Below are 288,358 nucleotides of genomic sequence, written 5' to 3' on the forward strand. Positions count from 1 at the left end.
CCTACTTGAGACTTTTGGATTTCATCTTGACTTTAAGGTGAAGGTCTCCCAGGGAGCCTTGAGCCCAACTTGGTGACTGAGAGAACCCTCTTAGCTCAGCGTGATAGTCTGACGACACAGGAAAAGACGCATTTACTCTCTTCACAAAGAGGATGAGGGAGTGGAAGCATTTTCACAAAAATACCAACATGTTGCAGACTAAGCCACCCATCGATAGGCTGTTCAGGAGAACTCCATATTCGTGGGGGAACCCTGACCCTGCTCAGTTCCAACCTCTCCCCCTCACTCAGGTCAAGCTCAGACTCCTGGACTCGGCCTTCAAGGCCTCTAGACTCAATCATCCTATGTTCTCATCTGCCTCCCATTTGGTCTGGGAGCTCCACAAGGGTAGGTCCTGGACACTTTTATTCCTCCGCTTTCTGGGGCCCATCAGGGAAAGGAGGTCATGTTTACTGAGCAAGCACCACGGCCCAGGACCCTGCCCAGGTACCTTACACATGAGGTTGCCTTTCATTGTTCACAGCAAGCCACGATGTCAGATGATATTATTAGCCCCACTTCGCAGACCTCAAACTGAGGTCTGAGAGCTCAAGCAACCTGCCAAAAGTCCCACAGCAACGTGACGGCTGAAGAAGCGAAGGGACGAAAGAAGGGGTGCTGAGCACGTAGTGTTCTTGGCTTTTAGCCCCCTGTCCCATGGGGCACCCTCCACAGGTAGGCACACTTGGTTGCCCATCTATCTCCAACTCTTGGGGAGCCCCATCCGGACACCAAGTGAGGTGGAACCCCGTGAACTAACTAACCACAACCACAGCCTTTGGGGGGTGTGTGGGAGGCAGACCGCTGTCCCCCAGCCTGTCACAGCTCAAGCCCTGCCCTACCCCAACACCAGCCAAAGCTCCGTGCCAGCCCAGGGATCTCTGCTTGCCAGTGACTCAGGCAAAGAAGAGCTGGCACATAGCTGGCCTGGGCCTGGGTGTGGCAGGAGCGGGTTGCATGTGAGAAAGAACCTGGGAGATGCCAGAGTCTGGCTCAGCCACGCTTTGCCCATGCTGCAGGGATGCCGCGAAGCACTTTCTGGGCATCTGGCCCCTTGGACGACGATTTGGACAAGGAAACCAGCAAGGCACAGCAGAGGTATCAACAATAAAAAGAAGTTACCTAACACCTGCTGGGCCCAGGCCCCTGGCTGGGTTCACTATATTTCATTCTGGCACCAACCCCAAGAAGTAGCTACTATCTTCTTCACTGTAGAGGCAGGGAAACAGAGATTTCATGTGACCAGAAGAGCACTAGAGTTTAGAGAGAGGATTCGGGTGACCAGCTGGGACCTCCATGAGCATAAATCTGAGGCCTCCAGTGGCTGCGAGGGACAGGAGATGTTTGGACATCCTTCCCTGCTCCTAAACCCTTTCCTACCCATGCCTTCATCACAGTTGAGGCCCGTCCTTAGGGAAGACTTCCCCGATCTCCTCTGCTGAGGCTAGGTAAGGCCCTGGGCCATCTGCTATCACAGTTTGTCCTCTCTGGACTGTCTCCATCAGTGCAGGCCTGTCCCCAGTGTGAGCCAGATGGGAGGAAACAAAGATGGCAGCCACCTAGCGATTCAGGGATCCCGACTTCTAAGCCCAGCTTTACCCTGATTTACTGTGAGGCTTTGGGTGGTCACTTTCCCATCTGCAAAGTGGGGCACCCTGTGTCACTGTCCAGGCTGGGAAGAGAAACATTCTATCTTTGGAACTGGGGGCCAGAAGGACTGCCATGACCTTTCTCTTCCAGGTACCCCTACCCTTGGGTCAACACGTAGCAGGGCAGAGTACCTGTATTAGAGAGGGCCAAAGTATCCGGGAGAGAGGGTGGCTTTGTGGGGAAGATGCACCTCAACCTGTAATGTAAAAGACAAGAATACCACCATGCTACTTTCCCTTGCACTTTTTTTTTTTTTAAGACTTTATTTATTTGGCAGAGAGTGACACAGCGAGAGGGGGAACACAAGCAGGGAGAGTGGGAGAAGGAGAAACAGGCTTCCCGCTGAGCAAGGAGCCCAGTGTGGGCTCAATCCCAGGACCCTGGGATCATGATGGGAACCCAGGGCAGACGCTTAGCTTAACCCACTGAGTCACCCTTCCCTCATACTTTAAACCAACCTGAGCAGGATGGTGCCTGGAAAAGAGCACTCAGATCAGCCTCAAACTCCTGCTCTTACAGGCTGCGTGACTTTGGATGCTTCATGTAATCTGAGACTCAGTTTCCCCAAACATAAACGAGGACCTTACTAGTCCCAGACAATTGGTTTTTATTTATATTCGCTGTCCCATCCCTAGCCTCACTTTCTCCATTTGGGACTTGGGACTGGGGTCTTGGACGGCACCATCTCTCAGGACTGCTTAAGGGTCCCGTAGATGGAGGAAGGCCAGCGCGGATAGGAGAGAGCACAATCAGAGAGAGGGGAAGTGACCTGTCTGGACTCGTCAGAGGGGATGGCCGTGCTGTGGGGAACCCCCTCTGTGGCTGCCCCAGGGCCAGAGAAGGGTCATTTCCTTCCGCCTTCAGCCCCTGCCGTCAGCTCTCCTGTTTGCTCACCCTAAGTGCGGCGGCGCCGGCCACGGGAAAACGGGCCCAGGCCGGATTTCCTCTGCGGACCTGCGGTTCCTAGAGTCCCCCGCCCCCCCACGACTCCCGCCTCTCCGGACCCCGCGGGGCCACAAGCTGCACGTGCGGCGGTCCAGGCGGCCTCGCCCGCCCAGTGCTTCCTTAGCCAACCCCACCTCCCCGGCCCTTTCATCCCGCCCCCTGCCACCCCGCCCCTTCCCAGCCCGCGTTCCAGCGGAAAGATGCTTCACTCCCTCGCGCGTTCCGGAGAAATCGAGTCACGCGGGGGCGCGCCGGCCGGGCGCTAGGACCCCGCAGCTTGGCCGAGGGGGGGGGGCGTGGTGGGGCGGGTCGGCGGGAGAGGTATTTAAATTGGAGCTCGAGCCGCCCCCTCGCGGGTCGGGTTCCCGTGGGGCAGTGGAGCAGCCGTGGGCCTCCGCGGGCCGTGACCCCGGGGTCTGGAGCGAGGTGGGGCCGTGGGGCGGGGGGACAGGTTTGCGCAAGATGTGCCGGGGCTGCGCGGGAGAGGAGCGGCGGCCGCGCTGAGCCAGGTAGGAGCCGCCCTGGCGAGGCTGCCAGCCCCTCGGGGAACTGGCTGTCCCGTGCCCCTGGAGAGCGCGGGGTGCGACCGGTCCATCCCGGTGCCCTCCACGCCCCCCAGTAGTCCCCTCCCGCCGCCGCTCCCACTCCACGCGCGGAGCCAAGCCTGACCGTCCTTCGGCCCCGAGGCTCCTGTCTCAGCTGATCTTTCCCGAGAAGGGAGAGGCCAGCGTTCCTATTTGACAGATGGGAAAAAAGCGGCCGAAAGACCGGCACGCTTTTGCCCGGGAACTCACAGCTTGTCAAGGGCAGATCAGGATTTGAATCCAAGTCTCCTACCGCCCTCGGACTCAGACGGATCCGCGCTTCCTATCCCACCGCATCAAAAACGCACCAAATAGCTTGCCCATCTCTGGTGGGGATTGGCGGGGAGGGGGGCACCCACGTCTTCCTGAAGGGTTCTGAAGCTGGCCTTCTTCGTAAGTGGTAAGATGTGAGGGACCCCCACCCCCACCCGAGCTGCCTGAAATTCCGCCATCACAGCTACATTCCTTTGGGTTAAGGTCTAATTCCCCCGTGGGATGCACATGTCTCCAGAATGGGGCAGGCCCGTAGTGATTCACTGCTTGGTATGAACATCCACAGCAGCTCTCCCAGGACCCTACTCTGCTGGAGACTGGGGCCGGGAGGAGGGAGAGGAGCACCCCAGACCCCAGCCCTGTGAGCTTGTCTGTGTGTGATAGGGGTGCGGGTGGGCATCGCTGGAGGTGATTAGAGGGGGAGATCTTGGCCTGGTGTAGTGGAAACATTTGCTTTGGAGGCGGACAGACCAGATTCTGAATCCATCTGCTATTTACTGCCTGTGTGACTTTGTCTTAAGTCACCTCTCTGAGCCTTGTAATCCCCTCTGGGGAAAGTAAGAGTAGTTCTATAGAGAGCAGGTAGCTCAGCATTTGGGTTATGTGGACCTGGGTTAACCCCCACCCTCCCCAAATGCTTATGAATTATGGGCTAAGTCACTTTATGAGCCTCAGTTTTCTCATCTGTAAAATGGAAATTATGGTAACCACCTTATTGGGTTGTGGCTTCAATGAGATAATACAGATCAAGTGCTTAGAACAATGTCTAATGCCCTGAAATAGTAGGGATAGGCTTATTAGATAGTATAATAGGCACTGCCCTCCCCCAATCTATTTCTCTTTCTTTCTTTCTCTCTCTCTCTCTCTCTCTCTCTCTCACACACACACACACACACACACACACACACTGTGTGTATCTGGCGTTTGTCCTCCCAGTGAGAGTCCTAAAATGTCTCTTGCCTTCTCTTGCCTAGGCTACTAGTCTGCAGGCCTGGGGCCTCCCTCCTCAACCTGGGCTGTTCAGCCCTCGGAGTCATTGCCCCAGCTGGGAAAGGCAGTGTGCCTAGGACACCTTCACAGTCGATCTCAGCTCGATCATCACAGTGGTTGGGGGAAGCCGGTGGCAGAAGAGCCACCAGGCGACTTGCTGTACAGATGGGACACTGAGGCACCAAAAGGTTAAGGGACTTGCCCAGGGAGCAAGGAAGTGGGGGTGTCTGAATGTAAGCCTGGGTCTATGTGACCACAGTCCTCCCTCTTGAGAGTGAGTGGCCCTCACGTGCTACACAGCGAGTCGGGGGCACAACCGAAGGGGGCCTGCACACGAGGTGCCAGAGACTTCTGCTGGATGCAGAGGTGCCACCTTGGGGGTAGAGTGAAATCTGGGAGGTGGAGGAAGAAGGGGGATAGTGAGGGCTCCTTTGAGTGGCCCTGACTTCAGGTGCAGAACCAATCCAGGTCCTTCCTTGTCCTGACCTCACAGACCCCTCAAGCAGAGGTTCTATCCCTCGCTTTGCCATTTGTTCAATAGATATTTGGTGAGCATCATTTAATAGACTCCTGTTCTCATAGAATCAGAAATAAATTAATAGGAGGGGTGCTTGGGTGGCTCAGTCCGTCAAGTCTCTGCCTGCAGCTCAGGTCATGATCCAGGGCTCCCAGGATCAAATCCAGTATGGGGTGCTGCTCAGTGGGGAGCCTGCTTGTTCTTCTCCCTCTGCCTGTCCCCCTGCTCTCTCTCTTTCAAATAAATAAATAAAATCTTAAAAAGAAAGAAAGAAAGTTAGAAAGATAAAAAGAAAGAAAGCTATCAGCAGGAAATGATCAATGCAAGGAAACCAAATGTGTGGGAATCTGGGGAATAGCATTCCAGGCCCTGAGGCAGGAATGCACTTGCTGTGTTTGAGGAATGGTGAGAAAAAAACTAGAATTTGGTAAGGGCAGGGCACATGGTAGATGTGGTCAGAGAGGAGAGTGGGTAAAGCCTGGATTTCAGGGGAGGTTCTCAAGCAGTGAGATTCATGCTCTGATATATGATTTAAAGACAGCACTCTGGCTCTGTGTAGGGGACCACCTGCAGGGGTCAGGGTGGAAGTGGGGTGCTGCTGCTTTCAGGGCCAAGGGTTGAGGCAGTGCCTCAGTGAGGCATGGCGATGGAGGAGGGAGGTAGCAGACCCAGGATCTGTTTTTCAAGCAGAACAGACAGGACTTGCTGATGGGGGGAAGGAGTATGACAGGGAGATGAAGGGAGAGGTCTCCCCCTGCTGCTCTCTGCCCCCTCCCCCCACCTTGTGTCAGTCTCAGTGCCTCCCTGGCCCTGGGTGGGAGGGGAGTAGGCATCAGAGGAAGGAATGGAGTGCTCAGTGCTGTGCTCACTGGAAGTTCAAGGTCTGTGGGAACCTGGAGGATGAGTTCTCCATCATCAACTTGGGGAATCAGAGAAGGCTTCCTGGAGGAAGGGGTATCTAAGTAGATACCCAGAGGACGAGGAGGCATTCAGCACAAGGCAGGGGAGGAAGTGAAGGTTTGGGGCAATGAAAAGGTGCTCACAGAACTGAAGGAAGTGGGAGGCTGCCAGAAGCCCGAGCGGGAGAGGCAACAGTGAACCAGCCATGAAGCTGGGGGAAGAGCTGGCTGGGCAGACACACTCCCCAAGGGCCTCAAAGGTCCCACTGAGAGGTTTCCATTCAATTCTGAGTACACTAGCTTTCAAATGGGTGGTGATGTTCTGCTTTTTAAACAGCAGAACCAGATTTCCTGTGAACGCAGGTGAGAGGGGAGCAGCTGTGGGGAGCAGGGCCCATGGCCGTCAGCCGAAGCCAGGGAATAAGGTTGAAAAGACACCACTGTGGCTCAAGCATGTTTGGGCAAAAAAGGGCCTCTGACGAACCATCTTAATCTAAAATTCATCGCAAGGGCACAAGTAGATTCCAACGGTCAAAGACTCAGTCCTCAAAGGTCCTATAGATGCTGCTTCTTCTAAAGCATCCTTCAGAGTCACAACTCACTTTTCACTTACTGAGCACCTGCGGGTGACCTCCTAGAGTAGAGGTTAAGGGCACAGGTTGTGTGGGCCTGCCACTAGTGAACTGTGTGACCTTGGTGTGTTACTTACTCTGAGCCTCAGTTTCCCCCACCTGCAAAGTGTGGGTTGTAATCATAGACCCCAGTCCTTGAATTACTGTGAGGATTAAGTGAGTTAATGATTAAAGTATCAAGAAGACTGTCTGGTGCATATTTAGGGCTCCGTGAGTGCATTTTCATGCAATGCAGCCCATTTGGTCTTTACCAAAACTTAGCAAAGTTGACATTAACCTCAGAAGGGGAAACTGAGGCTCAGAGAAGTGAAGTGACTTGTACGAGGTCCCATAGAAAGTAAGTGGAGGGAGAGAGAGTTACGGGTGACTGAGCCCAGTGCTCTCGGAGGGTTTTATGTGTCCTTCCTCGTGAACACTCAGTATGCATTCTGGTCCCTTCTGTGCATTTATTTGTGACCCTAGTTCCCAGCACAGAGCCAGACTTGAGGAGGCATTCAGTAAGGTGTGAAAGAGAGAAAGAGAGAAAAAAGGAAGAAAGAAAAAGAAATGACTTGATGTGGACTCGTAGCCCTTAACAGGTCCTCAGTAAGTGAGCCCCTAGCCGCACTGGCCTTTGATTCTGCTCAGGGCCTCTGTGATCCCCCTCAACACCACCTTGGCTGGGCTATACGGAGAGAGGACACCAGCAGGCCCGCCCCAGTGGCCCCTGCGCTGGTGGTAACTTCAGTGAAAGTAAAGGGCCTGGAACCTGCTCCTGGGGAAGTCCGCAGCAACAGTGCTGGGGGCAGGGCAGGCCTCCTGGCGGGGCTTCCTGTCAGGGCTCCAGGCCCAGCCTTCAAACAATGGCAGGGACTCCAGAATCAGAAAATCAAAAGAAAAAGGGCAAAATAAAGGTCCAGGGGTGGGGGGATTGAGGAATTCCGTTCAGGGCCTAAGAAACTAGGATGGGGGACCCGCTTAGGGTCTGGGTAAAAATGCAGAGGCCTAACTCCCCTCCTTACCCACCCCAGCTCTGCGCTTGGCCCCAGAGTAGCCCTTAGAGTCCCTCTGTCTCCCACTCACAGCCTCCTTGCAGTCTTCCACCATGGAGGGTCTTTTGAAACCCAGATCTGACCAAGTCGCCCACTACCTCAAAACTCTTGTTGCCTGGGGCGACAGCCTAGTCCCTTGGCCTGGCACGAGAGGGCCCTTGGGGTAGGCAGCAGGCCCCAGCACCCATGTCTTTGGTGCAGCTCTGGCTGTGACCTGGGGTTCCCTGAAGGCAGCCCTGACAGGACAGGAGCGATGGGGGCTGGCAGTGGAAAGGAGCCAGGGGTCTTACAGTGTTTCCCTTTCCTCCCCACCCTCTGCAGAGCCATGAGCCACCAGATCCTGCTGCTCCTGGCCGTGCTGACCCGGGGCCTGCCCATCTCCCAACAGCAAGATAAGGCGCCCTGTGAGATGGTAAGAAGCCCTGCCCAGGCAGGGTAAACCCTTGAGGGGTCCTCCTGCCCCAGCCCCAAGAGCCAGAAGGCAGAGGGGTTAGAAGAGGAAAGGGAAGGCATTTAAACCTTGTATTTCATGAGTACCTACTAGGATGTTTAAAGACCTGAGGTGCTCTTCATCCCGTTAGGTAAGTACCATTGTTACCGTTTTATAGAGTTGGAAACTGCAGTTTAGAGAGGTTAGATGACTCGTCCAAGGTCTTTCGACTAGCACCAGTGGGGCCGAGATTGGACTCTATTCCTTCCAGCTGCCCCTGCAGGGCAGTGGACCCTCAGCGTGATGCAGAAAATGTGTAGGGAACTTGGGGTGGGTGAGCTGGGTCCCTTCTGGGCCAAATCCCCTTTGCTAATAGGTCCTTGACTTATGCCCCTCTGCTGCTTCTCTGATGGGATTCCTCTCACTCATGGCTGCCTCCTCCAGGGAGCCCCCTCTCCCCAGCCCCTCCCAGGCTGATTTGGTTCTGGGTGCCCTTTTCTGGACTCTCAGACTGAGCACATGGGGGAGTTGGTGAATGGGTCCAAGCCTGTTTCACTTGCCAGACCAAGAACTTCTTCAGGGCGGGGACAAGGTTGGATTCACTTTTGTTCCTTTTTCTTGCCCTTGGCCAGGGACACTAGCCCTGAAGTCACTGGGACCCTGCGGGATACAGGGAAGAGGAGCCACCGAGGTCCTCTTACAAGGCTGGGCAGTCACTGAGGTCAAGGCCAGAGTCAGGCTGGGGAAGCGACAGGCCCTCCAGCAGCCCCACTTGGAGCCGGCTAGGACTAGACACTCCTGACACAGGCAAGGCAGCTACCTCTGGGAGTGCTGGTGGGCAGGGGCCCTCAGCCCTTCCCTGGGGTTGGCCAGGTCCTGCTTTTGCCACCTCCCTCCTCGCTCCTCAGAGCCCTCCTGAGATTCCCAGATAACCGGCAGAGGAGGCCTCAGACATCCCCAGGTGCAGAGTCCCATTCTGCCCATGAAGAGAGAGGCTCAGAGAGGTGAAGAGCCTGGACCACCCCACAGGCAGAGGGAAGCCAGGTGACTTTGGATTCTGGGGGGCGATAGGCAGGAAAGCACTCTCCACACTGCTAGGGAAGATCAGTACAGGGATTATGGTCATTTGTAAAATGTTAAAAAGAAATGGCCACAATTCTGAGGGCTGGGGAAGGGCCCAAACTGCACCAAAGGCTTTCTCTCATTTTATCCTGCAAAGAACTCCTCTTTTCAGTGGAGGAAACCAAGGCCGAGAGAAGAGATGTGACCTATCAGGCTCATACAGACAGGAAGTACCAGAGCTAGGGCTTGAACTCAGCTCTCCTGAGCTTATGCTGGCCTCTGCCAGCTACTTTTTTATACCCCATTTCCCTTCTATGGAAAGATAACCAAATGGAGTTGGGTGGCAAGTCCTCTTCCTTCCTTAAAAAAAAAAAAAAAAATGGGGGCAGTGGCATCCTGGCATCCCAGAGAGAATGGGTCGCAGGTTGTCAAGGGGAGCTCTGAACTTGGCTATGTCTGTCATGCTGGAGACTCAGAGCTCAGGGGGTGGGGGCATCTTTAGAAACAGCTGAGAGCAGCTCTGGCCTTTAAGCTTCCTTCTGGATCGGCAGCCCAGTGCTGCCCTGCTACACGGCTGGGCCCTGTAGGCACCACGGTAGAAAACTGGGAGTGGCCAGCTTTGTGTCCTGGCTTGGCTCTTAGGTGTTGGTGTCCCGGAAGTCTTTGATATCCAAAGGTGAAATGGGGTGTGGGGTCATGTGGATGCCGGTACAGTGCCCACCACACAGCAGAGGCTCAGTAAATGCTGGCTGGTACTATTTACCTTGCTAAGGCAGCCTGGGTCCCTGGCTGGGTCCCAGTAGAAAAAGGAACTTGTGGAGGTACCCTGGAGCCTCTAAGCTCACCCCCAGGGTTCAATAGGGTAACAAATGCATGCCAGGATTAAATGAGGAGAGGGGTCTGTGCACACAGCCATGGAGCCTGCTATGGAGCTGGTGCTCTGTGACAGTGGCGGTCATGCTGTTCCTTTTGCGGTTTCCTCCTTCAGTCAGGATGGTCCAGGGAGCGAAGGAGAGGGTTGAGGAGGCCGTGCCCAGTGGCCTGAGCTGGCGGAGAGGATGTGAGGAAGGAAGCGGCAAGAGCCAGGCAGGGCCGGCGAGGTGGCCGGGCTAGGCTTGTGGAAAAAGGAACGAAAGTGCTCAGCAGCAGCGGTATCCATGCTGGAAAAGCTGCTTGGCTGGAGGTGGTAGGACCAGCTCAGGGGACTGCTAGAGCAGGAAGGGTCACACCTGGGCCTGATGAGGGCGGTTTTTTCCTCCCCTCTCCCACAAACTCCCCTTGGAGCTCTGGGGAGGAAGCTGAGAGCTGGGCCAGGCAGGGAGCACCCTCAGGCTGGTGTTCCTGCCCCAGTGGGCTCTACCACTCACGGTGACCTTCCACAGGTCACTGCCATCTTTAGGTTTGTCTGCCCATCGGGGAAGTAGGGAAGCTGGAGTCTTTTTACTCCAATGGTCTTTAACTCCAGTTAGAAGACATGGATCGTCTGTTTTCTTTCCTTCTCGAAAGGTGATTGATTCAATCCCTCAGTCCTTTACTAAGCCGGTGATGTCCATGACCCATTCATTAAAATAATGCATGGAGCACCTTTTGTGGGTCAGGTCCAAGGCATCCGCACCAATCACACCAATCCCTGTTAGCTCTGAGCTCCCCATCTGGCAGATCCCACACAGACTTTCAAAATCAGGCGCCAAATTATGAGAAAGGGAGCACTGGGGCGGTGAGAGCCCGGAGGAGGTCCCACCTGCCTAGCTCAGAGCATCAAACACCAAGTTTCCCTGCAGACCTGGGCAGGGAGGGGCGGGGATGGCCAGCACGGGGAACAGCAGGGAGGAGACCCAGAGGTAGGGGTGTGAGAGCACAAAGGGCAGCAGTCAGCTGTGCTCACTGTGTATGGGCTGGGTTTAGTGGGTTGGGAGGACAGAGGACAGGTCAGCAAGGGCTAGGGACAGCCTTGAACCCTGCTGAATATCCTGGATTTTGCCCAGGAGTGGTGGAAGCAAGGAGTACCCCATAGTAGGGGTTTTCTTTTAGCAGTTGCCAGAGGTTAGGCAGGTGGAGGGGTCAGAAGGGGTCAATGGGTACAGAGAGCCCAGGGCCAGAGTGGGCTCTCTGTGGTGGGGAGTGATTGTGGAAGTCAGACCCTTTCCTGGGAAAGGCTGGATTCCTGGGGTCTTCAAAAAGGTGAGAGGGAGAATGTATTTGCACAGAAAAAACAGATCAGGCTCCAGAAGGCACATGTGCTAGAAGGACAAAGTGGGCCTTCTGTTGTGAAAAGATATGGGTTCAAACCTCAGCCCAGCTCCTCTTCAACTGGGTGACCCTGGAGCCCCCCTACCCAATCTGAGCTTGGGTTTCTGAACAGAGGGGTGATCATATTTCATGGGCTTGCTTTCGTGAGGCTCCATTGTGACCATGGGCCTGAACGTGCTAAATAAAGGTGAAACGCGGAGTGCATGCTGGGGGAGGGTGCTGCTTTCCGGACAAAAAGCCCAGAGTGGTAATGTGACTTGGTGAGGCCCACGCAGCAAAACCATAGTCTTGTCACTGAAGAATGTGTGTGGGACCCTGGCCATCTTTCCCCTGCTACCCACCCCTGCTCCCATCTCCAGGGGCCAATCTGGACAAGGCCATGGAGAACCAGACCACTGATGGAGGTGGGGCAGGTGACAGCAGCAGAAAGGAGGGCTCGTCTGGGGGATATGCAGTGAGAAAGGCAGACACGGGGACCTAGAGCTCTGCCTCGTGGAATGAGGGCTGGAATGAGGTCTGAGGGTAGGAGGCCAAAATAAAAACCAGTGAGAGGAGTGTAAATTGCATTTTGGAAACCTCTCTCCCCAGATGGCTTCTGTTTTAACAGCCGCTGGACAAATTTAACTATCTAGGCCCATAAAAGGAACCCAGGTTGTGAACCAGGAGGCCCTGGGTTCCAGCTCGGCCCTGCTGTTCACTGGCTTGGGATCCCTCTGGGATGTGTATGGCTCAGTTTCCTGTGAAATGGGGTCAAGGCAGTATAGGGTATTTTGTGAGTTCATTTGTCCTCATATCTGTCTGTCCTTTCTGTGCCTGTGTATCCATGAAACTTCCTTAAGTCCCTCTCTGATGCCCAGCGCAGTGCCGAGTGCCAGAGATGGGGACAGGGAGCAAGACGGGGATGGTCCAGACTTGGGAGGGTTGAGCTGGGACAGGGGAAGAATGTGCATCTGGGAGCCACAGGAGAAGCCTTGCTAAGCCTGGCTGGAGTAGGGGAGGGGCTCGAGGCATCCTTCCTAGAAGGTGTGCCTGGTTCCACCCCCTGCTGTACCCACTCACACCCACTGCTCTCCCTGCTGTCCCCAACACACCCCAGGTCGACAAGGAGGTATCGTGCCAGGCTCTTGGCCTGCTCCAGGTCCCGTCGACGCTCCCGCGGGACATCGAGGCCCTCGACCTATCTGGAAACCACCTGCGGAGCATCCTGGCCTCCCCCCTGGGCTTCTACACGGCACTTCGCCAGCTGGACCTGAGCACCAATGAGATCAGCTTCATCCAGACGGGGGTCTTCCAGGCCCTGCCCCACCTGGAGCACCTCAACCTGGCCCATAACCACTTGGCGGCGGGTACCGTGCTGAGCACCCCTGGCCTGGGCCCCCTGCCTCGTGTGACCTCCCTGGACCTGTCCGGGAACAGCCTGTACAGTGGCCTGGTGGAGCGGCTGCTGGGGGAGGCACCCGCCCTGCGCGCCCTCTCGCTGGCGCAGAACAGCCTCACGCGCCTGGGCCGCCGCACCTTCTGGGGCACGCCCGCGCTGGAGCAGCTGGACCTCCACAGCAACGTGCTCATGGACATTGAGGACGGAGCTTTCGAGGCCCTGCCCCACCTGGCCCACCTGAATCTCTCCAGGAACTCCCTCACCTGCATCTCGGACTTCAGCCTCCAGCAGCTGCGTGTGCTCGACCTGAGCTGCAACAGCATCGAGGCCTTTCAGACGGCCCCGGACCCGCAGGCTGAGTATCAGCTGGCCTGGCTCGACCTGCGGGAGAACAAACTGCTCCACTTCCCAGACCTGGCCTCGCTTCCCAGACTCCTCTACCTGAACGTGTCCAACAACCTCATCCGGCTCCCGACGGGGCTGGCCCAGGGCGGAGAGGGCATCCACGCACCTTCTGAGGGGTGGTCGGCCCTGCCCTTCTCCAACCCCAGCCGGAATGCCAGCGGCCACGCCCTCTCCCAGCTCCTGAATCTGGATTTGAGCTACAATGAGATTGAGCTGGTCCCCGAGGGCTTTCTTGAGCCCCTGACCTCCCTTCGCTTCCTAAATCTCAGCCGGAACTGCCTGCGAGCCTTTGTGGGGCTGCGTGCCGGCTTCCTGCCTTGCCTCGTGCACCTCGACGTGAGCCACAATGCGCTGGCGACGTTGGCGCTGGGCACCAGAGCCCTGGGGTCCCTGCGGACGCTGCTTCTCCAGGACAATGCCCTGCAGGACCTGCCCCCATACACTTTCACCGGCCTGGCCAGTTTGCAGAGGCTGAACCTTCAGGGAAACCAGGTCAGGCCTTGTGGGGGGCCGGCAGCGCCTGGGCCCCTGGGCTGTGTGGCCTTCTCTGGCCTGTCCTCCCTCCGCAGCCTGAACCTGGTGGGCAATGGGATGGAACGGCTGCGGGCAGGTGCCTTCCTCCACACGCCACTTACTGAGCTGGACCTGTCAGGGAACCTGGGGCTGGATGTGGTCTCGGGGGCCCTGGCAGGCCTGGAGGCCTCCTTGGAGGTCCTGGCCCTGCAAGGCAATGGGCTGGCTGTCCTCCAAGTGGACCTGCCCTTCTTCAGCTGCCTTAAGCGTCTCAACCTGGCCGAGAATCGCCTGAGCCACCTGCCAGCCTGGACGCAGGCCGTGTCCCTGGAGGTGCTGGACCTGAGGAACAACAGCTTCAGCCTCCTGCCGGGCAGTGCCATGGGAGGCCTGGAGTCCAGCCTGCGGCGCCTCTACCTGCAGGGCAACCCACTAAGCTGTTGCGGCAATGGCTGGCTGGCTGCCCAGTTGCACCGGGGCCATGTGGACGTGGACGTGACCCAGGACCTGACCTGCCGCTTCGGCTCCCAGGAGGAGGTGGCCCTGAGCCATGTGCGCCCCGAGGACTGTGAGAAGGGAGGACTCAAGAACATCAACCTCATCATCATTCTCACCTTTGTGCTGGTCTCGGCCATCCTCCTCACCACCCTGGCCACCTGTTGCTGTGTCCGCCGGCAAAAGTTCAACCAACAGTACAAAGCCTAGAGAAGCCAGGGGGCTGCAGAGTGGCGCAGTGGGGAGACCTTCTGGGTCAGCCGGGGAGCCAGAGGCCAAGACAGGGGTGGGGACTGGCCCAAGGTCACACGGTGAGCCAGGGTCAGGGAATGGTAGTCTCTCCATCCCAGCCCAGGGCTCCTCTTCTCATGTCCCGCAGTCATGGTGGACAACCCACATCCCAGGCCACATGTGGGGTCCAGCCATGGGGGCCAGAAGTTGGGCACTTTCAGGAGCGACAGAGAATAAGGCTGACCTGTTCGATCAGCAGATCTCTGCCAGGCATCTGTTCCATGCCACATCCAGCTCCAGGCGCTGGGGACGTCGGTGAAGGAGACACACCCTGCCCTTGAGGGTTCCAAGTCCTGGCAGGGAGCTGCTTGCGAAGCCACATGGTGACCACACAGGGTGGGAGGCCAGGGCTCTGGGGCACTGCAGTCCCCCAGCTGGCTGGGGAGTGGAGGGTCTCACCCCTGCCAGGGCCAGAGCGCAGGAGGGGCAAGACCAGGAAGACTCATCTGAAATGCATCCAAGCAGACCATTGGTTACATCTTCCCGTAATGACTTTCAGCTTCTCTAGAGAATGAAGAGCTCATGGATGGAAGGGAATCAGAGGCCCACGAGTACGTCTTGGATCTGGCTCTATGGCTGCAGCAGCTCCCATGGAGCCTGGAGTTCCCACCCCAGTGCTGGACCATTCCATTTCCGGCTCCCACAGGCTCTTTCCCTGCCCAGCACTCCCAGGGTGCAGATACTCACCCCAGTACTGTTCTAGGCCCCCACCTCCTTCCACAGGCACCCTGTTTGTCCCCAGCACCCACACCCTGGCTGGTGAACCAGGAGTTAGAACCTTAGGTCTCCGGTTCTGTTTTACACCTGGCTTGCTGGAGGTGGGGACATGTCTGTGTCTTTATGAGGTTGCTCAGAGGTTGCTATTTAACCCATTTTACGGAAACTCCCAAACTCTCCCTTCAGGGTCCTCCAGCCAAGAAATGCCAGACCTGAGATTCAGACTCAGCTCCTCCTGTCTCCTCTGCCTGACCTTTGCCACTGTGGGGTGGACAGGAAATGGCTCCATGTCGAGGGAGCAGGGCCTGGGAGCATCTTTTGGGGCACATGTTCACCCACTCCTCTCCGTCCTCTCTTCCCGGCAGGCAGTCCCAGGCTGCCTCCTCTGCCTCAGTTTCCCTTAGTCCCTTCTTTGCAGGCTGGTGTGTGCTCACCTTTTTCTCTTGCTCTTGCGTTCCCTGTTCATTGAGCAAGAGCCCGGAGTTTGAGAACATGGAGGCCAACCTCGCCCATTGCACAGATAGGGAAACTGAGGCTGAGGAAGAGACTGGAACTTAGAGATTCACAAGCCAGTGGCAAAGCCCATGACTAAAGTGGATTCAGAGCTCATTGCAGGTGTGAAGGGGACTTGGGGGCTGGACCTGAGTGATGTCCTTCTTGCTCAGCTGTCCTATCACAAGATAATTCTGGCTCCAAACACTTTTGGGTCCTCGTCATGCAGGGACTTTTTCCACCCTGCAAGAGTGGGTAGAAAAACCCATCTAGATATAACTCCCTTTTCCTCATGCCCTTGGAATCATGGTCTGTCCAGGAAGCCCAGGGTCAGCCCAAGTCCCTCTGTTGTTGTCTTCACTATCTTACCCATGCTTGGCCCATAGTCTGGCTCATGGTGGTGCTCGGTAAAGTTCGAGACAATGAAAACACCCCTCTCTCTGCCCCATTTTATAGACGAGAAGACCGAGGCCCAGAGAGGGTCAAGGACTCAGGGAGTCAGTGGCAGAGCCGAGGCTAGAAGCTGGTGTCCTGGCCTCAGCCTAGGGCCCTGGTGGCGTGTAGGGCAGCCAGGTGGACCCAGTCCTGGTTGGGATCACAACCACAGGTGCTCACTGCACAGAAACACTCTTCCTCAGGCCTGGAGGGCAAGGTGTGGGCCCCTTCAGGCCTGATATCTGAAAACACTACACAATGCTGCTCTCACCTCCAGGAGCCAGGCCACAATGCTGGCCTGGGGACCAGCTCTTTGTATAACCTACATGAATGTATTAAAATGTAATTTTGGAGAAACAGCGTGGCCTGCCAGCCTCCTCCTTGCTGTGGACCATGGGCATCATTGCACCCACTTGAACTCCCTCTGCTTCCATCATAGTCTTTAAATCCTCAAGGCAAACTCCACTGAGGGGAGACGGAGGCTCTGGGTCCTCACCACCCTTGACCTTGGGGCCTCAGCCCTCATTCCCTGGCCACACTTCTGACCCTCACCTTCAACAAGCCCGAACCCCCCTCCCCCAGCCCTTCCTTCTTGCGCAGCTCCTGCTCTCACTTCTCTCTCTGCTTAGCCCCTTGCCTCATGGCAGAGGCCGTGCTGTCTGTCTTGCCCACCCTCTGGGACCTCCCTCTGCAGCCTCTCTTCTCTCTTCACGTCTCCCTTTCACACCGTGGCTGTGCTGAAGTTTTGGCTGTCTGAAAAATAGTAAAAAGACTCTTACACCGCTTTCCCTTTCCTTTTCCTTCGTGGGCAAACTTCCTAATGAAGCAGCCCTCTCCTCCTCCCCTCCTCCCCTCCATTCTCAGCTCACCCCAGGTGCCTTTGCCCTCCCTGCTCCCCCACGCCCACACTGCCCAGGCTGAGGTCACCGAGGACATCCTTTGCTGAACTCTGTGCCTTCCAGACTGTGCCTCCTTAACCTCTCAGCTGCGGCGTTCCTCACCCCAGCCTCCCCGTCCCCCATGCCCTCCCCTTGGCACACTCTCTTTGTCATCGAGGCTTCTCACACTGGTTCCCACCTTGCTCTCACACCACTCCTTTTTGGACTCTGTAACGTGCTCATCTTCCTGGAGGCATCTGAGTGGCGCTCACCAGGACTTGGTCCCAGGCCCTCTTCCCTCAAGAATGTTATCACCATCATCGTCATAGCCACTCCATTGCTCTGATGATGCCCATGGCTCTGTCTCCAGCCCCAGCCAGCCCTGAGCATCCAATTCTGATACCCCGAGACCCAGAGGCCTCCCCAGCTGGAGAGCTAAAGTCCTCCCAGGGGCCAGAGAATTGAGTGAGTGGCCAGGCTGCCATTCAAGACTGACCTTGAAGAAGAGCATTCCTGGTTCCTGCAGGGAACTGGAGGGTGAGGGTGTGGGCTGCGAGTTCTGGGCGAAGGGACAAGAGCCACCTCACCCATGGTGGGGGTGGGGAGCAGGTGAGGGACTCTGAAATGGGGTCAAGAGGGCAGGGAATTCTCCCACCCTCCACTTTGTGGACTCCTATGCCTGTCCTCATGTGGCCCTGTCTCCCCTTCCCAGCCGCCTGACTCCTAGACCCTAACCCCTTTGTCCGTGTCTAGCTTCTCTTCCCTACTTCCTCTCCCACAAATTCCAGCTCAGTGATGCTCCACCTCTTTTCTCTCCAAACATCCTGGAGATTTCTCCAAGGCAGCTTCTCTGGGCTTCGACCTCTCACCTCCCAGTTCCTACTCCAAAGGAGTGAGAAAGCATGTGACTCAGTGGCCTGGCATACAGTAGGTGCTCAGTGAAGCCCCAGGGAGGACAACAGCATAGGCTGAGCTCAGCCCAGGGCTCTGCGGACCTCCTAACCAGGTGGAGCCCACCAGGCCCCGGCTCCTTTTCCTGGCGAACGGGAGTTTGCTTACCTGGCCAAAACCCCCAGCAAAGCAGAAATTCCTGTTTTCAGCCAAACATGGACACAGCTGCCAACTAGGTCATCAGAGCCTCTGGCAAGATCCAGGGAGGGGGAAGCCCTCATTTACCCACATCTCAGCCTGAAGTGCCAGGCCACCCAGCCCAGTCAACTCAGTAAGCTGCTATGGTGCTCCGGGAGGCTCCCAGGCCTGGCGGGAAGGAGGGAAGACAGACAGCATCCCTGGATCGGTAGCTGCCTCGACTTCTCAGTCCCCTGGAGTGTCACCACTCCCCAGACCCTGGAGTCACAGTCTGCTTTCTGTGCCCCTGTCCCTCTGGCAGCTCACAAGGGCCCTGCAGTCCATCTCTCTCTGGTCACATCCAACCCTATGCTCCGAGCTGACAGTTGTTGACCACTTCCGGGTCAGCCCTGCATTGAGCCCTTGATATATATTATTATATGTAATTCTTAGCATCTTTGAAGAGATTTCTATTATTATCAACCTCATCTTAAAGAAATGGAGACTCAAGTTCCCACAGCAGTAAAGCGCAAGAGCTGAGACTAGAACCCATGTACATCTGGCTCCAGAGCCAGCAAGCGTAACCTTAGGGCCCCCCACTTCCCACACCAGGCTCTCTCCCACCTCCTCCACCTGAAATGTCTCAACTGCTCCAACCCACTTGCCATACTCCTGTTTCAACCCTGGCCTATACCACCTCTTCTGGGGAGTCTGCCCTGATTTCCCTCCTCAGCCCCACACTGCTATGGGCTACAGCAGTGGGGATCTCTGCCTCACCTGCCAACAGACCAAGAGCTCCTGGAGGAGGTTCCAACCGAGTCCTTTCTGTGTCCCCAGGGCCCATGAGCCAACACAGAAGGTGGGTTCAGAAAAGATTTCCTTCTGAATGCAAAAGTCCAGCCCTGCAGGACTTGAACCCTTGTGGGGATTAAGCTCAGCCCTCAGAAAGAGAAGGGGGCGATGGTTCTCAGACAGATCCAGGGGACCCAGAGGACACAGAGCAGAATGCGGGACACAGGATGGGGGCTGCCTGGTGCACCAGGGCCCAGTGAAGAGGCAAAGGAAATACCTTCTTTCAACATCCTCTACTTCCCTCCACTTTCTTCTTGCCTCTGGGACCCTGTCTTGTCTTCCTCTTCCTTTCCTCCTTCCCCCACTCTTCACTTCTCCTTTCCCTCCCTTTGCCGTCTCTCCCCCGACCCCCACCACCCCGGAAGCAGTTGGGGCTGTGGTGGCTGAGAGTGAGGAGAGGCAGAGGGGAGGGAGGCGAGCTGTTTATAGGAACTGGAGCAGCTCCACGCATCAGCTCTGCTTGCAGCGGGAGACCAAGCATAATAAATACCTTGGCTCCTCCCCAGCTGTGCTTTTCCTGAACTTGGCCATTAGAACTCCAAATCTCTCTGGCCTGCTGGTTCTCAGGACCCAGCTCCCACCGCCCCCCGCACCTCCCACCCAGCTGCCCTGGAAAGAGCCCTGCCTCTGGGACCAGGAACACAGGGCTAAGTCTAGGCTCTGCTTTGGGTGGAAGGGCAAACCCATCCACTTGTCTGTGCCTCCATTTCCCCATCCCTAAAATGGGGTCATAATCACGGCCCCCCAAATGCACAGTGCTGCTCATGTTTTAGGCCCGTGTAACATGAGCACCAGCTCTGTGCAGGACACTGCAGGGTTCCTGGGAACAGTCAGATAGGGCCTCTGCCTATCGGGCATCACAAGCAGGAAGTGGTCAGCGCCATGAGGGAGGTCCAGATTTTGTGCTCGGGAAGATTGTTTGCAGCAGGGAGCGGCCCTTCCAGCTGGACGAGTGAGAGGAGATTTCGAGGACATCTGGGCTGGCCAGACGGGAAGGGTAGGATTTCAACACGCGGAAGTGAGGAGAGGCTCTTCCAGGCAGAGTGAATGGGAGAAAGGAAACCCACACTGGACAGGGCAGAGAGGAGTCTCCCAACTTTGCCCTCTCTGGTCCTTCAGCACCATCCACCCCAACCTTCCAGCCGTCTGGAATCTTCTTTCCTTCCCTGGAGAGCTTCCAACTCATGCACGTCATGGATGTGTTCCTGGAATTCTGCAGTCATGACCCAACTGCACCCCCTGACACACACCAAAAGCCATGCTAGAAAATGGTCAAGCCAGATGAGGGGAAAAGTCACTGGCCAATAGCACATGTTTCTGGAATGAATAAGGGAATAAATGCATAAAGGAATGAATGGAGTAGTGAGTCAGTGAGGAGAATAAGTGAGTAAGTGAATTACTTACTTGCAGCTGACATTTCTTAAGCCCCTGCTTCACACCACGCTAGGTGCTGTGCATACAAGACCCTGACCCTCACCGTGCTTATTGTCTGTTGGAGGAAATGGATGTTCACACTGGGGCATGCGTGCACCCACGTACCCACGTATAAACACAGAATGGCACCTGAGATGAGTCCTATCAGGAAAACAACAGAGAGGTGTAATTGAGATGGGCAACCTGAGATTTCCCCTCTGAGGACACCAGCTGTTAGCTGAGCCTGAAGAAGGACTTAACATGAGAGAGTGGGTTAGTAATAGTCCTTCTCTCTTGCCTTCACCCCCGTGGATTTGCCAAAATGCCTGGGAGAGTAAGAGTCACAAGCTAGACCCTGAGGCCAAATTTTATGTGCTAAAAGCAGCCCCCTACCTGGGACTCTCTCTGTCTTCCTCTCAATGCTTTAACTGCCCTACTCTAGAATTATGGAGAAAAATATGGAAGGCCACATATATAGATTGGTAGGAGGGATCGTCAAGGGAGTGGTCCCAGGAGTCAAGCATTGTAGAGGTAGAGGGGTAGGCTGCGGGGTGAGAGGGATGGGGGTGTGGGGTTTGGGGCGGGGCTGGCTGAGGGCAGGTAGAATGGACTTGGCCCCTCCTCCATTCCTGTACACGCATATTAGCTGGCACCAACCCTCCTCTTTCATCCTAGGTAACTTCAACATTCTCATATCTTTGTGTGTTTCGTAACACTTTCTATGTGTTTTCTCCTTAATTATCATTGATAGACACATTTAAGTTATATGCAAACACACACATGCATGTATCCTTGTTTTATAAAAATGGGATAATTGTAAACACATTTTCCTGCATCTTGCTTTTTTTATTCAACAATACTTCAAGGAAATCCCCCCTTCCCAAACTAATGGATACAGATAGCTCTCATTCATTTTTGACAGTACATAATATTCCATAGTGTGAATATTCCATAATTTATGCAGCTATTTACCATTTCACCTTTTTATCTTTTCTTGCCACTATAAACATACCGCAAAAAATCATTGTTCATATGCCCATATCTCTGGAAGTCGGACTTCTGTCAGATAAGCTCTTGCAAGTGAAATTTTAGATCAAGGGATAGATATTATATATATGATACAGTTGATTTTTAATAAAGCTTATTTTTTAAAAAAGACAGTAATGTTTCATCTTTCCATAAACAATTTATGAGAGTATCTTTTCTGCGTTTCCCAGCCAGAAATGCACATACTGTGCTAGTGGTCTAGAAAGCAGTCTCCCATAGTTACTTTAAACCCCATTTCCCTATTGCTGGAGCCGAGTGGCTTTTCCTTTGTTTGTTTGCCATTTGGAAGGACTCTTCCATGAATCACCCATTTTTATCCTTTGCCTGTTTTTCTGTTATCCTTTCCTTGTCAATGTGTAAACCTCCTTGTACACTGTAGTTACCCAACTTTATCTGGCACCTTTCTAACAAATTTTTCCCAAATCTTTCCTCTGTCTATTGACTCTGCTTATGTATCTTCGCCCCCCAACGGTTTGGGGTCTCGCTTTTCCTTTACAGCTCTTGATTTAATTGTTTCACTCAGATTGTTCATACAGTCTCCTAGCTTTTTCTCCTTCTTTTATTTTTTGTATCTAAATTTTTAGGTCATCTGAAATGTATTTTTGATTATGGAGTGGGGTGGTTCGTCCAATTTTGTTTCCAGATGAACAGCGATTGTGTCAGCATCATTTAATTATTCGATAATAACTAAAAGTTCACTCAATCAGGGGCGCCTGGGTGGCTCAGTGGTTTAAAGCCTCTGCCTTCGGCTCAGGTCATGATCCCGGGGTCCTGGGATCGGCTGCATTGGGCTCTCTGCTCAGCGGGGAGCCTGCTTCCTCCTCTCTCTGCCTGCCTCTGCCTACTTGTGATCTCTGTCTGTCAAATAAACAAAAACTTTAAAAAAAAAAAAAAAAAGTTCTACTATGTATAAGGTAAGTCCTCCTGCATTGCTACTATTTTCCATAAATTTGAGGCTATTTTCAGACATTTCTTCCAGATAGACATTTCATACTGTTTGGAATTGATCTGGGGAGTCCGGACATTTCTGTGCTATCCAAGCCTTCTATCCAACACTAGGAAATGTCTTTCCTTTTATCCAGAACTTGTTTTCAATCCTTCAATAAGATGATGTAGCTTTTTCACGTGGGCCTCTGTGTTTTTTGTTAAACCGATTCCTAACTATTTTCTACTTCTTGTCAATACTGTAAGTGGGGTATTTTTTCCACTTCCATTTTTCTATTTCCATTTTTATATGCTTATTTTCAAAACAGAGAAAAGTGACTGGTTTTGTATATTTTGTATATATTTGTATTTGTATATTTAATATGTTTTGTATATATTATCTTGCACCCAATAACCTTATCAATTTTTCTTCATTCAAATAAAGGCTTTTGTTTGTTTCTTTTGGTTTTGCATGTGTTTTTGCTTTCTGTTTCTCTGCTACAGACTCGTGGGCTTTCTTGGTATACAATCACTTAGTGACCTCATTGCTCCCACAGCTCCCTTCATACCCTCCCCACAGTAGCATCTGCCTCAGCCAGACCTCTCCTGCCTGGTCTGCAGCCAGGTTGGAGGGACCTCCCCTCCCCCACCCCACTGACCACCATAGAGCTCCTTCTTCCATGTCCTCTCTTCCTAAGACTCAGGGCTCTCATCCTCTGTCTCCCTGATTTGCAGGAGCAGAGTGGAGGTGGAGGGAGCTCAGAATCCCCTGTGCTTTGTTCCACCCAAAATGACATTCTGTCCTCCTCCTAGAGCAAAGGTTGAAAACTGGTGGCCTACTGGCCAGATTAAGCATTTTGGCATGCTTTATTTAGCCCACACAGTGGTTTATTAGAATCTGGTAGAATTGCCAACATTTAAAAATTGGAAGAATACTGTTTTATATGAGAACATTAAATCTGGCTTTCTGATTTTTCTTTAAAATCCTGGGAAATCTGAGAACCCAGACTCCAGCCAACAGGGCAATGAGTGGCCCAAGCTGTGGAATGGTATCTCCTATCTAGACTATGAACTTCTCAAATGCAGGATGTCGTATTGTCCTTGTTGTACTCCAGCACCTGATACAACACCTGGCTCCAGGCAGGGGTCGTGAAAGTTCGATTTCTTTCATTCTCTTTCATACACACATTTCAAGAACATGTGAAGGTAGAGTCTCTTACAGTAAGAGTGCCAATGTTTATGGTGCTGTGGACCTCTTGGCAGCCTGTTGAAGCCTACAGACCCCTTCTCAGAATAAGGTTTTTTACTTTATAAAACAAAAAATACACATGATCACAAAGGAAATAAATTCTGTTGGATGCAGTTATCAAAATATTAAGAAAACACTTGTGACCGAGTAATAGATGCTTTTATTAATATATTTAATAATGAAATCTAGTGGTAGATCTAATATCTACTAAAATTTCAAAGCACTGATGAGCATGAATAATATTTTGAGAGATTTGCAACAATTGTAACAAGACATGAAAACCTCTGATTTTTGCTGGTGAAGGGCCTGCTAACGCAAGGTACTGCTAAGATCACAAGAGTTTGTACAAGGTCTATACTTATGATGGAAAGAGCTATTATGTTTCGATTCAGGGCTAATGATGAAAATAAAAATGTATGTTTTTTTCGCATCCAAGTTCTCAGACCTTAAGAATTCTACCCGTGGGTCTCCTGGATCTCAGTTCAAGGACTCTGCTTCGGGGAAAAGGTGCTAATGGCTGTTCCAATGGAGCCACAATAACAGAGAAACACAATCCCATAGAAACCACCCTGGTCTTGGGTGTTCTTGTTCAGGGCGGGGTTGGGGTGTCAATTAGATCACTCTTTCTGGAGGGCTCTTAGGCAATATGTTCCAAGAATCTTAAAAATGTGCATCTGCTTTAACCTAGTGATTCTGTTTCTAGGAGTTTATCCTAAGGAAATAAAGATGGAGCCAAAGGAAAATTGAGTGTGAGGAAGTTTATCAGAGCCAAGTACACATCTAGCTTTTGTGGGGCCCGAGTTTTCTACAATTGGGAGGGACCCTGCAGCTGAAGCTTCATCAACTTCACAGAAATTGACCATAAAACCTTAGTAGAAATAATCTAAACTTAGAAATAACTTAACATAGCCAACAATTAGAGTTTGATATAGTAAGTTATAGTAGAGCTATACAAGGGAATACTGATCAGTCATTTAAAATGATATGAGGGGGCACCTGGGTGGCTCAGTCTGGTAAGCGTCAGACCCTTGATTTTGGCTCAGGTAGTGGTCTCAGGGTTGTGAGACTGAGCCCCTCGTTGGGCTCTGTGCTCACTGGGAAGTCTGCTTGAGATTCTCTGTCTCTCCCACTCCCTCTGCCTTTCCCTCCATCCTGCTCTCTCTCTCTCTCTCTCTCTCTCTCAAATAAATAAATAAATCTTTTTTTAAAAAGCCTCTAAAATGAGGGGCACCTGGGTGGCTCAGTGGGTTAAAGCCTCTGCCTTTGGCTCGGGTCATGATCCCAGGGTTCTGGGATTGAGCCCTGCATTGGGCTCTCTGCACAGTGGGGAGCCTGCTTCCTCCTCTCTCTCTGCCTGCTTCTTTGCCTACTTGTGATCTCTGTCATATAAATAAATAAAACCTTTTTTTAAAAAAAGCCTCTAAAAAAAAAGCCTCTAAAATGATATGAATGTAGAGGTGTATTTACTGACATGGAAGGATGCTCAAAACATAGTATGAAGTAAAAAAAAAAAAAAAAAGACTATAAAATATGTGTAAGATCCCACTTTGTTAAAATAACATAAGAGTTATTCATAATCAGATGTTAAATGAGACTTGTCCTGTCTCAGAATCGCTGCTGTTCCCCAGAGCCTCAAACATAGCCCCAGACACAAGCCAGCAGGACAAGAGCAGAGATGGTGATGTCCTCGCCCCCCTCACACGGCAGCAGGCACTGACCCAGGCAAGGAAGATGGTTGCTGAGGCTTTGCATGGCGACCACAGCTCCCCGGGGGCTTAGAGGACACAGAGCCTGAGCCCACATCTTACATGGAAACGTTTGAAGATGAGAGGTGGGTGCAGCTACCCTGGTGGTAGTCTGAGGTGGGGATGGGGGTTGTTGTGAGAGCAGCTTGTGCTTCCAGAGCCTGCCAGCAAAAGAGAGGACTATTTCCTGTGGAATCTACTGGACATAGCGCTTGATGGCGGAGCGTCAGCCAGCCTAAGAGATCTCTGCCTGAGATATCTGCCCTGCTTCTGCAGAAGGACTCATCAGCAGGCATGGAGAGAACAGGCTCTGGGGGTCAGCCAGATGCATGTCCCTTGAAAACAGGGACTAGGGTTAAGAGACCATAAAGGAGGTTCCGCACAGCCTAAAGAAGCGTTGGCCTTGTGAGAGCAAGGACCAGAATGGGGGCATCTGCCACCCAGAGGGGTCTAATGCCCCTTTACAAAACCCCATTCTGAGTGGATCGAGTACTTTTCTTTACCCTCCCCTGGCCCCCACTCCACTCTGAGCCCTGATTCAAAAATGCAGAGAAGAAAGAGAGGCAAAAGATCCTCGCGTTCCTTACTGCAGCTTTCTGAGCTCTGGCTGAGAGCAGTAGGAGAGCAGAGGAGCTCTGAGAAACTCAGGCTGGTTCCTTTGCTTGCTTGTGTCATTGAGGTATAATTTACAGATGGAAAACCCATCCTTTGTGTAGAGTTCTCGGAGTTTAGATGAACACATACAGTCGTGTAAACACCACCAAAGCCAAGATATCAAACACGGCCATTGCCCTGGAAAGTTCCCTTGTGACCCTCTTTAGGCAACCTCTTTCTTCATCTCCAGCCACTAGTGATCGCTGATTTGTTTTCTGCTATAGTTTTGCCTTTCCCAGAAAGTCATATACATGAAATCGCACAGCACTTAGCCTTTCGTGTCTGGGCTCTTTCACTTTGTACAATGCACTTGAGGCTCATCCGCCTTGTTGAAAAGGCCCAAGTTCCCTCTTAGTACTGGACGTGCTCCATTAAATGGAGGTGCCATGGGGTGTGTAACCAACCATTGACCTCTCAAAGGACATTTGTCTTGTTTCCAGTTTGGGGCTGGAATTATGAAGAAACCTGCTCCAAACATTCACATATAGATTTTGGTTCAGACATACATTTTTATTTCTATTGGGTAAAACCTGGGAGTGGGACAGCTGGGTCCTAAGACAGATGTATGTTTCACTTTCAAAGCCAATGCCAAAATGTTTTCCAAAGTGATTGTTTAATGTTTGATTCCCATCAGCAATGTGTGAGACCTCTAGGGGTTCTCCATCCTCACCAACACTTGGTACTGTTATTTGTTGATCTACTCAATAAGAGGTGGGAGAATGAAGTTTCTTCTGTGTGTGCGTGTGTGTGGTGTGCGCATGTGTGTTTAAGGCAGACAATTTTTTAGAGCCGTCCTTTATCAGATAGGTCTTATGCAAATGCTTTCTCCCAGAGACTGAAGTTTCAGTTAAATTGGAATGGAGATTTTTTTTTTTTAATTTTCAGTTCTGAAATAATTAAAACTGGCAAAAGAATTGCAAGAATAGCGCAAAGAATGCCCATAGAGCTTTCACCCCGATTCCCCAGATGTTAGCAATTATTAACATTTTGCTTTGTCATGTTTTCTACATATCCTCATTTTTCCTGAACCATCTGAGAGTAAACTGCATACATCACTACTCCAAATCTTTCAACATGTCTTTTTCCTAAGGAAGAAAGACACTCTCTTATGTAACTACAGGACATTGATGGATTCAGGAAATGTAACCTGGCTCTGACACGATCATCTAATCCTTGGGCTAGATCTAAATTCCACGAATTGCCCCAGTCATGTCCTTCTAACAATTTCCCCTCTGATCCAGGACGTAACCCAGGATCCTGCCTTCATTTGGTGGTTGTGTCTCTTTTGTCTCATTTGTCTCATGTAGTCCTCATCTTCCACTGTCTTTTATGACATTGGCTTTTTTTTTTTTTTTTTTTTTTTTTTTTTTTTATGAGTCTGAGCTGATTAGTTTGTAGCCTAGTTTTCAATTCAGTTCTGTCTGGTGTTTCCTCTGTCAGGTCCTGCCTTCTTGGCAGCAAAGCCACAAGTACGATTTCTGTTTTTCTCAGACCACATCAGGAGAGCCCTCATGCTCCACCAAGTGGGGCTTTTAATATGCATTGGGGAAGAAAAGACTGGAAGAAAGATATTCACCAAAAAATAAGAGAGGATTTTTAATTTTTTTTTTTTGACTTCCATGTTTTTTGGACTCACACCCAGCAAACACTGAATCCATCCCCCCTGCCCCAAACCATGTCCTCTCACACTTTGTGCCTTTGGAACTCTAGGGAAAAGGAGGTCACAGTCAAGGGATAAAGAAAATTACAGTGTCATCTTTGCCTTTTGAATTCCTAATATCTCAGGTCCTTCCACTGAAGGGATTACCCAGGGTCATTTTTACTGAATGTAATTTTCAACCTTATACTCCTAAGATCCAAAGTGACTGTATTTTTAGATTTTTAAAAAAAGATTTTATTTATTTATTTGACAGAGAGAGATCACAAGTAGGCAGAGAGGCAGGCAGAGAGAGAGGAGGAAGCAGGCTCCCTGCTGAGCAGAGGGAGTCATCAAGGCATCCCCTCTTGGTTCAGCAGCAGGAACAGGGCTCGATCCCAGGACCCTGAGATCATAACCGGAGCCAAAGGCAGAGGCTTAACCTACTGAGCCACCCAGGCGCCCCCCCACCTTTTCTATGTATATACTGAACTTCCCTTACTCAGGAGCGATGAGAAAAAATGATATTTCAAAAAAGGTGAAAAATGACTTGCTTCCATGAATTGACATTTTCAGTGGGGAACCAGAAACCTCAGCAGCCTGGGCCGGGGGTGGCTCATTCCTTTGCTCCCTCACCAAGACTGCCAGCTGTCAGAGAGGGGACCGGGGGTGGGGTGACTTATATGTCACTGCCGACATCATGGAAATTCTCAGCGTGGCATATTCAGAAGAAGGAGGAGCTTGGAGCAGGTACCTCAAAGGGGAAATATCTCCAAATCAGTCATCAGGCCCACACTGCATCCTTCTTAGTGTCTCTCACCTTCTCTCCACCTGAGGGTTCAGGCCCTGGGCCACTGCATTGTGTCCTCCTGACCTCCCCGGGCTCCAGGCTTCAGTCTGCTTGCTCGGTCCCATTGGCCCTTTCCCGCTGCTCTCCCCTCTGGAATGCCTTCCCCTGACAGCTCTGTCTGTCCAAGGGGACTATGCTTCAAGGGCAAGCATCAAAGCTACCTCTTTGAAGCAGTCTCCAGAAAAACTTCACTGGAGGGTTTCTGCGGGCTAGGGTCTGTCCAGGGCCCTGAGCAGACAGCAGTGAGAGTGACAGAGGCCCTGCCTCCCATGGGTTCATGGTCCACCAGGGAGTTGAAGAAAGAAAACCCAGAAACATAGACACAAAAGGGTTCGAAGGGAAAAGTTGGAATATAGTATTTGTAGTGGAAAAATAAGTTGCCCTTTGAGGGAGCATATGAGTTTCTCCCCAGACTCATCTACCTGAACGTGTCCAGCAACCTCATCTAGCTCTCGACAGGGCTGGGCCAGGGCGGCGAGGGTATCCACACACCTTCCAAGGGCTGGTCGGCCCGGCCCTTCTCGAACCCCAGCCAGAATGCCAACAGATACCCTGTCTCCCAGCTCCCGAGTCTGGACTGGAGGGAACAAGATGGGGACCAGGGAAAAGCAAGGGGGCCATTGTTGTACCGAGTGTAGATAATGTAATGATGTAATGTAATGAATGTAATAATGCCCCCAGACGAGGCCAAGAGGAGAATAGGGTCAAGAGTAGTTGAAAAGGTCAAACTTCTGCACTTGGTCAGAACTTGGAGGGAACATGGGACAGGAGTCAGGAGGAAGGGGACGTGTGTTGTGTGTGGGTTGTGGGTTATGACAGTCTCTGGGGCATATGTGTGTGTGCGGCTCCCAGGACAAGGGTTGGGCTTGACATAGATGTAGTGGTGTCTACCCAGAGACATCAATGATACCTGTCACTCCTGGGCCTGTTTCTGCTGCTGAACCAAGAGGGGATGCCTTGATGACTCCTAATGGTCTTGCTACTCCCCTGTCTCTGGTACCTTCCTCATCACCAACCTGAGGATGGACCAACTGGGTCCAGACCTCTACTCTCCCAAGATCCCCCTGCCAGGACACTGTTCTTTCTCGGCCTGGAGCCAGGGAGATCCAGCCTGTCCCAGGAGGTGTGGGACATAGGGGGACTCAGCCCCAGCCCTTGGGAGCCTCTCTCTCATTGTTTCTCCAGCAGCACCAGCCCAGAAACAGTTCAGGAGGCCCAAGGGGAAGCCGACTTTGCCAAATCATGCCCTGTCTCAGTGTGGTTGGAGTGGTGGGGGGCACCCTAATGGAAACAAGGGGCAAGGTGGGAAGGTGGGAAAGGGTCCAGCTCCCTCCTGGCTAGGATTCCAGCAGGTGGCATCCCAGCAGGACGTGGGGTCCTCTAAGGGAGGGGCTGAGGAGCAATGGATGCATGATGGGCAGGTGAGGGAACCATCGCGGGGCTGGGGCAGGGAGAGCAGCAGCAGGAAGCCACTCCCCTCCGCAGCCTATGGGGTTAGGAGGTGGTGACAGTGTGTGGACCTAGTGCTTGGCACTGGGGGTGGCGGGGAGTGGGGTGGGGAGCTGCCATAGCTGTGGCTAGGCAGAGAGGAGCAGGGATCTGGAAGGCTTGGACCTCCCTTTCCTCTCTAGTTGCTCTCCTCCCACAGCCACCTGGTGGCCGAACCTAAAGGAAAGGTAGAGCAGCTGCAGAAGTCAGCCTCCTAGACACAGATCAGGGCAGGGGACCGACTGGGACACGTGGAGAATAACCCGCACCTTATGGGACCTGGGTGAAAGTGCCTGCTGCATGGCTTTCCAGATGCTTGGGGAAATTTTCTACCTCGTTACTTTCTGCATCGGCAGAGAGGGTATGACCGCAGGTGGCTGGGTGCTGGTCACATACAAGCCCTCTGTATGTCCCTCTGTCATCAGGTCCCCCCACATTGTATTCAGCAGCAAGCCCTCCTGCCCTGTGTACCCAGGGGTGCCCCAAAGCATCTCCAGTCCTGTGAATCCTCAAATTAGATTGGAGGCTCTCCGAAGCATCTTGGCGTGCAAGGCTTGGAGTCTAAAGACCAGAGTCAAGGTCCTGGCTCCATCCCCTGCCTTAGTCGTTCCCTTTACATATCTGCTTCTTGCTTTTCTCACCCATTAACACAAGTCATTCTAAACACTTCATCTTTATTATTTTTACCCACACCCCTTATGACCCCTTCCCCATGTGCCCTGAGAGATTATTCCAGGAAAGATCTGCATTTGCTAATTCACACAAGCAGGTAAATGACTGACAACCAGCTCTGAGCTCTTGCACAGGACAGGGAGGACAAGCAGATGAGTCGGTCTGCAAGTTTAAAGCCCGTGCTCTTCATGACCCCAGGAGCTGTCTCCGGTGCCAGAGCCGCCCACTCTGGCTCACTGGTGCCTAGTCCGACGTCCTACTCCTCATGGGTAGAGGATAAATATTTGTAGATAGTTCAACTCTTGCCCTTACGTATCTGTGTCCCGGGTAACAAGCTGAAGCCTGGCAAACAGAAGGTGTTCACATGTGTGCGATCGGTACCTGAGGGATGACTGAATTCAAGCGAGGCTCCTTCCAAGTGCGGAGTTCTTGGCCAGGGGAGGCCAGCCCCAGGCCCCGGGGGCCAGGATCACCTCTCTCTGCAGGCAAGAAATCAAGGCGTTGGCAACAGCTGCAGCCAGCTGGCACCAGGTCCCGGCAAAAGTCATTGTTTGGCCCAAACAGGAAGCCGCCCAAGGGGAAGTGTGGCCTCGCCTCAGTGAACCCCTGAAGAATGGCTCCTGAGAAACTTGGGGACGTGCTGGCGAGCATGGACCAATGTTGCAGCTGCAGCACCCCACCTCAGGCCGGTGCGTGGACCTCACCCAATCCTGGGGCCCTGGTGCAGGGAGGACAGGCCTGGGAGCCACGGGGGTTGGGGTTCTCATCCTGTGTGCCCTTGCGTGGATTACTGCCCCCTCTGGGCCTGTCTCCCCATCCATCAAATGGCAGATTCAAACTATGCATTTGTGGTTGAATGAATTTACATCTGGCTGTCTCATGGGTCTTTCCGGCTGCCTGTTTTTTGGTGTCTTCCAGTGTCGATGACACCCACAGAAGGAACCTTTCCCACCAGGAGACGGGCCTCATGGCGCCATAGTGCTTTACAATTAGTTAAGCATCAGCTCCTCATTTCACCTGATCCCCCAACACTTATGTCAGGTGGTATAGGTAGGGTTCGTAGTCCCACTGCATGGAGGGGGTCCCAGAAGTTCAAAGTCAGGATTCAAACCCACAGCCTTGGCCTTGGATCCCAAAGCTCTGGGGAAGCCTCATGTCATGAGTGAGAGTGTGCATGCTTGGGCTAAAGAGGGAAGCAGCCACCTGGCACTGCAGGGGGAGCCCTGAGTCAGAGGGCTGGTGGTGGGCAGGCACTGTGAGGGCTCAGAGGAGGCCCCAGGCCCCAGGCCCCATGCTTGAGGGAATGGGGTCAGGAGCTTGACTCAAGGACTGGCAGCTTGAGGCTTGTTTGGTTTGTCTGCCATGCATTTCTTTTTCTCAATTCAGGATCTGCCACTCACCCAGTGTGACCCAAGCAAGCCTTCTCATTTTTCTGTATCTCACTGATCTCAGTGCTCATCTGGAGACGAGGCAGGTCCAGATAGGATGGGCTGATGGGGAGTGGAAGCTCATCACCATGTGGATGTGTTGGTTGCCCACCCAGCACCAATTTCTCTGTTTCTTCCTTATAGGACACTAATACTGCTCATTCCCCCCACCCCTGGGGTTCAACACAAGATCCCAATAAACGTAAGCTAATCCTCCCACGACACTTCCCCAGAAACGATTATTGATGGCAAACATGACCCAGCTGTCCTATCCAAACCAAGGAGCAGGACTTCTAGTCCAGGGTTGGGAGGGAAGGCTCTCACCATCTCCTGCCAGACACATACACGGAAGCCTATAGCCCCACTGCCACTGGCTGCCATCTTTCCACCCCAATGAGAGTGAGAGCTATTGTGGGACCACAGGGGAGTCACCTAAGGACAAGAGAGAAATAAAAAAGCCCATGCTCTTCATGACCCCAGGAGCTGTCTCCGGTGCCAGAGCCACCCACTCTGGGCTTGTGATGGAGGGAGAGGATGTCCCGTGGCTTACTGAGACGTTGGAGGCAGGCTGCCTCTTACTTGCAGCCAGAGGCATCTCCAGCGCCCCTCATCACCTTACAATTTCTGATGCACAGAGGGGAGACAAGCCACCCTCCCTACATTGGCTCACTCTGGATTTTTAAGCCGGGAGGACAGTTGCGAAACCTCTGGGCTCCCAGCCAGGGCTGACGACTTGTTCGCGGCTTTTTAGAAGCTCTGCATTCTTTCCTCTCTGTTCCTTGAGCCAGAGACAATTCCTCCCTCTCCACAGCTGGCCTCTGGCCTCAACCCAGGCCAGCCCACTGACTTTAATGCAGCAAGATTGATGGGGTGGGGAGGCAGAGAGCCTGGACCCCGAGACCCCAGCCCCAGCTTTCCCTCTACTCAGCCTCTGTTTTTTTTTCCTCCTCTCATCTCCAGGGAACATGGCCACTTTGAAGCCTTCAGATGATAAGAGTTTTCAGAACACGAGAGCCCTCAGACATGATCCAGTGCAAATTCCTTGGTGTATAAAAATGGAAACTGAGGCCCAGATAGAAGTAAGAAACTTTACCCGGTCACAGCCCAGGTACCTTGACTCCCAGTCCAGGAGTCCTTCCTGTATGCTACAGGAATGTTTGAAATTGACATAGCTCTTTCTGTTTTGAGTTTCGACTGCATACCCAGTATCTCCTGTCTTGATCCTCTTTTTCCATCCCTGTGGCCACTGCTCTGGTTGCAGCTTCATGCTCTCTTGCCTGAGTGTTGGCCTCTTTCTAACGGTCTGTCCCATTTCCCACCTGCAATCCTGCTGTGCACTCCCCCGACAGCCAGAGGGATCATTCTTAACACAGACCTGACTCCATCATCCCCCTGCTTCACTGCCTATAGGACAAGATCCAGGATCTATAACCCAGTTTACAAGCCCCTCGGGATTGGCCGTTGCCCAGCCTCATCTGTCAGATAAGATCTATACTCCTTACTACTAAACTTAGTCATTGCCTCCTCCAGGCAGCTTTCCCAGATCCCTCCATCTCTGAATGGTGCTGTGCTAGAGCCCTTCTCCAGGTGGGAGGGTCTAATCTAGCCGCCTGTTCCTCTGGATGGTGAGAGCTTCCAAAACAGAGACTCGTCCACTCAGCATCACCGGCTATGCCACCCTCCAGCAGGTTTAGCCCATCTGCTGATCTGATTTGGGTGCAAGTGTGTCTGTACTCAAGATCACAGATGCTGAGAACCAAGCCAGGCCCAGGACTCTGGGAAATTACAAGGGCAAATCTTAACAAACAGTCCTCTGAGTCCAGCCAAGAAAAGCTCTGAACTTGGAACTCAGTGCTGAGATTTTAGGAGCTCCACTTCCAGGAATTAATCCTAAGGGGAAAAAATCTAGAATGTGAACAAAGATGAACACGGCAAAATTTATTTGTAATAGCAAAAATCTGGAAATAATCTAGAAGTCTAACAGCAACAGAAAGGTTAAATGCATTAATGTATATTCAGATAGTGAAATATTGTACTGCTATTAAGATTATCTTTGCAAGATGTTCTTAACACAGAAAAGCACTACATGAAAAAGAACAGAATACAAGACCATACTTGTAGTATTTTCATAACTGAAAAAAAAAAAAAAAAAACACCACAACAGACTTGGAGGAAATAGACTAAAATGTTAAAAATGGCAGACCGGGAGTGGAAAGATTAAAAATTTTTCCTAGGTTTTTACTTCCCTGCACTTTCCAAAATTTCTACCATAAACTTGTCTTCATTCTATTGTCTGAAAACCTCCACTGTAAATGTTTACTCATTTTATAGCTGGAAAAATTAATTAGAGGAAGGGGGAAAAAGAGATCAATTCTAGTCAGAACTCTGGTGATAACTGGACACATGACCTTGAGCAAATCGACTACCCTCTTCATGACTTGATTCCTTCATTCGTTTGTTCATTCACTCCTTCCTCCCTTCATTCTAGAAATCTCTCCTAAGAGCCTCACCTGAGTCAGCCCAGCACTAGGAACCCAAAATGAATCAGAATCTAAACATATTAAAAAGATACTTAAAGTTGTTCATAATTAGAGAAATGCCAATTAAAACCAAGTTACCAAATCTTATCTCTCAAATTGGCAAAAACCCCAAAATTGGACAATGCCCTCCGTTGGCAGGACTGTGGGGAAACAGACATTCTCATAGATTACCTGGTGGAAATACAAAATAGTGCAAGTCCTATATAAAGGGAGATTTGTTAACTTCTAGTAAAATTACATATGTGTTTACGCTTTGACCCAGAAATCCACTTCTAGGAATCTACCCCAAAGGTACACTGGAAAAATTAGACAAGAGTATGCATAAAGCTATTCCCAAAAGCATCATATTTCTAATAGTAAAATTCCAGGAACCACTCAAATGCCCATCAGTAGGGATTTGCTAACCACACAATGGGTAACTCTGCATCTAGAAAAGGGCTGGGGCAGATCTCTAAGAGTCGTGATGGTATCATTTCTAGGGTACAATGGTAAGTGAAAAAGCAAAGTGGAATAAAATGTGTATAGCACATTGTCATTTATCAAAGAAAGAGAAGGGAATACACAAAAATGTGTGTTTTCTTTCATTAAAACAAGAGGCTAAAACGTAAAAAGTGAAGTGTCAAAATTGTTCTTTGGTAGATGGGAAAGGAAACATGGTAAAATGAATTGGGGCAGAAGCTAGACCTTTCTGAATATGTTTCATTTTATAGATTCACTTTATTTTTTTTTTTCCTTTTTTTTTTTTTTTTAAGATTTTATTTATTTATTTGACAGAGAGAAATTACAAGTACACTGAGAGGCAGGCAGAGAGAGAGAGAAGGAAGCAGGCTCCTTGCTGAGCAGAGAGCCCGATGCGGGACTCGATCCCAGGACCCTGAGATCATGACCTGAGCCGAAGGCAGCGGCTTAACCCACTGAGCCACCCAGGTGCCCTTATAGATTCACTTTAGAACCGGTATATACTTTACATAAAAATAGAACAGGATTAAATCAAAATTCAAGTCAAAAGCAATCCCTAAATCCCTAAAGCAAATGGAATAAATGATTCTGGGGGCACCTGGGTGGCTCAGTCCATTAAGTGTCTGCCTTCTGCTCAGGTCATGATCCCAGGGTCCTGGGATCAAGCCCTGCATCAGGCTTCCCACTCAGCAGGGAGCCTGCTTCTCCCTCTCCCTCTGCCTGCTTCTCCCTGCTGCTTGTGCTCTCTCTCTCAAATAAATAAATAAAATATTTTTTAAAAATAAAGAAATGAATCTGTCTATTGAGTTGATGGCTTCACCATGCAGAGTTGAATTATTTCAAGTGATTTGGAAATCTCATGCTCTGATTATAGATCATGAGTAGTGTATACATTCTGAAGACAAAAGAATTCCAGGCAAATCATAAAGTGTATTCAGTCATCATATAGTTAGTAATATTACTGGTATTGTTGCTCTGGAGTTTTTGCAATAGGTAGAGAAAGTAGAAGAAAACAAATTAGTAATAATTTTAATATTGTTAGAAGTAAGGCTTCTCAGCACTAGAGAAAAGGACATACAAATACAAAATCAGAAAACAAAACTATAAAACCTATAGTCTTGGGTTTTATTTAAAATGTCAGTATGAATGTTTGATGTAAATTTTCTTAAGAAAAATATACTTCCCAACCCTCCCTACTGAAGAGGCCAGAAACAGTGACCGACCCAATGGCACGGAGCACTCCCAGCATCCAGATTCTTGGTCTGCAAATACCATTTCTCACTAAAAGAACCACAGCGTCTTGGAGATATAAGGGATTCTGTGACTGGGCAGAACATGCACAAGGCAAACCTGGACATCTCATCACACTGGAAAGTCAGGAAGCTAATAAACACTATGGGGTTTGGAAGGACTCAGAAGCCAATTAAAGAGATCCCTACTGGCCAGACTTGGGACACTGAGTGATAAGGACACTAACTGGAATGGATTGAAATATCAAATGTGTTACAAATTATGAGATAACCATGATACAGAAAACAACAAAAAATTCCTTTCTGAACATCTTCGAGGAGGATGTTAGAGTCAGTTCGTTACTCTGAGAATTGATAAATAAGATGCAAACATCCAGCATTTATCCTGCTTTTCCTAAATAAATTGTACCTCAGAGAAACCAGAGCTGATGAGAGGAGTTTCTTTCTGTAGAAGTATTCCAGCTAGTAAATGAGGAAGCAAGGTTATCTCTAGCCAAATAGTGGATCTAGGCAATGAGCCCCAAAGTGTTCTGGAAGCACAAAAAGACAGACCACCAAACGTATGGGCCTTGGAGGAAAGGCCAAACACTTCCTAGGAAGTATCCGTGACAAAACCTTGAATCCGAATCTAATCACGTATTTAGATCTAATTGCTAATTTGTAGGAAAGGGAGGGGGTTGAAGAATATGGTAAACAACACCATGGATAACGCAGCAGATGTGGAAAACAGAAAACCACAGGGAACAGACGACTTGGTTTATTCTACAGATAAATGTGAGAAGAAATAAGAGAGGGAGGAGAGACCTATACATTGAAAGAGATTTAAGAGACCCAGCCCCCATGTGAAATATACGGACCTTGTTTGGATCCTGATTTTGGACAAACCAATTTTAAAAGACCATTTATGAGACAGACTGGGGAAAATCATTTGATGTTTTGGATTTGCTCTAAATCACCCAGTGGGGCAGGAGTTGGGAGATATCAGCAAAACAAGAGAGACCATGAGTTGGTGAGGGTTGAAGCTGACTGAGGAATATGTAGTTTAGGTGTCTATTTTTGTGTGTGCTTAGAGTTTTCCATGATAAAATGTCTTTGCTGCTTGCAGGGAAGTGGAGAAGACGACTTGGGTCAGTTCCCTCCAAGGTGGGGATGCGGGCAGAGCCCGAGTGAACTTAGGCAGGAATGTGCATGCAGGGGGAGGAGATCGTTGTAGAGGGAATAGTAGGAGCGAATCCAGGAAGGTTCCAGAATCTGGGGATGGCAAGTAATCTCTGCACTGAAGGAGCAAAGGAGCAGATCAGGAGAAGACGGGGGCGGGAGGTACACGTCATTGAGACTGTCTACACCAGACAGATTTGCACCCAGCCCGTGCGCACCTCCTTCTTGCCTACGAGGGGGTCATGAGTTCTTATTTGGCCTCACTGAAAATCCAGTCGTGTGATGTCAATGGCATTTCCTTTCAGAAAAAGGAAATGAGGTTAACGAGTGTGTTACCAGGAAAGGAAAGTTAGTTGGGCCCCACCCTTTGCAGCCCCACGCTCCGCCCCTCCGCCCCAGCATACTAGGCCCTTCTGCCTAGAGCAGGGGACAGGACCCAGAAATGTCACCATTCAGATAGTATGGGTGAGTGCTGACTGTTATGGTTTGACTTCTGTACAGGGCCAGGCCATGCCCGACAGAGTCAGCACCCTCTCCTGCTTCTGGGCCCTGACCTGGACCCCACTGGGAAATGGATGTCACAGGGAGCTCCGGGGTTTTGTTGAATGTCAGCAAGGCCCTAAAGATGAGCTCTTTGAATGGGAGGCGGCTAAAAATCAGAGAGAAGGGACATGGCCAGGATCATAGGGAAGTCAGATGAGAACCCAGGTACAGGTCCCATGCATTCGGGGGTCAGGGGTCTGTGAGGCCTGCCATGCCACCCGGCTTCCAGAATGCCCTGCTCCGGCAATAACTACTAAGTGCCTTTATTAAACCAAACCACTCCCTGACTCTTAGCTTTTGAACATCTGAACGTTCCTTAAAATGCTGTTACAAGACAAAATGAAAACAAATTTCAATGCATTGAATGAAATATTGCTATATACTTGCATACTTTAGAACAAAAAGAAAAAATTAATAGTAAATGGATCATTTAGTGTGTTCAGCAAACCAGTCTTTTGAAAGATCATCACTTGGCAAACTGGCCATCAAGGTGATACAGTTTAATGGACTTGACCTAGAGCTCCCTCACCCCTCCTGACTGTGAGAAAGACTCAGGCCCAGCTCTTCCCCAGATGCTTGGCCCAGGGCCTGGCACGTGGTGGGGTCAAGCATTGGTGAGTTAAACTGCTGAGTAAACTAGAGATACAGAATTCTGATATTGGACCTAAACGTCCTTGAAGGCTGAGGGGACGATGGGAGGCGGGTGAGCCGTGGTGGCCCTGGTCACCCCCGACATAGCGAGGTAACAGGGTGGAAAAACCCCTCACCTTTGCTCTTGTTGCAAAAGTCAACTTGGGTCATACTTTCCATCATGCCCCCTGCAGGGAGGGTGTCTGGCTTGCCCTCCCACACACCCAGGGGCTTGGGGTTTTCAGGTGAAGTGGAGCTAGGTGTTTGTGTCTGCATCTTCGCAGGATGGCTCAGCAACCATGGAGCCGGAGAAGGCCGTGGGCACCCCTGGCATGGGGTGTTGGGAACTTCTGCCTGGGCATGCAAGTGTGTGCGTGTGTGCATGTGTGCGTGAGTGTGGAGGTGTGTGCAACAGTGTTTGCACATGCGTGTATGGACAGCTGTGATGTGTGGTTACGTAGGTACAGAGGTTTATGGACCCGTGTTGACGGTTACTGTGTCTGCATGTGTATAAATGAAGAGCGTAGGTGTACTGCCATTTGCACGGGCCTGGGTGTGCTTGTGTGAGCATCTGCTTGCACACTAGTTCTCCCAGTGCACGTGTGTGGAATATGTGTACCTGTTCATCCATGGAAGCGTACGGTGATCAGCTATGTGTGGGTATATGTGTGTGTGTGTGAGTGTGTGTGTGTGTGTGTACGCGTGTGCATATTTGTGCTTTTGGGGTAAATACACGCTGTGCATTGACATTGATCCATACGCATTGTGTGGGGTGAGCGTGTATGCTTGTGTGGGCTGCGTATTACGCATGAGGTACACCTTAATATAGGAGGATGGATAGATGTGACGTGGCTGTACGGGTGCCTTTGGGAGCACGTGCACGTGTGGAGATTCACAGGTGTGTGTGCACAGGTGGATTTGCGTGCGATGTGCACACGTGCCCATGGGATGAGTGCCTGTGACTGCAGGTGTGAGCTCGGGCAGACATTCCCACGTCGCCCTCTGCTTTGCTTTCCTCTTGGCGGATGACAGAGCTTCTGAGTCCTAACCATGGCCGGTGGCTCTTCCAGGAACATGATTTCCTGGACCCGAGAAGTGCGATCCTCAGAGGTGCCCTGTGGGGGAGGAAGCAGGTGGGTCTGAGGGCGGAGGTCCTGTGGCGGCGGGGGAGGGGGGACACTACTGAGAACCAGGCTGCTGAGGGTGTCCTGACATGTGCGGCCTCGGTGTCCACTGTGTGCCTTGGGGAGTATTGGTGCCACCCTGGTGTCTCTGACCACCCCTTGGTGGTTTGCAGAGCCCCTTCCTCCCTCGCTCCCTCCCTCCCTTCCATGCTTCCTTTCTGAGCCAGCATAACATCTTAGTAGGCCCCCCTCAGCGGAAAGCAGCTGGGCAAATGGGAGGCACGTGGCTGAGGGCTGGGGTAGGTGAGGCCAGGAGAGGCTCCAGGAACACGTTTCTAGCTCAAAGTCTAGGTTGTCCTTAGGCCTGCTCCATTTACATTCTGGTTTACAGTTCCAAAACCATCTCCCATCCATCGTCTCCGCTAGTCCTTGTACACTTCTTTGAGCCTGTTTGGGGAGGCTGGGAGCGGAGTGGTGTCAAGGACTGCCTGGTCCACTCCTGCCCCCTCTTCTATCTGGGCTACTCCTGCCCACCAACCTCCCTCACAGCAAGAGTCATGAAAGGTCACCAGAGCCAATGCTAGGAGGTGTCCCATCGGTGTCGGGCCCGTGGGAAGCAACCCCCAAAGGTGGACTCTTGTGCCTACAGTCATCCACATTTTACAGATGAGGAAACAGAGCCCTGCAGAACTCTTCCACTTTGCTGGAACAGATCTGGAGATGCTAGAAAGGGCCAGGCCGCCTCATGACTTCAGAGGCCCACCCTCTGTCATCCGAGGTGTTTTCTTTTTCTTCCGGGCTTGGCCAGGCCGTGGTAAACCCCACATGTGGTTCTGTGGTTGCCTGCCCAATGCCACCCGGGTGAGCAGGGGGCTCCCCCTCGGTGAGTGGCAGAGTGCCCATCCCCCAGGCAGCCACAGCCCGCTCTGGCCCGCAGATGCGCGGGTCCTGTCTGAGGAGGGCTGGGGGTTCTGGGCACATGTACAACGAGCCAGAGGCTGTGCCAAGCTGGAGGCAGGGATTACATCATCTCACTGGTTTGTTTTTAAAGTCTGTGATTGGTAGTTATGACCCCATTGGGCAGATATGGAAATTGAGGCTCAGAGACATGACCTGCCTAAGGTCTAAGGTCTTCAGTGAAAACCCAAGTTGTTCTGATGCCAAAGCCCATGCTCTTAGTCCCTCCCCCTCTCACCCCTTCCTTATCTTGAGCCTGGGAGCAGCTGGTAGGTACAGGGGCAAGAACAAGATATTTGGAGCCACAGTGGGGAGGAGGCCCTGTGACAGAGCATAGTTTCCAAAACATGGCCTTGGGAGCATTTCCCAGCTCCACATACTGGAGCCTTGTCATTCTCTAGCAAGACTTGGAGGTTATTACCCACTCTGTGAGCAGAGTGTAGCTGAAAATGACATTACCTAACTTCCCAGGGTAAATCTTAAAAGGGGACTCAGACTCTACATATCTGTCTGTCTGTCTGTCTGTCTCTGTCTCTCTCTGGAATCCAGCAGCCATACTGTGAGGAAGCCCAGGCCACAGGAAGAGGCCACCCGAGGCTCTCTGGCCAACAGCCTCAACGAAGGTCTCAGCCAGGGCTGAGCCATAGGCATGGCCCACTCTCTAAATGGTTCCTGTCCCCGACTGCAACCATCTCAGGTAACGTCAGGTGCCTAAGAAATGAACCCTCCCCTCTCTGACCTGCCCCCATGCGGAGCTGAGAACAAAATCAATGCTATTGTTTCAAGCACTTAAGTTTTGGATACACAAGCCTGAGTAAGGGGAACAGCCTTCCCTTTCCCCTGCCGCCCTCTGATTCACCACAGCCAGGTATAGGCAAGCTCCTCCCCGTGTCCCCCTCCCACCCTTGCAGGCAGAACCTGGGCAGAGTCCTCTGCCCACTGCCAAGCCCCATTCTGTCACTTGCATCAACCTCTGCGCCGCTCAGTTTCCTCTGTGTCAGGTGGGAATTATCCTAGTACTTCCCAGGATCTGGGGGATTAATGAAAGGGCTCCTTAGATGGGAGGCTGGGGAGGAAGGGCAAAATGTGGCTCCGGTCTCTGACTTGGTCGAGGGAGAGAGGGAGGAATGTGGTTCAGGGAGGCTGAAAAGCAGTCAGTTCTGGTTGTATTTTAAGTGTGGAAAGCCCCGCTCCCAGCTCCCTGTAGGAATGGGTCCCCAGGAGGCGCTTCCCTTCGGTGGCTCACAGATTTATGCAGATCTGGGAGGAGGAGGAGTGGGACTTTGGCAGGATCTGGTCAAGCGTGATTGAGAGAGGGAGTGGAAGGCACAGCAGGCAGGATCCAGAAGGACGGACAGGGAAACCCGGCCAGAGCCAGGTGGGCTCAGCCACACCCGTGCGTGGGCTTGGAGGCTGTGCAGATTATCAGGCGCCCTCCCTCCCCCAACCCCAACGGCTAGCTCTATCTAGGGAGATAAAGTCACTGTGGAGGCTCCCAGACCAGAGACATCCTTATCAGCGGCTGCTGTCCTCTAGGATACTTGGGAATGTAAACACGCCTGCGATGAACCAGCCCTGGGAAGACACAAAGCAGATGTGAAGGGGGGCGGCCCTTGTCCCCCACCCCATTCCCTTCCTGCAGCCCCACACTGCGGGGAGAAGGGAATCCCAGCCTCCCAAAGGGCCTGGAGGTCCTTGATTCTATTGCTAAGTGATTGGCTTCCACCAACTCATTGAAATCACACAGGGCTCTTAAAGTAAACTTGTTAACATTTCCTTTTCCAAGAAGAGGAAACCCCGGGCACTGGGAGGTGACAGCAGCTTTTGCCCAAGTTCTCAGGGCTGGGATTCAAGCCCCAGAGGCCTGGCTCTGGAGACAGTGTAAGGAGCGCTGTGACCAGGGGCTCCGAGCATAACTAGCCCTAGATGGCTGAGCTGGAGTGAGATGGAAAGGGTGAGTGCCTGGTGTGAGTGCCCTACAAGGCTCTGGCCCCTTCCCCATCACTCACTCCCAGGCCCCCACTGGCCCTGTTGGGCTCCCAGGTCAATGAGGCCACTTCACAGAGTGCTCCCAGGACCCAGAGGGGCCAACATCAGGCAGTGGGAGCAGGGAAAGGCTATGAGGTTTGGGGTCAGAGAGATGGGAATTTAAATTCTGGCTCTGCTCCAGTCTGGCAGAATGACGCTCAGAGGGGTCTGCTCACGCCTGTGCTGCATTTCCCCATCTGTAGAATGCTCCAGGGCGTTAGGCTCTGACCTCCAGACCGTGTGAACCCGAGCCGAGCCTCGGTGACTGCACCAGCAGAAATGCAAGCAAGGGGCCATCCACTGGCCTTCCTGGGGGAGGAAGCATTGAGCAGGAACCTGAAATAAATTCTTTCCTCTCCCCTCCCTCCCTGCCTGCCTCCCTTGCTTCCCTCTCCTCCCAACAAGACCTTCCTGGGCTGAGGGCCTGTCAGCCTTGTGTCCCAGGGGCTCAGATTAAGGTCTACACAGGGTACACTGGAAGAGAGAGCACAGAATGAGGGAGGGGCCGAGACTCCTTGTGGGGAAATCTCTGGGGACATAATCCTTGAAGAAAGGGTGGGTGTTTGTCACGAAGACAGGGGGGAGAAGGAGGGAAAAAAGCCTAGGGTGGAGGGAGCTGGGGGCCAGATCCTGGAGGTGGGAGTTGAGATGGGAGTCAGTCTCCAGCCAGGACAGATGGCTGGAGCACAGGGCCTCACTAGGTCAGCAGCCAGCAGAACACAAGGAAGGGCCTTGAACACCCGGCTAGGGAGCTTGGGCTTTCCCCTGAGGGTGCTGGGGAGCCATGGAATGCTTTTGAGGAGAGGAGTGTGAAATGTGTCTTGGGCTGCAGTGAGGAGGTTGGGCCCGAGTGGGGAGGTGGGTGGGAGGCTGGGAGTGCACTGGGGATGCAAGCAAGAGAGGAGACCAGATCGCAGCCCAGGGTGGTGGGCAAGGAGGAGCTATTTCAGAGATGAAGGGAAGGCCTTGGGACTCAGGCAGCTGTCAGGGGAAGGTGGCCCCCTGTGTCTGGCTGGCTTGGGCACCAGGCAGGTGACAATGTCTGTCACTGACAGTGACTAGAGGGTGCAAATAGTACTGGGGCCCAGAAACAGGTTCTATCTGGAACACACACAGTGTTGTTACATGGTGCCCAGATCCCAGGCTCAGGACCTGAGCCCAGGAATGCACACTCTACACCAGGCATGGAAATGGGATGTGGGCTTGGGGAGGGGATGGGAAAGGCCATTGCAGGGGCCATGTAGGGGGGGACGACCAGGACAAAGAATGGGACATTGGGAAGATGCCCAACGTATCTTCCTCTCCAGGGTCTGGAGAGGAGGCCTCCAGGGTCGGGACAACAGAAACCCGAGGACAGCTCGGCTCCCTTGGCCCATTCTTCCTTCCATCTCCAGGCTGATGTCGCCTTATTATCGCCAATGAGCTGAGCTTTACAGGCTTCTGTTCTGCGTGTGAAAGGGTTAGACTAGAAGACCTCCAAGCCCCTTCCCTTTCTGACTTTCTCCAGCTTCCTTGTTTCCCTCTGGCCCTTACTGACCTCGCGGCCTTATGCAAGGCTTCCCCGGCTCTGGGCCCCAGCTGCCTCTAATCCAGAGCCTGTATTAGACAGGAATGATCTCTAAGGTTGCACAGAGGGCCTCAGTGTTTGTTCAAAGAGCAAGCCAGCAGATTCCAGCTGCCAAAGCCCCAGACTTTGCTCCTCTCCGGGAGTCCTGCCTTGCAGGACGGTTGGCCTGCCCCCCTGCCCTCAATTAGTCAGCTCCTAGGACATGGATGCCGCCCGTCTGCTCCCAGTTCTCCCACTCCCTGACCCTCCCTCCCCCAGTGGCCTGGAGCTGGAGAGGAGAGAGCCTGCAGGCCTGAGGCTTTCCCTCCAATCTCAGGATTAGAGCCAGCTGCTCAGAGAAGCCCCCTCGTCCCCAGAGCAGGGGTGTGGCGGCCCTGTCGACTCTCAGCAAACCCCAGAACTCAGAAAGGAGGCAGCTGGCGGCAGATAGACAATGACCTTTGTCTGAGTTTTTAAACTCTCTCTGCAGAACGCTGGACACCATCACACGGACTCCCCTGGCCCCCGAAGAAGGTAGAACAGCAGGAGCTGTTACCGTACAGATGCAGAGACTGGGGCTCTCAGAAGGGAAAATAGCTTGCCCGAAGTCCCACAGTGCTCGGAGAGCTGGGACTCTGACCTTGGCTCTGCCACAAAGCCTGTCATCTGCAGAGACTTCTGACTCTGAGGATTCCCACAGTTCGTCCGGAACTCACATCTGATCTTAGGGTCCCCCAGGCCAATGGGAGAGGTCAGAAAGAGGGAAGTGCAGGACAGCCTGAACCTGGTGATCTGCGTGCCATAATGCCATGGCCTGAACACCTGCGGGAGCCTAGTCCTAGTCACTCTGCCTCCACGTGGACCTGCAGCCATGCCGTAGCCCTCAAGGCCCTGGACAGCCTAGCCCAGCCGACCCTCTGGCTTCTTCTCTCCTCTCTTCCCCCTTTGCCTTGTGAGCTCCTGCCACATGGTCTTCTTTGCTTTTTTTCTTTTTCAAATATTTTATGTATTTATTTGAGAGAGAGAGAGAGCATAAGAGGGGAGAAGGTCAGAGGGAGAAGCAGACTCCCCACACAGCTAGAAGCCTGATGTGGGACTTGATCCCAGAACTCCAGGATCATGACCCATGCCGAAAGCAGTCACTTAACCAACTGAGCCACCCAGGCACCATCTTCTTTGCTTTCTTAAACATTCCAGACCTTCAGCCACAGGACCTTTGCACATGCAGTTCCCTCAGTTAGAAGGCATGCCCCAAGCCCCCAGCCCCTGCCATGTCCACAACTAATGCCTCTTCATCCCTCCATCTTTTTAAAATAATAGCTTTTTTGACATATAATTCATATATTATACAATACAACTGACCTATTTAAAACATATAATTCAATGGTTTTTAATATATCCACAGATCTGGGTAACTGTCACCACAATCAGACCTAGGGCATTTGTGTCACCCTCTAAAATATGGTACTCATTAGTAGTCCCTGCCTCTCGCCCCTTCCCCACACATACCATTTAGCAACTTCTAATCTACTTTCTGTCTCTATGGATTTGTCTATTCTAGACATTTCATATAAATGAAAGCTTACAATATATGGTCTTCAGTAACTGGCTTCTCTCACTTGGCATTATGTTTTCAAGATTTATCCATATTGTAGTAGGGTATCAGCACCCTGTCCCTTTTCATAGCTGAATAATATTCCATCTCATGGATGATAGCACATTTTATTTATACGTTGACAAATTGAGGGACATTTTGGGTTGTTTCTGCATTTTTGCCATTGTGAATAATGCTGCTATGAACATTCATGCACAAATTCGTGTGTTGACTGTGTTCTCATTCCTATTGCAGGTATCCCAGGAGTAGCATTGCTGGACTATATGACAACTCTATGTTTAAACTTTTGAGGAACAGCAGAATGTTTTCCACAGAGGCTGCATCATTTTCCATTACAGCTAGTAGGGTAAAAGGGTTCCAATTTCTACACAAGCTCATCAGTGCTTTTTATTATTGATATGTCACTTTGCAAGCCATTGTAGTGAGTGTGAACTTATATCTCACTGTGGCTTTGAGTTACATTCCCTGATGGCTAATGATGCTGGAGCATCTTCTCATGTGCTTATTGGCCATGGGGACACCTTATTTGGGGAAATGTCTATGAAGATCCTTTGCGAATTTTTAAATTTGTCCTCCTACTATTGAGTTCTAAGAATTCCATTTATATTTCAGATACAAATCCTTTATCAGATATATACAATTTGCAAAACTGAAGCCTAAAAGTATTTAATCATTTTTTAAAGATTTATTTATTTATTTTGAGAGAGAAAGAGGAAGCACGCAAACAGGAGGGGCAAAGAGAGAGAGAATCTCAAGCAGACTCCATGTCAGCACAGAACACAACACAGGGCTCCACCTCACGCCCCAGAGATCATGATCTGAGCTGAAACCAAGAGTCAGATATGCCACCCAGGAGCCCCAAAAGTATTTCATCTTGATGATATCCAAGGTTTCCAATTTTCTTTCTGTTGCTTATGCTTTCGATGTCATATTCCAGAAATGATTGCCTAATCTAAGGTCACAAAGATTTACAACTATGTTTTCCTCTAAGAGCTTTATAGCTTTTGTCTTTACATTGAGGTCATCGATCCATTTTGAGGTAATTTTTGTGTATGGTGTGAGATAGGGGATCGAGTTCATTCTTGTGCACATGGATGGCTGCTTGTCCTGGCACTGTTTGTTGAAAAGACCATCCTTTCTTTCATGGAATGGTCTTGACATCATTGTCAAAAATCAGTTGCTTCTCAATGTGATCCTTCCATATTAACTCAAGCATCACTTCCTCATGGACACTTTTTTTGCTAATGCTCATCCTCAGCTTCACAGGTTCTCCTGTGTATATAAAACACATAGGTAGCACGGTGGCTTATAAACGACGTTTATGTACCTGTATAATGTAGTAATCATGAGCACAGACTCTGGAGGCAGACAGCCAAGGTTCAAATCCCAGCTCTGCCAGTTCCTAGCTGCCTGCTCTGTCATTTTGCCTCCCATGCCTCAAATTCCTCATCTGCAAATAGAGGATTTACTTACCTCGTAAGGTTGTTGTGATAGTTGATGTATTTAAGGTACCTGGTAGGGGATAATAAGATTGAATTTATGAGTTCTTACTGATCACTGTCATCTCCTTAAACCTCAAACTCCTTGAGGGCAGGAATCCTGTCTGTTGTGGCTTCTACTGAATCCTCGTGGTCAGCACCATGCCTAGCACAGAGAGGGCATTCTGGCTGTGTGACTTCTCTGGAACTCTAAACCAGACCACTGGACACACAGGTGGTTCATTTCCTTCCTCTGCGGGGATGCAGAACTTTCTCTTCACTTGAAATAAGAGGAAGCTCACATACAACATAGATAAAGGGAACTGTAGACCCGAGATCCCCTGGAGCCCACAGGACACACTGTGAAAATCACCGTCCAGGATATGCTCCTACGTGCTTCCCAGGCTTAGCTGAGAGCAGCTGTGATTCAGAGGCAGCTGATGTCTGAGGTTCTTAATTCAGCCCAAATGCTAGAGGTCTGGGTCTTGCAGCACGGGGGAGGTGAAGGGCCACATTCCAAGAGAGAAAGCTCTTTCTTCCTTTTCCCCAGTGCTCCCTGAGGTTGCCCGAGTACCACCCATAAGCATGTCTTTGTTCTCCTGCTTTTCTTCTGTCCCTCCTCAGTTTCCTGACCCAGACCTGGAATGGCCTGGCCTCCTGGGCTGAGTCTTCTCCTGCCTGTCCCTCCACCCTGATATCAGACCAAGCTCCCTTCCAAGGAGGCCTGCTATGCTCCTGCCCAAATCACCTACATACCCTCATTTCACCGGGGAGACGATCCCTGGGAGGCCTAGGGAGGAGAATTACTCACCCAAGGTCAGGGCACAGCAAACAGGTGGCAGAGCCAAGACCTGAATTTCAAGCTCCTGACTTTGAGTTTGACTCTCCCTTTGATAGCTGCCTCTAATGCACTACTGGGGAGTCACTGTCCCTGTGACCACGGGGATGGGACCAGACTGGAAGGTGCTGGGGGATAGCCAAGCTCTGTGGCCTTTGGGAGAAAGGAGAGCCCAACGAGAAGCCCCTCCAAGCCAGGTCCCTTACCAAGAAGACTATGGATTCCCCTAGGTGGAGGTGTCTGGCCACTGCAGGAGGGAAGGTCCGCACTCGGTAGGCTAGGAACACAAGCTGTGAGCTAGGAAGAGCTGCTGGGGTTATCACCAACCTCTCTGATTCACAGTCTTCCCCGACCCCACAATATGAGGGTAAAGGTGCCCACATGGCTGGGTTGCCGCAAGGGTGAAATGAGCAAGGACCTCAGCCCTCTGAGCCCTGCAGGGAAGCAGCTGTCACATTGTCCTTAGTACAGGTCAGGTTTTTAGGTGGGCCTGCAGGACTTGCCTAGTCCCTGTGAGGAGCAGATCTAGGCCCATAAGGAGGGGATGGCTGGCTTCCAGATTTCTCTCAGGTACAGGCAAGTTAGCCAGCCCTTCTGAGCCACAGTTTCCTCATCTGCAAAGTAGAAGATGAGATGCACTCCCACTCTCACGTGTGCTCTGATCGGTCGGAGCTCTGATCTGGGGTCTATTAGGTGCTAAGGAAATGTTCCCCTCCTCGTGGAGGAGCCTGGAGCACTTCCTGAAGGTGGTGGCTGGGCCAGGAAGGACCGAGAAGACGGAGGCAACAGCCTGAGCAACAACATGACAGTAGCACAAGGAACAAAAGCAGAAAAAGTTGGGACTATAAGCAACTAAAAAGCTTCCCGCAGCAAAGGCAACCGCACACAAAACGGAAGGGAAACCTACTAAATGGAAGAAAATATTTGCAAATCATATATCTGACGAAGGGCGAGCATCCAAAATATCCAAAGAACTCCTACTACTCCATAGTAAAAAAACTAAACAATTTGATTGAGAAAAGGGCAGATCTGAAGGGACGTCTTCCAAAGAAGACATGCAGATGGCCATCAGGTAGGTGAAAAGCTGTTCCACACCACTAATCATCAGGGAGATGCAAATCAAAACCGCAATGAGCTGCCACCTCGCACCTGTCAGAATGCCCAGAATCAAAAAGACAAAAAATCACAAGTGTTGGCGAGGACGTAGAGAAAAGGGAACTCCTGCACTGTTGGCGGGAAGGTAATCAGGGGCAGCCCCTGTGGAAAACAGTACGGAGATCCCGCAAAAAATTTAAAATGAACATTAAAGACTGAAGTGCCCCATGATCCAACAATTCCATTTCTGGGTATTTACTCAAAGAAAATGAAAACACTAACTCCAAAAGAGATCTGCATCCTCAGGGTCCCTGCAGCATTAATCACAACAGCCAAGATATGGAAACAACTAAAGTATGTATTTGTGGATGAATGGATAATGAAAGCGTGATCTGTGTGGATACATACTGATGTATCTCTTTTTATACAAAATGCAGTATTACTCAACCATTAAAAAAAAAAAAAAAAGAGCGAAATTTTGCTATCACGACAACACGGTTGGACCTAGAGGGCATTAGGCTAGGTGAAATGAGACAGAAGGACAGAGACTGTATGATCTCTTTCATAGGTGGAATCTTAAAAAAAATAATAGCCCAAGCTCATCGATATAGAAAACAGATCGCTGGCAGCCAGAGGCAGGAGGTGAGGGGTGGTAAAAATGGATGAACTCTTTTGGTTTATTTATTTATTTGAACGATTTTATTTATTTATTTGAGAGAGAGCACACACGGATGTGTGTGAGAGAGACAGCGGGGTGTGGGTGCGGGCACAGAGGGAGAGGGACAAGCAGACTCAGCCCTGAGCGAGGAGCCCGGCCTGGGGCTCCATCCCAGGACCCTGAGATCATGACCTGAGCTGAAACCAAGAGTCAGATGCTTAACCGCTTAACCAACAGAGTCGCCCAGGGGCCCCTGAACTCTTTGGTCTAAAAAAAATGAATTGAAAAAGAAAAAGAGTACGGCCGCAGGAAACCACAGGGCCCACAGTGATGGAAGCCTTTGGGGTGGGGAGATTCATGGAGGGGAGTCCAGGAAGAAGGTAGGGATGAGGATGCCGCTGGGGGTTGAGGGGAGCTCAGGTGACCTGCTCTGAGTCATCCGGAGAGGCAGGATTCTAACTGGGGCCTGCGTGCCTTGCCACTGCTCTGGGCTGCTTCTGGGAAGGGCTCCTGGATCTATTCTCAGAGTTCCCAAGGGATGGGGAGGGCCTCGTGATTCAGGTCTACACTGCTGTTGACACAGCTTCCTGACATCGTGTTGAGGGTCAGGTTCCTGGAGGGCGTGGCCTCTTACCCGTCACCCCCGCAGCTCCTCAGTCCCCAGGAGGATCAAGGGAAATGGGGTTTGACCCATGCCCAAGTTATTCATCAAACAACCCAAAAAGGCTAACAAGAGACGCCCACGTTAATAATAAAAATAATTCCTTAAATGTGATCAGAACCATGGGAGCTAAGTCTGCCATGTCACTCCTTCCGGTGAGGTCACTCTCACTACCCTCCTTCCACAGAGGAGGAAACTGAGTGAGACTCGGGGAGGGAAGTGCCTCCACTGAGGCCAGTCATTTGGAGACTGTGCCCCTACGAGCGTCTGTCTGTGTTTTGCAGGGGTGGGGGGGGAGTTGGCTGGGGGTGGGGGGGTGACGGGAACTGCAGCCTGGGGACAGCAATCCAGTCTTGGGAGGGGTGGCTGGGCGGAGGGTCTCCCATAGCCTTCATCACAGTCCCTGTAGGAGAAACTGCAGACTGGAACCGTGTGCAGGTGGCACGGGTGAAGCTCTGTATGGAGTGGGGGCTTGTAGAGGGTCCGATGACAGAGGCTGGTTCTGAGGGTGTGCTGGGGGCAGGTTTCCTGGGCCACCCGCGGGCACGCTATGGGGAGGCAAAGGGGATTGTCTATTCCAGGTTAGACTAGAAAACAGCAGCTGGCATCAGAAGTGAGTGGCCCTCCCCCCAGCTGCATTCCCGGGGTAAATGCAGCACCCTCCCACGGGGACAGTGTATTTGGAAGGGCACATCCTAGCCGCTCTGGGGCCACCCTACAGAGCATCCCACATAGTACACACGGATCCCCCTCTCCCATCGAGGTAAGGCCTGATCTGCTTGCTGGCTAAGCACCATTTGTGCACCCCAGTCTCTGCTGGCCCCAGCTCTCCCCTCGGACCAGCTGCCCTTCTCCTGGCCCGGCAGAAAGGCCTGACAATGGTCAGTCATTGGACCTCTCCCAGGGGTGTCCAGATGGGGACTCTGGCCTGCCAGGGCTAGAGGCGACCTCCCTGTGTGGCGCTGACTAACGAGTCCCTGGCTCTGGGAAGCATCACAACAGAGCCTGTTGCCAGGGCGACCTCCAGACCCCGAGGCCTGAGACCTGGGGCTTTGGCCACCCTTACTGGCTGCCGGCCTGAGCACTTAGAGTACAACCCTCTTTGGCTCGGCCCGGCTGTGTGGGAGAATAAGGCAGGGGGAGGAAGTGTCTGGGCCTTTGGGGCTGGCTCAGCCTACCGGGGCCCCCCATGGCCACCTCTTCACATGGACCGGGGTGCTGCGCAGCGGCATGGCTACCTCCCAGGCTCTCTCCCACCCTCCCATCCCTCACCACAGCCCGTACTTCTGCCCTGATACAGAGCTTCTGGACTTCTCTCCTCCCCACTCCTTGCTGCCCTCAGCCCAGGTGCCCAGCTCAGGCCACCTCCTGAGTCAGTATCGATCAAAGCTCAGCCTTCCCTCTAGACTCCAGGCCTCTAGACCCCAAAGTGGTCTGGGATGGATCCAGTCTCTTCTCTCTGGAATCCCTCCCGAGTGCCCCCATCCACCACCACTGCCCCCACCAGGAAAAGCAAAGCTCATGCAATCTAACCAATATAGCATTTATTTATTTATAAATTATATACATATGCCATCATACAAATATAGTGGACAAATTATAAAATACATACCAAAAAATAGAAACTAGAAAAAAAAAAAACTACGGAAGAGTCAATACATTTTATTTTATGTTTTGTTTTCATTGTATTTAATGGTATTAACCAGAGCTTCTTACTCTGTTTTTACCAAAAGTTGTGATTGTGTTATTTATTTACTTATTTTAAAGTTTTATTTTTTTTTTTTTTTATTTTTTTTTTTATTTTTTTTTTTTTAAAGATTTTATTTATTCATTTGACAGTAGATGGAGAGGCAGGCAGAGAGAGAGAGAGAGAGAGAGAGAGAAGCAGGCTCCCCGCTAAGCAGAGAGCCCGATGCGGGACTCGATCCCAAGACCCTGAGATCATGACCTGAGCCGAAGGCAGCGGCTTAACCCACTGAGCCACCCAGGTGCCCCTTAAAGTTTTATTTTTTTAAAGCAAACTCTACACCCAACATGGGGCTTGAACTCACAACACCAAGATCGAATCGTATGCTTCTCCAGCTGAGTCAGCGAGGCAGTTCCCAATGTGTTTCATTTCTAAATACAATCTTGGTTTAATGATGTGCTACGCTCATTTGAGAATCTGGTATGGAACTCCACATTTTTCACTTGGCTGAATGCCTGTTGTAGGTGAAAACTACACATCGAGAGAGCAGAAGCAGCCGGGGAAGAAGTGTGTCCCTGGTTGCGTTAGGCGTGATTTTCAATTCTGCAGAGAGGTTTTTGCTGAAATTTGGTTTAACTGATACTGGTCGGTTATTGGAAACGAATCCAAAAGTGTTATTTTTTTCAATCCTTTTTTGACAAATTCAAAACTCCCTGAAACTCTTTACTTAGAAGATTTTAAAACAGGTTACAAAATTCTATGTCCCTGTTCTTAAAATGTATGATAGACAGGTGGTACTCTGATAGCCACGCTAGCAACAAGATCATTCCAGAACACCCGCCTGCAAGGTGTTGCTTCTTTCCAAAAGGGAAACCACGTCTCTGCCTGGGGTACTGGGTATTTGTTTTAGTAACTCTGGACAATGTACCCTTGTTGTCACAGAAAGACCCAGCACATTTGTATCACTTGTCTTTTCCTAAAGGAGCAAGGCACAACTCAGCAGATTTCTGCATGGTACAAAAGATTCTCGTGGCCCCTGCCTTTGTCAATAATAACTCGGGCAAAGAATCTACAATTTAAGGACTTTGTTTTTTATAAAATTAAGTGCCTGGGTGAGTCCTGTGGCAGCTCAACTAGAAGCATCTCTGTGGGCCTGGCGGCGGGGAAAGGGGAATGCTGTTGTCTGGCAAGCCCACACAGTGGACCCCACGCTGCTTTCCTCAGGACACCTGGGATATGGAACATGTGACCTTCCACAATGTAAACAACATGAGGGCACTGATGTCAGGCTATTTATTAAGTATTTGTAGATCTTAACTTTTCCTCCTTTTTAAAAAAGGTAAAAGGTAGTTTACATAGAAGTTCTAGGATATTCTTTCTACTTGAATGGATCACCTTGTGCACCCCATTTTGGACCCCTCTGGCTACACAGTTGGGTCCTTGGCCATGTTCACAGCTACTCAGGATCTGTGTCAGTCTTTCTCATACCCTGGTTCCCATGCAAAGCTAGATCCAATGTTCCTGAGAACATCACACATTTTTGTCCTTTCAGGACAAGGTGTTTTGCCTGATACGCAGTCCCAGTGGACTGGCTCAAAAGTCTGTCCTTTCTTTGAGAGCCAGCCCCAGGCTACCCATCCATAAAGTCCAATTCTCCAGCCAAGTTGTTTATTCAACTAGACAACAAATGTTTATTGAGTAACTACTATATGCCAGGTACTGCTCTAGGGGCTGCTGGGTCTATAGCACTGAACTGAACAGACAAAAATCTCTCTGTCTGGGAGCTGGCATCCTAGTGGGGTAGAGGCTGATGTTCTAGGGTCAGTCCTCTTTCCATTTACCTACAGGTGGTTGGTTATTTACAAGTTGGTCTCCCCAGGAAAATGTTTGCTCCTGAGTAGAGACTGCTGAGCCTGAAATCCAAACCCAGTTGTAGTGCAGATTAAGGGGCCAATTAAGGTTGGAATTAACAAATAATACAGGGGTAACCCCATGCCATGACCCCAGCCATAGAGGAAGATTGGACACCAAATCCAGACTGAGCTCCCGCCCCAGGCGCCTGAGCCCGCCACTTGACCCAGCTCTCAGAGCTTCAACCCACAAACACCGTTCCCAAGATTCTCACCCCTGCCCCTCTGATGAAGGGACTGGACACCTCCCTGCAGCCAGCAGGAACCACTTCCACCTCCTAGTCCCTATATTTAGCGCTCTGCTGTGACCTTGGAGCCCTCTGCTGCCCGTGGCCGGAGGGAATTGCCCAGGCAGCTTTGATGGCCTGTTTTCCCAGGCCCTGCTCCCACTTCCCAGACCCTCGGAATCCCTGCAGGAGGTGGGGCCCCAAGCCCCAGCCCTCCTCCACTGGCAGGTTCCGCATCCCAAAATAGCATCAGCACTTGGCAAGAAGGGATGGCCACCTGTAGAGACAGAGTTGCCTGGGGTTGCTATGGTGGTGGTGGTGGGGGGGGGGGGTTGGGAGTGGTGGGGCGGGATTGGGGGGGTTGGATGCCTGGAAAGAAACCTCCCAGCTAGCACACACTCCTGTGTTCCCTGACCCTTTATGTGCATGAAGTCCTCGGCCCCTAATTCTTCCGCTGTGTATAAGGCTGACCACGAACCACCAGAATAAAAGGCTGTCCCCCTCATCTCCCACCATGGCCCCCCATACCAACCTGACACTAGCCACACTGTTCTGCTGAACCAGCTGCCTCCCCACCCCCCAGGAATGTCTTTGTTTTCTGTTGAAATCCAGCTAGTCTGCAAAACATCAGTTCAAATGCTACCTGACCCTCAGAGATCCTCCTACAGCCCGCTCAGGGGAATGGGCTATGCTTTGGGGCTCTCTGTCCCTGGTCCCCCAGACCTGCCCTCCCAAGAGCCTCTTCTCAGTTAAAAAGCCCAGACTGATGGTTGGAGGATGAAGGTTCCAGCCTCAGCTTACCCTGAGGCTTTGGGGATGCTGTCCCTGGGTCTGGCCCTCGGTTTCCCTGCCTGTGAAATGGAGAAGTTATATTTCATGACCTCGATGGGCCCTCCTGGCCGTCTAAACCAGGGAGTCACTGTGTGGGGGAATTAGGTCATTCTGGAAGATAGAACTCTCTCTGACCCTCCAGCTCCTAGAGGTGTGGTCCCCTCCTTTCCCCATCCCGCCCCCACAAAGCCAGTCGGTCCCGAGGCAGGTGTGGGCTCCTGAGGGGGTTCTCTGGCTGCTGCCCCTGGGATGGGGCGCTGTGGCGGGGCTGGCTTCCAAACCGGTGAGGCAGCCTTCGTGTGGGCAGGCCTCCCCCTCACCAGCCATCTGGTTCAGGTTTCTCTGCTCTCTCTCAGCCACCGTGCTCAGCCGACAAGTCTTGTCAGCTGGAATGAGACATCCCAACCACAGCATTTCCATGCTGTTTACTTCAACAGAGCACTGCCGGGACCTCGGCAGGAGGATAAGAAATCCCAGCAGAGGTATTCTGGAACTCGGAGAGGGAGTCAGTTCTGGCTGGACTCCAGAGAGGCAACAAAGCTTCCAGAAGATGGTCACGTCTCTCCCGGTGGGTGAAACCCACGAGTTCTCGGGTGTGCCCCTCTCTCCTTTCTGTAGAGGTCGGAGGCAGCTCCCAGAAGCTTTACCATCTCCACCAGACTGCATGCTCCCTCAGGGCAAGGACAGTAACCTTTCACCGGTAACCATGATGTCCACCATATGTCAAGCTCTGTTTTAGGCACTGGGATGCAGCAGTGAGTAAGGCTGGCCTAGGCCTTGCCCTCCTGGCACTGACATTCTAGTGGAGGAAAGTGGACAAATAAATATGTACTCTCCCAGGGAGCCATAAGCACTCTGAAGGAAAATGAAGTGAGGCAAGGGAGACTACAAGGAGGCTGGGAGGGGTGCCTGTTTTAAACAAGTCAGGCTAGAAGGTTGACACCCTCCCTCTGGGAACTGCCATTTGGGTCAAGACCTGGAAGAGGTGAGAGAGGGAGCTGTGTGGATATCTAGAGGAAGCGTGCTGCAGACCAAACAGCCAGTGTAAAGGCCCTGAGGCAGGAGTGTGCCAGGAGTGAGGCAGGACCAGAAAGAAGCTGCAACAGAATGGGCGATGGTGGGAAGGAAGAGAAGTGTGGGGATAATGGAGGCTGGGGAGCAGATCATGTGGAACAGCATCTTTTAATTTAAAAAAAATTTTTTTAAAAAGACTTATTTTGTAGACAGAGAGAAAGAAAACATGCAAGCAAGGGGGAGGGGCAGAGGGAGCCAGGCACAGCGTGACATGCCCCTACAAGAGGCTCAGTCTCACGACCCTGAGGTTATGACCTGAGCCGAAACCAAGAGTCCAACGCTCGACAGACTGAGCCACCCAGGCGCCCCCAGTGTCTTTTAATTTCTGTAGATTACAACCCATAGTAAGACATAAATTTTATATTACAATCCAGTTTGAACATGAACATGCACATACAAAAATAACACAAAAGTAGGGGCACCCAGGTGCCGGGTGCTTAGTCGGTTAAGCATCTGCCTTCGGCTCAGGTCATAATCCCGGGGTCCTGGGATCCAGCCCCATGTCGTCGTGCACCCTGCTTAGCGGGGAGCCTGCTTCTCCCTCTCCCCCTCCTCCCACTTGTGTGCTGTCTCTCTCTCTCTTTCTCTCTCAAATAAATAAAATCTTTTTAAAAAACCCCACCAAAGTAAACATTTCATAAAACATACCTTTACTTTATGTATGACCTGGTATATATTTTATTTCATATTATATATTTTATTTTATGTCTTATTATATATTTTATTTTTCTTATCTAATCTAAAAGATAATACTGGTTATGATCTTTCGATTGAATTTCTGACCCACTAAAGTGTCATGGTCCCCTGTTTGAGAAACACTGGCATAGAGCCTTATAGACCATTGTACAGTGAACTAGAAGCCATTGGACAGGTTCGTGCAGAATGATGTGGTCTGTTTTTTGTTCCATTTTTAAAGTTAACGTGTAATTTACATACAGTAAAATATATCCTTTCTAGCACACACTTCTGTGGGTTTTGACAAATGTGTACAGCCATGGAAACCTCGTGTTTTGCTTTTGAAAGGGGTCACACAAGCTGCTGAGTCGAGAGAGGCCTGGAAGGGGCAAAAGTGGCTGCAGAGAGACTGGCTAGAGGCTGCTGGAATGGCCCAGGTGAGGGGTGGTGGTGGTGCGGGGTGGTGCGACGGCTTGGGTGGCTTCGGAGTGTATTTCTGAAGGCTGAGCTGAGGGATTTGTTGATGTGTGGGATGCAGGGTGTGAGAGGGACTCCAGAGTGACCGTGACGTCCTGGGAGGGTGGAGGGACAGAGGAAGAAAAGGGTCAGCGGAGAAAATCACAAGTTTCAGTTTAGAGTGTGAAAGTCAATGAGACACTGGCCTGAAGGACTGAGGAGCTAGGGGAGAGGCCCAGCCTGCCGATGACCTCGAGAGCCGCTGCTCGCCTGAGATGGCTGAGGTAGTGTGTGCGGGGAAAGAGCCCCAGTCCTGGCCGTGCTGAAGGGGTAAATGGTGATGGTCAGGGGTCCTTGGCAGGAGAGGGACAACAAGCCACCAGTGGGGTGGGCAGAATCCCTGGGCCAGGGAACGAAATGCCTCTGGTTCCAAGCATCAGCCTGCTAAGTTGAGCAAGATGGGGGCAGAAGACTGATCACTGTGGTTTTTTTGGACTTTCTTCCATGGACACTGGGTGGGGGGGTGGGGGCGCGGATCTGGTAGGTTCCTGAGCAAAGCAGCGGCTTGAGTTGAGCTGTGTTTTAGGAAGATTAATCATAATCATTATTTATAATTATATCATATTGTTTACCATTTGATCGAACTCTCGATCTGACCAAGCCCTGTGCTAGTACTTCACACACCCTAACTCACAAAGCTGCCCGTGGGCCCTGCTGCTGCTCTTTCTCACTTGCAGGAGGAGACACTGAGGGCTCAGGAAGAGGCGGAGCTGGGCCTGGACCCCAAGGAGTCTGGCTCCAGGGTGAGACTCGGCGAAAAGGAAACAATTCAATCCTGGGAGCAGAGCCCATGTTCTAACTCAAGAGGCGTTGGCCTGCTGCCCAGGTGCGGTGACCGTCAGAGGGTCACCGAAGGGGTCTGGACTCTGACTTTCGGTCCACGCAGTTAGGGGCAGGACTCTGATTTCCAGCATCCTTGCTCCTTCGCCTTCGGCTCCTCTGCTTTCTCGTGCCCATGCCCTGGGAGTCTGGCACTGTCCCCTGTGCCTGGGGGCCCGGGGGCCAGAGCAGCCCAAGAGGCTCCCGGGTGGGGTTTGGCAGCCACAGGACTTGGGTCTTTGCTCTCTGGCTGGCCAGGCCTTCCCTGGGGCCCCCTCTCCCCTGCCCGAAGTGGTTAGTTTCTTGAAGAGTCTGTCACCATCTGGTTCCCATGTGCTGCCTGTGGGTCTGTCTGGGGCACTGGAGGTTTCCATTCCAGCCCAGAATAATTGTTACCAGAGGTGGGCAAGACGGGGGCACAGGGAGAAGGGCAGGGGTGGGCCACCGTCCAGAGCAGCCAGCAGGGCCTTTGGTGGATTGAAGGAGGGAGCGTGAGACATAGGCGGGGAGAAAATCAGAGGCAGAAGGTGACAGAGAGAGAGAGACACACACACACAGAGGCACGGCACGGCAAGATGGGGACTGGGGCTGAAATGACTACTGGGGGGGCCATCAGATGGAGCGACAGGGACACAGCACAACAGGGAGTGAAAGGCATGGAGAGATGGAATCTCAGAGAGGAGGGAGAGGCGGAACAGAGAGATGAGAGAGGAGGAGAAGGAGGCTGGGGACCCTCCCAGAGGAGGGACAACAGCCGAGCAGAAGGTTTCCGAGCAGCTGTGAGCCCGGAGGTGCTTCCACAGTGGCCTAGTTCCCGGGGCAGGAGCAGTGACAGTCCTGCTGCTGGCCTCTCAGAGCCTCGCCTGCCGAGGACACCTTCCCTCCTGGCTCGCTCCCAGGCCCAGGGGTCTGGAGCCCCTCCGTCTCCTCCTCACCCCCTAGGACCTGGATCCCGGTTCCTCTAGGCTCGGCTTGTCTCTAGGGAAACCGCTTGTCCGAAGGTGAGGACAGTGTCGGGAGGTGGGGTGAGCACGGGATGGTGAACCTTGATCCTTCCTTGCCTCTGCTCCGTGCAACCTCACGTATTGCCCCTCTCCTCCCTGCACCACAATCTCTTCCTCTGTAGAAGGGGCTGGCCTTGCCCTCCAGCTCTGCATTCTGAGCCAGTGGCACCCAGGGCTATACGGGCAACGCCTCAGTCCCACAGGCCATCAGGAGTCTTCTCCTGTCATCCCTCTCCACTCCCTCTGCCTCTTCCTCCCTCCCTCCCTTTTTCTCTCTCTCTTCTCTATTCACTGAGTGCCTCTTTGTGGCTGTCCTACGGGGTGCCTGGGTCTGGTGAGCTGAGTAGGACAGATCAGACTCCAGGCATAAATGCCCACACCCCGGGCCAAGCTGGTCCCAGCTGATGCCAGCCCAACTCCCATGTCCACACAGCCCTGCTTTGGGTGGTTCAATGCTGGACACCAACCCCAACATGCATAGAAGCTAACAGGGGCACATCAAACACCTTCCATGGGAGAGTGTAGAGTGCCCAGAGAGGGGCTCGCCCAAAGTAATGCAACCCATCAAACCTGACTCATTTTCCATCCTGAGGGGGCTGGAGTGTACAAATCCCACACTCAGGGTGAGGACAGCCTCAAGCTTGACCTTTCTTAAGCCAGGGAAAGTCTAGTGATGGCCACTCAGAGTGAGGTCACTGATGGGATCCATGTGTTAAAAGTCTTGTTGGCCACCACAGACTTCCTGGCCCAGCTCCAAGAGGCCCAGAAGATAAGGGGGATGGGGGAGGGGACTGTGCTGGTTCAGTCCAGGCACAGCGCCCAGAGGCGATGTTCACTGAGGCCAAGGCTGAGAAACAAGAGAAAGTGATGCCACCCTGCCACCTCACATGGGTGGGGGTGGGGAGAGAAGGTCCTAGAAGGGTCTAGAGCCGTGTCAACTTGATGCAGCTGGATATCTGCAGGATTCTTGGTCCCCAACCGAGTCCTGCAGACTTGCCAAGCCAGTCCTCCTGCCTCCTACTGGCTCTGCTTCCTTGATGGAGGCCCAATGATACACCATTCACAGAACACTGTGTGCATGTGTTTCATGTTGCAACAGAGTCTTCATGTGGGGCTATGGGATGTTCAAGTTTGCTGATGGCACCATTCATTTACTAGGCCAATCCCCTCTTGCTGAATATTTAGGTTACTTTTAAGTATCCACCATCATATATATATATATATATATATATATATATATATATATATATATATATATTTTTTTTTTAATTGTCACAAGACTCTCCCTGTGTAGTTTGAAACTTTTTCTCAAGAGGAAGGTGCAGGCATGGGGCGCTGCAGCCAATGGTCCTGAACACCACTCCCCCCCCGCGCCGTACCCGTCTGACTTTGCCTGTTTCTGCTCCTCTCTCTTTACCCGAGGACAGCTTCCTCCAGCACCAAAGGATCTGGTTCCGCCTGTGCAGGGAAGTGCTAGAAATCCCACACCCCCAGGGGCAATCCTTGATCATGAGAGATGGAAGCAGGACAAACACCCCAGGTTTCAGCCCCTTGGTTTGGAAATTCCGATGTGTGCTGTGTACACCAGCTTGTAAGGGGGCCCACTCATTGAACACACTTTCTGAGGTTCTCCCCCTCCCCCTCTCACTTCTCCTTCCCTTCCTGTGTTTCCTGGGGTTACCTCCTAAATGAGCGACCTGCGCCCTAGTCCTTGCCCCCAGGCCCTGCTTTGGGGGAACCCGATTTAGGAGCGGGGTTCTCTTTCTTTCAAAGACTCAGTGTCACCAGTGGGAAAGAGGCTATCTTAGCTCAAGTTTCTTCTCAAACTATCTTGAGTCCATTTACCCTCCAGACCAGGCTCAGACTTGTGCCATGGAGTGGAAAGAACACAGGTTTCGGAGACAGGCAGCCCTCACAAGCAGCCCTATTGGCCCCCTTGGGCAAGTCACTTCATCTAGATGAACCTCAATTCCCTCACCTGAAAATGGGCCAGCCGGGTTATGGGCTACGTCTTGGGCTACATCTAGCCCAAAGTCTAAAGGGAACTGCAGTCCACTGCCTCCTTCCCACCCCTGGCCTAGCCCCCCCGGAACCTTCCTCCTGTGGCTGGATGAGAGAGGCTGTGGCCAAAAGCCACATCCCTAAATCTTTCCTGTCCCTCTCCCAATTAGAGTGTGCCCGAGGCTGTGCATCCGGCAGGTGCAATGACGATGCTCACTGCAGAAATAAGAAAGCTGAGGGGACCTGTCCCAGCCACACAGCTGGTGCATGGCTCTCTCTCAGCTCCCACGCTCTCCGGCATCACACAGTCTGCCTCTCCCCGCTCATTATCCTCCTGAGAGGAGAGATTCCTTGGAGCCGACTCAGGGCCTGGGGCAAGGAAGCCACATCCTTGGGGTCTGTGGGGGGAGAAAGTGACACTGGGAAATTCCCACACAGCTCCGAGCTTCTGACCAGCTAGACAGCCGGGGTTTGCAGGAGGGGGGCTGCAGGCTCTGCTGGCCACATTTGTCCCCAGGGGACACAGGTTCTTCGCTTGGGTCTCAGCCTCCTGGGAGGCTTGGGGATTGGGGAGAAGTGAGTGAGGCCACCCAGAGTGGGCTCCAGAAGCCACAGGCTGTTTGGAAAGCAGACATTCCTCAGTGGCTGAGGCTGAGTGGAATTCAGTGAGAATTCCAAAGGCCGCTTCTTCTGGGAGCCAGTAAGAAGATGCACTGAAAATGGCCTTTCGTGTTCTAGGGCAAGTGTTATCCCATAAAATATAATGCAAGCCATATATTTAATTAAATTTCCCTAGTAGCCACATTGTGAAAGTAAAAAGAAATGGGGGAACTTAATTTTAATATATTTTATCTAACGCAGTATGTAAAAAGTACTAATCATTTCATCGTGTAATTATTATTAAAATCATTAATCACATTTTAAAAATATTTTATTTATTTATTTGAGAGAGAGTGAGCATGAGCAGGGGGAGGGGCAGTAGGAGAAGCAGACTCCCCACTGAGCAGGTAGCCTGATGTGGGATTCGATCCTAGGACCCTGGGATCATGACCTGAGCCGAAGGCAGACACTTAACTGACTGAGCCACCTAGGCGCCCCCATAATTACATATTTTATTCCCTTTTCATATTAAGTCTTTGAAATTTGGTGTGCATTTTATATTGACAACACACCATTCAGACAAGGCGCCCTGTGAGATGCTGAATGGGCACATGAGGCTAGCGGCTACTCAACTGGGAGAACACAGTTACAAAGGGGTGCCCAGGAGTGATCTGAGGCCACTGGCTTTCCAAGTGGGAGTGAAGAGGGTGAGCCACAGTGCCAGGTGAAGGCCAGGCGACAGGCCCAGAGGTGACAGCAGGGATTTAGGTACTGGTCATGTATCATTTAATCCCCTCAACAACCCCATGAGATAAGTATTATTACCTTGCTAGCTAGATGAAGAAGCCAACCCAGAGAAGTCAAGTGGCTCGCACAAGGCCACACAGCAGGATGGGATTGCTAGTTGTTCCCCCAGCAATGACAGACTGCTGCAGCCCACCCCACCCCAGGCTCACAGATGCACAAAGGAGGACTCCCTCACCCCAGGATCGCTGAACTCACTGATCTCCAGGCCAGCAAGTGAGGGACAGGCAATATCCAGGGAGCCTCTTTCAGTCAACCTCTCTTTGTATGAAAGTAGGGAACCAGGAAGGGGATAGACAGCAACAGATTTTTTTCTTCCTTATTTTGCCCTATTGAAAGCTGGTATGGATGGTGCCAAATGGGCCCAGCTAGGATGTGGCTTTTCTCCTTCCTTTTCCATTTTTCTACACAGGCATGTGTGTATGTGTGTGTGTGTGTGTGTGTGTGTGTGCGCGCACACGCATGTATGCACACACACAGAGCAGAGCAAGGGATGCCATTCAACTTGGACAGGGACTAGTAGACAGCTCCTTTCAGCAGATGGGGAAACTAAGTCATCTGCTAAGAGCATCACATAAGATCAAAAGTCCCCTGACTCCCCGCCTTCAGAAACGTAACATCTCTGTCTTGAGCACCCACTCTGGGTCAAGGCCTCAGAGACACCAAATGTGGTAATCTGGTCAGAGCCTGCCACTTCTCTCCCGTACCCTGGGACCTGTGCTGCTCTGGCCTGGGGCTTCTCAGAGGCAAGAGAATGTACAATGTTGCCATCTGAGGAACAGGTCTGGGTCTCCCTTTCTTCCCCCATAAAAACCTCCAGCATCCCTGGGAAATCCAGGAAAACCCTAAGACCCCAGAGTTCAGTCCATCCCACCCCATCTTATTATTCAGCTGAGATGCCCTCTGCACAGTGTGGCCTCTAGAGGCAGGTGTCTGGGCCAGAGCCCTTCTGCCGAGGGTGGCAGAAGGAAAGGGGCCCATAGAGAAACCAAGGGTGGGAGAGAGCATGTTGTGAGGACGCCTTAGCCTGGATCACTCTGCCTTTTCTGGCTGGTCCAAATCAACTCATATGGCATCGCGCCCCATCCTCCCCTCACCCAGCCCATCCACCTGTACCCACTGTTTAGAGCAATGTCATTCACAATCATGGGCTCAGCCCGGATAACCTGAGAGGCTAGCCCTGCAGGGATTTGTGCCCATTATGCAGATGGGAAGACCGAGGCCCAGTAAGAGTAGGAACTTGGTTCTTCTGCTGGCTTGTATTGGACAGGTCATGGAAGACCCCGTCGAAGGGATACAACATTTGGTCAGTACAGAAGAGGAGGCAGATTTACAGATATCAGGGCCCCACTATGACCTCTGAAGTTGGAGCCACCAACAGTGGCAGGAAGGTCTGTACCGGTGATCAGAACAGCACTGGATCCACCATTATGAGAAATACCCCTGCCTCCCAAGTTGGAGTCCTCTGCCCAAACTAGAGGGAGCTGAGCCAGCAAATCCAGCAGCTGTGGAGGGAACACCTCCAGCTCCCAGGGTTGCATGGGGTGAAGCACAAGAGGGGGGCATATCTAGTGGGCTTCCAGGTTTCTGTTTTGAGCAGCTGAGTGTGGATGGTGGTGCTGTTTGCTGGGATGTGCACTGGGTCAGGGAGCACACAGAGGGGAAGCCTGAGTTCAGATTGGGGTGAGTCCCAGAGGAGCGTCACCTCTGGGTTAACCTTCACAACTATCCTGTTCAAAACCCCAACCCCTCCACACTTTCTCTGCCCCTGCCCTGCCCCAAGTGCCCCCACAGCACGGAGAGCATGGAACCTGCTGCTAATCTGGCTTTCACTTACTTTGCATATTATCTGCTCTCCCTGTGGGGTGTTGGGGACAGAGAACGCATCTGTTTTTTGTTTTTCTGCTGGGCCCCTGCTCTCTGAACGTCATCTGGTGATGTATGTATGTATGGTGTATGGATGGATGAACACCTGGAGAGCGGAGGGCACAGAGTTGAGGGCACGGGGCAGGGAGGGGGTGCGGGCAGGGGCAGAGATCTGCATTTAAGAAGTGTCAGAGAAACAAGCGCCAAAGACAGTCACGGTGCCCAGGTGACCTTGGGAGAGTCACAAATAATCCTGCTCTTGTTCTTTTGTCAAAAGGAGATGACTGGTTTGCTAGGTAGGGCTGCTGTAACACAGCCACACAGAGTGAGTGGCTTAAAGGGAAGACATGTATTGTTGGGAAGTTTCGAAGGCTGAAGTTCAGGATCAAGGTGCCAGCAGGGCTGTTCCTTCTGGGGGCCACAGGGGAGAATCTGTTCCAGCCTCTCCCTTGGCTTGTGGTGGTCGGCCGTCCTCTTCAGCATCCCTTGGCTTCTAGACACATTGCCTCAGCCTCTGCCCTCATTTTCACATGGCATTTGCCCCGTACAGGTCTATTTCCAAAGTTCCCCTTTATATGGAGATTCCTATCATCTGGGTTAAGACCCACCCTCAACCCGATGACCCAATCTGCCTTGACTACCTCTGCAAAGACCCCATCTTCCAATAAGGTGGCATTCTGAAAGACCAGGAATTAGGACTTTGTATGAATCCAAGGGGACAAAACTCAACCCATAACATGAAATCATATAAAACCTGTTGCAGGGGAGCTTTGAGGATCAATGCAAATTATCGTCCCAGCTGGGCCCCCTGCCATGATCATTAGGACCACATTATGGCCAACCCGGATGGACCTGGCTGCACATGGCGTCTGTAAGGAGAGTTCCTAATATGCAGAGGCCCAGGTCCCACCTAGAGAGTCTGGTTTCATTGGTCTGGGGTGGGGCTCTGGCATGGGGATTTTTTTTGTAAGCCCCTAGGTGATTCTGCTGCGCAGCTGGGGACAAGAGCCCATGGGCTAAATCTGTGGATGCATGGACCCAGCTGTCTCATCGGCAAACCCACGCTTGGTTTTCACCACTGCCCAGAGCCCTCCCCACATCGGAGCGGCTTGGGGCGGGGCCCTGTGGGGGCAAGTGAGAGAACAAAGAGGGTTTGTCCTCAGCTCCCACACCCCAGGTGGAGCCTGGGTATCTGGGCTCAGTGTGAGCCGGAGGCCGGGGCTGTGGGCAAGCGGGGATTGCGAAGCCATTGCTTTCCTGAGGAACACAGCCAAGAAGTCCCCACAGGGTGATCTGTGACAGGGGTGGGGGAAGCCTTCTGGTCCTGTGGTTTTAAGGTGAAACCTGGAGGGTGGTGGAAAGGGAAGGAGAAGGGAGCAGGTAGCCACAGGCGGAGAGAGAAAGTTTCTTTGACGCAACAGAGTGCGGTGTAGTGGCCTTGGGTGTCACACCCGTGAGCACTCAACTCCTGACCATGGCACCTGCCGGCAGTGTGATCCTCAGCAAGTAGATGAGGTGTCTGAGCCTCAGCATCCATATCTGTGAAATGGGAATCCTAGACTTAACACCTAAACGGTATGCCTGTGTGGGTGCCTGTGGTGGTGGTGGTATTAGGAGAAGTAACATTAAATTTGCCAAAACAGTCCTTCACCTCAGTTTTGGTCCTGTCTTCTATCCAGCAGTCGAATCACTCCCTCCACGCAGCACCCTACCCACTCCTGCATGGAAGGCAGGGAAGCAGGGCCCGGGGTCACATTCCCCACCCCCCGCCCACAAAGGGCAGGCCACTTGAAGTTTCACACCTGTTTTCTCCCCACAAGGCCAAGGATCTGGAGGGAGGGGCTTGGACCTTGCTTTCCTGGGTCCCTAGACCCACGGTTTGTGCTCAGCCAACAGCAGATCCCTTCTGAGAACCACAGCTTAGTGCAGATAAGCATCGCCGAGGGTTCTCAAGAAGCACCACGCAGAACCCAGCAGCCCGCTCGTGTGGTATCTGCGGCCCAGCACCTGACAAACGCTGTGTTGCAACAGGTGCCAGGAAGGGTTTGGCTGAGGGATGGACAGACAGACAGATAGACACACACACACATATATGCAACATTTCCCTGGGGGTTCACCCAACCTGTGGGGTGTTCACAGGAGCCCGAGTGTTTCCTGAGTGGCTGTGTGCTCAGTTCTTGACGTGCAATCCCTCGTTCGCTCCTCACACAGACTTGGCAGGTGGCTTTGAACACAGACTTTGCAGATGAGTAGAGAGAGTCTGAGGGAGAACTTGCTGCGGCCTGTCCAAGCCACAGGCCCCTCCCCGCCTCACCCCTCCTCAGGGAAGAGGACCCCGGAAATATCATCTTGTCCCCACGGGCCCAGGCACCCTCCGTGCCTGGTTCTGACCTCCCACCAGACTGGGAGGCAGGCACCTGGAGGGCAGGCACGGGGTCCCTTAGAGCCAGCCCCGCACGGAGCCTGTATGAGGGAACGAATGAATGAGTGAATGTGCGAAGGAGACAAAGCCAGGACCCCTGTCCCCAAGGAGGGACAATTTTTAAAATTGTGGTAAAAGAGGGGCACCTGAGTGACTCAGTGGGTTAAAGCCTCTGCCTTCGGCTCAGGTCATGATCCCGGGGTGCTGGGATGGAGCCCCGCGTCGGACTTTCTGCTCAGCGGGGAGCCTGCTTCCCTTCCTCTCTCTCTGCCTGCCCCTCTGCCTACTTGTGACCTCTGTCAAATAAATAAATAAATCTTTTGAAAAAAATAATAAAATTGTGGTAAAAGAGATAATATAAAATTTACCATTTTCATCCTGCGTGTACAATTCAGTGTTGTGCAACCATCACCACCAGCCATCTCTGGAACACTGTCAGCACGCCAGACGTGGGGCTGTGTCTCTGGCCCACGTGACCTCAGGAGAGTACCCTTCTTTGCACCCCAAAGAGCACACCCATGCCCATGGCTTGTTGTAGGACTCAAGCAAATGGATGTGGCTGTGCTTCCCGGGCCAAGTGGGGTACACCCCGAAGTAGCTAGTGTTGCGCCCATGTTGGCAGCACAAGTCAGCCCCTCAAAAATGTGCCCCAGCAGGAGAGACCACCCATAATGATATTGGTAATGGTGGTCCACGCCAGACGACGAGGCACTGAGGGAAAGATCTCGGCCAGTGGGCAGCTGGGAGACCCGGACCCCAAACCTGCCTTGCTGCCCACTGGCTGTGTGGCTTTGGCCAAGTCGTCTCCCCTGGGCCTTAGCTTCCTCCTTGTACAAAGAGCAGGTGCACCACTCTCTTGCTCCAGGTGCCCAAGCCCATTCTGTTCCCTTAGTCCTCAACCTCGGTCCTCACCTGACCCCTGCCAGGGCCCGGAGGCCAGGGGAGCAGCTTCCTGCGTGTGTGGAAGGGGAGCCACATTTTTTGTGCTCACCCACCAGGCCACAAGCTCCTTGGGGACAGGGGTCCTGGCTTTGTCTCCTTCGCACATTCACTCATTCATTCGTTCACTCATACAGGCTCCGTGCGGGGCTGGCTCTAAGGGACCCCGTGCCTGCCCTCCAGGTGCCTGCCTCCCAGTCTGGCGGGAGGTCAGAACCAGGCACGGAGGGTGCCTGGGCCCGTGGGGACAAGATGATATTCCCGGGGTCCTCTTCCCTGAGGAGGGGTGAGGCGAGGAGGGGCCTGTGGCTTGGACAGGCCGCAGCAAGCTCTCCCTCAGACTCTCTCTACTCATCTGCAAAGTCTGCGTTCAAAGCCACCTGCCAGGTCTGTGTGAGGAGTGAACGAGGGATTGCACGTCAAGAACTGAGCACACAGCCACTCAGGAAACAAGAGTGGCCAAGGGGGGGATTCGCACCTGGGACTGGGAGTCACCACGCCTGATAGTTGATGTTTGTTCTCTTCTTCCGCCCTGTGGGGAAGTTCCCCAACGTGGGGCATTCTGGTATTTCAGGCCACCCTCTGCACCTTCCTTCTTCAGCAGACATTTTCCGGTTCCTGTTCCATGCCGAGTTCTGGGTGAGGAGGGGTGGCTGCAGCCCTCCAGGGACTCAGCACAGAGGACACTGCAAGATGAGGACAGCCCACAGTGGGGGCAGGCCAGGGGCCAGCAGGCAGCTGCAGGACTCCAGGCTGGGGTGCAAACAATGAATTGATCAAGGAAAAAGAAGACGTTCAAGGCCACAGCAGGGCGAACCCGCTTAGGACCCCACTGCATGATTGTGAGAAAGGAGATGAAGGCCGGGAAGCCCCTGACCTCAGCGCAAGATAGGGGCAGGAGTACAGGGTTCTTGCAGATCTGAATGTGAACCCAGCCCTGCATTCACCTGTGGTGGGTCACTTCCTCTCTGAGCCTCAGTTTCCGGGGGGTGACACGTATCCCACCTTAGGCTTATGAGGATTTTATTCATGCAAATGAATTGCCCAATTCAGAACTGAATCTCCCCTTATCCCCAACCCTGGCACTTAATCCTCTTGGACTCCGGCCCTTCCACCTTTCCATCTTGGCCCTGTCTTAGCTTTGACACCTCCCTGAGAAGAAGAGGACAGGAGGACTTTGAGCAGCTCTGGCCTCAACCCTTGTTTCAGGACTCACCACCTCTTCTGGCACCAGCTCGAGCCCCTCATATGTGCCAGGGTCCTCCTCTGGTGGGCATTTATTCCCTCCTTTAGTGAGGTAGGGATTATGAACATCCATTCCACCAAAAAGGAAATTGGGCCCAGAGAGCAACCTCCTTGGAGTGTCAGGGCTGCTTGACTCCTAGATCATGACCTGTCCACTTCACCATCTGTCTGGGGCATCTGTGGTGGGACCCGACTGCTGAGGCCCATTGCCCTTCATCCTTCCAGCACAGTTCGTTCTGGGAGCTAGACTCAGACCTGCAGCTCAGCCTGCTCTCTGGGCTGTGGCCTGCACATGCTCCCCACAGCCCTCCTGTCCCATTATGGTGGGCTCTACCCATCATACCCCTGAAGACACCCCAGCTCACTTGGACACCATTGACGACTGGATGCTGCTGGGCCCTCTGCTCCCTGCTCTTGTGAGTAAGTCTCAAGAGGGAAGGGACCTTATCTACCTTTGTTATGACACATACTCTGGGCTCTATGACAGCTTGAGTAAATAAAGAATAAGGGACCCAGTGAAATATCTCTGGCACCTAAGCCAACACTGCATGTGTGGGAACTATGCCACCCCTGAGACAGAGCCAGGACCCTTTTCCCAAGAGGTAACCAGAACAACGTTTGCACATGCGGCGAAGAAAGTAAAGGCTCGGAACAGGTTCAGGAAGGGGCAGAAGGCAGGGGGTTCTGGAAACCACAACCAGAGAAGATGGTTGGGGGAAGGGAGATGGCAGTGTGTTATCATGGAGAAATTCCAGAAGGGCTGGCTTGTTCATACACTCATTCATTCATTTGTTCAATAAGCTTTCCTGAGTTGGGATTCCCATGTCCCACTCTGCCAGGCACTGGGGCACAGAGGTGAACCCAACCTGTCCCTGGAGAACGTGCAGAGAGTAGGCGACAGTTCGGCCAGACAAGACCCCTTCCCACCCAGTAATGAATGGAGTCTGGGACAGAGCTGGGGAGCCCAGACCAAGATGTCTGGCTTACGGGCCAGAGGGATTGGGCAGGGTGTGCAGTTGTGCCCTTCATTCTGATTAGCTGGATGGACAGTGATAGTACCAGAATTGCGGAACATGAAGAACATGGGTGATGCCAGAGAAGACCCGTGTGGGACATGTGGGATCTGAGGTACTGGTCAGACACCCAGGGAGACTTCCCAAAGAAGGGGGAAGCAGATAGATGGGTCAGGTGATCCACAGAAGGCTGAGGGACTGAGTCTTGGATACCATTGGGGTAGAGATGGTTCTGATTCCAACAAGGAGCTCGTGTAGGGAGAAGAGCTGAGGAAGCCCCTCCCCCAGGCCAGCCCAGGCGGCTTCCTCCCTCTGGAGCCCGGTGGTGGATAACTGCTGGCCTCAAGCCTTGAGGCAGTGGGGCCTTCCTGCTCAGCAGCAGAGCCTACGAAGGAAATAACTTTATTAGCTCGTGGATGAAAAACAGGAAATGTATGCTGTGACTCGGGCACCGGCCGAGTTTCACTCACATCTTGTTTCTAGGAAACAGTTATGTGGCCTCAGACTCAGCTGGGGTTTTCTCAGCCAAGTCTTTCTGGAAACGCCATGCTTTTCTCAGGAAAACCATGTCCTGTAGGCTCCCCAGACTAAGAGGTAGAGTGAGAAGAGGCCCCACTTCCCTTCCCTTCCCTTCCCTGCCTGAACAGCCCTCTAAGAGACCTGAGTTGACAATGACTGATTCGACAATGACCTACTATGCGCTATATGGTCGAAACAAAGTGAATACATCAATAATCACAACAATAAGATGAAGACTGTAAAAGTTAGAAAAAAAAATAGCTCTAAGAACACAGAAAAGTTGAAAGTCAAAGGATGAAACAAATATTACCAAAAGAAATCTGGTGTAGCCATATTAATAGCAGATAAAACAGGCTTGAAAACAGAAACATCATTGGTGATAGAGTGGGCCATCACAAAATGATCAAAGATTCAGTTAACCAGGAAGATATAAAACTGTTGAATTCATTTACATCTAAAAACATCACTTCATATATAGTCTGTATCTATTATTTATAAAACACACACAGTCTGTATCTATTACTTTCAAGTAATATGCACACATACATATGACAAATCGTGGGAGATTTATTGGGATTTGATAGCTCATTTAAAAAAAAAAAGAAATCATGAGGAAGACATTTGCAACTGAATACATGCATACAGAGCCATACATCCAATGACTGGAGAACAAATCTGATATTAAAGCATGGAGGACTACCTCTGCATCCTAATAATAGACTAGTCTATAAAGCAAACACCAGCAAATTCCAAAGAACCAGTTTCATACAAACCATGTTCTCTGACCCCAGGCTTCAACATGAGAAAAATCTATAAATAAATAGCCTTTTCTTAACAGATTAAAGGATAAAAATTCAAATTATTTCAATAATTATTTAGATCATCCATCCAATATCCATCTAAATAGTACTTGGCAAATCAGTAATATAAACTTATTAAACCTGACATCTACCAAAACCAAAACACATTACAAATTCTGTAGCATTCAAAACTTTCCCTTTAAAAACAGGACTAAGATAAGGTTGCCTACTCTTGCCATTTCTATTCTACATTGAACTAGAAGCTTCCAAAAACACAATAAGATAAAAAAGAAATAAATTACAAGGACTGAAAAGGAAGAAACAGAACTAGGTTGTGATTTGTGTTATGATTCAGTAGGAGTTTCCAAACAAAAAAGCAAATGATGGTCAAATGATTAGGACTGCATAAGAGAGTTTAGCAAATGTCTGATGTAAAATCAATACATAAAAATAAGTTAACATTTTTCCGTTTTTTTTTTTCAGTTAGAAATGCACTTCAAAAATACAATTTGTACTAGCTATAAAAATATACACTATCTTGAAATAAATCTAACAAAGGATGATAATAAAATTTTATTATTGAAGGGATCTAAACAGAGTTGCACCCCACATTCATGAACAGGAAGGCTCATTATCTCAAAGCTGTCAATTCTCCCCAAATTGACCTATAGATTAAATGCAATCCCAAACAAAATTCCCAGAATTTCAATGGAAGAAAATTTGCCTTGCATTTGTCTCCTGTTTCCTCATGATTAGTTTTATCTGGAGGAGTAAAAGTCCAAGACGGCTACCACTGATCAAAGATGGGATCATACGAACATCAATACCAATAATGATAAATAGATCAAAATGCATAAAAATTCGTAAGTTCATAACAATTCTTAAAAAAAAAAAAAACCTTATTAATCACCTTTGGAAGATGTTAGAAAACTAATTCATAGTTAATGAAAATGAGTGTAAAAGGAAGGACTCCAACATTTATCCTGACTGTATCTCAAGGAAATGAACCAGTGTAATTGATGAAAAGGAAGTTTTTGTTTTTTGTAATTAAAAAGGGTTCTAGCTAATAAACAAAGAGAAAAATAGAATAGCACCATTTTGCATTTCCTTAGAGAATGTCTCACTACAGGATAGGGACAGGAAAAGAACAAGATACACCTAGAACATCTTATGCCAGAAAGCAAGGAAGTATTCAAAGAATGATGGGCATTTTTCAAAAGGATACAGAGGCTCCTTGGAGGGATTCCCACCAGCCAAACTGGGGACAATTTGAGCATCAAAATAAATAATAATAGTAACAGATTATAACCCATTGAATAAAACAAAAAACCATAAGTCCACCCTAATATAAATGAGTAAATAGTTTGATGAGGAATGAGATAATTACATAGTTTCAAAGTATCTTTATAAAATCACAAAGGAGAAAAGAATAACCTCACTGTGGAGAAGACTAGTGGACATCATCTTAACTGTCAATAATGGGACAGATCAAAATCTCATGCCACCTGAAGATGCAGTGTGGAAAACGCAGGGTCACGTCCCTGATTATTGTGTGAAAGATAAATAATCATGAGAAAACATCAAACTCACACTGAGGAAGATCTACAAAACAACTTCCCAAATGTTGAGGTCTACTTTTTTTTTTTTTTTAGAGAAGGGAGGGAGTTGGGGAGGGGCAGAGGGAGAGGGAGAGAGAGAGAGGATCTTAAGCAGGCTCCATGCCTAGCATGGAGCCCGACCTGGGGCTTGATCTCAAGATCCTGAGATCAGGAGCTGAGCAGAAATCAAGAGTCGGATGCTTAACGGACTGAGCCACCCAGCGCCCTCGAAATGTCAAGGTTTTAAAAGTCAAGGAAAAGAACTTCTCCAGATTGGAAGAAACCAAATACAGCGCATGTGTCTGAACTGGATCCTTGACTATAAAAAACCTTATTGGGGCCATTGGCAGCTTGGATGGGGTCTGAAGAATAGATGAGAGCGATGATTCCATGGTAAGCCTCTGGCTTTGACTGATGGTTGTACTGTAGTTAGAGAGAAGACAGTCCTTGATTGTAGAAAACTGCATACAGATTAGGGGGGCTGATGGGAAACCAGGTCCACAACTCACTCTCAAAAGGCTCACAGGAACAAAAGTTCTTTGTAACATTCTTGCAACTTTTCTGTGTTTGTGACTGTTTCTGAATTTAAAAAAATTTTTTTGAAACGCAATCAGAATCAATGAGCAACATCTGAATCTTAGTTTGGATCCTTATTCAAGCAGACACTTTGCACACACACACACACATAACGTATATACACACATATACGTATATGTAAAAAGATAACTAGGAAAATTTGATACATTGAATGTTTGATTATATGAGAAAATAATTAATTTTTTAAAATTTTTTAAAGATTTTATTTATTTATTTGACAAACAGAGATCACAAGTAGGCAGAGAGGCAGGTAGAGAGAAAGGGGTGGAGGGAAGCAGGCTCCCCACGGAGCAGAGAGCCCGATGCGGGGCTCGATCCCAGGACCCTGAGATCATGACCTGAGCCAAAGGCAGAGTCTTTAACCCACTGAGCCACCCAGGCACCCAGAGAAGATCATTAATTTTTAAGGTGTGAAAGTCTTTACTTTTTGGAGCGACTTGCTGAAGTATTAGCAGGTGAAACTACACGACATCTTCAAAATAATTTGGAGTTGGGTGTCTAAATGGAGCACAGTTAGCAATGAATTGATTATTGTTGAAGCTGGGTGAGGTGGTTCATTATACCATTCACTCTTCTTTTGTGTATGTGTGGAATTTCCTTAAAAAAAAAATTTTTTTTTTTCAAGAAAATGCAAGAGGGGCACCTGGGTGGCTCAGCCGTTAAGTGTCTGCCTTCAGCTCAGGTCATGATTCTGGGGTCCTGGGATTGCTGCTCCTGCTCAGTGGAGAGCCTGCTTCTCCCTCTCCCACTCCCCCACTTGTGTTCTCTCTCTCACTGTGTCTCTCTCTGTCAAATAAATAAAAATCTTAAAAAAAAAAAAAGGAAAGAAAAAGCTAATGTAATAAATATGTGGCAATGGGGTACCTGAGTGGCTCAGTCGGTTAAGCATCTGACTCTTGGTTTCTGCTCAGGTCATGATCTCAGGGTCGTGGGATCAAACCCTGCATCAGGCTCTCTGCTTGTCCCTCTCCCTCTGCTCCTCCCCCAGCTCACACGCACACACTCTCCAAGATAAATAAAGCTTTATAAAAAAAAATATGTGGCAAATATGAGTGGTGGATACACAGCGCCCAGTGTGTTCTTTGTTTTACTTTAATGGTATCTGTGTAATTATTTCCTTAAAAACAGTGTTGGTGACTGGGACCCACAGTGGGATGTGGTGCTGGTGGGAGTATAAACCACTATAGTCTTCTTGGAGAGTAATTTGTTTATTGAAGTAGAATGACGATTTTGAAAAATGATTTTTTTGGAGATACCAACATACTTCAATAAGGAATTGGTTGACTATATCAGAAACCCTGTATTTTCTAAAATAGGACACTCTGTAAATACTTTTTAAATTTTTATTTTATTTATTTTTATTTGACACAGAGACAGAGAGAGCACAAGCAGGTGGAGCGGCAGGTAGAGGGAGAAGCAGCTCCCAGTTAGGAAGGAGCCTGATGTGGGGCTCCATCCCAGGACCCCAGGATCATGTCCAGGCACCGCCATAGGTATTTTTTTTAAATGGGGCAGTTCTATTTTTCTAATATGAAAACTTAGTTGACATATTTCTTAGTTGAAAAACCAAATGGCAGAATAGTATGTGAAGAATAATTTTATCATAATGTACACATAAATATATATTTAATGTATATATTGTGTGTGTTCCTATCTGCACTGAAAACATTTTATAAAAATATATACCAAACTGTCAAACTCTCACTTTCTCTGGTCTGCAAATTTTAAAGTAGATCATTCATCTTAGTATTATGTTAAGAGAAATTTTATATAAATGGACAGTGCTAAGAAATTTTTAATGACCTTTAAAAGATACCAAAAATAGAGCAAAGACATTACAGAAGAACAAGACAAGATGGGGGAGTTTTGTCCTACCAGATATTAAGACTTAGTACAAAATTCTAGCAACGAATATTGTGAGATGTTGTTACAGAGATAGAAGAGAGAGGCGACAAGCAATATAAATTGATGTTGAACAGATGCTTATCTATATTTTAAAAATGAAACTAGCACCCTACTTCATGCCCTACACACAAATCAATTCCAGATGAATTAAAGAGGTATGTGAAAGGAAGTATTTTAAATTTTTGGAAAAATATAGGAGCCTCTCTTATAACTTTGAAATAAAAGCGTTTTAAAAAAAACAATTTTAGGGCGCCTGGGTGGCTCAGTGGGTTAAGCCGCTGCCTTCGGCTCAGGTCATGATCTCAGGGTCCTGGGATCGAGTCCCGCATCGGGCTCTCTGCTCAGCAGGGAGCCTGCTTCCTTCTCTCTCTCTCTCTGCCTGCCTCTACGTCTACTTGTGATTTCTCTCTGTCAAATAAATAAATAAAATCTTTAAAAAAAAAATAAAAAATAAAAAAAACAATTTTATTTGTTTATTTGACAGAGAGAGAGAGTATAAGCAGGCAGAGCAGCAGGCAGGAGAGGAAGAAGCAGGCTCCCCGCTGAGCAAGCAGTCTAACCCAGGGCTCAATTCCAGGACCTAGGATTGTGACCATAGCCAAAGGTAAACACTCAAACAACTGAGTCACCCAGGCTTTATATAAGAGTTTTTAGGGGCACTTGGGTGGCTCAGTGGGTTAAAGCCTCTGCCTTTGGCTCAGATCATCATGCCAGGGTCCTGGGATCGAGCCCCGCACCAGGCTCTCTGCTCAGTGGTGAGCCTGCTTCTTCCTCTCTCTCTTTCTGCCTACTTGTGATCTCTGTCTGTCAAATAAATAAATAAAATCTTTTTTTTTAAAAAGGGTTTTTATAAAAAAGTGGTTTTTAAAAAAAATTGTTAAAGCAGACAACAAAAGCACAGAGCATAAAGAGAAAAGATGGGTAACTTTGACAATGTTAAAATGAAGACCCTCTGTTCATTACAAAGCTTCACATAGAATAGGAAAATACAAGTCCCAGACTAGGGAACATAGTCAAAATAGAATAAATAGAACAAAACATAATAAATATATTATCCAGTAGGCCAATCTATTTTTCAATCTATAGATACATTTATGAATTCCCAAACTCAGTAAGACACACTTCATATTTCCACCTAATGGCCACCTGCTCCCTCATCTATATGCCCAGTGATGGGGCGCTCATTCCCCAGGAGCAGACACCTCCTCTGAGGACTCGCTCTGACTGGGAGAAAGTTTTTCCCCCACATGAAGCTGAGAATCGGGTTCTGTTCTGCCCCCGGTCCCAGCCTATTTGTGTCCTGAGGAGGCCAGGAGAACCACCTCAGCTGTTTGAGTTTCCCAGGGGCGCCATAACAGAGGACTACACGTGGATGGCTTAGAACAACAGAAATGTGTTCTCTCACGGTTCTGGAGGCTGGAAGTACAAATCTAGGTGTTGGTGGGCATGTTCTCTCCGAAGCCTCCAGGGGAGGCTATCCTTCCTTGCCTCTTCCAGACTCTGGTGCTCCAGGAATTCCTTGGTTCATGACAACATGGACCCCACCTCTGCCTTTGTCCTCACACTGCTGTCATTCCTCATCTTAGGAGAGCATCGGCCATCTTGGATTAGCGCCACCCTAACGGCCTCATCTTAACTTCATTACAGCTGTCAAGACCTTATTTCCAAATAAGGTCACAATCACAGGTGGAGGACTAAGGCCTTCAACATGTCTTTCGCGGGGACACAATTCAACCCACAACGCCAGCCTCCCTCTGACCCCGAATTGGGTCTTGGTATTGCAGGACCTTGGGCTATCGCAGGACCTTGGGCTACCCACAGCCTGTGGAGAAGGGGAACTCTGCACACAAGTCAGTCCAGGTCTCATTCTGTCCACCCACCAGCCCCCATGGGTGAGAACCAGTATAACGCAAAACACAGTCTTAGAGCCAAGTAATATAAAATCCAGTCCTGGGTCTCCCATACACTGGTTGTGAAACCTTGAACAGATCACACCCATTCTGAGCCTCAGTTTCTTCATCTGTAAAATGGGTAGTAACAATATACAAAGGCTTACTGGGAGGGTCGAAAGGAATGATGTTAGGTGGAAGTGTCTGGTATAACCAGGCACAGAGTTGGCTCTCCCTAAGTATTAGTGCCCTCTCCCCCACTTTCCACGAGCGCTTCAGGGAGAGAGGAAGCCCAGCCCTGCCACCCTGCAGCTTGTAAGCCCCTCGAGAACAGAGTTGTGTCATAGATTTCTTAGCTCTTTCATAGATCACCAAGTCTGAGATGAGTGACCCTGGGAAAGGACAGCCTGATACCAAGAGAAAAGCCAGTCACTGGGAAAGCCGTGGGAGTCTCCACACTCATGTCATAAAGCAAAGTTTTGACCCTCAAGAAAAGAACTAAAAGGACAGACACTGGACTTAGTACGCAGCCGGGCATGTTCTTGTTCCCTTTCCCCCTCTTTGGAGTCTGGCCCCATTGAGATTTGGGAATGTTTACTTAATTTTATTTATTTATTTATCTATCTATTTATTTATTTATTTATGATGGGAAAACAGACTAGGATAAAATATTTCCTTGCTTCTGGAGAGCTATTTTGAGCCGGGCCAGCCGGGGGATGTTCCTGGTGATGGACGCTGGCTGACCCGGGCTGGGCCCCAGGCTTCCGGCCTCTCTCCCTCCCAGGCCCACCAGAGAGCCCTGGCAGCAGCACAGCCTCTGGGAGCCTAGGTTCCAACCCCAGCCTCGTGACTCATCCCAGGGTAGGCCTGAGGATACCCTTAGTGCTCCTAGACCTTGTCTCGGAAAGGGGAGACCGAGGCCTGTGCTGCCCCCTCCTGGGGATTTTGACAGGGACACCCCGCTCATGGCTATGAATGTGCTGTAGGGATAAGGAAGACCAGGACAGGACCGCCATACAGCTGGTCCTGCTCAAGATCCCAGAAGTGGAAGGGACCTCACTGGGGGCTCACCAGACCCCCGCCAGCCTCCACACTTCTGGCTGGGCCCCCTTCCTGTCCATCTTCACTCAGGGGCCACGCTGTATGTCTGGAGAGCCAACCTGATTTGGCCCTAAACTTGTCTAATCCTCTACCAGCTCCCATGGCTCCCAGACGGAAGTCCCACTGCATGTGAGGGCTGCAGGCCCCATCCGCGCCGGACACCCTCCGCCGCCCACTGCAGCCTCCTCCTCCCGTGCTCGAAAGCCAGGCTGGCCTCTGTGCCCTCTTCTGGCTGCTGACCCGTCACTCAAGACGTTCACATGCTTCGTTCTATTTCATCCTCTCAATGACCTTCCAGGCAAATGGACCTTCCAGGGCCAAGGGGTCGGCGGAAGTGATGTTTGTGAATGTGCCCGCCACACAATAGGACCTTAATAAGTGTTGGGTTTCTTCCTTCCTTGTGAACACACACCCTCTTTTCTTTACAAACCCCTCCACGGCCTTCACATAAATCTCACTCCAGCGGCGGCTGCTGTGGGGCGGGTGGGTGTGGAATGGGGGCAGGAAAGGGCGGCGGCAGGGGCCAGGGCTCTGGGAGGGACGCTGCGAGGAGCCTTCCCTCTGATGCATCCCAGCCTTCACAGGGAGCTGGAAAGCTGTCTAACAAGCTCCCGGCTTCCCCAGTGCAGACGGGGCTCTGTCTCCTACAAAAGGCTGGAAGAGGGTCTTTGTGAGGCCATCCCAGCAGGAGGGAGAAGAAACTTGAGAATTCTTGATCCTGAAGGTGAAGCAGGAGCAGACTGAGTGGAGAATGGCCCAGAAGGAAGGACTTACTCCCAAGGAGGAGCTATGGGAACCTTTGAAGAGCTCGAGGACTGGGAGTGCTGGGAAGAGGGAAAGGGGGGCATTAGCTTTCAGAAGACTAGACCGGGAAACCCTTAGGTCTCCTCCAGGCTCTTGCGCTTAAAATGTGGTCTAGGGCCAGCGGCATCAACAGATGATGGAAGCGCATTCGAAATGCAGGCTCTCAGACCCTGCCCCAGAGCTGCCGAATCAGAATCTGACTCTTACCAAGATCCCCGTGATTCATAAGCCTGTGCAAGTCTGATAAATAAAGAAATAATAAAAAAGAAAGGGAGGTTCCACGAGGAGATTCCCATAGCAAGTGGGCGGCAATGCTAACCCTGCAGCTGAACCCCCGAGCCCCAGCCGGTATCCCAGGATTAAGGCCACCTCCTCTTGGGCCCCCATGCAGGAGGCCATCTTCTCTTCCTGGGTGCATTCAAAAGGGAAAGGACTGAAACTGGAGTGGAAGAGCCCTGGTTGAGGAGACAGGGGGCCTGGAGTCTGGTCCCAGCTCTGCAACCAGTTCAAGGTATGATCTGCGCTGCTGGGGCCTCCATGGTTCTCTGAGTTGAGCTGAAGGCAATGCAATCAGGTAGTACATTTATTTTCTCACAGGTGCCTGGTGAGGCAGGCAGACCAAGAAATCTCATCCCTATTCTACAGATGGGGAAACTGAGGCCTGCTAGGTAGTGGCTTTCCTGAGGCTGCCAGCTCTGGCTGCCTTACACTCCCACCCAGGCGACGCTGAAGTGTGCCCCACGACCAGGCTGTCCTCTGCAATGGTTCTTTCAGCTCCTGTCAGTTACCAGGGCCCCTGGCTCGGCTGACAGCCAGCGTGTCTGCTGCTGCTGCTGCTTGGATGCCCACATTCCTGGGCTGTGACGGGGAGCACACCCAGAGCCCCGGCGAGGGGCACCCGGAGGGGTTCCACTTGGCTGCAAGCCCTGGGGCCTGGCTGTCTGGGGAGTGTCGGGACTCAAAGAAGTTTCTCTCCTTCTCACTGACAGGGAGGCCAGGGATGTCTCTAGAGGTCGACATGGCAGGAGCTGGGTAGGGTGCAGGCCCAGCCTGGCCCCAAGGCAAGGCCTACCCCTGTAAACGCAGGGCGGCAGTGTGAGCACAGTCAGTAGCTGATTGGGGAGAAATGTTTGATCATCAAGATGGAAAGACCTCGGGCTGGAAGGCCAGACTTGGCTGGAGTTTGGTTCAGGCTTTGACATCTTCTAGTTGGGTGCCTGGCGGCATGGCGCCCGTCATCTCTGACCCTCAGTTTCCTCACCAGTAAAGTCCTCGACACAGCCTGGTGCTACATGCTAAGCCTGCAGTGTGAGCCTTACAAGCCTAGAGATACTCACAGCTCAGCCTCTGGGGGCATTGCATTTTAAAGATTTTATTTATTTATTTGTCAGAGAGAGAGCGCGAGTGAGCGAGCGCACAGGCAGGCAGAGGGGCGACAGAGGCAGAGGGAGAAGTAGGCTCCCGGCTGAGCAAAGAGCCTGATGCGGGACTCGATCCCAGGACGCTGGGATCATGACCTGAGCCTAAGGCAGCCGCTTAACCAACTGAGCCACCCAGGCGTCCTGGCATTGTATTTTTAAAAATCCGCTCCCAGAGCACCTGGGTGGCTTGGTTAACTAAGCTGTTTTACTAAGCCACGGACTCTTGATTTCCACTCAGGTACTGATCTCAGGGTCAAGAGATAAAGAGAGCTACATCAGGCTTTCTGCTAGGCGTGGAGGGTGCTTAAGAGTCTCTCTTTCCCTCTCTCCCTCTGCCCCATTCCCCTTCCCCGCCTCTCGAGCTCACTTTCTCTGTTAAAGAAAAAAAAACAAAAACAAAAACGGCGCTCCTAAACAGATAAAGCCTTTAGAATAACCTAAATAATTATATTATTAAGTAATAATAAATAATCTAAAATAAGTCATTCTTGGGCACCTGAGTGGCTCAGTCATTAAGCATCTGCCTTTGGCTCAGGCCATGATCCCAGGGTCCTGGGATCCAGCCCCATGTTGGGCTCCAAGCTCAGTGGGAAGCCTGCTTCTCCCTCTCCCACTCCCTGTTTCTGTTCCCTCTCTCACTGTCTCTCTCTGTCAAATAAAGAATTAAAGTCTTTTAAAAAAATAAAATATAATAAAATAAAATAAGTCACTTGTTTACTTGATTCCTGCAAAGAGAAAACGAATCTAAAGACGGTGCGAGGCTCTCAGGATCCACTCTTCTGCTCATGTCTATCCTCTGCCTGGTTCGACTTATCTCTCCTCAAACGCTGTGAAAACTTCAACCCCAAACTATCCACCTTTCTTCCTCCCTCGCCCCCAGTCCTTTATTACGTGGATCAACTTGGCCTCTTATCCAGCAATAGGGAAAATAAAGTGGGAAACTGCAGGGTCCCTCCCCGGGCTCCCGTTGGCAGGATGGGGACCCTGCACATCCCAATTACTATTTCTTTGTTATTAGTATTCTTTAAAGCTGCGGCAGGCCAAACAAGACTGACACAGGAATATCAAGGGCTGCCCCTAAACCCTGCCCACTGACAAGTCTCTGCCTTTTCCCTCCAGTTCCTTCCCATCCTTGCCCTGGCAGGGGGGTCTTGCAGCACCAGATAGGGTCTTTTACTTTGGGAATGGAAATGGAGCTGGAATGCAGCCAGCAAAGAGCCAGATCAGAGGGCAGCGGGGAGGGCGAAGGACTCGGTGAAAGAAATGAAGCCTGTTTACTAAGAATACAGGAGGGAGGTTTCACTACTGTCCAAGATGTAGTGAGCTGGAGACTGGCTCTCATCCCCTCTTGCGCTCGTTCTCTCTCTCTCTCTCACTCTCTCTCTCACACACACACACACGATAAACTACAAATCAGAACTTTTCTTGAACTCATCACAGATCTGAGGTCAGAGGACAACAAAGTACTCGGACTCGTCCGGAGGGACAGGCGTCTCCAAGGAGAGATGAAACCAGGGACCAGCTCACCTGAGACAGAGCGAGACATTATACGGCCCCTATACAGGCAGATAAGCAGACAACAGCTATAAGTTTCATAGCTGCTCATGGCCAAGTGTTAGCTAGCATGACATAGCTAGCATCAAGCCCCAGACTCAAGGAGGATTTTAACATATTTCGAGGCTCCTTCCCATGGACCTCTACCAGATACTTCTAAGAAATACTTCAGGAGGCCTGAAAGACTGTGGAAAGCCACCTCCAGGACTATAACAAAATATGACTGTAACAAAAATCAGAAGAGTGGTTTTCTTTTGAGAAGAGAGGAGGAATGTGAACAAGAAAGGTCACACAGACTTGTGCGGCTACTGGAGAGTAGTTACATGAATATTTGATTTTATAGTTATTCTTTAAACTGTGTGTATATGTTTTGTACACTCTTCTGCATGTGTTTCTAAACCAAAAAAATATTGAAGAGTATAGAAATATCTATTCCTACAGTACTAGCCTCCTTCCAGACACTTTAGCCTGCCAACCTCCAGAAAGCCATCGATCTGTCTCCTTCCAGCCACACCACTCCTAGAGGCAATGTTGGTGTCATTTAGGCACAACCTTCATCCACTCTTGCGAACTTTCATGCCTTGCTTCCTAGTGCCACTATTTTTACCACCAGCGCAGACTTCTGGCAATTCTCTCTGGCCCAGATAGCTCTTATCCTGTCAACAACTGTGTCCCAGCCATTACTCCATGAACACTGGATACAGTAGGTAGTAAGACAAGAAATCTTTTCCTCAATGAGCTCACACTACATTCTAGTACAAGAAACACATACGTCAATAAACAAAAGGTGGTTTCAGGTACCAAGTTCAGTGAAATAGGTAAAATAGAGTAATGTGAAATAAGAAGTAGGCTTTTTCCAGGATAATCTGGGAAGACCTCTCTGAGGTGATACTTGAGATGAAACACAACTGATGAAAAGGAAGCAGGTTTGTTTGAAGAGTTGGGAGAAAAGCCTTCTAGGCTAGCTCTTTAGCCTTCTAAGAGTTGGGGGAAAAGCCAGTAAGTGTAAAGGTCCTGAGACAGGAATCAGCTTGCCATCTCCAGGGGCAGAGAGAAGGACACTGTGGCTGAAACATGGTGAATGAAGAGAACGGAGGAAGATGAGGTTGGAGAGGCGGGCAAGGATCAGTCACACCAGGGATGGGACTGGAGTGTTATGATAAGGGCAATGAGAAGCCAGCAGGTGTTTGTTTGATACTTAACCCAGGAGATATTTACAAAATTTAGAACTACTTTTTAGTAGCAGCTGAATTGAGCTATAATTCACAAACCACAAAATTCATATGTCAAGTGCAAAACTAAATTATTTTCACAATCTAATATATATTTACAGTTAGGCAGTCACCTCCACAGTCAATTTTACAACATTTGCACCACACAAAAAGACAGGGAAAGAGAGAGGGAGAGAGAGATAAAGAGAGAAATACCCCCATATCCACGAGTAGTCACTCCTTCCCACTCCTATTCCCAAGCCCTAGACAACCACCAATCTACTTTTTTTTTTTTTTAAAGATTTTATTTATTTGACACACAGAGATCACAAGTAGGCAGAGAGGCAGGCAGAGAGAGAGGGGGAAGCAGGCTCCCTTCTGAGCAGAGAGCCTGATGCGGGGCTCGATCCCAGGACCCTGAGATCATGACCTGAGCTAAAGGCAGAGAGGCCCAAACCACTGAGCCACCCAGGTGCCCCACCAATCTACTTTCATTATGGATTTGCCTATTCTGGACATTTCATATGAATGAAATTATACATCTTTTGTGACTGGTTTCTTTCATTAGTATAATGTTTTATTTGTTTGTTTGGGATTGGGTTTTTTGGCTTTCTTAGTGTGAAAGTTTTTTCTTTATTTCTTTTCTTCTTTTTATTCCCCTTTACTTACTTCCTGTTTGTTCTATTAACAGGAAAGGAATGTTGAAGACCCTGGGCATAAATGTGAATTTGTCTATTTCTCCTTGCAATTCTATCAGTTTTCTCCAATACAGTTAGAAATTCTGTTATTAGGTGCATATGCTTTTAGGATTATGTCCTCTTGATGAATTAACCTCTTTCTCATTAGGAACTGGTGTCCTTTACCAGACAATATTCTTTGCTCCGAAATCTACTTTATCTATTAATATAATCAATCCAAATTTTTTGGTATTCTTTCTTTCTGGGCATATATTTTTCAATCCATTTACTTTTAATCTATTTTTTACTTTAATTTTGAGGTGTGTTTCTTGGAGATAACATATAGATGGGTCTTGATTTTATTTTTAATATAATGATCTATGCCTTTTACATTTAGTGTGATTATCTGGTTAGGTTTAAATCTATCATCTTGCTATTTGATCTATCACTTCTTGTTCCCATGTACACTCACCCAGATTCCCTTTATGACAACATCCTATATAACCACAGTGTGTTGTCAAAACCATCACCTTCATTTTTAAAACTTATTTTCAGTGGGTTCCAAATTCTAGGTTGATAGTTATTTTCAGTATATTAAAGATGCTGCTTCTTTCTCTTGCCTAGAAAGTGTTTCTTGCAAAAGAAACTATTACGATCTTTATTTTTGCTCCTTTGTATTGTGTCTTTTCACCTCTGGTTCTTTTAGGGTTTTCCCTTTTCTCTCTTATCACCGGTTTTGAGCAACTGCCTGTGAGGTGTCTTGGTGTACACTGTCATGCTTCCTGTTCTTGGGAGTTCTTTGAGCTTCTTGCATATGTGAGTTTATAGCTTTTATCAAATTTTGGAAAATGCTGGCCATTATTTTCAGGATTTTTTTTTTTTTTTTTGGCTCCTCCGCCTTTTATTTCCCCAGGATACCAAATTATGCATGTTAGACCACCTGAAGTCGTCTCACAGTTAACAGATGCTCTGCTCATTTTTAAAATGTTTCTTCTTGGGGTGCCTTGGGTGGCTCAGTGGGTTAAAGCCTCTGCCTTCAGCTCACGTCATGATCCCAGGGTCCTGGGATCGAGCCCACATCTGGATCTCTGCTCAGCAAGGAACCTGCTTTCTCCCTCCCTCTCTCTGCCTGCCTCTCTGCCTACTTGTGATCTGTCAAATAAATAAAATCTTTAAATAAAATAAAATGTTTCTTCTTTCTGTTTCATTTGTATTATTTCTATTACTGTCATCAAGTACACTTCTGAAATGTCTAATCTGCTGTTAACCCCTTTTACTCTACATACGTATGTATACAATACATATACAGATATTGAAATTTTTCATCTCTAGAAGTTTGATTTGATTTTTTTATGTCTTCTGCGTCTCCATTTAACATTTGAACACATATATGCTGTTAGAACTTTTTAATGTCTTTGTCTGCTTATTTCTACATCTGTGGTGGTCCCGGGTCTGTTTTGATTGCTTGATTTTTCTCATTGTAGGTTGTATTTTCCTGCTTCTTTGCATTTCTGATCATTTTTATTGATGCTAGTAATAGTGAACATTACCTTGTGGAGTGCTGGATAGTTTTGTATTTCTATAAATATTTCATGAATTTTGTCCCGAGATGCGGTTATAGTCATTGGAAATAATTTGACCCTTTAGGGTATTTCTTTTAAGATGTGTGAGGTTTAAGATTAGAGCAGCATTTAGTCTAGGGCCTGCTACTCCTCCCTACTGAGGTGAGACTTTTCCGAGTGCTCTACCTGAAGCCTTGGGAAATACAAAGTTTTGCAGACTGGTTGGTCAATATTACTCCCGGCCCTGTGTGAGTGTCCCCTAGTGTTTCCTCTAATCTGTCCAGGTTGTTCTGTCCCTACTCCTGAATAGTTTCTTCACATGCATATACACATCAGTACTCTGGTGAATGCTCGAGTCCTCTGCAGATCTGAGGAGGGCTCTCTCTGTGATGCTCTCCCTTTTCCAGTACGTTGTCCTGCACATTTGATCTACCTTAGTCTCTCTGGGCTCTTAGTTCAGTATTCCTCAACTCAGGGAGTCCATCAGGCTCTGCCTGGGTTCTCCTCCCAAGTGCTGGGGCCTGGAAAGTCTCTTGTGCGTTTGTTTCCTATCTCTCAAGAATCACTGTCCTTTGAGGCTTGATGTTCGGTGTCTTGAAAACCATTGTTTCATATATTTTGATTGTTGTTTCGAGCAAAAGAGAAAAATCTTGGTTTCTGTTACTCCATATTTCCAGAAATCAGAAGCATGTGGCCTCAAGGGACATACTGAGGCATGTTTGCAGGTTGGAATGATCTAGGAGAGAAAAACATGAAGGGATGATGCCGCAGAGAAAAGGGATAATTGCAGGAGAGAAAACCTTAAGAAACAGGAGGGAAGTAGTTTAGTCCCTGGTAGAGGATATGTGACCTTATTAAGGAACTGGAATACTTTCTCCATTACCACTATGGGAAAATCAGGCATGTGGATCCAGATCTAAGTGGATCAGTAGAAAGAGTGGTTGAAAGAAGTATCTTTTTAAAATATATATATTATTTATTTGAGAGAAAGAGAGAGAGAGAACAAGCAGAGGGAGTGGTAGAGGGAGAGGGAGAAGCAGGCAGGCCCAAGCAGGGAGCCCACGTGGGGCACAATCCCAGGACCCTGGGATCATGACCTGAGCTGAAGGCAGATGCTTAACAGACTGAGCCACCCAGGCATCCCAAAAGAAGTGTCTTAATGGGGTTCCCCCAATAGACCCTGAGATTAGGGTGTCTGTAAGTCACTTAGAAGACGATCCTAGGAAACATTACTGAAGGATTAGAGTAGCCAGGCAAGGAGAGGAAGGCAGCTGATAAAGGCAACATTATTGAGCAAGTTACCACTATAACTTGCTTATATATAGTTACTGGGGCTTAGTGGGGAGAAAGTGTCCCAGAGTTGCCCTGAATTAAGAGGAGAGAGAGTTGGCTTATTTTTACATCCACTCCTACCAATCCTTGGCTGACTGAGCAGCATGAATTTCCCAGTGCTTCAGTGCCTGCATGGCCAGAGAAAGCCCTCAGGCAGAGAGGCCCATTGCTGGCAGAGGGAGCTGGCCAGTCTGTCCTGAAATGGAAAGGCTTAAAGGGGCAAAGAGTGGGGCACTGACAGCATTTCTGCACGTGCTAAGATGGTCGCTGGGATTCCAGCATTTTGAACACAAGAGTCAAGGTCATCATGTAAAGATGGAGATTTGAGGGGAGAGGAAATGTGACTTTCGGTCTGGGTGTCCTACCTGAGACTGCATGGGTCCCATGTGCTATAGCTGTTGATAAGCCTTTTAATACTGGCACACGGGGACAAGTGCATGCACTGTTTTCCCCACAGCATTCCCACAGTGTGGGATACAGCATACACATGGTGGAGACAGCAAGAAATAGTGAAAAGAGCACTAAACATGAAGCCATGAGCCCTTGTTCTGCCAATTACTCAGCTGTACAATGTCAAGTTGGTTTCCCAGCTGGTGAAATGGTGCTGACTTACCTCTCAGGACTATTGTGAGAATGTGAAGAGAAACAGGGAACATGAGACCCCTCTATAAACCTTAGAGCACTGTGCACATGGAGGAATTATTAGCACCACAGGCCACGTGGTGCTTCTAAGATGCCCCAAAGAAAGAGCCGCTAGATAAGCTTCCCAATAAAACCCACTAAAGGTCACAAGAAAAGCTCTAGGGGGTCAAATAAAGACTTGATATTAAAAGTGTGGTCTGTGGTCAGCAGCATTGACATTGCCTGAAATCTTGTTTAAAATGCAGACTTCAGATTCCAGGCTAGAACTGAATCCAAATCTACTGAACTAGGAACTACATTTTAACAAGTTCCTCAAGGGGGCTCAACTGCACACTAAGGCAGAGTCACCGGCCCTATCATTGGGGTCAAGCTCTGCTTCTTCCCCTCACTCAGCCCTCAGGTTTCTGGGGCAGCTCAGAGACCTCCACCTCAGATTCTGGACGCTAGTATGGATCTGCTCCAGGGAGAGACCGAGCCCGAGTTACTCCTCCTCTTATTCCTTTAGCGAGGCTCTGTATTCTTGTAGCTGAGATGGAAAATTATAACGATGTTCATGATAACGATTCTGAAGAAACAAAGAATGTGTAGAATCATGTTCAGAAAAGTATGATAATGCATTTCTTAAGTTTACCATCGCTGTCTTCGGCTCAGGTCGTGATCTCAGGGTCCTGGGAACGAGTCCCGCATTGGGCTCTCCGCTCAGCGGGGAGCCTGCTTCCCCCTCTCTCTCTCTGCCTGCCTCTCTGCCTACTTGTGATCTTTCTCTGTCAAATAAATAAATTTAAAAAAAAAATCTTTAAAAAAAAATTAAAAAAAAAATAAAATGGGTTAAAATCAACAACAACAATGATGTCCTGTTGCTTCATTTATTTTAACTGTGGCAATCCGGAAAAGTCGTCAGTACAAAATGACTCATTCCCTGAGGGTTCTGAGTAAGATTCTAAAATCACCACCCATGGTTTTCCTGTACTTTGAAGTGACAGAACAAATGACAACGGAGATGGGCACTGTCCTCTGTGTCCAAAGTGACTGATACACAAACATTTCACAACAATAACATCCTCATCCCAAAACAACCTGCAATAGGGATGTTATTTCTGGATTTGCTTGTGCATTTTAGTTAACAAGCATCTGCGCACCTGTGGGCAAGGCCTCGGGGCCAGTCTGGGAGTTTTCTACACGGCCAGTCAACAGACCCGACGGTGCCTCCTACACACCAGGTACTTTTTCCTAATGCCATGAAGACGATCCAACTCTCAGAGCAAAACTTCCATGGAACAAGAATTAGGAGCCATAAAGGAGATGTAGAACAGTCATAAAGGAGATAGAGATGAGGAGGCAAAGAAAAAGAGTCAGGGGAAGCATGCCAGGTGACCTTGGGGATGCAAAGAGGAGACTGGTCAATAATCAGAGGTCAGTGCGTTGTGTGTGAGGGAACAGCCTGTGCCAGACACAGAGTGCGAAAGGACTTGTCAGGATTCTTCTTCAGCAGGACAACAATCTAACGCTAAGGAAGAAAAACTCAAAATAAATAGCTCTTTAAATCCTGTAACCACCTCCAAGTAACTGCTCTGAGTACACTGCCCACTGGTCACCAGACACCCATCTTAGAGTGCTCTGCCTACTTCGTTTTACTTCGCTTTACTCCCTTGCCCATAGAGGAAATCCACCCTTCTTCCAGCCTCAGCTCTGGGGCTGCCTTTTTATTGAGGCCTACACCCCAGCTCAAAAGCTGGCCTTTCTTCTTCTCAGCATGGATTGGGTGCCATGGACAGGTAGTAACACAGCAGGGAGCATGAATCAGAAGATAGTTCATTTGGGACAACATAAAGTATTTGTAGGAGTATTTGTAGGAAATCCAGTCAGGGATGTCTCAAGGCAGTAGGCTTTGGCCCAGGGAAGAGATAACAATTATAGATAGGAACTGGGAGTCATTAGAAAATGGAGACAGATGTAGCTACCTGCCTACCCACTTCTGCCCCTGCATATCTTCTCTTCTGTTATAATGGATGAACCCAGAACCTCCACAAATCCCAGCTCCTACCACTATTCTAAGAGTACACCAGCGATTTGACTGTCTTCTGCATTACAAACACTTTCTTCTCTCCATTGGATCAATCTCATCAGAAATCCCATTTCCTTAAATTAAAAAACAGCAGACCTCTTGACCCCATTTGCCTTTCCAGCAATTGCTCCGTATCACTGCTCTTTACAGCAACTCATTGAAGTATCTGTATTCTCAGTCTGTAATTCCCTCTTCACAACCTCTTCTAGCTTTTGTCCCCAACTCCACCAAAACTGCATTATCCAAGGTCACTTATGACTTCACATGGCTCACTCCCAGAGTCCTCACCTTTTTTGATTTAGCAGCTTTATCTGTCCCCAAGATGAACATCTTATGTTTCCAAGACTCTCAATTTCCAGCTTTACTTCCCATCCTTCTGGCCAGTCCTTCTCAGTCTCTTTTTTGGTTCTCCTTCATCTTCCTGACTGCTATGTGCTGGACCACCTAGGGATCAGTCCTTGGGAGCTCTTTTCTTTTCTACCTACCTACTTGACTTCTCCACTTGATGTCTAATAGGTGTCTTGAGTTTAATTTATCCCCAACTGAGCCTTTGATATTCTTCAAAATTAGATCTTCCCACAGTCTTTCCTATCAGTAAATGGCTAGTCTACTCTTCCAAATCACTCAGGACAAAACTGTAGTGTTGAGAGTGATGTCAGCAAAATGGCATAGTAGATAGCTCCAAGCTCACAGAAACTGAAACACAAGCAGAAACTACCCAAACCAGTTTTGTCAGAACTCTGGAAAATAGTCAAAAAGTTTTATATAGCAACACCAAATGCTGAATCAAAAAAAAAAAAAAAAAGGCAACTTTGAAAGTATAGGGTGCTTAATAAGGGCTGGGGGAGGTGAGAAGGGGAATTATCATATAATGGCTATAGAGTTTCAGTTTGGGATGATGAAAAAGTTCTGGAAAAGAACAGTGGTGATGATTGAACAATATGAATGTACATAATGCCACTGAACTGTATGCTTACAAATGGTTAAGTTTTATATCATGTTTATCTTGCCACTTAAAAAAATGAGACAGAAACAAAACTATAGGAAAACTCTGTGGCATTTCTACTGGCCTTTACCCTAGCCTCTCCCTGGCTCAGCAATGACCTTAAGGATGCCCATGTTGCCAGGGTGAGGCACTGGTCCTTGCTTTTGAAAGGAACACAGGACACTTTATTTGCAAATTACTGTGTACATTTATTCTAACCTGCCTTGGGGCTATTTGAAGGACTGAAGAAAGGCAATCATTTCTGTTTCACCTAACTCAGAACTCGGTCATGCTGGAAATGCAGAATACATTGTTTGAAAACAAGGCCGACAAACAATCTGCAGACTGCTAAGGCAAAAGATTATAGTTGAGGTATGAAAGAACACCTAAGGCCTGGGAGGAAAAGATCAGGAGAGTTCCTTTGAGAAATTAGGACATTCAAAAGCACTTTAATAATAAAGAGGAATTTACAAAGCCACATACACGCTTAGAAAAGAACTGAGAAGACCTCAAGCTTTCACTTCAGGTTGATCCCTAGACTCAGTGGAAGTCTGGGTAAGAAGAAGGACCACAGCACAAGGCCAATCTGCAAAGACCAAGAGGTGTGTGTATGTGTGTGTTTGCGTAGCTCCCGGGGTTCAAAGAAATCTGTCAAACACTAGTCGAACACATGCTGTGGAACAGAAACTTCAGTGACCACACATGAAAAGAATACACTGTCGGGTTGGGGTGGGGGAAGATGTCAGTAGACAAATGAACCACTACAGCCTTTAACAATCAAAAAAAAGAAAGAAAACCCCAGCAAATCCTGGGGGGGGAAGGGAAACTTTGATTTCTAGTTACCACACCACAATATTCAAATGTTCGCTTTTCAACAAAAAAAATCACGAAGTATACCCATAAACAGAAAAATATGACCTATTCAAAGGAACAAAATTACTTGACTGACACAGTTCTCACGAAAACCCAGACACTGGACTTATTATACAAAGACTTTAAAATAACTGTCTTAAATGTGTTCAAAGAGCCAAAGATGAAGAACTAAAGGAAATACAGAAAGTGATTTGAGAACAAAATAAGAATTTCAATAAAGAAAAATTATCAACAGAACGAAATGGAAATTCTGGATAGAAATGTATGATTATTGAAATGAAAACTCCATGGAAAACACTATAGAGGTTCCTCAAAAAAATTAAGAGCTACCATGTGATCCAAAAATACCACTTCTGGATATATATTCACAGGAAATGAAATCAGTATCTGTTCACTGCAGCATTGTTCACAATGGCGACAACCTAAGTGTCCATCAGTGAATGAATGAAGTAAATACAGTATGTGTATATATATATATATATATATACATACATATATATATGTATGTATGTGTGTGTGTGTATACATACACACACAGTGGAATATTGTTCAACCTTAAAAAAGAAAATCCTGTCATTTGCAACAACATGGATGAACATGGAGGACATTGTGCTAAGTGAAATAAGTTAGAAACAGAAGACAAATACTGCATGATCTCACTTATATGTAAAATCTTAAAAAGTCAAACTCACAGAACAGTGTAGAATGGTGGCTGCCAAGGGCTGCAGAAATGGGGAGATGTTGGTAAATGAATTAAAAAAAAAAAAACTTTACTAGAGGGGGTTCAACTTCTAGAAAATTTGAGCATGCAGAAGACAGAATGAGTGAACTTGAAGATAGGACAACTGAAATTATCCAGTTACAAAATTATCCAGGAACAGAACGGGGGAAGAAGAAAAATTAAAAGGAGCTATGAGACCTGTGGGATACTATCAAAAGGCTCAATATATGTATTATGGGAGAAAGCGAGAAAGGGGCAGAAAGAATATTTGAAGAAACAATTGAAAATTTACCAAGTTTGATGGAAGACATGAATCTACACATTCAAGAAGTTGAATTAACTCCAAGTAGGATAAACTTACACAGCTACACTAAGACACGTCAGAGTCAAACTGTCAAAAGACAAAAAGAAGATCTGGAAAGAAATAAGAGGGCAGCAACTTGTCAGGTACAAGGTCTCCTCAGTAAGGTAAACAGCCGATTTCTCACCAGAAACCATGAAGCCTAGGAAGGCAGGAAGTGCTGAAAGAAAAAACATAAAACCCGTCAATCAAGAATTCAATATCCAGTAAAACTGTCATTCAAAAATGAGCGAAAAGTTAGACATTCTCAGATAAACAAAAGCTCAGGGAGCTCATTACCACTAGATCTTCCCATAAAGAAATACTAAAAGGAGTCCTTCAAGGGCTTTTGGGTGGCTCAGTCAGTTGAGCATCTGACTTTTGATCTCAGCTCAGGTCTTGATCTCAGGATCCCGAGTTCAAGTCCCATGTTTAATAAATAAGTAAAATAAAAGATTGAAACAAAAGGCCACTTGGCAGTAAGTTGAAGCCATATGAAGAAATAATTTCCTCCAGTAAAGGTACCTACACAGGAAAATATAAGAGCCAATATTATTGCAGTTTTGTTTTGTAATTCCACTTTTTATTTCCTACATAATTGAAAAGGCAAATGCATAAAAATAATTATAAATCTGTTATTGGACACACAACGTATAAAAATGTAATTTGTGATGATAACAACATAAAGGGGGGAATGAAGCTATAGAGGGGCAAAGTTTTGTATGCCACTAAAGTAAAATTGGTATCAATTCAAACTAGGTATAACTTAAGGATATTAAATGTAATCCCCTTTGTAACCACAAAGGAAATATCTAAATAACTAAAAATTTACACAAAGTAAATGAGAAGGAAATAAAAACATCTCAATACAAAAAAAAATCAATTAAACATAAAAGAAGGCCATGGGAAATAGGGAATTTTAAAAAGTATTAGACATGGCAAACAAATATTAAATGGCATAAGTAAATCCTTCTTTATTCCTAATTACATTGAAAATAAATGGATTAAACTCTCCCATCAACAGCCAAAACTGGCAGATTAGATTAAAAATGATCCAATATGCTGTCCATAAGAGACTGGCTTTCAACGCAGACATAAATAGGCTGTAAGTTAAAGGATAGAAAAATATATTCCATGCAAATGGTAACTAAAAAAGAGATGAGGTGACTATACTAATATCAGACAGAATACACTTTAAGTAAAAACTGTTACAAGACACAAAGAAGAACTATATACTGATAAAGGGGTTGATTCACCAAGAAATAACAATTATAAACATACATGTACTAAACAGAGCTCCAAAATATATGAGCCAAATATTAACAGAACTGAAGGGAGACACAGACAGCTCACAATAATGGAGACTTCTGGAGATTTCAGTACACCACTTTCAATCATGGACAGAACATCCACAATGGAACAGAGGTAGAAATCAGTAACAGAAGGAAAGCTGCACATTTCACAAATATGTGGAAATTAAACAAACTCTTAAACAACCAGTGATTGAAGAAATCATAAGAGGAACTAGAAAATACCTTGAGATGAGTGAAAAAAAAAAGCCCCACAACATACCAAAATTTATAGAATGCAGCACAGTGCTCAGAGAGAAATTTTGCTGTGTATGCCTACATCAAAAAAGGAAAGATCTCAAATCAATAATTTAACATTACACCTTGAGGAACTAGAAAAAGGGGGAAAAACAAAATAAACAAAGCCCAAAGCTAGCTAAAGCAAGAAAATAATAAAAAGATTAGAATGTAGATAAATGAAATAGAGAATAGAAAAACAAAAGAATCAAAGAAACCAAAAGTCAGCTCTTGGAAAAGATCATCAAACTTGACAACCCTTTAGGTAATGACAAAGAAAAAAAGAGAGAAGACATAACTCCCTCCATCCCCATTCACTCTGACCCTAACCCTATCTGGTCTTTTTTTTTTTTTTTTTTTTTTTTGGCTCTTCTTTGAATATGCCAGGCACGGATCTCAGGGCCTTTGTACTTGCTGTCCCCTTCACGTTGAACACTCTTTCTGCAGACATCAGTCCAGCTGACTTCCTCATGTCCTGGAGGTTTTTTCCAATTTACCTTCTCAGTGAGAACTTCCCTGTCTATTTCATTTAAGATTTAACACCAACAGATCCTAGAGTTTCATATTCCCCTTTCCCACTTTGCTTGTTATAATTATCATAAGATACCATTTATTTTTAATTTACACTTATAACCCATTTAGAATGTAAGCTACATAACACAGATTGCTTTATTTTTCAACTATTTTGTTCACTGCCATATCCCTAGTGGCTAGAATAGTGTCTGGGTAACAATAACTGCTCAATATTTACTCAGTGATTTAATTAATTAATCCATATATGGTAGAGGTCAAAGTGATAGCATAGATGATAGACCCTGGTGAACACTGCCATGCAAGGAAATAGCAGTTGATCCTGTGGAGAACCAAACAGGATGCTACTGACTTGAATGAGTGAATCTTAAGATTACCAACGATCTCACTAAACTCTTTCAAACAAACTTGAATATTAAGTCTTGATATTCAAGGGCATCAGAGACAAAAAAAAAAAAAAAAATCCAGAAAGCTCAGCATCTCTTACTTAAGCTAAAAGAATTTAGAATGACTCCTTAGAATACTGCATTTCAAGGGCTCTCCCAGAGGCATACTGTAAAAATTGCAACTAATTCACAGCAAAGAACCAATGGTAAGTGCTACATAAACGTGTATTTCTCCCCAAATGCTAGAGGAACTCAGCAGTCGGGTAGGATTAAGTTCCCCTGCAACACATCTGGGCAGTCTTGGTGAAGGATGTGGTTTTTAATCAGGGCTTTGGGAAATGAGTGAGCCTGTCAATTACAGAGCATAAACTGTATGTGTGATGGGGGAGACAGGCAGTAGGTCGGGGTAGTGAAATGGGTTATGAATCTACAGATGTAGATTGCAGCTCTAAGAACCTTGAATGCCAGACATAAGGAGATGAGACTGGCATTAAAAAAAAAAAAGTTAAATTTATTTTTCTGTACTAATGAACTTAACTCCAAGTAGTTTGTACATATATTAATTCATTTTGCCAGGGTCAATGGCTTAAAACTTTTCAGTGACTTCTTGTTCTAAGAATAAAACCTCAAACCTTTATCATAACCTGCAAGATCCACATATAGGTCTGTCTCTACTTTCTGCTCCCACGCATGTTGCCTTCACTTGCTGCGTTGCAGTCACATTAGCCTACTCAAGTTCCCCTCTCCCCAAGTCCTTCCTACCACAGGCCTTTCATAGCTGCTATCCTTCTGCCCCCACCCCCCATCCTTCTTGTCTAGTTAAATCCCTTCCTTCAAATCACTTTAAGAATCCCTTTCTGGGGGCACCCAGGTGGCTCAGTTGGTTAAGCGGCTGCCTTCAGCTCGGGTCATGATTCCAGAGTCCTGGGATCGAGCCCCACATCAGGCTCCCTGCTCAGCAGAGAGCCTGCTTCTCTCTCTCCCCCTCTCCCTGATGCTCTGCTTACTTGTGCTCTCTCTCTAAAAAAAAGGAAAAAAAAAAAAAAAGAATCCCTTTCTGAGTACAACTCCCCAACCTCCGTATTTACACACTATCCTAGCACTACTTATTTTCCACCATAGCACTTAGCAATGAATATATTTAGCTGTAATCTTTGATTCATGTATCCTAAAGGAGATAAAGGCTCAAGTTCCAAGAGGGTAGAGGTGTCTTTCCCTGGCTATTATATCCCCAACGTCTGCACATAAGAAGTGCCCAGTAACTATTTGTTGGAAGGAAAAGAAAAAGTCAGGACATTTAAAAATGGGTATTAGGTGACATAGTATAAACCATTCATTCCATCTTGTGCTAACTGAAGCCTCTCGGAGCTTGTCCAGCCACATGGCTTGTCAGGATTCAAACTTAGGCTTGCTTTTTTTTTTTTTTTTCTGAAGTGCCCTGTTTTCAGTTACAGTCTGTGTAAGCAAGGAAGAGGTACGAAAGCAGAGCAAGACTTCTCACAAGTACAAATCTGATTCTATGGTGTTTCAATCCTTTTTTCAATATGTAGGTCATAGGCCTCACTTAAAGGCTTATAAAACCTGTAAGCAGAGGCAGCAGACTGTTTTCTCACTCTTCTTGGAAAGGCCTTGCTTACATGGTGCTTTTTCACTCTACTTCCTCTTATCTGGGATTTGTGACAAATCAAAAAACAAACTTGTGTGTGAGCACCTCTGTGTGAAGGCACCCAAGACAGACAAAGAGATTATGTTACAGGCCAACATCAAGTTCCCCTGTCTTTCCAAAGGCCAATTCTGTGTCTGGTGGCACACATACACTCCCATATAGAAAGTATCAACTTGGGGATCAGCATGATGCCTATTAGCATATAATCTGTGTGTTTTGGTACTTCATTTGTCTCTGAGCCCTCGTTTTCTATTTATAAAGTGGGATTGTTAATAGCTATTAGACTTAAAAAATAGAGCACCTCTGTGCCTGGCATTTTTTACATGCACTATTTCATGCACTCTTCACGATAACCCCAAGTGGGTCAGAAACTCACACTTTGTATTACAGGAAATGGGACCTGCTCAAGTTCATATGATCCATTAACACAGGAGCCTGGGACTCAAATCCAGACCACTTGGGTATTATTTCCTTTGTACTATGTCTCCCATCCAAGCAGGTCATTGAGAGAACCTCACAAAGAAATGTATTTAAAAACGTTTTCAATTAGCTCTACATAGTTTTAAGAATGTTAAGCAATTTGTTACATTAGAGAGGAAGTCAAACGTGATTAAGGTTTTAAGGGTGATGAATTAATGACTAGAGAACAGGTTACTTTTAAGAGTGGTATTATTGCCTGTACTTCGAAAGCTCTCAATTTAAATAATAGAAAATCATTCAATTTGAAAATGGGCAAAAGACATTTCTCCAAAGATCAGTGAATGGCCAACAAGCAGATGAAAAGATTCTTACCATTAGCCATCAGGAAAATGTCAATCAGAACCATAATGAGGTACCACTGCACACTCTAAAATGGATATAATTTTGAAAAATAATGAAAACAAAAAACAAATATAGCAAGCATTGGTGAAGATGTAGAAAAGGTCAAACTGTCCTATACTGCTGTAAACTGTGCAGTCACTGTAGACAAGAGTTTGATAGTTTCTCAAATCATTAAACAGTTACTGTAGGACCTAGCAATTACACTCCTAGAAATGTACCAAAGAGAACGGAAAACATGTAAAAACTATACACAAGTGTTCACAGCAGCATTATTCATAAAAGCCAAAAGTAGAAACCCTAATGTCCATCAACCAATGAATGGATAAAGAACATGTGGTTTATCCATGTGGTGGAATATTACTGAGCCATAAAAAGGACTGAAGGACTGAAACCTGTTACAATTTTGAAAATACTATGCCAAATGAAAGAAGCCAGTCACGGAAGACCACATATTATATGATTCCATTTATATGAAATGTCCAGAATAGGCAAGTCCATAAAGACAGAAAGTAGTTTAGTGGTTGCCTAGAGCTGGAGTGGCAGGGTGAGTTTCAGGGGTAACAGCTAAGGGGTACAGGATTTCTTTTTAGGGTTATGGAAATGTTCTAAAACTGGCTGTAGTGATGGCTGCCCAACTCAGTAAATCCAGTGAAAACCACTGAACTGTACACTTTAAATGGGTGAATTGTATGGCATGTGAATTAATTTCAATAAAACATTTTTTTAAGTTCCCTAAGTTCAGCATAAACTGCATTCTGCAATACAAAGCATTTACAAAGTTTACTTCAAACCAAATGAATTTTTCTTACCACTGCCTGTAACAGTTGTTAGGACTCTAATAATTCTGTAATATTTGCAGCATAATCTCTGGATATCTTTCACAAGGACTGATTTAAAATTACATTTAATAATGCTAAGACTTTCAGTAAAAGGATACCTGGAGACCCATATACAGCACCACCATCCATTCACTTAAGCAAGAAACCTAAGTAGGAACTTGAGTTTCCTCCTTCCTTTGGCCCTGGCATCCACTCTTCAGCAGGAAGCTCTGTTTGTAAACTCCATAAGGGTAGGATTTTCTGTTTATTTACTGTGGAATCCCTGGTGCTTAGAACAGTACCCAACACGCCATAGATGTTCAAATAATATTTGTTGAATAAACAAAAGAAGTCATGGTCTCCTTGAAAGTAGTATCTTTGAAGGAAAAAAAAATATTAAATCCCTCACTTGATAATTTGCTAATATATACATACTAATTTTTAAAAGTGTAGCTTATGGAAGTTTCGTCTGCCATTCCAGTTGTTGAAAACATATTAAGGTTAAATTCTCAAAAGGGACACAGGTATGCTATGCTGCCAGAATATGTAGAAGTAGACATAATAACTTTATTCAAGTTTGCTCTTGTTACCTGACCCATGAATATTTAAAAGATATTTTATTTTATAAAAACTTACATCTGTAAGTAATGGACTGACCATAACAGAGGGCTTAACCTTGAATACATGGTTAGGCTTAGGGGCCCACAAACCCCTAAGATTGTATGTAAAATCTAACATGTATATTGGCATGTGTGTCTTTTTGGGGAGAGTTCATAGTGTGATCAGATTTTCAAAGAAGCCTATGACTGGAGAGGTTAAAAAGTTACTTAACTAGAAACAATCACAAAGTCTTTTAAACATGAATTTGTACAATAAAATAAAATCCAACAGCCCCATCTACGGGTAAGTCGTTAACCACTCAGGAGAAATGATGGCGACTACCAGAGGTCAGTGCATCTTATAAATGCTTGTGTTTAAATCTTCAGTGTCACTCTAGTGGGAATTTATTAACTACAGTATCACAGTTTTTTTTCTAGATATAGATGCAAAAATTAGGAGACTGTTGGTGAAATCTACTTACAGTACTTCAGCACCAAAAAATTGGGCAGTTATGCTGAGATATGTATGTACAGTTCAACATTTGTCAGTCTTAAAATGCTTATTTATAGTGAAATCTATATAAAACCGTTAAAAACTTTTCTATTTACATTTTTTAAAAAATGAAAAGAATTGCTTCCTTTGCCACAACTTGTCAAAACTGACCGTTACCCTCCCACCCTCTTACCCCTCACTCTACTTGTGACAGACCGTGATCACAAGACCCAAACATATTGCTTAAACAAACTGTGTCCTAAAAAGGCAGAATGCTTAAAAACATTACATTTAGAACTGCAAATTAATTTTTATACATTTCAAAGGGGTTTAAACAAAAGTACGTAAAAGTTATCTTCAAAGTCTCAGTCCAATATGAATGTGCAATTTCAATGTTAAGATAGCATCATATGGGTTATTTTTCCTGAACATAGCTGAACATTTCCTTTGGGCTAGAAAATGTTTCTTTTCCTCTCCTTCACAATGAAACATTTTCTCTTTTCTTAAAGGAGCGGGAGGGTTGGGAGGTGGAAAAGGCAGGCAAATCCTGGTTTACAGGAAATCTGTCAGAATATGGCCTGCTTTGAAATGTTTACATTTAAATAAATAGAAGGCAAGTGTGCTGCCTAGAGCACAAAGGAACAACAACACAATAAATTAGCATACAAATGATGAGAATGTACAAGCCACCCAAAAAGCACTTCCCACTGGTTAGGGATCTGATTTCCACCATCTAACAAGGATTCTTTAATGCCAGTATTTTTCTAGTTATTTTATAAACTATAAACTGAGCAAATGTAAAATTTTAACCAATTCAACACTTTCAGAGATTTTCAAAAACATACAAGGTTTTTAAAAAACTGTTCCTGACACACCATTTCAAAATACAAACTATTCACATTCTCCTTTTCTGATGGTGTTTTGCTCAGCAGAAACCAGTTGAACATTCACAGGAAAAGTCTCTTTCCACTGCATGACATACTTTACCATCAGCCATGGTCCAACAGAGAAAGGATATCGGGTCTTTTGTCACTGCAGATGTGCACGTTTTTCTTTTTTTTAGCTTTCCTTTTTTTCCTTTTTCTTTTTTTTTTTTTTTTTAAAGTACATTCCCCTGTGAGTTTTATCTTGTTTTAAAATGCTGCTCCTGCAGCAGCTCTTGTTGAAACACTGTGATTTTGGGGTCCATAGCCTAAGCATGGGCAAAGTGCTATCTTTAGACATCAAAAATCAAGGGCTTCCCTGGACACTTGGTAACCAAGTAGGTTTTAAAGTGCACGCCTGTTTTCAAAAATTTAGGACCGTTCAGCAGAACTATGAGAGGGGCTGGGCTCGGTTCCATCCTCTGTGCTACTGTCTATGTCTTGCTCCATTGCCGTCTCATCGTCATCCAACTGCTGGCTAGTGAAGTTGTTTAGCTCAAGAAGCCCACTGGGCTCTACAACCACGTTGGAACTGGAGTGACAAGGAATAGCATACTGGGGAATGGCCTGGAAGAGAAGACACAAGAGAGAGGCTTTATGGTAAAAAGAAGAAACAGGAGGATTTCCCCAACACTAAGGAAGGAAACAAGGAAACTGACATTGGACAACTACTACACGCCAGGCACTGTGCTAGGTGCTTTCACACATGATACTCTACTAAATCCCCATAACAACACTGTAAGAAAAATGTTACTCCCATTTTACAAATGAGGAAACTAAGAGGGTAAGTGACTTAATCAAGGTCACACAGTTGGTCAAAGTTAAAGTGCCAGGATTCAAGCTCAAGTCTTCTAACAACTTAAAGTGATCTTTTCACTTCCTGACTGTACCTCGTCCAGTGAAGGAGGCTGAAGTCTGTGCCTAAATCAAGAGAGAGACTTGATCATTTGATCATTAAGCAAATTTTAAATGTAAATGCAGTCAGTTTTCAGTCATTATTATCTGCAAGGTATATGATTAATTTGCTGACACCACAATATATTTTAAACCCTTCAGTAGCCTTCTGTAACCCTTTGGTAGTTCAAAGGAGAAGTTATTTATTTGGGTGACATACTAATTCTCTTTCCTAAGAGGACAAAACTGTCTTTTAAAATATGAGTAGACAAACACATATTATGGCCATATCGCCTTGTCAGGTTCTTCTTTCTCATCCTTATCAGGTCTATCAGTTCACATAATACCCCTGCTTAAAGTTCTACAACGGTTTCCTATGGTAACTGCTATAAAATCAAACTTTTTGTCATAACTCTAGGCTTATGCCAAGCACACTCATACCTTGGACCTTTGCACTAGGTTCCTCCCCTCTTCCTGGAATAATTTTTCGCTGAATCTCTGCATGGCTGGTTCCATCCTGTCATCTGCATCTTAGCTCAGATGCTTAGAGTAAAACATTTTGAGAAGCTTTTCTTCTATGACCATGAAACCAGATCACTGGGTAGGTCCCACTCCCACCTCTATTACATTGTTTTTTTTCTTCATTGTATTTATCATTTTTGTTAATTTTTTTTTCTCACCCTTAGAATGTAAGCTCCATGAGAATGTAAGCACAGAACTTGACTACTTTTTTTCATTGCTAGATGCTGAGAGATCTGAACAGGGCCTGTCATGCCTTAGTTGCTCAATAAACACCTGCCAAATGAATTAACCTATCTTTAACATTCAAAGTCCCAGGGCAAAACTGAGTATCAGGAAATATACCTGACCAAAACAGTCTTCTACTGCCAGGGTGGGAACTGATGGGGAGAGGGATATAAATATAATGTTAACACTATAAAGAAAATATTGCAAGATGCCAAGGCACTCAATCTAGATTAGTGGAGTCTTCTGTCACTTGTTTTCCCCCACTCTGTTCCATATAGCTGGTCACTGTGAAGAAGTCTGAGGTGGGATCAGGAGACCTGGATTCTAATTCAATTCTGGCTCAGATGTGCTATGGACCTCTGAACAAGTCACTTCACCTCACTGAGCTTGAATCTCGTGCAGTAAGATATACTCTAAAGATCTCAGGGTTCTAAAACTGTAAGTTCCACATATATAGATCCTTCAGAATAGAAGATATATTTGTTTTGTTTACTCCTCTAGCCTGCACCTAGCACAGCACCTAGAACACAGAGGTTAAGTAATACATGTGGTATGAATGAATGAATGAATGAACGAACAAATGAATGAAATACAGTTGTCTACAAAGAACAATGCTTTTCATTCAAAGTATTTATTATTAAACATGTTGAATTTTTATAAAACATTCTTCAAGGAATCAAAGCACTTCTGTAGACTTCTTTCATTCATCCCCACACTATTTTACTGAATCCATAAAATCAATACTTCCAGTCAAAGCTAAGTGTAACTAGAAGATCTGAAAATATCCCAACAATATATTCCTGATGATTATAGTAACAGGAGCTGTAGTTATTGAGTGTTCCTTTGTATCACACACTTAACTAGCTATATTCCATACAGCTTCCCATGAAATCCTTGAAACAACCTTGTGAGCAACTGTTATGATCTTCATTTCACAGGGAATGAAATGGAGGTACAGAGGTGAACTCTGTTGCTCCAAACTACAATGCTGGTAAGAAGGAGTACAGCTGAGACCCAAACCCAGGTGTTTCTGACTCCAAAAGTTTGGTTCCTAACAACCACACTGTCCTTCCCTCTGATGTGGCCACCTAGCACATGGTATATATACACTGAAAGTTAGTTGTATGTTCTGTAGAGAGCCGATTCATTAGATACTATCCTTGATACACAAAGCAATTTTCAGCCCTGTTCATAAAATACAGAAAATAATTTCTAAATAAGCTATCCCAAATTATTTCCAATATAGTTGGCATACCAATTTAAACTCTTAGGAGCCACAGTAAATTTTAGTAAAATAGTTAACAGCTACCATTTATTGGGCAATCACCAAGAGCCAGGTACTATGCTAGGTGCTTCATCTAAATTTTGTACAATCTTCCCATTTATCATGTAAAATAGGCACTCCTTATTTCCATTTTTACTGATGAGGAAACTAACGCAGAGTGGGGTAAAAGAGCCCTGCCTAAAGTCACACAATGAGTGGCAAAGCTAGAAACTTGAAGTCTTTTCCCACATTTTCAGGGGGTGGGGTGGGGGGAGCGACACACCAATGACTCCCCCTGTCAAGAATGACTTAATACGCTAACAACTGTTTTTATAGAGGAAGAAATCATTTAATAATTCAATGGCCAGTTCTATTTGCCTTTAAGCATTTTCCCCATACTTATTTATATTAATAAATATAATATTGGTCAATTTGTATTCTCTTATAGCCTGGCATCATGGAAAAGGGAAAGTTTACCATAGAAACTTTCAAGTCACACAACAATGAATCTATGGTAAATCCTAGATTATCCACATTGCAATGAATCCAAATTCTCCATTAAATAAAATGTGCTGTGCTGATAACCTTCCAAGCCATCTTACAAATGTAGCCAAAAAAATGAAAAGTGACAAGAAAACAATCTGAAACCCTGCAAGGAGAAAGAGAAGTAAAACACAACTTCTAAAGGCTAGTCTGGACTCAGTAATTCTTTAGTCTTGATCTATTATGCATGATGACAGATGAGTTTCAAAATGAAGGGAATGTGAAGCACAGAAGATCTACTGCCAATGAATAATTCATTATGTTCACTTGCCTGTACTTACCAAGGCAGGACAGTAAACATAACAAGATTTTTCAACAATGATTGAAATAAAAAGCAAAGCTTTATGGTTAATCCCAAATTAAATTATGTAGAAACATTTTCTTACAACATGTTTCTGCAGACATTGCAGTTAATTAAGGTTTAACTGTCCTAAAAACCATAAACTTAGATCAAGATAAAGAGCTGTGTATTTCCAAGGAAAGGGTCCCTGAAATTGACTTGAAATAAAAGTGCAATCCAGTTATATCCCAGGAGTTTTTGAGCAAAGACCAGGGAGACTGACCCCATCAAGTTGCTGATTTTCTGGGTTGACTTACTGAGTTAACCCTGGCAAGCATGTCTTATATCTACAAGATATAAGACAAGACTGTCAAGACTGTCAAGCTGACATATGGGCTCAGGGCCCTTGACTACCTCTAAGAGGGGGTGTGATAACATCCACCAATTTTCTAGAATTCTCTTCCAGAAAATAAAAATTTGTATATTTATAATAGGTATTAAACCCCAATTTTTCAAATGCCATCTCAAAAATAATTGCTATATCTTTTGCCATCTTGGCATGACTCTTCCTGTGATAGCCCCAATCACAGTAAACCCACAACCCCCAAGATGCCCAATACTTCTCATGTTCCTTCCAATTCTTACCTGGATGATAATTTCTGCTGGGCTCTCTTCAGCTTTCTTTTGGCCTACATTCTGAATACGCATGAACTGGCCTGTCGTAGGCACTCCTGGTGCATCGATTTTCCTTGTCGTTAAGGGAGGGCCAACAGCAGATGGACTTGAACAGGACTCTCTACATTTCTGTTGCTGGGGAGTGGAATTCGCCATCCCTGCCACCACCACATGGGTGGATGGTAATGATCCTGCTTCACCAGTGAGCATACCAGTGGCAAGAACCTTCTTTGGGGGATCCACTACCATATGCTCTACATTTGTATCAATCTGAGCTTCCATCAAAGACATTTTCAAAATGTCTGACACTGCTGTCTTCTCAGAGGCCTGAATGGGAGATATGCTTGTAACTGGTGATGTCAGCTTAGGCACAGAACTGCCACCAGTTATCTTTGTAACTGTGGGAGGCTGGCGCCCCTCAAAAGTTATCTTTGTAACAGAGGATCCTTGGGTTATAATTGGCTGCTCCACCTGAAAACAAATTGGGGTTGTGTGTGTTACAGCTACATCTCTTTGAGAAAACCTATCCAACACCCCAGATAATATGGCAAAAGAAACATTCGTGCGGTATACTAGGAAGACATTCTGAATGAAGCTTGGTGTTTTAAAAGAGGGCTGGATGGGAAAGTATGTGGTTATTTTTAAGAAACCTAGGGAATGAGGAGGGGTAAAAAGAACCTTTGTCTAGCCAGCCAAGGTTCACAGCAATGAAGGAAAAAAAAAAGTCACAGCAGCCTTGTTTTCCTTTGGGATTTCTATCCCAAAGGAAGGTATACCTTCAACCCGTTCTCAAATTATTTGCATTTTCTTCAGTTTTTAAAAATAAAAAGTAGGATATTCAATTTTTTGCTTCAAAATACACCTATACAAATATATTCTCTATATACGTATTTATAATACACACATACACACATATACATCGCTCTAAAGCCACTGGTTTTCCTTAATAGAATTTTTCTTTTGATTATCCAGATAATTCCTCTATAATCTAGAAGATAAAGCTAGAAGGTAAATTTATTAACTAGATGATAATGATGTAAACTACAAAGGAAGATGTTCAATGAAGCTTCTTAAAAGACTGTAGTTTACTTAGCATTACTGCCACAGATATAAGAGTTTACAGGCAAGGAAAAAAAATATTTTATACCTAAAAAATACAAATAATTTAGGGATCTTGCTTCCATGCACTGCTGACCAATGCTGAAGTGATTTCATTAACTGTCTGGAAAATCAAGTTCTGCATGCTATGCTTTTTTTTTTCTTCCTATTATTAATGCATACATTTCTTCCCTAATATCAACCTTCTGATGGGGTAAAGTAATACCAGCATAAATGAGGCTTTTGAGTTTCCTCTTGCCAGGAGAAAGCACTGCTAATCACGACAGGGTCATGATGTTCTTATTTTTTCCGTGAACAGAGAAGTTTAGCTTTGCATGCTACCAATATTCCGTTACCTGGCTTGCCGGCTGTTTCTCTGATGCAGCTGGGAGCGGCATTTGGCTCTGGGGGGTTTGGGGTTGCACGTAGATTTTTGGTTGGTTCGGAGCCTGCTGCAGTTTAGGGAGCTGCTGCGTGGTTTTCACTGCGAGCACCTGTACTACAGTCTGCGGGGGCTGTGCCATTAAGGTAGGAAGCTGCCTGTCTTTGGCCACCATGGGATGCTGTGTGTGCTGTACATCTGGCTTGGGCTGTGCTTGTTCTTGCTGGAGAGGGGTGAGCTTTTGGTGCCTGATGGAAAGCTGGGGCATTTGCGGGAGTTTGTGCTGGAGCTGGTCTGCCTGCAGGTGGATGGTCTGCTTCTGTTTAGTCTGGAAGCACTGCAGAGTTTTCACTTGCAGCTGAGTCTGTTCCAGCTGGGGCTGGCTAAGTTTCTGCTGCTTAGCTGACTGCGACTGAGTCAGAGCAGATCGGTAAAACAGACCTGTCTGAGGGTCTAAAGTGTCCATCTCTTCAACCTCGCCCTCCTCAGTTCCAAGTTCCTCGCTGTGTTTGGTAAAAGCAGTGTGACTGCTTAATGCCTAAGTAAAAAAGGCACAAAGTAAGAATGAAATAAGAAAACCACCTACATTGCTACATTTTCCTCAAACTGAAGAGACTTGGTTATGAGATTCATTCAAAAATTTTCAGAAGGCCCTAAAAAGACCAAGAAACTCAAGTTTTCTAAACCTAAAGGGGGGTCTTTAGATTGAGACTCTTGTAATTTCAACTCTTAGACATTAAGGACTGCAAAAACTGATCTACTCACTTCTTTAAGAGAAGTCCTTGAGAGCCCAGAATATATAGGTAGGAGGAGTAAGGTTGCCCTGCAAGCACAGCCCAACACAGAAAAGGAGAGGTTCTCTGGCTCAGGACACAGCTCTCTTGCCTGGTCATCAGAGATACTGACCCAAGCAAGAAAAGAATGCAGCAACCCAGGAATGAGGTGTCCAGAAAAAAGCCAAGGTTCAGAGAAGCCCACGTTGGCCGTGTGTATGTCCAACCCTGTCCAGAAGGGAAGAGTCACTGTCTGAGGGACATGCCCATCCGGGTCCCCAAAGAGGGCCTCTCTGCTCAGAGTGGAAATGGGTCCTCAGGCTTCACCAAGGCCTGGTGAATAACCCTCTGCACTAGTCATCCTCCCCACTTTGGTCATCTGGGTCCATTGGGCAACAGTTTCCCAGAGACTGGGCTGCCAGGTGGGGAGGAGACCCAGGAGGGGATGGAGAGCACTCCTGTCCGTGGAAAGAGAGATTGTTCTGTGTCAGTTATAACAGTGATGGGAGGAAGCATTGATCTTGAGGGACATAGTTAGGGCCAGCCTGTTTGACCTCTCTGGGGGTCTTGAGAAAGCTCAATGTCAGAACCTGCCAGCAACCAGGCTGAGATCGGATACTCAGCTAAACCTCTGGCCACCTGGCTTTCCTCAGTGACACAACATTCACCCCAACCCTATTCTTCCTGCTTCTTTGTCATGCTATTCCTTTATTCTAAACTTTAAAAACTTTGAGATTCATTTGAAACCCTCCTCTATCTCATAATGACCTTACACATACAGGTTTTTAATGCAACAATTTATTGTCATTCAGGTTAGTTTGCTTACAATTAGGATCAACTGCTACCAGTCAAATGATGGTGCTTTATGTGACAACTAATCAGAAGTCACACTTAAATCTGGCATCTATGATATCACTTTGTATAGAGGCAGGATGCTTTGGGTTTAAACCCTGGCTCTGCCACCCAGAATAAGTTACTTAACTTCTGTAAGCATGAGTTTCCTCATTTGTAAGAGGGATAATACACCTACCTTGCAGGATCATAGTGGGAATTAAACAAATTAATGTATTTTAAAGCTCAAAGCACAGTATCTGACACAAAATCAGCTTATCAACATATTCTTTTTCCCTGTTATCCTTGATACCAGATTTCCTGTTTTGTATTAACTCATTCTCCTCCCCCATTAAGTCTCTTCCTCAATTGGTCACATATAGTAAAAGAAGTGAGATATTTATATGTACTTATAAATAATGTTTCCTATGAGAATTCATTTTAAAACCAAAACACCTAGCAACAAACAGCTAAACAAGCTAACTTCTATTTCATTTAAAAATCTCACCTCAGTGATAAATGCTTTCGTAACAATGTATACAGAGTGACCAATTCTGAAGTCACAGATTCATCTAGATAATCCCACCCTTTTCAAATGTTCCAATTTTACAGAAGATGCATGAATACTGTTTCTTAATTACTTTCCAGTGTTTTAAGACTCTCAATTCATTTTCTCTACTCAGTCCTCACAGAGGAAAGAACTGCTCTTCAATTCAGTTATTTCTTCTCCTATAATCAATGAAACTGAACCTTATTTCAGGAAGGAGGCAGTAACAGAAGGTAAGAAGAGAAAGAAGAGATACAACCTGCTGCATAATGTGGGTGATTGCTCCAGGGGAAGATGCCGGGATGGACTTCACCACCACTGAAGTCTGTGTTGCAGTCTGTGACTGAGCCACATGCTGGAGCAGGGTCCGCTGGGGCTGGGAGGGCTGTTGGGGCTGGGAGCGATGGCTGACTGAAAATAGAGGAGGTGATGATATTTCTCCAGAAATCACCACAGCATCTGTAACCAGTAGTCATTTTAAACAAATGTCTGTGAGATTGCATCACAGAGAGAATGTGTGGTACTGTGAACTAGGAGGCAGAAGACCAGAGTCTGCCCATCTATGAGATGTGTGACTCTGAGAAAGTCACTTATCTTCTCTGAGACTCTGTGTTCTCATCTGTAAAATGGGAATAACAGAGCCATTATAAGGATGAGATGAGAAATGCGGAAGCACCGTGAAAACTATTATCACAAAGGAGGAACAAACCCCGTAAAGTTACAGCCTCTTGTGAGCTGTACTTAATTTCTCCAACAACCTTCACCCCTTTAAGGTAACAAAACAACAATAAATTTCTGCAATCAAATCCAGGCTATTGTCTTTAAGGATATGAAGATAATACTAAATTTACTAAGATAACACTTTAATTTATTGGTCTCAGTTCCTAATGCAATATAAAACCCAGAAGCATTCAGTCTTTTACATGAAGTGACACTGCCTTGCAGCCTTATAGTTCCTAAGGATGTAAGAGGTCAAGATGATACTGCAAAAAGAACTGGACCAAGAGTCACACCTGGATTCTGTCCCACTCTGCCACCAACCCCAGCTATGTGAATTTGAACAGGTCATTAAATTCTATTAGTCTCTAAACTTACAGGTTTTATTTTTGTTTTTTTTAAATAGGAAAATAAAAAATTTTTTTCTACCTAGAAGAGGATCAAATGAAGTAACAGATTGAAAATGGTCCTTAAATCGTTAAGTCTTAAAAGTAAACATAGGAATAGAAAAAATCACAAATTTTGTTCATCTGACATAAATGGGTGAGAATACAGTGTAACAGGAAAACAACTCCATTTCTTATTCTCTCACTACATAAGTCCAAAGGAATAAGGTAGGCATTTATATCCATGTAACAGATGTAAAACAAGGTCTACACTGATGCCAAACTATCTCTTACCAGTTTTAACTTCAACTTTTTAAACAGTAAAACATCCACCACTTCTTATTCTACAAAGCCTTAAAAATGCTTATGGTTAGGGGCGCCTGGGTGGCTCAGTGGGTTAAGCCGCTGCCTTCTGCTCAGGTCATGATCTCAGGGTCCTGGGATTGAGTCCCGCATCGGGCTCTCTGCTCGGCAGGGAGCCTGCTTCCCTCTCTCTCTCTCTCTCTGCACCAGCCTCTCTACCTACCTGTGATCTCTCTCTGTCAAATAAATAAATAAAATCTTAAAAAAAAAAAAATGCTTATGGTTATTGGGAAATGAACTTTTTGAATCAAGAACAGAGTAAAATAAATCTGTAAGATTAGGTAAGGATTTTGAGAATATCAAAATTCTCTGAATAACCCACGATTCTAATGCTCAAATAACTCAAACTGAAAAAAAGTGATATTAGAACTACTACTGAAATCATTTATAATGTGACTAAGGAGAAAAAATAAATCATACTAGTATTAAAATTAAACAAATTAAGTTTTTTAACTGACAGAAGCATCATCAGAAATGAGTGACATCTGAAATATAATAATCTCTTATGAAATTATCAGATTAATATGGAACATTTCTGCTGCCCATAATAATCTTCATGATTATAACATTAAATTTTTTATTAAGAAAGGAAATGGATTTAATAGAAGATCAACTAAAATCATTTAAGAATAATCCTCATTCAAGATCTATAAACCCCTTCATAGTAATTCCCTAGTGTGCAGGAAAGTCAGAGAAAACTAATGCCTATTATAGGATAATACAAGACATCAGGGCCAGGAACCTGGATCTGAAGTCAAAGAAAATGCTTACTGTGGCTGAGGATACGATGGGGAGGAGATTATGGAAGGAAGTCAGAGAGTGAACATATGGAAAACAGCTGAAAGTGACCTTAACTGGGCCATATCAACAGCATAAAACAGTCACTTATTTCTTTAAATAACTCTTATTTTTTTCAATGTCAAACTGCTCATTTCTGAGAAAGAATCTCACTATCCTGCAAAAAGAAAGTCTCCTTTTTACTGAGTGGAGCTTACCTTTCCTCTACCAGATCAGAGTAGAGCGCATCCATTTAAGTGGTTCCCCCCCAAACAATAATCTTTTACCTTCAGTTATACTACAAATGGATGCACACCACTTACCTAGAAGGGGAAAAGCAACCTCTGTCCCCTCATCAGTGCGTTCTGAAAAGGATAAGTAAGGGAAGAAATCATAGGTCTTTTCCTCCATTTACCATCTGATAATCTAGTCTATCCCCAGAGGTTAATACTCATATTCCCAACATACTGCCCTCTACTTTATTTAGCTTTCTGCTAAATATCTCTAAAGAAAGATGCTAGATGGCTTTCCATAGTCTTTAACTGGATTCTCCCTTCTGGCAATTTTAACTCATTAATCTTTTTAAAAAAATTAACGTATAATGTATTATTTGTTTCAGGGGTACAGGTCTGTGATTCATCAGACTTACACAAATCAGAGCACTCACCATAACCCATTAATCTTTAAAAATATCTCTTAAAAATGATACCAAAGAATTCCTTTTCCACTTTAGTATTTTTGACATCCTTTAAATATTTTTAACTTTACATTCTCCTTTGATCACTGCTTAAGAAAACTTAAGACAGGTGTTCTTGACATACTGCTTCATAAGTCATTTCTCCCAACCCCTAATTATTCACATTACTATCCTCTGAACTATTTCAAATCTCTATGTAATGAAGTGTCCAAACCAGAAAGCAGTATTCTAGGAATGGTCTCACCAGAATATGAGAGAAAGAATCTATGATCCTTCCTGCTCCACTTTTCTATCTATGCCATCTAAAAATCTCATTAGTGTTTTATGGCCAGAGCACATTTTAAAGAAATACCTAATTTGCTTTCCACCAGAACTCCTAAGTATTTACATGGATTTCAAGGTCTCCATTTTTTTCTTTATGCTAAAAAAGCATTGGGTTTTATACCTTCTTTCTCCCTTGACCCACATCCCCTCACCCCAAATTAGAAAATTCAGATACATCAGAATATCTATCCTTATATAAAAGGTATTTTATCCTCTTTACAGCTGTCACCTTATAACCACAGATTTCTTTTACGGCCACCTTCAATTCTTTATTATTTGCAGTTTGCAACAACCAATTGCTTTTTTCCCCCTTGTCATTAATGATAGAGTAAGTCCCAAGGACAATGTGAATGTACTCTCAGACCAAATTGGAAAAGATCTAGAAATATAAAAACTATATTCTCCCCCAAACAACCATCCCATAAATCCAGAAAGGTAGCTCTCCTACCTTAATACTACTTTTTACAAGGACACCTACCAGTAGTGATGTATTCAGCAACTAGTTCTGACTCTACCACAGCAATGGATGGACTCTCAGGAGAATGTCTCTTTTCCTGGGTCATCTGAATAGGCACTGCCATCTGACTCAAGTCAATAGTGGGTTGTCTTGGTTTAGATTCCAATTTTTCCTTTACTGCATAAAAAAGTCAGGGGAAAAGTTAACTTTTATTACAAACAAGTATCAAAACCAGAGTTGTCCATGGGAATATGAACCAGACCTCTGGGGTGCTATACTGGCAGTGACTAAGGAAATAGTGAATTGAAAAGAAAAAAAAGCAGACTGCTATGTATGGTTGTAGAATGCACAACTTGTACAGCCATACCCAGCAGCCTGGCAAGAACTCATATGCATTCAGACTAAAATTCCCCCCTACTATGACTAGGCCAAATAATCTGTTTCTCTTATACACAGTCCTCTTAGAACATTTCCTTTACCCTTCTTCAAGGTAGTCCCTGGTTTTCTTGAGTTCACCAACCTGAAAACAAAGGGTGAATAAGCAGTATACACCATGATTTGCTCTAGGGCAGACCTACCCAGAATAGCACAATACAATGACCAGTTTAATCTGATCTATTAAAAATTCATGATAATCTTCAAAGAAATTTACTAAGTCTTCAATGACTCTTAAAGAATAAAAATTTTCAGTGTTTCTCTGTTCCTACAAAAATGTTTTATGGAATGGCCTGGAAACAAGAATGGGTTCCATGAATAAATTTACTTTCTATCTTAACACTTTTTCTATAAAATCTACTCATTCGGTTTCTACCCTTACAAGACATTAATGCAAATGGCTGAGTATGTCAAAGACAAGAAGCTGAAGAAGTACCTAAGGCCAAAAATAACACCAATAGAAAGATTAAACAAAGATACTAAATGCTAGTATTCTTTGGCTAGTGTAAAGTGGGTGTTATGGCAAATAGTTACCAGTAACTAAGTCCACTGAATGATCATTCAGATCATTCCCATGAAGTTTAATGTGACAAAATCAAGCTAATCATTTAAACAAAGAAAGCAAAACAAAACCAAAATAATATCACAGTCACCCCAAAAGTAGAGTAGATACTGAATTAGGAATCAAAAGACATGGAGTCTCGCTCTGCCACTAGCCTACTAGGTAACATGTTTGGATCTCAGTTTATTTACGCATAAAATGAAGGTTGGATGAGATCATTGCTAAGGTCCCTTTAGTAACCTAATAATCTTTGACTTACTGTAACAGGTAAGTCAGTATAACTGATAGAGGTTTTGCCTGGAGTTTATTGAAGATATTTAAATAACCAGAAATACTGATAGGATCTTGTTAAATAAGGATGGATTTGCATGGAAGCTCAAGTGGTCAAATTATACAATGAACTAGAAAGATAAAACCAATTAGAATGCTAGCAAGGGCTATTAATGGTGTTTTATGTCCACAAAACTGCCCAACCCGTATCGAGGAGGATGGCAGGGGCTCTTCAATCTGCTTCCTACTATTATTCTTACATAGAACTAGCAGCTATACTGAATCTACCCTTGTGCTAAGAAATGATAGAAACTACTGACTTCTGGTGACAAGAGGCTACAAGGACTGCCCTTTTAAGCAGGAGACAGAAATGAAAGAGTTCTGCCCTTTTTTTCTCCCTGACTAGCCTATCCTTCAGTATTCCTGGGCAGTATTCTTACTGAACTGAATTAAGTATTCTTACTGAACTGACAAGCAAACAGATTGCAGCAATGACTATAGACCAGTCCAGAGGGGGGAAATGTGCTCAAATAATAACAAAGAAAATATAACAGTGGTAGTATTTTAGCACAACCCATCTCTAGAGAAAACATGCTTCATTCAATCGAGCATGTGAATTCATACCTGTTGTCTGTTGGAGTTCTAATAGAGCTTTGATTGTTGAAGTAGCTGATTGTGATTCACTGGATACATCCTGATAAATTATGGTGGGACTAGTCTCCATTGCAATCTCATGTTCTGACCAATCCTGACGCCGGGAAGCAATTACATGAACTACAGGCTGGGAATCTGTTTTATATTAGTTAAAAAAAAAAAACCCTATAAACAAAGTTTCTCTTAAAAAAAAAAAAAAAAAAAAAAACAAAATCTTTGTATTTACTGTAAACTTCATGCTTTATCTCCCCAAGAAGACTGTAAGCCCCCAGAGGGCATAATATCTTTCATGTCTGTATTCACTCACTCATTCACTCCTATACACTGATTCAACAAACTAGGCACCTATAAGCAGGAGTCTATATTGGCACTGAGGATATACAGGAGCTTACAGGATAATCAGAGGATGCTCAAGAAGCACATAATCTGGCTGGAGAGAAAGACATGTAAAAAGACAAATTACAATTTAATGTGATAATTGCTATAATATATAGGTGTGCATTTGTGTAAGTAGAGGCATGTTTGTGTATAATAAGAGCAAAATACTGTAGGAGTCTTATTTTCCCCAGTACACCTGAAAATGTGTTCTGTATTACAACCTGAGCATCCAGTCAACACTTACTGGATGGCTGAATTGCTGGAAAGAAATCCTGTCCACCAACAATAAGAATGGATAAATGATCTAGGAACAGGATGATTTAATAGGACACATATAACATCTGGAGTTTAATGTCTTAGGTTACAGCCCCAGCTGTAGCAATTCTTCACAAGTTGAGCCTTTAGGTTTTAGTGCCATTATTTCTAAAATGACAATGATAAAATTACCTCTCTGCCTCACAGGAATTCTGAGGATATAATGAAATAATACATGTAAAAGAGCTCCATAAACTACGAAGGACAGTAGAAATGTTATTGTTGTTGTTTCCTAAAAGTTCTTGATTCTGAGACTCTTAGTCAGTTTCAAAATAAATTAGAGCCCTAACTCCAAGGTTTATTATATTTATACAATGAAAGTAGGCATGTGAATACTAAATGCGCATTAAAACAAGCAAAAAATTACTGAGTTTTCCACCTACAGAATAAGCAGGTTGGACTAGACTATTGCTCCTTTGTCAGGATTCCACAGAGGACAAAAATTATTTTGGATCCCACTCCCAAGTTTAAATTACAATGGAGGAGAATAAAATAAATACACATATAGCTTTGTATTCTTGGGTAAAATCAAATGACTAGGGCAAACAAGACAAATACATGGAAAGAAAAAGACTGCTTTGATTTGGATTAGTCAGTGAAAGCATTGTAGAAGCATGAAAAGAATTAATGTAGCCCCTCTCCAAAAAAAAGAAAAAGAATAAATTCAATGTAAGTTCACCTTCTTCGAACCTTTTATTTTTGAACACCGCAAAGTTGACGAAAAAGGTTGGGGAGGTGAAATGACTCTTAAAAAACAAAACAAACTAAAAAACAGCCTTCCCAAAGAAAAATCAATATATAATAGACATGGAATTTTTAATTACCATTAACAAACTGCATCACCAATTACCCAAATACCAGGCAGAATATACGACACACGAGGGGTGTATAATTTCCATTAAACTTCTCCCCAAATTCTAGATAGCTATGGGACACTATCCTTCAATACCAAATGTCATGTGATGCATACTACAGTTTCCCCTTACTCGTTTTAAGTAGACAAATAGAACTTACCCTTAAGAAAAGTAATTTTATTAGGAAATAATTCTTTTTATAAAACCAAGTTCTCACATTTACGAAATTCTCACAATGATGTAAGCACCCATTTGGGTAGGTGAGAGGACCCATGGCAAAGAATGTTTGCAACTCAATTCTGTATATTCATTAAATATCCAGAATAAAGCAAGGATAACATTTGCAGAGAGATAAGGTAGAAAGAGACTAAAAAAAGAAAACAAATCTCTGCAAGGGAGTACCTATCACCCCAAATAACATTATCCTGTAGGAGTTAGAGATTCTTCACTCTTTCCGCCCATACTCAAAAAGTAGCTGATCATTGCACAGTATCACTGCGGCAACCCCAAGAGCTGTGACAAAGTTTCTCAATGTAGAAACCAATCCTTAAGTGATTTTCCTCTTTACTTTGGCTTTTATTCTTAGACTAGATAAATCTATTGCCTATTAAGTCTGAGAATGAGGTCAGAATGCAATGACAGAGACATCAAGAACATGATCTCACAGCAGCATCATAGACTTCCCCTGTCTTGAGAATGATGGTCTGCTAACCTTCAGGTATCTTTCCCCCCAGGTCACTTAGCAAATATTTACTGGATGTCTATTACATGTTAGGTACCAGAAATACACACTGTACTGTTATATGCAAGGACAGATCAGGTATCTCTATGAAAGAATGTCTCCTGTAACTTTACCATATAAGGCCCATATCACATTTTCATGGAAAAGTTCAGACCTCTCAGCTAGCAGGATCTAAAAGTACATTTCACGCTATCAGCAATCCTATACAAAAATCTTCACAGTATCCCAATCCAGGAACTGCAACACCAGAGAGCTCACTACTTCCTAAGATAGCTTCCTCCCATTTCTGCAGTTATGACAATTAGAAAATTTTCTTAAATGGGCAGGGTTTCCTGTGACTTCTACCCAATGGTTCTAGTTTCCACCCATGTAGTCACAAAGGCCAACTCTTTTCCCTCTTGCATGTCACAGTCAAGAAAACTGACAGCTCCCAGTGTGCCCAAACCAATCCTCATCTTCTCTTCTCCATAATAAATGTCCTGTTTCCAACAACACTTTCTCAAATAAAATGATTCCCAGATGCCTTACTCATCTAAAACACCCCTTCTAAACTAAACCCAGGGGATGCCTGGGTGGCACAGTTGGTTAAGCGGTTGCCTTCAGCTCAGGTCATGATCCCAGGGTCCTGGGATGTTCCCACATTGGGTTCCTTGCTTAGCAGGAGCCTGCTTCTGTCTCTGCCTCTGCCTGCCACTCTGCTTGCTTGTGCTCTCTCTCTCTGACAAAAAACAAATGAACAAGCAAACAAACAAACAAAAACACAACACTAAACCCAAGATGTCTATGTCCCTTCTATGATGTAATAAGTATTTTTCCACTGAAGTACTGTCACAAAGCCCTAGTCCTTCGTTGTATTAAACTGCCTAGACAGCATCACTCAAAATGTTTCAGAGAACATTAGTTCCTAAAGATGTTCTGTAAAAGAAGGGTTCTAAGGTCAAAAAAGTTGGGGAGCAGTTTACATTATATACTCTTCTATTCATCTTTCACAATATATATTAACACATAATAGCTCTGGAAAATTTTGCAATAAGTATGTTTTGCTTAACCTGGATTTGCTTAACCTGGATAACCCACCCTCACCATGATCTACCAAGATCATAAAGCTTCTGGAAAAATCATCCTAGAAACCAATTTGTGGCCTCCTTAAAGCAATGTCTTTATACAATGCATTTCTGTATCTGCCTCATACCTTGTTCCATCTTAAATCCCTACCCTTGGTTTTCTCTCCTTGCTCCCTTCCATTTCACTTCACATAATCTTATATTCTACCTAATCCACCTTAAACCTACTGGAAACAAACAAAATTTAAATAAAGAAATCTTTAGGGGGTGCCTGAGTGGCTCAGTGGGTTAAAGCCTCTGCCTTTGGCTCAGGTCATGATCCCGGGGTCCTGGGATTGAGCCCTGCATTGGGCTCTCTGCTCAGTCGGGAAGCCTACTTCCCTTCCTCTCTCTCTCTCTACCTGCCTGTCTGTGATCTCTGTCAAATAACTAAATAAATAAAATCTTAAAAAAAAAAATCTTTAATATTTCTCTCTTTTTAATTTAACTCTTCTTGCAAGTTTCTTGAAAGTTTGAAATTACATTAAAAGAAGAAGTTACCAAAGGTGAGGGAGTGGCAAAAACTATGAACTGCTATGTAGTGTTACATTCCCAACAGGTACAACCCTCATATACTTTGAATGCCAGCATGATCTTAGACTAACCAAAACCTATCCCTTTCTCTTTAAATCACAGCATATAGATCATTAGTCATTGTGAGAATGCACTAAGGAGCTATACAAAGATATGAGTGGGATAAGGATGATAAAAACTGGCTTTATAATCTAGATATATGTATTCCGAATTGTTAACTTTTTCTGTATTACAGAATATTTTAAAAATAATATGTAATGATACATGACAAATAAATAAAAACAGATGAAACAGATGTATAATAAGAGATTGAAAAGCAGAAAACCTTCCACTCAATCACTTCCAAAAATATCCAAACTTCTGTCCCATTCTTAGAATGAACACTTAAGACTGCCTAATGAAATGGCATGTTTGGGAAGTAAAGACTGGCTTACAGCTCCCTTAGGAAAAGACTTGAAATTTCGTAAGATAACCTGAGATTATGGATATAAAAACATCTACTGTTCATGCCCCCCTTTTAGGACCAACTCTTAAGCTAAACATTTTACCTGTCCTCTATAAAAATATTTCTCAAGGAAAAAAAATGACATGTATTATTCAAGGAACCAGAGACTTAAAAAAAAAGAAAAATACAGCTGATGTGTGGAAGAAAGAATGGAATCTTTAAATAGCAAATCATTATGAAATAAAGATCAAATGAAACAGAAGAGGCATCACTCCATTGTAACTTGTACAAAGACTGATTCATAATCAATACAGAATGATAAACTGAATCTTCTCAGTAAACTGATCCAGAAAATATTACTAACATTGATAATATGCTGAAGAAAACTATCCACTCTCTAAAATGAGTGTCATATTGTTTGTTAAAATCAACAGTTTTATTTATTTTTAATTAAGGAGTTTTCAAAGACCACTTCAAATGCTATGTCCTCATGAAGCTTTCTTATTCTCTCCTCACTGGAGTGTGAATTTTTAGTCTTTGGCATTTTTATTTGTTACTAATAAACTTATTATACTCATACTGAAGTTGTACATGTATTTTTAAATCTCCTATTCTAGATTTTAACAAGAATTACATTTTACTCAACATTTATAGGGCCTAGCATAATACTTAATACATAGTATAAAAGACATATATATAAATGTCAAATTCTATTAATGGACTAATCAGGAATTTGAACCCTGTAAGCAATCTGAACTTCCCATTAATCTGGAAAGACTCTGCTAAACAATTAGAATAAGAAAAGTGCATAAGATGAAGAATTTGCATTAGAAAAGTGAAATGTTCAGAAAGTACTCCAGAAAAAATAATAGGGGGGTAAGGAGAGGGAATGGAGTGAGTGAGGAATGATCAAGGGAAGATAAACAGCTTTGCTTAGTAGATGCATTGGAGCATATAAGCAAGCATAGGCATAAATATACCTACCATCTGACAATAAGGGCGCAGTCAAGGTAACTGACAGACATTAGTACTAGATTTGTAGGTCTCAGAGCTTATGATTAAGAATTTATTTCAAGAGATATCCTAGACAAACTACATAATTAAAACAACAATGAGGATAAAGAGCTTCCCTACTGTAGAGTCTGGCTTCATAGCTCCTTCCTTATAATTGGGACAACCATACAGTATCATGTAAATTGGGATACCTTTGAGAGTGAAAAGGAATGCTATTAATAGTTATGCTGGAACAGATATAAACCAGGACTTGTTCTCTGCAAACTGCAATGTATGGTCACTCTACTTATAGCTCAGTTATGGCCCACCTCTGGCCACCCTGATTCTTTCTCAAGGTTCAACAGTCACCATTCAAAAGATACATTTGCTTTCTTGCCCACTTACTTCTCTTACTACCCAAAAGGAAACAAGAAGAACCACAGCATTATTCAAGTTCGGTTAACACCTACCTGCCAAAATCACCATCTAAACTTTACCAATTATTTGATGAACATAAGCTACACAGGAAAGAATGGTAAAATCTTATCAAAAACAAAACTTCAGCTCACTGATTACATATCAAACAAAGGAAAATAAAATCAAAAGAATCAACAAAGCAAACCATACATGTTTGTTTGAAACCCCTAGATTCAACTATTTTGGAACTGGGACACTATGTCAGAAGCAATTACATAAATCAGAAGTAAAATGGATCTTACCTTGGGAACTTTGGGAGGACTCTGTAGAAGAGGAACTACTATCTGTATAACTCTGTGGGTCTTCTTTTCCCTCTTGAATAGATGAATTACCAGCTTCTGCCACCCTAGATGCTTGCTGTAATGTTTCTGTGACCAGCTGCCTTGTCTGTTCACTAACAACTGTGGCTTGAAATGTCACTGGTTTGGGTTTAATTAGAACCTAGAAGAAAATCAGAAATACACCCAGCTTAAATTTTAGAGCAATATTTAAAATGCCAAACTTCAAGTCATGAAGAATTTTTCCTGACATGGGAAGCTGCATTCTGTATATTTATTATGCTTTGGGCACAACACTGTCCATCAAAGACTAATTCAATCTATGAACAAATCAGAGTCAAGCCACATACAAGATTTTAAGTGGTACATGCCAGACTGCAACAGCCACAATTTTGACAAGAGGCTCTCCCCTGTTTTTTCTTGCCTATGATGACCTCAGAAGTCATTTTACAATCTGTGTGGGCTATATAGTAGAAAGACAGCCATACACTATGGACAGCAGAAGAGAAAGACACAAGGAGCCTGGATTCCCAATGCCACAAGAATAGTCTAGAATTTTCTCCCTCTGAACATTTATTAACATCATAAAATAATTAAAACATTATTATTAACATAATAAAAATAAAACTTTATTTATATAAGCCACTTTTCTTCAGGCTTCTTTTCATTAACAACCAAATGAAATTCCTAATGGAGATAACTGCACAAAATGGTGGGGATCTAAGTCATCTTCGAAAGATCCCCAGAACACTACTGACTTAGACAACTGTTATTAGAAGCAATTATGACACATGTGGTAGATCAATTCCTGGCAAAGGTCAAAACCACAGACATTAAAATAAGTGAAATGGGAGAAAGATTTCAAACTGAACCATTCCACTTCAAAATCTGAACTCTAGGAGCTGACTTCAATTGGGTGCCTAGAATAAAAATGGTTGACTGAGCACATTTAGTTTTTATTTCTCCAATATGTAAGATTCGAAACCTATTTTGACACCACTAATTCACCCATTTCCAAGAATTCAAGAATGAAAACACGGGTTATTCTATCATGCAAATGATGGAGCAAATGAGGATTATTACCAGTTAAAACTTTTTTTTTTTTTTTTAAAGATTTTATTTATTTATTTGACAGAGAGAAATTACAAGTACACTGAGAGGCAGGCAGAGAGAGAAGGAAGCAGGCTCCCTGCTGAGCAGAAAGCCCAATGCGGGACTCGATCCCAGGACCCTGAGATCATGACCTGAGCCGAAGGCAGCGGCTTAACCCACTGAGCCACCCAGGTGCCCCACCAGTTAAAACTTAAAGGCAATTTGGACTTATCTCTAATCACAAAACTTGTTTGTTTAAATGTGTATACCATTTCACTATCATTCTAAGGGAATCGATCCTAAGGGCAAATTACTAAAGTAAAATAAAACCTTTTACAAGAATTCTAGGATAACATTTCTCAACCAAAGTTGACATTACTTCCTTTGCTGTTCTCATAAAGCATTTAAAGTAGGAACTATATAAAATAAATAGAAGTCTAGCAACATAAGATTAAATCCTTAGCCTCAATTTTCTAGGCAAATTTCCAGAAAAATTGCCTTCTCTTCTATTGCTTGAAAAATGAACAGATCTCTAGCTACTCTATCACTTAGGTTTCAAGTAAAACAAATTTTTTAAGTATTTAAAGTGCTTTCAAAAGCCATACCAGCTTATAAAAAATACTTGTTTCTGAGAGATTCCAAATAACTACCACTCTGCCTCAAGCATCTACTTCTCAAATAACAATATATCCGTTCAGCAGATTTTATTCCAAGGGTGTTTATTTCCCCAAACTTTGCTCATGACATGGCACAAATATTTAGATACCCCCCTCCCAAAAAAAAGTACTGAAGAGAGAAACACAGGTTTTGAAAACAGATGATTATGCACATTTGGTCATAACTTAACAATCGGATCTTTTAAAAGATTATATTGATCTTCTCATTCAAATTTCTAGCGTGGAATTTTAGGAATTTGAAATATGCCAGAGCCAAGAAAAACCACTGTATCTTTTTTTTTTTTTTTTAAGATTTTATTTATTTATTTGACAGACCGAGATCACAAGTAGGCAGAGAGGCAGGCGTCGGGATGGGGGTGAAGCAGGCTCCCTACTGAGCAGAGAGCCCGATGTGGGGCTCGATCCCAGGACCCTGGGATCATGACCTGAGCCAAAGGCAGAGGCTTTAACCAACTGAGCCACCCAGGGGCCCCAAAAGCCACCATTTCTTATAGCATACCTGTGTTTTCCCTTGCTGCCCATAAACAATTTTTGTCGGGATGATTTTAGCTGCTGGTTGAACTGTGGAACCTATTCCTTTTGGTTGAGTTACAATCATTTTGGTGATGGGTCTTGTAGCAGTGATAATAGCTGGCTTTGCTCCTGTTGGCACCGTCTGAATAGTTTTTTCTCCCTAAATTAAAGTCAGTGAATATATGAGATTTATATGTATTTAAATGACAAAAACTAAAAAATCCTTTTATTGAAAAATCACACAGCAAGGTTTTACCAGGATGATCAGGAGAGGACTGTAAATTAAAAAGCAAAGTACAATGTTTTCAGGTGACCAAAAATCCTAGACATATTTGAGACAGTCCTAAAAGTCATCTGCCCAACTTTGGTCCAAAGAAAGCACAACTTATTTCTTGACAAGTGTATTTTAAAAATTATCTCACATAAGAATATTTACTACCATGTCACATTCATAAAATACATACATTAAAATAGTCAGGAAATTATGTAAGAATATATACTAAAATGTTAACAACAGCTATCTCTAAGAGTTGGGATTATAAGTCTCCCCCTTTATTTTCTAATTTACCCAAATTTTATTTTGGGTAAAATAAACATTACCTTTATTTTCTAATTTAGCCAAAATAGACATTAATACAATAAGAAATTATTATGCATTATACCAATAGCTAAATGGATACCTACAAATAAAATAAGCTCCCCAAATACAAAGTTATAAGGACACACAGCAATCTCTATGCAAAAAAGCATGGGCAAGAGATGAAATCAGATATTAACAAATGTTCTGAGGTCATACAGGAAAATACAGAAAACAAACTTGGGTCATTTCCTACGTTTTATTAATATCACTTTAGTCTATTAACTAAAGAGCTTAAGCCCATTAACTTTTCACCATTTTTTCACTTTTGTCTGCTCTATTCTTTTTTTTTTTTTTTTTTGTCTGCTCTATTCTTAAGTAACTTCTGTCATTTATAGAGTCAACACTTGAGTTAAAATTCAAAAATGGTGGTTTTACTAAATAATTCATTCTTAAAGTTAAAATCCATAAAACTGAAAAGAAAAATTTTTACCTTCTTGGTTTTTAACTTTTAGTCATCATCATCTGAAGGTGTGGCCATCTAAATTTAGCAGCCAGTAAGAACAAAGTACCCAGCTGAGCTGGCAGAAGGTAATTACTCTGAATTTAGAGCTAAATAGGATTATAAAAATCACAAGTTTAACTATTTGTTGTAAGGGAGATAGTTATCTTAGAGAGATATGAAGTGTTTATCACTGCTGTTATTACTTATTTTAATACAAACACACCGTTCACAGCAGCAGCTTTGGAAGGAGCTCTAGTTCATAAGCCAAGAGCCATTAGTTTGCAAGTGGGCATGCCTACCTATCAAATAGCTTAATGGGCCCTGTCCAAGTATAATGACTCATTCAAAGCTTATCAAAACCAACTAGCAGGCTATTTGAAGATGCTCTTTTGATGTGTGTAGACATGCCCACGTAAACAAGCTGTTGAGTACAGATGCATATACATATGTGTAGTCTTACGCTCTGCTCTATTTTACTAGTATTTCCTGAGTCAAACTCCTGCTGTTAGATATACCTAGCAGCTAGGATTCATACACAACTCTTTGCTGTATATGACCACAGGACTTTGGGTACATGGCATCCCCTCTTACATATCAAATTCTATGAAACTGTAAACCAGACTATAAAAGGGTTCTGAAAATAGGAATTCTAATCTAGGCTTTTTTGGCTTCCGTGTAAACTCAGGCTATGTTTTCCCACATGATGAAAAGATCTAATGCCAACATTATAAAGATTGTGATGCCTACTCAAGATCTACTCGAGATAGATACTCAAAATCTACTAAAATGAAGTACAGCATTTTTTTTTTTTTTCTAGCAAAGTCAGGACATTACCAAGCCTAAATAGTTAAGTACCAAGAATAACAACAGTAAGAAAAAAAACTACTTATTCAGAACTTCCTACGCACGAGGCACTGTTCTAAGCATTTTCAAAACAGCTACCAGTTACTGAACAAATTCAGAGGTAAAGATCATCATCCCCAACTTATAAATGAGGAAATTAAGGATGACAGAAGTTGAGTAAATTTGCCAAGGTCAAACAACTATGATACTAAGAGACAAAGCCCAGGTTTGTCTAACTCCAAACTTCTGCACAACTGCCTTCACAACTACAAATGAAGCAGTTAATTATGAAAGTAAATTCCTGTCAATTAATTTTCTTCATTCCAAATATTTCACTTTGCCCAGCGTGGGCCAATACTAGGCTTGTGTCTACTGGCCAGAGGCAGGAATAAAACTGTCCTCTAACAGAGGTCTCCCTGTAGTTAAGCCAGTGAAATCCTCCATCTAGACTAAGCTAAGCTTCTAAATCATGGTCATAAGCAATGCAGCTATGAGCAACATGTTTTAGAAATTACTGTGAAAAATGGCATCAGCTGGTGGTATTTTAACAGTTATTACATCACAGTAGTGGTAAATCAAACCATACAGGCCATTGTGGGGTTCTGAAGTCCTTAGGCAAATATTTATATAGCTGGTCTTTAAAATCCTCAGTGGATTTGCTCAGTCTGCAGTACAAGCTCTTACTTACTCCAGCATTTAGCAATGTTGTGACAACGTTTTTGCCTGGGAGGCCTTGAATAGTCGTTCCTTTTCCTGTAGTCTTTTGCACAACAATCACATTAGGCTTGGAAGTCATTGGGATTGTAGTGATTTTGGTAGTCGTTCCTTAGAGAAGGGGGGAGAAAAGGAGGCCTGAGTTAAGGACTAGTGATATTTGGTTATTTCTGTTTATGCAGTATATAATGAATACATATATTAATGTCATTCTCAGATGACACAAAAGTTGTCATGAGGATGAAAATGAAGGCTTGGAAAAGTAAGCAGAAGTTGCCCAGAATGAGAGAATATTAAGAATTAACCTTTACAGCAATCATCTTTTTGGAATTTGAAAACCTGTACACCAAAATCAAAATCTAAAATATCACTATCAGTTTCCCCGTCAATATTCCTCCCCTGACTAGTTAATTGGAACAAATAAAAATCTGCCTTCCACGACAAAAGTTTCCCCAAATCCAGTATATTTATTTGACTAGTGTGATGCAAAAACTCTTCAAAAAAGAACATTAAAAAGAGGTAAATACTTAACAAAATCACATAACTTTAGACTGTATAGAAAATTTATGAAAGTAAGCCATTTATGTTTATGTGATTTAAAAAAAACCAAACACTCATAGGCCAAGGCACAAATTAAACACATGCTCTTGTGATCTGTAGAGTATGAGTATCAAACTCCAATTTACATATTTATATGAATGGATCTATATTTTCAACCATTAATATCTATTCAGTAGATCTACATCTACTGATCCAAACATATTACTGTGCTCTCTTCCTTACATCCTTCCACAACCTACTTCTCTTATACCTATCAAATTTGTACCCTATATTCTTCTGATTGTCACAGTTAGAAATCCTGGTGCAAATCTTGCTTTGTGAAAGCCCCTGGAGCTCCAAACTCTATCTTTTTGCATCCCTAATTCCTCAGGGTCTATCACAGACTGTATAGGAATTACTCAGTAACAGTTGTTCAATGAGTATGTGAACAAACTCGATTTGTCATCAACTTATGTCTTCTTTCAAAATGTTATCAATGTCAACAGATCCTCTTCTCTTTTGGCTTCTCATATTTTCTCCCTATTTCAAGTTTCTGTATCATACAAACAGCTCTCATGCTCCTGCTACATCAAAAATTCTTTTTATTTTTATTTTTTTTAAAGATTTTATTTATTTGACAGAGAGAGAGAGAGAGAGAGCATGAGAGTAGAGAGGTCAGCAGGAGAAGCAGACTCCCCGCCGAGCAAGGACCCGGATGTGGGACTCGATCCCGGGACTCCAGGATCATGACCTGAGCCAAAGGCAGTTGCTTAATCAACTGAGCCACCCAGGCACCCCCCAAACATTCTTTTTAAAAAACCAGTTTGATCATGTCAAGAACCCAATGTAAAACTGGTCAAAAACCTGCCCAGGGCTACTGGTTGACTCAGTTAGTATAGCATACGACTCTTGGCGTTGTAAATTTGAGCCCTATTCTGGATAGAGATTACTTTAAAACAAAACAAACTTTCCCAATCCCTATTTTATCTAGATCTAACTTTCCCTCTTAGATTTCACAATCCTACATGACCCGATCCTTAAATCTACCTACTTGATCTTATTTGTTCCTATTCCATAATATACAACACAAACTCTCGTCTAGTAACTTCTTCACTATGGTTTCCTAGTACCTGTCACATAGAGCCCAAATTCCTCTTAGGTTTCCAGGTTTTGCCAGACTTTAATTTTCAGGACTATCCTATCTATCTATCTCCTTGAGTATGTTATTTTCCACATTGGTCCTCGAGCATATGTTATAATGCTATTTCTATGCCTATGATTTCCTCTGCCCATGAAGACAAGTCATACTTTTCTTTTCTAGGCTTGCATATCATTTATCAAATGACTAAGCACAGAACAGGTACCATTTAAAAACATGATGGATTAATAAGTACCCAAGAAGAAAAATTAAACAAAATTATATTCTTTTCTACAAGAAAGACAGCATTCATGATGAGAGTTTTAGACATAAGGTTACACTAAAAACAAGAATATTCTAGTCAGTTCTTGGCAATCTTATTGCTTATTACTTTATATATCTTTATAATACACTTGCCATCATCTAATGTCTTGTCTGTCCAAGATAACACCATCAGGTTACATAAAAACACACTTTTATCCAAACACCAGCTTCACAAATGATTTTCCATCTATCTGTAGTTTTTGAATAGTAAGCTGTTAAGAGCCACAAAGACCACACTGCCCATTATTCATATGTATCAACTTCAACTCTTAATTAACTTCAATCCTTCATACATGACTGATTACTATGTCTCCTTCAACAATACAGCCTCACTAAATATTTGGTTTATAAAAATGTTTTTAGAAAGTAAGCATTAAAAATTATCTCGAGGAAATATAAACTAAGCTTTCACCAAAGTACAAGGACCATTTTTTTGAAAAGCTTGCTAAACAAGTACCTTATATTTGTATCTAAGTCACGGTCTAAAACTTTCCATTACAGGGATTTGTCAATTTATTGAACAGTTGTAAATTAAGTTCACCAGCTTAACAAAATGAAGGGTGGGGGGGAGAATGTAGAAAACAGAAGAAAAAGGCATAACGTAAGGAAAAGTACAGTGTCATATTAAAACATAGAATTATCAAGTTATTAAAGTGTGAAATTCCAGTGAGCATGTTTCTTTCAGTTGATAACTATGTTGTATGGATGAAACAAGTATTATTCATTTTTTTAAAAAAAGATCTTCCTCTAGGGGTGCCTAGGTGGCTCAGTTTGAGCATCAGACTACTGCTTGGTTTCAGAGCATCAGACTATTGGTTTTGGTTAGATCATGATCTCAGAGTGGTGAGATCAAGCCCCCACTTGAGCCCCGCCTCACAGGGCTCTGCACTCTAGGGGAGTCTGCTGGAGATTCTCTCTCCCTCCCTCTCGGGCTGCTCCTCTGCCCACTTGTACAGGCAACCACTCTCTCTAAAATAATTGAATCTAAAAAAATTAAAATAAAGGTCTACCTCTACACTTTCATTGTAGTCAGTCTACAGTTCTCATGCTACAACAGAGCTTATAAAAGTTCATTTGTTAAAGAGTTCATCTCTGAAGGATGCAACAATCTTCTGTATAAAATAGCCATGGTTCCTTAACCAACCCTCAACAAAGGTCACCAAAAAACTTACATATCTGATAGGCCTCTCTACATATATACATAGAAGTAAATATCTGATTCTGAGGAGTTAAATAACTACAAAAATAGTCATGCCTTCCATTTAGTTTATTCTAATGAAAGGAAAAACCTGACCTTTCTAGAAAGCACTTTGGAAGTATGACCTTGCTTTCTAGAGAAAAGGGAGTAAGAACATCACGTAATTGATTTATAATAACCAAAAAAATTGGAAGAAACCTAAAACACTCAATAATGAGAAAATGGCTAGACTATGGTGCATCATATAAGGAAACATTGTGTAGCCCTTAAATGGGGGCAGAGGAGTTCTCAAGATACATTTAAAAGAAAAGGCAAATAAGATTATTCTATGAAAAAAGGGTAAAAGCTGATTATAATAGATTTCAATGTAATTTTTAAAATATACATACATTCACTTATAACCAAAAAAAAGAACAGAAAATGGAACCAACAGAAATACATACACTTGAATTTTACCATAGTTCTCTGGATGGTAAAAATCATGTTTTTAATTTTCGTTGTATCTTTCTGTATTTTCCAAATTACCCATGATAAGGGGGAAAGTACCATTTTCCTTTTTAAAGCCTTTTATTCTTACAGCTAGCTGTCTGGGTATCTTTATTTTTTTTAATTTTTTTGGAAGATTTTATTTATTTATTTGAGAGAGACAGTAAGAGAGAGAGCATGAGCAGGGGGGAGAGAGGGAGAGGGAGAAGCAGACTCCCCACTGAGCTGGGAGCCCAAAGTGGGGCTTGATCTCAGGACCCTGAGATTATGACCTGAGCCAAGGGCAGCTGCTTAACCGATTGAGCCACCCAGGCACCCCAGATGTCTGGGTGTCTTTTAAGAAAAGTGTTTCATTTTTGTTTGGGGATAAGGGAGTAGGGTAGGCACAAACTCTAGAATTCAGCATCTAATTATGGATTACCCAAATTCATCCAACTAGGCTTACCAGTTCTATATGAATAGATAACCAGGGTCTGAAAACTGCTAATAAACTAAACTGTGATCCCACTATCACGAAGTAACAAAAACATTACAAAATAAGAGAACTGTCTTCATAAGGGATATTGATATGCAATAAGGATCAGCTTAGAGCAGTTAGAAATGAGAGATTCCTTAAAATAAAAGTGTCAGTGAGGTGGGAGTAGGCACAAAATGAGCTCCACACAACAAATAGCACCATTTCAACTTTGTGCCAAGTATATCCTATAGCTAGAAAGTTTAAGAACTCTTCTCATGTATACCATATGTACTTGAAATAGCAGCTAACCATGAGTTGTTTTATATTTACATACAAAGGTAGATAAAATGTTTACATGTGTAGGATACAGATCTCTGGCTTCCAGAAAAAATATGCTTGCTTACTGTACCGCTCTAACCTGGTACAAAGCAGCTAAATCATGAAGAAGGTCTAACAACAGTGGCCTCATGACATCTAGACATTCCTTCAAGCTGTAAAGTTATTATGAACTCATATGTAAGTAAAGAAAAACTATTATAGTGATAAAAAGCTACATACCAATGAAGAATGATCACTTTTTGAAAAATGTTTTAGACTGTGCTCTATACCATTAAGATACTGTCAGGTAATAAATCATAATTTGAGTTTTCACTGTGTTATTTTAAAAAATCCTCTTAAAGCTGGAGTATGATGATTCTTTCCCTACTGGTTTCACCTTCCTCAGTTTGGCAAACATCAGATTTTCTCACTTACCCTTAAAAATAGAGCCAATATTAGCAGCTTTAAATACTGTGCTTTATGCCAATATCATGCCCTGCTTTGTTGTTTTTTTTAATTTCAGTCCTTGAGATATCAGCAACATCATATATTACCAGGTACTTCAATCCCTTCACAGAACAACTCACCAGGGGCATAAAAAATATGGCTAGTCCACAAAAATGGTAGACAGTTGAAGTTCACAGGGCTTGCTTGATGAGAGATTATTTACATAATTTTAATTAAAAACTAATGAAGAAAATAGATGCTATGTTAACATTCCACTTCAGAGTCCATAGTCCAATACTGCAGGAATTAATGAGCTGATAAAAACCAGGTAAAGTCCCAGAATACCAGTAAAGTATTAGCTTTCACTATCTGAGTAAAATATTTCTTAAAAGTAAACAATCAATATAATGGTGAAAAGAAAATAAAAAGATATTCAAATAATCTTTATTTTTAACAAGCTAAAGTGACATTAGTAAATGAAATTATGAGATATAGTCCTTCAAACATGTTTAGATGAATAGCCATTAAGTGGGGGCAGAGTTCTCAAGATACATTTAAAAGAATAGGAAAATAAGATTATTCTATGAAAAAAGGGTCTTCCTCTATCTAGCTCGTGTGGTCTTGGATAGGTCAATCTCATCTCTCTAAACTTCAATCTCTAAACTTAAATCTGTCTGTACCTGTCAACTGGGGGTGATGCCAACTATTTGGATTTATCTGTTCTGAAAGGACTGACAAATGGGAGAATACTTAGTAAAAGAAAAATCTCCATACAAATGTAAATCAAAGTATTTCCATTCTGATGAAAAACAACTAAATGTTCTATTTTAAAATCAAAAACTTAATGTGTGAAAACTCAATACTAGAAATAAAAACTAGATTAAAATCACTAAACATCAGGACTAAAAAATAAAGCTCCAGAATCGTAAGCAGAAAACAGATCAAAAAGAATCCTTCAACAGTGAAAAGCTTTTTCCTCTTACAAGTTACCTATAGATTTAACATATTTCAGATATACCTACCAGAAACTATATTACTGCTAATTATCTTGCCCCCCAAGGTGGCTAATGACTTGGGTACAACTGTAATGATGCTACCACTGGTAGTTTTCACGTAAGTTGCAGCTCCAGGGGTTGCAGCCATCCGACCTATGGACGGGCTCACTGTCGGCCGGGTATAGGTTGCCTGTGTGCCTATAAAAAGGGAAAAGCCGAAGAAAAACCTGTCATTACTTATAGAAGAATGACAATTTATACAGTTTAGCTATAATTCAATGTAATCTACATTGCTTTAACTTGAAAATGGAATTTCAAGGTGTCAAGACATTAAGTAACAATTTATAGCCAGTTTTCAATGCACATAGCAAGAACTAAGGCCAAGTCAATTTGAATTAACTTTACACATAAAATTTTGTGATGTGTTGCATCAAATTACTAACCTCAAGAAAAAGTAAAGTAGCTATGTTCCTTTCTTCCACTACCCTTCTTCCACTAGTTCTATGCCAAAAGAAACAAGTTTAATCATATTCCCTGCCAGAGCATTTTAGATATTTCTGTTATAGACTTTAAGGTTTCTGCATCTGTTTTATGCTTTCTCAGTGCCAAACCCAATGTCAGCACTCAGCAAATAAGGCAGTATTGTTTGCTTAAAATTTTATAAACTTTTACTATTTTGTACTCTGCTACTCTCTAAATATATTTCCATCTTTTAAAGAATTATCCCATCATTTTACTAGAGATTAAAGTTGAAGCTGCCAAGAGTTGCCAGAAATATTTCTTCTAGCCAAAAAAGTTCACTATTTACATATTTCCTCAACTCTAACTGACCTGTGAGAGTATTTTTCTTCATGTCTCTCAAAGGATTTGGCACTCTTGCCCACTATCCTAAGGACTTCTTTCTTTCCCCAAACAGGAATTAAAAACTAATCAGATGAGCCTGTCATAGTTTCCTAAAAGTCCAGTAACTCAGAAATACTATTCTTGCACTAAGAACTATTAGTCTGGGGGCACCTGGGTGGCTCAGTGGGTTAAAGCCTCTGCCTTCAGCTCAGGTCATGATCCCAGGGTCCTGGGGTCAAGCCCCGAATCAGGCTCTCTGCTCAGCAGGGAGTCTGCTTCCCCCTCTGCCTCTCTGCCTATTTGTGATCTCTGTCAAATAAATAAATAAAATCTTAAAAAAAAAAAAGAACTATTAGTCTGGGGAAGAATGAATATACCTTCTTTGATAGGAAAGCATTTTTTCATGCTTTCTCATGGTCATCGTAATAACCGTTTTCAATGGTTATCCTGCAAAAATGCTTTTAGCAAGATATTTAAAAATTTTTTAATACAATCACAACTCAAACAAAGAACATTAGGTAGAATTAATTTAAACTGGTTACAAACATACATATGAATCCCCCTCAAAAAAATCTAGTGCAAAGTAAACATGCTACAAACATAACGTGAATCAGCTGAATTTTAACAAAACATTTTCCACTTAAGCTTTTGTTTTAAAAATAGAAACACCATGTCTAACATAGATACAAAGGCACAGACACATTATTATTTTTACTACCTTTCGCTAAGGTAAAGAATTATATATAGATAACACTATTATCTTTGTACCAAATGGAAAAAAGTTTGGGGCAGGGGGCGAGGAGGGTGGAGTATGATAAATTTAATGCAAGAATACCATGTTTTTAAGCACAGGCTTTGAAGAGACAGAAAGTAGAATGCTGGCTGGCAGGGACTAGAGGAAGGTGGTAATGGAGAGTTACTGTTTAATGTGTAGAGTTTCAGTTTGGGAAGATGAAAAAGTTCTGAAGCCTAATGGTGATTGATAGGTATAAAATAATATGAACGACACTGAATGTCAATGAACTACACCCTTAAAATGGTAAATTTCATGTTCTGTTTTTGTCACAATTTAAAAGAAAAAAAGGGAGTCAAACGGATTGAGGTTCAAATCCCAGATCTTGCTTTTATTGGCTGCATGACTTTGGGCAAGGTGCTTTACATCAGTCTCTGTTTTGCCGCTAAAAGTGGAGATATCAGCCTAAGGGAGATTAAGTGTATGTCTGCATAGAACTTTACATACTGGCTAATAAATGATAGCTTTATAAACTTGAGATGGGTATCATTTTACATTATTTAGATTCTATCATCTACGTACTGGCCCTTCTCAAAAAAATCTGGTAAGAGTTATACAAATTTAAAATAATAGTAATAGCTAATTCTTATGTTAATTAATAATAACAGCTATTACTCTGCTGGGGACTTTACATATCTGATTTCCTCTAATACTTACAATAACCTTATGGTACAGGTATTGTTAGCCCATTTAATAGACAAGAGAAAAGACTTAGAGGGATTAGTAAACTGCTCAAGGATACAAAGGGTGGTACTATTTAAAATGTTCTACACTGTCACTTCCTTGGACATAGCCTGGGTGCTCTCATATCTGGGCAAAAAGGCATCCTGTGCTTCTCTCAGTCAGAGTAATGCTTACTACACCACAATGTAATATAGACTTTCAACCTCCTAAGATTACAATCCTTCTGGGCTGAGAGAGTATGTTTTCAGTCCCTCAACAAATCCTGACTAAACACCTACTTTCAGACCAGCTCAACATATATATGGTGAATAAAACAAAGACTGTCCCTTATCATGGAGCTTATGGTATAACAAGGTGAACTACAGTAAATCAACAAATAATCAAAGAAATGAGAAACTGTAGTATGTGCTATAAAGTAAAAAAAACAGAAGACCATGACAATAATAAAAGAAAGCTAATTTTAGTTGGAGGGAAAGCCTCTTAAAGAACTGTCTGATTAATCCCTACATTCCCAGTGTCAAGCACTATGTTGATACAAAGAAACTAGTCAATGAAAAAATGATGAATGAATGGACTGACGCTCAAGAAAACTTACCAGTGGGAGTGGTTACCAGTTTAGTTGTCATAATTGCACCATTACTGCTAACCACCATAATAGGGGAATTGCTACTGGTGGGCAGAGTTGCTGTCACTGGTTTGGGTAAGATTTTACTTGGTTGAACTTGTTGTGTGATAATTTTAACACCTTTAAAAGAAGAAAGAGAAATCTCAACACAGATTATTTTGAAAAACATGTTCCTTATACCAACCCAAGAGGGCAGTAGTTACACATATTTACTCAGTCTTGCCTAAACAGGAAGTTTTTTTTTTTCCAAAATGATGACACTCTCAATTTTTATTCCTTAAATTCCTATCTTTCCTAACTTCTCTCATTCAAGAATATAATTAAGATATTACAGAAACTATTAACAATTTCTTTAAAAATTTTTTTGTATATAATCATGTCAAATAAGAGCTTTCAAACCAAATTAGTGTAATAATGTGGTTTTTTTACATTACATTTAATTGTTACACTGACTCTCCAAATGTAAAATATCCATTTAAAAGAAAGCTCTCCAAAAAAGTAAAATAAAAAATAAAACGAATCCCTCATGCTAACTACAAATTTAAGTACTAATTGTTAATTGAGGAAGGAAAATTTGGTAACCCTTTTCACCCCACTAACTTCATTGAAAAAATCCATGGGATGGAGTATATTGTCATAGACAACTAAAAATTATATTAATTTTTGGATAGTGATTTAGATTGAGACATTAGGAAGTAAATACATCTATTTATTTAACAACCTTAAATAATTTTAAATTTCTGTAGGCCAACTAAGAAGTTAAAACTATGATCATCACCTAGGCATAACTGGGCAAATTATTTTCTCTATAGCTCAATTTTCTCATCCATAAAATAAAGATACTATGAGTATAGACATTCTTGGATTGTTATAAAGATTAAATAAATCAAAATTGTAAAGTGCCTAATACACAGCAAGAATTCAATAAAGCACTATTATTGTAGAAATAAAGAAATCCTGATTATAATAAATCATAACCAAATTGTAGAGAAAAAATTTTTTTCCAGTATTACCTCATTAGTGAATTATAATAATGCTTAAGACATATAAAAATAACTACATCTACCCCCCCAATAACCATAGTCAGAAAAAACTTAATGGAATCATAAGAGATTACTTTGCTCAGTCCTATGCAAATAGATTGAAAATTTAGATCAAACAGATAATTATTTAGAAAAATATTAGTTATCAAAACGGACTTCAGAAAAGACAGGGATCTTGGGCGCCTGGGTGGCTCAGTGGGTTAAGCCACTGCCTTCGGCTCAGGTCATGATCTCAGGGTCCTGGGATCGAGTCCCACATCGGGCTCTCTGCTCAGCAGGGAGCCTGCTTCTCTCTCTCTCTCTCTCTCTCTCTCTCTGCCTGCCTCTCTGCCTACTTGTGATCTCTCTCTCTTCAAATAAATAAATAAAATTAAAAAAAAAAAAAAAAAAAAGAAAGAAAAGACAGGGATCTAAATAGACAAATTTCTTTAAAATAAATTTTAAGGAACTCCTCCCCCTTCACCAATAAATAGCAGGCCCAGATAGTTTCACAGAACAATTCCACAGCCCTGTAAAAAAAAGATAATTACAATGTTTTTAAAACCATTCCTCTTTAAAGTTCCCATCATCAGGAAAAAAAAAAAAATTTTGTTAATGTGCAGTGATAAATGTTAACTAAACTTGTTGGGGTGAGTATTTAATAATACATATATATATATATATCAATCAAATCATTATGTTATACACTGAAAACTAATAGTGCTATATGCCAATTATATCTCAATTAAAAACAAAAACCATTCAGAGATCAATTTCTGACAAGAGAGCATGAGGAGCTCTGCTAATCTGCTAACCCAATGGAACTAGTAAAATGATACCAATGAGAAGCTCAGGAAATAGTCCCAAGGACAAATGAGGAAAAATTTATTCAAGAATATGCAGAAAAATTCAGTAAGAAAGGAGAGATCTGGGAGCCTGGGTGGCTCAGTGGGTTAAGCCTCTGCCTTTGGCTCAGGTCATGATCCCAGGGTTCTGGGATGGAGTCCCTCATCAGGCTCTCTGCTCAGCAGGGAGCCTGCTTCCTTCCTCTCTCTCTGCCTGCCTCTCTGCCTACTTGTGATCTCTGACTGTCAAATAAATAAATAAAATCTTTAAAAAAAAAAAAAAAAAAAAGGAAAGAAAGAAAGAAAGGAGAGATCTGTGGTATTTAAACTAAGACTTGTCCCTCCCTACCCACTACGAATGAGGCAAACTCCTCTCCAGACTGCTGTAGTCAAGAACACAAGATTTCCGCTTATTGAGCTCCTTGTTGGAGGGTTTACTTCTGAGGAGCCCCAAGACTTCAGTTTACCTCATCCTGCCCCCAGGTAGGTACTGCTAAGCCCCAGGCAAGTGATGTCAAGAAGTGAGCATTCCCTTCTTTGGCCAAGCCCCCAACTTATGGAACAAAGGCTAGACTTTGGGCACAACGCTACTGAGAAACTGGAATCCTAATCACCACTGCCCTGGCTTGTGAGGTGGTGGCTCTAGAGAAGCAAGCCAAGAGGGTATATCAGGTTACTGCCCACACTCCACCCCTTGCCTTCACTGAATGCTCAAGCCTCTAGAGCAGCAGTGTCATTCAGAGAAGAGCTCCAGAGCTGCCTGAGAGTAGAAATAGGTAATAAAACAGTCTGTAATCTCTTCCCAAAGGAACTGACTTCATTTGTAATACCACATGAAAAAGTTCAACCTCTCAAGAACAGCTAAGGATGTGGCAACTGGAAGAAAATTTATGGATTTAAGAAAAAAAACATTCGAGGCACCTGGGTGGCTCAGCTGGCTAAGCATCTGCCTTTCATGCAGATCATAATCTCAGGGCCCTGGAATTGAGGCCCAAGTAGGGCTCCCTGCTGAGAGGGGAATCTACTTGTCCCTCTTCCTTTGCCCTTCACCCTGCTCATGTCCTCTCTCATTCTGCTCTCTCTCTCAAATAAATAAAATCTTAAAAAAAAAAAAAAAAAAAAAAAAACACCACCAACATTCAAGACAATAGGCCAGATAGCTTGCAGGAGAGAACTGAGGTATAATAAAGCTGGAAGGAACCTTCTTGTGGTAGGAACAAATACACCTCTGAAACTATTCCTTCAAAGAAGCCACAATTTAAACTAGTTCGCAAAGCAACTTAAGACTCCAAGACACTTTTGAAAACAGTAGAGCAGTTAATGTAGTTTGACAGCTGGGTGTGGTCAGAGAAAGAGCAGGAGAGAATCACTGTCATCTCAGAACAATTGTGGGCATACCAAGAGCTGTGATTCCCTGAGCAACACCATCAGAAGATTACTTCACTAAAATAAGTGACCTAATTACTAAACAACATTTAATGAAGTAAATAACAACAACAACAAAATTACAGATTGAGAAGGTACAAGACCAGTGTCTACCTACAATATATAATGTCTATAGCTACAATATATAATGTCTAATATCTAAAATATCAAGGGGTTGTTAGCTGGCTTAGTTTGGTAGAACATGTGACCATCTCAGGCTAAGTTCAAGGCCCATGTTCGACAAGGAATCTACTTTTTAAAAAAATAATTAAGTAAAATAAATTCAATTAGCAATATAAATATCTAGAATGTTAAGTTCCAACAAACTACAAGGAGATGTATAAAGAAACAGGAAAATATGACCCATACACTGGGGGAAAAAGCAGGCAACAGAAATTCCCTATGAGAGCATCATATGTCAGATTTAACAACAAAAGACTTGAAAGTAGCCGTTATAAACATGTTCACAGAAGTATAGGAAAGCATGATTATAGAAAAGTAAAAGAGGGTATGACAACAAAGTTGCATCAAACAGAGAATATTAATAAAACAGAAGAAATTACAAAAAAAGAACCAAAGGGAAAATTTGGGATTAAAAAGTATATAATAACGGAAATAAAAAATTCACTAGAGGGGCTTAAGAGTACATCTGAACTGGCAGGAAAAAAATTAAAAATCAAATGTGGGGCGCCTGGTGGCTCAGTTGGTTAAGTGACTGCCTTCAGTTCAGGTCATGATCCTGGACTCCCTGGATCCCTGCTTGGCAGGGAGTCTGCTTCTCCCTCTGACTCTCCCCCTTCTCACGCACACTCTCTCTCTCTATCTCGCCCTCTCTCTCTCATTCTCTCCAACAAAGAAAAAATATTAAAAAAATAAAAAAGAGCAACTGAGATTATGAAAGCTGAAAAATGTCAAAGAAAAAAGAATGAAGAAAAATGAACAGAACCTCAGAGAAATGTAGAACACGAAAAAGTGCTCAAACCTATAGTAAGAGAACTACCAAAAGAAAAGAACAGCAAGAAAAGAGAAGAAATATTCAAAGAAATAGCAGAAAATGTCCTAAATTTATTGAAAAGCAGTAACTTAAACATCCAGGAAGCTCTTCAAACACCAAACAGAATAAACACAGAGAGATCTACAAACAGACACATCATACTAAAAATGGTGAAAGTCAAAATCAACAGAAAAATCTTGAAAGTAATGAAAAAAAAAGCGTCACTTATAAAGGAACCGCATTAAGGTTAATAACTGACCTCTCAGCAGTTATTAAGAAATAACTATTCCAAGTATTCAAAGAAACTGCCAATGCAGAATCCAATATCCAGCAAAGCTATCGTTCAGAAATATAGGGAAGATGAAGGCTTTACCAGGTAAATGAAAATGGAGTTTGTTGCTAGTAACAATGTGTTGCCTTACAAAAGACATTAAAAGAAGTTCTATGAAAAGAAGGAACAAGGAACAAAACAATGATACGCACTCTTAAAAGTTATACTCAACATTTTACTAGAGACTCTTGTCAGGGAAATTAGGCAAAATAACAACAACAACAACAATAAACCTCCCCCCTCCAAAAAACAAAAAACAAAAAAGAAGGCATCCAGACTATAACAGCAGAAATCATCTCCATTTGTAGATCACATGATCTTTTACGAGGAAATCCTAAGAAATTCACCTAAAACTATTAGAACTAAAAATGACTTCAGCAAAGGTACAGGGTATCAAACAATACAAAAATCAGTTTTATTTGTATAAATCAGCAATGAACAATCCAAAATATGAAATTAACAATTTCATTCATGGTAGCTTCAAAAAAATACTTAGGAATAAATTCGACAAAACAAGTGTAAAACTTATACTCTAGGCACCACACAACATTGTTGATATAAATTAAAGAAGATCTAAATAAATGGGAAAACATCTCGTGTTCATGGGTCAAAAAACATTATTAATATGGTAATACTCCTAAACTGACCCACAGATGCAATGCAATCCCTATCAGAATCTCAGCTGACTTCTTTACAGAAACTAATAAGCTGATTCCAAAATACGTATGGAATTTCAAGGAACCCAAACAGTCAAAACAATCTTTAAAAATAGAACAAGATAATAGCAATTACATTTCCTGGTTTCAAAACATACTACAAATCAATGGTAACCTAAACAATGTGGCACTGGCATATGGATACACATACAAATTAATGGAATAGAATTCAAAGCACAGAAATAAACCGAATGATTTTTCAACAAGATGCCAAGACCACTCAACGGAGCAGGCAGCGGGGTGGGGTGGGATAGTCTTTTTAATAAATGGTACTAGAACAAATGGATAGACATATGCAAAAAAACAAAATGGGAGGCTTACTTCACACATAACAAAATTAACTCAAAATGGATCAAAGACCTAAATTTAAGAGATAAAACTACCGAACACTTAGAAAAAGAATAAATCTTTATGATCAGGAATTTGGTAAGAGTCTTAAACATGATACCAAAAGCATAAGGAACATTAGAAAAAATAAACTAGACATCACCAAAATTAAAAACTTCTGTAGGGGCGCCTGGGTGGTCAGTGGGTTAAGCCATTGCCTTCGGCTCAGGTCATGATCTCAGGGTCCTGGGATCGAGTCCCGCATCAGGCTCTCTGCTCAATGGGGAGCCTGCTTCCCTCTCTCTCTCTGCCTGCCTCTCTGCCTACTTGTGATCTCTCTCTGTCAAATAAATAAATAAAATCTTTAAAAAAAAAAAAAAAAAAAAACTTCTGTAATAGGACATCACCAAGAAAGTGAAAAGACAACCAACAGAATGGCAGGAAATATTTGTAAATCATGTATCTAATAACAAGGATTTAATATAAAAAATATGTAAACTAAAAAAAAAAAAAACCAACAACAAACAAATCTTTACAACTCACTGATAAAAAGACAACCCAATTTAAAAGTGGACAAAGGATATAAATAAATATTTCTCCAAGGAGGATATAAAAAGGGCCAATAAGCAGAGGAAAAGATGTTTGACATCATTAGTCATCAGAGAAATATAAATCAAAACTACAATGAAATACCACTTCATAGAAACTAGGAGGGGTAAAATCAAAAAGTCAGAATATCAAGTGTTGGAAAGGAGGCAGAGAAACTGGAACCCTCATACACAAATGCAGATGTAAAATGGTACAGTCATTATGGAAAACAGTCTAGTAGTTTCTCAAACAATTATAGAGTTACCATAAACTGAGCATGTCCACTCCAAAATATATACACAAGAGAACTGAATACCCAAAACTTACACATGAATACTTTCCAGAGAATATACTCATAACAGCCAACAGGTGGAAAAAATCCAAATGTATTATCAGTGGACAAATGGATAAACAAAATGTGAAGTATTATTTGGCCACAAAAACAAATTAAATACCAATATATGTATGAACCTTGAAAACACTGGTAAGTGAAAGAAACTGGTCACAAAAGACCACATATTACATGAGACCATTCATATAAAAATCCAAAAACAGAAAGTAGATTAGTGGTTGCTTAGGGCTGGAGAGGCTGTCATAGGGAGTAGAGAATGATAACTAAAGGTTACAGGGTTTCTTTCTGAAGTGATGAAAATGTTCTAAAATTAACTGTGGTGATGGTCACACATATCTGTGAATATACTAACTACTACTAAACTGTCACTTGAATGGTTATTTGAATGGTATATAAATTAAAACTCAATAAGCTTTTTTTTAATTCCAAGCATTTTTAAGAAAGAAAACACTGCAATTCTTTCTCAAAAGCACATAATATTAAACTAAAGCCTAACAAAGACTGTACACAAAAAGAAAACTACAGACCAACTTCCCAAGACTGCAATACGTAATCAATTCCTCATACTGGGATAAATTGGAAAAATATTTAAATGTAGAAAATGTGAATCATAACTAAAAATCTAGAAGCATTAAAGACTACACTGATAAATTCAACTATATAAAAACAAAAAAAGATCTATACAGCATAAGTCCTCATAAATAAGGTTAACAGACAAGCAAACTGGGAGGAAAATCCCTGCAAATCATGAAACACACACAGGGTTTGCTAATTATCCTGATATAGTAAAATTCCCAGAAATTGATGAGAAAAATACCACAGCAGAAGTATGGACAATGAATACAGATTGTACACAAAAAAATGAAATACAAAGGGCTCTCAAACATAAAGAGTTTTTCAAACTCACTCTCAATATGAGAAATGAAAATAAAACAACACAGAGAAAATGAAATATGTTAAGTATAAATGTAACAAAACTTGTACAGGATTTGCATACTAAGAACTGTGAAACACTGATGAAAGAAGTGAAAGAAGACCTAAATAAATGGAATGCCACACTCTGTTCATGAACTGGATAACTCAACATGATGTCAATTCTTTCTAAACTCATCCAGAAGTTTAATGTAATTCCTAGGAAATCCCAGTAAGGTATTACTGTACACAGATACATTTAAGCTTAAATTAGAAAGGCAACAAAACTAGAATAGCTAAAATAATTTTGAAATAGAAAAATAAAGTGGAAGGAGTCACTCTATCTACATTAAAGCTTACTATATAGCTATAGTAATCAAGACAGTATGGTCCTAACAAAGAGAGAGATACAAAGGTCAATGAAACAAATGGAGTACCTAGAAATAAACCCACACAAATATGCCCAACTGATTTCTGACAGAGGTGTCAAAGCAATTCAGTAGAGTATGACAGCCTTTTCAACAATGGGCACAGAAGCAATTATATCCACAGGCAAAAAAATTAACCCTGACTTAAACCTCACATACTTTATATGAAAATTAACTCAAGGGGTACCTGGGTGGCTCAGTGGGTTAAAGCCTCTGCCTCCAGCTCGGGTTGTGATCTCGGGGTCCTGGGATCGAGCCCCGCATCGGGCTCTCTGCTCAGCGGGGAGCCTGCTTCCCTCCCTCTCTCTCTGCCTGCCTCTCTACCTACTTGTGGTCTCTGTCAAATGAATGAATAAAATCTTTAAAAAAAAAAAGTTAACTCAAAATAAACTATGGCTTAGATACTAAAAAAAAAAAAACTGTAACAAACCATAAGAGACTCTTAATCTCACAAAACAAACTGAGGGTTGCTGGGGGGTGGGGGGTAGGGACAGCTGGGTTATGGACATTGGGGAGGGTATGTGCTATGGTGAGTGCTGTGAAATGTGTAAGCCTGACAATTCACAGACCTATACCCCTGGGGCAAATATTACATTATGTTAATAAAAATAATTAAAAATATATAAAACTTTTAGAGAAAAATGCTAAAATCTAGAGCTATGCAAAGTATTTTGAGTTGATACCCAAGACATGATCCATAAAAGGAAAAACTGATAAACCAGACAGAATCAAAATCTAGTATGAATGAACAACTCAGAGCTATTAGTGGAATTTTATTAATAACATATTCCTTGTATACCTATGATGGTTAGACTTCCTAAAGAATCATGGCATAAGACTCCACAGTTGAGGCTTAAGGCATATGGGGAAAATAGGGTTAGCAGACAGATTTTTGAGTCAATCTAGAAAAGCTTTTATAAGCATTTCACATAGAGTAAAAGTAAATCCAGACAACATAATAAGTATATAATATCATACAGCTTTTATGAGCTATACTAGAATTTGTGTGATTAATTACATCTTGCTCACTAGAAATTTTTTAATATCTCCTACCCCTGCTCTTCAAAAGAGATAATTAAAAATTAAGTTTTGGAATAAGACAAGCATCACCTTGACACCAAAACCAGAAAAAGATACCAGGAGGGAAAAAAAAAAAGAACTACAGGCCAATATTTCTGATGAACAAAGACACAAAAATCCTCAACAAAATACTAGCAAACTAAATCCAACAATACATTTTAAAAAATCATTCACCACAATCAAGTGGGATTTATCCTTGGTTTGCAAGGGTGATTCAATATTCACAAATCAATCAACATGATACATCACATCAATAAAAGAAAGGATAAGAACCATATAATCATTTCAGTAGACAAAGCAAGAGCATTTGACAAAGTATAATGTCTATTCATGGTAAAAGCTTTCAATAAAGCAGGTTTAGAGCGAAGTTCAACATTATAAAGACCAACTATGAAAAACCCACAGCAAAAATCATACTCAATGGGGAAAAACTGAGAGCTTTCCCCCTAAGTTCAGGAACAAAACAATGTTGTCTACTCTCACCACTTTTATTCAACATAGAACTGGAAGTCCTAGCCACAGCAATCAGACAACAAAAAGAAAAGGCATCTAAATCGGTAAGGAAGAAGTCAAACTTTCACTATTTGCAGATGACATGACACTGTATAGAAAACCTAAAAGACTCCAAAAAAAACCCTGCTAGAACTAATACATGAAGTTAGAAAATTCACAGGATACAAAAATCAATGTACGGAAATCTGCTTTATTCCTATATGCCAATAACGAAGCTGCAAAAAAGAAAGAAAGAAACAATCCCATTTGTAAGTGCACCAAAAACAATAAAATACCTACGAATTAAACTAACCAAAGAGGCAAAAGAGTTATATTTTGAAAATGTAAAACACTGCTGAAAGAAATTGAAGATGACACAAAGAAATGGAAAGACATTTCCATGTTCCTGGACTAAGAGCCCAAATGTTGTTAAAATGTCTATACTACCCAAAGCAACACATTTAATGCAATCCCTATCAAAATACCACCAGCATTTTTCACAGAGCTAGAACAATCCTAAAATTTGTATGGAACCACAAAATCCCCAAATAGCCAGAGCAATCTTGAAAAAGAAAAGCAAAGCTGGAGGCATCACAATTCCAGATTTCAAGTTATAATACAAAGCTGTAGTCATCAAAGCAGTGTGGTACTGGCACATAAGGACACCTGGGTGGCTCAGTGGGTTAAGCCTCTGTCTTCGGCTCAGATCATGATCTCAGGGTCCTGGGATAGAGCCCCCATCGGGCTCTCTGCTCAGCAGAGAGCCTGCTTCCCCTCTCTCTCTGCCTGCCTCTCTGCCTACTTGTGATCTCAGTCTGTCAAATAAATAAATAAAATATTAAAAAAACAAAACAAAACAAAAAAAGACACAAAGATCACTGGAACAGAACAGAAAACCCAGAAATAAACCCCTTAAACAAATGGTCAATCAATCTTTGACAAAGCAGGAAAGAACATCCAATGGGAAAAAGACAGTATCTTGAACAAATGGTATCGGGAAAACTGGGCAGCAACACACAAAAGAATGAAACTGGACCACTTTTGGGGCACCTGGGTGGCTCAGTCGGTTAAGAATTTGCCTTGGGCTCAGGTCATGATTCTGGGTCATGGGAATGATCCCTACATCAAGCTCCCTGCTCAGCGGGAGCCTGCTTCTCCCTCTGTTCCCCCACTGGTGCTTGCTTTCTCTCTCTCTCTCCCGTTCTCTATCTCAAATAAATAAATAAAATCTTTAAAAAAAAAAAAATGAAAGAAAGAAAAAGAAACTGGACCACATTCTTACACCATACACAAAAATAAATTAAAATGGATTACAGACCTAAATGTGAGACCTAAAACCATAAAAATCCTAGAAGGGTACACAGGTAGTAACTTCTCTGATATTGGCTGTAGCAATTTTTTCTCTAGATAAGTCTCCTAAGGCAAGGGAAACAAAAGCAAAAATAACTTGGGGACTTCATCAAAATAGCAAGCTTCTGTATAGTGACAGTGAAGGAAACATCAACAAAACTAAAACCTATGGAATGGGAGAAAATATAATGATATCTGATAAAGGGTTAATAGCCAAAATATATAAAGAGCTTATAAAACTCAACACCTAAAAACCAAATAATTCAACTAAAAAATGGACAGAAGACATAAACAGACATTTCTCCAAAAAAGACATCTAGATGGCCAAAAGACACATGAAAAAATGCTCATCATCACTTATCCTCAGGGAAATGCAAATCCAAACTACAATGAGATAACACCTCACACCCACCAAAATGGCTAACATCAAAAATACAACAAACAACAGGTGTTGGCAAGGATGTGAAGAAAAAGGAACCCTTGTGCACTCCTGTTGGGAATGCAAACTGATGCAACCACTGTGGAAGACAGTATGGAGGTTTCTCAAAAAGTTAAAATAGAACTACCTTATGATGTAACAATCGTACTATTGGGTATTTACCCAAAGAATACAAAAACACTAATTTGAAGGGATACATATACCCCTGTGTTTACTGCAGCATTATTTTCAATAGCTAAACTATGGAAGTAGCCAAAGTGTCCACTGATAGATGAATGGAGAAGGAAGACATTATGTGTGTGTATACGTGTGTTTGTGTGTGATGGAATATTATTCAGCCATAAAGAAGAAGAATGAAATCTGGCCATTTACAACAACACGAATGGAGCTAGAGAACATAATGCTAAAAAAGTCAGTCAGCTGGACAAAGACAAATATTGCAGGATTTCCCTGAAATGTGGAATTTAAGAAACAAAGCAAATGAGCAAAAGGAAAGAGAGAGAAGCAGAGGGGGAGAAAGAAACTAAGAAACAGACTCAACTACAGAGAACTGATGGTTGCCAGAAGGGAGGGGAGTGGGGGAATGAGTGAAATAGGTGATGGAGATTAAGGAGTGCACTTGTGATGAGCACCAGGTGATATATGGAACTGTAGAACCACTATATTGTACACTTGAAACTAATACAATGTATGTTAACTAATGAGTTAAAATAAAAACTAAAAAAGAAAGAAAGAAATCCTGCCATTTGCAACAATGTGGATGGGCATTGAGGGCATTATGTTAAGTGAAATAAGACAGAGAAAGACACATACAAAACAGAAAAAAGACTCACAGATACAAAGAATATTGGTGGTTGCCAGAGGCAGGGATGGAGGGCTGGCCAAAATAGGTAAAGGTGGTCAGAAGGTATAAAATTCCAGTTATAAGATAAATAAATCCTAAGCATGTAACCTATAGTATGGTGGCTATAGTTAACAATACTTTACTATATTTGAAAGTTGCTTAGAGAATAAATCTTTTTTTTTTTTAAGATTTTATTTATTTATTTGTCAAGAGCAAGTGAGCACAGGCAGAGTGGCAGACAGAGGCAGAAGGAGAAGCAGGCTCCCCACCAAGCAAGGAGCCCGATGTGGGACTCGATCCCAGGATGCTGGGATCATGACCTGAGCCGAAGGCAGCCACCGAGCCACCCAGGCGTCCCGCTTAGAGAATAAATCTTAAAAGTTCTCATCACAAGAAAAAAAATATGATTATGTATAATAATGAATGTTGACTAAACTTGCTGTAATCATTTTGAAATATATACATAGATCACTATCTTGTACATCTATAATACAATGTTTGAAATATGTCAGGCATATATCAAAAACTAATAACAAAATGTTCCTATCAAAAAATAAAACAAATGAAACTGAAAATGCTGGCATCTTCAAACACTTCTTTTACCACCAAATAAAGTCCAGATTCATTGGAGGAAGAAAAAAGGCCATTTCTATTTCTTAAAGATATAAAGTATATTAAGAGTCTTTCTAATTTCCCTGTGTTTGAATCCCCATCCTACCTGCTTTTCTATTCATACTTTTTTTAAAAAAAGATTTTATTTATTTATTTGACAGAGAGAGACACACACAACGAGAGGGGGAAGACACAGGGGGAGTGGGAGAGGGTGAAGCAGTCTTTCAGCAAGGAGCAGGCTTCCAGCAAGGAGCCTGACACGGGGCTCGATCTCAGGACCCTGAGATCATGACCTGAGCTGAAGGCAAAACGCTTAACAACTGAGCCACCCAGTTCACCTCTATTCAATACTTTATGATTCAATAACTTAAACTAACTGTCCTAGAGATGCTTTCAATAAACTCCCAAATTATTATTCCACAAACTTTATTGTACACAGTGTCTTATAATCCTAGCGCTTCTGCTCATACCATTTTATGCCAAATTCATAATACAGCATTCTAACACAAAACTCCAGACTAATTTTTCAATTGCCTACATTCTATAACCCCAATGCATCCAGAATATAATTCTAAAATCTGGGTTTGCTTCCTCAGCTTCCTTACCTCCCTGGAGAGTTCAATGAAAATAACTTCCTGCTGAGCAAATTGCTTTTTTTCTCATTTCTATGCCCAAGCTCTACTTCTTTATATAAGTATTTGCAACAGGAGGCTCTCAAAACATATTTTGGAATTTAAATTCTGGTGCTTGAGGAAACTGTATATCCATATATACTCATAGTCTTCAGAGAAGCAGTGACTAGGGAAGAATTATATCTTATAAACATTTTCCAGTTACCTGACTCCTGTTTGATTTGAATAGTTGGCTTGATACCCGGTGGCAAAGGAGACTGCTGAGGTTGCTGCTGATGAGATACTGGTGCAGGCTGGCCCACATGTTGCTGTGTCTGCTGCTGCACTTGATGTAACTGCTGCTTAGGAGATTGTTGATGCTGTTTAGGAAACTGTGCAAGAATCTGAGTTGGGGTGCCCACTAAACTTTTGGGGGAAGGAAGTCTGGTTGATGCCATTTTGATCGCTGATGTAGACACACCTGCAAAAGAGTAGGGAGCAAAGAATTTATTTAATAGCAAAGCATACTTAAAGCTACTTCTTGTAGTAGATAATAAAGACTAGGTAAATCAATAAAAACAATGATCAAGCACCTGTTAAGTGTCATACATAATATGTGGTGTTTTACATATTTGATACACAGTCCTCAAACTTGGCAAGGAAGGTGTCATTGCTCTCACACTTGAAAATACTGATGTCCCCTTGGTGAACAGTAGAGTAAAAGAGAGAAAATAACAGGAGGAATACTCACATGTCTCTCAATAAATTTTCTTTTGAAAAACACAAGTTCTTAGTGTGAATAATATAAGAACACAGCAAACTAAGTTTTGAATCTTATTTGTGATACATTTTTAAAATACTACTTTTCAGGTTCTAGCAAGTCAATTTAAACAAGGCCAGAGAAAATATTTCACACTGAAACATTCATCTTTTGAACTACTCAGCATAGCAAAGCAGTTTTCCTATATCTCATTTCTGATGATCTATAAATTAAAGTCATTGCTTGAGGGACGCCTGGGTGGCTCAGTTGGTTAAGCAGCTGCCTTCGGCTCAGGTCATGATCCCAGCGTCCTGGGATCGAGTCCCACATCGGGCTCCTTGCTCCACAGGGAGCCTGCTTCTCCCTCTGACTCTGCCTGCCACTCTGCCTGTGCTCACTCTTGCTCTCTCTCTGACAAATAAATAAATAAAATCTTAAAAAAAATAAAAAAATAAAAAAAATAAAGTCATTGCTTGAGAACTCTAACTGGGTCATTAAGTAATCTGTGAAGAATTACAAGCGGGTATACTCAATATATCCATAGCAAAACAATTCTGATGACATAAGGTATTAAGACACTGCTTCTCAGTCAATGCTAATATTAGTAGCATGCATAGATAAGTACCAGTAACATACACTAACGATGTACAAGTTTGAGAGAAATCCTTCCCTCTCCCAGATACTTCTCAAGTAATTCTCTTAAAATTCCTCAACTACATAACAGGATGATTATCTGTAAATGATTTAATCTTCCTAACAACCTGGAATATAACTCATCAACTTTTTGAGCATTGCTGAAATGAAATGAACAGCATAAATTTATTAGCCCAATTGCCAAATTCTTGGGCTATTTCATACTTTCTTCTCCCACACCTCCCATTATGACAATTACATTGCATTATAGAAAAAATGTTAAATACTATCATGTTCCTATGTAAAATGTTTCTGGAGAATGATAACGATGGAAAAGAAACCTCGGGAAGTCATTCTAATTCCTGGGGCCTCAGCTCCTGCATCTGATAATTTTCCTTACCCTGCAAGTCTCTAAGGGTTGCTGTGTGGATCAGGTGAAATCACAGACTAAGAACTATTTTAAGAGACTAAGAGTGTAATCAGAATCACCTGGGCTTATCCACATTACCTACACATTCTCCCACCTCACCCAAACCCATCCCTCCCCAAATACTAGTATTTGACAAGTTTGTGTTACATTGCTTAGCTGTGCTGAACGAGATTATCTCTGGAGCCCCATTCAGCACCAACATTTTATGACTCCATGAATATAAAATTTTATATTAGTGAATGATATTATTTCTAAACTATTTAAAAGCTCTAACCTTTATATTGAATCTATAATGAACTCTTATACTGAGATAAATTGTGTACATGGGAAACTCCCTCTGTTCTCCATAGTTTTTTATAGTGTAAGTATGTGATGTAAAAGCAGTTAGGATAACTTTAGAATCAGAGAACTATGTCCAAATCGTGCCTTCAACACATAAACACATTAACAGCTGTATGACCTGACTGAAGTACTTAATCTGAGAATGTTCATTCAGTAAAAATTTACTGAGCACATACTTCATGCTAGTTCCTTGGGACCATATTGTATTCATAAAACAGTCCTTACCTTCAGAAAGGTTACAAGAGAAGATAATCAAATGACTATACAAATCTATTACCATAAACTGTAATGAAGACTATTTTTGTTTTAAATAAGTGAAATGTCCTCTTCCTTCGGCCCTTTGTTTCCCAAACAATTCAGCACTAAAGCTATCAGCTGGTGCAAAGCAAGATGAACAACTAGGCAACTAAAGAGAAGAGTAGCTTAGCATGAAATGTTAGAGCTCACTGCAGAAATGGGGCTAGCATGGGAATCAGGAGAGGATGAGGAGGGTGTCCATGCTGGGGAAGTTCAGGAGACAGCACACATGTAGAGCTAGAGCCCAAGCAAGTGAGTGTGAGCCACCTAACAAACAGACCCAAAGCTTTAGCAGAATGTCCACTGGAAGGGGTAGCTAAGGTAGTATCAGAATCCAAACTAAATGAAAAGGCCTTCTGGGTGGGAGGAAAGCCAGCCATAGGTATTAGAGCTGAGAAGGATGAGACTGGCATCCATGCAAAAGGGTGATGTGGGGAGTGTCAGAAATAGGTGGGGTGATGCAGGAGTCTACAGGATGTCAGAGCCTGAGTGGAGTGAGAGGTACTGCATGGTGGTGGGGCAACAGCAACAACAGACTGGTTGCATACTGGGAACTGACAAAATAAGTCAATATATGGAAGACAATGGAAGTCAGGTTTTTCACTATCAAAGAAGGGAAAAGAAAAAACTAGAGCTGTTTGATTGAAATTAGATTTATCAGTATGAACCCACAGTTTTCAATATACAGAAATAAATATAGATATAAATATGTGTACATATAAATGTACACACATATCAGTAGCATATCTAGTACTCAGATTCTTACTTTCCACTAATGGAATCAGGGTTCCTTGGAAAAATGGCTGACCCCAGGGCTAGAGAAGGAAAAGTACAAAATGAGCTTGGTAAATATAAGACTTTTTACTCCTCTTTTATTATATCTTTAACAGAAAACTGTCTAAAGCAAAAATAATAACAATGCAATGTGGGGTTTGTAATGTAGAGAATTAAGATGCAGGACAACCATAGCACAGGATGAGATATAAAATAAAAGTGTACTATTCTAAGATTCTAACGCAATATGGGAAGTGGCATATTCCTTCAAGACAGACTGTTACAAATTAAAAATGCAAAATGTAAGCTCTAGAGCTCAGTTCTCAACCAAGAGCAGCTTGCCTCCTCCTACTTCCACAGGTGGCAATCTGGAGACATTTTTCATTGTCATGACGGGCTACAACTACTGCTATTTATTTAGTAGGCAGAGGTCAGAAATGCTATAGAACATCCCATAATACACAGGTTAGCCCCTCACAGTAAAGAATTATTCGGCCCAGAATGTCCATATGTGACAGTTGAGACCCCAACTCTACTACTATTTAAAAAGTATCTATAAAAAAAGTATACATACACACACACACACACACACACACAGAGCTAAGAAACCAATGGAAGAGATAAAATAAAATCTTTTTTTAGAAAAAAAATCAATAAATCCAAAAGATGAGAAAAGAGGGAAAAGGAAACAAAGAGCAGAAAGGATGAATAAAAACAATTCTCAAGATAGAAGAACTTGAACTCAATCATATTGATAATTACATTAAATATAAACAGACTCAGTAATTCAATTAAAAGGCAGAGGTGGTCATGGATTTAAAAAACTAAGCCTTAGCTCTATAATGTTCATAAGAGATACATTTTATTTATTTACTTAATTTTTATTTATTTTTATTTTTTTATTTTTTTTTAAAGATTTTATTTATTTATCAGAGAGAGAGAGGGAGAGCGAGGGAGCACAGGCAGACAGAATGGCATGCAGAGGCAGAGGGAGGAGCAGGCTCCCTGCTGAGCAAGGAGCCCGATGTGGGACTCGATCCCAGGATGCCGGGATCATGACCTGAGCCGAAGGCAGCTGCTTAACCAACTGAGCCACCCAGGCGTCCCTTTACTTAATTTTTAAAGAGATTTTATTTTTAAGTAACCTCTATACCCAGCGTAGGGCTCAACCTTACAACTCCACGATCAAGAGTCACATGCTCTGACTGAGCCAGCCAGGCGCCCCAAGAGATGCATCTTAAACACAAAGGACAGATGGGTTAAAAGTAAAAGGATGAAAAAAGATATATCATGCAAACACTACTTACAAGAAAGTTGCATGGCTACATTAATATCAGGAAAGGTAGACATTAAAACAAGAAATATCATCAGAGAAAAAAGGCAACATTTTATAAAAAGGGGGTGATTTCATCAAGAAACAAGTCAAGGGATGCCTGGGTGGCTCAGTGGGTTAAAGCCTCTGCTCTCGGCTCAAGTCATGATCCCAGGGTCCTGGGATTGAGCCCCACATTGGACTCTCTGCTCAGCAGGGAGCCTGCTTCCTCCTCTCTCTCTGCCTGCCTCTCTGCCAATTTGTAATCTTTATCTGTCAAATAAACAAATAAAATCTTTAAAAAAAAAAAAAAAGAAAAGAAAAAGGGGCGCCAGGGTGGCTCAGTGGGTTAAAGCCTCTGCCTTCAGCTCAGGTCATGGTCCCAGGGTCTGGGATCGAGCCCCGCATCGGGCTCTCTGCTCAGCGGGGAGCCTACTTCCTCATCTCTCTCTCTGCCTGCCTCTCTGCCTACTTGTAATCTCTGTCAAATAAATAAAATCTTTAAAAAAAAGAAAGAAAGAAAGAAAGAAAGAAACAAGTCAAATACACTTCACTAATAAAAAGGCAGAAATCCTAAATGTGCATGGACCTAATAAAAGAGATCAAAATACAGGAGATGAAACTGATAGTGCTGTAAAGAGAAATGCACAAGGCCACAGTTACAGCTGAAGTTATTTACACTCCTCTCTCAGTAACTGATATTACAAGTAGACCAAAAAAAAAGATTAAAAAAAGGGTATCTGAACAATTCTTTTAACCAATTTAACCTCATTGACATGTAAAAGACCAAATAAAAAGTCAATTCTTCTAAAACCATTTACAAATAATCTAATGCAGTATATACTTCTTTCTAGTTGCCCGGTTAATATTCTTTCTCCTCTGCCTTTTGTCCTTTCTAACAAAAACCCATTTTCTCCCCTCAAAAGGATCCACCTTCCTGGGTACTGACATATCTGGATGCTGTCATATCTGGATGCGATACATGAAATTGCTGCACTCATTCTGCATGATGTGAGCTACCTGAAAAAAAAGCTGACATACAAGGAAAGCCTAGAAAAAACTTCTTGATGGCTTCAGTGAGCTATTTAACTTAACTGGGGGCACCTGGGTGGCAACTATCTTCGGCTCAGGTCATGATCCTGGAGTCCCAGCCCTGACTCCTGTATCAGGCTCTCAGTCCATAGGGTGTCTGCTTCTCCATCTGACCCTCTCCCCTCTCATGCTCTCACTCTCCCTCTCTCAAATAAATAAAGAAAATTAAAAAAAAAAAAAAACTTAATTGGAACTTCTCTGCTTCTGAACTTTTGGTTTTATGAGATAATAATAAGATAAAAAATTTATTATTAAAAACCAATTGCTGGGGTGCCTGGGTGGCTTAGTCAGTTAAGCAGCTGCCTTCGGCTCAGGTCATGACCCCAAGCTCCTAGGATCGAGCCCAGCATCGGGCTCCCTGCTCAGTGGAGAGCCTGCTTCTCTCTCTCCCTGCCTGCCGCTCTGCCTTCTCATGCTATCTCTCTGTCAAATAAATAAACAAAATCTTTGAGGAAAAAAAAATTGCTCAGATTTATATGAAGTCATTCAATTGCTTATCAAATTTTGCAATTCAGTTTATGTATTAATAACCCAGAGCTCCAAAACAATCAAACATCTGAATGCCAAAAGAATACAGGCAACAGTGAATAGCACTGAAGCAAACATAATAGGCCATATTTGAAGACATTAAATACAGTTCAGGCTACACAGGTATCTGAATAAACACGAACTGCTTGGAGTTTTAACATGAGCCCCAAAGAAAGAATGAAGCCAAAAACACACTAAAAAAAAAAAAAAAATCATTTAAGTGGAGAGGAAAGAAGGTATATAGCTTTAAAAATCTTATCTGTGTTTTGTTGTATAGAGATTAAAGGAAAAAAAACTAGTATTAAACAACTGACTGATTAAACAGTATGCCGTTCAAAATTTTTTTTAATCCTAGAAATTACACTCCTTCCCAACTTTTATGAATAGGAGGAACAAAGACTTAACAGTGGAAACGTACTAGTAAAATATTCTAAGATAATATAGTTCAAGGAACTAAAATATAATATTTAGCAACCTCTCCCCCAAAATTCCGTCCCTCAGGGAGCTTGGGTGGCTCAGCTGGTTAAGTGTCTGACTCTGGCTTGGGTCACGATCCCACAGGTCTGGGATCAAGCCCTGAGTGGGGTTCCTGGCCAGTGGGGACTCTGCTTCTCCCTCTCATTCCCCCTTTGTGCTCTCTGTCAAATAAATAAATAAAATCTTTAAAAAAAAAAAAAAAAAAGAAAAGAAAAACTCACACAGTACTTATAAAAAATAATTTCCAACCCTCTGATTTGGTAATCCTGCTCCTGAAAACTGATTTTAAGAGAGGGCTCAATTAAATTCACAAAGATATTTGCTATAGGTAAATCTATAATATCAAAATCTAGAAATACTCTAAATACCCAACATTGAGAGAATTTAATAAACTACAATAGAAAGAGAAATATTAAATAGCATTGAAAATAATTAGGGTATTTAGAAAAATAGAAGAATGTTTTGAAGAAAGTATAATACCAAAGGGAGTATGAGTTTCTAATTCTAAATAAATAAATAATTTATTCACATGGGTAAAAATGCATTAATACATAAAATGGAAAGTTCTATTGTGATACAGTGGTAGGATTACTGATGGGCTTTTATTCTCTGAAATTATTTAATCCATTAATACTTTGAGGTTTTAAAAAACTTAGGTGCTAAATGAGGATCATTTTGAAATGACAGGGTTGGGGGATTTCATAAGGGAAAGGATTTCATGAAACAGAAATGTTAAAACGGGAACTCCATTCAGGGAGACCCTAAAGAGAATCAATATAGTGAAGAAAACAGGAGTTTTCAGTGGAAACAATTGAAAGCAATATGTTACTCAGGTTGAGGTGGGGTCAAGGACATAAAATAAAAGGTCAGTGGGAGACAGATTCAGTATTGGGTAAATAATTCATGAAGTCCACAAAAGAATATAAGTTGAAGAATGACATGAAAGAAAATTTCTCTCACCAAAATATGAGAAAAGACAATAGCATCAGGATTTATCTGAGAAGCAGGTAGAATAAAAAGTAGAAAGGTCATGGTAATCAACCTGTGTGGCTTATGAGGAACAAGAAGGGACACACATAACAGAAAAAGCTATGCAATCTACAGGAGAAAAAAGAAGAGGAATCAAATATGAAGCAGTCATCTAATAAACTTCTTTCCATGCACATAAAGCACATTTCAACTTATCACCATCATTTTGTATTGCCAGCACCAGACTTAAGACCACCAAATTAAAAATTATCTCTTTCAACACTGAAGTGCACAGTATGTATCTGCATTTTACTTTCCATTAAACAGAAAGAGAAAATATAATTACGTACATACGTACTTACATATTTAAAAAACATAAAAACAAATAAAAAACTAATTAAAGGGGAAAAAAAGGTTATTAAAAATGTTCAAATGTTCAATCAGTTAAGTGTTGGACTTCAGCTCAGGTCATGATCTCCGGGTCCTGAGATCAAGCCCCACTTAGGGGACAGTCTGTTTGTCCCTCTTCCACTCTGCCCCCTTCCCCCAATCGTGTTTTCTCTCTCTCTCAAATAAATAAATCTTTTTAAAAAAATATTCAATCCCACATCTCCCCAAAACAATCAGATTTAAATCTGATCAAGCTTCTTGATTTAACTACCAGTTTTATGGAAGGAAATACATGGAACAGGAGCACTTGTTAAACCACACCATGCAGATAAAAATCAATAAAATCTAGACTATGGGAAACTCTCATGAAAAATGACAGATTTCTTCAACAAATAAACTGCAAAGGGGGGGGGGGGGAAGGAAGATAGACTTATAAAGTTTAAAAAGACATAACCATATCAATCAATGTATGGACTTTGGATCCCAATTTTAAAAAATTTTTTTACGCATGATCCAGGATACTTGGATAGGAACTGAATATTTTATTATATCAAGAAATTATTGTTAAAAATCCTAGGTGATAGTGGCATTGTGAGTTGTGATCTTTTTTTCAGGGATACATACTGAAGTATTTATAGTTGAAATTATATAATGTCTGGGATCTGCTTCCAAACATCCAGGTCAACGGTGTGTGGAGGGAAATAACAGGTATAGATGAAATAAGACTGACCATATATTGTCCATCTCTGAAGCTGGGCAATGGGCTCATGGGGGTTCATTCTACTGGTCTCTCTACTTACATGTGATTGGAATTTTCCATAATAAAAAATGTTTTTAAGTCATCCTTCAAACTTTTATTTATTTATTTATTTATTTATTTATTTATTTTTAAAGATTTTATTTATTTATTTGACACAGAGAGATCACAAGTAGGCAGACAGGCAGGCAGAGAGAGAGAGAGAGAGAGGAGGAAGCAGGCTCCCTGCTGAGCAGAGAGCCCGATGCGGGACTCAATCCCAGGACCCTGAGATCATGACCTGAGCCGAAGGCAGCAGCTTAACCCACTGAGCCACCCAGGCGCCCCTATTTATTTATTTTTTAAAGATTTTATTCATTTATTTGAGAGAGAGAGAGCACAACCAAGAGAGCACAAGCAGGGGAAGCAGCAGAGGAGAGGAAGAAGGAAACTCCCCGCTGAGCAGGAAGCCTGATATGGGGCTTGATCCCAGGACCTTGAGATCACAACCTGAGCCAAAGGCAGCCATTTAACTGACTAAGCCACCGAGGCACTCCTAAATCATCCTCTAAACTTTCAGATGACAAATCCCAAATAACCACTCTCATTGGCAAAATTTTAAGAATTCCCGTATTTGAAATTTAAGGGGTTCCTTTCCATCCCCTTGGCATAAACCAACCATAAGAACATACCCCCTACCTTTGGAGCCATCTCTACACTTTTAAACATGAAATCACCTACCAAGTTGCCGCCATTAAGACTCTTCCCCCTTTTACCACCAGCTGCCCTTATAAGAATAACCAGAGACAGATACATCAACTCTGAAATAGCCTGTTTCTAGTCTGCAACAAAAGTAGACACTGAATACCCTTGTCCCCCAGTCAGCCACACAGAAGCTGCTACATTAGCCCTATAGTCAGAATGACAGCTCTGGTCTGTATATTACCACTTCCACTATTTACCTTTTTTAAAAGGAATTGCTTTAATTTTTTAGTAATATTTTAGTAATAGCTAAATTAAATATCTCAAAGACTCAAAAGAATCATAGTTTCCCTGAGTATCTGCATTCATGAGTTTATTTTTATAGCTCTCATGTTCTATCGAATTCCAGTGAATTCGAGATATTCTGTTCAATTCCCCAATAACTACCTGAAGCTCAAAAAGATACAGAATACTATAAGAAGCAAAGGAGAAAACAGGGAAGTCCTAAATTCCCAAGAGTTTCAGAGGATACCTAGAAAAAATAGTGTGAGAAATAGAAGAATGGAATATTCAATTTGCCTAATGATACTTCATTAGTAATGGGATTCCTGGGTGACTCAGTCTCTAAGTGTCTGCCTTTGGCTCAGGTCATGATCCCAGGGTCCTGGGGCATGGGGTGGTCTGCTTCTCCCTCTGCTCCTCCCTCTGCTAGGGCACACACTCTCTCTCTCTCAAATAAATAAATAAATAAAATCTTTAAAAAAAAAAAAAAGATATTTCATTAGTGGCCAAGGGAACTCCCCTTTTATCTCAAGTAATAACATCTTCCTTTGGAAAAACAGTAATTCTTCTAATAGTTCAATAAAACTTCAACAAACTGTGTGATGAGTACTGGAAGGAAAAAATAATTATCAGTGGATGATAGTTTTGATACAAGGGTCACTCAGGTAAGGATAGAGGTAGCCGCCCCTTCTCTCACCTTCAGATTTTAAAATGATGAATTTGGATCATGTTTGTAACTAACATTTTCAACAAACTTTCTGTATAAAAATTATTATAGTTTACCGCTATGCAAATAGAAAAGTTGGAATTTTTTTTAATTACTTAAAATAACAAATAAAAGAAAATTTCAAGACTACTATTTTCCCGTCCTTGATGGAGACATTAAATAGGTGTAAGAGCCAGGAAATAATGACAGCTGCTTTCACATCCTAGCACTGGAGCTATAAAGTAAAGGAATACTGATGGCGTCACATCTATATAGCTTCTTCCTTGCCTACGCAGCTGCAGAGAACACACTATACATTACTATAACAATGATGAAAAATACTTCTGTTTTCCTATGCTAGTGCTTGCATTCACTACTAGCTCATAAACTAGGACACTTTCAAGTCCCACTCTATCTTTAGCTATGTATTGTTCAAGTAAAATTCAATGAAAACTAAAACTAAGTTGTATTCCATATTGTCTCTATGCTCCCTTTGATAGACCACAACCATGAGTGTGATTTCTGTACAGTACTTCTCTCCCATCCCCATCTTAAGACTCACTAGCACTATGAAAAAGATTACTGAAAGTGTGCTATCTGGCTTTCATAGGGAGGAAGACAAGGATATGGAAGAGAGCAAAACTTATTTAGACTAATACGGAACTAAGATTTCCACATTTCCTTTCCTCTGGAATTATTAAGAAGCAATTGTTCTTCAGTTCAGCCTTAGCTCCTTTTAATATCTCCCATCATCTACCATAGAGAAAAACTTAGGAAGACTGAAGAAAAGGTGAATGTCATGTCCTTGAACTCATCCTCTTCCTCCTGCTTCTTATCAGTGGGTTACTTACTCTGAAAAAGCTGTATACTTAATGTTTCCCCTAAGAATCTTTTTTCTTTTTTTTTTTAAATTTGGCAGACAGAGATCACAAGTAGGCAGAGTGGCAGGTAGAGAGAGGGAGGGGGAAGCAGGCTCCCACTGAGCAGAGAGCCCGATGCGGGGCTCAATCCCAGGACCCTGAGATCATGACCTGAGCAGAAGGCAGAGGCTTTAACCCATTGAGCCACCCGGGCGCCCCCGCCTAAGAATCTTGAGTAAGACTGACTCGAAGAACACAGGTTTGAACTGTATGGGTCCACTCGTACACAGATTTATTCAATAAATACAGTACAGTATGAAAAATGTATTTTCTCTTCCTTGTGATTTTAATAACATTTCCCTTTCTCTAGCTTAACTGACTGTAAGAATACAGTATTTGATGGCTACAATATATGAAATATATTGATTGTTAATCAATAAGGGTTCTGGTCAAAGGAGGCTATTAGTAGTTAAATTCTGGGGGAGTCAAAGTTATACATGGATTTTCAACTGTGCCAGGGGTCAGTGTTCTAACCCCCGTGTTGCTCAAAAGTCCATTGTAATTTCAAGTTCCTCATTTAAGAGCTGCTGATATAAAATGCAGGGATCCTCATACCCAAAGCAGAAAAATATACAGCTGGTTGTCTTTAAAATCCCCATACACCACAGGTATAGAATTACACGGCAGGTCACCACTCACCTTGTGCTACTGTTGACATGACCACGGATGGTGTGGAAGATACCACAGCTGTCACTGCAACTGTGTTAGGAATAGGTGATGGTGTAGAACTGCTGCTGCCACTGCTGCTACTACTGACCAGGGAGGACTGTGAAGCAGTTATAACCACTGGTGGCTTCTGGGTTGTGGAAGCAATGACTGATGTTGGTACAAGCTTAGTGACTGCTGCATAGTTATGGGATTTGGAGAGAATGTTGGGCACGAAGGTTGAGCTTGGTGATGTGGTCACTATAATAACCTAAGGAAGGAAAAATAAGTTATTTTTATGAACACACTATACTACTAATGTATCTAGACTCATAGTTACATATAATCTAAAAATAGCTTATGAAATATGAAGAAACAATTCACCAAAGAGAAATACACAACTAAAAATATGTGTAAGCTTTCCTCTACTAGTAACCATCAAAATATGTTTAAAAGAAACAATTTTTACCAAGTATTTTTAAAAATAATGTTCAATGCTATGTAAGATACCATGAAATAAGCATTTCAATATACTGCTTAGGGAGTATAATGGGCACAATCTTTCTAGAAAGTAATTTGGATAATCATTCATTTATAAATATTTGTTGAGCATCTACTATGTGCCAGGCATGGTTCTAGATGCTGGGGATAGTGGAATGAACAAAGGAGACAAAGTTCATACTTTAATGGAGCTAAATTCTTATAGGCGGGGAAGAAAACAATAAACAAATTAGAAAATATATGTCACATATAGGTCATATAGAGATAAATGGAACAGACACTAAGTAGGGTAGGAAATAAAGAATACTGGGAGTACTGTATTATTGTTTATACAGGAGTCCATGAAAATCTCTCTGGTAAGGTAACATTTGAGCAGAAGCTAGAAGCAGGTGTGTGAACCATGTTGCCACCTTGAAGAAGTGCTCCAATGGCACAGAAAACAGCAAATAAAAAGGCCCTGAGGCAGAAGCAAGTTTGGTATCTTCAATAAATTTCAAGGACTTAATGAATGGGACCGGAATTTAGGACACAGAGAGTAGTAGGAGATAGAATCAGGGATGTAATGGGAGACCAGATGATAAAAAATCATGTTGATGCTATATATCCTTGATATGATAAATGAAAATGGCACTTTATCAAGGTGGTCTGCCTTCCAAAAACCCCAAGCCCTAGTCTAATGATGAGAAAATATCAAATTCCAATAGTGGAGCCTCCTACAAAATATCTGACCAGTACTCTTTAAAATACTGGTCAAACGAAGTCTTGAGAAGCTGTCACAGACAAGCGAAGTCTTGAGAAACTTTCACAGCCAAGAGGAACCTAAGAAGACATGACATGTAAATGTAATGTGGTATCCTGTAAGAGAGAAATCTGAACAAACCATGGACTTTGGTTAATCTTAATGCATCGATACCAGTTCATTAATTACAACAAAGTACCACAGTAATATAAAATGTTAAGAACAGTGGAAACTGAGTATAGGGTATATGAGAACTCTCTGCACTATCTCCTCAATTTTTCTGTAAATCTAAAACTATTCCAAAAAATATTTTTTAAAAAGCATTACTGTCTGCTAGATGAAGAGTACAGTAGGGCAAGGTAGTAGAAAGAGGGAGACAATTAGGATGCTCCTGGAATAAAGCAAGCAGAGATGGTCGTGACCAAAGTGTAGCAGAAGTGATGAAAAGTAAACAGATTCTGAATATACTTAAAGATAAAATCAACAGGATTTGCTCATAGCTTGATACAGGGGAATGGAGGGGGGAAAAAAGAAGCAGGAAAGAGACTTCAAAGTTAGCCTGTGTGGCTAGAAAAGTGTATAAGACAGAGGGAGGCAAAAAATTTCAGATGAAAAAAACACAACAGAGCAAAGGACCTATAGCTGGAATCAGCTTGATGTATTTAAAAACAAAGAAAGTCAGTGTAGCAAAAACTATATAAAGCAAGGAGAGGTTGGTAAAGTAAGGAGAGGCCAGGTTATACTTATAAGCCAGAGTAAAGGATTTAAATTTTATACTAAGTACAACAGGAAGCCATAGGGGGATTTTTAAGTGAGGAAACAGCAAAATTTGATTTATATTTTAAAAGATGATTCTAGCTGTTATGTGGTGAGTGCCAAAAATGGAAGCAGTGAGACTAGTAAATAAACTGTTGCAGTAGAGCAGGCAGGAAATGATAGAGGCTGCCTGGACTAGGGTATTAATAGTGGAAATAAAGAGAAGTGATCACATGCAGATTCTTTTAAGAGGTAGAGTCAATAGGACTTGATATAGAGAAACTGTAGGCCTAAGGAAAATAACATAAACAAGATGAACTCCTAGAGCTAATGTGCATTAGCTAAATTTCAATCTCCCTAAAATTCTGTAACACAGACACTATTATTATCCCCATTTTACAGCTGAGAACACAAAAATCATTTACAAACCTACAGTATCACGGTTTTATTCTGGGTGGGCATAATGGTGGTATGGTGATTCCCAAAACAGAGCAGAGTTTCTTTTTGTTCTTTCACCAAAATTCCCTCTACCTATCTAGGGCAGAAAACTGTTTTGAAAAATCCGAAGAAATTAAGGGAGAAATTCTCTTTCATTTTCATATTAGTCCTAAAGAAGGCCTGATATTACATCAGTTGGTCAAAATTTACTGAGTATGTCTGCACTCAATACTGACACCTCAAAGATGACTATATCATCACTATTTTGTCTATATCATCATTATTATACATTTGCAGTATCATGGAGAATTATAAGACGTAACTACATATCCACTACTTTAAGCAGTTTGTCAATTATTTGATGAGTTTAGACAGATATCTAAGTCTTGACCAGCAAACATCTATATAGAGTTGACCAGTATACTTCTAGATAGACTTGGTCAGCAAATATCTATATAGCATTATTACAAAAACAATCAAAAGCTATCGTATAAACTGAGAAGAAATAGACAAAATGGTAAAAAGACCAGAAGTTTAAGAGTCAAATGAACCTGAGCTTAATTCTGTTTTGGCCACTGACAAATGGCAGGTCCCGGGACAGGTTAAAATCTCTGGACTCCTATTTTCATCTATAAAATAGGGATAATAATACCTACCTTGCAAATCATTACAAGGACTAAATGAGATAATGATGTGAAGCATCTAACATAGTGCTAGGCACATAGCAGGTGGTCAATATTTGGCAGTCAACAAACAGCAGTTATTAGATTACTACTACTATTCAGTAAAGGTGTAATGGATCAATTCAATCTGGAGATATATTTTATGTAGTCTTTTTTTGTTCCACTAAAAAATGTTATATATCTTTTATATATATACATATAAAATGCTATATATCTTTTCCCCAAATTCTGATACCCCTGAGAATCCAAAGAACTCATAGCTACTACCACAGTCAAACCAATTATAGTGGTAATGGTAATTAGGTTTCACATCTTCACATCTGCCAACTCTGAACTCATGGTAGTAGCTTCCTGGAGCAGCGTTTATAAGGACTCTGTGACACAGGTTAAGGATTCACCAAGGCTTGGCAGGGAAGTATGCCACAGTCAATTAATAATGTCTGTCATGGGCAAGGAAGGGGAAGCATTCACACTTGTGTCAAATAATTCCCATGTTTAAAAACTAGAGTTACCATGGAGGCTTCTAACATGACAAAATTTCAGCAAAATAAATCTAGAAGTCCTTAAGAGCATTTTTTAGGCTATAGACAAATGATAAAATATATTTTAAGATTTCAGTCTGCATGTTGATTTCTGATCTGAAAGGGGGTTATCCAAAATTAGAGATCCACCTTAAAGAAATTGCACTTGTACTTTAAAGTTATGAATTACAACAGGGGAAATAAAGGGATTTTGAAACCAAGTGAACCAAACAGTGTTTATTCAGGCCATAATTCAAATTACTGACCTTCTAGCACTCACAAAAACTCCTTAAGAGTGCTGGGACTTGCACCCTAAGGATAAAATGAAAAATATCAATCAAGCACGTGAAAGCATAAAGCTATATTTTGTTGCTTTTTTCATATAAGTGCTGTACCAATGTTATACTTAAGATGAAGGCACCATATTAACGTAGGTGGAAATATGTCTACCCTGAAAATATATGACCTATTTGAATTTGAATCAAGCCCACAAATTCATAAATAATTACACTTAATGTAAAGTCACTTTACCTAAAATAATTCCTAAGTTGACTTACATAGGATTTGTGAGAAATCAAAGGTGAATGCAATAATGAAAACAGCCTTACAGAGATTTTAAGAAAGTCCAATTACCCAGCAGAAGGAAAACAAAAAACAAACAAAAATCCCAAAGAAGATCTATTAGTGCTACCATACTCAGCCTGTCCAAGACCTAACAAAACCAATGGCACTGGGTACAAATGAAATCAAAGAGTATAGTTTTGCCTCTGGAACATAGTAGATACTCAGTAAATATTTGTGGAATGAATGAGTTTTATTTTTAATTTAATTTGTTTTAAATGTTTATTTTTTAAGTACAGTAGGACAAATCTAAGGTTTTGAGCTTGGAATCTCCTGGTATGGTTCATATGACCATGGAGATAAATAGGCTTATAAGCATCATATGTCGACAACTCGACTACCCATTCTCAATTGGCAATTCCGAAGAAAAAGCAAAAATAAAGATATGATAAAGTCATTGAATCAAAACAAAACAAAAAATGCCAACTTTACTTACAGGTGAACCTTCCATCTTTTACAAATATTTTTATCTATGTCTATCTTCCAAAGAAGATTTGAAATATAAAAATGTTAAGGTGACATTTACTAAGCATTCATCGTATGTGCTATGTTAAGTCTCCATGAATCATCTTGTGTAATATTCCTGATAACTCTAGAAGTAAGTACTATGATCTTTGTTTTATATAGAAACTGAGGCTCAAGAGAGCTGGCAGAATCAGAACTAGGAATCAGATCTATTTATTCATTTTTTCATTCATTCATTCAACAAACATTAATAAACACCTTCTACGAGCTATTCTAAATACTAGGGAATACAGTGATGAATAAGATAAAGTTTCTACCCTCAGCAACATATGCTCTATGGGAGAAACAGGAAATGAATAAAAATATAATAGGTTACTAACTGGTTAGAAGTATAATAAATAAAAATAAAACGAGTAAAGAAACAGAAAGACATGATGGGAGATGGGTGCTCTTTCAGATATACTGGGATGCCTGGGTGGCTCAGTTGGTTAAGCGTCTGTCTTCAGCTCAGGTCATGATCCTAGGGTCCTGGGATCCAGTCCCGCATCAGGCTCCCTGCTTAGCAGGGAGCCTGCTTCTCCCTCTATCTGCTGCTCTGCCTACCTGTGCTCTATCTCTCTGTCATAAATTTAAAAAAATCTTAAAAAAACAAAACAAAACAAAAACCTTGCTACACTATTTCTTAAATACCAAATTAAAAGAGTAGTTAAGAAGGGGGAAGATAGAAGAATTACAGACAAGTTAAGTCCCAGCAAAAAAAGGGGAGGCAGTAAAAAATTACAGTAAGCAGACTTAAAAACTCATAGAGGAGGCTGATAACAATTAATATAGGGTTAGTCCAGAAAGCATTAACTGTATTATATTATATGAAAAGTGATATTCAGAAGGATTACCTTGGAGTCATCAAAAACAAATGCAAAAATCATGTTCAGTTTAACATTTAAAAAGTTATCAAAAATAGTCAATTTCTACATATTAAGGGGTAAGCTTCAGTTAATTGATGAATTCATTTAGAAGAGCTCATTCTCAATAGTGCAAATAAATAAAACATTGCCTTACATAAAATACTGGCAAGGAAAGAGAACTAACATTTTTTTGAGTATATAGCTATCATTGTACTTTAAAATACCCAATCTCATTTAATCCTCACAGTAACTTTTTAAGACTGGCATTATTCTCATCTCACTAATGGGAAAACAGATTCAGAAAGACATACTAGAAGAGCTGGGGTTCCAACTCAGGCCTCCCTGACTACAAAAATTCTTGCTTGATTTTAACACTGTACCATAATGCCTCATCCTGAAACTGAAAACAGAATTACATTCCACAGATCAGCTCATTATCGCTTACAATTTACTAAGAAAATAATTTCTCATGTATTATGTAATGATATCTTTCCAGGAAACTCAAGGGGGTTCTTTAAATGAAAGTTATTGTGTGTCTGAGGGTTCAAAGGTAGGAAAAGATCATCTGCCGAAGATAAGAATATACCTCTCCCTTCCTTCCCCCAAATCCCTCTAAAATGGTATGAAGGAATGTTTTTTTTAAAGGGGAAGAGGCATGTAAATCCCTAAGGTCAAAATGGAAAGAAGATAACAGCTGTGAAGTTTTGTAAAGTAGACAACAGATAAGTAGTAATCAATCAAGCATAACCTCAAAGTGGAAACAGAGAACCCCAGAAAGACTCAGGACTTGAGAGCAGGAGATATGTCTTAAGTGGGAGTAAAAGTAGCACAAGAGAGGGGAAAATTAGTTGAAAATATACTTAAGTAGCATATATATCTACAGCTATCCTCCCCACCCTAAAGGAAGTTTAGGAATTTAGTCTCTTGAGGGAGAGACTGAATCCAAGAGAATTTGCTAACACTGGGCCAAGGGAGCTGAGTACTATGCTACAGAGGGGTTAAGTGAAGTCTATATACTGAATGGTCAGACTACCCAGCCCTTCCCTCCATTTGCTCCCGAAACACTAGCAGACTGGCTAACTATTCTAAGCAGGAGACTGGAAAATTCTTCTCTGGGGAAATCTGACCGGTCCATAATAAAGCCATAACGAGACTGGTAACTGATAGAGGTAAAGGGGTAGTAGGTTTTTCTCAACAGAACAGTCTAGGTAGGTCTACAATGAAAGTCACCAGCCAACATGCCCCACCCTATACACACAGCTTTCTGTCAGTTTTTAGTGCCCATATTCATATATAATGGACAGCTAGTCAGCATTTAAGGAAACTCTAAAATGAAACAGAGATCAAAACAAACAGATACAAGGAACTTACAGGTAAGAGAGAAAACATAAAAGAATAAAACATAAAAAAAAAAAAAAAAATCACGGGGGCGCCTGGGTGGCTCAGTGGGTTAAGGCTCTGCCTTCGGCTCAGGTCATGATCTCAGAGTCCTGGGATCGAGTCCCACATCGGGCTCTCTGCTCAGCAGAGAGCCTGCTTCCCTCTCTCTCTCTCTGCCTGCCTCTCCATCTACTTGTGATTTCTCTCTGTCAAATAAATAAATAAAAATCTTTAAAAAAAAAAAAAATCACGGTATCATCAGGATACAGTGATTTTACTAACGAACAGGATGCTATTTTTTAAAAAAGGAACTTTTAGAGATCAAAAAAGAGTTACCAGAAGTTTAAAGTATGATAGCTAAAAGGACAAATCCAGAAAAGTAGTGAAGAATAACATTAAAGGATAAAGAAAATAATACTTAAAGAGCATTTACTACGTGCTAGGCTCTATTCTAACAGTTTTATATTTATTATCTCATTTATTTACACCCCAAAATCTTATAGATTGTCTTCCTTGTTTTCAAATGAGAATACTTAATTCCAGAATTTAGTTTCCCCACAGTCAAAAAACTGGTTAAGTGGCAAAAACTGAGATTGAAATTCAGAAGTCTAGTTCCAAAAATCTAGGCTTTTAACCACTATTATAGTAGAAAGAAAAAGCAAACAAATAGAAAATGGGAACAAGAAACGAAAAGCAAAAGGATCGATCCAGGCAGTTCAACATTCTAAATAGTTGATCCAAAAAGAGAGAACAGGGAAAGACCTAGGAAATAATTCAAGAAATTTCCCAGAACTGAAGGATCCAAGTGTCTAAAGTAAAAGGGACCACTGAGTATGCACCAATGGATAAAATAAAGACCCACACCAAGAAAAATTACCTTGAAATTTCAGAACTCTAAAAGTTACCAAGAGTTTTCAAAGAGAAAAGCGGAAATTAAAACAGCATTGGGCTTCTCAAAAGCAATACTGAAGGCAACTGCCAATGGAGCACTAGCTTCAAAGTTCTCAGGGAAAAGTACCTCCAACCTAAAAAATACTTTACCTAAACTATCAAGAAAGTGGGAAACTAAAATAAAGACATTTTCAGTCTACCATACAAGGTCTCCAAAACTGTACCTTCCATCCACCCATACACCAAGAAGCTACCAGAGGATGTTCCAGCAAATGACTAAATAAACGTAAGAGGGGAGGGGTATCAGCATGCTAGTGAAGGTAGACTCCAGAAATATAGATGTGCAACAAGCCTAGGGTGCCATCAGCATCCAGATTAGTGTGGAAAGTTAGTGTTCTAATAACATATAACTGACAGAATACTGATGATTTGAACATACTAAGAAGAGTTTCAGAAAAGAACTACAGATACCATACAAAGAATAAAACAAAGAAGGCAACAATAATTATTCACTTAATCATATCCTTCCTTTCTTCTATAAAACACCCACTTCTGACAACTTTGTTACTCTGGCAAAGTAAAAACTGAGTTCCTAAAGGTAAAGTTATCCATATACAGGTTAAAAAAATCTACATTTTCATTTTTTTCCCAAATGGCATTACAGTAATAAAACAGAACAAGTCTTAGAAGTATGACATCTGCTGGCTGTGTGACATTAGACAAGTCATTTGTCATCTCTGAGCCTTGTTTACAAAAAGTGAATTAGTAATATCTATCCCAAAGCTTTCTGTGGAGAAATAAAGAAACCTGATCATTCCCAGCATAATGCCAAGCACATAGTAAGCACTCAGTGCGCGTTTGTTAAATCTGAATCATACTGACTGAAAGAGATGGAAACAGCAATTGGCAGACAGAGACTCCCTCCTTCACATACCTTCTGTGTTGTTGTGTTTGTCGTCTGTGTTGATGGTTTGGTGAAGGTTATTTTCACAGGAGACATGTGGGGTGGTAAGGAGTTGGCAATGCTCTGCATGATGTTGCTCATCTTGGGACTGCCACTCACAGGCACAGTGATAGTCTTTGAGACCGGAACAACAGCCTTTGGAACGTCCTTTAGGACAACGGGGGAGGAGCTAGAAGAATTTGTTCGCCTTCGTTTTCTGGGTTTTTCATCTTCATCTGAACAGCTAACACCTGAAAGGAAATGACAGTTTTGTTGTACTTATCACTATCTAACCCTGCATTTTATACTTCATTTTAAGTCTTTGTGTCATCAGCTGTCCTTGACCTCTCTCCCTTTGCCTCAAGCCCAACCAAACAGTAAGTTCTATCAATCCTCCCTCAGAATTTTTCTCTGAATCCCTTTCCTTCTTTCCCTAACACTTTGGCTATGTCAGGCCTTCTTATCCCCAGCCTGTATTTTAGCAACCTCCTAAAAGGTGTCCATGCTTCCAATCACTCCAATTCAACCCTCCATCCTGCTGTCAGTTATATCTAATGGTGTCAATGCTTTGCTTTAAATCCTTAAGTAGTTTTTATCTCCCTACAAGAAGAGGCACTTAAATCATTACTACATCATTCAAGGTTCTATAGCTCTCCAAGAATACAAACACAAGTCTTAACTGCAGAGGTCCACTAATATGTGTTTTTTTTTTGAGAAATATAGTACATTACTGTAAATGTTTCTCTTTCTCATATGATTTTCTTAGTAACATTTTCTTTTCTCTAGCTTACTTTATTGTAAGAATACTGTACATAACACATATATGAAATACATACTAGTCAACTGTTTATGTTACCAGTAAGACTTCTGGCCCACTGTTGACTCTTAGTAATTAAGTTTTTGCAGAGTCAAGTTATATGCAGATTTTTGACTGTACAGGGAGTCAGCGTTCCTTAGTCCCACATTGCTCTAGGGCCAACTATACCCTATTCTACCCAACCCTGTGCACCCCTGTAATCCCGATACACTGAACTGCTCATGATTCCCCAAAGCCACCTTACCACATTCTACCCAACCAGACTCTCCAAACACTATTGTTCTTTGGGGAATACTACCTACCAACAATGAACTCTTCATCATCCTGCAAATCATCGCCTCAGTGATGTTCTCCCTTACTCCTCTAAGCAAAACTAATCCACATCTCCTCTGAGCTTAAGCACTTTGTATATTCTCTTCTGTATCACTTACCCCATGGCACTGTAGCTGCTGGTCTGCATATTTCCCATTATTAAGGGGCTCCCAGATGACAATGACTAAGACTTATTGGTTTGTTTCCCTGGCAAGTGCCTTGTACATATGAAGTTAGATTAATGAATGATTATATCTCCAACTAATGTTGCCTGTGTGACTTCTGAGAATAAAGCAATAAACTTCCCATTACTTTAAACAACATTTTAAGTTTAAAGGTTTCCTTGGGTTTGGGATTCACTCTCAATGTTTTAAAAAATGGTTAAAAAGAAAAAAAAAAGTAGATTGTGGGGCACCTGACTGGCTCAGTCAGAAGAGCATACAATGATCTCAGGGTTGTGAGTTCGAGCCCCATGTTGGGTATAGAGATTACCAAAACAAACAAACAAAAAAACAGATCTCTTCCAATCACCTTGGCTCAATCTACAGAAATCAGAAACTTAACAGTTCCAGATTCTTAGTTTTCTTCGTTATGAACTAAAGCCTCAACTATTTTTGCAGACTTTAAAAAAAAAAAAAAATCAAGTGAGAAATATAAAACCTTGCAACATACACAGGAAATCTCTACAGACAAAAACAAGTATACAGCAGGACTTATGGAATTGCTAATAAAATGTAACTCCTTACAAACTTATACCTTCATTTTTAGACTTTAATTTGAATAAGGCTGACAAAGACCTAAAATCATTCCTAAAACAGCAACTCTACCTCTAAAAGTTACAAAGAAATCAGGTTTATCGCCATATTGAGAAAAATGAAACTCAAATGTTAGTAATCTCCAGCTGATAACAAAAGTAAAGCAATACTGACATAACAGACACTAAAACCAAAACATGATCTGGTCTCTACACTGTTTCACAGGAGAGAATCAAGGGGTTAAAAACTGTAAATAAACTTCAAAAGCTTACAGTCAACTAGAAATATAAAAGATGGACTCTCTAGAACGTAGCACTGAATGTAACAGTTGGATGATATGCTATATAAATAACTTTTTAAAGAACATTACAGAGATTACAATTATAGGAGTAAATGCTGAATAAATCACATAAGCACATTTCTTCAGTTTCCATTCACATTTCTACTCCATGACAACAAAAATAAGTGAATATTTGGAAGATAGCACTGTTCAAGACAGATTTCCCACGGAGAACAAAAAAAGTCATTTCTCAACCCCCAGAACTGATTAAAAAGCAATATATACCTAGTCACATGTAAAGAAAGGAATTTACAACCTTCAAAAACTAACCACTGCTAATAGCCAGTGGACCGATGATTTAATCCAGGAAGGCAGATCTAATTGGAGCCTATGTTGCAGCATTTAGCCAAGATGGCCCTGATAACACTGAGAATATCACTTACTTTTGACATAAACAGTACTTCCACTTGGCAAGACAACTACATTGGAGGCAGGACTGGCAGGTCTTGGAGACTTAACCGTTGCTATGCTGCCACTTGGAACAGGGGTAGAGGTTGGGGTTGACGTGGTACTTGTGTAGGAATAGCAAACCACTACTGAAGGAACGATAAGAAAGTTTGCTGTTAACTTTCACCAAAACTGTCCACGCATATACAGAAAAGTAATTTTTTTTTTTACTGCAGGCCAATTTTAACATTTTCATGTGATCAGAAGTTAGAGGCCATTACGAGGTATTAGGTCCACTAAGTTAAAAGGTATTAATAACCCTTCCTGAAAATCATCACTTCACTGGGTTTTACTCAAGTATTTAACAGCTGGTCTACAGGTGACATCGCCAATGGAAAAGAGCACAATTATAAAGAAATCAAGTTTAAAACTATACTGAGAAAAATAATAATTTTTCATTCACGGCAAGAGTTAGACAAAAGGCACATACTTGTACTCCCTTTTTAATACTGACAGCAGCACAAATGATGGAGTGATGCGTAATTTTTCCCTAACCATATGGTTAGGGAATTGGCAATTTCCAAGTTGGCTACTGGGGGGAACCACAGCAAGGTTACTTTATTATAAAACAACTTATAGTCACTTGCCATCCGAGCAGTACCACAATAACTCAACTAAATCACAACATCATATGTCAATTTCTTGAATGACAACAAGAAGGAAAAATAGTTCGTAAGACACCATTTACTGATAACATGCATTACACTAAATCCTTCTTCATATATTAGCACGAATTCTCATACCACCACATCCTCATTTTAAAGATGAGGAATCTAGGGTTCACAGAAACTTAAGTTGCTGGAGGTTATATAACTAAGAAATGGCTAACTAGGACTCAGAGGTAGATGTGACTACTGGAAATCCTATATTCTTTTCACTTTACCAGACAGCTGGTGGATAGAAAAGGTAAAAGAAAGAAGAGAGAAAGGTAACTCTCCTACAACAAAGAAAACAGGATTTTGTATATTGGTACCTGTCTCTCTCTAAATATAGCTTTCTGTAGTCGAAAACAGAGCCTGACATGCATGAAGTGTCTCCTTTTGCTCCACAATCCACTGCTAGTCAAGAAACGACAATTCCCTAAAGTAATCTGACAACTTCATTATTTTCAGGGTTACTTTCAAGCAATACCAAACTAAGCTACTAGAATCAATCTGAATACAAGCTCTCGAATTTAGTATTAGTCTTGGAGATCTCAAGAGAATTCAAGTAAAACACATACCAATTACTAGATTAAATAACAATAAAAAAGCCTTCTCCTCTGCCAGGTAATCCCTAATAGCTTCAGAACACTGACTAGAACAGAGAAACACCATATACCACTTACTCCAGAAGATAAAATAGAGATTTATTGTCTAAGTAATCAGTTAGGCATCTTTCCCCAGCAGGTAAGTGATTTCCATCCTATATCACCCATTAAGGCCTTTTCTGTACTTCTCACAAAATACGCTGATATCAAAAATTCTCTCCAAGAAGGCTTTTGCAATTTTCTGATTAATAGAATTCACACTTTGAATAAAAGGGAGATTTAGTTTTGGCTGAGACTAAAAACTTAGCAGTTTCTAGTTTCAGAGTAAGAGCTGCTTACTGTGTTTTTGTAACCTTCGTACACTGGAATTTAAAAACAGATGAAAAACAGAATACCTTTCCTTGAAGAATCTGAGAAAAGTCATCTCTACATATAGAAGTACAGTTTTCTACTCACCTTCCTTGCTTCCGGTTTCTGCAGGCACTGGAAGAGATGCATTGTGCTGGATAGCTGCATTGGCAACAGCATTAGCTGTTACCGTGAAGGCGGTTTGGGGAACCAACCGGGGCATCAGTGGAACCAAGCGACGACCCTCAATGGACCATTCTGAAGAGCTATTAGGTCCAGACATACTAAACAAAAAAGAAAATGCTGCTACAAGGGTTCTCAATCACTAAAAATGAATCAACTGTTTTCTCAAGCAAATATAACTTTTTAAATTATAAAAACTATCCTGAGTGAATAGGAGAGACTTTATTTTAAGCAAGCAAAATCAAAATTATGAATAATTATCAGAATTCAAGGGATTTCACACACAAAGTTCTTACACATTTTATTCTAGAATCTAAATCTTATAATTAACACAACTGAAACTACCAAAGAATGTTTTATGCCTTCTAAATATTGAACTTGTTTTCATTACTTTAAATCTGGCATTGCTAATGAAAACTAGTACTCAACTACTTTTAGACTTAATTTTGTAATTCAACTAAAAAGATAAAAGGTATTTATAATTTTTAAGATTAGATTTCAATAATTGAGGATAGAATTCACTGAATCTTTGCAAAAATGATCTAACTGCCTGCATGGCCAGAGGTTCTAAGGCTTTCAAACAAGGGAAACTGAGGCAGTAAACGAGGGAGACCAAGTATGGAGGGAGAGAAGAGGGCTGTATATATAACTGCATGTGTCATTGATGGTGTGTTATATTAGTATCCTTCCTATTAAAAAATAAACTAGATCTGAGATCACTGGAAGAAACCTGCCACTACTTTAATTTTACTTATACCACTCTTTAAGAAATATTTGAGACCACTGAACTATCCCCGTAAGTAGACACTATTCTGTTTCTCTCCTCTAAAAACTGGAGTGAATTTTATCCCAGGAATCCAACTGAAATATGGTTGAAATATGAAAAGACAATTGTGTCACTTCTCTTGATTTGGCTTCACAAAAGGCAGTTGCATCACTTCTCCTAATGATTAGTGTGTCAAGGTTTAAAATATTACCAGAATCAGTTAATCAATCTCTTTACTACATCAGAAATATTTCTGTACCTTTTCCAAACCAAGGATTCTACAACCCAATCTAAGGCCTAAGACATGAAATGTCCACTGATTCTTCATATTTAGAGAACATACACAAAAGCCCTTGTTAGTGGATAATGGAATAATGATAATGACGATGATGATGATTATGGTAGTTAACATCAACTAAGCACTATTTTAAACATTTTCTATGTATTAACTCATAATTCTCTCAATAATCCTATGAAATTGGTAATATTATTATCTCCATTTTGTGGATGGAAAAACTGAATCACTGGAAGGTTAAATAACTTCCTAAGTTCATACACTTTTGCTGAATGGAACAAATAAATTACTTTACAACTTAAGATTTACTTTCAGTTCAGAAAGAAATTTCTAGTTGATGAATCTAGTTGGGTTACTATAAGAAATCTGTAAACTATTTAACCAGTCCTACCTAAAACGAGGGAAAGAAGAGTTCCTAAAACCCCAATTAACTCCATAAATTTATCATCACATAATCTCCAATTTGACACTAGTTATGAAATAGAGAATGGTATAAATAAGAGAAACAGAAATGGGCCTTGGCTAACTGTCAAAGGAAAAAATTCTAAAAGCTATTTAGTGTTTTCTGACTGCTGTTTTGCTATCATTTTATTAGAACATCACTAGTAAATTTGCTAGGTGATTGTTTACACACAAATAAAGTGATGTCTACACTTACCTGGTGCATTGCTTAAATGGTGGCAGAAATTATGGAAGATTGAAACACATGAATATTTGCTATTGAAAAGATAGAATTTGCAGTGCAAAAGACAGAACTGCAACTTTTAAAAAAATCTGTAAATCTTCCAAATTTCTACTCATGCAAACATGCTCAAACTTTTTTTAAGTGAGTGAAAAATTATGTTAGATTAAGAAATTCCTATTTGCTTAGTAATGAGGGTGTAAATATGCATTAGTTGCACAAATCATCTTAACTGAATTTTACATCTTACTCGGGGGCTTCCCTGGAGCCCCTAAGTTTCAATATAAAGATCGCTTCCCTATTTAGATTAAGAATGGCAAGGGAGGGTGGAAACCTTGCTCCAAACCCTTCCCTGAGAAATCTAACAAGATACTAATGAAACTACCTTGGCCCTCATATCCTTTGCAGTGCACCAGCAAAAAAAAAATCTTTACCCTCACACAGAAACTCACACACAGTAGCCTATGAATGTCCAGCTTATGGGGAAGGAGTTTAAAAGAACAGTAATTCCAGATAGCCACTTTCTTTGAATGTTAGAGACAGTACTGGCAGGGGGGTGGGGGCACAATTAAAAACTCTGAAGCCCCTTTGACATTCCAGGCTTTTAATATTATAATATTCTGACATGTTTCAAACTGAATTCGAGTATCAAACTTAAAAAATGGTCTGGTGCCAAATAATAAACACGTGGTATGCTTCCAGCCATAAGCAAGGCTTTTCTTTGATCCCAGAAACCCAGCTCCTTTTGTTTCCACCTCCTTTGTGCTCAATCTTCTCAGCTTTCTCTTCACCTTTCAACCACATTCCTTCTGGCCTAAGCTGCGATTTTGAGTGGGGGAGGGAAGGGCGAGGGGAAGAGAATGTAGTCAGCTCAGATGCATTCCCCTTGGCTCAGGTCGTTTTTTTCAGGCTCAGAGTATGAGGCCATCCTATAGATAATCTTTGGATTTAGATTCTGTTACTACTTCTGAAGGAAAGAAGGCAGAGGAGGTATAGAGAATAAGGGATCTATGCCTTCCTCACCACTCCACACTCACCAACCCCTGGGCTCAACAAGTAAAATACGACACCTAGTCAAACTAAAACCACAGCATAAAATATTAAAACAGGAGTACAGAAAGACCTAAGAATCTTTTAAAATTATATGCTGAAGTAAACTCTTCAGAAAATTAAATTCATGTATTAAAGAAATCAGAAAGGAGAGAAAAAAGGAAACACAGGCAGATAAAAGCCAACTCTCAATTATCCATGCTAATAGAGAGAGGAGGGAAAGGGAGAGGTCAAACAGATTAAAGAAATCCATATATTATCCAAAAATACTTTGGTAAATACTTGTAAATTCTTCCACCAAGCCATTTCCAGGTCAACTAACAAGCAGTAAAATGACTAATTAAAATTTTCACCTCCTCTCCCTTCCCACCCTCTGACTAGAGATACTCCCAAGCAGCAAAATGGCTAAAGGGTGGGCAGTATTAGGAGGGGGAGGAGGGGAAGAGAAGGAAAAGCAGAGGGCACGGTTAATTCGTAAATGGGAATATGTGCCCCTGAATAATTGAGAGCTTCAATTTTGAAATAATACAAGAAAAAGCCTGAAATAATAATAACCTATTTGCATACCTGTAACTTGGTCTTTCACCCAAATATAAGGATAAATTCATTCTTTAAAGGGGAAAAAAGGAAAAGGAGACTAAATAAATGTTATCCTTTAAGTATGAAACTGATGCATCAACTTACAACTAATTGCCCCACAACATTTCTCCAGTGCTTTTAAGGTACTAACTGTCTCTAAGTGCCTCTGAATGTTAAGCTATTGTTTACTACTTTATTATCTAGCACATAAGTTTCCTATTACCATCTCAAATTAGAATCTAGGTTCAGTCATTATTTTTAGAGCAACCCAATTCAAAAGTTTAGAGCAAATTAAAGAAGGAACACATTAATATTTGAATGGTTCAACCATGTTGGCCTGACAACTAAATACTTAATGTCTCTACTGGAAAAATTCCAAACTTCTACAATGCATACATACCCACCACTGAAAAACCTCAAAATCCAGATACCTAAGCTTTCTAACTACACAGTTAAAAAGGTAGCACCCCATTTTATAAGTTAAGTAAAATGAGGAACAACGAAGCACAACATGAAGCTAATGAATCTGCAGTGTCAATTCAAACACTGCCAACTGGTTTAAACACACTATTGATCACATTATGGAAATGCACTGAATTTTTTCCTTTAGTTTTATTTCACATTAAAACATAAAAATTTAAAAAAATGAATTATACTGTAATAAATCTTATTTTTAATGAAATGTTCCTGTCATCTTGCATTAACATTTAAGGATAATTTGTTTCTTTCTATTCTTTAGGAGGCACTATCTCCATACAATGTTTGATCCTTGCCCATAGTCCTCTACCCCGCTTCACCCCCCCATCTATCACATAGTTATAATGATCTGAAAATAATTTGATAAGAATCCTTCATAATTTTATTTTGTTGGCTTTTTTAAAGTAAATTAAGATATATTCATATTTCTTAAAAGTAGACCATATATTCTTACAATCTTTTTTCTGACTCTCAAAATACATGAAATATTAGTTATAAAGAAAATATATAATGCCTATTTATAAAGCAATATGTATACCACATACCATTACAAAAGAACCTCTAAGGGGCTGTCAAATGAGGGGAGCATACTACTTTATTACTGAACTTTGCTTTAAGTAAGCAAATCATCTGCTAAACTGTGGTGGCCTTTTATCCAGAGATCACATTATAACTGGATTTGACCTGAGTACTTAAAGCTTGCCTAACCAAATGCAAAAACATAACCAACTGAATAAACAGTTAACACCTCTATGGTCAGGATCCCTGAGTAAAGAAATATTACTATTAAGATAAAAGACTCAGGAATCTGCTATACAACAGGAAGACTGCTTCAAAACTATGTTATACTACGTCATAAAAATCAGGGGTTGTATGACTAATGGCTTACTTATGTGCAATTGTTGTTAACCGTTCATCGTTTACTGCTCTCCGAACTTCAGCACGGTGGCGCTCTGTTGAGATGCTATGAAAAAAAATAGCCATTATAGAACTCTGCCAAGCAGGCAGCTCTTTTCTATATTTTTATTAATGTTTAAGTCAACATTTTGTTTGGGGAAGAGGGGAGACAAGATTGATTTGTGAAAAGATATAGACGGGGCCTAATATATGTCTTCAGATGCTTTAATTCAGATCATAGGAAAGGGTTCAAAGTGACTCTGTGTAACTGCAGAAAGAATTAGTTGCAAATTAGAAATCACAGGAAGACAAATCAGCTTGGTAGCAAGTCATTACTTCCAAAACGCAGCAGAAATGTCAGACCATGTTCAAGATTAGCAGAAGTTCCTGTTATCTAAATATGCAAACAGCCACTGAATGACCCGTAATTTTGGTTACTGAGATGTTGGCACTTAGAGGCAAGTCTTCTAAAGTTCTTTCTAAAGCTTAAGAATCTATAATTTTATGTTCAGTGAATATAATAAAGAAACAAAAGTGGCAAGATAATCTGTTTCCTGTGGCTATATGCTATGAAATTTGACACCAAGACATTACTCCCCTACTCAACACTTCAGCTGTATGTCTTCTACATTACACTGTTACCATTCCAGTCAAATTGTGCAGATATTGATCCTGACTAAATGAATGTAAAGTTAATACTAAAAAAGTGAAAAGAGGCTACACCCATTCCACTAGTAAATATTCAGTAAAATGAATAACCACTCTTCAAATTGTAATCTTTACTGCTTAAGCTAAATCTGTATCATGGACTAAAATATAAAATAGGTAAGGGGCTGAAAAGCAGATTTATGGGGAACCAGAAACAACAAACAAAAAATTATATATAAACCATTAAAAATGAAGACAATAAGATTAAGGATTTAACTTAATAATATCCCTATATTAATGTTATCCCTATATTAATGTTTCCATAGATAGGAAACAACTTCTTTCTCTATTTTCATTTAAAAAAAAGAACGGGACAAAATGGTTTTAAATGTAGAAAGGAAACTTCAGTTAAAACACTATTTTCGGAGAAAGCTCAAGATGTCAGAATGGATCAAGACAGGTATCAAAGAATTCCACTCACTAGAATTTTTTAATGGATTCAAGTGCCACTCTAGCAGGAAAATGGGGGTATAAACTATCTGCAGGGCTATGACTATTTCAAAACCACCCATTTCTATAAATTAAGATAATAACTTCCTAGTATGTCCTTCTTCCCTCCCAACAAATGACAATGGGCCACTCCAAGTCTTCAGATCTTGTTGCTACCAGGTCTTCTTCCCTTCACCCATGTCAAAAATACCTCCCCTTCCCAGGTGACCAAAACCTAAGATAACCTGCCTTAAACCCTTTCTGGTTACAGAATAAATGATAAATTACATAACTTTCTGTAAAAAGCACACAATTAGGATGAACTAAGTACCAACAACCTGAACAACTCTGTCTTCAACTTGAGAATGAAAAGTATTAAAACTCCTCAAAATGAAATTTCTAGAGTCACATCTCACAAACTTTTATGATAATTTACCTAAGAACTTTTGAGAGTTCTCCAAGAAGATCTTTCTTTTCCTTGGTGAGATCCCCCTGTGCCCGAAGTGCACTGATAACTCCAGCATATGCCTCCAATTCTAGAAGAAGAAAATTATTTTATCAAGATAGGCCTTCAATATTTTAATAGTGTGGCTACATATAGTGAAACTTCAGGGCAAAAAAACCTAGAAATCAATAAAAAAAATCAACACAAAATTTTTAAAGTTCCTCTCAAAAATGTTATCTAAGAGCACTGATTAAAATGTGGCTTTTATAATTGTATATCTTTTTTTTGTGTCACAGAAGTCATGTGTACAAAATGTTTAGGTAGAAAAATCTAATGGTAAGTATTTTATCTCACACATTATCACTGAAGAACATGTAATTCTGATGCTACCAACAATTGGGAACAGGCTCCAAGTGATACAAGGCTGTTAAGAGAAATTTTTAGCTTTACTGACAGTTTACCTACAATGACCAATCCTTGAAATAATTCCTTAGTCCTGCCTAGAATTCAAACTACGTTCTACCTCCCTCCTGGGATTGAGAATACCATGAGTACGGCACAATAGAAAACTCCTAGAACAAGAGTCAAATGACCAGATTCTGGCTCCAGCATTCCCACTTACTAGTTGTGTGACCTTGGGCAAGTTCTTTCTCACTCTTGAACCTCAATTTCTTTATCTAGAAGGGACATCCACGGTATCTTCCAGATCTAAGATCCTCTGCATCTACGATCGAAATGACTAAGACCAGTTAGGAAACATGAGTTGCTCTTATAGCAGCCAACATATAATATACTGAACCCTAATGCCAGACAGTTTCATTTCACTATCTTTCCACAGCAATAACCATTATGAAATGAAACTGCCAATCTCCAATACTGGTTAAAATATAAAAGCAAAAAGTCCTCACTGGCTCCCAATGAACCATGCCTGCCTCCCAGCACACTCCTTGGGAACTGTACTACTTTTGAATACTCCCTTTCCATACTGACTCTGGGCTTGGCATGTGACTTGCCCTGGCCAGTGGAACATCAGCATACATAATGCAAACATTATGTATGAAGCTCACTAACATTTGCCTGCAGGGCCTTGCTCTCTCTTTTGAGATCTCTCTTGAGATAACCAAGCTGCAAAGAAGCCCCGGATAAAAGCCGCATGGAGAGGCCCAGCCATCTGAGCTAAGCCCAGCAAACCAGCTAACATACCAGCTGAATACGCCACCTGAGAGAGCTCGGGCAAAACCAGCAACCACAGAATCAAAAGAAATAATAAAATAGTCATTTTAAGCCACTAACACTATGAGACAGGTAAATCTAAGCAAACTAGAATGATGGGAATAAGTGTCCAAACTACAGTTATCTTCTTAGTCAATTCAAGCTGCTACTAGTATTTGGTATTTCCCAAGGCCTGATGCACAAATAATGAAGGTATACATATGTGCCTCCTAGGTACTGCACCAATAATAAACAAGTATAGTTCATGTTATTCACAGTTCTGAGAGCCAAAAAAGAGTGAGCTGACTATATTAAACAGAAATGTCGATCCATGGGGTGTCTGGGTGGCTCAGTCAGTTGGGTGTCTGCCTTCAGCTCAGGTCGTGATCCCAGGTTCCTGGCTCAGTCAGTTGGGTGTCTGCCTTCAGCTCAGGTCGTGATCCCAGGTTCCCTGAGCAATAGGGAGTCTTGCTTATCCCTCTCCCCCTGCTCCTCCTCCCTGCTGGAAAGAAATGTCTGATCCAACTGAATTATCCCATGTGTAAACATTTTGCATATTCAATCTATGATGAATACTATGTAGATGTTTCATGGAGTATCTCTGGAAGAACAAAGCTTTCCTGCTCTTAGCATAGTGAAGAAAATACTTAGTACCAAGAAACATTTATTTCAGCTTTTATCAGGACCCAAAGTAAAGTTCAGAAAGACACTGGGAATAACCAACTAAGAAATCGCTATGCTAAAAGTTTACACCTCATTTATGGAATATTTTACTCAACAGGTCAGTACTGAGTCCCTTTATATATACCAGATAGTATGATAAATCCTGCCTTCAAGAAGTTAACTCCAGAATAAAGCTACAGTGAAACAAGTCATCAGACAATGATGATACAGTTTATAATACAGTGGTAAAAGCAAAGAGAAGAAACACACCACCCAGTCTAGAAGTATAAGCTTTCATCAGAAAGAGAAATGTGCTCTAAGCAATTAGGAAAAAAAATGCAAATATGCAGAAGGAATACATTAAAAGAGCAAATAATGTCTCATACAGACATCAAACTTCCTGGAACAGTCAGTGAATATTTTTGGAGTTCTACTTCAGTATAAGTAAAAATATGCCTGAACTTGGATAGTCACTAACTCAAACCAAACTTAACTGCACCTTACTACTACTACAAGGTACCATGGAGAATATCTACATGAATAAGACAAAGTCCCTATCCTCAAGGTCATTAAAATCAAAGAAGAGACCTGTACATAGAAATAAAGAAGGATAAAATGGAAAAGTAGTTTGGGGCCAGACTAAGCCTCTAGTTCCAGGCTAAAAAGCTTATTTGTAGGACCCAGAGGTTGACTGAATGTGGAAGAACAGCAGAATGAAAGGAAACAGATTTTGTAGTCCGCAAGATATTTAGGTGAAGGGCAATACCATAAAAAGAAATGGAGAGGTCAGAGAGAGGAAATGGTATGAGAAAAAGAAAAAGAAGTTCACTTTTGGCCTATGCAATTTATGGTGATCAAGATACTACTTCAAAAAGAGTGAAATTAATCAGAGAAATGCAGCAAAGGTTTTTGACATTTCAAGTCTCAATCCAAGTCTAACTAAAAAATCATGGACAAAAGTTAAGAGGTGGTAACCTCACACTAAACCGGAACTCAGACCACAGTTATAGTCACACAATCTGAGGCACTTCCTCCATTCTCCAGAAATTCATTCATTGTAAAGAACATTTACTGACTTCCCAACTTCCCTGACATATGATTTCCATTTTGATGGGTATCCTCAGATTCTGACAAATATCAAACTTAATTGAATTTCTCATAGTTTTGGTGCCATTCTAATAGCACATAAATATAAGAGATACATGCAAACACCACTGAAAACAAAAAGATTCGCCAAATCACTCTATAAAGTACTCAACGTTCCACTTAAACAAATCAGCCATTCAATTTATACTACAGTCCATGAAGCCCCAAGTAGGTGTTGTAACTGAGGAATGGTTTTTTTAAAATAAGGCATGGGAAAGGCAGGATAAAAAGAGGGAAGCATTTATCTATCACTGGCATGTTCAGTATAGTATTAAAAAAATTCTTGGGGTGCCTGGGTGGCTCAGTTATTAAGCATCTGCCTTCGGCTCAGGTCATGTGGGATCGAGCCCCAAACGGGCTCCCGGCTCAGCAGGGGGCCTGCTTCTCCCTCTCCCACCTCCCCTGCTGTGTTCCCTCTCTCCCCGTATCTCTCTGCCAAATAAATAAATAAAATCTTAAAAAAAGAATTCTTGATCTCAGTGTTTTTTATCTAAGTAAAATTTAAATGTTTAGCATTTTATGTTAAATGATTTATAACTATTTTTAAAAGAACAAAATTAACTGTTAAAATATTTTAAGTTAATTCTTAAGTACAGTACTTTCTCTAAACTTTGGAACGAGCGCTAGTGTTTGAAGGCAATTCAAAAGTTTCATTGTTATGATAATGAGCCAACGGGTGGGGAGGAAGTCTTTCTGCAAATCACTATCAGGACTCACCTCCCAAAGTGAAGGGTCATTGAAGATGACATTACCCTGTAGGAAGGCTGTTTTCTTTTGTATAGAAACAGCTCTCCCGCAATATTACCCACACAGCTCTGGCTAAAGTTAAGGATAAATTTAGACTTAAAGGTTACCATTTTTATATTTAAACATAATCTCTTGACTCAGGCCCCAAAAGCCCAGAAACTCTAATCCAATCTACTGTAGTTGGGATCTGTTCATCTGCAATTATTTTAGTTATGGAGTAAATAGCAGTCCAACTCAATAAATGGTAGATAGCAAGCAATAGCAATTGCATGCAAGTGTGTAGAAAATCATCCTCGAATTAGTACTAAAAGTTTGGATATAAGGTTAAAGGAAAAAAATGATAATGGATGACTGCCCAAAAAAGCTCTCTAAACATGCTAAAATACAATGCTAAGAAATAGTTTAAAATAAGAGAAATCCTCCCAGTGGCCTGATGGGAAATAAAAAAGAATGTTACTAGCAGACAGCACCAGGGCAGCTATGATTCAGATTTACACAAAAGAATTCCCAAGCAAGATTTCCTCTGAAGATTCTCCTGCAAATAATGTCTGAAAGCAACTGCTCTAAAACACTATACCCTCAGATGTCAAGCACTATGGTAGGACCCTTTTATATACAATGAATCCACATAACAAACTTATGAGGCAGATATTATGCTTTTTTTACAAAAATGTCAACACATTTAAGGAGATTAAATAAACTGTCCTTGATCCTGTGGGTCATTAGTGATAAGACCAAGACCCCAGGTCCCTCTGAATTCAAGGCCCACACTTTCCCCTTTAAAATTATAAACAAATAATTCATATCCACTTCCAAAACATTTAATGTTCTTTTTCAAATTATTTTTTCATTTACTGAGCATTCACTATGTGCTAGCCTGAAACTACAGTGGTAAAGAAGACACAAGGTCATTCTTGGACCTTAGAGTCTAAAGCATTCGTTCTCAAACAAGGATCTTCATTTGAGCCACAGAATATAAAAAATGATTTGAGTAATTTTCTCAAGAATAGTACAAAACTATTACCATTCTAAATGCATAAAAAGAAGTTACATACAGTTCATTACATACAATGAATTAGGCTTGGGATTAGTGCTTAATTCTCTCCCTAAATGCTAGTTGAGAAAGAAACATAGAGCGTGTTTTATTACTGACTGTAAACATAATTTAGGAAAGTCAGCATAGTTAACATTTACTTAGAATTCAGAAACAGTCTATAATTCACACATACATTCATGAAGATTAAAATAATGCTAAAGACTGGAATCATATTCCCTGGGTTATAGTCCTGACTCCCTGACTTATTATCAGCATCATATTGAATTCTAAACTTCAGTTTTGTCATCTGTAATATGGAAACACACACATACACAAATACCCACCTTTCCCATTTGAGTGAGGATTAAATAAGATATTGAATGTAAAGAACTCTGAATAGCCCAGTACCCCTCAAGAACTCTGAGCTACTATTTTTATTATTATGGTCCATGCATCTACTACGTAAAAAAAGCACTATGCTAGGCAGTGAGGAAATAATGAGAAGACGAAAAGTACACCTCTAAAGAATTTCTAATGCAGCATGAGATGACATCCAGGCAAACAGCCATGACAAAAACAGAAAGGGAAAAGTATCATAGAAAGGTATAAACATCAAAAACGAAAATCGTACCCAATTTTCTAAGAATCCTTTTGCATTCATCCCTGCTGAGATCCAAAAGGGTTGGCCACACAACAGGCATTGCTGCTTCTTTTTGGTAGCCCCAAAGAGCTTGTCTTCCCTACCAAAACAAATGAAACAAAAATCAAATTACCAAAGTACATTCAAAGGCCACTTACCTGGAGATCCACACACTAAGAAGTAAAACCAGTAAGAACATCTCATAATCCTATTTCACTACCACACTTTCCAACTTCTGATAAATGAAGAACTAAGCGATCATTCCGCAGCTTATTATTCCAGCACAGGGCAGTGGAAAGAGCACAGGCTTTAGGGTCAGACATCTCTAGTTTCTAGTTCCAGCTTTCAACTCACTGGCTGAGTGATCCTGGTAAAGTGGACTATCTGAAAAAAAGTTTTGCACATCTGTAAAACAGAAGTACTATCATCCAATCTGTTTAAGGATTAAAGAACAGTATGTGAAGTTCTTATGATAGTGGCTGGCATGCTGTTTAATAAATAGGTGCTACTACCCGTGTAACCTTGCCCAAGTTACCTGATTTGTGTCTGGTTTCTCACTTGCGAGTTACAAGAGATAAAACACATATACCTCCTACCACGTTACATGGGCTAATGGAACTTAACTAAAAACTTTCTTCTCAAGTCTTAACAATGAGCGATGAATTTACACTCTGTAGTCATTAAAGAATCATTTACCAAAAGTTTAGATGTCAGGAACTTACTTCATACTGGGAATTGCCTGGTCTAGAGGATAAAAAGACAAGAGCGCTGGGCGCTTGCACAATACCTGCTTTGCACCCGGTAGACCCAGTGTAAATATTTGTTAAGTAGATGAATGAAGATAGAGAAGAGTGGGTAAAATGAATGAGTAAGCGAGTGAGTGAGTGAGTGAGTGAGTGAACGAGCCAGCTCAATGTCTAGTCGAGGAAAAAGGCACCGAACCCTAATAACTGCTACATCCCATTCCAGGCACTGGGGCTCCTAACTCCAGCTCTGCGCCCGGAGTTGATCCCCACCCTCCCCCGACTTCCCATAGTCCTCTCAGCTACAAACCAAGCCAGAGCAAGGAGAACCGGACTGCGCGCCCCAGCCGGGAGGATGACATAAAGAAAAGGGGTGGGGAGGAGGAAGAAGGGGCAGAGCCAAAGGAATCCGCTCCCTCCACAGGCCAGTCCCCGCCCCCCGACAGGATCTTGGAGGCGGCCGGCGACCGCCCGAATCAAGCACCACGTCACGGCATCCCGACGCGTCCCCGCCAGCGCACCCCGCCGCGGGGCCGCAGCGCACTGGAAATCTGGGCAGCAGTAGCAGGAGCTCGCTCCGGAGCCGGGATCTCGAGTAATCCTTCCCCCACTCAAGTGTCAAGGAGGCGAGCCCGCCCCGCCCCCTCCCCAAACACGCACTCTCTCGCAGCACCACAACAAGAGCAGCCCGCCCACCCTCCTCACCGGTGCCGCTCAGCGCCAACCCCAATGTCAATCCCACTACCCAAACCCTTCAGGACCAGTAGCCGGTGTCAGGGGCCCCGGCCGGCATCAGCACCTAGCTCGCTCCCTCAGCGGAGAGGACAACGGAGAGAGTAGGCGCGCGGACAGCCAGACGGACGACCGAGACTCACCGGGAGGCTCCCAAAGCTGGACCCCGAGGATCCCAGCACCAGGCCTGCCAAAGTCCCTCTCAGCCCACCTCGGGGAGCCCCACGATCCCGTTAGGAGACAACGGAGGATGGGGCTGGGCGCCCCAAGCCGGGGACCAAATGGCTGGCCCGGCGCTCCTCCAGCCTGGCTAACCTGCCAGCTCTTCCCAGCACCCTATCTGAGAGTCACGCACCTGCCCGGCCTTTCGGGGCTCATCTAAAAGGCTCCTCCGCCAAGACTAGGGAACACCAGGAATTGGGTTTGTTTGCGGTGCCTCAGAAGGGGCAAGATGGCGACAGGCATCAGGGCGCAAGCGCAGCCGCGCGCTGCCAGTCGGGAGGTGTAGTTCGCCTTTCCCGCCTTTCGGAGAGCGGACTCCAGAAGGCCTCCGTTCTCCCAGTCCCTCTTTTCCTCCGCGTTTTGAAAGGAAAGAGGAGACATCGCGGGAGGTTCTGGGAATTGTGGTCCGAAACCAAGCTCCCTTCTCTTTCGTTCTTGGTAACCTGTCATAGGCGCAAGGAAGGCCGGGATTGTAGTTTCCTTGGCTTCTCCTCCATACCCTCCTCGCGGGGTTCGCGCGCCTCTCCTCCGGGTGCTGTCTCCCAACCAATCAACTGCGTTCTTTGCTACGTGTGGCGTCACACGTAGAGGCCAAAATGGCGTCGGTAGCTGGAGCAGAGAGTTTATCGCGACCTTTACTCTAGGCGAGGTTAGGGACCGTAGGAAAGAAGCTTTGTCCCTGAACCGCCGTTCAGGATTAGTATCGGATTCCTCAGAGTCACGGGAGCAATTACCAGCGGCCTCCAGCCCCCACCAGACGCAACTCAAGGAGAGAATCCACGCTACAGGAACCGACATAGCGGACGTCTCAATTGCCCAAACCCAATCTGGGGATTGAGGAGTTGCCAGTGGATACGGAGAACCCGAGCGTTCTCCACTTCGGGTTTCCCCGCGTGTGAAGTGGGAATGATAGTGATATCTCGTGCTTTAGCTGTCAAAGGGAAGAAGGAGAAGGTATTTATTAGAGGCCTTACGGCGTGGTAGGTTCACCCTTCCAGCCTTTGTTCTAATTTAATCACAGAACAATTGTGCGAAGAAGGTATTGTTGCCCCTATTTTACGTATGAGAAAAGGGACCCAGTCTGTAGTTATTCGTGGCCATAAAATCGAAGCCAGTGCTTGGTATTGTAGAAGATTCAATCCCAAGTTTTGTGATTGTTCTTCCGCTTAAATTTTGTATTTTGGGGAATGTAGGATCTGGTTAAAATGCCCAAGTCAAATGGAGTTTTTTTTTTTTTTTTTTAGATTTTTTATTTATTGACAGAGAGATCACAAGTAGGTAGAGAGGCAGGCAGAGAGAGAGAGAGAGGAGGAAGCCGGCTTCCCGCTGAGCAGAGAGCCCGATGCGGGACTCGATCCCAGGACCCTGAGATCATGACCCCAGCCGAAGGCAGAGGCTCAACCCACTGAGCCACCCAGGCGCCCCTCAAATGGGGTTCTTAATACACTTTCTGATAATAACAGTTTTCATGTAAATGAGGTTAATCGTACCCTATGGGGATGTTGGTGATACACAACATAGAAGAAAGTTATTTGTAAATTGTAGACCTCTGCAAACGTGTGAGACTGGTGATATTTTGAATGGAGCTATAGCTTAAAAAGAGAAAATAAATAGCATCTAAGTTTCTTATTTCTATTTACCCATTAGCTAAAAATAGTCTCTGAGGTCCCAGAAAATTGTTACTGTTGAAACCCAAACCTGCCCCTTCAGAAAGTCATGAATTGGGACATAATACCCAGGCCCTTCTCTCCCTCCTTGATCTTAAAATGCATTCTGTTCCATCTATTTCCCACCTGTTTTCAGGTCGGTTACTTAACTTTAGGAAAGATGGTAAAAGAAATTTCAGTTTTGAGGCACCTGGGTGGCTCAGTGGGTTAAACCTCTGCCTTCAGCCCCTGTAGTGATCTCAGGGTCCTGGTGATCTCAATGTTCTGGGATCCAGCCCCACATCAGGCTCACTGCTCAGCAGGGAGCCTGCTTCCTCCTCTCTCTCTGCTTGCTGCTCTGCCTACTTATGATCTCTGTCAAATAAATAAATAAAATCTTTAAAAAAAGAAAAAAAAAGAAACTTCAGTTTTTAGTTTAACATACATTCTTTGAGCCTCACAGCATCTCAGGTAGGCATAATTTAGATCCTCCTTCCACCCCCACAAACACGTTTGAATGAGGAAAACACAGAAATTGAAGAACTCACCCAATTTCACAAAGCTAGGAATTGAAGTGGACTTTATAACCCCACATTTTCTGACTTCAAGTGTCTTCCTCTACATCAGATGTCAAGGAAACAGTAATGGAGTAGAAATGGAAAGACAAGCTGCTTATAAAACTGACTCTGACCATAATACGTAGCATATAAGTCAAGAATTATAGCTTACTCTTGTGCTTACCTGGTGCCAAGTATTATTATAAGCATCTCACATATAAATCATTTGGTCCTTAAAATTTTATGAGGTAGAAACTATTATTTCTAATTACAAATGAGAAAACCGAGGCACAGGAAGGGCATTAAATAACTTGCCTAGAGTCATACATTTGTAAGTAAATAGTAAAGCCAGGGATTAAGCAGCTTGACTCCAGTGTCCGCTCTAGACCAGTGGTTCTCGAACTTGCCTGTTCAGTAGGAACTACCTGAGGATCCTGTCAAAAATTCCCATTTGACTGAGTTATGTCTAGGTAAGGCCTAAGATTCTATGTTTGTTTCTTGCTTAAAAAAAAAAAAAAAAAAAAGGGATGCCTGGGTGGCTCAGTTGGTTGGACGACTGCCTTCGGCTCAGGTCATGATCCCGGAATCGCCGGATCGAATCCCACATCGGGCTCCCAGCTCCATGGGGAGTCTGCTTCTCCTTCTGACCTTCTCCTCTCTCATGCTCTCTCTCACTCAAATAAATAAATAAAATTTAAAAAAAAAAAAAAAGGATTTTATTTATTTATTTGAGAGACAGAGACAGAGTGAGAGGAAGCATAAGAGGGGAGAAGATCAGAGGGAGAAGCAGACTCCCTGTGGAGCTGAGAGCCTGATACAGGACTCAATCCCAGGACTCTGGGATCATTACATTACCTGAGCCGAAGGCAGCTTCTTAACCAACTGAGCCACCCAAGCATCCTAAGATTATTTCTTTTTCCTTTTTTTTAAATATTTTATTTATTTATTTGACAGACAGAGATCACAAGTAGGCAGAGAGGCATGTAGAGAGAGAGGAAGGGAAGCAGGCCCCCTCCGGAGCAGAGAGCCCGACTTGGGGCTCGATCCCAGACTCTGGGATCTTGACCTGAGCTGAAGGCAGAGGCTTTAACCTACTGAGCCATCCAGGCGCCCCATATTCTGTATTTCTAACAAAGTCCCAATCTATCATATATCCTTCCTTTCCTCCTAACTATATATGTTTGAATCTGCCTTCCTCATTCTGCCTCTGATTGCTCCATGTTCCCAAACATTCCCAATATTAACTTCTCTTCCTTAAGGTTCAGAGTCAAACTTTACCTTCAAGAAACGTATCCTGGGGTGCCTGGGTGGCTCAGTGGGCTAAAGCCTCTGCCTTCAGCTCAGGTCATGATTACCAGGTCCTGGGATCAAGCCCCACATAGGGCTCTCAGCTCAGAAGGGAGCCTGCTTCCTCCTCTCTCTCTGCCTACTTCTCTGCCTACTTGTGATCTCTGTCTGTCAAATAAATAAAATCTAAAAAAAAGAAAAAAGAAAAAAAACTTATCCTGTCCCTAACTTTCCCTCTAGGATAAGACAGGCATTTCTGCCTCTGCTTCTACATACCTTGTTATAGAATCCAGAACATTTAAGTTATGGTCATTTGTTCAGAAATCTTCCTGACAATGAGCTCTTTAAGGAGAGGTCTTTGCACTTCAGTGTCTTAACCAACCAGGTTAAGCAGGTTTCTTGAAACAGACTTTTTCAAGAAGCCTACCATCCACTACTCTTTTTGTAGTGCTATATTGGAGAAGTTGGATTTCACAATTATCATGAAAATATCTGTTAAGTTCCTTGTAATATTATACAGGTAGGCAAGTCGAAATGGATAAGACTTTAGAGATTCATTTTCAGAATGAAAAAAAAAAAAAGGTCCAAAAACATCAAATGAGTTAACCAGAGTCATACAGGAACTTTATGGCAGGACTGGGACTGGAAACCAACCCTTTTGACTTAAAGTCTGCTTGTCTTTCCATTGTACCACACTGCCTTTAGATTCTTACCTTCGGAAAGATTTTTTACCACAGTGGTATAAGCCAAGGTGCATACTAAAAACGAGAAGAGCAAAAGCAAAAAATTAAATTAGTAATATTTAAAAATAACTTGGCAATAAACTATATTAGTAGCATATAAAATAGTAGATCAAGATAAGTAGATTTGGGAGACAGAAAAGAAAAGGTAAGTAAGGGGAGATGGCAATTATATACCTGGCTTTCTTGGAAGATCAAAAATGCACTGAACACGGGGCGCCTGGGTGGCTCAGTGGGTTAAGCCGCTGCCTTCGGCTCAGGTCATGATCTCAGAGTCCTGGGATCGAGTCCCGCATCGGGCTCTCTGCTCAGCAGAGAGCCTGCTTCCCTCTCTCTCTCTCTGCCTGCCTCTCTATCTACTTGTGATTTCTCTCTGTCAAATAAATAAATAAAACCTTAAAAAAAAAATGCACTGAACAATCTAGAACAGCTTCAGAAACAAGGTGAAAGATCTGGACCCTGCCTTGTCAACTGCCTTATCTCCTCTCCCTTACTGCCCACTAAACTCTGTAGTCTGTACTTCACAAATAGCTGGCCCCAGTGTTTCAGTGAGCTGATAATGAGGCCTCATCACACCACCTAGGTGGAGAAGACCTTTTTCCCAACCCTTTTCCTCTAAAAGAACCTCTCTACACTCCTTCCCCAGTACATCCACCATACTGTCACTGCTGTCAGGGTGACCTTTCTGAAATTCAAAGCTCACCACGTCAGCCACCTGTGTAAAACTTTCCAGTGGTTTCCAGTGGCCAACAGAATAAAGTTCCAGCTTTTTTACAAAGAAAATTCCTTGTATATCTAACATTTTCCTAGAGCACTGCCATCACTTCTTTATCTTGCCTAAAATCTGATATTGTCCTAGAGTTAACTGCTGCTCTTAACGCCCTTTCAAATGGAATTCTGTCCCCATCTTTAGTATCTTGAACCAGAAGTAAAGGCTGGTATTCTCCTCACCTTGTAACCACATTTCTAGATCAGCTACTCCTGCACTGAGGCTTTTTCTATCAAGCCATGCAAACTCATTCCATCTACATTCCATCTCTCAAGGGATGATGGGATCTTATAAACTTTTTAACAGCCTGCTATCATTAGTTTATGTTGCCCCTGTTGTCCCCTCTGCCTTTGTCCTCACCAGAAAGATTTTTAAAAAAACAAAAAACCTTCCCCCAGCACTGCCTTTCAACCACCCATTTCTTTGATCATATCTGTACTTTGTTCTCCACAACTCTTCCACCTCTGAAATCAGTAACCAAGGGGTTCTACCTTCTAAACAAGACCTTCTTTTATCCAGACTTTTTATACTCCTTGACCCTCACCAAACCTGTTCTTCAACTTTAGTGAAATCTGTAGTTTACAGTCTATGGGTTCCAAGTTTGTTCCCCTCCAACTTTACTTTATTCCCTTTCTAAGCTGGGACCTAGGATCATGTGTTTCAAACTTGGTCTCATTGGCACTTTCAACTTCATTCAGCCATTTCTGTCCTTCCATATAAACCCTAAACAGCCCTCCTTCAATCAGTTCCTCCCTTACATCCCTTCCCATGTTGATGTAGCTATTAGTTAATTATTGGGCACAATAAGTAATCCCAAACCTTGATTTAAAACAAAAATAAGATTTTGGTTTTCAGTTGTTTTTTGTTTGTTTGTTTGTTTTCATTTCATATGGGTTTTGCAGTTTCTATGGGAATTAAATTAGCGGACTGATTCTGGCTTGGAATCTCTAAGTGGTTACAGTCATGATGTCCGCTGGGGCAGCTGTCATCTGAAGACTGAGTGGGGCTAAAAGATCAGCTCCCCAGGTAGTTCCTTTAGGTGGTTGACACTTTAGCCAGGGAAGAGATCTGTATCCCAACTCTGTGACCTCCCTATAAGGCTGCTTGAGCATCCTAGCAACATGATAGCTGGCTCCCCCTAGAGCAAGTGAGGGGTTAGAGCAGTGTGGAAGCTACAACGTTGCAATGTACATGCCCATTTGCGTGTGGACAAAATCTGGCATTAGGAATTTGTACAAAGCAACAAATCTAGAACAACTTTATGGAAGTTAAGTAGCATTTATTGAAGTCCAATTATAAAAAGAGCACCATGTGTACATCACTTCATTTAAACCTCACAACAACATTCCCATGACAGTAATCATTGTCCATTTCATAGCTGAGGAAACCAGGACCTAGAAAGAAAAGTAATTTGTGCGATGTCAGGTATCACCAAAAGACTCTTTCCCAAGAACAAACAGATATTACAGAATCCTGGTTATCTGTGGTTTCATAACAAACCATTGCTGTAGCTTGAACAATTTATTTTGCTCCCAAATCTTCATTTTGGTAGGGCTTAGTGGAGACAGTTTATTTCTCCTCCTCTGGGGTCCACTGGGGAAGCTTGGCCCCTAAGATCTAGAGTCATCTGAGGTCTCATTCATTCATATGACAAGCAATTGATGTTACCTGGAATCTATGTTGGGATTATCAGCAGAGACATCCATATGTAGCATCTCCATGTGGCCTACGCTTCTTGCAACATGTGGCGAAATTCCAAGGGCAAGTGACTGCAGAGAGAGAAACAAAACTGGAAGTTTTTATGATCAAACAATGGAAGTCATGTTATCATTTGTGCCATACTCTTGGTTGGAACAGTCAGGCCCACCCAGGTTCAAAGTGAAGGGAAAAAGACTCCACTTCCTAATGGAAGAGCAGTAGAGTTCTGAAAGAACACACAGAACCAGAAATACTGCTGTGGCCATTTTTGAAAAACATCATCTGTTGTAATCAACCTTCTGTTCACAATATACCCTCATATGCAAAACATACTCATTCCTTCCCCCACCGCTCCCATCCCTAGCCCCTAAGTCTTTTCTCATTGTGAAGGAAAGACTGGGCTGTTAAGAGGCTAAGAGGTTGCAGTCACACTGTGAGATTCCATTTATATCAAGTTCAGAAGCAGCAAAAAAAAAAAAAAAAAAAAAATTGTGAAAGAAGCCCGAATAGTAAATAACTTTAGAGGAGCAACTACTTGGATGGAGCACATGGGAACCATGATCTAGATCTCGATCTGGGTAGGGGTTATATGAATCAAGCTATACATGTAAGATTATATCCTTTATGTAGTTTATACTTAAATAAAAAGTAAAATCACTGTAATGATAGATAATGTCATTACACGTCTGTCAAAACTTATAGAATGTACACTAGGAGTGAACACTTAGGTAACCAATGGACTTTGGGTGGTAATGACACTTCAGTATAGGTTCATCAATTGTAACATACTACTCTGGCATGGGATATTAATAGGGAGATTATATGTTGAGGGGGGCAGGTGGAAGGCCTGGGTAGGACTGGAGGTATGTGGGAACTTTTTATACTGTGAAACTATAAGTGCTCTAAAACTAAAGTTTATTACTTAAAAAAAAATAAGTAAAAAGGATTTCTTTTAAAAAGCTCTATTTGTACCAGTTAGGAGTGTGTCTGTGTGTCAAATGAAAGAATGGATGGATGGATGGAGGGAGGGAGGAGGAAATGATTTAAGGGACAGTGAAAATTTTGGTCCACTTTACTTAAAAGTAAGTCCTAGAATAGTTCTGGCTACAGACATTACTGAATGTAGAGTATCCCCATCCCCCACCTTGTCCTGCTGTGTTGGCTTCATTTCAGGTTCCACATGTTGACTCCCGGCAATTCCAGGCTGCTGTCATCCTCCCTGCTTACAGCCTCAGCAGAAAAGCACATGCCATCGCTTCCAACAATCTTATCAAAAGTCTTCCTCTGTTGTTGTTGGCGCCATCTGGGTCATATGCCTATACCTAAACTGGCCAGGGGAATGTAATACTCTTGATTTGTTAGGCCTTACCCACATGTTACTCTCTGGAAAGGAGGAAGCTGAGTGGCAAAGTCAGTTATTCCAAAGTACGCGGAGTAGGGTGGGGGTGGGCTTGGCTTCCCTTAGGAAAAATAGGGTACTACCCAGCAAAATCACAGATGCTTGTTAAAATAAGACAGGACACTGTGTGAGTCAAAAATGTTCATACCTTTGATACATGATTCCCATTTGTGAGAATAATCCAAAATGTGGATTATTATGATTATCCAAAATAACCCAAAAAGTTATGTTTACAGTGATTCCAGTTTCAATGCTATCAAAAAATTGACAACATAATTATCTTACAGTAGAAGAGTATTTGCATATCCCACATATCTACTCAGTATGTAGTCATTTAAAATGAAAATTACAAATAGTTAACATCAAGGAATATGCTTAAGGGGAAAAGCATGTACTTACGTGTATATACATATATTAAAGGACACATGTAAATATGAGAAAAATGAAAGAAAACATGCCCAAGCAATAACTTATTGTTATTGCACTATGGATGATTGTTTTTCCTTTATTTTTCAAGTTTCCTCTAGGTATTTATGTCATTGTTATGATTTAATAATGGATTTTGTAAAACTCCTTAGCATCTCTTTTTTTTTTTTTTTTAGATTTTTATTTATTTATGACAGAGAGAGATAGCGAGAGAGGAAACACAAATACAGGGGAGCTGGAGAGGAAGAAGCAAGCTCCCCACTGAGCTGGGAGCCCAGTATGGGGCTCAGTCCTAAGATGCTGGGATCATGACCTGAGCTGAAGGCAGATGCCTAACCACTGAGCCACCCAGGTGCCCCACTCCTTAGCATCTCAGTAAGAATACTCTAGTCTCCTAAGTACTTTGGAGTAGAACCAAAATAAACTGCTACCTCGGTTTACTAAGGGTCCTGGTTAAGGTCACAGAACCTTAGAGTTAGCAGAAACCTCAGAGATATTCAGTGTAATGCCCCATTTTACAGAAGTATCTGAGACCCAGAGAGAAGTAATTTGCATAAAGTCACACAGGAACCAAGGGCAGGTCTTATGATTTTCAGGCTAACATTTTCTACGTTGATTGAACCAACCAATGAAGATTTGGATTCCTGAGAGACTGTTTTCCTGAAAACAATCCTCAAGTTCACGTTGCTATCCAGCCTTTCATTACTAATTCACATTAAAGGAGCTATTATCACTTTCATTGGGAAAGTATTGTTTTTTTTTTTTGTTTGTTTGTTTGTTTTTTAAGATTTTATTAATTTATTTGACAGAGAGAAAGATCACAAGTAGGTGGAGAGTCAGGCAGAGAGAGAGGAGGAAGCAGGCTCCCGCTGAGCAAAGAGCCCGATGCGGGGCTCGATCCCAGGACACTGAGATCATGACCTGAGCTGAAGGCAGCGGCTTAATCCACTGAGCCACCCAGGCGCCCCGGGAAAGTATTGTTTTTAAAAGGTTATTAAAAACTAATATCATGCCCCTTTAAAAGTTCCTTACCTTACATCTTTGCACATCTTTTTTTTTTGTAAGCAATTCAGTCAAGAAATACTGAGTAAGCTCAGATCTGACTAACTTAAATGGACCAATGTACGGTCTACTTTTGGGTATCAACCTCCTTGTTCATTCATTGAGTGAATGTTTGGCCCCATGCCAGGCCTTGGAGATAGAAGATGAATAAGTTACCACCGTTATTCTGAAGCCCATGGTTGAGTGGGGAGGTTAGGCACATATAGATAGCTCTATATAACCTAGGAGAACACGATAACACAGAATGTTCATAAAGGTGTTTAAGAAGTGCTATAGGAGGGGCACCTGGGTGGCTCAGTGGGTTAGGGCCTCTGCCTTTGGCTCAGGTCGTGATCCAGGGTTCTGGGATGGAGCCCCGCATTGGGCTCTCTGCTCAGCAGGGAGCCTGCTTCTCTGCCTGCCTCTCTGCCTACCTGTGATCTCTGTCTGTCAAATAAATAAATCTTAAAAAAAAAAAAAAAGTGCTATAGGATCAGGAAGAAAAAGATTTTCATCACAGAAGTCTTCATAGCAGAGGTAGTATTTGGGTTGGGCCTCTTGAGTGAACAGGATTTTACCAGGCAGAGAAGTGGAGGAGGGGGTATCAAGGGTAACACAGTGGAGGCAATAAGCAAAGGCTGGAAGTATAAAGGGACATGTAGAATGGCAACGTCAAAGAGTGAAATGAAGGATGCTGGACTCTTAGAGATCCTCAACTGGGAGTACTCATTGGACTAACTTAGAGAGCTCCATCAAATTTCAGAAGATTGAAATGTACACCTTTGGCTAAAAACCTTAGATGGCTGCCGAGATCTCATGAATACTCTCAAGGTTTTTTGAGTCTGATTACCACAGGAATGAGAGAGCACCAGACTGAAGAACACAAGTTATTGCCATTTAATCCACATTGGAACCCAAGTGGCAAAAATACTGTCTGTGCTCTGGATAGTGATTTGACACTGATTAATGACTTGATCATTAGAAAACCAAAGGGAATTGCTAATGAATATAGAAATAAAGACATAATCTCACACATTGAGTTTTCCCTAGTACATATTTCTGAAAAAAAAAAAAATTTTTTTTTCAGGTTCACCCAAATGCTAAAGCGCCTCAGGTGAGGAGTTGATGATAATCAGCAATTATCCAAGGTGAGATCCAAGATATTTCATAAAGATGGAAATAATAACCCTGTCGGAAATGGAAGTCAGCTATCTTGGGGGAGGGGGCTATAATTCCAAACATAATATCCAACTTGTCTTCACCTCAGAGAGTTTCCAGCTGTTAATGACGTTTTGCTGTGATTTGCCAGAGATGAAATCCATTTTCTTAAATTGCTCCAGCAAGCTGAGCAAAAGGCTCGGGAACCATATTCTCTTTCAAGAAGTGTTGAGCACTTGTGAAGCCTGCAGAGAAACTGTACAAGGTATCTGCTTTCTTGTCAGTTCCAATGAAGATCTTTTCCTCGCAACCCTAGGAGTGATCATTATTTTCTAGGTGAGCTCATGGAAGACCAGACCAGGTCTCTCTTGTATTGAAAGGGCATTTGCTGAGATGCTATGAGCTTTAAACTTATCACGTCAAGGCCAGCAGTTCAAATCCAAGCCTTGCTAAAAGCAAAGGTAATAAAGGAATGCATGCTTATGGAGGGCCTGGGGAATGTATTTGTTGAGGAATGATTGTGGGAAGGAAATGGTACAAATAATGGTTGTATGAGTATGTGCACCCCCCCCCCGCCCCCACCACAAACACACAACCTGTGCTGAAGGGTAAAAGGCAGTCTGTGGAGATAGCAGTTAATCTCACCAGACTGATTAGAGATTTTTTTTTTAAGATTTTATTTTATTTATTTGCCAGAGAGAGAAAGCACAAGAGAGCACATAAGCAGGGGGAGCAGCAGACAGAGGGAGAAGCAGACTCCCTGCTCAGTAGGGGGATGTGGGACTCAACATGGGACTCGATCCCAGGATGCTGGGATCATGACCTGAGCAGAAGGCAGACGCTTAACTCACTGAGCTGCCCAGGTGACCCTGATTACAGACTTTCAAGAAATGAAGTTGGGTTCTGAATGTCCAGCACTGTTGAGTAAATTACTGAATGACATGTGGAACCTGAGAAGACGGTGGTAGGGGCACATGGCAGTGTCTTCCCACAGTCACTCCAGACTGCCTAAGCTTCTCCACACAAACCTTGCACCTTCGTGTCATGCCCTGGGGCTGATCTCCTCCCATCCTTCCCCTGGAATGCTTTTATGCCATCCCTCTTACATCCTCTGGCCTTTTGAAGCCTATTAAAATCTTCATTCTTTATAGTCCATTGCGAATATCTTTTTTTTTTTTTTTTAAAGATTTTATTTATTTATTTGACAGAGAGAGATCACAAGTAGGCAGAGAGGCAGGCAGAGAGAGAGAGGAGGAAACAGGCTCCCTGCTGAGCAGAGAGCCCGATGTGGGACTCGATCCCAGGACCCTGAGATCATGACCTGAGCCGAAGGCAGCGGCTTAACCCACTGAGCCACCCAGGCGCCCCCATTGCGAATATCTTTTGAAAATAATTCTCCATGCACAGATGGAAGCAGGGAATGTTCTTGGAAGTCCAACAGAAACGGGTTTGAATCCCAGTTCTACCTCTTTCAAGTTCTTGAGCAAGTTACCTCTGTTCTTTGTACCTCAGTTTCTTCCAGATGGGTTTTGGGAAAAGTTAATGTGATAGCATAAGCACCGTCTTAGCTCAGTGAGCAGCATGGGGTAGATAATCAGTGACTGTTAGCCTTCTCCCCTTGTTTAGCATCCTCTGTGAAACCCAGGTCCATGCTTAAAAAATACTGCCTCCCAGGACATCTGGGTGATTCAGTTGGTTGGGCGGCTGACTCTTGGGTTTGGCTCAGGTCATGATCTCAGGGTTGTGGGATCCAGCCCCATGTGGGGAGCGCTGGGCATGGAGTCTGCTTATCCTTCTCCCTTGCCCTCTGCCCCTCTCCACCCACACTCTCTCTCACTCCCTCTTTCTCTCTCTAAAACAAATAAAATCTCTAAAAAAAAATGTTGCCTCCCTCTGCCTATAATTCCTCAACACTTCTTTCCCCTTCCCCACTGCCAATTATATCCTCAGATGTAATTGCTCTCTCCTCTGTTCCATAGTGTTTGGCTTATGCCTCTCTTCTAGCACTTATTATAGGCTGACTTGAACTATGTAACTCGCCGTGTTTCCCTCCCACTCTGGCTGAAAACACCTTAAGAGCAGTATCTCCAACAACTAGTGTAGGGGCTAGTTTAGGACAGACATTCCATAAATGGTTGTCTAATTGAAACAACATTTAACCCAGCTTTCCAGGAGGCAAAGTGAGTGCGTAACATGTCTTCTCACAAGTGCTGAATGGTCTAAGTAGCAAGGAGGAAATTCCCATGCAATTAAGTGGTTCAAAGTTGATTGCTGTCTGTCTTCCACTTCCAGATGTCTTTGTTTCTCCCACTTCCAACTCAGCCAGGCCAGAAGAGCATTCCCATAAGGGTAACCCAATATATCTTTTTGGCTGATTTGATTAGAGTGTGAAATACTTTCTTTGGAGAAAATACACAAGAGTAAGGTTTTTCTCTGTTTTTGCAAGGGACAGAAGATGAGGGGGAGAGAGGGAAATTGAAGCCAGAGGAAAATCTATTGCACCCCAGGAGATGAAGAACACATATAGTCAATACAACAGATACTGTCCTGGGTCAGAATTTCAGAGCCTGAGCCATAAATGACTCCAAAATTTCACATTAATCTTAGGGAATTAAAAAAAGAAAAAACAAAACAACAACAACAAAATCTCTTCCCCAGAAACTATTCTGCACCATGATATTTTTACCAGTGAAGAACCAGAAGCAACATAAAATTCAATTCGACAAATACTGAACTATGAAATGCAGGGGCATTGAAGTTATGGAGATACTGGTGAAGTTAGGGCTTCTAAACCGTCTGTTCATCTTTCTGCTCAATTATTTTCATCTTCGCGGAAAGCACAGTATTTCAGTCAGCATTCAGCTAAGGAATTAGAATCACTCTTTGTTGTGGGATAAGGGATTTATTATAGGCATTAGACTTAAACAATCATGGGAGGGGCTGGGGCAATGCACCTCTGAAAGGAGGGCGATTGCGGAGTCACCAACCAGTCAGTCCCAAAAGTCAAGTACATCCAGGTGACGGGGGCTGTGAAGGGGAAGCTGATAGAGAAGTCTACAAGAGAAGGCTGCAGGTCCACAGCCAGGGGTTTGGTGGTGGGCTTGGAGCTTCTATTGACCAACAAAGTCAGCAGTTAGACAGAGCTAGGTGTAGAGTGGAGGAGAGTGAGGAGCTGGAACCTTCTGGAATCTTCACATCTGTCCATGACTTTAGTGATCAATGGCTGCTGATTCACTTCTGCTTTCCGAATCTCAAACAACTATCTTTTTTAAAAAAGATTTTATTTATTTGAGAGAGAGGGAGCAAGAGAGAGAGAGCGAGCATGAGCAGTGGGGAGAGGCAAAGGGAGAGGGAGAAGCAGACTCCCCACCAAGCAGGGAGCCTGACACAGGGCTCAATCCCAGGACCCTGAGATCATGACCTGAGCCAAAGGCAGCTGCTTAACCAACCAAGCCACCCAGGAACCCCTCAAACAACTATCTTTTTAAACCAGCATTAACTTAGAACCATGGGGTTTGCCACTTAACCAAGCCGGCTCACATAAATTTCCCCCAACGCCATAAAGTCATTTCTGTCTTCTCCCAATTTCTACCTAATCCTGGGTCTGCGCCGCCCCCAGCCCCCACCAACCAGCCATATGACCTCAGGTAAATTACCATTTCCAGACCTTAATGGATTGGGAATCCTTCCTCTGTGCTACTGTAGCTCCCTCAGCTGTAGCATTTACTTCATTTTCTTGTTATTATCTATTTATGTGTCCATTCCCTGCACCAGACCACAAGCTTGAGCACAGGGATCAGATCCGATTTTGCACTATAGTTATAGTGCCTAAGAGAGCCTAACACAGGATAAAATGCTCAGTAAATGCTGGCTGAGGATGAATCCTTGGAATGGAGAAGAGAAACTTACCAGACTATTACACTAATAACAGTGGAGCCCCAAACTAAGACATTAAGGCAGTGAGACCCACCTCTGTCCCTATCACATCCAGTACCCTGTAAAAACAGGCTCCGGACACCCTTACCTCATCCACAGCTTCTATCTCAAACCATCTCACTTCCCAACCTGTTTTAATTATCCCGATTCCTGGCTCTTGGGCTTGTCTTCTATTTAGCACCTCCTACACCTCTTGGACGTATTACTTTAAATGTTCAAGCCCCTGACTCTCTAACTTGTTTGAATTTTTCTTTTTCCCCTTTGAGTAAACTATTTTCCCTTTCTTGGCATATTTCCCACTGTCCTACCTGAAGTTTTCAGGTCAGAGACCATGAAAGTCCCTGCCCTTGGGGAGTTCTCAGGCTGGTGAAAAACAGACAAGGGAACCAGTAATTCCAGGACCGTGTGAAATGAGGTCTATTGAGGTACATTCAGGGTACGGTGGGAGCATAGAAGGAATGAAGAGCACCTAATCTTACAAGAAGAAAGTAAACATTGATCTGAGTCTTGAGAAATTGCTTAAGAGATCCCCAGGCAGAGAAAGGGAGGACGTGTGTTGCAGATAGAGCCCAACAATACAGAGCTGCGAAGATGGGAGAGACAGGGCCTGGGAAGCTGCGGGTGCATTGGTGTGGTGGCAAGAGCCTGCAAGAGCCTGCAAGCGCAGCTGGGAAGTGGAGGGAAATGAGCCAACATTGTAAAATTGGGGGATTTCACATAAAATTCTGGATCTCCGGTTTCTGTTGAAAAATCAGATCTGGGGCGCCTGGGTGGCTCAGTGGGTTAAGCCGCTGCCTTCGGCTCAGGTCATGATCTCAGGGTCCTGGGATCGAGTCCCGCATCGGGCTCTCTGCTCAGCGGGGAGCCTGCTTCCTCCTCTCTCTCTCTGCCTGCCTCTCTGCCTACTTGTGATCTCTCTCTGTCAAATAAATAAATAAAATCTTTAAAAAAAAAAAATCAGATCTGGACTTACTGGGCTTTCACTCTCATATAGGCTGAGTTACGCATCCTTGCTAGATGCCATATGTGCTTTTGTTGTTTGTTGTTGCTGTTTTTAAAGAGTGAATCTTTTAGGGGCACCTGGTTGGCTCAGTTGGTGGAATGTATGATTTTTGACCTTGGGGTTGTAGGTTTCGAGCCCCACGTTGAGTATAGAGATTGCTTTAAAAAAAAAATAAAATCTTTCTTAAAAAGTGGATTTTTTTGGTCTTTATTTATTTATTTTTAAAGTGAGCTCTAGGCCCAATGTGGGGCATGAACTCACAACCCTGAGATCAAGAGTAACACATGTTACCAACTCAGCTAACCGGGCATCCCACTGTATGTGCTCAGTAATTTGCTTGTCTCTGCCACACTATTTGGTCATCATACTTGCACTCTTGTTTTTCTTTAAGGAGAGAAATATTTCCTAATACCAGGGTTTGTTTGTTTCTTTCTTTTTTTTTTTTTTTTTTTTTTTTTTTTTTTTTTTTTTTTTTTTAAAGATTTATTTATTTATTTGATAGACAGAAATCACAAGGAGGCAGAGAGGCAGGCAGAGAGAGGAGGAAGCAGGCTCCCTGCCGAGCAGAGAGCCCGATGCGGGACTCGATCCCAGGACCCTGGGATCACGACCTGAGCCGAAGGCAGAGGCTTTAACCCACTGAGCCACCCAGGCGTCCCTGTTTGTTTCTTTCTTTCTTTCTTTCTTTCTTTCTTTCTCTTTTTAAGATTTTATTTATTTATTTGACACAGAGAGAGAGATCAGAAGTAGGCAGAGAGGCAGGCAGAGAGAGGGGGTAAGCAGGCTCCCTGCTGAGCAGAGAGCCTGTTGTGGTGCTTGATCCCAGGACCCTGGGATCAAGACCCGAGCAGAAGGCACTTAACCGACAGAGCGACCCAGGCATCCCTGGGTTTCTATGAAAAGTCGGGAAGTGGAGTTTAGACACAAGAGCCAGGCATTCCAAAAACTGGGAACAGTATGTGTCTTCTGGAAGTGAAGAAACAAATACATCCACTGGAGGACTGCAACTTTCATTTCAACTCCATCCCCTTCCCTCATTTATGTTACCTGCAAGGTTTGTTACCTAAAGTGGCAACTTCATGGGGCCGCTATACTCATCAGAAAGCTTTGCAGTGTTCACAGACCATCAAAAAAGAATGTGCCAAGAGTGTTAGTCTTAAAGAAGGTGTAGGAGACATGTATATGTCTGCCTAGAGCTTGTCAAAGAGACGCCAGTGTTGGCTCTCAGAGCCTCAAATAGGTGGTGAATCAAGTTGGAAGAAATTGACGGGACTCAGGAAAGGGTTTGTCTGTGGTACCAAAGCAGCTAATGGCAGGAGTTCTCCGCAGCCAGTGACAACACAGGGAAATGCAGTGTAACCCTCACTTCCAGATCCACAGCCAGAAGACTAAGGTGCTCCCAATAATCCAATAATCATACAGAACTGGCCCAGCCTCTTAGTAAGAGGATGACTTTAAAAACCCCCTTGGTCCTCCCATCCTACATAGGCACACCTCACTCCCATGCAGCTAAGACCTCCAACCTTCCCAGAGCCTGGGAACTCCTACTCCTAGCTCTGAGCTCTGAGCTCCTTGCAGCCAGCTGAGTGAGAAGAGACTGCCTTGGGCTCCTTTGGGGCTTCTTGTTTTCAGTGATGATTCTCTGCAGCTCTGCTCTGGCAGTTTTCCCTCCTGCCCCTGCGTAACTGATCCCAGTCCTCTGGGTCTGTCAGCACCTCTGCTGTATTATACCGTGACATGTGTGAGCCTTGAGCCAGGCAGGAACCCTCAAAGAGAGGTGTGAGTTTCTTTGCAAGCCACTGAATCTGCCTTTCTGTGGTATGCCAAACATTCGGACTCTCCTAGTCGGCAAGCAGTGCCTTCATGACCTGGTCGGGGGAAGGGATCCCCAAAGTTTTAAAATTGAACTCCCCACTCCCCATCTTTTCCCACACCAGTTCTGCTTATACCTGCTGAATTAACATACATTAAAGCATAAGGCTAAATATGCTACACTTCTGATGAAAAGCTTTTGGCGCCTCATTTTCCACCAAATTAAAAAATCAAGTCACCGCCCCAGTATTTTGGGCCTTTCCCGGGAAGACCCCCAAATGCTTTTTCTAGGCCTGTCCCCTATGATGAACACCAAATACTCCAGTCAGAATGATACTCTCCTGGGCTGGCTTTCCTTGTGGTCATAAGATGACTGCCGCAGTTCCAGGCATCACATCCAAACACTACAATATGCAACAGAAAGGAGTAATTTCTTGTGTGTGTGTGTGTGTGTGTGTGTGTGTGTTTAAGTGGGCTCCACACTAGAGCTTGAACTCACAATTCTGAGACCTGAGCTGATATCAAGAGTTGGTCATTTAACTGACTGAGCCATCCAGGCGTACCTCTTTTGTATTTTTGAAGAGTGAGAAAACATTTTGCTGTATCTCCCCTCCAAGTTCTTACATATGCTACTTCCTCAAGGATGGCCCTCCCGTATTTTTGGCTGGAGCTGGGTCTCAAGGGATTTAATCCAATCACAGACAAAAGGGAATAGATCACAACGATTGGCTTGAGCAGTCATATTGGAGATAGAGTCCCTTTTCCTGAGGGATGGCTATCTGAATAAAATTAGGATTCTGGGATCATAAAGATGGGATGATTGCAGGTGCGTAACCAACACGGTCTGAGGCAGCTTGGAATCTGGCAGATGGTAAGTATACGTTAGCTATTGTAATGAACTCTTACTGGCCGTGTGAACTTACTCAAATCACATAACTCCTAGAGCCCTAATTTCCTCATCTGTAAAATGGGAATAGGATTACGCAATCTGCTGGATGGTTATATGATTAAATGAGATGACATTTTTAAGTACTTAGTAAATGAAGACTATTTATTATAATTGTATACAATTACTGCCAGAATACTGGGCAGCAGGCTGAGGTCTCCAACAAAGACCGGAAGTTCCAGGGTTAACCTCAGCCTACAGAAGTCAAAAGCATGAGTACTAGAAGCAGTTCATACTTCATGTTCTATAGTTGTGGTTGAGTTGTGAGTATCAATTTACCTAATCTGTCAGGAATGGTTGCCCCCGCCCAATAGTTCCTTGGTTTCAGGAGACCCAGTAAGACAAGGATTCCTCCTAGAGGGCCCCACTTGTCTGGTGCTCTTGCCCCTAGAGGGCACTAGCCCCCAATCCTGCCTCCCTGACAGCAGGGATTTGAAGGCCTAAGACCAACAACTCATGCAAAAGTAGATGTCATTTCTTGGCCTTTGAGTCTTCAACTTAGGATGGGAATTGATGGAACCATCTATAGTCTCCTTCGCATCTCCACAGCACCTAGGACCATAGCATTGTCAGATCCACGTTCTCATCCTAGCCCTACAATTTACTAGCACTGTGACCTTAGGTGAAGCTCTTTATCTCTCTTTGAATTCATTTTCCTCACCTGTAAAATAGGGATGATAATATCTATGTCATAGAGCTTTGGTAAGGATGCCCAAATGCTTACAACTCTTACACATTAAGTTTTCCCAGTAGAGGTAGAAATTAGCCTTAGATTAATTTTTATACATGATGATACTGAGGCTCAGAGAATAACAACTTGGTCCAATTCACACAGCAAAGTTCGTGACAGAGCAGGGATCTCAGCCCAGGTATCTCTGGTTCCAAAGCCCCATGCTCTTCTACTGTCCCATCTTTCTCTCTTAATCTACTCATGTAATCTTCTCTCTGAAGTCAGAGGCCCCCACCCATCACACCTCCCACATTCCTTCCCACAGTGGTCTCTCTATCCTCTGAGCTCCTAAAGCACTTGCTTGAACCTCCCATTGGTTCACACTGAGGAGTACATCCAGCTAGCCAGGCCATAAACCTGAGCTCCCCCTTGATTCTGCCCTCTCCCTTACTCCTTATATCCAATAGGTTAATAAGGTCTGTCAATTCTACCTTTTAAATAACCCTGAAATTGTTACATACTCCTCTCTTCCTACTATCACCACTACTGTTGTAGAACCCCCAGCATCTCTTGGAGTAATGCAGCAGCCTCCTGACTAGTCTCTGTGTCCTAAGTCACCCTTCAGAATGACATTTCTTTTTCTTTTTTTTTAAGATTTTATTTATTTGACAGACAGAGATCACAAGTAGGCAGAGAGGCAGGCAGAGGGAGAAGAGGAAGAAGGCTCCCCACGGAGCAGAGAGCCCGATGCGGGGCTCGATCCCAGGACCCTGGGATCATGACCTGAGCCGAAGGCAGAGGCTTTAACCCACTGAGCCACCCAGGTGCCCCCAGAATGACATTTCTGATAGAGAAAGCTGACCATGTCACTCATGCACTTAAAACTTTCAGAACAGGTGGTACTATTCTCCTAGGCAGCCTCATCTTTCATCACTTTCCCTTCAAATTCTGTTCACTGGTCACTTGGAATGACCTGCTGTTCCTAGAAGGACCACACTCTCTGTCCTCCCCAAGTCTTTGATCTTGCTACTTCCTCTGCCAGGATCAATGCCAGCCCACTCCTATCCTTGCCTGGAAACCCCTCCTCATCCTTCAGGATGGGATTCAGGAAAACACCTCTTTCTCCACCTCCTACCCACAGCTCAAATGATCTTGAAGCATTTGATACTTATTTCTTCCATTGCATTTCTATCACTGCTGGATCATAACTGTCTTTTACTTTAAATTTACCACTAGATTATAAAACCATGAGGGCAGAGTCCCCCAATTTATTCATTTCTCTACCTTCAGATGAGCAGTGTTAAAAGTGTCACCACTTTATTGATAAGTCTTATCAACGAAGTCTTATCAAGGAAGGGGAGTTCTGCAATGTCCAGTGAAGTTGCCATTGGTGGTGTGTGGAGCCCCAATAGCACTACAGAATCATTCACCCTCCCTCTGCACCCCCAGAATCCCAATCACAATAAAATAGCATGATGATTTACTTCCTTGGGAGACTTCCAGCAAGTGGAACATTTCAATAAACAAACAATAAAAGTGTGGGATAAATGGGAGAGGGGAAATATAGGCTCCCAAGAGGAATATTGGACTTGGACTTGGCAAGAGGCTATGAATGCTCCTAAAGCTGACAGATTTATGATTGGGAATTTTGTGTTTCCACATGGGCCTTCTTTGCCTTTAGTATACTCACAGGCAGGGCTGAACATAGAGTCAGTGATTTGAAGGACAGAGGAGCCCTAGATTCATCTGACTTGGAAAGAGCTTTGGATTTTTATATTCTGTCTTCAAACACAAGGGTGCTGAATGGGCTTAGTGGGGTATAGGTGCCTTTATGTACAAGTGTGCTCTCTGCTCTCCCTCTCTTTCTCTCTCACCACACACACATTCACACATATACTTCCATATGTAAGGATGTTTCCAAAAAATTGATCAGTATATACTTCCATGCTTCCCCAAGAAATTAGATAGACAGAAAAAAGACCCATGAACTTCTTTTCTATTTCCCTGGAGCCCAATGATTTAGGTATTCAGATTCTCCTATTTTCTGCATCAAACAAAATGTCTCCATTCCAGATCCCAGGGTTCCATTCCTCCCCATTCATGCCTTAACTTTCATCCAAGAACCTTGGAAACTGGTGAATTCTAACATTGTAATTCTATACCCACAGTATCAAAGCTTGGGTGTGATTTTCAATTATATTAGTCCTGAAGCTATAATACATTAAAAAATTATCTTAGAGCCATAGTAGAAGCTCATATGTTCTCAGAATGTGCATAGAACTGAGTTTGTAATTTTCTTCCAGTGCAGTCAGAAGCAGCCAACCCATCTCAAAATACTTGTAGTCACAATTCCTACCATAACAGTTCATTTCAGCAGCAACTTGATCTATGAAAGACTTGTTTTTCCATAGGCTTATCATCCCAGGAATTCCCAGGTATAGTTTCTAAACAAATCTTGTGCCACTGCATGCCACCGATTACTAGTTATTGAAGGAGGCAGTCCACCAGTGATCCCAAGTGTCCCTGTACATCTTTGTTGAGTGTGCCAAACTGTAAGACCTAACCACATTCTGTCTCTGAGTCATTTCTGTAACTAGTCTCAAAGGCAATTAAGTAGGTCAAGGTGATCATAACATGACTACTGTACAACTCTTCACTCCCCAGGGGAAGGACACTGGCTTGTTGGCTGCTTGTTATAAAAGGTTCTGAGCCCTTGGCCCAGGGTTCCTCAGCTATGGTGCAACTGCATTGTATTGCTATCTGCCATCTGGGCCCATTGCATTGCCCCATGGGACTTGAGGGTAAGGAGATGAGCCACACTGTTGCCCCTGCTGTTGGCAGTGTTATGAAATAAGCTGTCTCCAATCTGCTGCATCTAGTTTTCTTACCCTCAACACCTATTGAGTATGGCAAGCCAACCTAGAGTCCTGTTATTCCTTGCCATCTTCCATGAGGTGGGGGCTCTTCCCTGACACAATATCCTGTTCTCTTTTTTTTTTTTTAAGACTTTATTTATTTATTTATTTATTTATTTGATAACGAGAAATAGATCACAAGTAGGCAGAGCAGCAGGCAGAGGCAGAGGGAGAAGCAGGCTCCACGCTAAGCAGAGAGCCCGACACAGGGCTCGATCCCAGGACACTGAGATCATCACCAGAGCTGAAGGCAGACACTTACCCAACTGAGCCACCCACGCACCCGCAGTATCCTGTTTTCCACTGGCAATGAAGTCATTGCTGAATTCAAGCCCAATCAGATCATACAACAATCCCAGGGTTCTCTCTTTGAGGGTCAGTTTCCCACAACCACTTTCCATAGCAACTACATATCAGCTAGTGTCCCAAGAATTAAATTAATTTGTGCTATCCAATATGGTATTAAATGGATCTGTGCTATCCAGTATGGTAGCCATTAGTCATATGTGACTATTTACATTAAATTATTAAAATTAAATGTAATTAAAAAGTCAATTCCTCAGTCACACTACCCACATATGGTTAGTAGAAACTGTCTTGGCCAGCACATTAGGACATTTCTGTTATCACAGAACATTCTACAGGACAGTACTACTCTAGATTATTTGAAGAAGAAAGGGATTTAAACCAGGCAATTGTTTTCAGAGATGGACCACATGGGAGTGGTCCAAGGAAGGAAGGGCTTAGAAGAGTTAGAAGAGAAAAAGAGATTACGAAGGTGCTGCTACCTGGGTAAGGGCTGGCTCACAGCAGGTACTGATCTGTTAGGGGTGCTGCTACTGAGAAGGAACCCAAGAGCCTGTGTTTGTTGTTGCTGCTGCTGCTGCTGCTGGAGACACCGTAAAAAAGCGGACAAAGCAATGGCTTCTTCCTTCCACACACCCTTTAGTCTCCTGCCAATGCCTTCCATCTGCCAAGAGAGTCTAAAAAAAGTAATTTGCAAGTGTCCATATGTCTTATAATACTACAGAGAGCAAAGGGGGTGGGAATATATCTTAAGACAGACAAATAACTGCATAGAAGGGATTTTTATCAATAATGATATTATTCAAGGTGGCAGGGCTCCTTCCCTATAAATTAGATCCATTCACTTATATCTAGCAACTTCCCCCCTGTCTTGTATGTCGCAGCCATATGGAATTACTTTCAATTCTGTTACGAAACTCTATGCACTTGCTCCTCCTCCAATCTTGAAGATACTGTTCCCTCTGTCTAGAACATGCCTTTCCTTACTTTTCATACAGTTGCCTATTCTCATCCTTCAAACATCAGGTCAGTTGTTACCTCCTTAGAAAGACTTTCCACGATCTTGCCAATATGCCTAAAATAGCTTAATCTTCCTGATGTCCTGCCATAGTCATTCCCATTCAAGCCACCCTGTTTATTTTATAGTCCTTGTTTCTATTAAAAATTATTTTTTATGTTTATTATCTCTCTTATCTCATAGAATGTAAGCTCAAGGAAGGCAGGGGCCCTGTGTGTTGTTTGATGCTGTGTTCTCAGCATTTAGAACACATCCTGTCATGTTAGAGAAATTCAGTAAATGTATGCTGTCTGAATGAATAGTTTCTATCCATTTTTCTGCTATGTGTTCCCATAGAACCCATTCTTCTCCCATTGTGACACTTAAAAAAAAAAGTATAATTATTTATATCTGATCCCTTGCTAGACTATAAACTCAGCGAAAGTAGGGACCATGTCTGTCTTGTTCCCAGTTGAATCCCCAGTGCTTAGCACAGTGCTTGGATAAAGCTGGAAGCAAGAAACTACTCGATGGCTTGGTCATCATATTATTCTACCAAAGAGTTTGGGAGATGATTTAGCAATGAGTACAGTGAAACTAAGCAAAAGAAAACAGCAAGGCAATTATTAACTCTAGAGAAAACTAAAGTTTAACAAAAATGGAAATATAATCACAAAGCCTTACATGGCTTGGCTGTGAATAATATTTACATAGCCATAATCAGGATCAATAGAGTATATTAGGTATTTTAGACTTTATGAATTATTGACATTTTTCTATACTGGTTAGTAAATAATAACTACCCCATGCTTCCTGAATACCCCATTGCTAGAGCTCCAATTGCCCTAACTCTCTATCTTAGAATTCCCTGAACCTTTCCAGGATCCAGCAACTAAAGAGACAATACCTGACATAGCAGGGGCTCCTGAAACCTGCTAGAAAGGCCAGCCTCTCTTTGTATCAGTCAGTGCTTGTTCCGGTAAGCATTCCAGCCCCTCCTGGGCACTCCCTTTATTTCTTCAGAAAGTTTACCTCAACCCTGCTTGCTATACCTCCCTAGGCCCAGGGAGCCAGCCCTATGTGGGAACTTTCCAGAGATATCAATCTGCTAGCCAGTGGCTGGCCTGCCCCACCTCCCACACATCAGTCCTTCCCTCAACAGGCTCTGACCCCACTAGGAGAGATAACAGGCCTGGAGGGAATACTGGCCTCTCAGAGGGCAAATATTTTTAATGATACTTCTGGTCACAATAGGTAAGGACCATCTGATGATTTAACCAAAAATGGCGATACAGTTATATCAGAAGATGGGGCAGGGAAGTGGTGTTAGAGAAATCTTCCATTGCTCAAAGTCAGTAGGTAATATCTGAACTTAAAAATCACAAAGCAGCAGTCAAGGTATATTATTTGGAGTATGGAAGTAAATACAAAAGGCTGGAAGAAGTAAAAGTGGCTAGTTGACTCTGAGGTGCAGGGCTTGGTGTGGGGAGGCATAGGACAGGAATCTACTGTTTTTTATTATAAGCCTTAGAGAAAACAGAACTTTTGAACCATGTACATAGTACTCTTTTTTTTTCTTTTAGGAGACTGATGCAGGAATCCTTATCAGCTGTTAATGCCAATGGTGATGGCAATGAGAGATGTATGGCTCCAACATCACGATTAGGTGATGATTGGCATAACTTGGCAACTGCTGGTGCAGAGAGTGAGAGAGGTGGAGAGAGAGGAGAATCACGCAGAGCTGGACATAGAGCTAGGATCAGAGAAGGACTGCTTCTTGGGGAGCACTTGGATGTCAAAGGTCCCTCCAGGCACCACATATTATAAGAGTGACTAGCTCTGCTTGGGAGAATTGCAACTAGTTCAGAGAGAAAGGGGTATTTAAGCTGGGTCTTGCAGATAGTGTGAAAGCTTCCAGTTCCATAATGGGTGAGCCGAATGGTGAGAAGGCATATTAAGGCAAGTATATTCTTGAGCAAGGGTGATGGAGGATAATAAGAAGTACAAAGGCACAAAAGCTTGGCAGAATCATTTGGGGGAGGGATGTGAGTCATCCTGTGTGGCTGCAGTATGGGAGGCAGGTTGGGGGAGAAAATATGGAAAATAAAGCAAGACCAACAGTTTATGAAGAGCCCAAGAGCTTCTAATGTAGTCCATCTGGTCCTCTCCCTCGAGGTGGTGACAGAGTAAAAGGCGCAAACCTTCTGAACAGTAATTTGGAAATATATATCAGAAGCCATTAAAATGATTCTATTTTCTACCCTAGTGAGGTCCTGGAGATTGTTCCTAAGGGACTACTTTTTAAAGGAGGAAGGATAAAGGATGAAGAGACCAATATTCAGTATTGGTCTCGTTAGATATCAATATCATTATGATATTTATTGCATCATTATTGGATATAGTGAAAAATGGGAAAGCAATCAATGTTTCTCTCAAAGGAAAATACTTAGGTAAAAGATGGTACATTCACCAGAAAATAAGAGACAGGCAGACTTGAGGCAGGCCCGGATGAGGGCCCCGGATGACGGCAGAAACTGGTCTCCTAAAACACCTAGGACAAAAGGGATAGTCCTGCAGACAGACCCTGTTTGGATCAAACAGGCCACTTCTTTGAACCTGAACACCGACTGAGTCAGGCATACCCAGGAGATGGAAGGCGTAGTGATAGTGAAAGTGGAGGAAGATAAAGATGAAGAAGACCATTTCCAAAGGGAAAGAAATGGCATAGAATCATCCCCACCATTTCTTAGTTGGTCCACAACCATCAATGAGAGGGCCTTGTTATCATCATATTTGATTGCCTATTGGGTAGCAAAAGAAAAAATGACTCACACAGCTGCTGAAAAAATTATTCTTCCAGCATGTATGGTATGGTACGGACAATTTTTGATGATAAATCAGCTAATAATTAAGAACCATAGCTCTTAGTGACAATACGATATCTTATCGAATCTGTATGATTGCAAAACACTTGGAGGCGATGCTTATTGTGCGCCTGCAGACTGGGATCGATTTTGCAATCCAGCTTGTCCAGAGCAACGATATCACAAGTTGTCCAATACTCCTGGTTTACGTCAGATACATGTGAGACGATGATTTTATAGAGGATCTGTTGTGTAAGTTTAAATTCACACATATACGGATTAGATTTATTTAGTGAATTAGAGAAGTGCATTGTTGGTCAATATAAACTGAACTGGAAAAACTGTAAAGGAATTCCAAGTGATGGAACAGCAAATATGACTGGAAAACATGGCAGGATTATTGAAAAATTGAAAAATTGAAAAATTGAAAAATTAACAGGGCTCTTTAGAATTACTGTTTTATTCATCAAGAAGTTTGGGTGTCCAAGAAAATTCCACCAAGTCTAATGGGTGTATTGAAAATGCAGTGAAAATTGTTAATTTTATTAAAGGAGGCTCCCTGAACAGTCGACTTCTTGAAATATTCTGTTCAGAGATTGGAATTAACCATACCCACTTACTGTTTCATACAGAAGTTCGTTGGTTGTCTCAAGGAAAAGTATTGAGCAAAGTATATGAAATCAGGGATGAGATTTACATTTTTCTCATTGAAAAGCAATCTCATTTGGCAAATATTTTTGAAGATGACATTTGGATAACAAAGCTGGCCTATTTAAGTGATGTTTTTGGCATTCTTAATGAGTTAAATTTGAAAGTACAGGGGAAAAACGATGTATTTCAATATCTTGAATGTTTTCTAGGATTCCAAAAGACATTACTGTTGTGGCAAGCAAGACTTAAAAGTAATCGTCCTATGGCTATTCGAGGTCTTTCTGGTTCCATATAAATTTTAGAATTATTTGTTCCATTTCTTTGAAAAAGATGGATGGTACTTTGATAGGAATTGCATTAAATGTGTAGATTGCTTTAGGTAGCATAGACATTTTCACAATATTTATTCTTCCAATCCAGGAGCATGGAACATTTTTCCATTTCTTTGTGTCTTCCTCAATTTCTTTCATGAGTACTTTATAGTTTTCTGAGTATAGATTCTGTGTCTCTTTGGTTAGGTTTATTCCTAGGTATCTTATGGTTTTGGATGCAATTGTAAATGGGATTGACTCCTTAATATCTCTTTCTTCTGTCTTGCTGTTGGTGTAGAGAAATGCAACTGATTTCTGTGCATTGATTTTATATCCTGACACTTTACTGAATTCCTGTATAAGTTCTAGCAGTTTTGGAGTGGAGTCTTTTGGGTTTTCCACATATAGTATCATATCATCTGCGAAGAGTGATAATTTGACTTCTTCTTTGCCGATTTGGATGCCTTTAATTTCCTTTTGTTGTCTGATTGCTGAGGCTAGGACCTCTAGTACGATGTTGAATAGCAGTGGTGATAATGGACATCCCTGCCGTGTTCCTGACCTTAGCGGAAAAGCTTTCAGTTTTTCTCCATTGAGAATGATATTTGCGGTGGGTTTTTCATAGATGGCTTTGATGATATTGAGGTATGTGCCCTCTATCCCTACACTTTGAAGAGTTTTGATCAGGAAGGGATGTTGTACTTTGTCAAATGCTTTTTCAGCATCTATTGAGAGTATCATATGGTTCTTGTTCTTACTTTTATTGATGTGTTGTATCACATTGACTGATTTGCGGATGTTGAACCAACCTTGCAGCCCTGGAATAAATCCCACTTGGTCGTGGTATATTGAAAAAGAAAGCCAACGTTGGTGGCATCACAATTCCGGACTTCAAGCTCTATTACAAAGCTGTCATCATCAAGACAGCATGGTACTGGCACAAAAACAGACACATAGATCAATGGAACAGAATAGAGAGCCCAGAAATAGACCCTCAACTCTATGGTCAACTAATCTTCGACAAAGCAGGAAAGAATGTCCAATGGAAAAAAGACAGCCTTTTCAATAAATGGTGCTGGGAAAATTGGACAGCCACATGCAGAAAAATGAAATTGGACCATTTCCTTACACCACACACAAAAATAGACTCAAAATGGATGAAGGACCTCAATGTACGAAAGGAATCCATCAAAATCCTTGAGGAGAACACGGGCAGCAACCTCTTCGACCTCTGCCGCAGCAACATCTTCCTAGGAACAACGCAAAAGGCAAGGGAAGCAAGGGAAAAAATGAACTACTGGGATTTCATCAAGATCAAAAGCTTTTGCACAGCAAAGGAAACAGTTAACAAAATCAAAAGACAACTGACAGAATGGGAGAAGATATTTGCAAACGACATATCAGATAAAGGACTAGTGTCCAGAATCTATAAAGAACTTAGCAAACTCAACACCCAAAGAACAAATAATCCAATCAAGAAATGGGCAGAAGACATGAACAGACATTTCTGCAAAGAAGACATCCAGATGGCGAACAGACACATGAAAAAGTGCTCCATATCACTCGGCATCAGGGAAATACAAATCAAAACCACAATGAGATATCACCTCACACCAGTCAGAATGGCTAAAATCAACAAGTCAGGAAATGACAGATGCTGGCGAGGATGCGGAGAAAGGGGAACCCTCCTACACTGTTGGTGGGAATGCAAGCTGGTGCAGCCACTCTGGAAAACAGCATGGAGGTTCCTCAAAATGTTGAAAATAGAACTGCCCTATGACCCAGCAATTGCACTATTGGGTATTTACCCTAAAGATACAAATGTAGTGATCCAAAGGGACACATGCACCCGAATGTTTATAGCAGCAATGTCCACAATAGCCAAACTATGGAAAGAACCTAGATGTCCATCAACAGATGAATGGATCAAGAAGATGTGGTATATATACACAATGGAATACTATGCAGCCATCAAAAGAAATGAAATCTTGCCATTTGCAACAACGTGGATGGAACTAGAGCGTATCATGCTTAGCGAAATAAGTCAAGCAGAGAAAGACAACTATCATATGATCTCCCTGATATGAGGAAGTGGTGATGCAACATGGAGGCTTAAGTGGGTAGAAGAATAAATGAAACAAGATGGGATTGGGAGGGAGACAAACCATAAGTGACTCTTAATCTCACAAAACAAACTGAGGGTTGCCGGGGGGAGGGGGTTGGGGAGAAGGGGGTGGGATTATGGACATTGGGGAGGGTATGTGATTTGGTGAGTGCTGTGAAGTGTGTAAACCCGGTGATTCACAGACCTGGGGATAAAAATATATGTATATAAAAAATATATGTTTATAAAAAATAAAAAATTAAAAAAAAAATAAAATAAAAAAAAAATAAAATAAAATAAAATAAAATAAAATAAAAAAAGTAATCGTCCTAGCTACTATACGTTCCCAACTTTGTTGCAACACATTAAAGGGAAGATCATTAATGAAGATTGCTTAAAAGAAATAAAATTAGAGATACTGGTACATCTCACTTCTTTGTCTCAAACCATTCATCGTTACTTTCCAGAAGAGAAATTTAAATCATTAAAGGAAAATATTTGGATAAAAGCTCCATTTGTTTTTTAGACCCCGGAATCAATCAGTGAGTTAAACTTGGAGCCAGAAGAAGAGAATGAATTACTGAAGCTCAGTTCATCATTCACACTAAGGAATTATTATAAGACATTGAGTTTGTCAGCATTTTGGATTAAGATTAAAGATGAATTTCCATTGCTAAGTAGAAAGAGCATATTGTTGTTATTACCATTCATAGCTACTTATTTGTAGTTTATTTGTAACTAGGATTTTCAATCTTGACACGATTAAAAACGAAGAAAAGAAACAGGCTCAATAGTGCACCTGACATGCGGGTAGCCGTATCCTCCTGTGTTCCTGACTGGAAGAAGCTTATGAACAGTCAAAAACACCCCTCACATTAAATCCAATCTCTGTGAAATTTGGTTTTGTACTTTTTTTTTTTTTAAAGATTTATTTATTTATTTGACAGAGAGAAATCACAAGTAGATGGAGAGGCAGGCAGAGAGAGAGAGAGAGGGAAGCAGGCTCCCTGCCGAGCAGAGAGCCTGATGCGGGACTCCATCCCAGGACCCTGAGATCATGACCTGAGCCGAAGGCAGCAGCTTAACCCACTGAGCCACCCAGGCGCCCCTGGTTTTGTACTTTTTAAGGTCTTTTTTTTTTTTTAATAGATTGTATATAAAGTATTAATAAAATTATATTTGGAATTTAAAAAAATAGGCAGACTTGGTATATCTGAATTTAGATAGACTAGCCCAGGAGGCCCAGGGGAGGCACGAAGGTCCAATGTAGGCAAGAGAGGAAGGGTGGAAGCAGAGTGGACCCTAGGTCAGCCCCGGCAAGGGAAAGGGGAAGGGAGCTACCATTCACTGGGCATTTCCCTTTTGGTATTTCATTACATCCTCATGGCAGTCCTGTAAGGTGGTACTAAATACCATTCCCGTTTTGCAGACAAGGACCGGAAGCTCCAAGAGAGGCAGTGATCTGCTCAGTCCTTTAGGCTTTGAGGTAAGGGGCTGAGATTCTAATCTAGGTCTATGTGATGACAGAGCAGTTTATGTTTTTCCTCTGCACCTTGATGCCCATTGTCAATGATGACGATGTTATCAACAGAGCATTCCTTCTACACACCCCGGGTATCTGTCTTTAGTCTTGGGGAAACTGGACCAAGCTTGTGAGGACACCAAGCGTTGGCAGTAAGTAGCAAAATGGAAAAAGCTGTATGTATGATACGATGCTGAGCAAGCGTTGGCAGTAAGTAGCAAAATGGAAAAAGCTGTATGTATGATACGATGCTGAGCAGTAAAAATAGAATATGTAATTGTATCAATGATGAAAGCAGCCAAAAAAAAAAAAAATTACACTACCGACACCTGCAGGAAAAGGCAAAGAGAAATGGAAACAGATAACATGTGAGTGGGCGCTCTTCCCGCTTTCTCCTATTTTTGGGGTTTCTGTTGTTATTATATTGTTTGCACAATAAAACCCAATTTAAAATGAAAGAGAAGATGCAAAGACTGAGAAAATATGAGTCCCTGGGGTGGGCCCACGGCTATACCAAGCCTTCTAAGCCATTTTTCTGGCAGCACTCCTAAAAGAAGGAGCTGGCTTCTTTTGGACAAAGGAGAGAAGGAGAGCAACTTAGTGTGTGACTCATGGCAAGGGGCTTTGGGTATTTGCCATCACGCTCTAGATGTTGGTGTCATTGCTACATCTCAGGTGGAGCTTTCCCCTGAGCTAGGAAGGGTAGCTGTGACCAGTACTCTCCAGCCCCAGCCTCTTTGCCTCTGCTGGTTGTTGCGGTTCCTGGTTCCTTTGGAGTGGGCTCTCCTGCTTGGGGGTTAGGTTCCACCTTGCTGGAGGAAGGGCTAGCATGAGATTTTCCTGATGGAGGGACAGAGGCCAAGGTGTCCCCAGCCAGCAAAAAGAGCAGTTGAGGTAGCAACATCCATGACTGGGTTTCAGAGCTGGGGCCCAGTGATTTTTCTTTTGTTCCTGCTCACACCCCATACCTCACTTGATTTCACTGTGACCTCTAGACCACCAATCCTTTGATAATTTTGTGCATTTGCCCGTGCTGTGCTCTTAGTCTGGAGTGCCCTTTCTTATGCTTCCTGCCAGAGCCAAACAGTGCCCATCCTTTCATACCACTTCCTTGATGAAACTTTCCCCAATTTCCTTTTGGGGAATGAATTGTTCCCTCTCTGGCTCCCACAGAGCTTGATTTGTATCTTTCCTATGGCAATTGTATTTTTCTGTAGTGTGTTATACTTAATCATGTCCATGTCTGTTTCTCCCGCTAAATGGTGAGCCTCTGAAGATGGCCAAGGAACTTGTCTTATCCAACTCTGACCGCTTACACAGTGTGACCAACCTCTGGCATATGGTAAGTACTCAGTCGATGTGTGGAATGATATTAAATGACAATGGCTGGGCTCTCTGGGAAAGCTGTTGAGATGGTAGGCAGATGACCAGTTTTTTTTTTTTGTTTTTTGTTTTTTAAGATTTTATTTGACAGAAATCACAAGTAGGCAGGAGAGAGGGAGAAGCAGACTCTCTGCTGAGCAGAGAGCCCAATGCAGGGCTCAATCCCACGACCCTGAGATCATGACATGAGCCGAAGGCAGAGACTTAACCCTCTGAGCCATCCAGGTGCCCCGACCAGTTGGTTTTATATCCATTTCTCTCCTGTGCATTTTGAAAGGGGCAGGAAGAGGAAGAGAATTAAAGCTATCTGTGGATCCATATTCCAGAGATTTCGGCCAGGGATCCTGAGAGGGGGTGATAATATGTATAATAGCTAACATGTGCAGAGACACTTACTTATGTATACTTTCACATCCATTAGCTCTGCTGGGTCTCACCAGGACTCTAGGAAGTAGGCTGGGTGGCAGCATTTGGCTTGTCCCAATGCTACAGTCGCAAAAACCAAACTCAGAAAAACAAAGTGATTTGCTCAAGATTCCATCAACTCAAAGTTGAGCTGGGACTCAAACCCAGATCTGTTGACTCCATATCACACTCTTGATATTGTAGAAGTAACAAGGACAGAGGCTCTCCTCCTCCTGATAAACATTTGCAGAAGGAAATCCATGACTTAAGCATTAGTAAAGTGCATGTTTATCTGCTTATCTAGGGGTTTAGCTCCTCAAGGGTAAGGACCACACCTACTCCTTTATTCCCAACTCCCACTCCCCTGCAAAGACTCAGGTCTTTGGCAAAACCCACACTTTTTTTTTTTTTTTTTTAAAGATCTTATTTATTTATTTGACACAGAGAGAGAGATCACAACTAGGCAGGTGGGGGATTGGTGGGGGGTGGGGGAGCAGGCTCCCTGCTGAGCAGAGAGCCTGATGCTGGGCTCAATCCCAGGACTCTGAGATCATGACCTGAGCCAAAGGCAGAGGCTTAACCCACTGAGACACCCAGGTGACCCAAACCCCACACTTTGCTGAGTCTTGGCTCCCACGTCTGTCCAACAAAGACGCTGAGCTCGAAATTTAAATCGGGTCACACTCCCACCAGTGCCCAGTGCAGAGCCTGGCTCACAGCGCCCACCCCCTTCCCCACGGACGACTCCCAGCTCCAACACTAGAGGCCTCCAGGACTCCAGCTGACATGATGGCGCGTGTACCCAGCATGTTGCAGCCTCTTCCCAGGCTGGCTGCGGAAACGGCGCCTCCTCCAGACAGCGGGGCTGCCGCACTCACACAGATCAAGTTGGGAGCCTCGTTAGTCATGTCAGATGACATAGTTAACACTTGGGGCCAGCACAGCCAGTTCATCAAAAGCTCCTCTGTGCCTGGCTCCATCGCTGCGGCCGAGGAACTACTGTATGTGCCGCAGGCAGCACATCAGAAGGGCAGCGCCAGAAGGCTTCCAAATTGGTCTTGATTAATTGCATAGACATGTCTTTAATTGGTGCCAGGGTAGCAGCCAGAGAACTTATGGGAAAGCAGGATGTTATGCTTTCATTCCCTGAAGTCCCATAAAGCCGTGAAAGATGAGGAACCGAATCACTGCTCGTTGAAAATTTATTGACCGTGCAGACCCAGAAAACACAAATAACTATCTGAATCGAAACCTAACCTCATTTTCCCAACTCAGTGGAAGCCAGGCATGTTCCTCTCTGCACCCCGGCCTGCCTGCTGAGATGTATAACTGAGCAAAAGGTGTGATTTCTAAGAAATGAGTGCTTGAGTACAGAGACAGCACTCTTGGCTCTCCCAGATGGGCGCAGAGGCATCTGGAAGGGCCCCTCCCCTCGGAAATGTCACTCTCTCCAGCTCATTATGGTCCTGTAAATTGATATTAGAGGCTGGTTCACTTTGGGTGAAACATTCATTATACATTCATTATTTTCCACCTCTTGGAGATTTAAGATACACGGACTGAGTAGGTCCTAAATACAAAACACTGTGTTGGTATCAGGAGGAATGTACAAGGGAGTGAAATACAGACCCTTGTGTCAAGGAAATGGTTATCTAGAAGAAAAGAGAGGGCAGGTCCACAGATGAACTAATACATGGTAAGACCATCACATAGAAGGTGAAGCTTTGGGATTTGGCACCAAGAGGACTTGGGTTTGACTTCTAGCTCTGATTCTTATTACTGAGCCACCTCAGAAGTCACTTGGGGGGGTGCCTGGGTGGCTCCGTCAGTTAAGTGTCTGCTTTGACTCAGGTCGAGATCTCAGAGTCTTGGGATTGAGCCCCATGTCAAGGTCCCTGCTTGGTGGGGAGCCTGCTTCTTCCTCTGCCTCTGCCTGTGGCTTCCCCTGCTTGTGTTCTCTCTCAAATAAACAAAATTAAAAAAAAAAAAAAGTCACTTTCATTTTCTGAGTTTTACTACAAAATAGGATAATAACACTTATTGCCTGTGGTAGTCACGAGCCTTGTAAAAGCAGAGATGAAAGTCCCCAGCACAGGGCCTGGCACTGATCGATAAGTGGTTGTTAATTCTGAGTGTTGCCAGAGAGGTTCTGATAGAGAACCGTGTGAGAGCTCATTTATTCGAGGAACAAATGAATGTTTCCTGATTATAGACTCTGTGCCAGGCTCCATGCTAGGCATTAGGAGTTTAGATAGGAATTTATGCCCTTGATAAGACTGGAAGGAATGGCAAATTGTTACAGGTAGGCTGACAGAAGCGTACTCACTGACAATTGGAAGAAAGGGAGACAGTTACTCTGACCTGGGGAAGTCAGGATATGTTTGCCTAAACAAGTGATGCTTGAGCCAAGTCCTAAAAGATAAAAGATTTTCATTTGCAAGATGAAGCAAGAGAAAGCATTTTATACACAATGCCAGTTTCTCTCTTTTTATTCCTAGAGTAAGCAAAGGTTTCCCCCTTTGCTGTTAGATCAGCACGTTCCTCCCTCCCTCCCTTCCTTCCTTCCTTCCTTCCTTCCTTTCTTTCTTCCTTTTCTTCTTTCTTTCTTTTTGAAAGATTTTATTTATTTGACAGAGAGAGACAGCCAGAGAGGGAACATAAGCAGAGGGAGTGGGAGAGGGAGAAGCAGGCTTCCCACAGAGCAGGGAGCCTGATACCAGGCTAGAACCCACCACCCTGGGATCATGACCTGAGCCCAAGGCAGACACTTAACGACTAAGCCACCCAGGCACCCAGAGCTGCTTTCTTTGTATGGAAAGTTCTTCCCTTAGATATTCCCAAAGCTGCCTCCTTCTTGACCTGATATTTTCTTATTTGTTCCTTTGTTTATTTTATGTCTCCCCCACTAGAATGACAGGTCCATGAGAACAGGAGATCTTGGCTGTCTTTTTCTCCACTCTATTACAACATCTAGAACATTGACTGGCACAATGTAGGTGTTGAATATATGTTAGTTGCATGAATAAACAAACAAAAGGAAACACAGGAGGGCATATATTGCAATCGAGGAACTAGAAGCACCATGTAGGGTGAACAGCGGGCACTGACTTTTTCTTCTCATAAAGCTCAACAATCAGTTACACCTGAAGCACAGCCCAGAGGAACTCAGGTGGGAAGTGATAGAAGGAGGTGGCCCCTGAGCTGGGCCCTGAAGGCAGAGAGGGATGACAACAGTAGGGAATGTTGGGAAAGGGATTGGCAGGATTAAATGAGATAATTTACAAATCCTTTCCAAACTTGGAGCTTCTAAGGATTTCTTACCAACATATCATCTCTTGCCACCCTTCCTGGTCCCTTCACCTTCATCCCCCCTTTCCACTCCACCCTGTCTGGAGGCTTTAAGGGCACCTGACACACCATTTCCTGCCAATGTAAATCACAGGCTGATGTGTGATGCTCATTCTCGGTTTTTACCATCCCCCAGGTGGAGATGGTCCCATAACTCAGGGTGGAGGCCACAAGCAGAGCCAGCCTTTCCATGGGGTGGCAAACAAGGGGGAACTGTTTACCCACCAGCACCTTCCTGGCCCTGCTCCCAGATAATTTTATGTCCTCTGGTCCTGGATCTGTTCCTTACTTGGATGCACCTCAGTTCACTTGCTCGAGCACTGATGTGTGACTATTTAACTGCTGTTGCTTCCTGTCCCAGGGATCCTGGGCTTCAGGGAGCATGGGAAAGAGACAAGAAAGAGAGCTTTATACAAGGTAAGCTTTGACCATAATAATAACGGCCAAAAACTAGCTGACACTTACAGAGTGCTTAACAATTTACAAAGCCCTAGAGAACTCCTATTCATCCTTCAAGACCCTGTACAAATGTTACCTCTTTTCACCAACCTTCAACTCTCCCAGGCCGAGCTAATCCTTCCCTCCACACTTTGTAAAACCTCCATTATACCCCTAGCTACCTTGTAATAAATTTATTTGTGTACATGTCTCATTTCCTCCATTAAACCATCAGCTCCTCAGGGGCAGATCTCTTCTCTCCTAGTAAAACCCACTTCTTTTCTTTCTTAAAAAGTAATTTTCATTATACATATTGTTCTAATTATAAAATTAGTACTTGTAGTTACAGTGATCAAAAATTATATATAATGAAGAAAATTTAAGGGTACCTGGGTAGCCCAGTTGGTTGGGTGTCCGATCCTGGTCTCGGCTCAGGTCTTAATCTCAGGGTTGGGAGTTCAAGCCCCATGTTGAGCTCCACACTGGGTATGTAATCTACTTAAAAAAAAAAAAGTTATCAGTACTTTTATCTGGGTGATGAAATTATAGGTGACTTCGATTTTTTTTTTTTAAGGAGGTTCCACACCCAGTGGAACCAATGTGGAGCTTGAGCCCACGATCCTGACATCAAGACCTGAGCTGAGATCAAGAGTTGGACACCCAAGGACTGAGCCACCCAGGTGCTCCAGCACTGGTAACATTTTGAGTGTATCTTAGGTATACCTTGAGCCTTTTTTTTTTCTTTTTTAGCATATAGAAAGTAAAAAACGGGTCTAGTCTATATAATGCACGTAGTTTTAGTCCTATTTTATCACCCTATTCTATTGTGGACATACTTTGACTACACCATTGACTACTCTTCAAAAATATCACTTTAAATGACTGCTTATTTCATTTAATGAATATACCACAATTTACCTGACCATTTCCCCATTGTGGGACATTTGGGTTAGTTGCTTCTTTTTACTATTTTGGAAATAAAATGAATAGCTATATATGTAAATCTTTGTCTATTTCTTCGACTATTTTCCTAAGAAGGATTCCTAGAAAGGGAATTTCTAGGTCAACTCTCTCGATGCTTCACGCCAAATTTCTCTGAAAAAGTGATACCATTTATAATTTCACCAGTACATGAGTGGGCCCATGTCCCAGTGTCCTGACCTGCATTAAGTATTATCCCACTGGTATCTTTACCAAGTTCAGTGGTCTTCTCACAATGCCCTCAAAATGAGTAATTTTTCTTTTTCTTTGGATTAATTAATTTAAAAAATATTTTATTTATTTATTTGACAGAGACAGAGCCCAACCAGGGAGAGCAGCAGGCAGAGGGAGAAGCAGTCTCCCCACTGAGCAAGGAGCTCTATGTGAGACTCGATCCCAGGACCCTGGGATCATGACCTGAACCAAAGGTGGACCTCATGAGCCACCCGGGCTCCCGTGAGTAATTTTTCTTAAACACAGCAGAAAAGTACACAGCCAAACTCAGAGTTGTCTTCTTCTGAGATATCAACCCGGGAGGGTATATTTATTGCAACAGTGCTTCAGCTACTGTAAACATTCCTGTAATTCAATTTGAAAATTTGCCTGGGAAGCAGATCACTTGGACTTTTGTATCTAAATTGTACAATTCTGTCGTTGGAGAATGATTTTTTACTTTTTGGTAATACTCATAAGTCATTTGGAGCTTCTGCTAAATGAGATGAGGAGCTGCAGCTGGACTTAGGGTAGGAAACTAGGTATAATTGACAGTAATGATGAAGGTCTTTTCATGACTTGCAAAGAGGCGTCCCACAGGAATGCTGGGCAGTGGGGGCATCTTTGGCTCCAGTGCTGAGCCTCCCAGTGTGACTGTTCCAAAGTGGCTGCACGTAGGGGAGGCATGGGGTAGCACGTGCAATTATGGAACCCTTCTTGTGACTTCATGGTTACTCTGTGTACAGCCCCGGGGTTAGGCACCAACTTATTTTGGAGCCGATCCCTTTCCGCCTTTTCTTTTCATCAAGCCCACTTGGGCCTGATAGGTCTCCAACACCAAGAGCTTAACGGCCAGGTTAGTGAGAGGGAGCACACGGCATGGCAATGGAAAGAGCCCTCAGAATGAGGTCAGAAAGAACTGGGTCGGAGGCCTGGCTCTGCCCATTACCAGCCGTGTTAGCTCTCATTGTAACAGAACTTACTTCACAGGATTGTTAGGAGAAATGGAGAACACATAAAACCACATAGAGACAGAGACGCAGATAGGAAGACAGATGGACAGGCATACACAGAGGTGTATAAAACATGTATTGAGCACTTTTCCTCTGCCAAGTACTGTGTTTTATTTTTTTTAAGATTTTATTTTATTTATTTGAGAGAGAGTGAGAGAGAGAGAAAAGGAGCAAGAGGAGGGGCAGAAGGAGAGGAAAAAAACAGAGTCCCCGCTGAGCAGGGAGCCCGGTGGATGGTAGAGTTAGATCCCAGGATTCCAGGGTTATGGCCCTAGTGGAAGGCAGACTCTGACCTGACTAAGCCACCCAGGCACCAAGTATTGTGTTCTATATGCAGGCAGCACATCCTGTCATTGGCCATCCAGAAACCATTTCTCATATACTACCTCCCACTGCCTCTCTCTTGCTGTTAGGGGTGGTCGTGAGGCCTGGTTCTGGCCAATGAGATTTAGGTAGCACTCGGCTGGGAGTTATTGGGGGAGCTTTTGCTTTCCTGATGAAACAGGACTGCTGAGTCTGAACTGTCCACTCACCCTCATGGTGAGTGGCTTCCTGCCTTGAACTTGGAGGTGAAGGCTATGCACTGAAGTCATCTTGTAATCAAGATGGAAAGTACAAAGGAGCACCTCTGGAATTCTTTTTTTTTTTTTAAAAAGATTTTATTTATTTATTTGACAGTAGATGGAGAGGCAGGCAGAGAGAGAGAGAGAAAGAGGGAAGCAGGCTCCTTGCTGAGCGGAGAGCCCGATGCGGGACTCGATCCCAAGACCCTGAGATCATGACCTGAGCCGAAGGCAGTGGCTTAACCCACTGAGCCACCCAGGCGCTCCTGGAAGTCTTGATATGTCAGAAAATACCTCTTTGTTCAAGTCATTGCTCATTATCATGACTTGCAGCTGGAAATACTCAATGCACATCCACAAAAAGTGTTCATACATAATAGATGCTCAGTAAAGGGTTTCTATTTACACTCTTATTTACATACAGTTCCTCCCTCTAAAGAACTAATGATATTAATGATGATTATTGCATATGTATGCAGTACTTGGCTATTTTCAGAAGATTTTCACATCCATTTTTTTTAAAGATTTTATTTATTTATTTGACACAGAGAGATCACAAATAGGCAGAGAGGCAGGCAGAGAGAGAGAGGGAAGCAGGCTCCCTGCTGAGCAGAGAGCCCGATGTGGGACTCGATCCCAAGACCCTGAGATCATGACCTGAGCCAAAGGCAGCGGCTTAACCCACTGAGCCACCCAGGTGCCCTCACATCCATATTTTAAAAAAGATTTTATTTATTTGACAGACAGAGATCACAAGTAGGCAGAGAGGCAGGCAGAGAGAGAGGTGGAGGAAGCAGGCTCCCGGCTGAGCAGAGAGCCCGATATAGGGCCCGATCCCAGGACCCTGGGATCACGACCCGAGCCGAAAGCAAAGGCTTTAACCCACTGAGCCACCCGGGTGCCCCATCACATCCATTTTTTTTTTTTTAAACTAATCCTCACAATCTGCAAGGAAGGCAAATTTTTATCCTAAAGACTCTTTTCAATTGCAAAAGGATATATCAAATTATTCTAGTATGGCTTATATGTTACATATTGACTTTTCTCTCCTCTCCTTTTCTTCTTCCTTCTTTGCTCCCTTCCTCCCTTCCTCCCTTTCCCCCCTTCTCCCTCCCTACTTTCTTTCCTTTCTTCCTTCCTCCTTCTCTCCTTTTCTTCCTTCCTTCCTTCCTGCCTGCCTACCTGCCAGTCCTGGGCCTGTTTTTCTCAGACCTATTCCCTAGCCATCTCCTGCTCTTTCTGTTCTGTGACACAGCAAGGTAGAGCCACTTAGCCTGTGAATCCAGGCTCCAGAACATCTGGTTTCCAGCTGTTTGGCCAAAGAGAGGTACTACCGAGAGACTGGGAGTAGGTTTATGAGGATGTTTCTTCTCTTCCCCATCTGCCTCAGGTAGCATCTCTGGCTCCTCATCATCCATGGCTCCTGCTACCACAAACAGGCCTGCTAGCATTCACGTTTCTTATCACCTGGCTCCTGGGCCCTGATGTCACTGCTCCCCACCCTGCTCCTTTGCCTTATGGGTGGGCAGTGGTTTCCCGCTCTTGCTAATTTCTGGATGCCTCTCTGTCTCCTATCCCCTCACCTGTACAACCAGTCTCTTTGAGGCCACTCTTCTCTACAGACTTGAAGTACCTCCTTTCTCTTCAGACCTGAACCGATCTCCATCAATCCACCACAGCTTTGCAGTGCACCCACTCAGGGCCTCAGTGCCAGAAGCACAGGGAAAGAGGGGCTCCCAGGCTAGGCAGCTAAGTGAAAAGTCTCACAGTATGCCAGCCTCTGCTGAGACATCCCCCAAACCCAGCAGAACTTACAGGTAAGTCCTGCCATGACCTGGGCTTCCTCCTGCCTCCAGAATCAAGCCAAAAACAATGTGCAGGAGCCTTGTAAGTCCCCTTCGCTGTCTATTGCATAGGCACACTTGAGGATGCTTCTGGATGGTGTGGAAGATATTTTACCCCCTCCCAGCCAAATGCTCCTACAAGTGGCTCTCAGGTTTAAGACAGCCCAGCTTCCACAGCTTGCTTTTGACTTCCTCCTCTTCTCTCGCAAACAGCCTTACCTAGGAAGCAGGAGGAATCTTATCCAGAGTATTTGCTTCAGCAAAATGCCATGGGAGAATTGCCCATAAAGGCTAACAATGGAGAGATGCCAGAGGTACCAAGCTACCTTTGAGATGACTAGGTATCTTACATGGGATTAGTGGGCAGACAAAAAAACAAAACAAAACAAAAAAACCATTTCCCCACTTAAAATTTTAAGGCTTTGGCAATTTAAACAAGCGTTCTGAGCCTCACTTTTCTTATCTACACAATGGAAACAATAAATGTCTTCCTCACAGAATTATTATTTCTGATCTGGCAACTTCCAGAAACAGGACCAACTCTGCTAATAGAGATAGGTTCCCATTCCACCCCCTACTACAGGCACATAGAGATGCTGGGTGAACTTTAACAGAAATGTTTTATTTTACCACCAAATTTGAAAAATGTAAAGAAATCCCCAGATGTCAGAAATGAAAAGGCAAACCCAGAACAGGGTACAGGTGACGTGCCTTAGCAGCACACAGGGATTTCACACTTAGCTATGGATCCTGAGAGCTGCAGGCTGGGGTTCCACCGCACACCAAGAAGAAGGAGATGGGGCTTCAGTCCCAGCCAGGTGAGGAAGCTGGAACGGAACCCCCTACATAAAGCCCGGACATTGGAAGCTCCGCCCCCATCTGCACAAAGGAAACTGGGAAAACCATGCCCCAGTCTTTTTTTTTTTTTTTTTTAAGATTTTATTTATTTATTTGACAGACAGAGATCACAAGTAGGCAGAGGCACAGGCAGAGAGAGAGGAGGAAGCAGGCTCCCTGCTGAGCAGAGAGCCCCAATGTGCTGCTGGATCCCAGGACCCTGAGATCATGACCTGAGCTGAAGGCAGAGGCTTAACCCACTGAGCCACCCAGGCGCCCCCACCGTGCCCCAGTCTTAGTGAAGTTTCAGGAAGCTTTATGTCTGAAGAAGTCTTAGGTGGGGAAAAATGACACTCAGGAGACCTAAAAACACTAACCTCTGCCAAATGCATATGGGGGTCTAAATTTACTTTGCTTGTATGCACAGGCACCAACTGAGATAAATTAACATAAAAATTAGATTAGGGCTGAAGTAAGACCTATTAAAATTCTTAGGTCAGGGCTGACGGTGTATTCAAGATAGCCCCTTAGGGATGCTTAACAATCCAGGGCTTGAGGGATCCACTAGGAAAAACAACTTCTACCAAAGGTGCTCACAAAATGTAAGAAACCACCTGTGGAAGGAAATGACCAAAACGGAGCACTAACAACGCACACAACTAACTAGGTGAAAAAAGGGTAAAGACAGAAACCATCTGAAAGAGACTATGAATTCGGATGATTCAAATAGAGAGAAGGAATAAAGGCATAATAAAAAACCAGAATAGTATGAGAGAAAAGAGTTGGGAGATTTGAAAAAAGATCCACACAGAACTTCCAGAAATGAAAAACAACCCCTGAAATCAAAAACTCAAAGGATGAGTTCAACTACATATTAGATCTAACTGAAGAGGGAATTAGAAGACAGATTTGAGGAAATCACCCAAAAATAGAGTAAAGACAGAAAGAGGCAGAAGAGCTGAATGAGAGTTTAAGAGATATGAAGTATAAAAAGAGGAAGTCAAGCATATGCCTAATAGGAGTTCCAGAAAGATTTAATAGAGGGAATAGTAGAAAATCATTATTAAAAGTACTATAGCTATAGTACTATACTATAGCTATTAGTAAGGGTTCTCTAGAGAAAAAGAACATATATGTGTCTGTGTGTGTGTATGCAGATATGTATATGTGTATATGAGCACACACACATACACATACAAAGAAATTCATTATAAGGATTGGCTTACACAACTATGGCAGCTGACAAGGCCCAAGATTTGCAGTCAGCAAGCTGGAGACCCATGAGACCAATGGTATAGTTCCAGTGTGAGTTTGAAGGCCCAAGAACCAGGAGAGCCAGTGGTTGAGCCAGTGGTTTAAGTTCCTGTCTGAAAGCCACCAGGCTCAAGACCCAAGAGAAGCTGATATTACAGTTAGAATCTGGAGGCCAGAAAGGGACAGTATCTCAACACAAACAGCTCGGCAGGAAGAATTCTTTCTTACCTGTTGATTGGCAGGGAAGGGGCAGGGTGTCAGCATTTTTGTTTCAGGCAGACCTGATCGGATGAGGGCCACCCATCGGGGGCTGTGGGGCAGGGCATTCTGCTCTGTGTCCTCCCCAAACACTCTCAGAGACACACACAGAATAAGGTAGGACCAAATATCTGGGTGCCCCCTAACCCATTCATACCGCAGTGAAACTGCAAAACCACAAGGAAAAGAAAATAAAAGCTCTCAGTGGAAAGGGACATATTACCAAAAGGGGTGTTAACTGCAATGACGGCAGCCTTCTCATCAGCAACAATGGAAACCAAAAGACAGGAGGATAATATTTTCAAAGTGTGGAAAGAGAATAAATCTCAACACAGAATTCTATACATGGTGAAATTCCTAAGTGAGAGCCAGATTTTCAGACATTTTCAGACAAGCCAAGCCAATGAGTTTACCTCACACAAACTTGCTGAAAAGAGCGTTGGTGGATATACTTCTGTAAGAAAATTCAGTCCAGAAAGAAGTTACAAGGAATGTGATACAAGTGAGGTGGGGCCACAGCCAGCTCCCATTAGCCCAGAGAGCCGACTGCTAAAATTTTAGCAGTTTTGAGAATTGGTTGTTAAACATGGTCATTATTCAGCATTAGATTATATAAACTTACAATTAAATGAGTTATTTTTTAAAAAGGTTAAAAAATCCTCACAATGCATCACTTCCTAATTATTTGATACAGTGTTGCCATTATCTACATTCTTAAGGTAATTTCTATCTCCCATACCTATACCGTAGAAGGAATATAGAATGGTGTGTTACTGTGCATTTCTTTCCCATCTCCATAATTCAGAGATGTCATGATGGCAATTTGAGTATTTACACCCCAGAGATCAACAAATGCTACAAACCAGAGCTCCCCTTGCCCCTTACCACATAAGAGCTGGTTGTTAAATATCAGCACACCACTGAAAACGAGAAATAAGTTTCCACTCCTAGGTGTATATCCAAGAGAACTGAAAATACATATCCACAAAAATACTTGTACACAAAAGTTCATAGCAGCATTATACATAATAGCTAAAGGGTGGAAACAATTTAAATGTCCATCAACTAATGACTAGTAAATAAAATATGGTTTATCCATACAATGGAATAGTATTCAGGCATTAAAAAAAAATGAAGTACCAATATATGCCCCAACATGGATGAACCTTGAAAACATCAAGCTACTTGAAAGATGCCAGAATGAAAAGCCACATATTACATGATTCAATTTATATGAAACTTCTAGAATAGGCAAATCCACAAGTTTAATGGTTGCTAGGGACTGGGGATAGGAGGGAATGGGGAAGGAATGGGAAGGGATTGGTTATGGATATGGGATTTCTTTTGGGGATGATGGAAATGTTCTAAAATCAGATATTGCTGATGGTTGCACAGTTTTGTGAACATATTAAAAAACTATGGAATTGTACACTTAAAAGGGGGTGAATTTCATTGTATGTGAATTATATACCTAGTTTTTTTTTTTTTTTAAAGATTTTATTTATTTGACAGACAGAGGTCACATGTAGGCAGAGAGACAGGCAGAGAGAGAGAGGGGAGGAAGCAGGCTCCCTGCAGAGGAGAGAGTCCAACGCAGGGCTTGATCCCAGGACCCTGGGACCATGACCGGAGCCAAAGGCAAAGGCTTAACCCCCTGAGCCACCCAGGCACCCCATACCTAGTTTTAGGATTTATTTATTTTTTAAAAATGAGGTTTTTTAAAAAAGACATATTTATTTGAGAGAGAGAGAGAGAGATAGCAAGCGCATGAGTGGGGGAGAGGGAGAAGAAGAGAAGAAGACTACCCGCTAAGCAGGAAGTCCAACATGGGCTCAATCCCAGGATCCCAGGATCATGACCCGAGCCAAAGGCAGATGCATAACTGACCGAGCCACCCAGGCACCCTAAGATTTATTTATTTATTTTAGAGAGAGAGCATGGAGGGTCGGGGTAGGGACAGAGGGACAGGGAGAGAGAAACTCAGGCAGACTCTGTACAGAGCAAGAAGCTGGATGTGGAGCTTGATCTCATGATCCTGAGGTCAGACTCAAGTCGAAACCAAGAGTCAGATGCTTAGCAGACTATACCACCCAGGTGCCCCATGAAATATATTTCAATAAAGAAAAGGCACTGAAGAAAGATAGACAAAGAAATTAATATGCAGACCTGTAAATCCAAATAAATGTTGACTATTAAATCATCTAATGGGGGGGGGGGGTTAAAAGTAAGTTAGGACCAAAAAACTAAAACCCAAATTACTTGGAAGATAGAAGGGGGTAGAGATGAGAACTGAAGAATTCTAAGGATCCTAAAACCTTCATAATGAGCTAGAGATGGTAATTAACACTGTTAACTCAAGCATGCACATTAATAATGCAAGAACATCCACTGAAGGAACAGAATTAGAATGTATATCTTCAAATCACTCATGAGAATAAAAAGGGAGTAAAGAAAACAACTAAACCAAAGACAGGACAAAAGAATAAAGCAAACACACGGTAGGCAGACACCTAACCAAGGCACCCAGGTGCCCTACAGGCATATACTTAGGGACAAAAGGGATAATTCATCAGGAAGATATGACCCAGAACCTCTCTCTACCAATTGGAAACACCCTCCAAATATATAAGTTTATGAGGAGAAATGGACAAACCCATATACTGAGAATTAATACATCTCCCTCAGCAGCTGATGGAGTAAGCTGATGAAATATTTGTAAGGCTATAGAAGATTTGAAGAGCACAACAGTCAAGCTTTTTCATCTTTCCATACACACACTCCTGGCCTCGAAAGTTCCTTCTCACTATTGCTGCACACTGAGTCAATTTCCAAAATTTGTGGATTCTCACAGTACAGTGGGCTGGTTCTGTGCCAACCCCCTTTCATCCTTAGCTATTTCTTGGCTCAGGCTTTAGTTGCCTCTTCCCTGAACCACTATAATTGTCTTCTAATTGAACCCCCCCCATATTTATAGAGAATCACCCAAATGACTTGTGGTTCAGTAGTTTCATTTTGATGCTATACATTTTATTTTTGGAATAAGCCAGACTAAAGGTATTGTAATATTTCAGTCACAGTGGAAGCACTTTTACTATACTGGGCTCCGGTATGAAGTTATTAACTATTTGGAGGAATGGTAAAGACAAAATCCTAGGAAACTTCCTCTGACTGGTATATTATTCCAGGTACATACTGTATTCTCTTTATGAGGAATCTTGGGGGGAGGCGATTCTGAAATCTGTACTTTTCCTGTCCAACCAATTTGTTTATATTTTATGGGCACTGAATCATGTAACTAATATTTCCACTTTGCTAGGGTCACTAAGAAACTCACAGATTTGCTGTCTGCTTGTAACAAGTATATAAATAACTAATATTTATTGAATACAAGTTTTGAACCAAGCACTGTCCCAAATGCTTTACGTGTTTTAAGCTATTTAACTCCCATCTCAGGCCAATGAAATATGATCATTATGGGCCCCATTTTAAGATGAGGAAATTGAGGCCCAGAAAGGCTATATAGTTGGCCTAGGATATACAGGTAGTAAGATGGTGAGCCAGAATTCATACCCAGGCAGTTTGGTTCCAGAGTCTATACTCTTAACCACAATATGACATTACCTTTTTAAATCTTATGATATGCCTGCCTTTGTGCTAATCATAGCCTCTGGCTCCATTAATTTCCTATGCATATACTGTGGTTTCTGGCTAAGAAGATGTAGTATTAGGGACTATACTTATCTCCCTATACAAAGCAGCTACAAATCTGGACAAAACATATAAAACAGTGATTTTTAAGATACTGGATATCAAGCAAGTAAAAACAGTGATCCCTGGAAAACAGAAAGCAAACGAGGTGAACCTTATGATTGTCCCCGCTTACCTTCTAGAGAGGGTTTCTAGGCCATAGGACTGAGAGAGTAAACCCAGGTGGAACCCAGCAGTTTTCCTGAATTGAAGAGATGGAGCTATGAGTCTGGGGAGGTCAAGGTAGAAGAGTTCACAAGGAAGACTGCCAAAGAGAAGAAATATGCACCAAAAGAAAGCTCTGGCTATCTACTAAGGTTCCCCCTGAAGTCTTAAATATGCATGTGAGGAAAATGCCTGAGACCAGAAAGAACCATCCAAAGGAAATAGAAGGAACAATTCACAAAGAACCCACAGGTCCAGTTCCTGTTCCCAGCATTCAGATTGGCAGGCATATTTCACATGGCATCAGATGGGCTTTGCCACAATAGTGGGGCAAAATTAGCCCTAGACTAATGTTGCCCCGATCCCATCTCACAACGTTTAAAAGTAATAGCCAAAAGCTACTTCCGAAAATTCAAAATCCCTCAACTGAAACTGACCAAGACAGCTATAATGGATAGATTAAAAACATTAAAACAGTCACAACTGTACTCTATGTGATCAAGAAGCTAGAGAAAACACTCAGCTTGTTAGAGACACAGAAGATGACGAAGAGGTCCAAGTCACAGTAGCCACAAACATGCTCAGAGCCCATCTCTTTGTTTCTGAAGACCGTTCTCCAATAAAAGGAACCAGAGTTCTTTAGAGAAATGTTTGATTGAAGATCTAGAAGAGGGAAAAATACAAGATGATTTCTGGAGCACACTGAAGTACTAGAAAGTAAGGAAGTGTTCAAAAACAAAAGAATGGGAACATGTCAAAGAGATACAGAAGCCAACCCGAAAAGGCATCCAATGGCCCAAACTGAAACAATCTGAGTAATAAAATAAATAACATAGCATTGAATTATAATCCAAAATATCAAATAAATATACATGAACCCAAAATGATAAAATACTGACCGAATCAATAAAGTGGGAAGAAAGATAATTATTCTATACAGAATTCCAAATAACAGATGCAGATATTCTCCCTTTGCAGAAGATGGAATATAATCATTCCCCTTCCTTTGGGTGTGGGCTGAACTGGGTGACTTGCTTCCAAAGAACAGAAAGGAAAGGAAAAAATAGTGTCTTTACAGTAGGAAAATCTATCAAAACTACCTTAATCAGGTGATTAAAGTGAAGGTCACCAATGATGTCATGTGGCTATCATGTGCTCTCTAATTTGATGTAATAAAAAGAACACTTTAGCTGATTTCTTTCTCAAAACCTATAACCCCAGCTAATCACAAGAAAAACATCAGACAAACCCAAATTAAAGGATATGCTATAACATACATGACCAGTGCTCTTTAAAACATTCAATGTCATGAAATGTTATTGAAAAACATGATAATGTCATGAAAAACAAGATAAGGCCAAGAAACTGTCATGGGTCTGAAAAGACTAACAATATATAATAAGTAAAGGAGATCTGAAATCTTATTGATTACTGGGATAGAAAAAAATCATTATTGGAAAAGCTGATGAAATCTGTATAAAGTGTGGGGTTTCATTAATAGTCATGCACAAACGTTGGTATCTTAGTTTTGGGGTAAGTGCACCACAGTAACATAACAACATTGGGAGAAACTAAAACTGGATGAGGGGCAATTTGGAAATGCCCTGTACCATCTTTGCAAATTTTCTGTAAGTCTAAAATTATTCCAAAATAAAAAATATATTTTTAAAAAAACAGGTCAAGGGGCGCCTGGTGGCTCAGTCATTAAGCGTCTGCCTTCGGCTCAGGTCGTGATCCCAGGGTCCTGGGATCGAGCCCACATCAGGCTCTCTGCTCAGTGGAGAGCCTGCTTCCTCCTCTCTCTCTGCCTGCCTCTCTGCCTACTTGTGATCTCTGTCAAATAAATAAATAAAATCTTAAAAAAAAAAGACAGGTCAAATTTCTTGAGATAGAAATCACTGTATTTGAGATGAGGAATCCACAAAATGAGATTAAAATTAGAGTAGACATTTCAGAAGAAGGCATTAGTAAATTTGGGGACACAGCAATAGAAACTAAAAGAAAGGGAGGAAAAAAAAAAGAAAAAAATTAAACAAGTATCAGTGGGTTATCGGACAATTCAAGTGGCCTAGTATACATGTAATTGGTGCCCCTAAAGAAAGGAGGGGCAGAGAAAATATTTGAAGAAATAACATCCATAAATTTCCCAAATTTGGTGAAAAGTTCTGGCCCACAAATCTAAGAAGCTCCATGAGCCCCAAGCACAAGAAACACAAGAAGTACTGTACTAGAGTTTATATAATCAAATCACTAAACTCAGTAATACAAAAGAAGCCTTAATACAGAATACAGTAATACAGAAGAGCAGCAAAAGAAGAAACAGTACATATAGAGGAACAAAGATAAGAATTACAGCAGAAATAATGCAAACCAGAAGACACTGGAGCAAAGTCTTCAAGGCACAGAAAAAAACTGTCAACTTACAATGTGAAAATATCTTTCAATAACAGATGTGATGATGGGAAAAGAAGAATCTTTTCAATAAACTGTTGCAGGAGTAACTGGAGATTAACATGCAAAAGAATGAAGTTGGACACTTACTTTATGCCTTATACAAAAACAAACTCAAAATGGATCAAAGACCTAAATATAATAGCTGAAACTATAAAATCCTTGGGAGAAAACATAGGGACAGATCTTCATGACTTGGGATTCGGCAATGGTTTCTTAGCACAAAGCAAGCAAATATATATATATATATATAAATAAATAAACTGGACTTCCTCAAAATTAAAACTCTTTTGTACCAAAATTAAAACTCTTTTGTACCAAAACTCTTCCTCAAAATTAAAACTCTTTTGTACCAAAGAACACTATTAAGAAAGGGAAAAGACGGGCGCCTGGGTGGCTCAGTGGGTTAAGCCGCTGCCTTCGGCTCAGGTCATGATCTCAGGGTCCTGGGATCGAGTCCCGCATCAGGCTCTCTGCTCGGCAGGGAGTCTGCTTCCTCCTCTCTCTCTCTCTGCCTGCCTCTCTGCCTACTTGTGATCTCTCTCTGTCAAATAAATAAATAAAAATCTTTAAAAAAAAAAAAAAAAAAAAGAAAGGGAAAAGACAATCCACAGAATGGCAGAAGATATTTGCAAATCATATACAGATAAAGGTCTAGTATCCAGAATATATAAATAACTCTTTCAACTCAACAACAAAAAGACAACCCAAATAAAAAGTGGGCAAAGAGCTTGTGTAATAGACATTTCTCCAAAGATATACACATGACCAGAGAGCTCACCAAAACATGCTTGACATCATTAGTTATTAGGGAAATGCAAATCAAAACCATAATGAGATTCTACTTCACATTCACTAGGATGGATGGAGATATCTATATCTATCTATCTATCTATCTATATGGAAAATAATAATTGTCATATATATGTCATATATACAAAATTGATGAAAATATGGGGAAATTGGAACCGTCAGTTCATACACTGCTGCTGAGAATGTAAAATGGGTGATTGCTGCAGAAAACAGTCTGGTGGTTCCTTAATAAGTTAAACATAAGCTTACCATATAACCAAGCATTTCCATTCTCAGATATGTACCCAGGAGAATTAAAAATAGGTGTTCAAATAAAAGTCTGTACATACATACATAGCAGTACTATTCATAAGTCAAGTTTATTCTTAGTTCTATATAGAATAGATCTTATAGTATATTAGAAAGCAGATGTGTATCAGTGGATGAATGGATAAAGAAAATGTGGTCTATCAATGCAACAGAATATTATTCAGCCTTAAAAAGTTACATAGGAAGTACTGATACATGCTACCACATAGATGAGTCTTGAAAACATGTTAAATGAAAGAAGCCAGACACAAAAGGCCACATATAGCATGATTACATTTATATAAAAATTTCAGACTAAGCAAATCGATAGAGACAGGAAGTGGATTAGTGGTTGGTTGCCAGGGCCTTGGGGTAGGGAGTGATGGGGAGTGTCTGCTTAATGGATACAAGATTTCCTTTTGGGGTAGTAAAAATGTTCTGGAAATAGACAGTGGTAGTGATTATACAACACTGTGAACATACTAAATGTCATGGAAATGTGCACTTTAAAATGGTTAAAATGATGAATTTTGTTATGTGAACTTTGCCACAATAAAGAAAGCAAGTACCATAAAAGTCTATTCTTTTATTCATCCATCAAACATTTATCCAGACAAGCTCTATTTTGGCTGCAGGGAATACAGAGAACAATCACATATGGTCTTGTCTTTTGAGGAGTTCATGGGCTGGTAAGGGAGGAAAAACACTCTGCAAACAATTAAGTTCAATTAAGTGTTAATGTTTCTTTGACATTAAGAGTGTATATGTACATTCAGGATGGCTGCTTTGCCATTGCAGAGAACAGCAATGGTAAGGTTAAGGCTCGAGTGCTGAGTAGGGGTTTGCTGGGTGGATGGCAGCAGCAAGGAATTCCAGGCAGAGGGTGTGATCTGTGGAAGTTCAAAAAGCTGGGGTCCAGAAGACACCAGTTTTCAGTGTTTACAACACATGTACAGCAGTGTGAAGGATGGGCTTCAGGACAGTGAGGTGATAGGTGGGTAACCACCTCAATCCGGTCTCAGCAGGTGATAACTAAGAAATGTAAGGATAATGACATGGACCCCACTGGACATGAGGGCCCAAGAAAGTGTGATGCCACAATTAGGCCACTTGGTGGGTGGTGAACACTGCATGTCCCTAAGGTGGGTCTGCAGGACATTCTGTTCTCAGGGCACATCCAACCAGAATTTACTCCCCTCCTCCCCATCTTGTGTGTTCTCATTTGAAACCTACTTCCCTTTTCCTTGGGTTTCCTCTGTTTTCCTGTTTAAAATATGTGTTACTATGGAAATGTCATGGCACTGTATAGTGGCATTTACAAGTGAAGTGTAAAGAATTTTCAGAACATCTAGAAATATAAGTCTATGGTTTAGGAATATAAACCCTAATGATGTGATAGCATTCACGCCTATAGACACTGTCATAAATATAAACACACCCGAAAATTTGAGACAGCATAGAGGAGATAGTTAAGAACTTTATTAGGATTTATGTGCCCAGATTTTAAAAATATATATGAGAAATATTAAAAACATAAAACCTAACACACTACTTGGGAAGGACATCTGGAAAAAATAAATGACAGAATGCCAGCATTTACTTATGAATACGCACCTCTGGAACAACCAGAGGGCCTGGACACACCAATGAAACTTGGAAAAAACTTTGTCCTACTTCGATGCTTTAAATACATTCCCTAGGGGCACCTGGGTGGCTCAGCGGGTTAAACCTCTGCCTTCAGCTCAGGTCATGATCTCAGGTCCTGGGATTGAGCCCCGAATGGGGTTCTCTGCTCAGCGGGAAGCTTGCTTCCCCCACCCCCACCCGCCTGTCTCTCTGCCCGCTTGTGATTCTGTCAAATAAATAAAATCTTTAAAAAAAAAAAAATTCCCCAAAAATTGTCCGTAAATCAACTGTTAGGAAGTCATATTTATCAAATGGAATGTTGACTGCTATTTCAAAGATATCTTAACAATGTATATGTTAGTAAAGGCAATTATTACCAGTGGAGTAATGGAAAAAAATTCACTGGGTTGAGTGAAATTCAAGGTCCTTCATTATTATCCTGGCTCAGCCACCAGCTAGATGTGTGATTCAAGAAAAGTCACTCAACCTCCCTGTGCCAATTTCCTCATCTAAGCAGAGCTGTAATTCTGAATTTTCACTTATTAGGTTCTTAAAGCAAGATTCAGGGGGACTGGCCCACAGGCCAACATCCAGTTTCTTCTGAGAGGTACAACTTCACACTGAATCCTGGGGATGGTATAGCCAGCAGGCCAGTTAACCATTGTTTTGTGTTTTTCCTCTTTAAACTCAACTTTCTTGTTCCCACAATCATCCTATGTGTGATCTTTCTAACTTTCTGTCCTGGATTCTTTATAAAAGCTTGTTCTTTACAGCTGTCCTCTGGGAGAGATGGACAATCTAAGGTGGGAGCCCATTTTCAGTGGTCCTTCGACCTCTAACCCTTTCCCCATGCCACAAGGCTGGGCACAGCCCAAGGGCAAGGGCCCAACCCTCTTTGCCTCAGGCAGGCCCAGACCTGAAGGAATTCACCAAATGAATGCTATGTTCCTGGAGGAAGATGAGGCAAAGAAATGGGTCTGGTGAAATACCTGAACTCTAGGGGTAAACTTTTGGCTGCTATTATCCAACATTCCTGAACCTTCCAAAATTTCCACAATGGGGCAGGAATATAAACATACCACAAGCATTAAACCCTCCTTTTCCTGGCTTTCTGTCAATGTCCTGGCCTCCCACAAATAATGCAAACTTTGCCCAATTCACCAGCATTGGAAACAGGACATGGGGAACACATCTTTAACAGAAACAGCCATGACAGCCTCTGCATCTGTTCTGTTTAAACAGCAATGACACCACGCCACTTGTCTTTGTGGACCTAACACCTGCCATCTAGTCCCAGGCCAAGACCCCTGCCAATTGGTTTCAGAAAAGGCCATCTATCAACAGTGTTTAGGCACCACCTTGATTAATCTGCTATACAGGAAGGTACAAAACATAACTTTAAGAATTATTTGTCTTAAGCAAAAACAGGTTTAAGCTTTATTAACTGGCAAGAGCTAGAAGGCAATGGGTCAGGCTTTGCTGATCATTGCCATTTTGTGGAGTAATTCAAGAGCAGTTAGGAAGACTAAAAAACCAAAGGAAATCGCTATCTACTGAGTCCTTTACCGTGTGCCAGGTCTTGTGCTGGGGGACACCTGCGTTAAAGTAAGCCTCATATCTAATAATCACTATATAACATGCTATATTCTTGCTCTTGCCTGTCTCCCCCACTTACAAGTATGCTCAGGAGGAGGAACGTTTTCTTGTCTCGTTTATTGTTGTATCTTCCGTGTTTAGAACAATGTCAGATACACGTAAGCAGTCGATAAATATGTGTTGAACCAACAAAATGAACAAATCTACGAGATGAGTGTTGTTATTTTCCTTTTACAGATGAGTAAATTGGAGTGCTCCGAGGGTGCAAAATGAAAGGCACATGGGTCGTTAAGGAGCCAGTACCCGTTCTTGCTCTTCTGTTCTTTCTACCAACCAAGAGACTTACACTTTGATCTTGAAGAACTATCTCGGCTTGACAAATCTATACATGTACATAAATGTGTACATATGTACATGTGTACATATGTAATATGTACATATACATATGTGTAAATATGTACATATACTCATTTGAAAGTCTGAAATTTTACCAAAGAGGTATATTTGGCATTTTAATAATAAACATTTTGCTAAAGCAACAATAAAGGACAGATTTTCCCAAGATAACAACCTTTTCATCTATGGATAGGCGTTATTTACATCATTTCTCACTTTAAAATGCCAGGACATGTTTACTCTTCAGACACAAACAAAAGTACAGCAATTCCAGATTCCATTGAAATCACATTTGCAAACTTTAGATTTGTAAGTTACAATGGTAAGATGACTAATGATATGCTTCAGAATTCTCAGGGTGGGATGCCAAATATTCCCATGTACATCCGTGCTGGGTGAGCATCCCGGTATGGGAGGAGGTAGGCCTGGCCCATCAAAAGCCATTCCTAGTCTAACAAAATTATGTGGAAGGCTCGAGGATTCTTCAGAGAATCAGCTGTAATAAAATCCATCTTGAGAATACTCACTTTGTATGAAAGAATGCAAGAGAGTGAGGTTACTTTTGCTTGGGAGAGTATTTCCATATCCTTTCCCATTGTCAGAACACACTTGATCCATATATGCTCTTTTATTTATCTAGGATTATGTAACAGGAGCGCGCCACTCATGGTAACTTCTCATATCACTTCGGCCTTTTTTTTTTTTTTTTTGTTAGGGATTCTGGTCACTTGCCTTCTCCTCTGCGGCAGGCCCTTTTCCCTTCTTACTACCGATAGAGTATCATACAACCTCCACGTCCACCCAGGCTGTTAACCGTTCGAGGACCAAATTAGTGGTTTGGCTTGTCTCCATTGCCACCTTTTGGTGCTACTGTTTTATTCTGATGGTAGAGGTGGTAAGTAATATTTTGTAGAAATTTTTAGAAAGAGAAGAAACAGAGAAATTAAGAAAACACATAACTGGGGCACCTGGGTGGCTCAGTGGGTTAAAGCCTCTGCTTTTGGCTCAGGTCATGATCCCAGGGTCCTGGGAATCGAGTCCCGCATTGGGCTCTCTGCTCAGCGGGGAGCCTGCTTCCTCCTCTCTCTCTGCCTGCCTCTCTGCCTACTTGTGATCTTTGTCTGTCAAATAAAAAAATAAAAAATCTTAAAAGAAAAAAAAAAGGAAAGAAAACACATAACCGAGCCACCAGGAGTTAGCACACCCATTCCAGTCATTAAAAAAAACCAACACATTTTCGGATTTATATATACTATTTTGTGTACCAGTCTTTTCACTTAACATTACAAGCATTTTGCCATGCTGTTTTAACTGTTCATAAACATTAATTATAATGACTGCATAATAGCCTATTATATAGTCATACGGTAATTTATTTAACCAATTTTCTACTGTTGGACTTCTGGATTGTTAAGTATAAATTCTGCCCACATTTTAGACTATTTCTTTAGGACAGAGTCCCAGAAGCGGAATTAGAGGATCAGAAGATATAAACATTTTTAAAGCTCCTGATAGATACTGCCAAATTGCTTTTTAGAAAGCTGTTGCCAATTTACACTTCTAACATTGCCAGTGTGTTTCTCTACCAATCCAGATCTGTCTAAAGGATAATAAAATTTAAGTAGAACACACAGTCCTCAAGCTATTCATGCAGCTGGAGAGCCTTCATGACCGCAGCACAGAGGCCTATGGCAAAGGTCAGACCTATTGCTGGGTATGCAATTAACAATGAGTTCGTGTGAGCACATGGGGCATGGAAGAGGAGCTGTACCGAAGTGGGGAGTAAAGGAATTAGATGTCAGACTGTTGAATCTAAGGCCTGGGTCTCTTTCATCCATTGCTGCACCCAGCACACAGGACAGTGCCTGGCACATACAGTCACACAACAAAAATGTGTTGAATTAACACAGACTGTTCTTTCAGACGCATTTTTTTCCCCCCAGCGGCTATAGGAGTTAGTCACTCCTGGATTCAAGGGAAACTTGACTGGTTGGATTGTAAATACCCTTGTCAACATCTGTGCGATCCTGAGATTCCACTTTAGTTTTAGAAAATCGGCTTAACTGAAGGTGACGCCATAAGGCTCTCTTTAGGGGAAAAACAAGTAAACATATCTGAAAGGTACACCCTGGGCACCAGCACGCAGAGAAGTGTATGATTCAGTGAGTGTTGTTACCTCCACAGTAGTCACTTCCACAGGTGAGAATGTAAACTCATTCAAGCGCTGCCCATGACCGTGGTGATTTTGGACCCACCTTCAGTTCATTCGGTTACCACACTAGTTGCAACGCTGAACTATCTGCAGTATTGCCCAAACTGTTTGAGATATTATAAGGGCATAATATAAGTAGTAGTGTGCATAATACCATTTTTAGTCAATGTGGTTGAGATAAACTAGTTCATTCAGTTCTAGTTCACTCTGCTGGCACTGTAAAGATTCCCTTCAATATTCCATTATTTTTATATAATAAACTGTCAAACACTGCTGGATCAATATGGCATTAACAATGTTATTGATGGAAAAGGATCAATCTTCTGTCATTTTGTATATACACTTTATATACATTGGACCAGGTAGGCAAACTATGGTCCATGGGCCAAATCTGGCCCACCATCTGTTTTTCTCTTGTGTGTAAGCTAAGAAGTCTAAGAATGGCTTTTTACATTTTTAAAAACAGTCGAACAAAATCAAAATAGTATTTTGTAACATGTGAAAATTATATGAAACTCAAATTTCAGTATCCATAAGTAAAGGTTTCTTAGGACACAGCCACGTTTATCTGTTTCTGTATTAGCTAGGTCAACTTTTGCAACAATAAAATGCTGAGCAGTTATTAAACAGACTGTAGGGCCTACAAATCCTAAGGCATTTCCCTTATGGAGAAAATTTGTTGACCCTTTCACTAGACCCAAGGGTCCTTAGAGGTACTTAAGTTTCTCAGTATAAATTTTTTATTTCTAGATATTAAGACTGGGAGAAGGGTGATGAAACTGGGACAGTATTTGCAAGGATCTGATAAGGCAGAGACTAGAGAAGATAAATACATCCAGATTTCTTGGGGTACTGTGTAGAGGCCGGTAAAATCTGAGAGGTCTGATCCAACCAAGAAGCAGTTGGAGAATGCAGGGTTGCATATACAGTTCCAGTAGCAAAGGAACATCTTGCTGATTGAGCTACAAAGGACCCTGGTGAGACCCAGTCCCCAGAAACCTAGTGAGCCTTGCTGACAAGGTGCTCTGCAAATAGCAGGCTGGGTAGCAGTGTATGAGATGCAGAGACAGACAGTTCCCCAACAGTAGCCTCCTCCTTTACTAGATGTCCTCAAGTCAGTTGGTACCCAAATTGATCCAGGCATCTCCATGGGCAAATCTGAACTCTAAGAAATGGATCTGAAAGGAAGGCTCTGAAAAGCAGGTCCCAGGTACACATTCTTCCCAAACAATAACATTTCAGTGAGGATTCATAGCCAAGGGCAGAATTCAGAAGACTACAGAGCTTCCCATGTTTTTTTTTTTAAATTAAAGATTGGTGAATATTCTCTCTGTTTTTGCTCATTAACAGTGGGGCAAGTGGAAGTAAGGTAGGGAGTGGTGACAGGTGGAGGAAGAATTAGATAAAATCACTGATGGGATGATCTGCCCTGGAAGGTGTCTACTCTCCTGGACTTCCAGCTGTGGAATTTAACATTCTATATGGATTTTGAACCAGAATGGGATGAGGAGAGAGATCAGTCTGAAAGCCAAAGAGATTTCATTAACTGACCATGTGCTGAGCTTGAGAATTATAGTCAAGGTTTGCAGATGGCCAGCTCTCCTCCTGATGTCCTACAGAGAGCCAGGCTTCATCTTCTACAATTAGGGGAGCTTACCCTGAGAGAATGGGATTTGGATGTTGTATTTCTTTTCTTTTTTTTTTTTTTTTAAAGATTTTATTTATTTATTTTACAGAGAGAAATCACAAGTAGATGGAGAGGCAGGCAGAGAGAGAGAGAGAGGGAAGCAGGCTCCCTGCTGAGCAGAGAGCCCGATGCGGAGCTCGATCCCAGGACCCTGAGATCATGACCTGAGCCGAAGGCAGCGGCTTAACCCACTGAGCCACCCAGGCGTCCCTGGATGTTGTATTTCTGAAAAACATTCATGACTCCTGAATACCTGAGATAACCAAACTGCCTCCTTAAGAAACGTGTAACACTGATTGCCTCTGGGGAGTGGAACCACTGGTGGCTAAGGGTGGGAGAGAGCTACTTCCTCTTCCTGGTCTGTCTCTTAGATAAAAACAAAAACAAGAACACATCCCTTCATGTTGCCCCACCCTGCTTCTTGAAGATAGGAAAGAAACTTAGGGACAGGCAATTTCCCTACTCAAGACTATAGGGCTGAAGTGGGGAGCTGGAAAAGGACAAAAAATTAGAGTTGTAAGTTGAACGGAAAATCTTGACCAAGAGGGAGGGAGGTGTGATCCTGAACCAGAAAACAAAGCACCAGTATAACAGAGGAGAAGGAGCAAAGTGATAGAGAATAAACAGAAGTGTGTTAAGAAAAGCCAAGGACAAGAGCCTGGGGGATGATGATAAGTAGATTCTTGAGACTCAGGAAACCTGTGGGGCAGGTGGAAGTCCAAGATGTAGTTCAGGGTAAATTCTGTGTCAGTGATAAAACAGATTTGGTTGGGGGCGCCTGGGTGGCTCAGTGGGTTAAAGCCTCTGCCTTCGGCTCAGGTCATGATCCCAGAGTCCTGAGATGGAGCCCTGCATCAGGCTCTCTGTTCAGCAGGGAGCCTGCTTCCCTTTCTCTCTCTGCCTATTTGTGATGTGTGCCAAATAAATAAATAAAATCTTTAATAAAACAGATTTGGTAGGTGGGTGGGCACATGAGAGGTACTGTAATACAAGAATTCTCTGGGGATAATCATAGGAGCTTATGCTTTGGCCTGGGGCTTAGTGTTTCTGGGCAGCCATGTATGGATAGTTTGCTGTGTGATGAGTGTTCTGGCATAAATTTTACTTCCCCAAATCTGAGCCATCTTAGGGGCTATTATAATTTTTTTTTTAAGATTTTATTTATTTATTTTTTGGAGACAGTGAAAGCGAGAGAGTGAGTCTGAGCTGGGGTGAGAGGCAGAAGGAGAGGGACAAGCGGACTCTCCACTGAGCACGGAGCCAGATGTGGAGCTTGATCCCAGAATCCTGAAATCACAACCTGAGGGGAAAGCAGAGACTTAACCAACTGAGCCACCCAGGCACCCCAGGTCTATTATCATTTCATTGAATATTTCCTGGGAATTTGGTTTAGGGAGAGCCATAGTTTGACCTGACTAGTACACAGCACATGATCTAAAGTAAACAATTAAGTCCTTTTCATTCTACATACTAGTAACATTTTGAACTCACATTCTTGACTACCTGCTTCTGGTTGCTGTGTCCAAACCCTGTCTGGGCCAGCAATGCTTCTCGTACCCTATGCTCCAGCATGGTCTTGGTCCAGCATTTTTGGAAGGCTCACTCCAGCCCTGTTCACAGAACAGGAATAAGTCCAGAAATAAGTTCTCTCAGGTTGGAGATAAGGCCTTGAAATACTGTTGTAGGATCCTGGCCCTGGCCAAGGAGCATACAATTTTCCAACAATTACCACTGAGCCTACCAAGGATTAATGTGAGGTTCAGCCACCAAGTTGCAATAGCCAGCTATGGGGGCTTTGTTCCAGAAGTGCAGGGTCCCTGGTTGCAAGTGCTTGTGGGGAACCAGGGCCTCACCTGATGTGGAAGATGTAATGGTCCTGAAATGGAATGCCTACAAATGGCTAAGCATGTAGAAATCTATAAGCTGTTGTTTGGTTTAAGAGTTCTTTTGCACAAGACTTTTTATTTGTGGGATAAGGTCTAGGTTTCAGAGCACTTCAAAACTGACAGGTATTAGTAGGAAATGTCATTTTTTGGAGAAGATAGAGACGGTGAAAGAACAGAACTAAATATAACTATGTTGAATAAATAAGCGTTGGGCTTCTATCAAGCAATATGTTTTAGTAACTTACTAGTTAAATGATAGGGACTGTTACCCATAAAAATCCTTCGGTAAAACAAAGACATTGGCTAATCCTGTGAAATGCTCTAACCATCCCTTCACTGCACTTTTGTCAGATATTTCTGAGATGTATCCAGTCTATTGGAAGCCACTTGGGAAAAGTTCCATTCCATAAATCCTTGTGGAGAGGCAGAAAGAGATAAAAAAAAAAAAATTAAACTTGCAGAACTTTTTCGGGGGGGCGGGCGTGGTTGATGGGAAAACTAGATAATCAAGTAAGTGAGTTATTATAAACCTATCCACAGATGCAGGGGAAGCAATTTATAAACTTATGGCATAGTTAGGGCGGAGGAGAGGAAGCAAATTATCCAAAATTGTTCATCTTGTACAATAAACACCATTACCTTCCTCCAGACTTTGCTATTTCAGCCAACAGTGCCATCACTTTCATACCAATGCCAGTTCGAAGAGTCAGGCAATTCCACCTGCTTTGGGAAGCTTTCCCTAATTTCCTAGCCTCCTGTCTCACCCTTCTTTATGGATCCAGTCAGGAATCATCTCATCTGGATGTCTACCCAGCCAGCCCTTGATGATTTTGTTTTATACCTTCACAGTGTCAATGCCCAGCAGCGTTCTAAAAACTGCATGTGCTCAAAAGCCACCTGATACTGGTAGGCATTAGTTACTAAAAACAGGCCGCTGTGTGGAAATCAGCACATAGGCAGCAGACTCCCTTAAGTCAAGGTCTAGAGTATCACCTTGTCTTCTCCTCACACACTGCGGCCTGGGACTAAGTCCACTGGCTTCTATTTTCTGGGACCAAATCCTCCCCTTCCAGCAGAGGGGATACACAAATGAGTGTGTGGGGGGGTCCAGGGCACAGGACTCATGAAATGAATCCAGCTTTTCTGTAAGAGACAGGTGTGTGAGAAAGTGAGTATAGGTGGCCAACCCCTGAGTACTGAGTGGTTGCCACTGAGTTATTTGGGCTGGATATGCCCTTAGCCACGCTCACTAAGTCAGCATGCCACTACCTTCTGTACCATACCTCAGGTCCTGCCTGTGAAGCAGGCTGGGACTGTAGGCTTTCTTTTGAGGTCCTCCCATAATATGCCTTCATGGGCAGAGAAGGACTCCAGGAGGTCCCACCTTTCAGGTATGATCCCCTAAGGCAGAATGTTGAGAACACAGGAACACAACAGCCACAACAAGCTAAGGCCTGGGCAGTGAGGAGATCCAAACTTTAACAAGCAAAAGACATCAAGAAACAAGCAAGTACCAGAGATCAACAGGCAAAGTTCCTCAAAACCAGAAGACGGCCCAGTAGTCCAACAAGGGTAACTAAGAAGGTGGTAACACGTGGGAAAGAGTGATAAAGACTGAAAATGGATGAGCAGCAAATGAAGGTGCCTAACTGTGAGGCAGCTTTCTAGCTCAGGCTCAGCTACCTCACATTCCTTTTACCATGGGGTGACCAGTCCTGAGCTGCCCTGGTGGGAAGGCTTGTTGATGATGAAGCCTGCAGAAGCTGGTTGGCAGGGTAGTGGTTTGGGGGATGGGATACAGGCAGAGGTATCTTCCCACCAGCTTCACACTCGAGATGAGTCCGTGTTTCAGAACTTATCTTTTTCCTTACACACAGGCTATTTTTATTTTTCCTCATTTCCTTTGAAAGATCAGACTGAAAGTCAAATCTCTGAGGTTTGGGTTCATCCTTCAAAATACCTGATACAACTTTTGCAGATATTTTCCTCATATTTAAGTTCTCTTTCAAAATGAGTCTAACGGTTTCTTTATCTAAATTTAACTCTTCCGCCATCATCCTCACGGTCAACCGCCTGTTTGAACAAACCAAGTCCTTGACCTTCTGGATATTTTCATCCGTCCGGTGGGTGACTGGACGACCACTTCGGGCGTCATCTCGGACATCTTCCCGCCCTTCTTTAAACCTTTTGTGCCAGTCGAAAACTCGGGCCCTTGACATGACTTCATCTCCATAAGCTTTTTTTAAAAGGTGGTGGGTCTCACTTGCGGACTTGTTCAATTTCACGCAGAATTTTATACTAATCCTTTGTTCTAGATAGCGGTCACTCATTCTGGCACTTAAACAGCACACGAAAGTGAAAAGACCACAGCTGTAAGGGGAAGAGAGCGGAACCAATCTTTACAGGGCTCCAAGTGGAATCATGTCGCTCGTAACGATCCTCCAGAAGCCTCACCAGGGAAAAGTAACTGCTTCTCTTGAGTTTTCGTCCCTCAGCTTCCGGTTGAGGCGGGGAAACCCATCCTGAAAAGCTAATAGGGCTTAAGATTAGCTGCAAAACTGGGGAAAATGAAATCTCCTACAACGTCTCCGTTCAACTTGTGCACGCAGGTCTGCGGAAAGTGGGCAAATCAGTCAACAAGGTCTTTCGATTCCGCGGCCCTTCAGCGTCTATGGCGATTTCTGCAATAGAGACCTAAGTGGTGGCAACGTAAGCAAGCAAGGAGAGATATAACGTGCAAGCTCGCCGCCCCAGGTCTGCGGAAACCCCCGCACGCCAAACCTACCGACGGTGCCGGGGGCTCGCCAGCTCTAGAGTCCCGAGAGACATGCCCGCATGCGCAAAGCCATCGCCTGGCGGGGTAGGTTGTGCGCACGCGCACTGCGGCAGCCCGCGCCAGGCCTCGCCTGCACCTCGCCACACCCGGTCCGGCGCGCTTCTTTGCGCGTGCCCGCCGGCGGAGAAGTCGGCGGAAAGGAGGGGGCGGGGGAGGAAGGCTGAAGGAAGAGAGGGCACCCCCGGGCGCCAGGGTGCATTGTGGGAAGGAGGCGGCAGCGTCCCGGGCGGGCGGGAGGTGCACCAGCGGCAGCGGCGGCGGCGGCGGTAAATCCTCCCGGCCACTCACAGCACTGTGGAGCCGAGTCCCCAGCCCGGCCTCGGACCGCGGCGCCCCTCCTGCCCCTCGCGGCTTCTCGCCCGCCGCCCCTCCCCCCGGCGCGCAGGCCTTGCCGAGCCGGCCGGCCGGCCTGGCTCCCCTCCCCGGCCCCGACGGGCGGGCGGGCTGCCCTGAGGAGGCGGGGAGGGGAGGGCTGGGCCGGCCGGCGGGTGGGCTACGATGCCGAACTTCTGCGCTGCCCCCAACTGCACGAGGAAGAGCACGCAGTCGGACCTGGCCTTCTTCAGGTTCCCGCGGGATCCGGCCAGGTAAGCGGCGGGCGCGGAGCCGGCGGCCCGGGCCCACCTTCGCGGGGCGCGCTGCGCGTTGCCAACCGCCGGCTCCGGGGCTGCGTGGGGAGTGGGCCATGGTCGTCGACCCCAGCCTCGGCCGCAGGTGGGGAACGGGCCTGGAGCAGCGGGCCGGCGGGCGTCCGGGGACCTGGGAGCGCGTGAGCCTGCGGGGGCTCGGCGCGGCAGGCACCACCCGAAGGAAGAGGCTACCGGGGCCGCGCGCAGGCGGGATGAGCGGGGTTCTCGCCCTGGTTAGGTTGCTTGGGTGACCTCGGGCAGGTCGCTTTTCGCTCTAGGCTTTAGTTTCCTTAGCTGTCAAAAGAGGGACTTGGATTTTATAGTTGGGGTCACCAGGGCCCGCCCTTCTCCTTGCCATTATCCCCGAGAGCAGTGTTTCTTTTTGGAGTCCGGTCACCTTCTTTGATCTTGTCAGGTCACAATTATTTCCTCCGGCGGATTTGATCCTGGTTCAAATTCTGGCTCTGACCGTTACTCATTGTCTCATTTGGTTATCCTGGGGATGGTTATCCTGGGGATAAGGGAGGGTAGGGTTGGGGGGCGGGGTACGCCTGTGGGCGTGGGAATGGGTATTGAAATGTCTTGCTTGAGGTAACTCACACTTTCTGACTTATATTTAAAGAATGATGGAGAAGGGACTGTGAAAGTCTGAAGAATTTTCCTTGGCCTCTCTTCTTGATTCGTTCATTTCGAACCAACACTTAACTGTGTGCCCAGCACTAGTGTTAGGTGTTGGAAATTCAGATGTGAGTGAGACAGTGTTGCTGCCTGCAGAAACCTCACAGTCTGTTAAGGAGACAGATATAGAAGAAGGCGATTATAATACAGCATTCTATTTATTAGTTCCAAAAATATTTATTGAAGGCCTACTATGTGGTAGGCTTTGCTCTGAGCAATGGAAGTGTACAGATGAACTAATCAGAGCCCCTGCTCTCTTGAAGTTGACATTCCAGTGGAGGAACATAGACAAATAAATATGTATGTACAGTATGTCGTATGGTGATAAATACTTTGAAGAAAGGACAAATGTTGGGGCATAGAATAAGGAGTAGCAGAGGAGGCACAATTGTTATTTTAAAATAGGTGATCAGAGAAGGCCTCACTAAGAAGGTGAATTTGAGGAAAGACCAGAAGTAGCTGAGCAGGCCAGCTATGGAGATATCTAGGGGAAGAGCATTCTGGTCTGTGGAAACAGTAAATGCAAAGTTAGGGCATGCATGTAACAGGTACAGCCAAAAGTCCATGGACAGTAGAGCTGGTTTAAGGAAGGAGAGAGGGGGGAAAAAATGAGACCAGTGAAGTGTGTGTTTGTATGGAAGGGGCAAATTGTGTGAGACATTATAGGCAATGTAAAGCACTATGGTCTTTATTCTGATTGAGACAGGAAGTCCTCCAAGGGTTTAGAGAAGGGAGACTATACTTTAAAGATTTTATTTATTTACTAGAGAGAGAGATCACAAGTAGGCAGAGAGAGAGAAAAGGGAACAGGCTGCCAGCTGAGCAGAGAGCCGGATGCGGGACTCCATCCCAGGTCTCTGGGATCATGACCTGAGCCGAAGGCAGAGGCTTTAACCCACTGAACCACCCAGGCGCCGGAGACTATATTTTAAATAGGATTACTGGCTGCTTGTTAGATTGTAGGGAAGCAAAGGTGAGAGCAGGAAGACCAGGTTAAAGGCAATTGCAGTAATCCAGGTTAGTAGAGGAGGAGGTGGTAAACTGCTGGCGTTTGAGACCGATTTTGAAGGTGAAGCCAACAGGATTTGTTAATGGTTTAGATGTAGGTTGTAAGAGAAAAAGGGAAGTCAAGAATAATCCTAAGATTTTTTTAACATGAGTATTTACTGAGCTATGGAAGTCTGGGGGGAGCAGGTTTGGTGGAGACATTCAAAGTTTGGTCTAGGACATGTGAAGTTTGAAGAGCTTAATAAATGTTTAGGAATATCCAGAAATGAACTTAAATGGCCCATAAGATCAGTAACCTAAATATTTTAGAGCTAAAACCATAAAAAGATAGTCTGGAATTTAGAGACTTTCAGACTAGATACTGTAAATATGGGTGTTCTCAGTTTATAGAGGGTATTTAATGTCATGCTTCGGGGTAAGTAAAGTGGAATGGGTCTGAGAATTGAGCCCTGGGGCATTCCTGGTGTTTAAAGTTCAGGGTGGTGAGGATGAACTACTTTGGAAGACTGAGGAATATCTAGATGTTGGGTACCAAGGGAACAGAGAAGGGGAATATCTGAATCTGACTGGGCCTTACCCCATTAAGCATTATCTTCCTTTTACCCAAATTTTAGCCGAAGGGCAATCTTGAGAGTATATTTCACTTTCATTATAAGGGCAACATTAGTTGATACTGGACCACAGGTTATTTGTGTCTGTATACTGTAGCAAATGCTCTTTTCATTACACTCCTTAGAGGGGAGGGAGTATGATCTATAGGAGTGTACAGTCTCAAATTTGGAAGGAATTTTTAGATCTAGTGCATTCTATCCCCTTTGAGAATCTAACATAAGGACCTTACTTGAGAAAAGACAGAGACACAATTTTGCATTCCACTGTCAAGGTATTTATGGACCCTTTAGGGCCCTGTGCATTCCTGACAGGTGGGCCTTTGCTGAAACACCTCCAAGGACTGTTCTCTGCTTTGTAAAGGGATGCTTCAAGATTTTGGACACCTTTAGCTATTGTTTCTTCCTTGTATTGAGTGGGAATACGCCTCCCTATAATTTATGCTTTGGAGGTCCTAGTTTTGTTCCTACAGTCACACTGAGCAAATCTGTGCCATTTTCTATGTCAGACTGCTTTGAATATTTCGAGACTAAATTAAGAACTTTTCTTAATTTTTTAAAAATATTTTTATTGAGATAAAATTCACATACCATACAATTCACCCATTTAAAATGTGTATTAAATGCATTTTAATATATGTTATACAGTATTAATGTATATTGTTTAATATACATTATTTTTAAACATTTTATTAAGATATATAACATAAAATTTGTCATTTTAACCATTTTTAAGGGTATAATTCAGTGGCATTAATTACATTCACAGGGTTGTGCAGCCATTACCACTACCCATTTCAAAAGTTTTTTCATTACCCCAAGCAAGCAGTAACTCTTTCCCTACCCCCTACCCTGCTCCATCTGCTTTCAGTCTCCATGAATTTGTGTGTTCTGTGTACGTCATGAAAATGGAATCATACAGTTGTCCTTTATGTCTGGTTTATTTTAGTTAACATAATATCTTCAAGATCCTATTTTATCCAGACCAAATCTTCTCATACTAAGGATTCCAGATTCTTCGGTTTTTGACAGTTTCTTCTTTCCTGTGCCCAGAATTAATTATAATAAATAAGTAGTTTTCAGAAGTGTGCATTGAATTAATGATAGTATTTTTAGGGTTATTAATTATAATTAGTTTTTCTTTTTCTGTAAATGAGTTGTAGGGAAGGTTGATAAAAGGTGACATTGCCAACCTGTCCTTGAAAAGTTAACTAATATTGTTAACTAAAAATATAGTATATTTAATGTTATTAAATAGTATATTTCTTTTTGTTTTATTTGTAAATTTCGTGGATGCTTTTATAAAGAGCTATTTGAAGTAATTTAAAATTCAAAAGTGTAGTTAATAAAGGGCACAGTGCAGAATTTCCCAAATTACAGTACCTTTTATTGGTTCAGAAAAAGTGGCATTAATGGGCTTTTTATTTTTTTATTTTAATTTTAGTGTTTTTTTAATTGAAGCATAGTTGACAATGTTCAGCATTAGTTTCAGATGTACAGTATAGTGATTCTGTAAGTCTATACATTATGTAGTTTCACCACAAGTGTAGCTACCACCTGTCCCCATATAGTCCTGTTATAGTAATCCTGACTGTATTCCCTATGCTGTGCCTTTTATCCCCATTACATAGTCTTTCTTTTTTTTTTTAAACTATAAAATAATTGAATTGACTTACTTTAGGACAATGGTAGAGACATCATAGATTACCTAAAATTAAAGTTAAAAGAAAAAAAAAACCTGCCTAAAACTGGATCACCCGAGGATGGCTTGATTAATGCCAAGGCTTGGCAGGAACCTAGGAGCAGCTCATAGTAGAGCTCATACCCAGATGAGGTGAAGGTACAAGTAAAGCTAATGAACTGCTCCTATTAGAGTGAGTTGGGCAACTGAATCCCTCTTCTTCCTTCTCAGGCAATTAGTTCTAACTCACCCCTAAGGTGGTGAGGTCTTCCAAGGTTCTTTTGGCAATAATCAAAGTAAATTGAGAATTGATGTACTTTGCCTTGTAAAATGCAAAACCGTGGTTTTTTGGGGCACTCATGAGGGTCCCCCAAGACTTTCAAGGAGTCCACAGGGTAAAAACTGACATTATTTGCCTTTTTCATGCTCATTCTTTCAGGAGTGTGCACTGAAGTTTCTGAGGAGGTCCATAACATGGTAACATCATTGCTCTGAAAAGTTGTCTGTTATATTTTCTAAAATTTCCTAAGTATGATTATACAGATGCCAGTGTATGGTAGACATTTTCTCAGAAATGAATAGAAGCCTGCCACTTCAAGGGAAACAATGGGCATTCAAGCAAAAATTAGGATTTTGGAAAATTTAAATGCACCACTTTGAGCTTGACAACTCTCTAAGACTTTTCTGTTGAGATTGATGGTGATATTGAAAAACGTGATTTTTAAAATAAATTGTATAAGGGTGGTTTGCATAACTGGCTGAACTGATATTTTCCAAATTGGTCAATTCATAATTTCACAAAGATATGCACAGATAAAAGCCCTATTCAGGGGCGCCTGGGTGGCTCAGTGGTTTAAAGCCTCTGCCTTAGGCTGAGGTCATGATCCCAGAGTCTTGGGATCTAGCCCCGGCATCACAGGCTCTCTGCTCAGCAGGGAGCCTGCTTCCCTTCCTCTCTCTGTTCCTGCCTCTCTGCCTACTTGTGATCTCTGTCTGTCAAATAAATAATAAAATCTTTAAAAAATAAAACCCTATTCAAAGTATAAGATACACCAAGAGATTTCAGTGTAATAGAGTGAGAAATTTCATTGGTCTGGTGTCAGATTACATATCACAACTCATCTTTAAGAAACTACCACTTGTGGAGTTTTTGTGTAGTATTAAAGAATATCCATAGTAATGTGGGTAAGAGAGGAATATTTTAATTACCTTTTTAACTACATAGCAGTGTGAGGCCAGATTTTCTTTATATACTTTAACCAAAATCACATATGGCAACAGATAAAATACAAATGCAGATGTGAGAATCTAGCATTAACGAGATTTGCGAAGATGGAAAACAGTGCCATTTTTCATAAAATTATTTTTTTGTTTTGGAAAATGCAGTTATTTTTTCATTAAAATACTACCTATATTAACATATAATGGGATTGCAAGTTTTAATGAATTAATAACTATTTTTAAAGTGTATTTGGTTTTATAGATGATAAATATTGATATAGTGATAAATATAAACAAAAGCTCTTTGGGTCCTCAATAAGAGGGTAAAAAGACTGTGAAGTTTGAGAATCATATCTATAAAATATCTTAAAATGTTTTCATATCTCATTTAATCCTCCAACAAATGCTGTGAGTTGTAATGATAATACTTCTTACAGAATACTTAATATTCTATGTGCCAGGCAGTATTCTATGTATTTTATGTACATTATTTCATTTAACCCTTGCAATAGGTTTTGAGATAGTCCCTGCTTTTCAGATGACCAAAGGAGGCACAGAGAAATTAAGTCATGTGTTCAAAGTTCCACAGAAACATCTGAGACCCCAAGAATATAATAAAATATGTAATATTACTGAAACCTATTTGACCATGAAACTTTTTTTATTTTAATGGAACAGTTGACTAGAGTTTCTTAAAATATGTTTTGGAAATGCTGCAAGTAGGAGACCATCAAAGGGAAAAATACACAAAAAGGCTGAATGATACTGAAAGGGTGATTAAAATGAGGATAGAGAGTGACCATTGGATTTGGCAGGATTGAAATAATTCATACACTTGAGCAATTTCCGTGGAAAAGAGAAGAAGTAGAACCCTCCTTGGAATTGATTGAGGAAAAAATGTGAGACAAAGTGGAGACTGTGAAAATGGGCTCTAGTTTTGCTTTGCAGAAGATCCAGGTTAATGGAATTTTTTAGATGGGAGATATTAGGGCACGTTTATACTGATGGTAATAATATAGATAAGGATGTTGAGAGACCATATACAGAGAGAAAGGGGAGTGCTTCCTAAGTGTGCGTATACATAGTTCTACATATATGTATACACACCTGAATCAGGAAAAGTTTCCTTCAAGAAATGATATTTGAGGGGCACCTGGGTGATTCAGTCTTTTAAGTGTCTGCCTTCAGCTCAGGTCATTGATCCCAGGGTCCTGGGGTTGAGACCTGTGAGTCCCATGTTGGGTTCCCTGCTCAGTGGGGAGTCTGCTTCTCTTTCCCCAACTTGTGTTCTCCCATGTGTGTGCTCGCTCTCTCTTTTTTTCTCTCTCTCTCTCATAAATAAAATCTTAAAAAATAAAAAACAAAACGTTTACTCTGCAGTGTGGAGAAAGGGTTAGGGAAAGGCAAAAGACCAGTTTGGAAGTTACATGGATTCAGAGAATCATTTCACCCTGCTAAGGGAAAAGGCTACAGAGTCTGGGAGTACAGGGCGCAGAATAATGAGAGGGAGAGCTAGGAAAGGGGAGACAATGGTCAATTTGAGAGATAATTATGTATATTCTTAAAAGCATTTAAGTATATATACACACGTGTGTATACATACATGTACATACATATGTAAAAAGCTTATCATATAATTTTTATGACTTTATTGATATAAAATGTATATATGCAAGACCATCACAAATCATAAGGGTTGCATGGCTTATTGGATTTTCAGGGTGACCTGTCCATGAAGCTTTCGCCCAGATTTAGAAAAAAAAAATAGTCTATTACTAATATCCAAACTCCCACTCCCTCAAGGCTTTCTCAGTCATTATACCACTATCCCTAGTGAGAGTCATTGACCTACTGGATACAATCAGATAAGTTGGTTATTGAGAATGAGGGACAGAGTGAGGGAATCTTTTATTGATACATGACATACATAGAAAAGATTATAAAGTCAGTAGTCTAGAACTTGATGAATTTTTGTAAAATGAATACCCAGGTAATGTTTGAGATATAGAACATATTTCCACCCAGAAAAGCCCATTAGAGATCCAGTGCCCCCCCCTTTTTAAAAAAAGATTTTATTTATTTATTTGACAGAGACAGTGAGAGCAAGAACACAAGCAGGGGGAGTGGAAGAGGGAGAAGCAGGCTTCCTACCAAGCATGGAGCCCGATGTGGGGCTCTATCCCAGGACCCTGGGATCATGACCTGAGCGGAAGGCAGAGGAAGGCAGACACTTAACGACTGAGCCACCCAGGCGCTCCTGGTGCCCAAAGTTTTTATTACAAGGTAGTCACACAGACACTCTCTGTCAAGGGTATATTAAAATTCTAGAGTCCCAGAAGGAAGGCAGATGTTCAGTATAAAAATATTGTTAAAAAAAATAAATCATGTTGTTTCCACAGTCCTAAATACAATGAGCCACCTTACCAGTTAGGGAAAGTTTTATGTCAGTGTAGGGAACTATTTATTAACCAAATTTCTTCCAGGCACCAGCCAAAAGGCTGTCTTTATGAGCGGGCCTTTCCTAAGGATAGCAATCTCAGATCTCCTATATTAATTAACTTTTTTTCTGCATAATCACCATAGATGAGTTTTGCATATTTTTTTATGACATCTAATTTCTCTCTCTCTTTTTAATTTTTTTAAGTTTATTTAGGTAATCTCTATACCCAATATGGGGCTTGAACTCATAAATCAATTTGAGGGGAATTGATACCTTTAGAATTCCATATACCAATCCATGAACTTGTATATCCCTCATTGAAGTTATTTAAAATCTTTTTCAGTTAGAGGGTCTTGCACATCTTTCACTAGATTTACTTCTAGGTATTGATATGGCAGACACAGATGTAGCTTTTCCTGCTATCTGCCCGACCTATCCTTGACTGAATCTGAATGCTTGTCGTTTCAGGAGTCTGTCTCAACTTAGTTCAGAGATAATACAGACAGTAGTATTCTGTATGGAAGGTCTTCAGAGATCTAAGAATTAAAAAACAAACAGCTGTAGCAGTTTGGCAAATTATTTTTTAGTGAGGCAGTTTCTGTGCTAAATATTTAGATGTTGAAACATGAAATGTTTATGAAATCATATTGCACAACCGTGTAAAAATATTAAAATATGGACATCTTAGGTATCATTACTGTGCAGTAACACTTCTTGGCTGAATGAAATGCTGTGCAGTTTAGGTGTGGTTTTAGTTTCAGTTAGATAATCAACATTTCACTATGGTTTTACATATTGAGAGTAGAGGGAATTAAGTGTCAGAGTGTGTATGTGTGGAGGGGTGAGCTGTAATATTAAGACATAATATACTATAATGTGATTATAAAATAAACCATGTTTTCAAATTTTTTTTTAAGATTTTATTTATTTATTTGACAGAGAGAGACACAGCGAGAGAGGAAACACAAGCAGGGAGAGTGGGAGAGGGAGAAGCAGGGAGCCCAATGCTGGGCTTGATCCCAGGACTCTGGGATCATGACCTGACTTGAAGGCAGACACTTAATGATTGAGCCACCCAGGCCCCCCATGTTTTCAAATTTGTGACTATGACAGCATTTTTATTCCTAGAAACTTGAGGAATGAAGGAAAGAAAGATTAGTTGTGAGCTTTAGCAAATTACTTAACATTTCTATGCCTTCATTTCTTCATCTACATACAGGGTATAATGTACCCCTTTTGTAAAGGACTTAAAACAGTGTCTGGCTTATAGCAAGTGCTTAGTGTGCATTGTAATCATTGTTGTTGTCATTATTATTATTTGTTTTTCTGCAGATTTGTAAACACCAAAAGGGCATGGACTTTGTCTTGTTCACTATCTTCAACACCTTCTGTGTACTAGATTGTGTAGAATCCCTGTAGTCATGGAGCTTGCCAATCTAATCTTGTACATATTGTAGAGAATAAATCATGTTCATAATAAGGCAAAGAAACACAGGCCATCATGCTCCTGGAAGAAACTCTAAATGATTTATAGAACATCTATTTGCTAATTTTTTGCAATGACAGTGTTGTCTCTTATCCTTGTTTAAGTTGAAATCCTGAGGGAAATGTTAGGCCATTGGTTCTCGTGGTTGTGCAGGTTTTTGGTTGAACTGTTGATAATTAAGTCCTCTCTGGTGCAAGGATGTCCTGGGAATTGAAAGGCTCAGATTTAAGTTCTAGTTTTACTGCTGATTTTGTACAGGATTCTGAGCAAGTTACTTCTTAAGCTTGTTTATAATTGAATGTACTAAATGATTTCTAAGGTTTCTTTTAGCTCTCATTTTGTTATCAGTCAGCTTCTCCAAATTATGTTCTGCAGAGAAAGAGGAGCAGGAATCCCTTGTCTATAATATATCTTTGCCTTATAGCTGAATGCTGAAATATAAACATTGAACTCATATTTCATAATTGTATTTTGGTTTTATTTATAGATGCCAGAAGTGGGTGGAGAATTGTAGGAGAGCAGACTTAGAAGATAAAACGCCTGATCAACTAAATAAACATTATCGATTATGTGCCAAACACTTTGAGACCTCTATGATCTGTAGAACTGTAAGTAATAGAAGGGCTTGAGTTGTTTGTTTTCTCTCTCTCTCTCTCTCACTCAGTATCCGGCTGAAAATATAAATCTTTATTAATGTTGGGGTGTATCCTTGCACCCCACCTCTTTTTTTAAAGTCAAAGACAATTTCGGAGCTGATTGGTATCTATTGTGTTCTTTGAAACCTGAGATTTTTTTTAACCCCGCCTGTTTCTGATGCCCCATTCCTACTCACCAGAGGTTGCCACTTTTACTTTTCTTATGCAGCCTTCACAAAATTTTTGGTAATTATTAAAGTGTATGTTTAAGGTAGAGTTTGTGTTTTTACTTGGAGCATCTTCTCCAGAGCTTTTTTTATGAGTGAAATCTTCATTGAGAAATGGAGCTTTTTGTTTTCATGTTTTCATATGTACTGTTAGAACCCACCCTTATATTTTATGTTCAAATTACAATAAGAAGCAAATTACATATTTAATGTGAAAAATTTTTCCATCAGTATTTCTCAATTTCATATCAAGACCCGGATATCTCATCCTTAATAGTATTAACTATGTGAATTTGGCCATGTCACTTTCCCTTTCTGGGCCCCAAAATCTAATAAGGAGATTAAACCACATAATTCCTGAGATTTTAACATTTTTAACCCTCTGTGATTCTGTTGTTGCTATGAATTATTAGAGACACAAATAGGGCAGATTTGATTGAAATGAAGCAGACTTGAAACACTTTAAAAACTAGTTAGGAAGACAGTTTTGTTAAATAATATATTCTTGTTAGGTATAACTAATGTATCATCTCAGATATTGGGATAGACATAAACTTGATTTGAAGATACACTATATATTGTTGCGTAGCAATTTATTTTGATATTTTTTTCAGATACATTTTGCAGAGGCATCAGAAAACTAAAGAATGATTGGGTTATTTTATTTCTCAAAATTAATTGAAGCAGATACTTGTGAAGTCATTGGGAGGTGAGCCAATTCCGGTTCAACAGTTTAATCACAAATATTTGAGGGATATTTTTGCCTTGCTTTGTTAAGAGGGTAATAATGATCAACCAAAATAAGGGATTTCATATGTTTAAAAGGCAAACCATTTTTATGTTCTTGACATTAAGTAAAAATATCCCAAATTATTATTTTAAATATACAAGCCATATGCATTTTTATTTTAGTAATAAATATGGTCTCTTTATTAGACAATTCCAGTGAGATTAATGTGAGAAATGTAAAATTAATAGTTCACCCATATTGTTTAGTCAGAGCATAGACCAGAAAGATGAGCTATTTTTGCTTTTTAAATTTCCACATGATTCTTCAGTCTTAAATAAGTTAATGCAAGTACGAGAAGAAGTTCTTTCTACACATGTAGAAGAAGATACTGCTATTAAAAACTGGCTTATATGGCATAGATATCCAAATGTTTGAGGTTTGGTTTGATTAATTTGGCATTGAAGGTTTCATCACTAAACATTCATGGCTACTTCAACCAAAGCCAAATATTATCTTTAATGCTAGAGTAAGAGCATTGCTTTTTGCTCAAACCTTAGTTCAGCAGTTAAAGATTAAATCTTGATAATGAGTTAAAACTGTCATGCACATAAATTGAATATACCTCTTTTTGCATGTATACTTTTAAGTCAGTATTTATAAAAAGTAATGTGTTTTTAATTCATGTTGTTTTTTGGTCTGTAATATCTTTGCTTTATAGCAAATTAATTTGATGTAAATTTAAGAAATGCATTAGGAATGTTTTATCCCTCCTCTCCTTATTTAATAATTGGTAAGATATCCAGATTTGACTGTGTATGTTTGTATGTTGTGACATGTTTGCTAAGCAGGAAAGGTGAAATGTTTGGGGTATGGTATAGTTTCTGCTCCCTTCAGTGATTGTGTCCCTCATCAATCCGATTCAAAATTCCTGGTAGACTCAGGATAATTGGCTCAGCACTAGAAGTTGAGTACCATTAAGAAATAGATTTAAAAAAAAAAAAAAGGTTTTCTTCTTTGTGTTTTCCATGAGGCATGGGGTTGAAATGGAAAATATTGACTCTGAATAGAAGTACTTCCCAAATGTGTTTAACACTCTTTAGATAAAACCAGAGATAGGGTGTTCCCTTTAGTGATGTATTTTTTTCTTCATATCATCCTAACTTTCCTTCCCTTGGTGAAAAAAAAAATACAGTTGTTATTTTTCTTTGGCATATACTTTGAACATGCTTTAATAGTTAGCTTTGAAATAATCACTGCTCCCAAGAAAGCTTTTTGAAAATAAGAGTATGTTGTCTTTATCAGTGCAGACCTGTGAAGAAATTAAAGGCACTGTTTTTTTAGACTAGACTGCAGTTATTCATCTGTTACTCTTCCTGTTAATAAGCTTCTTGTCCCTACCTGACCTCTGGGTTGGCTGTTGAAGACTGTCAACATCCAGGTTATAGCCAGGTTGGATTAGGTTAACAGGAATTAGAATAGAGAATAGTCATCCTCCAGTGATAAGAATGTTAGAATTAGAAATTTAGAAATACCTAGTGTAGTGTTTGCAAAATCCAATTATGTATATCATAGTTATGATTGAATTCAAGTGGCATATGAGTCAATTTTTATTTTAGGAGTTTCACGTATGTGTTAAAAATATACGTAGCTCATCAAAATCATTATTTTATAGTTTGTATTGCCTAAGACAATGCTAACTTTAAAAATGAGTGGATTATGTAAAAGTGCAGATGATGGAATGCAAGCCTTATCATTAGTATGTGAATAATTTCGTTTTAGGAAATATTGGTCTAGTTTAATACTTGAAGAAACTGAGGTCCAGAAAGGGAAAGTATTTGACCAGGATCTTACAGTGAGTAACTGGTAGAATTTGGACTAGTTCCTGGGTCTCCTGGGTCTGACCCAGTCCAATATTATTTCACTGTACCTTGATGCTTTTCAGTAATAGTAGTGAAAGTGGAGTGAACAGCAGGTAAAGAAGGAAAAAATTACTAAGAATATACAAAGGATAGATTGAGAAACGTTTGTTCCTGCTATAGATTTGGTGGGCTCATGGAAGGGTAGAATAGATGAAGTCACTGGGAGGATGAATTAGAAGTATATATGCAAGATGAAAATACATTTAATTTTTTAATGCATACCATCAGTTCCATTATTATTATTATTTTTTTAATAGTAAGATTGCCAGAAGGGCAGATGCAAAAAGAGTTAGAAATAATAAGCTCTTCTGGATTGACATTGTCATTCTACAAGTCTCTGCACTTTAGAGCTGAAGTTGAAGGAGGACTGGGGAAGTCATTAACGTAGCATTTTCTTTATGTGTAATACATTCTTACAGACTGTCTCTGAGTTAACATTATTTTTCTTTTTCAGAGTCCTTATAGGACAGTTCTTCGAGATAATGCAATACCAACAATATTTGATCTTACCAGTCATTTGAACAATCCACATAGTAGACACAGAAAACGAATAAAAGAATTGGTATGTCAATGTAGTTTTGGCTTTCCCATGCCCCATAATATTATGAAGTCAAATATAGATGCATTCATGTTAAAATTGAACCCGTTAGTCTTTATTTCAAAGGTAGCACGGTGAGTACTGTGGTTATTGAAGTAGCATGGATGTGAGACAATTAGTTTAATACTTAAATTGGGAAGTCTTTTTCAAATTTAGCCTTTTCAAATTTAGCCTGTTGGTACTCATTGCCTTGGGCCAAAATATGCTGTCAATTACAGACCACTAGCACATTCCCTTCCTGGGGGCGGGGGTGTGGGGGAAATATTACCTTTTCTTTTATAGTAAGGAAGGTGGAGCTGGGGGGTATTTCCAGAATTCAGCACAAAGGGATAAAGAAAGGGAAGGTATAAAAGTTAGGACGTAGGGGGTGGGGGGGGTGCCTGGGTGGCTCAGTTGGTTAAGCGTCTATCTTTGGCTTAGGTCATGATCCCAGGGTCCTGGGATTGAGTCCTGTATCCGGTTCCCTGCTCAGCGGGGCATTTGCTTCTCCCTGTGCCTCTGCCTCTCCCCGCCCCCCCCCCCCCATGAATAAATATATGAAATCTTCAAAAAAGAATAAAAATTTAAAAAGTAAAAGTTAAGACATAGATACTTATGTAGAGGTTCTGTCACTATTAAGTACTGACAGAGTTAGAAAAAGCTTTTAGGGCGCCTGGGTGGCTCAGTGGGTTAAGCCGCTGCCTTCGGCTCGGGTCATGATCTCGGGGTCCTGGGATCGAGTCCCGCATCGGGCTCTCTGCTCAGCAGGGAAGCCTGCTTCCTCCTCTCTCTGCCTGCCTCTCTGCCTACTTGTGATCTCTCTCTGTCAAATAAATAAATAAAATCTTTAAAAAAAAAAAAAAAAAGCTTTTAAATCTCTGTATATGGCATCATTTATGCATGTTTTTATATTCCTTTGATACCCTTTAGTTCTAATGCTTGAAACCTATCTGGTTTTTTTTTTTGTTGACATTAGGTGAACAACATTAAATTACTGAGACTCCTCAGTCCATGACTTTCTGTCTTTGTTGCCACTGGCGAGACCCTTATTTTATTTTTTCTTCCTCCTTCTGGTATTACCATTCTCATTTCCTGTCTTTTTGGTATCCATGCTAGTGTATTTAATATTTGTCATTTCATTCTGCCTTCTGTGTGCTTTTTAAAAGACATATTTATCTAATATTCCTCATTTTTTCTGTTTCTATGTTTACCTTTCATATTTATATCTTTCATTGATTTGGAGTTTGTATGTCTTTATTACCATAGCTTTATAATATATCTTGCTTTCAAATACAGTGATTTCTTAACTCTTCTTTTTCAAAATTGTCTTAGCTATTTGTGGACCTTTATCCCTCCAGATGAATTTGAGAATTCTTTTTGTCAGGTTATAGAAATTGTATGGGGATTTTCATCATGAATGCTTTGAATTACCATCTTGGCAGTATTAATTAGTCCTGTCTAGAAACAGAAAAAAACAGCTATCAAGTAATAGCAGTTATTGACAAAACTAAATACTAGTTCTTTGAAAACACTATTAGAATACTTCAGGGGCACCTGGATAGTTCAGTTGGTTAAGCCTCTTTTTGGCTCAGGTCATGATTTTAGGGTCCTGGGATTGAGCCCTGATTCGGGCTCCCTGCTCAGTGAGGAGTCTGCATTTCCTTCTACCCCCTCCCACCTGCTCTGGCTCTGGCTTGTGCATTCTCAGATAAATAAATAAAATCTTTAAAATAAATTAAAAAATTTAAAAATACTTTTAGGAGTACACAAAGTAAAAAAATTAGAAAAAACTCAGGGTTTTTGCTGCAGTTCTTTAAAAGAGAACAATATGTACATTCTTCCTTAAATTACTTCCTAAATACACTATGGTTATTTTTGGTATAGATTATGTATTCTGGTTGAGATTGTTTATAGCAATTTTGAAGACCCCTTTTTACTAATCCTAATAATCCACCAAGTTTTCTGTGTGACTGATTGTATGTCATCCTCCAGATTTGCCTCTTCTTCCTATCCTCATAATTAAAATTTTTCTGTTGCCTGTGTTACTGTTGAGTCCAGACCCCTAAGAGTGCTGTATTGAACAATCCCAGGAATATCGCAGCTGGTACATTTGTGGCATTAAATGTGCCACTTGTTGTTGATATTGTTAAATAATTTTTATGAAGTTAAGGGAATTCCTTTTATTCCCTTTTTGTCCTCATGTTCAGAATTTTTATCATACCTTTGTTGAACTTAGCAAAAGATTTCACTGCATCTGTTAAGTAGAAAAGTTCACGATTTTTTTTAAAGCAGTGAACAACATTGATGGATTTTTTAATGTTGAACCATCTTTGCATTCCTGTGATGAACTGTAATTGATTGCAGTATATCTCTCTTCATTTGTTTGATTTAGTTAGTTAATGTTTTATTTAGGATTTTGCATTTATAATTTTAAGTGTTGTCCTCTGATTTTCGTGTTTTGTGCTCCTCTTACCCAGTTATGATGTCAAGGCTCTTATAAAATTAATTGCTAGGTTTCCTTTTTTTCCTCTTAATTTTTCTAGAGAAACTTAATGTAAGGTGTATATATATATACTGTCTGCTCTTGAAAGTTAAACCATAAAACAGAGGGCTTGGGGTAGGTGGGGGAATATTTTGATTGCCATTTTGATTTATTTATTGGTTTTCTCTTCTTGTGTTTCATTTGTTCTCAGGAGTTTATGAACTGCAGCTAGGATTTTGGAATGCTTGTTTTTTTCTGAACCTAAGATTATTTTAATAGTCTGCATAAAAATAGTGGTTAGTTTTATAAATGATATCCGCACTTGTGAGCTATTTTATTGGTTTCTTCTTGATTTGAGGGATTCACTTTTTAGCTCTTTTTCTGGCTTCTTGAATGTTTAGTTCATATTTATGTATATTCAAGCTGTAAATGTCTTAAGTGTGTTTTAGTTGTATCCCACAATTTTAGACATGTAGTGCTTTCATTGATTAGCCAGAAGTGTTTTGTAAATTCTCCTATTCCATTAACATAGGATTATTTTTGTCTTTGGTTTACAGGGTTTATTTTTTTAAAACCTTACTGTAATTTTTATTTGGAGTGTTATAATTAAATGATACAGAAGAGGATATGTACAGTCTGTGAAATACTGATTCTTTCTAGTTTTTGCATCTGTTATAGCTATTGAAGTCTGATGCCAGCCTGATTCTTGCTCCTTTTTAGATGATCTGCTTTTCTCCCTCAGTCTTTAGGTTTTTTTTCCTTATATTTGACATTTTGAATTTTTGCTAAACAGGGTCTCGATGGTTTTTTTAATTATCTGGATTTACATCTTTAAGTTCTGAGAAGTCCTCAGTTTTTATTTCTTCATACATTTCTTTCTTTCTATTTATTTATTTGTTTTTCTGGGACTTCTCTTAGATGAACACTGACACTCCACAACAGTCCTCCACATCAGCATTCTTCTTAGTAATATGTACCAGGGGTGAGATGCTCAGCAGCTTTCCCATTCTATAGCTATCATTTCTCCATATTCTATCCCTTGGGAACCTCAGATACCTTATTGCAGACATAGTCTTCCAGATCTGCCTGCCATCTTTGCAGTTGCAACTCACAGGTTAATGAGGGAATGTTCCAGATTGGCTAGCCTGTTGACATTTCTTGTTAGCAGTATAATGTTTCCATGCTGCCTAGCAGGTACCCTGCTAACTCTAGCTGCCACTGGTACTACTGTTTGTCTGCCCAAGAATAGTAGTGGGGTGGTTTGTGATTTCAGCATTATGGGGGGTTAGGGGGAGAGAAAAGGACACAACTGGGAAGTCCTTCCTCGGTGTACCCCTGTATGTATGTGCCACTTGCACTCTGTGCTGTGTGCATCCATTTCTCTTCCATTCTGCGCTGTGTTACTCTCTCCTTCCCAGGGATTGTTCGGATTGGATTGAGTAGGGAGCATGATTTGTGACCCTTTGGAAGGCCCATCCTGTACTTTCATGCCTTTTATTAGCCAGCAAACACTTGTAACTCAAAGTTATGATGATATAAATATAAAGTAAGTTAAACAATGTATTCTTTCCCCTCTAGTATTTTATTATGAGCTTGGAGTCATTAGTAAATTACACGTCTGGTTTTTCTGTCATCTCTGTTTGAAGGATGTTTTCCTATAAGGAATTTATGCTCTTGAAGGAATTAAATTTGAGTCAAGATATGCTTTTTACTTATGAGTCTATAGTGATGTGCTAGAGTTCAGTTTTCTTAAAGGTGTTGTTTTCTTTTTTCTTGTCATTTAGAGTGAAGATGAAATCAGGACACTGAAACAGAAAAAAAGTAAGTGATAGTGTTAATGACTCAACTTTTGAATGTCTTTTAAAAAGGCCTTGACCTGGTAAGGACAAATAATTATGTTTTATGTCCAAAACCTGCTGTGAGAATGATGTAAGTGTGTGGTAGGCATTTCCCATGGTCTGGAATTGTCTGTGAGACTAAAGTGTTAGCTTAGTTTCTTGATTGAGTGCTTTTGTGCCATACATTTTGCCTTCTCCCCACTAGGGCTGTGCTCTTGGTGTGGTAGGAGTGGCAGACACACAGTCAGAATGTCCCAGAATAGGGAAGGAGAGGCAGCAGGAAGGACAAGAGCAGAATCTGCGTCTACCCAATGTGTGGTGCATAATAAGTTCTTTCTCTTTTTTTTTTTTTCCTTAAAGATTTTATTTATTTATCCAACAGAGAGAGAGAGAGCACAAGCAGGTAGATCGACAGGCAGAGGCAGAGGGAGAAGCAGGTTCCCCACTGAGCAGGGAGACCGATACCAGGACTCTGGGATCATGACCTGAGCGAAAGGCAGATGCCTAACAACTGAGCCACCCAGGCGCCCTCATGATAAGTTCTTGATACATTTTTAAGGAGTAAATGCTATGGGAACACTTAACCTAATAGAGAATGGAAGTCAGAAGCCTTTCTGCAGGGTACTGATAGATGATCTCTGTCACCAAAAAATGAGGACCAGAAGTTGTTTTCGTTCTTGTCAGTGATTGCTATTATTCCTCCTTTCTCTGTCTCCTCCTACTACTGTGTTGCTGTTACTATTAATATAAGTCTTTATGTGTACTGTGTACCCAGTCTTTATTCTACGTGCTTTTCTTAATTGACTTAATTCCCACAGTAGTCCTGGGGAGAGGAGACCCTAGAGTCAGGCAAAGGAGTGAAGAATATTCTTTTTTTTTTTTTTAATTTTTTTTTAAAAGATTTTATTTCTTTATTTGACAGACAGAGATCATAATTAGGCAGAGAGAGAGGAGGAAGCAGGCTCCCCATGGAGCAGAGAGCCCGATAGGGGGCTCAATCCCAAGACCCTGAGATCATGACCTGAGCCGAAGGCCTCTGCCTTTAAACCACTGAGCCACCCAGGCGCCCCAGGAGTGAAGAATATTCTATACAGAAGTAGAGTGGCTTGAAACTGGGTGCCAGATTTGGGTGATTATACTCATTTTGTTGTTGGAGCTTCTAATGTCCCATGATTTTCAATCAGAAAATGAGCCTAGATGGGACCACAGGGTCCAGGACTTGCAAGGTTATATTTATGACAGTGGGCAGGGCACTCACCTCAGAGCCTCGGTTTTCCTATCCAAATCCAAAGATACTTCTAGTAGTCTAATATTAGCCTTAAAAATGGCCTGAATATAAAATAAATAAATAAATAAATAAAGTTTAAAAAATTGCCTGAATATACTTTATGTTTTATTGGCTTGTATCACTCTCCTCTTCCATATAAAAATGTAGCTTAATTTCATAGAAGCTGCATCAGCCTGGATCTTGGAGCCACACAGGCTTGGATTTGAATTTTATCTCCATCCTTCTAACCATATCGTGACCTTGGGCAGTTATTTACTTTCCTCATTTATCAAATGGTGTTGATAGCACCTGCCTGTAGAAGGAGTAAAGTGATACATATAAAATGCCAACACAGTGCCTCAGTAAATACTAGTTCTCTTTCTTTTCTTTTTTCTGAGGGCACAGACTGTTAGAGCTCTGTATATATTTTATGTCACATGCCTTGTTAAGTTTATAAGAAATCATTTCTCTCTTACAACATTTACTGTAGGATTAAAATATATCTGTAATACGGTTTTTGTCTCCTCTAGAGTGTGCCTTATTGTAATCTCTGTACTCTAGTCTGTGGTCCAGTATGTGCCTTGTGAATGTTGAATGGATGAGTTTGTGTATTTTAAGTATTTAACCAGTCAAAAACACAATTTGTTGTTTGTATGGTTCCTCCTGAGCCTTTTTATAAAATTAACTTTTTTTTTTCCAGTTGATGAAACTTCTGAACAGGTACCAAAACATAAAGAAATAAACAACAGCAACGCTCAGAATCCTAGTGCAGAAGAAGGGGGTGAGGAACAGGATGAAGATATTTTACCTTTAACCCTTGAAGAGAAAGAAAACAAAGAATACTTAAAATCTCTGTTTGAAATTTTGATTCTTATGGGAAAACAAAACATACCTCTGGATGGGCATGAAACTGATGAAATTCCAGAGGGTCTCTTTACTCCTGATAACTTTCAAGCACTGCTGGAGTGCCGGATAAATTCTGGTGAAGAGGTTCTGAGAAAGCGCTTTGAGACAACAGCAGTTAACACATTGTTCTGCTCAAAAACACAGCAGAAACAGATGCTAGAGATCTGTGAGAGCTGCATTCGGGAAGAAACTCTCAGGGAAGTGAGAGACTCACACTTCTTTTCCATCATCACTGATGACGTAGTGGACATAGCAGGAGAAGAACACTTGCCTGTGTTGGTGAGGTTTGTTGATGAATCTCATAACCTGAGAGAGGAATTTGTGGGCTTCTTGCCTTATGAAGCTGATGCAGAAATTTTGGCTGTGAAATTTCACACTACGATAACTGAGAAGTGGGGGTTAAACATGGAGTATTGTCGTGGACAGGCTTACATTGTGTCCAGTGGATTTTCTTCCAAAATGAAAGTTGTTGCTTCTAGACTTTTAGAGAAATATCCCCAGGCTGTCTACACACTTTGCTCTTCCTGTGCCTTAAATATGTGGCTGGCAAAATCAGTGCCTGTTGTGGGAGTGTCTGTTGCGTTAGGAACAATTGAGGAAGTTTGTTCTTTCTTCCATCGATCTCCACAACTGCTTTTGGAGCTTGACAATGTAATTTCTGTCCTCTTTCAGAACAATGAGGAAAAGGGTAAAGAACTGAAGGAGATCTGCCATTCTCAGTGGACAGGCAGGCATGATGCTTTTGAAATTTTAGTGGACCTCCTACAAGCACTTGTTTTATGTTTAGATGGTATAAATAGTGATACAAATATTAGGTGGAATAACTATATAGCTGGTCGAGCTTTTGTACTCTGCAGTGCAGTAACAGATTTTGATTTCATCGTTACCATTGTTGTTCTTAAAAATGTTCTATCTTTTACAAGAGCCTTTGGGAAAAATCTCCAAGGGCAGACCTCTGATGTCTTCTTTGCAGCCAGTAGCTTGACTGCAGTGCTGCATTCACTAAATGAAGTGATGGAAAATATTGAAGTTTATCATGAATTTTGGTTTGAAGAAGCCACAAATTTGGCAACTAAACTTGATATTCAGATGAAACTCCCCGGGAAATTCCGCAGAGCCCAGCAAGGTAACCTGGAATCTCAGCTCACCTCTGAGAGTTACTATAAGGAAACTCTAAGTGTTCCAACAGTGGAACACATTATTCAGGAACTGAAAGATATATTCTCAGAACAGCACCTCAAAGCTCTTAAATGCTTATCTCTTGTACCCTCTGTCATGGGACAGCTCAAATTTAACACATCAGAGGAACACCATGCTGACATGTACAGAAGTGACTTGCCCAATCCTGACACACTCTCAGCTGAGCTGCATTGCTGGAGAATCAAATGGAAACACAGGGGGAAAGATATAGAGCTTCCATCTACCATTTATGAAGCCCTCCATCTACCAGACATCAAGTTTTTTCCCAATGTTTATGCATTGCTGAAAGTCCTGTGTATTCTTCCTGTGATGAAGGTTGAGAATGAACGCTATGAAAATGGACGAAAGCGTCTCAAAGCATACCTGAGGAACACTTTGACAGACCAACGGTCAAGTAACTTGGCTTTGCTTAACATAAATTTTGACATAAAACATGATCTCGATTTAATGGTGGACACATATATCAAACTCTATACAACTAGGTCAGAGCTTCCTACAGATAACTCAGAAACCATTGAAAATACCTAAGAAACGTTTAAAGTAGGCTTTCTCTTATGTTTGATATTTGGAAAAATCTGTAAGAAATTTGAAAACATCTTACAGAAAAGCTGTCAGGTGTATGTAGGCCACTTAATCACTGAATATCTTGACATATTGACCTCTCATTGAGTATATTAGCCGTTGATAATCTGCCTATTTAAATGGCCCCTGTTTAAACTCATGCTTTGGAGATATACCTGTTCTTCCAGAAGATAGCATTGAAAGTGCCACATTACACTTCTGTGGGATTTCTGCTAGTGGCACTTGGGAATTGTTTTAGTTAAGTTATTTTAGACATAACATTTATTATCACTGGATCCAATTGTTGGGTATTGAGTTATCACTTCTTAGAAGATAAATATTTTGAAGAGGTATGGGGGGAAGGGATACATTTTAGAAAATGTTACAAGAAGCTCATGAGTGACCCTTGAGTAGTAGGAGTGTTAGTATGTTAAAATCTGTAATGGACAGTTCAGGGAGTTACCAGACAGAAACACATGAGCTTGCCAAGCAACGATTGCAGTAGAGATTTTGTCTTTATCAAATGAACTTAACAGAACAAGTTACAGTTGAAGTTTGAATGGGAGAGCCTCCCATTGTTCCACATTGGGTTGTTGCTGTTTACATTCCTTTGTTGAGCCTACATCTTCATAAGGTCTTTAGCCCGAGTATGTTGAAACACCTACAACTTCATAAGCTTTTTTGCAGGTATATGTTGAACACCTCTGTTCATGGTCAAGGCAGGATCAGAGGCCATGGATACTGACAACTGATGTGTCTGTTTTCCTCTGTCTTTTTCCATGACTATATCTACTGCCTCGTCTTGATTTATAAACAAAACCTGGAAAACCTACAGAAATAAGTTTTTTGTGGTTTATCTAGGAATAATACAGAAAATATTACTGTTATTTTTGGTGAAAAAGATCAATTTTGTATAGTTTATTTCAACTTAAATAAAATGTGAATTTTGTTTAAAGTTCAAGTATGTGATTTTTGGTGGGGGACAAAGTGAATTCTTTTGGTAAATTCTTTTTTCAAAAATATCACCTTTTCAATTGAAGACGGGACTTTTGGGGGCGGTGTGGTTTATGGTTTACTGCTTGGGGTATATAAATGACATTTTATTTGAGTAATTTCTAAATAATAAGGTTTATCTAACTGATTTTTTAAAAAATATTATGTGCTCTATGAGCCTGTTACAAATTTTCGGGGTTTGTGTAATTGTTGATAGCCAAAATGTAAATGAATTAATTATGCCGAGATGTCACTGAATTATTCTATGTTGGGATATGTTAGTGTTACTTGAGTTTCAGGAAACAGAGTGCGGAGCATTTGCAGAGTACAGTTCTTAATGATAGCTGGCAGTGTATTTCCCTGTCAGGACAAGGATGACAGATGTGTTAAATCAGGACACATTACCCATTCAGGTTTTGAAAAAGATAACAGAGTTTATCTTATAGCCAGAGTTCTAAGATGAGCCTCTGTCTTTGGCAGAAAGAACTGATCAGGTTCATGGTGGCAGAATGGTAAGGATGGAGACAGCTGGCCTTCAAATACCTGCTTCTATGGAGTTCTTAGGACACTTAAGAGTGGTATGACCTTGGAGCCCCTACGTGGGGCTCAGTCTTTTGGGTGTCTGAATTGGGCATGGGACTCTTGATCTCATGGTAGGTCTTCATCTCTCAGGGTCATGAACTCAAAGCCTGCACTGGGGTGGGGAAAGTGGTGTTTGTCCTTGGTAGATTGTTTGGCCTGGGTATGTTTCCTTAGCTCTAAAAAACACACTTATGGTTGTGCTGTGAAGGGTAGATAATTTATCATCAGTTACCTATGACTGCATAACAACATCCCCAAACTTAGTGGCTTCAAAATACAGTTCATTATTTCTCAGCTCTGTGGCTTGGTTGAACGGTTCTTTTGCTAGTGTCTTAGGGGCACTCTGCCTTCAGCTGGCAGATTGGCTGGGAGCTGGGTGGAACAGCTGGGTCTCTCCATGTGGTCTTTTGTCTTGGGCTTAGGGCATAGTGGTCAGAGTACCAAGAAGGCAGAGGAGGCAATAGCTTCAAAGGCTGAGCTTGAGATCTCACCAAACATTGCTTTCACCACATTCTTTTGGTCAAAGCAAGTCATAAGGCTGGCGCAGATCCAAGGGGTGAGGAAAAGACTTCTTGTCTTGATGAGAGGAACTGCAGAATCCAACCCTGTTTGCTCTCTATCATAATAATATACGTAAAACAGTCCTGCAGCTAGCACTGGGTAAGCTTTTAAGATGCCCATCATTTGTTTTTATAATCTGTATGTGTTCTCTAAATTGGGAATTTATTGAAAACCCCCAAACCTTAATTTGTTAAGGCACGTTCACAAACTGATATTTGAAGATAGATTGAGTCATTGGTGGTCTCCTCACATATAAAACATTGTTGCTTTTGCAAGATTAGATAGAAAGTGATAGGTATTGTGACTATTCCACAAATACTAGGTGAACGCCTGGTGTGTGCCAGATTTAAGTGCTAGCAATAGCAGATGCACTTTTCTTACTAGAGCTTACAGTTCTGAGTTGGCCCTTGGACTATAATTTTACTAATTTGTAACTATACATACACACACTCAAAGGTAAGTGAATCAAATTTACTAAAATTAAAAAGACATAGAGGGTATCTATAAAAGCCTGTTCAGTTTTTTTTAAATTCTATATTAAATCTAAACAGTTTGTGAAATATACTAGAAAATAGATTTAAGACATAGCAAATCTAATTGGAGAAATTTTTGCTTTTGACCTAACCACTCTTCAGTTTTTGGGGAAAAAAAAAAGTTACACAGTTGAAACATAACATAGGATTTGTTACCTGAAGAATAAATGTGAACAAATGCTTATAAGTAATTTTTGTGTAATGTTTATTTAATTCCTAACAAAAACCCTGAGGTAAATAGTAATTGATTGAATTGAAGAGACCCCTCTTGAGGCGAGTTCCTCTGCAGGAACTTAATTGGATCTGGTTTTTATTTCATTTTAGGGACAGCTACTTTCTTTTTTTTTTTTTTAAGATTTTATTTATTTATTAGACAGAGATCACAAGTAGGCAGAGAGGCAGGCAGAGAGAGAGGAGGAAGCAGGCTCCCTGCAGAGCAGAAAGCCCGATGTGGGGCTCGATGCGGGGCTCAATGCAGGGCTCGATCCCAGGACCCGGGGATCATGACCTAAGCCAAAGGCAGAGGCTTTAACCCACTGAGCCACCCAGGCACCCCAGGACAGTGACTTTCAAAGTGCTATTTGAAGTGAGTGATTCATAAAACAGGAAAGTTGTACTTGCAGTGTTTATTCATATTTATATGATACTTTACAGCTTACAGAGCACTTTGACGTATCATTCCAGTGCTCTGAAAAACTCAAGCAACTATTATCCCCATTTTTCAGTTGAGAAATTGAGCTCAGAGAGGTAAATGAATTGCCCCAAATTATATAGCTAATAAGTGCCAGAGCCGTGTACTTCAATCCTTCAATCTTAAAATTAATTATGAAAGCCACTTCATTCTTATGGTTTATAAAAGAAATATTTGCTTTAGGAATAGGCTCCTTTTATGTTCCTGCTTTATCCATTGCCAGCTTTCAGCACGGCATCTCTAGAATGTGCTCATTATAGTCGATGTAGATTCTTTTGGCGGGGGTGGGGGGGCTAGTCTGAAACTTCTGAGACTTCCCAAACTGGGTGTAGAAATGCTGCCACCTTTGTTTGGCTGCCAAGACACTACCACAAAGGACTGTAGATCCAGGTCCATTTATTTCATGAGAGTGGGTGCAGCTGTCTTCTCGCTGTAATCAAATGCTCCTCTGTAGCCAGCTTTTTGTGGCCAGAAAAAGCAAAGAAATTTTTAGTACAGATTAGCATAAAAATCTCTACTAGATCAGTTTCAGGAAACAATTACTAGCTTAGAAACAACAATAAGTGTGATCTATAGGTTGGTTAAAATGGCAGTTAATTTCCTTTTTAAAAAGGACTTTTTAAAATGTCCTTTATTTCTCACTGTGAATACTGTATAAATAGAGTACACTACCTGCCAATGTATTTGATTTCATAAATTATGTGGACAGGGTGAACAACAGACTTCAAAACTAAGTAGAGGTAGTAAATCTGCCCTTTTTAATGAGTTTGGATTTACAGTAGTAGTTTAAACATCTGGAAGTTTAAAGTCTTAATTCATTCCAAATGTTCAACGAGGATATGTTGCAAAGAGGATATTGTAATTGGAGGATCAAGAAAACTACTATTGGCTCAATCTGAAGCCTTCCTAATTTTCTATATATTCATTAATCACTTAAAACTTGAGGCTGACAGTTCAAAAACAGTCGAGATGGACCCAGATAACTAAGTTGGCATGCTTATAGAAGAGTAATTTTTAAAAGAGGGCATAGTTCCAACAAGGATAAGGTTTAAATGCTGCTAACATATCTAAGATACAGCCAGAGAGGGTGGCTGTGTTCTGTGCTGCATATGGGTATGTGGTGGGCTTTTTATAATTGTTCTTAAAACTGGACTGTGTTAGGGAGTCAAGGAGTCACAGGGGAGTCAAACTTTGTGACTTAGAAACTGTAATTTTGATTAATGCATCTTGTAGTCCAAGAATCTGCAGCCAGCACCTAGCATGAGACCAAGCATTCATTTAGAGCACACTTACTGAGTCCCTACTGGATGTTTGTTAGGTGTTGGTTTGATTTTCCTACAGCAAAAATGGCTGTGGTGGCAAGAGGAGTGGTTATCATTGTGGTAGCTGCTGTTAAGAGTGCTCACTGCCTGCAAGGGGCTGTGCTGAAGCACTTTACCTGGATTGTCTGGTTTCAGCTTACCACCCTGTGAAAACAATAGCATCTCCGCTTTTTTTTTTTCAGATGAAAACCTAGGAATTAGAAGGTCATGCAGCTGGTGAAAGTTGGAACCAGCATTTTAGCATGATGTAAAGATTTATGAATCTAATTTGTTGTCCCTTGTATTTGAGGCTTTTCATGCTAATTTCAAATACTGTCTTGAATGCCTGTAGTGGTCAGTCTCTTTAGCCCCAGGCAAGAGGCTAAGTGTCATGGATATAAAGATGAGAGTGAGGCGGAGCCCATGCCATGGGTGCCAGGGTAAATAAAACTGAGCCCATACTTTAGTGAGCTGAGTCACATGGGGTAGCCAGATCTGCAAGTCAGGATCTTCCAGGAACTGGGCTAAAGGTAGAGTATTGGTATAAGATCCTCCTGACCAGGGCACTTTTGAGAGTGTAAGGAAGCACTTTTACTAGTTATGCCAGAGTAGCATAAACTGGGACTATCCAGAGCAAACCAGGACTTAGGGTCACCCTCTCGAGATGAGAACCTGTGGTGTGAGTGGGGCAGACTTGAGGTGATACCGCAGGTACACTTGTCTCCAATCATTACCCTAATACCCTCACTGTCCTCCAGACCTCAGCTTGGTCGTCACTTTTCTGGAGGCTTTCCGTCCTTGAAATCTGAGTCAAGCAGCCCTTACATGTGCTCCCAGGCTTGCCTGGCTCTTCAATAGATGTAAGTCCTTGTGAGAATCGTGTGGTTTCTATGTGTCTTCCGTTTCAGCTGAGAGTAGGGGGTTGGCAACAAACAGCCTTTGCAGAAACCTATAAAAACAATATTTCTTTTCCCATGTATTGTTTCATTTAATTGATAATGGTATATAAAACTAAGCTAGATTCACCAACAATTGCCAATAAGTCCAGTTGGAATAGGTTTGAAGCCACCGAGAAATTGACATTTACTGAGTATATCCACCTTTGAAAACTGTGTGTCTGTGGGACTTTATGATCCTAAATGTTCTTAAGCTAGTCTCTTGATGCTCAATGAAAATGTGATTTGTCATCTTAATATTAGAAATGTACCTATATGCAGTTGGCCCATGAACAATGCAGGGTTTATGAGCACTGACTCCCCTGCACAATTGAAAATCGTGAATAACTTTTGACTCTTCAAAACTTAACCAATAGCCTCACTGCTGACTAGAGGCCTTAATGATAGCATAAAAAGTTGATTCACACATATTTTGTATATGTTATTGTATACTTTATTCTTATAATAGTACCTAAGTTTGGCTTAATTTTTATGGTATTTCTAGGTTATGCAGTTCATCTATGAATTTTTTCAAATTGTCTCAAATCTCCAAAAAATTCTCCAGTATGTTTACTGAAAAAAATTCACATGTAGTTGGAACCACGCAATTCAAACCTGTGTTGTGCAAGGATCAACCATAATGTTATTCATTTCCCCCCTCCTGACTAAGAGGATATTTCTTTTTCCAACCACTTTTACACATATTAAACTGTAAAACCTACATGGTAGAGTTAGGTCCAGAAGGAGTTTTGGAAATTAGGTAAGCAACCTCTCGTTTTACAGAGGACTGGACAGGACATCTTGCTCAGGGTGACACCACTCGTGGTGGCAGAGGCCGAAGGGAGAACGGAAGGATCCCAATAGTGTGGTGTTCTGTCATACCACATGGACGTAACTGAAAATGGAAAGCCTGAAAGAATTCTTTCTTGGCAGGTGAGTAGTGTCCACCCTTTAAACTGTTATTCATGTAAACCGTAATCCCATAAGTATGTCAGCTTTACAGGAGAGAGATTTATTAAGCAGGCCAGGGCTTGGGGTTAGTTCCTGGCACATTTCTGTTTTGTGTTACTGTAAAATTTTGGTTTTAAAAATGTTTTAAAAAATTTAAAAATGTTTAAAAATGTTTAAAAAATATTGCTTACATCTTTATTGGCAAATTCCTATTCTTGGTGTGATTATTTTTCTTCAGAAGAGGACATGTGGTTAGATTATGAATTTGCAAAGCCTTTTTCCTAAAAAAATGAGATGTTGAAAGCTTTCCTTATAATTGTATCTTGTGGGATTTGGACTTCCTTTTAGTAACAGCCGCTGCTATACGTTGAGCACTTACTATGTCCTGTGTCCTCTTAGGGACTTCATATTCGTCAGTTGTTTTAGGTTCACCATAACCTGGTGCAGCGGCTCTTGCTATCCTCATTTTATGGATCCAAAAGTGACTTGTTCAGGGCCATTCAGTGGTGGAGTAGGAGTCAAACCCTGACCAACTGATTTGGGTCAACCAGTTTGCTCCTCAGAGTAGAAATAACCATCTTTTTAAAAATGTGTGTGAAAAGACTTGAAGGAAAGTACACCAGAATACTTATGATTAGCTCCAGGTGGTGGGAGTTAGGAAGATTTATAAATTCTTCTTTGACATTTCTATTTTCCATGTTTTCTGTAATATGTATATTTTTCCTATCTTGGAAGAGATTAAATAGCTTTCTGAAATAGAATATTAGAATTTCAAGATCAGTTATGTGAAGACGTTTTTCTTCCGGAAGATTTGTTACTACTTTTCCAGTTCCATTTAACACACATCCTGCCAGACATTACGCCAGGTGTTTTTGCTAGAGATAAGACATTGACACTGTGGCAAGTTGTTAAGCTGGGAATTCTTAAGACCCAGGTCCTGTATGTCACTAGTGCACCCCCACCTCTTGCCCCCAGTTCCTCCTTAACCACCTCTACTGTTCCCACTGCAATTTAAAACCACTGCCATGTCTCTTTATCTTTCCCTCCAAGTTTATTTTCCAACCAATAGCCAGAGTGATCATGGACGTCCTCTTCTCAGACCTTTTCAGTGGTCTTGGACCAGAATTTAAGCTCTGACCATACATGAACTACACACCTCCATGATCTGATCCATACCATCTTCTGGCATATCCTAGTCTGATTCCTGTTCACCCTGCCCAGGTTTTCTGGTTTCCTTCTGGTTTCTCCCACTCACCAAGCTCATTCAGAGAAGCTCATTCAAGACCTTTATAATCGCTATGCCTTGAACCCAGTTAGCTGCTAATTCACTTCTGCAGCATTTAGGTCTTTGCTTAAATATCTCTACAGAAAACCTTTCTCTGCCTCCCATTTTAAAACTAGCCTACCTTTACTAGAAATTATTGGTCTTTGCATACTCATATATAAGTTCTCTAAGGGATAAGACCTTGTGTTCACTACAGCTGTACCCCACAGCCTGAAACAGTGCCTGGCATGTAATAGGAGCTTTGTGTGTATTGAAGGAATGTCCAAATGATGTGTTTTAGGACCACTGGGAAATTCAGAGTGGCTTCAGGGTTGAGGGGAAGGGAAAGCAACTGGAGATGAGGATGGAAAGGCATTTGGAGCTGTCCAATCTCTGAAAACTGTTGAAATTCCTGCTTAGGAATTAACAATCACCCCTTGGTCAGGGCATACTCCAAGAGATGGTAAGCCTAGACTTCTTGCTTGTGTGGACTGCCACAGGAACAGAGTCCTTCATAGGCTCATAGATGTGAATGGCAGACTCCAGTCTGCAGTTTCTGGGCATGTTTAGAAAATTTTGAGAACACAGTTGAACTAAAAAAGCAAACTCCACATTGGTCACTGTTAATCATAATTAATAACGTCTGTGATTTGTATAGTCTTCCAAAGCGTTCCAGGTCTTGAGACATGATCCCTCTGGTCCCCCTAGGCCCTGCCACAATAATGACCTTGGCATGTGACTCACCAACCTCCCCTGCCATATAATACCCTCTTATTTATCACCCGTCTTACCCCTTCCTTTCCAAGTCAAGTAATTTCTGCCTTGTTTTTTCTTCTCTTCCTTCCCTTCTGAAACCACAACCCATATAATTTTCATTGCCCTCTTTAGAACCTGTTTGTGTCTCGGCTCCAGCCTTTTTATAGAGAAGGGGAGCAGACCTGGAACAGTACAGAGGGAGAGATGTGCACTTTTAAATTACCTCCATTAGGTAGTGGCATTTTCCTCTGGGATGCAGTTCCTTGTCCAGCTTCGCAGTCTCCCTGGGTGATAGATGATGAACACAAAATGACTGCTGGTGCTTTAAAATCATTAGCAATCTCAGTGCTCATTCAAGCACTCTTGTCTCTACCCCATAGTATGAAATTGATCAGCTTGCTTAAATAATAGAACTAAGGTAATGGTTTCTGCTATGCTTCATATAATGATACTTAGGAAGGAATTTAATACTTACTGAGTGACTCCTGTATGCCAGGCACTGTATGAGATCCCTTATATATAAAACCTCATTTAAGACCCACACTTTTATGAGATGGATACATTATCCCCGTGAGAGAACTGAATTTCAAGGAAATTATTTGCTTGCAGTCACATGGTCCATGTCTGTCCAAAGCCAGAGCCCGTGTCTTGGCAAAACACGATGCAGCTAGCCTCAACTCTACCACAGCACTGGAGAGTGTACCAAGGGTCTTCACAGACATTATGTCATTTCAGTCTTCATGACAGCCTGTGAGAATGTTGGTGTCATCCCGAACTGACTTGCCAAAATGCAGCGCCACCGGAACTCAACTTCATGTCTCCTCTAGCTCTGTGGCTCTCTGACACAGAGTCTGGTGTTTGCAGAAGGGTCCCATGCAGATCACTCTGCTAAATGAGGGATTTAAGGTCCTCTCTAGAAGAGTTCAACATTGGTGGGCTATGCTGGAGGGACCAGACCACAACCCCTGTGACATCAATGACAGCAGGGATGTAGGTGTTCATTGGGGAGGTCTGGATGAGACTGCTGTCCCTTCCCTGCTGGTGAGAGCAGAGGCAGGCCTGGCTGGGACCTGAAAGCATCCAAATGAGGGAAGGGGCAGGGTTGGACAGACCAGTAAGAAGCAGAGGTTTGGTGTGAGGACAATAAGTCGGTGTTGCTACTTGGGAGCTATGTGGCATTGGGTGAACAATTTCACCTTCCTGACTTCAGATGTCACTCTGTTGATTGTGCAGTCACGGGCAAACCTCAACACGACTTGGAATGCCACTTTGTCCAAGAGAAGGCTTGGCAAACCTGACTTTTTGGTTATGGGAGACTATCCCAGAACAAGCAGGAAGTACTGAGGACATGAATAACCTAGAGACTCAAGTCTCATCTGTACCCTTAAAAGAGAGGTTAGGCAAGTTGCTGCCCCTCTCTGGGCTTCAGTCTTCCCATCTGTAAAGCAAGGATACTAATACTGCCATGATTAAGAAGAAAATGTTTAGTCAGCTATATTTGTTATCATGTCACTGAAATGCTCTGATAGAAAAAGCTCCTTGATGAAATTAGGAAAGGCTCATGGGCTTCATGCCAAAGGACCTGGAAAGACTTGGAGGAGTATGGTATGAGGTAGGTCCTAAAAGCTGGACAGGGGTGCAGGGAGGGGTGCAGACTTTGGACTGCCAGGGCAGGAGACCAGGTGTCTTCCCAGGCAGGGAGGGCTACTGCTCTGTCTCTTCCCTTTCCATCCATCTTTCCCTTTCCTTTAGCATTTCTGCCACATTCACAGCTCTGGCCCTCAAATCTCAATTCTAAGAGGCTATTAGTTACGAGACACGCTTTTAATTAAAATTGTGACTTTTAAGGGAATAAAAAAATATCTCCACTATAAACACACACTGGTTTTAAGTTGCATCTCAGTTTCAAAACCATTAAGTTATGGGGAGAAAGTGTATCTTAGAAATGAGAAAATACTGAATGTGTCACTTCAAAATAAATACTACCCAAAAAATTTCGTCATGTGGACCTTGAGACCAATATTCATGTTCCTGTTCTACCACATGCTAGCTTTATCCTTCTGGGCAAGTTGCTTGATTTCCCTAAGCATCAATTCATTTTTTAAATGGTCTATAAATTGCCGAGGCATAGGAGGTGAGCAGTTAAAATTATTTGAATCAGAATGTTGACTCATTTTGGAAAGAAGACTATAAAACATATTTTGTCTAAAATTAGGGGTTGCCATAGTTTAAAAAAAAAAAACCTATATATTGTCATGTTAGGACAGTATAACACAGAGTGATGATTCTCAACTGGGGGCGATTTTAACCCTCAAGTGACACTTGGCAGCGTTTGAAGGCTTTTTGGTTGTCACTACTGTGGGGGACAAAGTATCTAGTGTGCAGAGGCTGGGGAAGCGACTGAACATCAGTGCATAGGACCCCCCCCCCCCCAGAACAAAGGGCTTTCTGGCCCCAAATGTCCATAGCATGAGGTCAAGAAACCCTGACATAGAGATTCAGAGTGTTGATTTTGGAGCCCAACTATCTGAATGTGATCCCTGCCTCTGCCACCTACCTGCTCTTGTCAGTTAGTTGCTCTCCATCATCTGGGGGAGAAGAATAGCAGTTTCTGCCACACGGGGTGGTTCGGAGGATTACTAGGACTGAATGTGGGTAGAGACCGGGTTCTAGGCAGCACCCAGTGAGTGTCAGATGTTAAGGAATCGAATAGGCACTAGACTGTGAATATACCTGGTGACGAGTTCTAGGACCTCAGATAAGCGGGTTAATGCCTTGTGCCTCAGTTTCTCCACATGTTAAAAAATTATGGAGATCAAATGAAATCATGACTATGATAGCGTACTGGGAACAGTGGAAAATTTCACAAATACATTTGTGTCATTATTATTGCCTCAAACCCTAGTAAGACAATGTCCTGGGGTGAAGCAGTGAACTCTCGGGGACCAGGCTGTAACTCAGAAGGAACAACAGAGAGAGGAGGTGCTCCGAGCGGCACGTTGCAGGCCCAGCAAGGGACTGCACCTTAAGTACATCCTCAGCTGTGAGTGCAGGAAGTTGCCTTTATTGCACAGTTATGTGCAAGCTGCGCCCGGCCCCACATACCACTTTCCCCGGAGGGGTGCTTGGCGGAGCAGCACGCACGCCTGCGCTGCAGGCTCTGAACTCAGGGAAAAACAACAGCTCAGATGGGAAGAGAGTCCCGCAAACCCTTGGCCAGGGATCTGTTCCTGCTCTGCCTGTGTCTTCTCTGGCACGTAGACGAAGGAACTGGCTTGCTAGCCTGGACCCCAAGGTCTGCCAGAACTCTAACTCCAACCATACAGGACTGAGTGAGGATTATTATCTTTAACAATTATATCAGCATACCATTTGTTAGCAGAACTGTGTCAAGCAATTTACATAAACAAACTCATGTGATTCTCAAAACAACCTTGTGAAACATTGAGTATAATGTCTGTATTACTGATGATAGCACCGGGACTCAGACCTTAAGTAACCTACCTAAGAATGCATAGAGCCAGGTCCACACCACTGTTCACTAACACGCTGCAGTACCCCAAGCCAGAATGTGCAAAGGACCTGGAAAACATGAGGCACTTATACATGCTCGTTGAGTTTAATGACTGAATGCCCAAAGGCAAATCACAAAGCGGCTTGTCCTTTCTCCAGCTCTGCCTATTCCCGCCTCTTGTCCCCTTATCCCTGTCCTTGCCTGGGCTCCCAGTACCTGTTCATTTTGGCCAAGAGCTTGGCACCTTCTAGGTAGTAAGTAAAATTGTGCTTTCAGGGACCTTCAGTAGCAGCGGCAGAAACTAGCCTTTCCCACTATACCATGCAGTGACCCCACTCCGTGCCAAGCCTGGGGGGCTTGGGAACACAGATCTTTGTCATCCTTAGTACCTGATCTGAGGGGGGCCCACATGTGTGGGAGGTCGGTGGGGCCAGAGGGAGACTGATGAGAATACCAGCTAGTTACAAGCAGAAGGATAAAAGAACCCTGGAAGGGGAAAGGCTCAGGGAAGCCTTCCCTGGGGGTGAGGCTGCTTTGAAATGTGCATACCTATATGGGCATAGATTGGGCCCCAGCTGCCTTCCCATCCACCCCAGTGTATCCTCCTTTCAGTGTCCTCGCACCGTACAATTGAAAACGAAGAAACGGTCTCTCTAGCAGTTTCAGAATCTACACTGGGGAAGAAGGGAGAGGGAAACGGCCGCAGAGTGCCTGCTTTGCCAGCTGCTGTCATCTGCTTTATGTAACTTAGTCCTCTGGAGTAGCCACCGAGGTAGGCGCACCCATTGTAGAGTTAGGGGACGTGAAGTTCAAAGAGGTTAGGCAATTTGCTGAAGGTTCCAGAGGAAATTGCTTGTAGGGATAAGCCAGTCAACTGGCCTCCTCCCACGTTGGATCCCTGTGCAGGTCCACCCTCACACAGTCCCTGAGAGGGCCATTGTTGGGGTGTCCAGTATGCTGTAGAGTCTGGGCACAAAGGGAGGACAGCTCAGTTTCTGCAGACCCCACACAAGGTTCTTTGGTCAAAACAACTCAGGGGAGTGCCCACCTTCCCTGGAGTGCCTGTGGAGACAGTCTAAAGGCCAAGGGCACACGGTGTGGCAAGACACGTGGAGATCCATAACCAGAGGTGGGCATTTTTCTCTGTGGGGCTTTGGATGGGGATAAGAGCCTGAGGGAGTGGCTTAGGAGAGAGGGACATCTCGCTCATCCTTGGGACTGCCCAAGATCGGGCCAGTAAGCTGCTTTGGGACTCTCAGTCAGACTTATGGGGGGGAAGTTCAGCCTATACCACCCATAGTGAGTAGAATTGCCAACCCAGGCATAACACACTACTGTATCACTCACTATTAACCCAAACACAATCACCCCAGTCATTTAATCCCCACTCTCCATCCCTCCCCCAGTCATTCCTCTACTGCACTCAGTAACTCCTTTCTTTCAGTAAGAGTCTGCGGACACCTGTTAGGTAGCTTGAGAATTTTGCCAGGATCCAAGAAGCGTAAGACCCAAGCCTTGACGGATGAGTCGGAACTTTGGCAGGTAGAAATGGATTAAAACAAACAGCAGTCAGATGGAAGGAATGGTGGGAACAAAGACAGAGAAGTAGTCAAGTCTGGGGGAAGCAATAATGAGCAATAATTTGTCACCCACTTAGGCAGACAGTGTTTCCCAAGAATATTTGACCACGGAGCATCTCACAAGAGGAGTGACCTGAGGAAAGCACTTCAAGAAAGGCTATCCCAGAGAGAGAGAGAGAGAGAGAGAGAGAGAGGGAGGAAGAGTGTGTGTGTGTATGCACGCATATGGCAGAGAATAGACTAGTGAATGCTGTGACATCTGTGTTTGCTCTTGGAGGTGGTGATTTTCAGCATCACTTCCGCAGAATCCTGGCCCACAGAGGTTCTCTGTGGTCTTGCAATAAACATGGGAAGTGCCGCATACAGTGTCCTCGCGGATTCACGGATTCACGAGGACCTTAGCATACTGAAGGTCACTCCCCCACCCCCACCAGTACTGTAGCAAAGACACATTAACTTTGCTGAACCCTGCGTGGACCAAAGTTACTTCACCATGAATCTCTTTGTTTCAGGGAACATCTTTATTTTGGGGGTTCAGGAGCTATTTTTTTTTTTTAATGTTAACATGTACTTACAGTGTGAATACCTTTCAAACAGAGCAATAGGTATGCCATGAAAAGTTTTCTTTCCAGCCTTGGCTCCCTTAGACTCTTAATTTTCTTCTTCCACAGGGTAGCTCTTCTGTATCTTTCCAGAGAATCTTAGGGTATACACGACAGATGTGTATCTTTTCCTTTCAAAATGTACATGGAGGCCACTATAAGCACCCCCCTCTCCGTAGGCGTATTTCATCCCAGGGACATGAGATAAGTGTTTAGGCATTCCTGTAGTGAGGCATCAAGATCACGTCTAGTCTCTTGTTCATCTGAACTAGGGGCTGGTAAACTATGGCTTGATAAATCCAGCCCACTAGCTCCTCCTCTTCTTCTTCTTCTTCTTTTTTTTAAGCAGTGAACTCTATGGTCCTCTAGCTAAAGTCATCACAGTCTGGCCCTTGATAGCTGCGAACAATGCTGTCATGAATATTCTTCCCTGTTACTGCAAGCATGTGCATGCAGATGTCTCATAAATACATCCTGTTTGCTCTAGGCCCGTCTGAGGGGCATAGCTCATGGTTAGGTTGATTTTCCTTTTGTTTTGAGTGAGGTCAAGCATCTTTTTACAGATACAAAAATGTCCATTTTTCTCTTTTTTGTAGTTTTATTTCTTCCTACTTGCATAAAGAACATGAACAAAGATACTTTTCTTATTGCTTTATAAAAATATTAAAGACATTAGTATTTTGTCTGTCTTATATACAAATGTTTCCTTCATTTGTCATTTGTCTGACTTTATGGTTTTTTTTTTTTTTTTTAAAGATTTATCTGCTTATTTTAGAGAGAGAGAGAGAGTGAGCAGTGGGGAGAGGGCGGAGGAAGAGAACTCCTCAGGCAGACTCCCTGCTGAGCACGGAGCCTGAGGCTGCCCGGATCTCCTGACTCTGAGATCATGACCTGAGCTGAAATCAAGAGTCCGGTGCTTAACCAACTGAACTACCCAGATGCCCCTATGGGTTTGTTTTTTTTTCCATGCAGAAATGTTCTCAGTGAAGTTAAGGTGAGTTCATGTGCTAACAGTATAGGAGGGGGGAGGACCTGGCCCAAGCAGGCAGTTTTTGTTTGCAGAGCCCCTGTTTGGTTCCAAGATCCTGGGCAGACACTGGGAATCCAGGAGTGAACAAGATAGGCAGAGGCTCTGCATGGTGGTGATGGTGGGAGAGTAGGATAGTGGTCAGCAAGAGTGTCACAGGGATACGTCCCTCAGTTGGACTGAGGAGTGAGGAGGACCACCCAGGGGTCCAGTAGGCAGAAGGAGAGTTCTGAGCAATGATTCCTACAAGGCTAGACCTCAGAGAGGTGGCGGTTTCAGAGTTCAGGTTCCTGACCCCAAGCCATTGGGTGGTGATCTGGGTGGTGATGAGACACCAGGCTATTGGGGGGCAAGGCAAGGACAAGAGTCCAGGGAGTCTCCTCAAATTCCTGAGTGGACAGAAAATTGCCATATCAGTGCCTGCCCAAGGTAGGAGTTTTGTCTCTTTGTACAGAGGAGGAAAGTTACTCTCGGGGCTAAGCCACGGCCAGGAAAGACGAAACCAAAGTCCGAGTGCTTAGGACTGGTTGGAGCGGGGGTGAAGTGTTGTCCTAGGAGCAGCAGACAATGGGAGCAGAATGCTGATCTCTCCAGGAGTGAAGTCCTCTCCCTACTTATCCACAGTCCTGGCCTGGTTCACACCTCTGCAGAAGAATCAAAGAGATAGCGAGACCATGTGTACTAGACAGGGTGGCAGCCACGGAGGGCAAGATGAGGCAGGGAGGAGGGAGAACTGATGAGAGGGCTGATTCTTGGGCCTGGAATGCCAGGCTAAGGTGGCTAGAGGTTGATGAAGGGGTGATGAGGGCCTGGAGGCCTGGGAGCTGCTTTCCTGCCTGGAGCCCCACTCCCCGGGCTCTTGTAGGCAATGACAAGGAAGAAGGGGGGCGCCTGTGGGGAGAACCAAGAGCTCACAAAGATTCCCTGTGTTTGGTCAGGACTTCCGCCAGAGCCCGCTTGCCTGCTTGCTTGCTCTGAGGGAAGGATCTGATTCAGAAAGGTGGTTGCCCAGGGCTCAGGGCCAGGCCTGCTGGCTGCCAGCCCAGCACAGCACCCCCACTCCAAGCTCCCCATCCTGGGCCTCCTCATTCCTCGTTCTTTTAGCGCTCCCTGTTAGACTCCAGTAAAATACCACAGTCTCACACTGAAAATGTAGTCAATGCTGGGGACCATGTTCACCTGAGGACCTGGGAGAGGGGATGCACGTGCACTGTCTGGTCCAGCGGGCACTTCATGGGGAGAGAAACACATAGAAGCTGCCCTGACCTGAGCACCTACTCTATGCCAAGCATATAATAGGGCACTTGTAGGGTTTCTATTTAATCCTCCCAACCACCCAGCAAGGCAGGTATCATCATTTCCATTTGACACATAAGAAGAGAAAATCCCAGAAAGGCTAAGTGACGATAGTGAGTCAACAGCAGGACTAGAATTCTAACTCGGGTCAGCCCTGCCTGCAAATCTTGACCTTAACTCTGTCGTCCTTAAACCCTATAGTCTTTGTGCAGGAAATGGCCGTGTCCTGCACGTGTCTGGTGCAGAGAGAGGTTCCCGTGGAAGTTGAGACATTTTCTCTCTCCCTCTGCCACTTCCCCCACCAAATAAATAAATAAATCTGAAAAGAGAGAGAGGAAAAAAATAAAAAAAGAACTGTGCTCAGGGGGCTGGGTTCAGGACACCCACCTGGCCCCGTATATTTCCTAGGATACTTGCAGCAAGAAAG

At 42.8% G+C, this 288,358-nt stretch overlaps 4 protein-coding genes across 21 annotated transcripts; 2 read left to right on the forward strand and 2 right to left on the reverse strand.

The window, feature by feature from the left end:
* The first annotated feature begins 2,737 nt into the window (after positions 1-2,737).
* LRRC32 (leucine rich repeat containing 32) lies at positions 2,738-16,387 on the forward strand. Of its 3 annotated transcripts, XM_059188395.1 has the most exons (4): positions 3,150-3,618; positions 4,466-4,669; positions 7,882-7,972; positions 12,399-16,387. In XM_059188395.1, the coding sequence occupies exons 3-4, from the start codon at positions 7,886-7,888 to the stop codon at positions 14,301-14,303; spliced, it is 1,992 nt and encodes a 663-aa protein (XP_059044378.1). In that variant the 5' UTR covers positions 3,150-3,618; positions 4,466-4,669; positions 7,882-7,885; the 3' UTR covers positions 14,304-16,387. The 3 variants fall into 3 exon arrangements, with proteins under 3 accessions (XP_059044361.1, XP_059044378.1, XP_059044371.1); XM_059188378.1 differs by lacking the exons at positions 3,150-3,618; positions 4,466-4,669 and adding an exon at positions 2,738-3,143; XM_059188388.1 differs by lacking the exon at positions 4,466-4,669.
* A 72,221-nt stretch (positions 16,388-88,608) lies between these two features.
* Positions 88,609-186,511, reverse strand: EMSY (EMSY transcriptional repressor, BRCA2 interacting). Of its 12 annotated transcripts, none has more exons than XM_059188417.1 (22): positions 186,388-186,511; positions 184,549-184,657; positions 179,105-179,204; positions 177,524-177,598; positions 176,146-176,187; positions 172,711-172,886; positions 170,942-171,091; positions 168,326-168,585; positions 159,486-159,762; positions 147,723-147,977; positions 134,099-134,248; positions 131,211-131,381; positions 125,255-125,391; positions 122,628-122,801; positions 120,324-120,522; positions 114,211-114,375; positions 112,341-112,496; positions 111,165-111,206; positions 108,858-109,009; positions 106,422-106,985; positions 104,938-105,438; positions 88,609-101,131 (listed from the first exon to the last, which is right to left on the reverse strand). In XM_059188417.1, exons 2-22 carry the CDS (start codon positions 184,616-184,618, stop codon positions 100,937-100,939), a joined length of 4,011 nt encoding a protein of 1,336 aa, XP_059044400.1. In that variant the 5' UTR covers positions 184,619-184,657; positions 186,388-186,511; the 3' UTR covers positions 88,609-100,936. The 12 variants fall into 12 exon arrangements, with proteins under 12 accessions (XP_059044400.1, XP_059044392.1, XP_059044424.1 ...); XM_059188409.1 differs by having other exon boundaries at positions 170,942-171,094; XM_059188441.1 differs by lacking the exon at positions 176,146-176,187.
* A 59,961-nt stretch (positions 186,512-246,472) lies between these two features.
* On the reverse strand, positions 246,473-249,360 carry GVQW3 (GVQW motif containing 3). 3 transcript variants are annotated; one of them, XM_059188558.1, is made up of 2 exons: positions 249,202-249,360; positions 246,473-248,946 (listed from the first exon to the last, which is right to left on the reverse strand). In XM_059188558.1, exon 2 carries the CDS (start codon positions 248,744-248,746, stop codon positions 248,096-248,098), a length of 651 nt encoding a protein of 216 aa, XP_059044541.1. In that variant the 5' UTR covers positions 248,747-248,946; positions 249,202-249,360; the 3' UTR covers positions 246,473-248,095. The 3 variants fall into 3 exon arrangements, with proteins under 3 accessions (XP_059044541.1, XP_059044534.1, XP_059044524.1); XM_059188551.1 differs by having other exon boundaries at positions 246,473-249,097; XM_059188541.1 differs by having other exon boundaries at positions 246,473-249,110.
* A 48-nt stretch (positions 249,361-249,408) lies between these two features.
* Positions 249,409-277,854, forward strand: THAP12 (THAP domain containing 12). Of its 3 annotated transcripts, XM_059188527.1 has the most exons (6): positions 249,409-249,839; positions 259,491-259,611; positions 262,969-263,076; positions 267,358-267,394; positions 272,819-272,916; positions 277,725-277,854. In XM_059188527.1, exons 1-6 carry the CDS (start codon positions 249,751-249,753, stop codon positions 277,803-277,805), a joined length of 534 nt encoding a protein of 177 aa, XP_059044510.1. In that variant the 5' UTR covers positions 249,409-249,750; the 3' UTR covers positions 277,806-277,854. The 3 variants fall into 3 exon arrangements, with proteins under 3 accessions (XP_059044510.1, XP_059044493.1, XP_059044504.1); XM_059188510.1 differs by lacking the exons at positions 272,819-272,916; positions 277,725-277,854 and adding an exon at positions 269,379-272,306 and having other exon boundaries at positions 249,440-249,839; XM_059188521.1 differs by lacking the exons at positions 249,409-249,839; positions 259,491-259,611; positions 267,358-267,394; positions 272,819-272,916; positions 277,725-277,854 and adding an exon at positions 269,379-272,306.
* The last annotated feature ends 10,504 nt before the right edge of the window (positions 277,855-288,358 follow it).

Source organism: Mustela lutreola, chromosome 1 (genome assembly GCF_030435805.1).
Source record: "Mustela lutreola isolate mMusLut2 chromosome 1, mMusLut2.pri, whole genome shotgun sequence".
In the NCBI taxonomy this organism is placed as follows: Eukaryota; Metazoa; Chordata; class Mammalia; order Carnivora; family Mustelidae; genus Mustela; species Mustela lutreola.

Coding starts and splice junctions, on each gene's coding strand:
- LRRC32 (XM_059188378.1), top strand. CDS start 7,886: ATGAGCCACCAGATCCTGCTGCTCCTGGCCGTGCTGACCCGGGGCCTG. Junction 7,973..12,398: donor ATAAGGCGCCCTGTGAGATG/GTAAGAAGCCCT, acceptor AACACACCCCAG/GTCGACAAGGAGGTATCGTG.
- EMSY (XM_059188409.1), bottom strand. CDS start 184,618: ATGCCTGTTGTGTGGCCAACCCTTTTGGATCTCAGCAGGGATGAATGC. Junction 134,249..147,722: donor TCAAATCAAACAGGAGTCAG/GTAACTGGAAAA, acceptor CTTCTTTTAAAG/GTGTTAAAATTATCACACAA. Junction 125,392..131,210: donor TAGCAGTAATATAGTTTCTG/GTAGGTATATCT, acceptor CCCTTCTCTAAG/GAACGACTACCAAAATCACT.
- GVQW3 (XM_059188558.1), bottom strand. CDS start 248,746: ATGAGTGACCGCTATCTAGAACAAAGGATTAGTATAAAATTCTGCGTG.
- THAP12 (XM_059188510.1), top strand. CDS start 249,751: ATGCCGAACTTCTGCGCTGCCCCCAACTGCACGAGGAAGAGCACGCAG. Junction 259,612..262,968: donor CCTCTATGATCTGTAGAACT/GTAAGTAATAGA, acceptor TTTCTTTTTCAG/AGTCCTTATAGGACAGTTCT. Junction 263,077..267,357: donor GAAAACGAATAAAAGAATTG/GTATGTCAATGT, acceptor CTTGTCATTTAG/AGTGAAGATGAAATCAGGAC.